The 287958-nt window shown below is 43.6% G+C and overlaps 7 protein-coding genes and 1 pseudogene across 8 annotated transcripts in view; all 8 read left to right on the top strand.

Moving 5' to 3' along the window:
- The first annotated feature begins 4957 nt into the window (after positions 1 to 4957).
- Positions 4958 to 12009, top strand: LOC141104592 (uncharacterized; annotated as a pseudogene).
- Positions 12010 to 19712: 7703 nt separating this feature from the next.
- LOC141104659 (uncharacterized) lies at positions 19713 to 40829 on the top strand. Its single transcript, XM_073594325.1, is given in 9 exon segments — positions 19713 to 19795; positions 21080 to 21250; positions 21332 to 21455; positions 21573 to 21670; positions 21784 to 21916; positions 22169 to 22266; positions 22382 to 22523; positions 24190 to 25621; positions 37681 to 40829. Coding segments are annotated over 7 exon segments (2775 nt in total). The 5' UTR covers positions 19713 to 19795; positions 21080 to 21250; positions 21332 to 21370; the 3' UTR covers positions 38468 to 40829.
- Positions 40830 to 50885: 10056 nt separating this feature from the next.
- On the top strand, positions 50886 to 109603 carry LOC141104661 (uncharacterized). Its single transcript, XM_073594327.1, has 12 exons — positions 50886 to 51372; positions 51459 to 51582; positions 51699 to 51796; positions 51906 to 52056; positions 52313 to 52395; positions 52506 to 52647; positions 65507 to 65604; positions 65715 to 65856; positions 90293 to 90390; positions 90484 to 90619; positions 91909 to 93363; positions 108501 to 109603. The coding sequence occupies exons 2-12, from the start codon at positions 51498 to 51500 to the stop codon at positions 109445 to 109447; spliced, it is 3435 nt and encodes a 1144-aa protein (XP_073450428.1). The 5' UTR covers positions 50886 to 51372; positions 51459 to 51497; the 3' UTR covers positions 109448 to 109603.
- Positions 73249 to 83897, top strand: LOC141104604 (uncharacterized). Its single transcript, XM_073594237.1, has 7 exons — positions 73249 to 73348; positions 76357 to 76468; positions 76590 to 76760; positions 76847 to 76970; positions 77087 to 77184; positions 78250 to 78391; positions 79587 to 83897. Exons 2-7 carry the CDS (start codon positions 76385 to 76387, stop codon positions 80687 to 80689), a joined length of 1722 nt encoding a protein of 573 aa, XP_073450338.1. The 5' UTR covers positions 73249 to 73348; positions 76357 to 76384; the 3' UTR covers positions 80690 to 83897.
- A 669-nt stretch (positions 109604 to 110272) lies between the features above and the next one.
- Positions 110273 to 217764, top strand: LOC141106762 (uncharacterized). The gene is given in 29 exon segments (XM_073597689.1): positions 110273 to 111096; positions 112090 to 112209; positions 112325 to 112492; positions 126174 to 126297; positions 148899 to 148990; positions 149105 to 149254; positions 149378 to 149516; positions 156135 to 157503; positions 162471 to 162549; positions 164270 to 164389; positions 164523 to 164693; positions 164780 to 164903; positions 165020 to 165117; positions 165234 to 165375; positions 166886 to 168337; positions 202052 to 202131; positions 202469 to 202588; positions 202669 to 202839; positions 202926 to 203049; positions 203166 to 203263; positions 203355 to 203496; positions 204524 to 205690; positions 212609 to 212724; positions 213901 to 214098; positions 214228 to 214395; positions 214482 to 214605; positions 214722 to 214819; positions 214908 to 215049; positions 216197 to 217764. Coding segments are annotated over 29 exon segments (8409 nt in total). The 5' UTR covers positions 110273 to 111018; the 3' UTR covers positions 217432 to 217764.
- Positions 183051 to 198114, top strand: LOC141104573 (uncharacterized). 2 transcript variants are annotated; one of them, XM_073594181.1, is made up of 9 exons: positions 183051 to 183147; positions 186055 to 186124; positions 189143 to 190264; positions 193529 to 193648; positions 193852 to 194022; positions 194109 to 194232; positions 194349 to 194446; positions 194844 to 194985; positions 196984 to 198114. In XM_073594181.1, the coding sequence occupies exons 3-9, from the start codon at positions 189152 to 189154 to the stop codon at positions 197769 to 197771; spliced, it is 2556 nt and encodes an 851-aa protein (XP_073450282.1). In that variant the 5' UTR covers positions 183051 to 183147; positions 186055 to 186124; positions 189143 to 189151; the 3' UTR covers positions 197772 to 198114. The 2 variants fall into 2 exon arrangements, with proteins under 2 accessions (XP_073450282.1, XP_073450281.1); XM_073594180.1 differs by having other exon boundaries at positions 194349 to 194728; positions 196984 to 198110.
- Positions 217765 to 222811: 5047 nt separating the features above from the next.
- LOC141106761 (uncharacterized) lies at positions 222812 to 270371 on the top strand. The gene is given in 15 exon segments (XM_073597688.1): positions 222812 to 222916; positions 223105 to 223272; positions 223359 to 223482; positions 223599 to 223690; positions 223781 to 223939; positions 224051 to 224192; positions 225093 to 226045; positions 242117 to 242224; positions 242380 to 242497; positions 242614 to 242711; positions 242802 to 242943; positions 245642 to 246407; positions 253894 to 254120; positions 254123 to 254155; positions 267478 to 270371. Coding segments are annotated over 15 exon segments (4173 nt in total). The 5' UTR covers positions 222812 to 222820; the 3' UTR covers positions 268425 to 270371.
- A 6859-nt stretch (positions 270372 to 277230) lies between these two features.
- The window catches only part of LOC141104587 (uncharacterized), a 13940-nt gene continuing 3212 nt past the window's right edge, over positions 277231 to 287958 (top strand). The window contains exons 1-9 of the mRNA XM_073594207.1: positions 277231 to 278094; positions 279243 to 279351; positions 279438 to 279638; positions 279752 to 279940; positions 280027 to 280150; positions 280267 to 280364; positions 280484 to 280633; positions 285021 to 285171; positions 287155 to 287958. The exon at positions 287155 to 287958 is cut by the window's right edge and continues 3212 nt beyond it. Coding sequence (XP_073450308.1) covers positions 279525 to 279638; positions 279752 to 279940; positions 280027 to 280150; positions 280267 to 280364; positions 280484 to 280633; positions 285021 to 285171; positions 287155 to 287958 — 1630 coding nt within the window. The 5' untranslated portion in view covers positions 277231 to 278094; positions 279243 to 279351; positions 279438 to 279524. The remainder of the gene's footprint in view (positions 278095 to 279242; positions 279352 to 279437; positions 279639 to 279751; positions 279941 to 280026; positions 280151 to 280266; positions 280365 to 280483; positions 280634 to 285020; positions 285172 to 287154) is intronic.

Genomic DNA, 287958 nt, shown 5'->3' with positions numbered 1-287958 from the left:
CTTGACGACCGCCTCACGCCGATGTACGTCGGCAAGGTGGCACGGACAGGCAAAATCACGTACATATACGTGATTTGCCTTCCGCGGGTGGGGGGTCCGATCGGTGCCCAAGGCGGTCGTCTTTTGTCCCACAGCGATCGGAGGTGAGGGGGAGGCCATCCGTTCGTGGCCCCCCCTCGCGATCGCCGCCGGCCAATCGAATCATTCCTTTGCTGCTGTATGCTAAACAGCAGCAAAGGAAATTATGTCATCTCTCCTCGGCTCGGTAATTTCCGTTCCGGCCCGAGGAGAGAAGACAGGTATGTGAGTGCACAACACTACACACACAGAGTAGAACATGCCAGGCACACAAAACACCCCGATTCCCCCCCCCCCCCGATCGCCCCCCGATCCCCCCCCAATCACCCCCCCCCGTCACAAACTGACACCAGCAGTTTTTTTTTTTCTGATTACTGCATTGGTGTCAGTTTGTGACAGTTACAGTGTTGGGACAGTTAGTATTAGCCCCCTTTAGGTCTAGGGTACCCCCCTAACCCCCCCTAATAAAGTTTTAACCCCTTGATCACCCCCTGTCACCAGTGTCGCTAAGCGATCATTTTTCTGATCGCTGTATTAGTGTCGCTGGTGACGCTAGTTAGGGACGTAAATATTTAGGTTCGCCGTCAGCGTTTTATAGCGACAGGGACCCCCATATACTACCTAATAAATGTATTAACCCCCTGATTGCCCCCTAGTTAACCCTTTCACCACTGATCACCGTATAACTGTTACGGGTGACGCTGGTTAGTTTGTTTATTTTTTATAGTGTCAGGGCACCCACCGTTTATTACCGATAGCCCCCTGATCGCCCGGCGGTGATATGCGTCGCCCCAGGCAGCGTCAGATTAGCGCCAGTACCGCTAACACCCACGCACACAGCATACGCCCCCCTTAGTGGTATAGTATCTGATCGGATCAATATCTGATCCAATCGGATCTATACTAGCGTCCCCAGCAGTTTAGGGTTCCCAAAAACGCAGTGTTAGCGGGATCAGCCCAGATACCTGCTAGCACCTGCATTTTGCCCCTCCGCCCGGCCCAGCCCAGCCCACCCAAGTGCAGTATCGATCGATCACTGTCACTTACAAGGCACTAAACGCATAACTGTAGCGTTCGCAGAGTCAGGCCTGATCCCTGCGATCGCTAACAGTTTTTTTGGTAGCTTTTTATTGAACTGGCAAGCGCCAGCAGCCTAGTACACCCCGGTCGTAGTCAAACCAGCACTGCAGTAACACTTGGTGACGTGGCGAGTCCCATAAGTGCAGTTCAAGCCGTGAGGTGACAAGCACAAGTAGTGTCCCGCTGCCACCAAGAAGACAAACACAGGCCCGTCGTGCCCATAATGCCCTTCCTGCTGCGTTCGCCAATCCTAATTGGGAACCCACCACTTCTGCAGCGCCCGTACTTCCCCCATTCACATCCCCAACCAAATGCAGTCGGCTGCATGAGAGGCATTTTCTTTATGTCCTCCCGAGTACCCCTACGCAACGAACCCCCCCAAAAAAGATGTCATGTCTGCAGCAAGCGCGGATATAGGCGTGACACCCGCTATTATTGTCCCTCCTGTCCTGACAATCCTGGTCTTTGCATTGGTGAATGTTTTGAACGCTACCATTCATTAGTTGAGTATTAGCGTAGGGTACAGCATTGCACAGACTAGGCGCACTTTCACAGGGTCTCCTAAGATGCCATCGCATTTTGAGAGACCCGAACCTGGAACCGGTTACCGTTATAAAAGTTAGTTACAAAAAAAGTGTAAAAAAAAAAAAATATATATAAAATAAAAAAAAAATAGTTGTCGTTTCATTGTTCTCTCTCTCTCTATTCTCTCTCTCTATTGTTCTGCTCTTTTTTTACTGTATTCTATTCTGCAATGTTTTATTGTTATTATGTTTTATCATATTTGCTTTTCAGGTACGCAATTTTTTATACTTTACCGTTTACTGTGCTTTATTGTTAACCATTTTTTTGTCTTCAGGTACGCCATTCACGACTTTGAGTGGTTATACCAGAATGATGCCTGCAGGTTTAGGTATCATCTTGGTATCATTCTTTTCAGCCAGCGGTCGGCTTTCATGTAAAAGCAATCCTAGCGGCTAATTAGCCTCTAGACTGCTTTTACAAGCCGTGGGAGGGAATGCCCCCCCCCACCGTCTTCCGTGTTTTTCTCTGGCTCTCCTGTCTCGACAGGGAACCTGATAATGCAGCCGGTGATTCAGCCAGCTGACCATAGAGCTGATCAGAGACCAGAGTGGCTCCAAACATCTCTATGGCCTAAGAAACCGGAAGCTACGAGCATTTTATGACTTAGATTTCGCCGGATGTAAATAGCGCCATTGGGAAATTGGGGAAGCATTTTATCACACCGATCTTGGTGTCGTCAGATGCTTTGAGGGCAGAGGAGAGACCCCAATTTTTTCAAAAAAGAGTACCTGTCACTATTGCTATCATAGGGGATATTTACATTCCCCGAGATAACAATAAAAGTGATTAAAAAAAAAATGAAAGGAACAGTTTAAAAATAAGATAAAAAAGCAAAAAAATAATAAAGAAAAAAAAAAAAAAAAGCACCCCTGTCGCCCCCTGCTCTCGCGCTAAGGCGAACGCAAGCGGCGGTCTGTCGTCAAACGTAAACAGCAATTGCACCATGCATGTGAGGTATCGCCGCGAAGGTCAGATCGAGGGCAGTAATTTTAGCAGTAGACCTCCTCTGTAAATCTAAAGTGGTAACCTGTAAAGGCTTTTAAAGGCTTTTAAAAATGTATTTATTTTGTTGCCACTGCACGTTTGTGCGCAATTTTAAAGCATGTCATGTTTGGTATCCATGTACTCGGCCTAAGATCATCTTTTTTATTTCATCAAACATTTGGGCAATATAGTGTGTTTTAGTGCATTAAAATTTAAAAAAGTGTGTTTTCCCCAAAAAATGCGCTTGAAAAATCGCTGCGCAAATACTGTGTGAAAAAAAAAAATGAAACACCCACCATTTTAATCTGCAGGGCATTTGCTTTAAAAAAATATATAATGTTTGGGGGTTCAAAGTAATTTTTTTGCAAAAAAAAATAACTTTTTCATGTAAACAATGAGTGTCAGAAAGGGCTTTGTCTTCAAGTGGTTAGAAGAGTGGGTGATGTGTGACATAAGCTTCTAAATGTTGTGCATAAAATGCCAGGACAGTTCAAACCCCCCCAAATGACCGCATTTTGGAAAGTAGACACCCCAAGCTATTTGCTGAGAGTCATGTCGAGTCCATGGAATATTTTATATTGTGACACAAGTTGCGGGAAAGAGACAATTTTTTTTTTTTCTTGCACAAAGTTGTCACTAAATGATATATTGCTCAAACATGCCATGGGAATATGTGAAATTACACCCCAAAATACATTCGGCTGCTTCTCCTGAGTACGGGGATACCACATGTGTGAGACTTTTTGGGAGCTTAGCCGCGTACGGGACCCAGAAAACCAAGCACCGCCTTCAGGCTTTCTAAGGGCGTGAATTTTTGATTTCACTCTTCACTGCCTATCACAGTTTCGGAGGCCATGGAATGCCCAGGTGGCACAAACCCCCCCAAATGACCCAATTTTGGAAAGTAGACACCCCAAGCTATTTGATGAGAGGTATAGTGAGTATTTTGCAGACCTCACTTTTTGTCACAAAGTTTTGAAAATTGAAAAAAGAAAAAAAAAATGTTTTTTCTTGTCTTTCTTCATTTTCAAAAACAAATGAGAGCTGCAAAATACTCACCATGCCTCTCAGCAAATAGCTTGGGGTGTCTACTTTCCAAAATGGGGTCATTTGGGGGGGTTTTGTGCCACCTGGGCATTCCATGGCCTCCGAAACTGTGATAGGCAGTGAAGAGTGAAATCAAAAATTTACACCCTTAGAAATCCTGAAGGCGGTGCTTGGTTTTCGGGGCCCCGTACGCGGCTAGGCTCCCAAAAAGTCCCACACACGTGGTATCCCCATACTCAGGAGAAGCAGCAGAATGTATTTTGGGGTGCAATTCCACATATGCCCATGGCCTGTGTGAGCAATATATCATTTAGTGACAACTTTTTTGTAAATATTTTTTTTTTTTGTTGTCATTATTCAATCACTTGGGACAAAAAAAATAAATATTCAATGGGTTCAACATGCCTCTCAGCAATTTCCTTGGGGTGTCTACTTTCCAAAATGGGGTCATTTGTGGGGGTTTTGTACTGCCCTGCCATTTTAGCACCTCAAGAAATGACATAGGCAGTCATAAACTAAAAGCTGTGTAAATTACAGAAAATGTACCCTAGTTTGTAGACGCTATAACTTTTGCGCAAACCAATAAATATACGCTTATTGACATTTTTTTTGCCAATGACATGTGGCCGAATACATTTTGGCCTAAATGTATGACTAAAATTTAGTTTATTGGATTTTTTTTATAACAAAAAGTAGAAAATATCATTTTTTTTCAAAATTTTCGGTCTTTTTCCGTTTATAGCGCAAAAAATAAAAACTGCAGAGGTGATCAAATACCATAAAAAAAAAGCTCTATTTGTGGGAAGAAAAGGACGCAAATTTCGTTTGGGTACAGCATTGCATGACCGCGCAATTAGCAGTTAAAGCGACGCAGTGCCAAATTGGAAAAAGACCTCTGGTCCTTAGGCAGCATAATGGTCCGGGGCTCAAGTGGTTAATGACTAAATTCGTATTTTACTTTTTAATTTTTTTTTCATTGTCTGCATTTCTAGATGGTATAATCAGCATATATAACATTGTATGTAACATAATATCCTACAAAATGTACACTGACTGTAGTATTTGTATTCTACACAAGGTGGTGATCTCACTTTTTGTGTGTAAAACTCTGACAGGAAGTGATGTCACATAGAAGCAGGAAATTCCAGGTAATTGTTGAGTTGGGAGGAAGTAGAGTGACAATTGGAAACCGTCAGCAGAGGAGGTAAAAGCAACCTAAATATAGAGCCATTTATCCAACTGTCCATCCAGAGTCTCTGGTTTATAGACCAGATACATCCTAAATATAGAGCCATTTATCCAACTGTCCATCCAGAGCCTCTGGTTTATAGACCAGATACATCCTAAATATAGAACCATTTATCCAACTGTCCATCCAGAGCCTCTGGTTTATAGACCAGATACATCCTAAATATAGAGCCATTTATCCAACTGTCCATCCAGAGCCTCTGGTTTATAGACCAGATACATCCTAAATATAGAACCATTTATCCAACTGTCCATCCAGAGCCTCTGGTTTATAGATACAAGAGATATTGGATTGGAATGCTGTGATGAGTGGGGCTCCTATGTACATATGTATGTGCCTGAGTTTATGTATGTAAGTGTGTGTTTACGTATATATATTTATGTGTATGTAAGTGTGTATGTACGGTATGTGTGTGAGTTTATGTATAGTGTAGGTGTGTGTATGTACTTATATATATGTGTATGTATGTCTGTACATTACTGTTAGGCCTTGTTCACGTGAACATACTTAAGCATACACCCGTGTGAGGGCCATGTATACCCACACAGGCATAAGATACAAAGGTGTTGTGTGCACACCGGTGCAGTCAGTCCCATTCATGTCAACTGGGATGCAGCACGGCCAGATGCTACTAATTTGCCATCCATGTGAGTACAGGTCCCCAAACACAGACAGTGTACCCACACGGATTTCATAATTGTGAGCAGTGGCTGTGCACTGCATCCTAACTGACATGAATGGGACTGCCTGCATGAGAACGCACTGAACACCTGTGCATCCTCATGCCCGTGGGGACAAACATGACCCTCACACGGGTGTACATTTATGTATACCCATGTGAACAAGACCTAACATTAATGTATAGATATTCATAAATACAGGCCACTGACAGGCATTTATGATGGGGGTCAGTGTGTACAGGGAGGGGGATATCGTAAAATAGGAACAGGAGAAGTGTATACAGGGGGGCAGTGTATACAGGGAAGTCAGTGTATACAGGGCTGCAGTATATACAGGGAAGTCAGTGTATACAGGGGCAGTGTATACAGGGAAGTCAGTGTATACAGGAGGGGCAGTGTATACAGGGAAGTCAGTGTATACAGGGGGCAGTGTATACAGGGGGCAGTGTATACAGGGAAGTCAGTGTATACAGGGAAGTCAGTGTATACAGGGGGCAGTGTATACAGGGAAGTCAGTGTATACATGGGGGCAGTGTATACAGGGAAGTCAGTGTATACAGGGGGGAGTGTAAACAGGGAAGTCAGTATATACAGAGGGGCAGTGTATACAGGGGGGCAGTGTATACAAGGAAGTCAGTGTATATAGGAAGGCAGTGTATACAGGGAAGTCAGTGTATACATGGGGGCAGTGTATACAGGGAAGTCAGTGTATACAGGGGGCAGTGTATACAGGGAAGTCAGTGTATACAGGGGGGCAGTGTATACATGGGGGAAATGTGTAGAGAGGGCGGGACAGTATGTACAGGGAGTGAATTTCATTTGGGATTAATTTCCTGGTTGCGATTTGTTTTTTCTAATTAGACTAAAAATCCACGCCAAATATTTGGTTTTAAATTAGCCACACCCACTTTTTAGCATCACCGTCTCCCTGGTAGGGGCCCCAGTGCATTACTTTGCTCAAGGGCCCATATTGCTATTAAGACAGGATTCTGGGACGTCTGTAGTGACCGTTATTACTTTTGCTCTTTACGCAGGATTATACACAAGATCATTGACCTCCTGACAGGAGAGGTGAGCGGTGAATTCTTAGACATTGCCCAGTAACAGACAAGGGATGTGTCTGGATGGTGACTGTATCATTGTGTGTGTCAGGTTCCTATAAGGTGTCAGGATGTCACTGTCTATTTCTCCATGGAGGAGTGGGAGTATTTAGAAGGACACAAGGATCTCTACAAGGACATCATGATGGAGGATCAGCCTCCCCTCACATCACCGGGTAAGAGGAGACTTTATTGTAAAGGAGAGAGCAGTACGGAGGGTCCACCTAGATCCCCCATCATCTGATAAACACATAGAAACAATGTATTCAGTCAGTGTGTGTGTTTCCTACAGATGGATCCAGTAATGGGAACCCACCAGAGAGATGTCCCCGTCCTCTGTATTCCCGGGATTTCACACAGGAAGATCACACCATCCCTCACCATCATCAGGTAGGTGAAACTGAGCATGGAGACCTCAAAAACAATTCTAAGGTATGAGAGGACATTTTTCTGTGTAATCTTTTGTTCCTTTTCTTCAAATGTATTCTATCATCTTTGGGGTTTAGGGTAAAGAACTGAAAGACATCAAAGCTGAGATTAAAGTGGAAGAAGAAGAGATGTTGGTGAGTGGAGATCAGCAGTCTATGGGAAGAGATGGTCCTCTGTATTCCTTGGATCCTATACAAGAAGATCACACCATCCCTCAGCAAGATGAGGTACATGGGAGTAAACATGGAGACCAATGTACTCTGAGCTTTTATATGACATTCTTTTATTTAAACTTGTTTTCCCTTTTTACCATGTATGCAATCGTTTTTGGAGTTTAGGGCGAAGAACTGAAAGTCATCAAAGTTGAGATTAAAGAGGAAGAAGAAGAGAGGTTGGTGAGTGGAGATCAGCAGTCTATGGAGGAGGGGGAGATGACTATGGAAAGTAAACAGGAGGAATCTTCTCTACATATTGACACAGGTAAGTAATACACACTAAATGCAGAAACAGTTCACATTTTTCCTGCAAAAAATTAAGTCTTTTTTTAAAAATATTTTCTGAGATACAATATTGAGTCATTAGAAACCATTACCTGTGGAATACTATTCAACATTTTTAAAGCTCTTCTGCAAGGACTACTTTCTGTATACAGAGGTTAAACCATTTTTCCCTCCAAAAATACAGTCTGTTCTTCCCATGTTAAAGAATTTTACATCCTTTATTATGTACAACGTCATGTTCCCAACAAATGAGGAGGAGATACTGTAGACCATATGAAAGGTCCATCTCCATTCCTCAATATAACGTCATGTTCCCAACAAATGAGGAGGAGATACTGAACACCATATGAAAGGTCCATCTCCATTCCTCAATATAATGTCATGTTCCCAATAAATGAGATGGAGATACTGTACACCATATGAAAGGTCCATCTCCATTCCTCAATATAATGTCATGTTCCCAATAAATGAGATGGAGATACTGTACACCAGATGAAAGGTCCATCTCCATTCCTTATTATAACGTCATGTTCCCAATATAATTCGTCATGTTCCCAATAAATGAGATGGAGATACTGTACACCATATGAAAGGTCCATCTCCATTCCTCAATATAACGTCATGTTCCCAATATAATTTGTCATGTTCCCAATAAATGAGATGGAGATACTGTACATCATATGAAAGGTCCATCTCCATTCCTCAATATAATGTCATGTTCCCAACAAATGAGGAGGAGATACTGTACACCATATGAAGGGTCTATCTCCATTCCTCAATATAATGTCATGTTCCCAACAAATGAGGAGGAGATACTGTACACCATATGAAAGGTCCATCTCCATTCCTCAATATAATGTCATGTTCCCAACAAATGAGGAGGAGATACTGTACACCATATGAAAGGTCCCTCTCAATTCCTCAATATAACGTCATGTTCCCAACAAATGAGGAGGAGATACTTTACAAAGGCTTTGACTTTGAAAGGTCCATAACTGTTAAAAGTCTGTTTCCATTTTCACAATAACAATGTCATCAATGCACAAACTCTATTACCCCGTGTTGTTTGGGTGTATTATATTCTATGTGGCTTGTATTTATATTTTTCTAGAATGATTGCATCTAATACTAAGACGGAGGTCTTTGAAGTTGGTAAAAGTTACATCAAAATAATTGACTTCTGAATGAAAGACTAGAAGAATTCTTATAACACTTTTTTCTAAAAATTCCTTTCCAACAGATGAACTCTGTGTACGGAATATGAATACCTCAGATGAAGATCCTATTCTATTACCAGATTATGGACAAGATAACGGGACAGCACAACATTGTCCAAGAACAAATTCCTTTGGTCAAATAATACATCACAGACCTTACTGTTTGGCAAAATCAATGAATCCCTCTAATGCTGAGGAATCCTCTGATTATTCACATAATATGACTTCAGACATTCATCTAAAATCTCATAGTGTGGATAGATCAGCAGATCCCTCTAATTCCAAGGAGTCTTCTTTATATGATGGAGGGATTCATATAAAAGACAATTCTTTGGCATGTTTAGAGTGTGGGAAACCTTTCACTGACAACAGAGCACTTCTTAGACACCAGAGAACTCACACACGTGAACATCCGTCTTCCTCTTTGGAGTGTGGGAATTGTTCCACTAAGAAAGGAGAATGTCCTACACACCAGACAAATAACATAGGTGAGCACCCCTTTTCCTGTTCAGAGTGTGGGAAATGTTTCAATAGGAAAGGAAAACTTGATAGACACCAGAGAATTCACACTGGTGAACGTCCTTTTCTCTGTTTAGAGTGTGGAAAAGGTTTCACTAAAAAAGAAAAATTTATCATACACCAGAGAATTCACACAGGTGAACGTCCTTTTCTCTGTTTAGAGTGTGGGAAAGGTTTCACTAAGAAAGAAAAGCTTACTGCACACCAGAGAACTCACACGGGTGAGCGCCCTTTTTCCTGTTCAGAGTGCGGAAAATGTTTCACTCAGAAAAATATCCTCCTTACACACCAGAGAATTCACAGGGGTGAGCGTCCTTTTTCCTGTTCAGAGTGTGGGAAATGTTTCACAGAGAAAGGAGGCCTTATTAGACACCAGAAAACTCATACACATGAGCGTCCTTTTTCCTGTTCAGAGTGTGGGAAATGTTTCAGTCAGAAAAGAATCCTCATAATACACCAAAGATATCACACAGGTGAGCGTCCTTTTTCCTGTTCAGAGTGCGGAAAATGTTTCACAGAGAAAGGAGGCCTCCTTAGACACCAGAAAACCCATACACATGAGCGTCCTTTTTCCTGCTCCGAGTGCGGGAAATGTTTCATTGTGAAAGAAAAACTTCTTCGACACCAGACAACTCATACACATGAGCGTCCTTTTTCCTGTTCAGAGTGCGGAAAATGTTTCACTCAGAAAAGAATCCTCCTAATACACCAGAGAATTCACACAGGTGAGCGTCCTTTTTCCTGTTCAGAGTGCGGGAAAGGTTTCACAGATAAAGGAGGCCTTCATAGACACCAGAAAATTCATACACACGAGCGTCCTTTTTCCTGATCCGAGTGTGGGAAATGTTTCAAAGAGAAAACCCCAGAAAGGTCACACAGGTGAGCACCCGTTCAGATGGTCAGCGTGGGGGAAATGTTTCATGCAGAAAGGAGACCCTCTGAAAACTCACATGGATGAGCACCCAAGTTTCTGTTTTGACTGTGGGAAAGATTTCACTCAGAAAAGCATAATACTTCGAGAATTCACAAGGGTGACTATCCTGTTTCATGTTCAGAGTGTGGAAAATGTTTTTCTTGGAAAGAAAGCCGGGTTGGACACCAGAAAATTCACTGAGGTAGTAAAGAAGGATACAAAGTCAGTTTAAAACATTTTCAGTGAAATAGTATTCTACATTTCTACACCTCTTTCCGAAAAGTATCCTTTCTGTATACAGAAGGTATATACGTTTTTTCCTCCAAAAACACACCATCTGTGCTGCCCTGACTCCAGACAGAGAACGTCACACCATTCAGTAATGAAAAGATTATGAAACCTTAACAGTTGACAATAAAAATATTGTAGATGCTCCTACCCCACCTCCTAATGGTCCCAATAATGGCGGTGAAGGTATTGTAGGCCATATAGTATACAGAGCTTCAGTTCTCCCCCAAAAATCTAATCTTTAAATTTACCACACTACCCGATGTTCCCAACAAATGAGGAGGAGATACTGTACACCATATGAAAGGTCCATTTCCATTCCTCAATATAATGTCATGTTCCCAACAAATGAGGAGGAGATACTGTACACCATATGAAAGGTCCATTTCCATTCCTCAATATAATGTCATAGTCCCAACAAATGAGGAAATACTGTACACCATATTAAAGGTTCATCTCCATTCCTCAATATAACGTCATGTTCCCAACAAATTAAGAAGACATACTGTACACCATATGAAAGGTCCATCTCCGTTCCTCAATATAACGTCATGTTCCCAACAAATGGGGAAGAGATACTGTACACATATGAAAGGTCCATCTCCATTCCTCAATATAATGTCATGTTCCCAATAAATGAGCAGAAGATACTCTACACCGTATGAAAGGTCCATCTCCGTTTTTCAATATAACGTCATGTTCCCAAAAATGAGGTGGAGATACTCTACAACAGGCATATGCAGATAGCAGACCTCCAGCTGTTGCAGAACTATAAGTCCCATGAGGCATAGCAAGACTCTTAACAGCCAAATGCATGGCACCCAGAGGCATGATGGAACTTGTAGTTTTGCAATAGCTGGAGGTTCACTAACTGCATATCCCTGCTCTACACCATATGAAAGGTCCATCTCCTTTTCTCTATATAACATCATGTTCCCAACAAATGAGGTGGAGATACTGTACACCATATGAAAAGGTCCATCTCCATTCCTCAATATAATGTCATGTTCCCAACAAATGAGGTGGAGATACTGTACGCCATATAAAAGGCCCATCTCCATTTCTCAATATAACGTGATTTTCCCAACAAATGAGATAGAGGAAGATTTGTTAGAATTATCACAGTACAAATGTCATCATTGCACAATGACTGTTATCCAGTTTGGTTTGAATGTATTTTATATTTTATCTGATTTGTATTTATACTTTTTGTTATAATTGCTCCCCATTCCATGCCAGAACTCTGTGAAACTGTTGAGTACTGTACCAACATATATGACTTCTGAATGCTAAACATGAAGCATACTTTAATATTTATTAATAAATTGCTTTCCAGCAAATGGTCTCCAAGAATAAAATTTACTTGTCAAAATATATGTCACAGACCTTACCATTTGGAGAGATCAATTGATGTTGAGGAAACTTCTTATAAATCACATACTGTTACACTAGATATAAACTCTGGAATCCCACAGTCTGATTAGCTTAGCAGATCCATCTAATCCTATGTAATATTTTTAATGCTCTGAAGGAGTTTACACAGTACAGCATTGAGAATGTATGTAAAAGCTGTCAGGGTCAGGCTCAGAGACCAGTAACTTTAGCAGTAGAGAGGCTCGCTCCCACCGACCATTTGAATAGGTATACAAGCCGGTTACTCTGGCAGATTACGGGGGCTCACTCAAGGTGCGGGGTCTAAGCACTAACTGGTATTGACTAGAGCTCCCGATGGTGGGTTTTGCTGAATTTTAGCATCAGGTTGCGGTCCTCGGGATCGCCCCACCTGGAGGTGGGGAAGCCGGGGTCCAGTAGCAGATATAGCAGGTAGCAATCAAGCAGAAGCATAATCAGTTAACCAGAAGTCAGTAACAAGTGGTTGCAGGTTGAGATTAAGAGGAAGTATAGTCAAGGAACAAGCCGAAGCTCAGTAACAAGTGGTTGCAGGTTGGGATCAAGCAAAAGCGTAGTCAAGGAACAAGCCAATGGTCGGTAACAAATGGTTGCAGGTCGTGACCAAGCGGAAGCTTCGTTGAGGAACAAGCTAATGGGCGGTAACAAGTGGTTCCAGGTTGGGATCAATCAGAAGTGTAATCGAGGAACAAGCCAAACGTCAGTAAGTAATTGCAGGTAGGGATCAAACGAAAGCGTAGTTGCGGAACATGCCAAAGGTCAGTAACAAGTGGTTGCAAGTTGAGATCAAGCAAAAAGGTGTAGTCGAGGAACAAGCCAAAGGTCAGTAACGAGTGGTTACGGGTTGGGATCAAGCAGAATAGTAGTCGAGAAAGTAAAGTGGTACCAAAGATATAGATGCCACAAAAGTTCATGTGAGGAGCAAAGGGTTCAGGAGAAACAAGGCAAGGTTGTCTCAGGCAAGTTGTCCAGCAACTTAGGTGGCTCAACAAGAAGAGATACTACCAGGTGTAGCAGAGGTTGCTGGTTCAGATCTGGGTCCTAACAAAAGCAAACCTAAGTTCTCCGTTAAAAATCCCTGTAGAGAAAGAAAAGAGAGAAAGAAAGAGAGGGTATTGGCAGGTTAAGAGAAGGGGAAGGGGGTAGAAAAGAGAAAAAAAGGGTCGGGGAGAATGGATTTTTACTTCTATAATAGAGCCTGAACAGACATCTAGATCCTTTTTCATATCTAGAGTGCAGGAAAAACTTCCTTCAGAAAGAGGACCATCTTAGACACCAAAGAAGTCCCATAGATGAATTTCCCAATGTGGAAATCTTTCATACATAAAAAAACACCTTCTCGAACGTCTTCTCGAACGCCAGAGATTTCATACAGAGCGTCCTTCTTTTCTGTTCACAGTATGGGAAATGTTTCTGTGACAAGGCAAAACCTATTATACCTCAGAGAATTCACACAGGTGAGCACCCCATTAATGTGGGAAAGGTTTTATCTAGCAGGGGGCCTTCTTATACACCACAGAATTCACATGGGTAAGGGTACTTATTCCTGTTCAGAGTGCGGGAAACTTTTTACTTAGAAAGGACAATTATGAGACACCAGAAAAGTCACACAAGTGATCAACCTTTCTCGTGTTTAGAGTGCGGGAAATGTTTCATTCAGAAAGATGACCTTCTTACACACCAAAAAATTCACAAAAAACTTTTGTAACTCTATGAGCCTGAGATTCTCCATGGGTGAGGGGGCAGATAGAACCAAGTGATGTACAATGCAAACCAATATGCTTTGGGGATAGTGGCGTGGTGAAATTAGTAGTGGTTTGCATTATTTCATGTTAATATGGTCCTTAAAGCATCCAGAGTGTATACGCCTTCATGTGTGACTCTATAGTCACATGGGTTGCACAGTTAAGAACGAAGGGAAATCAAGAGCCTGGAAGGGAACTGAAACTGGAGCATGCTCGGTAGATGACAGGTGCTCTGCAGAATCTTCAGCTCCAGCGGGGACAGAGACAAGGAAGGAGGGTCAGTGCACAGCAGGATCAGCCAGGTTTTTGCAGAATGCAGAAAACTAGTCTCATCGTCAGAGTGAGTATTTTCAGCATGTAATACAGCATGTACTGACAGTTTTAAATTAAATGGGTTTAATGACACTTTAAATTACTATTTAATTTTTTTTTAATTTAATTGTTGTTTTTTCATTCATTTGATCCCAGGTATAATCTGTGTGTGACAACAAAAGAATGAGTAATGTGTATGATGGTGATAATATTAAAAGCAATGCAAAAATATGGAAATATACTGTATACCCAGGATTAACTGTGTATATGATTGTATTTCACTGACAAAATTCTTGTTTTCCTTTTTTTTATTGTCTGCATTTATATGAGGTACAATCTGTATTCAATATAGTATGCAACATTGTAGAATTCTGCACTACATAACATAGCCTGCAGGATCAATATTTTCCTCAAAGGAGATCTGACTTAGGCCTCATGCACACAGATGTTTTTACAGCTGCTTTTTTGAGCGTTTTTTGCAGCTTAAAAACGCCTGTCTATATTAGTCTATGGCTTCATGCCTACCTAGGCATTTTTGAGCTGCAAATGGCATAGGCGTTTTTAAGCTGTAAAAAAAAACAGGACCAGTGCGTTCCGTGGCGAGGCGCTAGAGCTGTAAAAACGCGAAATGCGAAAAAACGCAGATGCAGCGTTTTTGTGCGTTTTTGAGCTCCGGCGTTTTTTTGCTCCAAAAAGTTGATTGGACACTGTAATCTCTGTAAAAACAGGAAATTCCTGTCTGGACATTAGATTACCCAAGAGTCCTTTGCACAGCCGTGTGACTGTGGGTAGGACAGAGAAGAGTTTGAAGATGGCTATGCAGTGGAATAACGTCCTTACAGGATGTCTCCAATTTACAAGCTGACCTCAATGCACTGTCTGATTGGGCGTCTATGTGGCAGATGAGGTTTAATGTTGATAAATGTAAAGTTCTGCACTTGGGGGCTAAGAATATGCATGCATCATACATACTAGGGGGAGTACAACTGGGGGAATCCGTAGTGGAGAAGGATCTGGGGGTTTTGGTAGATCATAAGCTCAATAATATCATGCAATGCCAAGCTGCAGTTTCCAAAGCGAGCAAAGTCCTTTGTTGTATTAAGAGAGGTATGGACTCCAGAGAGAGGGATATCATTTTGCCCCAGTTCAAATCATTAGTAAGCCCTCATCTGGAATATGCAGCTCAGTTTTGGGCACCAGTTCTCAAAAAGGATATCGGGGAACTGGAGAAAGTGCAGAGAAGGGCAACCAAACTGATAAGAGGCATGGAGGAGCTCAGCTATGAGGAAAGATTAGAGGAACTGAATTTATTTATGAAGAGGAGAATACGGGGGGATATGATCAACATGTTCAAATATATAAGGGGTCCATATAGTGAACTTGGTGTTGAGTTATTCACTTTACGGTCAACACAAAGGACAAGGGGGCACTCTTTACGACTGGAGGAAAAGAGATTTCATCTCCAAATACGGAAAGGTTTCTTCACAGTAAGAGCTGTGAAAATGTGGAAAAGACTCCCTCCAGAGGTGGTTCTGGCCAGCTCAGTAGATTGCTTTAAGAAAGGCCTGGATACTTTCCTAAATGTACATCATATAACTGGGTACTAACATTTATAGGTAAAGTTGATCCAGGGAAAATCCGATTGCCTCTTGGGGAATCAGGAAGGAATTTTTTCCCCTGCTGTAGCAAATTGGAGCATGCTCTGCTGGGGTTTTTTGCCTTCCTCTGGATCAACTGTGGGTATAGAATTGGGTATATTGGATTGTACGATATTTTTTTTTGTTTTTTTGTTTTTATGGTTGAACTGGATGGACTTGTGTCTTTTTTCAACCTGACTAACTATGCACCTATGTAACTATGGCAAGTGCTGTGTCTCAAGTTGGCCTTATAAATGCTGTACAGGCCCATCCTGAACTGTAGGATGTGGCACATCCACTACATGGAGACCACATCAGAAAAGTTAAAGCATAAGAGGCTATAAGTGCTGCCATTACCCCTGGCTGGGAAGACATAAGACATGGAGAAAGAAAGGAAATAAGTAAGTCTATTTTCCTTGAATGCATGATCTATTTCTGTGTAATGTAAATGAAGATTGCATATTAAACCCTTTGTTTTCCACGTTATTTTAGGCAAAATTTTACAGCGCCGCTGGAAGTCACTACGCGACCGTGTCAGGAGGGACCTGACGGATGAAGACAAGGCAGCACGTAGTGGAGCACCAGTGCCTGCGAAAAGACCACATGTGTACTATAATAATTTGCTGTTCTTATGGCAAAATATGATGAACAACACCAGACCGTAAGTTTTTTTTTTTGTTTTTCATATATTTGCCTATGTACATTACTTTTTAGGCGGTATGTTCCATGGCTATTGTAACCACTTGCCGACCGCCGCATGTACATATACGTCGGCAGAATGGCACGGCTGCACAAATGGGCGTACCTGTACGTCCTTTTTAATTTGCCGCCGCGGCGGCACGCGTTCCCATGGCGAGGTCCGTGAGTCCGACCGCGGGTCCTGCGGACTCGATGTCCGGGGGGACACACCGGCGATCGTCTCACGGGGAGGAAGAGGTTAACCCCTTCACTGCCAGGGTCATTTTTACAGTAATCATTGCAACCTAATCGCACTGATCGCTGTAAAAATTACAATGGTCCCAAAAATGTGTCAAAATTGTCCGATGTGCCCGCCATAATGTCGCAGTCAGGATAAAAATTGCTGATCGCCGCCATTACTAGTAAAAAAAAAAATTATTAATAAAAATGCCATAAAACTATCCCCTATTTTGTAGACGCTATAACTTTTGCCCAAACCAATTTTCTTAATTAAAATATGTAGAAGAATACATATCGGCCTAAACTAAAGAAAAAAATTTTGATTTATATATTTTTTGGGGGGGATATTTATTATATCAAAAAATTAAAAATATAACTTTTAAAAAAAAATTTAAACTTTTTTTTGTTTATAGCGCAAAAAAAACCGCAGAGGTGATCAAATACCACCTAAATAAAGCTGTTTGAGGGAAAAAAAGGACGTCAATGTTTTTTTTGAGCCACATTGCACGACCGCGCAATTGTCAGTTAAACGTGACGAATCGCAAAAAGTGCTCTGGTCTTTGGCCAGCTAAATGGTCCGGGCTGAAGTGGTTACGTTTATACATTTTGTATTGTCTGCAGGACAACTTCTAACATTAGACAAAGAGAGGTGGCTGCAGAAGAGGCAGAGGTTCAGAGACCAAGCAGTCCCATGGTGAGCACTGGATCTCCACATGCAATGAGTGAGGGAGGTGTTCAGTGCACAGATGAGGTAACTGCTTAGGTCTGCCTGTCTATCTCATTGTCTGTCCATGTACATGTCAATGTAAACATTTTTGTTCTTTTGCAGGAATCCAGGGCCTTGGAATCGGTGTTGACTGCCAGTCAACAATGTGGAGAGCAGCGCGGTCGTGGCGGTGTTCGTGGACGTCAGACGAGGGGCGGCTTCAATATGTAGGCAGATGACAGAGTGTTAGCACTGCTGCAGGAAGTGCGGCAGGAGAGGCGCAGTATGGATGCCTTTTTGGATACCAGCAACCCACGCGCCTGCTTCTGCCACAGCCTATACCACATCCTGGAGGACATTGGGGGAGACCAAGAGAAGCATTGTATGGATCGCATTTATGGTATTGCTATGCAATACCGACAAGCAAAACTAAGTGGTGGGCCACCTCCATGCGATCCAAATAATGCTTCTCATGATCCCCCGATGGCCCCTGGGACCTCAGCAGTGCTAGCACCCCCCTCTCTTTCAAAAAACACAAGAAAGCAAAGGTAGATGTATTCCAATTTTGTTTTTACACATAATCATTCTGCCATGATACCTCTCCATCAGGGGATTCAAAAAATTCAGCAAATTGGTTTCGAATGCTCACGACACGTGCCGTTGAACGCAAGTCCATAAATTGAACCCTCTGAAGTTGGTTGCTGGGCTCCTGTTCAACATTATTTCTGTCACTGTCCCGCAGAAAATTGTGCAGAACGCAGCATGCCAGGACGACTTTAATGGCATTCTCAACATCAAGTTGCATACTTGTCAGCAAAACTCGCCATTTAGCCGTGCACACCCCGAATGCACATTCAACAACACGGCGTGCACGGCTGAGCCTATAATTGTAGATCTTTTGTCGTTGGCTGAGACCATAGCCACTGTATGGCCTCATAACGTTTTCAGCCAGTCCAAAGGCCTCGTCTGCCACCATGACTAATGGCAAGCTGGGTTCCTCAGTGCAGGGTAGAGGCCTGCTTTCAGGAATGTTGAGTCGTCCCTCATGTAGACGACGTCCGAAGGCCGACTCGCGGAATATGCGGGCGTCACCTTGGCTTCCATATGCTCCCACATCAACAAAAAGAAATTTAAGGTGTGCATCGGACAATGCCAGGAGGATCACCGAAAAATATTTTTTGTCATTAAAATATGACGATCCAAAGTGGGGAGGCTTCTTGACCCTGATGTGTTTCCCATCAAGGGCACCGATACAATTTGGGAACTGAGTTTTCTCCCAAAAAGTGTCGACAACTGATTCCCAGATGTCTTCTGTTGGCTCTGGCATTACAATTTCATGCAATTCCTCCCATATTGCCACACATGTTTCCTTTATTACTTTTGACACCGTTGTGAGGCCAAGGAGGAAGTAGTGATGCAACGAGGCATAACTTTGTCCTGTGGCAAGGAACCTAAGTTAAATTAAAAAATTTAGTTATTGAAAGAGAAAAGCATAAAAATAAGTCTCCTAACCCTATCTCCTAACCCTATCCCCTAACCCTAATCCCTACCCCTGACCCTATCCACTAACCCTATCGCCTAACCCTATCCCCTAACCCCTACCCCTGACCCTATCTCCTAACCCTATCCCCAAACCCTAACCCTATTCCCTACCCCTGACCTTATTCACTAACCATAACCCATATGTGTATTCACTTACCTGAGTGTCACTAGCAGCCGTTCCTCCGGTGACACAGAGTTACGCATCACAGTGTCCATCCTTGTGAGCCTTGGCCTGAGCCTCATCAACAGTTCATCAAAAAGCGGCACAGACATACTTGTAAAGTTAAGGAATTTTGTCGGATATGAGCGCAGTTGGGAATAAATATTGGCAAAGTATCCCGTAGACAATCGATTGTATACCATTGGATGAACCCAAAATTGACGTCTGCTGCTTCTCTTCTCCTCCTGTCTCCTTCTCCGCAGCCTCCGCAATACAATCAGAAGGATTGCCTCATCGATCTTCTGGATGACAGGATCCATATTTCTCAGAAAAATACACAAATTGAACAAAGACTCAAACAGACTCTGAAATGCTCTCTCCTCTCTCTCTCCTACCAAAATGGCACCGGCAGATGCTCAGTAACATATTTTCTTTGGTTTCTGTGGCATTGTGGGAAATTTGGGAGTGCATATAGCTGAGAGATGTGTTTTTCTTTAAAAAACGCTACTTAACGCTAAAAAACGCTTTTTAAAACGTCCATGTGCATGAGGGCTTTAATGTGAGTGGAACGCACACACAGGAAGTGATGTAAGGTGGACAGAGGAAGTGATGTCACACAGAAACGGGAAGTTCCGGGTGAGAGGTGAGTCGGGAGGAAGTAGAGAGGAGACATTGTTGGAACTGGCAGCAGAGAAGGTAATAAGATATTATTTTATATTATGTATAATATATATTATTATTACATATTTACATCCAGTGACCCCCCCCCCGTCATGTCCGTCCTCTTCCTCTGTCACTGTGATGTCTGTCATGGTTTATAGACCAGATACGTCCTAAATATAGACCCATTTATCCAACTGTCCATCCAGAGCCTCTGGTTTATAGACCAGATACATCCTAAATATAGAACCATTTATCCAACTGTCCACCCAGAGCCTCTGGTTTATAGTCCAGATACATCCTAAATATAGAACCATTTATTCAACTGTCCACCCAGAGCCTCTGGTTTATAGTCCAGATACATCCTAAATATAGAACCATTTATCCAACTGTCCATCCAGAGCCTCTGGTTTATAGACCAGATACATCCTAGATATAGAACCATTTATCCAACTGTCCATCCAGAGCCTCTGGTTTATAGACCAGATACATCGTAAATATAGAACCATTTATCCAACTGTCCACCCAGAGCCTCTGGTTTATAGACCAGATACATCCTAAATATAGAACCATTTATCCAACTGTCCATCCAGAGCCTCTGGTTTATAGACCAGATACATCCTAAACATAGAACCATTTATCCAACTGTCCATCCAGAGCCTCTGGTTTATAGACCAGATACATCCTAGATATAGAACCATTTATCCAACTGTCCATCCAGAGCCTCTGGTTTATAGACCAGATACATCCTAAATATAGAACCATTTATCCAACTGTCCACCCAGAGCCTCTGGTTTATAGACCAGATACATCCTAAATATAGAACCATTTATCCCACTGTCCATCCAGAGCCTCTGGTTCATAGACCAGATACAGCCTAAATATAGAACCATTTATCCATCCTCCTTAAAGTTGTCTTTGGGTTGTTGGCTCTCAACACTGTGATCTAGGTCAGGGGATGGAGGTCAGATCAAATGTATCCGGTCCTACAAGACTGTCCAGTGATTTCCTCATTTCTGGTGTCTTAGGGAACTGTTTTGTGTATCAGAGCTGAGTGCCGGACTTTGTGTTCTGCTCAACAGTATCTACATAGTTCCAGCAGCAGTAGGAGACAGTGGCTGGATACACAGACTTCTGCAAGGTAAGTATTTTATGACACACCTAAAATGGAGGGAGATGAAGCTACAGCGATAGGAGATACACAAGCTCTGGTTGTGAAATTTGACTATCTGTAATTTTACCACATTACTTCTAACCCCTAATGGGAAAAAAGGGTTCTGGGAAGTATGTAGACTGTTATTAATTTTATTCTTTACATAGAAACATAATATAGTGAAGAAAGCATTTGGTGATCCATTACCACCCAGCAGTGATCTTTAAGGGACATCACCCATCACAGTGCCTCCACCTCACTGGCTGACAACAGAGGTATCCAGTGCCAAGAAGGTTCTAGAAGTCACCAGCAAGATCACTGATCTGCTGACAGGAGAGGTGAGCGGTGAATTCTGGGACATTATCCAGTAACAGACAAGGGATGTGTCTGGATGGTGACTGTATCATTGTGTGTGTCAGGTTCCTATAAGGTGTCAGGATGTCACTGTCTATTTCTCCATGGAGGAGTGGGAGTATTTAGAAGGACACAAGGATCTCTTCAAGGATGTCATGATGGAGAATCAGCCGCCCCTCACATCACCGGGTAAGAGGAGACTTTATTGTAAAGGAGAGAGCAGTACGGAGGGTCCACCTAGATCCCCCATCATCTGATAAACACATTAACAAAAATTTGTTCAGTCAGTGTGTGTGTTTCCTACAGATGGATCCAGTAATGGGAACCCACCAGAGAGACGTCCTCATCCTCTGTATTCCCGGGATTCCACACAGGAACATCACACCATCCCTCACCATCATCGGGTAGGTGGGCAGAACACAAATGGACTTTAGACTGTATGAGTATATACTCTCTTAGCCTATTGGTCTGCACATTTTTTTTCTATTGTATTTTCTTTGTTATTTTCTTTGTTTAGCATTATGAACAGATGTATGTGAAAGTTGAGGTTAAACAGAAAGAAGAGGAGAAGGGTTATCAGGATTCTACAGAGGAAGCGTGGATGTTGGTGACACCTAAACAGGAAGAACCTTCTCTAAATATCAGCACAGGTGAGTAATGGGCACTAAATGCAGAAACTGTTCAAGAATATAGATTGACAATTGAAGATATGTAGATCTTCACATTGGGTAATATGATATCTAAAGGATGTCATGATGGAGAATCAGCCGCCCCTCACATCACCGGGTAAGAGGAGACTTTATTGTAAAGGAGAGAGCAGTACGGAGGGTCCACCTAGATCCCCCATCATCTGATAAACACATAGAAACAATGTATTCAGTCAGTGTGTGTGTTTCCTACAGATGGATCCAGTCATGGGAACCCACCGGAGAGATGTCCCCGTCCTCTGTATTCCCGGGATTCCACACAGGAAGATCACACCATCCCTCACCATCATCAGGTATGTATGACTGAGCATCTAAAATTCAAAAATAATTGTAGGCTATAAGATGTAATTCTTCAATGTAATCTATTGTTCCTTTTTACAAATGTTTTCTATCATCTTTGGGGTTTAGGGCGAAGAACTGAAGGACATGAAGGTTGAGATTAAAGAGGAAGAAGAAGAGAGGTTGGTGAGTGGAGATCAGCAGTCTATGGAGGAGGGGGAGATGATTATGAAAATAAAACAAGAGGAATCTTCTCTACATATAGAGACAAGTAAGTAATGAACATTAATAAACCCACAGTTCATCCAAAACATAATTTTCTTCAGCAAGTAAAGGATTTATAGCTGATCCCAAATGGCATTAAGATAACTGTGTGATTCAACCTTATACTTTTTTTTTTCTACAAAAATTGGTAGCCATGTATATATTTCATGCGATAAACTAAGTCAGTAAAAACAATTACCTGTGTCAAACTATTCTACATTTTTACAGCTTTTGCATTTTTCAAAAATCCTTCCTTATACAGAGAAAATCACATCATTCTGTAAGGAAAGGATTAATGAACCTTAACTGTTAACAATAAGAACATCATTGTTGTATCTACCCTGCAACTCAACATTACCAACCAATGTGGTACAGTTATTGTAGGCCATATTATGTAGAAGTCTCCAGTCCACTCCTGTAGAATGTTATCTTTGTATTTACCACACCACCCAATGTACCCAGCAAATGAGGAGATACTGTACACTATATGAAAAATCCATCTCCATTCCCCAATATAACACCATGGTCCCAACAAATGAGGAGGAGATACTGTTACACCATATGAAAGGTCCATCTCCATTCCTCAATATAACGTCATGTTCCCAATAAATGAGGAGGAGATACTGTACACTATATGAAAGGTCCATCTCCATTCCTCTATATAACATCATGTTCCCAACAAATGAGGTGGAGATACTGTACACCATATGAAAGGTCCATCTCCATTCCTCAATATAACATCATGTTCCCAACAAATGAGGAGAAGATACTGTACACCATATGAAAGGTCCATCTCCATTCCTCTATATAACATCATGTTCCCAACAAATGAGGTGGAGATACTGTACACCATATGAAAGGTCCATCTCCATTCCTAAATATAACGTCATGTTCCCAATGAATGATGTTGAGATACTATACACCATCTAAAAGGTCCATCTCCATTCCTCTATATAACATCATGTTGCCAATAATTAATGTGGATTTACTATACACCATATGAAAGGTCGATCTCGATTCCTCAATATAACATCATGTTCCCAACAAATGAGGAGGAGATACTGTACACCATATGAAAGGTCCATCTCCATTCCTCAATATAATGTCATGTTCCCAACAAATGAGGAGGAGATACTGTACACCATATGAAAGGTCCATCTCAATTCCTCAATATAATGTCATGTTCCCAACAAATGAGGAGGAGATACTGTACGCCATATGAAAGGTCCATCTCAATTCCTCAATATAATGTCATGTTCCCAACAAATGAGGAGGAGATACTGTACACCATATGAAAGGTCCATCTCCATTCCTCAATATAACGTCATGTTCCCAACAAATGAGGAGGAGATACTGTACACCATATGAAAGGTCCATCTCCATTCCTCAATATAATGTCATGTTCCCAACAAATGAGGAGGAGATACTGTACACCATATGAAAGGTTCATCTCTGTTAAAAGTCTCTCCATTCTCACAGTAACAATATCACCAATGCAGTTTGGGTAGATTGTCTCCTTTATGTGGCTTGTATTCAAATTGTTTGTTATGATTGCACCTAATACTATGACGGAGGTCTTTGAAGTTGTTAAAAGTTACAGCAAAATAATTGACTCCTGAATACGAGACTAGAAGAATTCATATAACATTTATTTAACGATTGCTTTCCAACAGATGAACACTGTGTATGGAATATGAATACCTCAGAGGGAGATCTTTTTCCTGATTATGGACAGGATAGCGGGACATCACAACATTCTCCAAGAACAAATTCCTCTGGTCAAAATATACATCACAGGCCTTACTGTTTCGCAAAATCAATGGATCCCTCTAATCCTGAGGCTCATTCACATAATATGACTTCAGATATTCATCTAAAATCTCACAGTGTGGATAGATCAACAGATCCCTCTAATTCCAAGAAGTCTTTTTTAAATCCTGAAGGAGTTCATATAATAGACAATTCATTGTCATGTTTAGAGTGCGGGAAATCCTTCACTGACAACAGAGCACTTAGTAGACATCAGAGAACTCACACACGTGAACATCCTTCTTCCTCTTTGGACTGCGGGAATTTTTCCACGAAGAAAGGAGAATGTCCTACAGACCAGATAAATTACATAGCTGAGCACCCCTTTGCCTGTTCAGAGTGTGGGAAATGTTTCAACAGGAAAGGAAAACTTGATAGACACCAGAGAATTCACACTGGTGAACGTCCTTTTTCATGTTCAGAGTGTGGGAAATGTTTCACGCACAAAGAGAACCTTCTTAGACACCAGAGAATTCACACAGGTGAACGTCCTTTTCTCTGTTTAGAATGTGGGAAATGTTTCGCTAAGAAAGAAAAACTTATTTCACACCAGAGAACTCACACGGGTGAGCGTCCTTTTGCTTGTCCGGAGTGCGGAAAATATTTCACTCAGAATAAAAACCTCCTCATACACCAGAGAATTCACACAGGTGAGCGTCCTTTTTCCTGTTCTGAGTGTGGGAAATGTTTCACAGCGAAAGGAGGCCTCCTTAGACACCAGAGAATTCACACACATAAGCGTCCTTTTTCCTGTTCAGAGTGCGGAAAATGTTTCACTCAGAAAGAAATCCTCATAATACACCAGAGAATTCACACGGGCGAGCGTCCTTTTTCCTGTTTAGAGTGCGGAAAATGTTTCACAGAGAAAGGAGGCCTTCTTAGACACCAGAAAACACATACACATGAGCGTCCTTTTTCCTGCTCCGAGTGCGGGAAATGTTTCATTGTGAAAGAAAAACTTCTTAGACACCAGACAACTCATACACATGAGCGTCCCTTTTCCTGTTCAGAGTGTGGAAAATGTTTCACTCAGAAAAGAATCCTCCTTATACACCAGAGAATGCACACAGGTGAGCGTCCTTTTTCCTGTTCAGAGTGCGGGAAATGTTTCACAGACAAAGGAGGCCTTATTAGACACCAGAAAATTCATACACATCAGCGTCCCTTTTCCTGATCTGAGTGCTGGAAATGTTTTAATGAGAAAACAAAACTTCTTATACCCCTGAAAAGTCACACAGGTGAGCACCCTTTGAAATGTTCAGAGTACGGGAAATGTTTCATGCAAAAAGGAGAGCTTCCGATAGAAAATTCTCATGGAAGAACGTCCAGTTTTCTATTTTGTGTGTAGGAAATATTTCACTCAGAAAAGCATAATACTTACATAAGATAATTCATGAGGGTGACTATTGTTTTGATTTTTTTTGGAAAGAAAGCTTGGTTGGACACTGGAAAATTCACTGCTGAAAAGCAAAAAATCCTTTCTGTATACAGAAGGTAAACCTTTTTCCCTTTAAAAACACACCGTCTGTGCTGCCCTGACTCCAATCAGAGAACTTCACATCATTCAGTAAGGATAAGATTGAGAACTGTTGACAATAAAAACATCATCAACATATCTACCCCACAACCCAATGATTCTATCAATGGTGGTGAAGGTATTCTTCCGATGCCGAAGGGTAGTAAGCATGAACTGTTGACAATAAGAACGTCATCGACGTATCTACCCCACAACCCAATGATTCCGTCAATGATGGTGAAGGTATTCTTCCGATGCTGAAGGGTAGTAAGCATGGACTGTTGACAATAAGAACGTCATCTACGTATCTACCCCACAACCCAATGATTCCGTCAATGGTGGTGAAGGTATTTTTCCGATGCCGAAGGGTAGTAAGCATGAACTGTTGACAATAAGAACGTCATCGATGTATCTACCCCACAACCCAATGATTCCGTCAATGGTGGTGAAGGTATTCTTCCGATGCCAAAGGGAAGTAAGCATGATGTGTCTTTCATCTGCTGGATAATGTTTCCTTGGCTGACCACCGCGTCTACAGTCCTCAACATAGCCCGTTTCAAAATTGTGCTTAGGCATTTTGATTTTTTTGCCCTTAGGCGTGAAGGTGTTAACCATTACAAAAAATAAAGTGAAGAAAACAAATCGGCATCCGTAAGAACACGTACCATCCAATGTTTACAAATGGAAACCCTACTATTACAGCAACCACAAAGCTTCCTCTCTCTCTTGGCTAAGAGATGTACCATCAACATTGTAAAAAATAAGAGTAAAGCAGCATGGTGAGCTGACCAGGGACACAATAACATTGTTACAGATCCTCGCCCAGTTTTAAGCCTCCTACACAGCTGTTTCTGTTTCATTGAATGACTGCGTTTCAACCTACATTTGCAATTGATGATCATTAGCATCTGCTTGGTATAATTAATTAATCATACACCCGACTCTGATCCTACAAAATCCCTGACTTTGTGCAAGTGTACATAGTGTGCACATGTAAGAAGTGATGACAAAGGGCGGTCACACAAAATATTGATTTGATTTTGATTTTTTTTTTCTTCTGTTCGCTCACTTTGCATTTTGTAAATTGATAAAAATAAACAATTATATTTTTTAAAGCAATTTTACTTTACAGCATTTCTTCACACCAAATATTGATTTAATTTGAAATTCTCTTCAGTCACTTTCTATTTTGTTCATTGATAAAAATAAACTATTAATACTTCTATTTCTGAAAACATTCTTTGTTTTTTTTATTCATTCTTAAATTTCACACCTCCCTTAAACTTTTGCACAGCAGTGTGTATTCACAATAAATGATATACACGATATTATCAAAAGTATTGGGACGCCTGCCTTTACACGCACATGAACTTTAATGGCATCTAAGTCTTAGTCCATAGGGTTTAATATTGAGTTGGCCCACCCTTTGCAGCTATAACAGCTTCAACTGTTCCTGGAAGGCTGTCCACAAGGTTTAGGAGTGTGTCTATGGGAACGTTTGACCATTCATACAGAAGTGCATTTGCATGGTCAGGCACTGATGTTGGGCGAGAAGGCCTGGTTCGCAGTCCCTGCTCGAATTCATCCCAAAGGTTGAGGCCAGTCAAGGTCCTCTACCCCAAACTCCCTCATCCATTTCTTTATGGACCTTGCTTTGTGCACTGGTGCGCAGTCATGTCGGACCAGAAAGAGGCCATCCCCAAACTGTTCCCACAAAGTTGGGAGCATGAAATTGTCCAAAATGTCTTGGTATGCTGATGCCTTAGGAGATCCCTTCACTGGAACTAAGGGACCAAGCCCAACCCCCCACCATAATCCCCCCTCCAACAAATGATTTGGACCAGTGCACAAAGCAAGGTCCATAAAAACATGGATGAGCGAGTTTGGAGTGTAGGAATTTGACTGGCCTGCACAGAGTCCTGACCTCAACCCAATAGAACACCTTTGGGATGAATTAGAACAGAAACTGCTAACCAGGGCTTCTTGTCCAACATCAATGCCTGACTTTACAAATGCTCTTCTGGAAGAATGGTCAAACTTTCCCATGGACACACTCCTTGTGGACAGCCTTCCTAGAAGAGTTGAAGCTGTCAAACATGGAGGTGGAAACATTATGCTTTAGCGGTATTTTTCTGCTAAGGGGACAGGACAACTTCACTGCATCAAAGGTACAATGGACGGGGCCATGTACCATCAAATCTTGGGTGAGAACCTCCTTCCCTCAGCCAGGGCATTGAAAATAGGTTGTGGATGGGTATTCCAGCGTGACAATGATCCAAAAATGCACAGCCAAGGCAACAAGGGAGTGACTCAAGAAGAAGCACATTAAGGTCCTGGAGTGACCTAGCCAGTCTCCAGACCTTAATCTCATAGAAAGTATGTGGAGGGAGCTGAAGGTTTGAGTTACCAAACGTCAGCCTCAAAACCTTAATGACTTGGAGGATCTGCAAAGAGGAGGGGGACAAAATTCCTCCTGAGATGTGTGCAAAACTGGTGGCCAACTACAAGAAACGTCTGACCTCTGTGATTGCCAACAAGGGTTTCGCCATCAAGTACGAAGTCATGTTTTGCGAAAGAGGTCAAATACTTATTTCACTCATCAAAATGCAAATCAATTTATAACTATTTTGAAATGCGTCTTTCTGGCTATTTTTGTTGTTATTCTGTCTCTAACCGTTAAAATAAACCTGCCAATAAAATTATAGACTGATCATTTCTTTGTCAGTTGGCAAATGTACAAAATCAGCAGGGGATCAAATACTTTTTTCCCTCACTGTAGCTGCAAAGGGTGGGCCAACTCAATATTGAACCTTACGGACTAAGACTGGGATGCCATTAAAGTTCATGTATGTGTAAAGGCAGGCGTCCCAATACTTTTGGTAAAATAGTGGATATATACAGTATCTCACAAAATTGAGTACACCCCTCACATTTTTGTGAATTTTTTTTTATATCTTTTCATGTGACAACACTGAAGAAATGACACTTTGCTACAATGTAAAGTAGTGAGTGTACAGCTTGTATAACAGTGTAAATTTGCTGTCCCCTCAAAATAACTCAACACACAGCCATTAATGTCTAAACCGCTGGCAACAAAAGTGAGTACACCCCTAAGTGAAAATGTCCAATGCCAATATTTTGCGTGGCCACCATTATTTTCCAGCACTGCCTGAACCCTCTTGGGCATGGAGTTCACCAGAGCTTCACAGGTTGCCACTGGAGTCCTCTTCCACTTCTCCATGATGACATCACGGCTGTTGTCATCAGCTGTTGGATGTTAGAGACCTTGCGCTCCTCCACCTTCCGTTTGAGGATGCCCCACAGATGCTCAATAGGGTTGAGGTCTGGAGACATACTTGGCCAGTCCATCACCTTTACCCTCAGCTTCTTTAACAAGGCAGCGGTCGTCTTGGAGGTGTTTTTGGGGTCGTTATCGTGTTGGAATACTGCCCTGCGGCCCCGTCTCCGAAGGGAGGGGATCATGCTCTGCTTCAGTATGTCACAGTACATGTTGGCATTCATGGTTCCCTCAATGAACTGTAGCTTCCCAGTGCCGGCAGCACTCATGCAGTCCCAGACCATGACACTCCCACCACCATGCTTGACTGTAGGCAAGACACACTTGTCTTTGTATTCCTCACCTGGTTGCCGCCACACAAGCTTGATACCATCTGAACCAAATAAATTTATCTTGGTCTCATCAGAACACAGAACATGGTTCCAGTAATCCATTTCCTTAGTCTGCTTGTCTTCAGCAAACTGTTTTTTGGGCTTTCTTGCGCATCATTTTTAGAAGAGGCTTCCCTCTTGGACGACAGCCATGCAGACCAATTTGATGCAGTGATCAGTGTATGGTCTGACAGGCTGACCCCCACCCCTTCAACCTCTGCAGCAATGCTGGCAGCACTCAAACGTCTATTTCCCAAAGACAACCTCTGGATATGAGGCTGAGCATGTGCACTTAAAGGGGTTATAAACCCTCATGTTTTTTCACCTTAATGCATCCTGGCAGTGACCGGCCCCCCAGCCCCCTCCGTTTTACTTACCTGAGCCCTGGAATTTCCAACAGCGAGGACGCGCCGTCCCTTTGCCCGGGGTTCTCGTCACTTGACTGGTTAGATTGATTGCAGCGCAGCCATTAGCTCCCGCTGCTGTCAATCAAGTCCAATGACCCGGGGGGCCGAGTTATACATTCAGCAGCTATGGACGCCGAATGCTGGACTCAGGAGCACACCCACAAGGTAACCCCCCGGGAGAGCGCTTCTTCTAGGGGGTTATTTGATGCGGGGAGGAGCGGCGAGAACCGCCGAGGGACCTAAAAAGTCGGTGTTCAGAGCCTCACTTTGTGTAAAACAAACTGCACAGTGGAGGAAAGTGTGACATGTTGGTTATTTTTTTTTTTAAATATTTGAAGATTTACAATCACTATAACTTCTTTGGTCGACCATGGCGAGGCCTGTTCTGAGTGGAACCTGTCCTGTTAAACTGCTGTATGGTCTTGGCCACCATGCTGCAGCTCAGTTTCAGGGTCTTGGCAATCTTCTTATAGCCTAGGCCATGTAGAGCAACAAATCTTTTTTTCAGATCCTCAGAGAGTTCTTTGCCATGAGGTGCCATGTTGAACTTCCAGTGACCAGTATGAGAGAGTGAGAGCGATAACACCACATTTAACACACCTGCTCCCTGTTCACACCTGAGACCTTGTAACACTAACGAGTCACATGACACCGGGGAAGGAAAATGGCTAATTGGGCCCAATTTGGACATTTTCACTTAGGGGTGTACTCACTTTTGTTGCCAGCAGTTTAGACATTAATGGCTGTGTGTTGAGTTATTTGGAGGGGACAGCAAATTTACACTGTTATACAAGCTGTACACTCAATACTGTACATGTACTGTACTGTATTATTATTATTATACAGGATTTATATAGCGCCAACAGTTTACGCAGCACTTTACAGTATAAAAGGGAGACAATACAGTTATAATACAATAGAAATACAAGAGGATTAAGAGGGCCCTGCTCAGAAGAGCTTACAGTCTAATAGGGTGGGGCAGGTGGTACAAAAGTTTGTACCTGTGGGGGAATGAGCTGATGGAAGTGGTAGCAGATTAGTTGGAGACGTGATAGGCCTTCCTGAAGAGATGAGTTTTCAGGGATCGCCTGAAGGTAGCAAGCGTAGGGGATAGCCGGACAGGTGGAGGTAGCGAGTTCCAGAGGATGGGAGAGGCCCTGGAGAAATCCTGGAGATGAGCATGAGAGGAGGAGATGAGAGTGCTTGAGAGTAGGAGGTCTTGAGAAGAGCGGAGAGGACAGTTTGGGTGATATTTGGAGACAAGATTGGTGATGTAGCTCGGAGCAGAGTTGTGAATGGCTTTGTATGTTGTGGTTAGTATCTTGAATTTAATTTGCTGGGTGATTGGGAGCCAGTATAGGGACTGGAGGAGAGGGTTGGCAGACACTGAGCGGTTGGTAAGGTGGATGAGTCTGGCAGCAGCATTCATGATAGACTGAAGAGGGGAGGAGCCTATGGAGAGGCTGGCCAATGAGAAGGGAGTTGAAATAGTCTAAGCGAGAGATAACATTGTAGCAAAGTGTAATTTCTTCAGTGTTGTCACATGAAAAGAAAAGAAAAAAAATTAGGGGTGTACTCACTTCTGTGAGATACTGTGTATATATATATATATATATAACGATGTATTTCACACGATGTATTTCATGACAAAATTCTTGTTTTTCTTTTTTTTTTTCTTTTATATGAGGTATAATCTGTGTGTACTAAAGTATGTAACGTAGTAGAGTTCTGCACTTACATAACATAAACTGCAGAATTGATATTTTCCACAAGGAGGAGATCTGACTTAATGTGAGTGGAACGCACACACAGGAAGTGATGTAGGGTGGACACCGGAAGTGATGTCACACAGAAACAGGAAGTTCCGGGGGAGAGGTGAGTTGGGAGAAAATAGAGAGGAGACATTGCTGGAACTGGCAGCAGAGGAGGTAATAAGATATTATTTTATATTTACACCCAGTAACCCCCCCCCCCCCCCCCCCCGTCATGTACATCCTCTTCCTCCATAGTCACTGCGATGTCTTTTATCTCCAGGAGATACTACATATATATATATATATATATATATATATATATATATATATATATAAGAGAACAATATATAATCAGCGACATCCTAAATAAAGAACCATTTATCCAACTGTCCATCCAGAGCCTCTGGTTTCTGGTTTATAGACCTGATACATCTTAAATATAGAACCATTTATCTGAGTTTTAATCCAGAGCCTCTGGTTTATAGACCAGATACATCCTAAATATAGAGCCATTTCTACAACTGTCCATCCAGATCCTCTGGTTTATAGACCAGATACATCCTAAATATAGAGCCATTTATCTGAGTTTTAATCCAGAGCCTCTGGTTTATAGACCAGATACATCCTAAATATAGAGCCATTTATCCAACTGTCCATCCAGAGCCTCTGGTTTATAGACCAGATACATCCTAAATATAGAGCCATTTATCCAACTGTCCATCCAGAGCCTCTGGTTTACAGACCAGATACATCCATGTCTTCTCTGGATCAGGAGATAGAGAAGGTCAGACCAAATGTCTCAGGTCCTACAAGACTGTCCAGTAATTTTCTCTCATTCCTGGTGTGCTAGGGATCTGTGTTGTGTATCAGAGCGGAGTTCTGGATTTAGTGTTCCAGTACCAGCGATATCTAAGGCAGCAATGGTAGGCAGAGCAATCTTCTGCCCAACAGTGTCCACATACGCTATAGCACCAAAAGTATTGGGATGACTGCCTTTATGGACCTTGCTTTGTGCACTGGTGCGCAGTCAAGTAGGAACAGGAAGGGGCCATCCCCAAACTGTTCCCACAAAGTTGGGGGCATGAAATTGTCCAAAATGCCTTGATATGCTGATGCCTTAAGAGTTCCCTTCACTGTAACTAAGGGCCAAGCCCAACCCCTGAAAAACAACCCCACACCATAATCCCCCCTCCACCAAATGGATTGAACCAGTGCACAAATCAAGGTCCATACATGGACCCAAGACATGGGTCAGCAAAGTTTGGGGGTGGAGGAACTTAACTGGCTTGCACAACCCCTCAACCCGATAGAACATCTTTGGGATGAATTAGAGTGGAGACTGTGTGTCAGGCCTTCTCGTCCAACACCAATGCCTGACCTCACAAATGCGCTTCTGGAAGAATGGTCATACATTCCCATAGACACACTCCTAAATCTTGTGGACAGCCTTCCCTGAAGCTGTTATAGCTGCAAAGGGTGGACCAACTCAATTTTGAACCCTACGGACTAAGACTGGGATGTCATTAAAGTTCATGTGCATGTAAAGGCAGGCGTCACAATACTTTTGGTAATGTAGTGTAATTCAAGCTGCAGTAGAAGACAGTGGCTTGACAAACAGACGTCTGCAAGGTACGTATTGTATGACACTGCTAGTATGGCGGGAGATAAAGGAGGAAGATGAAGCTGACAGCGGCGGGAGATGGAGCAGGGGCAGTAAGCTGTTCTTTCTCGTGCGCAAAGTGTGCCTCTCCAATGAGCTTGATGGTGGAACTTCAAGTGCTGAGCACAGTCGTTGTAGACGACCATGGCTTTTTCAGTGGGCGGTAGCTTTTTCTTAATACCTCTGCTGACAGATGATGAAGGCTCGCTGTGGCTGTTAAGTAATACCCGCTGTTCTGGGACTCTGCTATTTTCGGATACTTTGCTCAGTCTCTAAGGACATTGCTGCTTTGCAATTTCCTCCTCCTCCTGCCCATCTCTCTGCGGTTCCATCTCGTCAATCCAAGTTGGGTCATGCACCTCATCATTATCCACCTTCTCCTCCTGACTGGACTCAAAGGCTAAGTTCACCTTTTCATAAAAAATGAAAAGCTGAACTAGATCAAAGTCCCTCCCCCAATCCAAAAAATATCTGGTGATCCATTAACACCCAGCAACTGTCTTCACAGGACCACCAGGTAACCAGTGCTGAGAATATTCTACAGGTCACCAACAAGTTTATTGATCTGCTGACAGGAGAGGTGAGCCGTGCTGGGAATTTTGGGACATTATCCAGTAACAGACAAGGGATGTGTCTGGATGGTGACTGTATCATTGTGTGTGTCAGGTTCCTATAAGGTGTCAGGATGTCACTGTCTATTTCTCCATGGAGGAGTGGGAGTATTTAGAAGGACACAAGGATCTCTACAAGGACATCATGATGGAGGATCAGCCTCCCCTCACATCACCAGGTAAGAGGAGACTTTATTGTAAAGGGGAGAGCAGTACAGAGGGTCCACCTAGATCCCCCATCATCTGATAAACACATAGAAATAATGTATTCAGTCAGTGTATGTGTTTCCTACAGATGGATCCAGTAATGGGAACACACCAGAGAGATGTCCCCATCCTCTGTATTCCACACAGGAAGATCACACCATCCCCCACCATCATCAGGTAGAACACAAAAGTGACTCTTGACTTTATGAGATTATACTATTCTCTCGGCCTATTGGTCTGCATATTTAATTTTTTTTCTATTATTTTTGTTTAGGGTTATGAACAGATGTATCTGAAAGTTAAGGTTAAAGAGGAAGAAGAGGAGCCAGGTTATCAGCAGTCTATTGAGGAAGCATGGATGTTGGTGACCCCAAAAGAGGAGGAACCTTCTCTAGATATCAGCACAGGTGAGTAATGAACACTAAATTCAGAAACTGTTCAAGTATCTAGATTGATGATTGAAGATATGTAGAGCTTCACATCAGGTAATATGATATCTAAAGGACGTCATGATGGAGAATCAGCCGCCCCTCACATCACCGGGTAAGAGGAGACTTTATTGTAAAGGAGAGAGCAGTATGGAGGGTCCACCTAGATCCCCCATCATCTGATAAACACATAGAAATAATGTATTCAGTCAGTGTGTGTGTTTCCTACAGATGGATCCAGTAATGGGAACCCACCAGAGAGATGTCCCCGTCCTCTGTTTTACTGGGATTCCACACTGGAAGATCACACCTTCCCTCAGCAAAAAGAGGTACATGGGATTGAACAGTTAGACCTAAAATATGCATCTATGTAACTGTGTATTCTTTTTACACAAGTATTCTACCACCTTTGGGGTTTAGGATGAAGAACTTATAGACATCAAAGTTGAGGTTAAAGAGGAAGAAGAAGAGACGTTGGTGAGTGGAGATCAGCAGTCTATGGAGGAAGGGGAGATTATTCTGAAACGTATACAGGATGAATCTTCTCTACATATGGAGACAAGTAAGTAATACATATTAATAAACCCACAGTTGATCCAAGTTAAGGCAGAAACCTATATAAAGCAGCATTTTCTCCATCAAGTAAAGTGTTTATTCCTGATCCCAAATGGCAGAAAAATAACTCCCTGCTTCAACATTCTACCATGTTTTTCCTACAAAAGTTGATGGCCACTCACATTTTATGAGACAGTCAGTACAAAACAAACCAATACTATTCTACATTTTTACAGCAGCTGTTCCACAAAGAATTCTTTCTTTATACAGAGAATGTCACATCCTTACTTAACCACTTTCGGACCGCCCACCATGGATATACGTCGCTAATTTGGCGTCAAATACCGTTGTTATGGCAGCAGATAGCTGCCATAATCCCAGTATATTTAACCACGGCTGGCAGTCCTCATTCACATAAAAGTGGTCCCACCTGCGGATTCGCCACGGGATCACTTTTATGGGTGGTGGGAGAAGTAACCCCCCCCACCCTCCCGCCCCCATTCGGTCGTTTACAACGCTTACTGGAGAGATCAGCAGCAGCAGAAATGATCGGGTCCGATGGATGGATGGGCAGAAAGTCAAGTGAGGGCAAGATGGCCCCCACTTGACTCTATGCCCTTGGAGGACTGGAGCGACGTCAAACGTCACTTCTGCCCTCCGGGTTTGAAGGGCCCATTTAAAAAAAAAAAAAATTATATATATATTTCTTTTATTGCTTTTAAGTGTAAGTGAGAGATCTGAGGGCTTTTTTGACCCCAGATCTAATATTAAAGTGGCCCTGTCCTGCTTATTTCCATTACAAGAAATGTTTACTTTCCTTGTAATAGTAATAAAAGTGATAAAAAAACATTTTTTTTTTAAAGGCACAGCGTCCCAGTAGTGTCCCTGTGTTGGCAGAAGCGAACGCATACGCAAGTCATATCCACATATGTAAACGGTGTTCAAACCACACATGTGAGGTATCGCCACTATCGCTAGAGTGAGAGAAATAATTCTAGCACTAGATCTCCTCTGTAACTCTAAACTGGTAACATGTAGAAATTTTAAAGCGTCGTCTATGGAGATTTTTATTTAAGTTTGTCGCCATTCCACAAGCATGTGCAATTTTAAAGCATGACATGTTAGGTATCGATTTACTCGGCGTAACATCATCTTTCACATTATACAAAAAAATTTGGCTAACTTTAGCGTTTTCTTATTTTTTTATTCAAAAAAGTGTATTTTTTTCCCCAAAAAATTGTGTTTGTAAGACCGCTGTGCAAAAACGATGTGACATAAAATATTGCAACAATCTTCATTTTATTCTCTAGGGTGTCTGCTAAAAATAATAAATAAATGCTTGGGGGTTCTAAATCATTTTCTAGCAAAAAATACAGATTTTAACTTGTAAACAACAAGTTTCAGAAATAGGCTTGGTGCTTAAGTGGTTAAGGCAAGTATTGTATCTCTTGACTGTTGATAATGAGAACAACATCAATGTATCTACCCCTCAACCCAAGATTCCCAACAAATGTGGTAGAGGTATTATAGGCCATATGGTATACAAATCCTCACTCCTCTCCTGTACATTGTAATTGTTTTATTTACCCAGTATACCCAGAGATGGAGATACTGCACACCATATGAAAGGTCCATCTCCATTCCTTAATATAATGTCATGTTCCCAACAAATGAGGAGGAGATACTGTACACCATATGAAAGATCCATCTCCATTCCTCAATATAACGTCATGTTCACAACAAATGAGGAGGAGATACTGCACACCATATGAAAGGTCCATCTCCATTCCTTAATATAATGTCATGTTCCCAACAAATGAGGAGGAGATACTGTACACCATATGAAAGATCCATCTCCATTCCTCAATATAACGTCATGTTCCCAACAAATGAGGAGATACTGTACACCATATGAAAGGTCCATCTCCATTCCTCAATATAATGCTTGTTTCCAACAAATGAGGAGGAGATACTGTACACCATATGAAAGGTCCATCTCCATTCCTCAATATAATGTTATATTCCCAACAATTGGGGAGGACACACAGTACACCATATGAAAGGTCCATCTCCATTCCTCAATATAATGTTATATTCCCAACAATTGGGGAGGAGATACTGTACACCATATGAAAGGTCCATCACTGTTTTTTCAAAAAAATCTGATGGAAAAAGTAACAATATCATCAATACACAAACATTCTTACAATTGTTTAAGTGTGCTTTTTGTGTATTGTATCCTTTATGTGGCTTGTATTCATATATCTCTGATATGATTGCACCTAATACTATGACAGAGGCCTTTAAAGTTGGTAAAAGTTACATCAAAGTATTAACTCCTGAATGCAGGACTAGAGAAATTCCTATAACACTTTTTTAAACATTGCTTTCCAACAGATGGACACTGTGTATGGAATATGAATACCTCAGAGGGAGATCTTATTTTATTTCCAGATTATGAACAAGATAACGGGACTTCACAACATTCCCCAACAACAAATTCCTTTGGTCAAAGACCAACAGATCCCTCTAATTCCAAGGAATCTCCTTTAAACCATGAAGAAGTTCACATAGGAGACAATTCATTGTCATGTCTAGAGTGCGGGAAAGCTTTCCCTGACAACAGAGCACTTCTTAGACACCAGAAAATTCACGCTTATAAAAATCCTTTTTTCTGTTCGGAGTGTGGGAAATGTTACCCGAACAAAGGAAAGTTGCTTATACACCAGAGATGTCACACAGGTGAGCGTCCTTTTTCTTGTTCAGAGTGCGGGAAATGTTTTGCTCACAAAGGTGACCTTTTTATACACCAGAGAACTCACACAGGTGAGCGTCCTTTTTCCTGCTCAGAGTGCGGGAAAAGTTTTACAGAGAAAGGAGGCCTTATTAGACACCAGAGAATTCACACTGGTGAGCGTCCTTTTTCCTGCTCAGAGTGCGGGAAATGTTTTGCTTACAATGGAGACCTTTATATGCACCGGAGAATCCACACAGGTGAGCGTCCTTTTTCCTGCTCAGAGTGTGGGAAATGTTTCACAGAGAAAGGTGGCCTTCTTAGACACCAGAAAATTCACACGCAGGAGCGTCCTTTTTCCTGTTCACACTGCGGGAAATGTTTCACTCAGAAAGGAGACCTTCTTAGACACGAGAGAATTCACACAGGTGAGCGTCCTTTTTCTTGTTCAGAGTGCGGGAAATGTTTCACAGAAAAAGGAGGCCTTCGTAGACACCAGAAAATTCACACAGGCGAGCGTCCTTTTTCCTGTTCCAAGTGTGAAAAATCTTTTATTGTAAAAGAAAAACTTCTTTTACACCAGAAAATTCACACTCGTTAGCAACCTTTTCCCTGATTCGAGTGCGGGAAATGTTTCAACAAGAAAGCAAAACATCTTATACGCTTAAAGTCACACTGGTGAGCGCGCTTTCAAATATTCAGAGGGGGTGGACATTTTTCAATCAGAAAGGATACCGTCTTAAACAGAAGAAAATTCACATTGGCGAGCGTCTATTTTTCTGTTTGGAGTGTGGGAAGTGTTTCACTCAGAAAAGTGTAATACTCGGACAAGAGAATTCACACAAGTGAAATTCCTTTTTCATGTTTTTCTTGGAAAGAAAGCCTGGTTGGACATCGGAAAATTCAGTGATGTAGTAAAGTCAGATACGGATTCAGTTTAAACCATTTCCCATAGAATAGTCGATATTTGTACAGCTCTTCTAGCAAAAAATGCTTTCTGTAGTCAGAAGTTAAACCTTTTTTTCTTCCAAAAACACAACCATCTTTGCTGGCTTGACTTGAGACAGAGAACTTCGTATCATTCAGTAAGGAAAATAATATGAAACCTGAACTGTTGACAATAAAAATATCATCGATGTATCTACCCCACAGCCCAACGTTTCCATCACTGGTGGTAGAGATATTGTAGGCCATATGATATGCAAACATCCAGTCTTCAAGGAATGTAATATTTCAATTAGCCACACTACCAAATTAGAAGATACTATGCACCATAATAATGGCCATCTCCATTCCTTCCATATAACGTCATGTTCCCAACATACGAACTGGAGATATGGTACACCATATGGAAGGTCCATCTACATTCCTTCCATATAATATAATTTTCCCAACAAATGAGGTGGAGCTACTGGACACCATATAAAAGGTCCATCTCCATTGCTCAATATAATATCATGTTCCCAACAAATGAGGAGGAGATACTGTACACCATGTGAAAGGTCCATCTCCATTCCTCAATATAATGTCATTTTCCCAACAAATGAGGAGGAGATACTGTACACCATATGAAAGGTCCATCTCCATTCCTCAATATAATGTCATGTTCCCAACAAATGAGGAGGAGATACTGTACACCATATGAAAGGTCCATCTCCATTCCTCAATATTTATTTATTTCAGGTACTTATATAGCGCCATCAATTTGCGCAGCACTTTACATATACATTGTACATTCACATCAGTCCCTACCCTCAAGGAGCTTACAATCTAAGGTCCCTAACTCACATTCATTCATACAGTACTAGGGACAATTTAGACAGGATCCAATTAACCTACCAGCATGTCTTTGGAGTGTGGGAGGAAACCGGAGTACCCGGAGGAAACCCACGCAGGCACAGGGAGATCATGCAAACTCCAGGCAGGTAGTGTCGTGGTTGGGATTCGTACCAGCGACCCTTACTGCTAGGTGAAAGTGCTACCCACTACACCACTGTGCCGCCCCTAATATCATGTTCCCAACAAATGAGGAAGAGATACTGTACACCATATGAAAGGTCCATCTTCATTCCTCAATATAATGTCATGTTCCCAACAAATGAGGAGATACTGTACACCATATGAAAGGTCCATGTCCATTCCTCAATATAATGTCATGTTCCCAACAAATGAGGTGGAGATTCTGTGCACCATATGAAAGGTCCATCTCCATTCCTCAATATAACGTCATGTTCCCAACAAAAAAGGAGGAGATACTGTACACCATATAAAAGGTCCATCTCCATTCCTCAATATAAGGTCATGTTCCCAAAAAATGAGGAGGAGATACTGTACACCATATGAAAGGTCCTCCATCTCCTTTCTTCAGCATAACATCATGTTTCCAACAAATGAAGTGGAGATACTGTACACCATAATAAAAATCAATCTTCATTCCTTCTGTATAATGTCATATTCCCACCAAATGAAGTAAAGGAGGGTCCATTTGCATTCTTACAGTTCAAATGTCATTTCACAGATGCTGTTATCGGTGTGTTTTGAGTGTATTGTATTGTGTATCTGGTTTGTATTTATTTTTTATAGTGGTGATTGCTCCAAGTTCCAGAATTCTGTGAAACTGTTTAGTGCTGTATAAACATATATGATTTTTCAATGTAAAACATGACGTGTACTTTAACCTTTATTACATTCGCATCCAGATGTGGATAAAGATTTATTAGTTACATTTGTTTATAGATGTTTTGTTGGAATTATCATTTTTGTTATTTGTAATATACTTGTTTGTTAATCAATGTTTATTTTTTTATCTATGTTAAAAAAAAAATGGTTAAGTATCATAATGCAAGAGCAATTGAGATGTAAGTTGTGTATATTTGTGATATTGTACCATTCAGAAAATGGAAAATAAAAAAAAATATGTATTAAAAAATTGGTTTCCAATAAATGGTACCTGTGCATGGAATAAGAATACCTTAGAGGGAGAACTTTGTTTATTTCCAGATTGTTATGCACAAGATAATGGGACAATATCCTTAAAGAATACATTCCTCAAAATATACATTACAGACCTTACTATTTGGGAAGATCAACGAATAGCTCTAATCCTGAGGAATCTTCTCATAAATCACATACATGTACATCTGAGATCTCACACTGGGTTCCGTTCACTAAAGAATAACACATGCGGTATTTGAGTCACGTGTAGGGTTGTAGGGTCACGTGTAGAGTTGCCACCTCAGCCCTTTAAACCTGGACCCATATTAATTACACAGGTTCTGTGGCTGATTTACCACTTTCCGCCCGCCATATAGCAATATGACGTCAGGAAAGTGGTTCTGTTATCCTGACCGGACGTCATATGACGTGATCGTGATAACAAGCTGGCGTGTGCCCGTGGGGGCACGCAGCACGGCAATCGGTGATGCTGTGTGTCAGACTGACACACCGCAACACCGATCTCAGTAAAGAGTCTCTGACGGAGACTCTTTACCACTTGATCAGCCATGTCCAATCACAGCTGATCACGATGTAAACAGGAAGAGCCGTGTATGGGCTTTTCCTCAATCACGTGTGACAGAAGCGAGTAGAAGAGAGACGATCTGCGGCTCTCCTGACAGGGGGTGTCTGTACTGATTGATTATCAGCGCAGCCTAGGGTTGCCACCTCATCCCTTTTAACCTGAACACATATTAATTACACAGGTTCTGTGGCTGATTAAGGTGGTAATTAAACTCACTTAGTGCCTTATCTGCATTAAATTAGCCTTAGAAAATGTGTAATTAATATGTGTTCAGGTTTAAAGGGATGAGGTGGCAACTCTAGCGCAGCCCCCCTGAGGATACCCACCCAGGACCACCAGGGATGGCTACCACTGATGACCACCAGGTATGCCACCCATGGCCACCAGGGATGACAATCTGTGGCCACATATGATGCCAATGTGTGCCCATCAGAAATACCTGCCAGTGCCTCCATAGCAGTGATGCCCATCAGTGCCATCTATCAGTGTCCATCTATACTCATCAGTGCCACCCATAAGTACCCATCAGTGCTGCCTATGAGTGCTCATCAGTGCCACCTATGAGTGCCCATCTATGCCACCTGAGTGCCCATCAGTGCTACCTATCAGTGACCATCAGTTTTGCATATCAGTACCCATCAAGTGCCACTCATCAGTGTCCATCTATGCCCATCAGTGCCACCAATAAGTACCCATCAGTGCCACCTATGAGTGCCCATCTTTGCCACCTGAGTGCCCATCAGTGCTACCTATCAGTGCCCATCAGTTTTGCATATCAGTACCCATCAGTGCCACCTCATCAGTGCCACTCATCAGTGTCCATCCATGCCCATCAGTGCCGCCTATCAGTGCCACCAATAAGTACCCATCAGTGCCGCCTATGAGTGCCCATCAGTGCCACCTATGAGTGCCCTTCTGTGCCACTTATGAGTGCCCATCAGTGCTGCATATCAGTGCCCATCAGTGCCACCTCATTGGTGCTACCACATCCGTGCCGCCTTATCAGTGCCTGTCAGTGAAGGAGAAAACGTACTTATTTACAAAATTTTATAACAGAAACTAAGAAAACCTTTTTTTTTTTTTTTTTTCAAAATTTTCGATCTTTTTTTATTTGTTTAGCAAAAAATAAAATCCACAGAGGCGATCAAATACCACCAAAAGAAAGCTCTATTTGTGGGAACAAAATGATAAAAATGTTATTTGGGTACAATGCAGGCATGACCGTGCAATTGTCATTCAGGCTGGGTTCACACTGGTGCGACACGACAGCCGTCCTACTTTGGATCCGACTTTGCCCTGCGACATGAAGCCGGCATGTGTCCGACTTTCAATGAACGGGGATCCGACTTGGATCCCCGCCAATGCCCGGCACTGTGTTTGGTATGAATCTTTAGGGGGAACTCCGCGCCAAATTTTAAATAAAAAAACGGCATGGGTTCCCCCTCCAGGAGCATACCAGGCCCTTGGGTCTGGTATGGACCTTGAGGGGAACCCCCTACGCCGACAAAAACGGCGTGGGGGTCGCCCCCAATCCATACCAGACCCTTATCCGAGCACGCAGCCCGGCCGGACAGGAATGGGGGTGGGGACGAGCGAGCGCCCCCCCCCCCCTCCTGAACCGTACCAGGCCGCATGCCCTCAACATGGGGGGTTGGTGCCTTGGGGGAGGGGGCGCGCTGCGGCCCCCCACCCCAAAGCACCTTGTCCCCATGTTGATGAGGACAAGGGACTCTTCCCGACAACCCTGGCCGTTGGTTGTCGGGGTCTGCGGGCGGAGGGCTTATCGGAATCCAGGAGCCCCCTTTAATAAGGGGGCCCCCAGATCCCGGCCCCCCACCCTATGTGAATGAGTATGGGGTACATGGTACCCCTACCCATTCACTAGGGAAGTGTCAATAAAAAAAAACCACAGTACACAGGTTTCAAAATTAATTTATTGGGCAGCTCCGGTATCTTCTTCCGACTTCTCCCGGTGTTCCGCCTCTTCTCCCGGGCCCCGCCGCTATCTTCTTCCAGCTCTATTGCCAGCGAGGGGCCCGGTCTGCTGCCGCTGTCTTCTCGCCGCTGTCTCGCCGCTTCTTCTCTTCATCTCTTCTTCCGATGTTGACACGACGCTCTCCCCGGCTGGAATGCTCTCTGTGCGCTCTGCTCTGACTTATATAGGCGGTGACCCCGCCCCCTTATGCCGTCACAGTCTCTGGGCATGCTGGGACTGTGACGGCATAAGGGGGCGGGGTCACGATGTCTTCCCCCTGCTTCCTGTATGAGTCACATAGACAACACCAGACAATCCCGGGAGACTTGATTTAAAGCCTCTGCTGTGCATGTTTCCCTACAAGACTGTGTGGGGGTGGGGGAGTGTCCCTTCCCTCCACTCAGGTCTCAGATTACACTCAGCTCCCTGCTTTATGCTGTGCAGTGTGGGACATCAGATCCCCACCCCCTACCTCCTGGAGCTGAGAAATTCTAGACTTCTACACTTTGAACAGCTGTAGAGGAGAGAGGGTTATAGATAAACCGGTACAACTTACATAGGAGGATTTGTTTCACCTCTGTGTATCACCTAAGGCCAATCACTTCACTGGGTATATGTGAGGGTTTACAAACATGTTAATGGTCTTAGTGTGGGAAAGGTTTCATTTAGAAAGGGGGCCTTCTTATGCATCAGAGCATTCACACGGGTGAGTCCATAGCTCCCAACTGTCCCTGATTTCGAGGGACTGTCCCTGATTTGGACTGTCCCTCTGTCCCTCATTCGTCCTCATTTGTCCCTCATTTTGGTCTGATCTATAGAGTTGTATATAAAATGCACTTTTTATCTTTCAAAAAGTGTTTCCCAGTGCTAAACCTTTCATCCAAATTCTAAATTGCTTCAATTGTTAATTTTAAAAGCTAATATAAAGGAATAGTAGTGGTAAAAAAAGCACTTGTGGATTTTATTAACCTTTTTTTTTTTGGTTATGTCCCCTTTAAGGGGCGTGGCAGGGGGCGTGTCCTATGCCTACATATGTTTGCTAGTAGGTGTCCCTCATTCCCATCTTGAAATGTTGGGGGGTATGTGAGTGTCCTTTTTTTTGTTCAGAGCGCAGGAAACTTTTTACTTATGTAGCGCCCAGGTAGTAGATAGGGTTGCTAACAAATTTAGCTTGCTAGGTGGTAACTAGCCTGGCTGATTGATGGGGGATTTACTGGCTTTTCCCTAACTCTGGATTTGATGCATCTCTCTCTTCTGTCACTAGGTGGCATTGTTGCCTGTGGCAATAGAATGACAGGGGGCATAGTGAATTCAGACTAGGAGTGGATGGGTTGTTTCAGCCAATTGGCAGGGGTTTCTTTAGTCCCTTGGCCTGCTGGGAGAGCCGATTTATTCCAGAGGAGTCAGGCGATTGGGATTTGGTGCCACCTGGACGGCTGTCTGGGTGGACGTGTGCTACAAGGCTCCGGGTTGCTAGGCCAGATGCCTGAGGCCTATCCCGGGAGCACCTAGTTGTTAGGCTGTCTGGGGCCTATCCAGGTTTGAGAGAAGCAGCGCGGGGTTGGGGCTTTCGGCCGGAAGCCCAACCAAGTTGCAGAGGTTCCACCGCATGGGGAATCACATCATTGCTAGCGGTTAGGGAGAACCAGTTGTCACAAGGGACGACCATCCTATCGTCAGGGGCAAGTGATGATCAAGGCCAGAGGTAAACGGAGGAATAGTCGCCAGCAAGGGACAACCATTCCTGTTATCAGAGGCCAGTGTATGGAAGTCTGAAAAAGTACCAGAGCAGCCATTTAACCAGCCGGGGACAGTGAAGAAGTGGGAAAGCTTCAGCAGAGTGCCAAGCCAGGAACACAGCGGGTTAGCAGGGGTGATTCATGAGGAGAATATGTGGTAAATGGGAAATGTTTCATTCAGAAAGAGAACCTTCTTAGACACCAGAGTATTCACAAAAAAGTTTTTAAATCCAAACCTCGCTAGAGTACACAGGTCAACACTTGCAGCCAATGGCTGATCGAATGCTGGTTTTCCAGCAGGAACGCTCTACAGAAGCTGATCGCTAGACAAAATAGAACAGACAGCAGTACACATGGACCAAAGGTTGTCCAGGTTCCTGCAGAACCCGGAGGATTTTCGGTCTATGTACACCTTGCTTTAATGTACTAAATGTGTACCTCAGTTACCTAATTCACCAGCTTCTTTCCCGGCATCCAATTCGCATGACAGGAGAGTGTGCCGGGTTCTCAATGAAGCTGGTTCACACATCTCCGGGGCGACCGCAGAGCGCACAACAGAAGGGTCCTGTGCGTCTTTGGCTATGTTTCAGGTCCGAATTCAGGCAAAAGTTCAGACCTGAAATGGTTACCGGGGAGGCACCGGACCTCCTGCTGCGAGCCACGCCGCTCATAGTGTGAATAGGGTTGCCACCTGTCCAGGATTCTCCCGGACAGTCCAGGTTTTGAATCATCTGTCCAGGCTTCAGACCGCCTGAAACCCGAACACAATATTCAGAATGGACTGTGGCTTCCCAAGTAACCAAGTACCAAAACCGTTGAGTGGATAGGTGTGCACACGGGCCCACTATCATACATGGACAGGAGAGGAGAGAGGGCTTGATTTGCTCCTCCTCTTCTCACCCCCACCTCTCTGTCTGCCCACCCACACTCCAATCCCTGGCATTCTGTACCTCTGAAAATTTGAAGCTCAGTAACCGGCAGGTACATAGTAGATAAAAAGTGTTGATGCCTGAGCCTCCATCCTCGGGTGAGTGAGCTGACCAATCATGTCTGTGACTGAAGTCTCCCTCCTCCCTCCCTTCTCTCTCCTGCCTCTAAGCGAGTGAGTACACTAAGGTAAGGGGGGACTCAGATGTAAGGGGTTCCCTGTGGACTCTGATGTAAGGAGGGCTTTGCGAACAATAATTTAAGGGGGGATGCTGGGAACTCTGATGTAAGTGGGAGGTTTGGTGAGCAGAAAGCCCCTAACATCAGAGTTCCCCTTTACACCAGCGTCCACAGCGTCCCCCCCCCCATTCCACAGCCCACTCCTTTCATTATAGTACCAACTATTCCAGTTTCCTTACCAGACAATGTACAAGGTGTGACCATTAAACTTCTGGAATGCCCGCGGTGTAGCAGTATGGTGGTGGGTCACACAGCCATCCGCACTCGAGCGTGTTATGACACTTTCTAACTTGCACTCTCCTGGGTTGCAGACCGGTGGACACGGACTTTACGGAGTGATAGAAGAAATAATACTTGTGTGCTCTGCGCTGTTGTCAGAGAATAAGCGACAGGAATCTGGAGCGGCAGATGAACGTCCAATTGTGCATGAAAATTGGCAAAAGTGCGAGTGAAACTTTAGCTCTGGTAAAACAGGTTTATGGTGAACATTCCATGAAGAAATCAAGTGTTTTTGAATGGCATAGACGGTTTAATGAGGGGCGGGAAGGTGATGGCGCAGGAAGTGGGCAGCCAAAAACGCAAAGGAAGGATGCAAATGTGGACAGATTGCGAACCCTCGTATGCTCATGCTGGTGTTTTTTTTCATCACAAGGGGATAGTTCACTATGAGTTCATAGAACATGGTACAATGATCAACCAACATTGTTAATGGGAAATACTTAAAAGGTTACGGGGATCAGTTCGGAGGTAACTCTGGCCTGACAAGTGGATTCTCTAACACATGTCTGGGCTGGGCTCAGCCCTTCCTTCCCTGAGTTGGACGCTCAGCTGTCGGCTAATTGCCAGCTCCTATCTCTTCATAGTTACTCAGCTGTTGATGATATCCTGCTCGTCAGTCCTGCCTACTTAAGTCGTCCAGTCCAGATGATCTCTGCCTTTGCCTTGGTCAACATCACAGAAACGATCTCCTGCGATCTGGCTCCTGATCTGCTTGCTGTTCCACTACATTGATCCCTGACTTCTGGCTTGGCTGACTATCCGTTCCGGTTACTGAACTTTGGCTATGTTTGAACTACGTTTGTTCTTTTTACTTTATTATTAAACAAGTGTGATTTAACTGTACTTCTGTCTCGGCCTGATTTCATGGTTTCTGACACCACGACAATGCTTCTACACAAAAATTTTTTTTTTTTAACATTCCATTCCGGGAATTACATTTTCACACCTCGTATGTTTGCGTTTCTCAGGAAATGCTGCATTTAAAGAGGTTGTAAACCTCCCTTTGCAAGTTGTACCTATAGGTAAACCTATAATAAGGCTTACCTGTAGGTACTGTAAATACAGTGCCTTGAAAAAGTGTTCATACACCCTTGAAATTTTCCACATTTTTGTCATGTTACAACCAAAAATGTAAATGTATTTTATTGGGATTTTATGCGATAGACCAACACAAAGTGGCACATAATTGTGAAGTGGAAGGAAAATGATAAATGGTTTTCAAAACTTTTTAGAAATAAATATGTGAAAAGTGTGTCGTGCATTTGTATTCAGCCTCCCTGAGTCAATACTTTGTAGAACCACCTTTCTCTGCAATTACAGCTGCGAGTCTTTTTGGGGATGTCTCTACCAGCTTTGCACATCTAGAGAGTGACATTTTTGCCCATTCTTCTTTGCAAAAAAGCTCAAGCTCTGTCAGATTGGATGGAGAGCATCTGTGAACAGCAATTTTCAAGTCTTGCCACAGATTCTCAATTGGATTTAGGTCTGGACTTTGACTGGGCAATTCTAACACATGAATATGCTTTGATCTAAACCATTCCATTGTAGCGCTGGCTGTATGTTTAGGGTCGTTATCCTGCTGGAAGGTGAACCAGTCTCAAGTCTTTTGCAGACTCTAATGCAGCGTACACACGGTCGGACTTTTCGACCGGACTGGTCCGACGGACAATCCGATCATGTGTGGGCTTCATCGGACCTTCAGTGGACTTTTCCAGTTGAAAATCTGACAGACTTTAGATTTGGAACATGCTTCAAATCTTTACATCGTAACTCCGCCGGACCCAGAAATCTGCTCGTCTGTATGCTAGTCCGACGGACAAAAACTGACATTACTGTAGCTATTGGCTACTGGCTATCAACTTCCTTATTTTAGTCCGGTGTACGTCATCACGTACAAATCCGTCGGACTTTGGTGTGATCGTGTTTAGGCAAGTCTGTTCGTTAAAAAGTCCATCGGAAGTCCATCAAAAGTCCGTTGAAAGTCCGTTGGAAAGTCAGTCGGACCAGTCCGGTCGAAAAGTCCGCCCGCGTATACGCGGCTTAACAGGTTTTCTTCTAAGATTGCCCTGTATTTGGCTCCATCCAACTTCCCATCAACTCTGACCAGCTTCTCTGTCCCTGTTGAAGAAAAGCATCCCCACAACATGATGCTGCCACCACCATGTTTCACGGTGGGGATGGTGTGTTCAAGGTGATGTGCGGTGTTAGTTTTCCTCAAAACATAGCGTTTTTCTTTTAGGCCAAAAAGTTCAATTTCAGTCTGACCAGAGCACCTTCTTCCAAATTGTTAAAAAGGAGCCGCGCTAAACAAATACAAATTTTATAAACATTGATAAGTGTAAAATCAGTCCAAATAACACAGATGAATGTGCATAATCTTTTAAAATCTCGAAACAGCTCTCAACACCACTACAGACTAGTAAACCTCCACCACATAAAGTGCATGCTTACCGAAAGGCAAGCTATCATAAGCTTGTGCCTATCAACCCAGCTAGGGCCTTTATCCAGGAGGTAATGAGATGGAAGCAAACAGACAGATGCTTAGTATGATAAGGGCAGGACACCCACCAATCAACCAGGAAGACTCGGTTATTCAATGATCATGTACGTTAACCAGGCCATTTACTCAAAAAGGAAAGAACTCACCATAGTGTAATTCGTATCACACAGGTTTATTAAAATAAAAGGTTGCACTTACATAGGAAGTGAACAACAAAACATCAAGGTTAAAAGCCGGCTGGCTAGTGAGCACCTGTCCTCTCAGGATCACAACGCGATGACGTCAGCACGCCACTCCTCCCGACGCGCGTTTTGTCACAATCTGAAGTCGTCCTGGGGCATGAGTCTGTAGCTGTGTTGAGAGCTGCTTCAAGATTTTGAAAGATCTTGCACATCTGGGTTATATGGACTGATTTTACACTTATCAATGTTTATCAAATTTCTATTTGTTTAGCGCGGCTCCTTTTTAACAATTTTCTATTTTCTGTGTATCTCACTTTGAGCTGCTGCTTATATATAATTTATTCATAACTTAGTGCGGTATTTTCCATTTTTTGTACTGTATTATTTTATTACTCACCTACTGTGTGGAGAGCACAACTAATAGTTGTCCTGTGGACAGATTCTTCCACCTGAGCTGTGGATATCTGCAGCTCCTCCAGAGTTACTATGGGCCTCTCGGCTGCTTCTCTAATTAATGCTCTCCTTGCCCGGCCTGTCAGTTTAGGTGGACGGCCATGTCTTGGTAGGTTTGCAGTTGTGCCATACTCTTTCCATTTTCAGATGATGGATTGAACAATACTCCGTAAGATGTTTAAAGCTTGGGATATTTATTTATAACCTTAACCCTGCTTTAAACTTCCCCACAACTTTATCCCTGACCTGTTTGGTGTGTTCCTTGGCCTTAATAATGCTCTTTGTTCACGAAGGTTCTCTAACAAACCTTTGAGGGCTTCACAGAACAACTGTTATTATACTGAGATTAAATTACACACAGGTGGACTTTATTTACTAATTAGGTGACTTCTGAAGGCAATTGGTTCCACTAGATTTTAGTTAGAGGTATCAGACTAAAGGGGGCTGAATACAAATGTACCCCACTTTTCACATATTTATTTGTAAAAGCTTTTAATACCATTTATCATTTTCCTTCCACTTAACAAATATGTGACACTTTGTGTTGGTCTATCACATAAAACCCCCCCCAAAAAATACATTCACGTTCATGGTTGTAACATGACAAAATGTGGAAAATTTTAAGGGGTATGAATACTTTTTAAAGGCAACGTGCGCCGTTTAGGAGATACTTACTGTATACTGCGCCGATCATGTCATCGGCACATGTGCTGGGAAGAAATGGCCCCCGTGTCGTTTCTTCACGAGCAAGTGCCGTGACCATGCGCGGGAGTGACGTCACACGGCTCTGGCCAGCAATGCATTATGCATATGCTTTTACTTTGCAGGGTTTACTTCCTCTTTAATATGTTGATAAAACTTTGTGTATCATTACTGCTTGGATGAAGAAGAAGGGAACACCCTAAAAGATTGTCCTCAAAATCTAAATATCAAAAAAAAGTGGCACAGACCATACCCATTTGTTTTTACTGCAATATATCGACTACAATCACCTCTACTATTTCAAGGACCAAATTCTTATTTCATATTTTTTTCACTGTCTGCATTTAAATGTTGTATAATCTGCATATGTAATCATGTACAGTATGTAACATAGACTGTAAAATTTATATTCTCCACAAGGGGGCGATTTTACTAGTTGTGAGTGGAACACAGACAGGAAGTGATGTAATGTGCACACAGGAAGTGCTTTCACAAACAGGAAGTTCCGGGCCATAGTTGAGAGGAAGTAGAGACAAGACTGGAACTGGCAGCAGAGGAGGTAAAAACAAAGGCTTATAATATGTACATAGAAACATCCTCAATATAGATCCATTTATCCAACTGTCCTTTCGGAGCCCCTGGTTTATAGACCAGATACATCCTAAATATAGAAGTATTTATCCAACTGTCCATCCAGGGCCTCTGGTTTATAGACCAGATACATCCTAAATATAGAACCATTTATCCAACTGTCCATCCAGAGCCTCTGGTTTATAGACCAGATACATCCTAAATATAAAACCATTTATCCAACTGTCCATCCAGAGCCTCTGGTTTATATATCTGGCAATCCCTTAACACCCAGCAGTCGTCTTCATAGGACATCACCCATCACAGTGCCTCCACCTCACTGCCTGACAACAGAGGTAACCAGTGCCAAGAAGGTTTTAGAAGTCACCAATAAGATCATTGATCTGCTGACAGGAGAGGTGAGCGGTGCCGGGAATTCTGGGACATTATCCAGTAACAGACAAGGGATGTGTCTGGATGGTGACTGTATCATTGTGTGTGTCAGATTCCTATAAGGTGTCAGGATGTCACTGTCTATTTCTCCATGGAGGAGTGGGAGTATTTAGAAGGACACAAGGATCTCTACAAGGACGTCATGATGGAGAATCAGCCGCCCCTCACATCACCGGGTAAGAGGAGACTTTATTGTAAAGAAGAGAGCAGTACGGAGGGTCCACCTAGATCCCCCATCATCTGATAAACACATAGAAACAATGTATTCAGTCAGTGTGTGTGTTTCCTACAGATGGATCCAGTAATGGGAACCCACCAGAGAGATGTCCCCGTCCTCTGTATTCCTGGGGTTCCACAAAGGAAGATCACACCATCCCTCACCATCATCAGGTAGATGGGTAGAACACAAAAGTTAATCTTGTCTGGATGAGATCATACTGTTCTCTCAGTTTATTGGTCCTCACAGTTTCAAGATTTGTTTTTCTTTTTATTGGATTAGCATGACGAACAGATGTATATGGAAATTAAGATTAAAGAGGAAGAAGAGGAAGAAGAGGAAAGGACTGTGACTGGTTATGAGGAGTCTACGGAGGGCGTTGGGATGATGGTGACAATCAAACACGAAGAACCCTCTCTAGATATCAATGCAGGTGAGTAATGAACACTAAATAAAGATACTCTTCATGTTTATAGATTGATAATTAAGGATCTGTAGACCTCAACATTATCAGGTAATGGGATCTCTACAAGGGCGTCATGATGGAGAATCAGCTGCCCCTCACATCACCGGGTAAGAGGAGACTTTATTGTAAAGGAGAGAGCAGTACGGAGGGTCCACCTAGATCCCCCATCATCTGATAAACACATAGAAACAATGTATTCAGTCAGTGTGTGTGTTTCTTACAGATGGATCCAGTAATGGGAACCCCCGTCCTTTGTATTCCCAGGATTCCACACAGGAAAATCACACCATCCCCCACCATCATCAGGTAGATGGAACTGAATATGTAGACCTAAAATTTACTCTGAGCTATGAAATGGTATCCTTCTGTGTAACTTTGTGTTCCTCTTGATGTTTTCTTTCATATTTTGGGTTTAGGTTGAAGAACTGAAATACATCAAAGTTGAGATTAAAGAGGAAGAAGAAGAGAGGTTGGTGAGTGGAGATCAGCAGTCTATGGAGGAGGGGGAGATGATTATGGAAAGTAAACAGGAGGAATCTTCTCTACATATGGACACAAGTAAGTAATAAACACTAAATGCAAAAGCATTTAATTTTACTTTCCTGAATTTTAATTTACATGTCTGTTGAATTCGCTCTGCACAAACAATCTTAAACCCACAATCAAACCAAGTGAAGGCCAAGACCTATATAAACCATAATTTTCTCCTACAATAAAATAATTCCTTCCTGATCCCAAATAGCAATCAGATAACTCCCTGGTTAAATGTTCTACCATGTTTTTTCCTACAAAGATTGGTAGCTATTTACATTTTATGAGATAAACTACTAAGTTGGTAAAATCCATTACCTGTGTCATACTATTCTACATTTTAAAGCTCTTCTGCAAAGAATTATTTTTGCATGCAGAGGTTTAAAATTTTTTCCTCCAAAAAACAGTTAATCTTGCCTCTGTTAAAGAACTTCACATCCTTTATTAAGGAAAAGATTAAAAAAAGTAACTCTTGACAGTAGGAACATCATCAATGTACCTGTCCCTCACACCAACATTCCCAACAAATGGTAGAGATATTGTAGTACATATGATATAGAAATCTCCAGTCTTGTAGAATGTAATCTTTACATTTACCGCACTACCCAATGTTCCTAACGAAAGAGAAGGAGAAACGACACCATATGAAAGGTCCATCTCCATTCCTCAATATAACGTCATGTTCCCAAAAAATGAGGAGGAGATACTGTACACCATATGAAAGGTCCATCTCCATTCCTCAATATAACGTCATGTTCCCAACAAATGAGGAGGTGATACTGTACACCATATGAAAGGTCCATCTCCATTCTTCAATATAATGTCATGTTCCCAACAAATGAGGAGGAGATACTGTACACCATATGAAAGGCCCATCTCCATTCCTCAATATAACGTCATGTTCCCAACAAATGAGGAGGAGATACTGTACACCATATGAAAGGTCCATCTCCGTTCCTCAATATAACGTCATGTTCCCAACAAATGAGGAGGAGATACTGTACACCATATGAAGGGTCCATCTCCATTCCTCAATATAATATCATGTTCCCAACAAATGAGGTGGAGATACTGTACACCATATGAAAGGTCCATCACTGTTAAAGGTCTATTTCCATTCTCATGCTAACAATGTTAATAATGCCTAAACACTGTTACCCGATGTGGTTTGGGGTGTATTGTGTCCTTTATGTTGCTTGTATTCACTTTTTTATGATTGCACCTAATACTAATGCTGGAATGTTTTGTAGTTACATCAAAGTAATTGACTCCTGAATCCAAGACTAGAAGAATTCTTCTAACACTTTTTAAACATTGCTTTCCAACAGATGGACACTGTGTATGGAATATGAATACCTCAGAGGGAGATCTTATTTTATTTCCAGATTATGAACAAGATAACGGGACAGCACAACATTTCCCAAGAACAAATTCCTTTGGTCAAAGACCTTACTGTTTGGCAAAATCTATGGCTCCTTCGAATCCTAAGGAATCCCCTTATCATTTACATAATATGACTTCAGAAATGTATCCAAAATCTCACAGTGTGGATAGATCAACAGATCCATCTCATTCCAAGGAGTCTTCTTTAAATTATGAAGGAGGTCCTGTAATAGACAATTCATTGTCATGTTTAGAGTGTGGGAAATTTTTCACTGACAATAGAGCCCCTCTTAGACACCAGAGAACTCACACACATGAACATCCTATTTCCATTTCCAGTGAGGAGAAATGTTTCGATACGAAAGGAAAACTAATTACGCACCAGAGAAGTCATACAGGTGAGCGTTCCTTATCCTGTTCAGAGTGTGGAAAATGTTTCAATCGAAAAGGGGACCTTTTGAAACACCAGAGAACTCACACAGGGGAGCGTCCTTTATCCTGTTCAGAGTGCGGGAAATATTTTGCTCAAAAAGGGGACCTTTTGAAACACCAGAGAACTCACACGGGGGAGCGTCCTTTTTCCTGTTCAGAGTGCGGGAAATGTTTCACTCAGAAAGGAATCCTCCTTATTCACCAGAGAATTCACACCGGTGAGCGCCCTTTTTCCTGTTCAGAGTGCGGGAAATGTTTTGCACACAGAGAGGGCCTTTTTATACACCAGAGAATTCACACAGGGGAGCGTCCTTTTTCCTGTTCAGAGTGCGGGAAGTGTTTCACAGAGAGAGGAGGCCTTCTTAGACACCTGAGAATTCACACACACGAGCGTCCTTTTTCCTGTTCAGATTGTGGGAAATGTTTCTCTCAGAAAGCAGATCTTCTTCGACACCAGAGAATTCACACAGGTGAGCGTCCTTTTTCCTGTTCGGAGTGCGGGAAATGTTTCACAGAGAGAGGAGGCCTTAGTAGACACCAAAAAATTCACACAGGTGAGCGTCCATTTTCCTGTTCTGAGTGCGGGAAAGGCTTCATTGTGAAGGAAAAACTTCTTATACACCAGAGAACTCACACTGGTTAGCAACCTTTTTCCTTATCCAAGTTTTGGAAACCTTTCATTGAGAGAGCAAAACTTCTTATACACCAGAAAAGTCACTCAGGTGAGCACCGTTGTGAATATTCAGAGTGCGGGAAATGTTTCATGCAGAAAGGAGACCTTCCAACACACCAGAAAATTCACATGGACGTGCGTTCATTCTTCTGTTTGGAGTGTGGGAAATGTTTCACTCAGAAAAGTGTAATATTTGGATGAGAATTCACACAAATTATTATCCTTTTTTGTGTTTTTCTTCTAAAGATCTGGTTGGGCACCAGAAAATTCAGTGATGTAAAGTAAGACACTTTTAAACCATTTCCTGTAGAATAGTATTCTACATTTCTACAGCTCTTTTGGCAAATAATCCTTTCTGTAGGCAGAAGTCAAACATTATTTCCTCCCACAACACACAGTCTGTGCTGTGCTGACTTCAGACAGAGAATGTCGCTTCATTCAGTAAGGAAAAGGTTAGGAAACATGATCTGTTGACAATAAGAATATCATCAATGTATCTACCCCACAACCCCAAAATGATGGTGGGAGGTATTGACGACCTGATGATATACAAACCTCCCGTCCTCAGAAGAATGGAATCTTTCAATTAACCACACTACCAAATGAGGAGGAGATACTGTACACCATATGAAAGGTCCATCTCCATTCCTCAATATAACATCATGTTCCCAACAACTGAGGAGATACTGTACACCATATGAAAGGTCCATCTCCATTCCTCAATATAATATCATGTTCCCAACAAATGAGGTGGAGATACTGTACACCATATGAAAGGTCCACCTCCATTCCTCAATATAACGTCATGTTCCCATCAAATGAGGAGGAGATACTGTACACCATATGAAAGGTCCATCTCCATTCCTCAATATAACGTCATGTTCCCAACAAATGAGGAGGAGATACTGTAAATCATAATAAAGGTCCATCTCCATTCCTCAATATCAGTGGCGGCTGGTGCTCAAAATTTTTGGGGGGCGCAAACAAACTGAAAAATACTGAAACCCCCCCCATCAATTGCAGCCTCACTGTGCCCATCAAATGCATCCATTGTGCCCATAAATTGCAGCCATTGTGCCCATCATATTCAGCCACGTGTGCTAATCATATGCAGCCACTTGTGCCCACCATAAGCAGCCACTTGTGCCCATCAAATGCAGCCACTTGTTCCCATCATATGCAGCCACTTGTGCCGATCATATGAAGCCATTGTGCCCATCAAACGCAGCCACTGTGCCCATCAAACGCAGCCACTGTGCCCATCAAATGCAGCCACTTGTGCCCATAAAATGCAGTCACTTGTGCCCATCATATGCAGACACTTGTGCCCAGTATATGCAGCCACTTGTGCTCACCGACCCCCCCCCCCACTTGCGGGGCGCGTGGCTCTGACAGACCCCCCTGGCACTTACCGACAGGCAGCAGCTCCTCTCAGTGCAGTGAGTGCACCAGAGCAGCGGCGACCTCCGCTCCAGCACGTGTGTCTCCTCCGCTGAGTCCGCTCCTCTTCCTAAGCGCCAGGCATCCAATAGGGTGGCCTGGCGCTTTGGCCGATCAGGAAACAGGTCTGACGCCCTGCCTCCTGATTGGCGGGGAGGAAGGTTAGTGTGAAAATAGCAGAAATTAATTCGCTATCGTCACACAATTGGGTGGGATCAGGGCGCACTCTCTTCCCCCTCGAGCCCACCCTATTTTGAAGCCTATTAGAGCCTCTGGCTCTAATCAGGTGCTTCAAAAAGTACCGCCCCCGCCATAGGAATCCATGCGTCCTGAAAGGGGCTGGACGCATAGATGGGGGGGCAGCCCACAGTGAACAGGCCGCCACTGCTCAATATAATGTCATGTTCCCAACAAATTTGGTAGAGGAAGGTCCATTTGCATTCTCACAGTACAATTATCATCATTGCTCAGACACTTATCTAGTGTGGTTTGAGTGTATTGTATCCCTTATCTGATTTATTGCACCCAATTCTATGTCACAACTCTGTGTGCTGTACCAATATATATGATGTCTGAATGTAAAATATGTAGCATACTGTAACATTTATTAAACAATAGTTTTCCAACAAATAGTCACTGTGAATAAAATAAGAGTATGGAGGGAGATTTTCATTTCATTTCCAGATTGTTGTGCAGAAGATAATGAGACCATACGCTTTTCTCCAAGAAGACTTTACCACCTGGAAAGATCAATGAATCCCTCTAATCTTGAGGAATCTTCTGATGGATCACACAGTTATGCCAGATATACAGTACATCTGAGATCTCACAATGTAAATAGATCAGAAGATCTCAAGGAATTTTCTTCATAAATTCACAGAGTAGAGAATTTGCTTGTCATGTTCGGCGTGTGGGAAATAGTTCACATATCTTACACACCTGAAAGCCAACAAAAGGGAGCATCCATATTTTCGCTCAGGATGCGGGAAAAATTTCCACTAGGAAGGAAAACTTCTTATGCCGCGTACACACGAGCGGACTTTTCGACCGGACTGGTTCGACGGATCGAGTCCGGCGGACAATTCGACCGTGTGTGGGCTTCAGCGGACTTTTTCGGTCGAAAAATCTGACGGACTTTAGATTTGGAACATGTGTCAAATCTTTACGTTGGAACTCCGCTGGACCCAGTTCTTATCGAAAAGTCCGCTTGTCTGTATGCTGGTCCGACGGACGAAAACCGACGCTAGGGCAGCTATTGGCTACTGGCTATCAACTTCCTTATTTTAGTCCGGTTGTACGCCATCACGTATGAATCCGTTGGACTTTGGTGTGATCGTGTGTGGGCAAGTCAGTTCATTGGGAAAGTCCGTTGAAAGTCCGTCGGACCAGTCCGCTCGAAAAGTCCGCTCGTGTGTACGTGGCATTACACACCAGAAAAGTTGTACAGGTGAGTGCCCTTTGTCATGGTTTAGTGCTGGAAATATTTCCTTCGGAAACCAATGGCCCGATCAATGGTGTCCTTAAAGCTGAGAAATACAGGCAGATACTTCTCCATCATGTCGTACCATCAGGGAGGAGTGTGATTGGTCCCAAATGTATTCTGCAGCAGGACAACGACCCCAAAAAGCCAATGTAATTAAGAACTAACCTCAGTGTAAAGCACAGGGAGTCCTGGAAGTGATGGTTTGGCCCCCACAGAGTCCTGATCTCAGCATCATGGAGTCTGTCCGGGATTACATGAGGAGACAGAAGGAGTTAAGGCAGCAGAAGATCTGTGGTTGGTTCTCCAAGATGTTTGGAACAACCTACCTGCCGAGTTCCTTGAAAAACTGTGTGCAAGTCTACCTAGAAGAATTGATGCTGGTTTGAAGGCAAAGGGTGGTCACACCAAATATTAGTTGATTTGGATTTCTCTTTCGGTTCATTTACTTTACATTTTGTTCATTTACAAAAATAAACCGTTAACACTTCTATTTCTAAAAGCATTCACAATCTACAGCGCTTCTTCACACCTGCCTAAAACTTTTGCACAGTACTGTATATATAATGTAATATTCAGGGGTATATCTCTTTGGGACCAAGTGCAAAGCCGTTTGTCTTAAAAGAGAAATACGGGGGAAAGCTTGTTTCGCTGTACTTCTCCTGTGGATCACAGGAGTGCAGTTCGTTCTGCACTCCCGTGACCTGTTTTCAGCAGACAGCGGGATGAAGCCCGCTGTCGGCTGACATCACAGAGCCGGTCCAAGCTCAGGTAAGATTGAGACAATGAAGTTGGGATCCACCCACATGCCGGATGCTCCCGCCCCCTCCACAGCCTAGCGCTCCAGTGAGCATGGGGGGAGGGGGGGGGGGCAGAACAGAGATAGTGAGTGACAGTCACCAGCTCTCTGCTCACGGAGCTGTGAGAACCGAGCCATCAGCGGTGTTTGGCCGCTCGGTTCTCAATGGTAGAGCCATAGCTCCCAACTGTCCCTGATTTCGAGGGACTGTCCCTGATTTGGAGCAATGTCCCTCTGTCCTTCTTTCCCCCTCATTTGTCCCTCATTTGTTCCATATAGTTGTATATAAAATGCACTTTTTATCTTTTAAAAAGTGTTTCCCAGTGCTAAACCTTTCATCTAAATTCTAAATTGCTGCATTTGTAAATATTAAAAGCCAATATAAAGGAATAGGAGTGGCAAAAAAAGTCCTAAGAGCTTCCTGTTTAATGTGCTTCTTCCTGGAGGCCTGCTTAGCCCAGTAGAGACTGGAGTCCCCGTAGTCAGGAGTGGAGGTCCTTTTCCCACCTGAATGTCACTGCGGACCTCCAAACTTCCGGATCCCAAATACATTTCTACTAATACTGAGAGAACTGCGAGTAATTCCTCTCCTTTACATGACCAACTCGGTATTCCTCACCTGTCACGGTTGAGACCCCTGACCCCTGAGTACACACACACATTTCCCTTAAAGGGACCCAGAGCAGCCATTAGAAATTTATGGGCCCCTTACACAGCTTTAGGCCTGCCCCCCCCCCCCCCCCCCCAGCCTTTTTTTTTTTTTTTAACATAGAAGTTTATTTAAATTTTCACAACAGAAACAATTCACTTCGTATTAGATTTAAGTACAGATGACATGCATAGAATCGTTACATGATTTGGTATGAGTAAGATTCAATTATCACAGTAGTTATCTATTTCAGAAGAAGATATTAATACACTCATTAAGGATATCAATATATGGCGTAGGTGCAAAGGATCCCACCTTCCAACTTAGAATATTCTAGCCTCTACATATATAGTTTGGAGAATCCTGGGGGTAAGTCAAGCCCCCCCCCAGCCTTACCACCAACATTCCCCAGGGTTTGCCTATGGGCCATCCTACCGAATCTGCACACCAGCCACCTCACCTGTACGCACTCAGCCCCCCCAATCCTGTATATTTGTCAGCCCCCCTCCACACACACACACACCTGTATATACAGTGGGGCAAAAAAGTATTTAGTCAGCCACCAATTGTGCAAGTTCTCCCACTTAAAAAGATGAAGAGAAGACTACGCCACCAGGGACTCAGATCCTGCAGTGCCAGACGCATCCCCCTGCTTAAGCCAGTACATGTCCGGGCCTGTCTGAGGTTAGCTAGAGAGCATTTGGATGATCCAGAAGAGGATTGAGAGAATGTCATATGGTCAGATGAAACCAAAGTAGAACTGTTTGGTAGAAACACAACTCGTCGTGTTTGGAGGAGAGAGAATGCTGAGTTACAACCAAAGAACACCATACCTACTGTGAAGCATGGGGGTGGCAACATCATGCTTTGGGGCCGTTTCCCTGCAAAGGGAACAGGACAACTGATCCGTGTACATGAAAGAATGAATGGGGCCATGTATCGTGAGATTTTGAGTGCAAACCTCCTCTCATCAGCAAGGGCATTGAAGATGAAACGTGGCTGGGTCTTTCAGCATGACAATGATCCCAAACACACCGCCTGGGCAACGAAGGAGTGGCTTCGTAAGAAGCATTTCAAGGTCCTGGAGTGGCCTAGCCAGTCTCCAGATCTCAACCCCATAGAAAACCTTTGGAGGGAGTTGAAAGTCCGTGTTAAACAGCGACAGCCCCAAAACATTACTGCCCTAGAGAAAATCTGCATGGAGGAATGGGCCAACATACCAGCAACAGTGTGTGACAACCTTGTGAAGACTTACAGAAGACGTTTGACCTCTGTCATTGCCAACAAAGGATATATAACAGAGTATTGAGATGAACTTTTGATATTGACCAAATACTTATTTTCCACCATAATTTGCAAATAAATTCTTTCCAAATTAGACAATGTGATTGTCTGGATTTGTTTCCACATTTTGTTTCTCATAGTTGAGGTATACCTATGATGGCAATTACAGGCCTCTCTCATCTTTGTAAGTTTGAGAACTTGCACAATTGGTGGCTGACTAAATACTTTTTTGCCCCACTGTGTGTCGGCCCCCCCCCCCCCCCCCCCACACACACACACCTGTATATATGTCAGCGCCCCCACACACCTGTATATATGTCGGCCCCCTCACACCTGTATATGTGTCAGCCACACCCCCCCCCCCAACACACACACCTGTATATATGGCAGCCCCACATACACAAATTTGTACACACACAAGCATCTGGCCCCTCCCTGTTCACTTGGTCTTTTCCCAGGGTAGAAAACACTGGAGTAGAAAAGGTATTTAGTGGAAAATCTGGAAGCTGGTGTCCTGAAGGTATACAGTGGTGGCCCCATGCTTTCCATCCTTGCTCTGGAACCTTTCCCTATGCTCCAGTCCTCTGCCTGTCAAAGCGGGTTCCTGTCCCTACAATTACTGTATATACATTGTTATGATGATGTAATTCAATCACAAAATTCTTGCCTTTTTTTTTGTCTGTTTTGAGGTATATTCTGCGTATAATAATACAGTGTCTCACAAAAGTTTGTGCACCCCTCACATTTTTGTAAACATTTTATGTTTTCTTTTCATGTGACATTAGACATTAATGGCTGTGTGTTGAGTTATTTTCAGGGGACAGCAAATTTACACTGTTATACAAGCTGTACACTCACTACTTTACATTGTAGCAAAGTGTCATTTCTTCAGTGTTGTCACATGAAAAGATAGAATAAAATATTTACAAAAATGTGAGGGGTGTACTTACTTTTGTGAGATACTGTGTGTATAACATAATAGAAGAATGCACTACGTAACATGCAGGATTTATATTCTCCAAAAGGGGGAGATCTGACCAATGTGAGTGGAACACAGGAAGTGGTGTAAGATAAGAAAGGAAGTGATGTCACATACAAACAGGAAGTTCTGGGTGATAGTTGAGTTTGAAGGAAGTAGAGAGGAGACATTGCTGGAACTGGCAGCTGAGAAGGTAATAAGATACATAGGTTCATATTATGTTCTCAAATGCGAAGTAAATAGAAAGCCTTATATCCAACTGTCCATCCAGAGCCTCTGGTTTATAGACCAGATACATACTAAATATAGAGCCATTTATCCAACTGTCCATCCAGAGCCTCTGGTTTATAGACCAGATACATCCTAAATATAGAACCATTTATCCAACTGTCCACCCAGAGCCTCTGGTTTATAGACCAGATACATCCTAAATATAGAACCATTTATCCAACTGTCCATCCAGAGCTTCTGGTTTATAGACCAAATACATCCTAAATATAGAACCATTTATCCAACTTTCCATCCAAAGCCTCTGGTTTATAGACCGGATACATCATAAATATAGAGCCATTTATCCATCTTCCATGAAGATATCTCAGGGTTGTTGGCTATGTAGAAGATCAGACCATTCCATTCAGAGCCTCTGGTTTATAGTCCAGATACATCCTAAATATAGAACCATTTATCCAACTGTCCATCCAGAGCCTTTGGTTTATAGACCAGATACATCCTAAATATAGAGCCATTTATCCAACTGTCCATCCAGAGCCTCTGGTTTATAGACCGGATACATCCTAAATATAGAACCATTTATCCAACTGTCCATCCAGATCCTCTGGTTTGTAGACCAGATAAATCCTAAATATTGAAGCATTTATCCATCTTCCATGTAGATATCTCAGGGTTGTTGGCTCCTGTCACTGTGAGATAATGGATGGCGTGTCTTCTTTGTGGCAAGATATGTAGAAGATCAGACCAAATGTTTGTATTGTGTGCATTGTGATGGTACATAACCTCTGGTTGAGAAATATAACTTGTCTTTATTTAACCACTTCAATACAGGGCACTTATACACCTTCCTGCCCAGACCAATTTTCAGCTTTCAGCGCTGTCGCAGTTTGAATGACAATTGCGCAGTCACACAACACTGTACCCAAACTAAATTTTTATCATTTTGTTCCCACAAATAGAGCTTTCTTTTGGTGGTATTTGATCACCTCTGCAGTTTTTATTTTTTGCTAAACAAATAAAAAAAGACTGAAAATTTTGAAAAAAATAAAAGTTTTGCTTTTGTTTCTGTTAAAAAAATGTGTAAATAAATAAGTTTTCTCTTTCACTGATGGGCACTGATAAGGTGGCACTGACAGGCACTGATACGGTGGCACCGATGAGGTGGCACCAATGAGCGGACACTGACGGGCACTGACGATGGGCACTGATATGCAGCACTGATGGGCACTGGTAGGCGGCATTGATGGGTGGCACTGATATGCAGCACTCATGGGCATTGATAGGCGACACTGATGGGCACTGATAGGGTGGCACTGCTGGGCACTGATAGGCGGCACTACTGGGCACTGATACGTGGCACTGATGGGCACTGATACGCGGCACTGATATGAGGCACTGATGGGCATCCCTGGTGGCACTGGCAGTGGTAGGCATTGGAGTGGGCACTGATTGGCAGCTCTCTGGGCACAGATTGGCAGCTGCCTGGGCACATAGTGGCATTTCCCTGGGGGTCTAGGGGCATACCTGGTGGTCCAGTGTGGATGGCTTCCCTGGTGGTCCTGGGCGGCTTCCCTGGTGGTCCTGGGCGGGATCCGAGGGGGGGGGGCTGTGCTGATAATTAATCAGCACAGACCCCCCCTGTCAGGAGAGCAGCCAATCGGCTCTCCTCTACTTGCGTCTGTCAGACACGAGTGAGGAAAAGCCAATCACCGGCTCTTTCTATTTACATCGTGATCAGCCGTGATTGGACACGGCTGATCACGTGGTAAAGAGTCTCCGTCAGAGACTCTTTACCTAGATCGGTGTTGCAGGGTGTCAGACTGACACCCCGCAACAACGTTCGTCGCGATGCACGCCCCCGGGGGCGCGCAGCGGCTCGATATTCCTGATCACGTCATATGACGTCCGGTCAGGAATATCAAACCACTTTGCCGCCGTCATTTGGTAATAGGGCGGGCGGCAAGTGGTTTAAAATACATTATTGCTAACCCCTAACCGGACAGGTCAGGAGAATTCTGGGAAGTCTGTAGTAATAATTGTTACATTATCCAGTAACAGACAAGGGATGTGTCTGGATGGTGACTGTATCATTGTGTGTGTCAGGTTCCTATAAGGTGTCAGGATGTCACTGTCTATTTCTCCATGGAGGAGTGGGAGTATTTAGAAGGACACAAGGATCTCTACAAGGACGTCATGATGGAGAATCAGCCGCCCCTCACATCACCGGGTAAGAGGAGACTTTATTGTAAAGGAGAGAGCAGTACGGAGGGTCCACCTAGATCAGGGGTCTCAAACTGGTGGCCCTCCAGCTGTTGCGAAAGTCCCAGGAGGCATTGCAAGGCTGACATTTACAAGCATGACTCCCACAGGAAGAGGCATGATGGGACTTGTAGTTTCGCAACAGCTGGAGGACTGTTTGAGACCCCTGACCTAGATCCTCCATCATCTGATAAACACATAGAAACAATGGGCTCCATTCACAGCAACCAGATCGCATGCGGTACGTAGGTGTGCAGACATATTTTCCCTAAATATCACATGCAAACCTGACACTGTCAATTCACTTAATCGTTCTGCGTTTTTTTACTACAAAACGCTGAAGACGCTCAGTAAATACCGCATACTCAATACTCAATTCATAGAAGAAAATAAATAAATAAAACAGTGATCGAGGTATGCGTTATTTATGGAATGTGTATTGGCTAATTGGCTGGCCGCTTGCGTCCTTAACAACCAGTAAACAACATGGTTGTTAAGGAGTGGGCGGCTGCTGCAGCCTAAACAACCGATGAGTCATCAGCTGAAAAATTAAGAAAACAAAAGGGGTTTTGTTAAAGGGGCCTTGTCAAACACTGCCTACTGTCTTTTTTTAAACTACGTTTTTTTGGGGTTTTTTTGATGAATGAGCGGGGGTACTATGTACGGCATGCTCATTCACATGGGGGGAGGGGCTGGGATCTGGGGGCTCCTTTGTTAAAGGGGGCTTCCAGATTTCCAATAAGCCCCCCACAACCACTGGACTGGCCAGCCCCAAAGCACCCCCCATTTTAAGAGCATGTGGCCTGGTATGGTTCAGGAGGGGGGAACGCATGCTCAGATAAAGGTCTGGTATTGATTTGAGGGGGGAGGGATGACATTTTTTTTTTCTTAATATTACATTGCCGGCAAATCTTTTTTTTTATAATCAGCTGTCAGTGAAGAACCCTGCTGATAGCTGATGAATCATCAGTTGTTAAAGATGCGGCGGCCGCCCGCTCCTTAACAACCATGACATTTACGGTTTGTAAAGGACGCCGGCGGTAGCACGCTCCGTAAAAGTCAGCAATTTACAGTCTGTGCTAAGGATTCTGACTACCGCCAGTGATAAATTGCCACTTCACGAAATAGCTAATGCGGTATTTTAGTAGTGTCTTTTAGTGAATGCCAAAACTTTTTGAAAAACGCTGTGTGGTATCTTACCGCATACTTGGGTGTGGTAAGATACCGCTTTGTGAATGGATCTCATTGTATTCAGTCAGTGTGTGTGTTTCCTACAGATGGATCCAGTAATGGGAACCCACCAGAGAGATGTCCCCGTCCTCTGTATTCCCAGGATTCCACACAGGAAGATCACACCATCCCTCACCATCATCAGGTAGATGAGTAGAACACAAAAGTGACTCTTGGCTGTGTGAGATTATACTGTTCTCTCAGTCTAATCGTCCTCACAGTTAAATGTTTTTTTTTCTCATTTTGTTGGATTAGCATGAAGATCAGATGTATGTGAAAATTGAGGTCAAAAAGGAAGAAGAGGAGAGGACTATGACAGGTTATCACGATTCTGTGGAAGAAATTGGGATGATGGTAAAAATTAAACAGGAGGAACCTTCTATAAATATGAGCACAGGTGAATAATGAACACTAAATACAGAATCTGTTCATGTATATAGATTGATAATTGAGGATATGTAGGACTTGCCGATCACCAGGTAATATAACCTCTACAAGGACGTCATGATGAAGAATCAGCGGGTAAGAGGAGACTTTATTGTAAAGGAGAGAGCAGTACAGAGGGTCCACCTAGATCCCCCATCATCTGATAAACACATAGAAACAATGTATTCAGTCAGTGTGTGTGTTTCCTACAGATGGATCCAGTCATGGGAACCCACCAGAGAGATGTTCCCGTCCTCTGTATTCCCGGGATTCCACACAGGAAGATCGCACCATCCCTCACCATCATCAGGTAGGTGGGATTGACCATGTAAACCTAAAAATGTATTCCAAACTTAGAGCTAAAAGTCTTCTATGTAATCTTGTTTCAAATAAATTTTATTTTATTTGGGTTTTAGGGTGAAGAACTTAAGGTCATCAAAGTTGAGGTTAAAGAAGAAAAAGAAGAGAGGTTGTTGAGTGGAGATCAGCAGTCAATGGAGGAGGAGGAGATGATTATGAAAAGTAAACAGGAGGAATCTTCTCTACATATGGACACAAGTAAGTAATAAACACTAAATGCAGAAACAGTTCACATTTTCATTTTTTGTTTTATGATTATAAAGTATAAATTTACATCATTAGATAGTTTTAAAAAGACAAATGTCTGTGGAATTCACTCTCCACAAAACAATGGAATTCCTAAAACCACAGTCGATCCAAGTAAAGGTAGGAACCGACATAAAGCAGAATTTTAAGTGATTTCTTACTGATCCCAAATGATAATCAGATAACTCCTTGGATCAACATTCTTCTGTGATTTTGTCCATGTTTTCTATTCTACGTTTTTCAAGTCTTTCTCTATACAGAGAACTTCACATCAATTTCCCATTTCCCAGAATTTCCCTATTAGGAAAAGATTAAGAAAACTTAACAAACTGTCAATAAGAACATCATCAATGTATCTACCTCTAAGCTCAACATTCCCAACAATATTAGTAGAGATATTGCAGGCCATATGGTATAAATATCTCTAGTTTTCTCTTGAACAATGTAATCTTTGTTTTTTCCATATAACCCCATAGTCCCAGCAAATGAGGAAGAGATACTGTACACCACATGAAAGGCCCATCTCTATTCCTCAATATGTCATGTTCCCAACAAGTGAGGAAAAAATACTGTACACCATATGAAAGGTCCATCTCCATTCCTCAATATAACGTCATGTTCCCAACAAATGAGGTGGAGATACTGTACACCATATGAAAGGTCCATCTCCATTCCTCAATATAACGTCATGTTCCCAATAATTGAGGAGGAGATACTGTACACCATATGAAAGGTCCATCTCCATTCCTCAATATAATGTCATGTTCCCTACAAATGAGGAGGAGATACTGTACACCATATGAAAGGTTCATCTCCATTCCTCAATATAACGTCATGTTCACAAGAAATGAGGAGGAGATACTGTACACCATATGAAAGGTTCATCTCCATTCCTCAATATAACGTAATGTTCCCAACAAATGAGGAGGAGATACTGTACACCATATGAAAGGGCCTTCCCTGTTTTTCAGAATGTTATCATATTACCATAAAATGAGGAGGAGATACTGTACACCATATGAAAGGTCCATCTTAATTCCTCAATATAACGTAATGTTCCCAACAAATGAGGAGGAGATACTGTACACCATATGAAAGGTCCATCTCCATTCCTCAATATAATGTCATGTTCCCAACAAATGAGGAGGAGATACTGTACAGCATATGAAAGGTCCATCTCCATTCCTCAATATAACGTCATGTTCCCAACAAATGAGGAGGAGATACTGTACACCATATGAAAGGTCCATCTCCATTCCTCAATATAAAATCATGTTCACAACAATGAGGTGGAGATACTGTACACCATATGAAAGGGCCTTCCCTGTTTTTCAGAATGTTATCATATTACCATAAAATGAGATTATTCCATTTCTATTTCTTTTCTCACAGTAACAATGTCATCAATGCACAAACACTGTTACCCCATGTGGTTTGGTTGTATTGTGTCCTTTATGTGGCTTGTATTTATATTTTTCTGATATGATTGTATCTAATACTATGCCAAACACCTGTGAAGTTGGTAAAAGTTACATCACAATATGAGACTCTTGAATGCAAGACTAGAATAATTCCTATAACACATTTTTAAACATTGCTTTCCAGCAGATGGACACTGTGTACGGAATATGAATACCTCAGATGGAGATCTTCTTATATTTCCAAATGATGCACAAGATAACGGGACAGCACAACATTCTCCAAAAACGAGTTCCTTTGGTCAAATTATACATCACAAATCTTACTGTTTGGCAAAACCAATGTTTCCCTCTAATCCTGAGGAATCCACTGATCATTCATGTAATATATCTTCAGATATTCATCTAAAATCTCACAGTGTGGATAGGTCAACAGATCCATCTAATTCCAAGCAGTCTTCTTTTAGCCATGGAGAAGATCATATAGTAGACAATTCATTGTCATGTTTGGAGTGTGGGAAATCTTTCACTGACAACAGAGCACTTCTTAGACACCAGAGAACTCACACTTGTGAACATCCTTCTTCCTGTTTGGAGTGTGGGAAATGTTTCACTAAGAAAGGAAAACTTTTTGTACACCAAAGAAGTCACACAGGTGAGCGTCCTTTTTCCTGTTCAGAGTGCGGGAAGTGTTTCACTCAGAAAGGAATCCTTCTTATACACCAGAGAATTCACACGGGTGAGCGTCCTTTTTCCTGTTCAGAGTGCGGTAAATGTTTCACTCACAAAGGGGACCTTTTTATACACCGGAGAATTCACACAGGCGAGCGTCCTTTTTCCTGCTCAGAGTGCGGGAAATGTTTCACAGAGAGAGGAGGCCTTCTTAGACACCAGAGAATTCACACACATGAGCGTCCTTTTTCGTGTTCAGAGTGCGGGAAATGTTTTAGTCAGAAAGGAGGCCTTCTTGTACACCAGAGAATTCACACAGGTGAGCGTCCTTTTTCCTGTTCCGAGTGCGGGAAATGTTTCACGGAGAAAGGAGGCCTTCTTAGACACCAAAGAATTCACACAGGTGAGCGTCCTTTTTCCTGTTCCGAGTGCGGGAAATGTTTCATTGTAAAAGAAAAACTTCTTAGACACCAGACAATTCACACAGGTGAGCGTCTTTTTTCCTGATCTGACTGCCGGATACATTTTAATGAGAAACTAAAGGCAAGCATCCTGTTTGGAGTGCGGAAAGTGTTTTATTCAGAAAAGTGTAAAACTGAAAGGAGAGAATTCACATAGGTGAATATCCTTTTTCAAGTTTAGTTTAGGGAAAAATTTGCTCCAGGATTAAAAAGCTTAGTTGGATAGCAGAAGATTCACAGATTTCAGTTTGAGACATTTCCTATGAAATTGTATTCTACATATCTTCAAGCAAAGAATCCTTTCTGTAGAGAGAAATGAACATTTTTTTCTCCAAAAACACATGATTTGTGCTGCCCTAGCTTCACATTATTCAGTAAGGAAAAGATTAAGAAACCTGAACTGTTGACGTCATCGATGTACCTACCCCACAACCCAGTGTTCCCAACGATGATGGTGGAGGTATTGTTGGCAATATGATATACAAACCTCCAGTCTTCGGGAAGAATCGGGAAGAATATAATCTTTAAATTTACAGCAACGAAATGTTAACAACAAACGAAGATAAGATGCTATAGACAATATCAAAAGTTTTTCAAAAGGTTTTGTGTCTAGCCTGATTTGTTTTTAAACTTCTATGTTTGTTCTTTGTCTTTTTGTACTTTAATAATAAAAATTCCAAAAAAAACTTAACTTTCCGTAGTCTAATACCGTTGTGCCCCCAAAGTCCCGTTTCCTAGATTTTATACGTTTACAGATTTTATACGTTTACAATATCAAAAGTCCATCTCAATTCCTCAGCATAATGTCATGTTTCCAACAAATGAGTAGGAGATACTGTACACCATATGAAAGGTCCATCTCCATTCCCCAATATAATGTCATGTTCCCAACAAATGAGGAGGAGATACTGTACACCATATGGAAGGTCCATCTCCATTCCCCAATATAATGTCATGTTCCTAACAAATGAGGAGGAGATACTGTACACCATATGAAAGGTCCATCTCCATACCTCAATATAACGTCATGTTCCCAATAAACGAGGAGGAGATACTGTACACCATATGAAAGGTCCATCTCCATTCCTCAATATAACGTCATGTTCCCAACAAATGAGGAGGAGATACTGTACACCATATGGAAGGTCCATCTCCATTCCTCAATATAATGTCATGTTCCTAACAAATGAGGAGGAGATACTGTACACCATGTGAAAGGTCCATCTCAATTCCTCAATATAATCTTTACATACTTCAGTTAGGAAAAGATTAAGAAAACTTAATTGTTGACAATAAGAACATCATCAATGTATCTACCTCTAAACCCAACATTCCCAACAAATGTAGTAGAGATATTGCAGGCCATATGGTATACATATCTCTAGTTCTCTCTTGAAGAATGTAACATTTGTTTTTTCCATATAACCCCATAGTCCCAGCAAATGAGGAGGAGATACTGTACACCATATGAAAGGTCCATCTCCATTACTCAATATAACGTCATGTTCCCAACAAATGTGGAGGAGATACTGTACACCATATGAAAGGTCCATCTCCATTCCTCAATATAATGTCATGTTCCTAACAAATGAAGTAGTGGAAAGTCTCTACTGCATTCTCACAGTACAAATGTCATCATTGCATCATAGCACAATGACTTTATCCAAAGTGGTTTGAGTGTATTGTATTGTTTATCTGATTTGTATTTATATTTTTTCATATGGTTACTCCCAATACCAGAACTCTGTGGAACTGTTGAGTGCTGTACCAACATATATGACTTCTAAATGTAAAACATAAAGCATACATTAACATTTATTTAAAAATTGCATTCCAAAAACAGGTTACCGTTTATGAAATAAAAGTACCTCAGAGGGAGATTTTTTTTTCATTTCCAAGTTTTTATGCACAATGTAATGGGATAGTATGCTATTCTTCAAGAAAAAAAAAAAAAACCTTTAGTCAAAATATGCATCACAGACCTTACCATTTGGACAGATCAATTGGTCCCTCTAATCCTGAGGAATCTTCAATAAAATCATAAACTTGTACTCCAGATATATATCTGAGATCTCTCAAAGTGAGATTCAGCAGATTCATCCAATCCCCAGGAATCTTCACGCCATGAAAGAGTTCAATCAGTAGATCATTCATTGTCATGTGCAGCGTGTGGAAAATATTTCACAGATAACAGAGCGATTCCTACACAACACAAAACGCACAAATATTTCAGTGAGGAAGGAAAACGTCTTACACCAGAAAGGTCAAACAGGTGAGCACCTCTTCTCATGTTTAGAGTAAGGAAAATGTTCCCTTCAGAAAGAGGACCATCTCAGTCATCAGAAAAGTCACACAAGCAACAGGATATGAACCCTTACATGAGTGAAAAGTGAAATTCTCATGAATATTGATTGTTCATGGAAGAGTGGCCTTCATAGACAACCTCTATTATTGTTGTTGTAATAAAGGCACTTGAATAAGCCAACAAAAGAAACTACTACTACTGCACACAGAGTGGAGGAGAACTGTCAAAAGAATATAGTGTGGATGGTGGGGGGGGAGCTGTTGGAGAATGTAGTCCAGATGGTGGAGTAGAGCTGTCGGAGAATGTAGTGTGGATGGTGGAGGAGAGCTGTCGGAGAATGTAGTGTGGATGGTGGAGGAGAGCTGTCGGAGAATGTAGTGTTAATGGTGGTGGATATCTGTCGGAGAATGTAGTGTGGATGGTGGGGGAGAGCTGTTGGAGAATGTAGTGTGGATGGTGGTGGAGAGCTGTCAGAGAATGTAGTGTGGATGGTGGAGGAGAGCTGTCGGAGAATGTAGTGTGTATGGTGGAGGAGATCTGTCGGAGAATGTAGTGTGGATGGTGGAGGAGAGCTGTCGGAGAATATAGTGTGGATGGTGGAGTTGAGCTGTCGGAGAATGTAGTGTGGATGGTGGAGGAGAGCTGTCAGAGAATGTAGTGTGGATGGTGGAGGAGATCTGTCGGAGAATGTAGTGTGGATGGTGGAGGAGAGCTGTCGGAGAATGTAGTGTGGATGGTGGAGTTGAGCTGTCGGAGAATGTAGCGTGGATGGTGGAGGAGAGCTTTCAGAGAATGTAGTGTGGATGGTGGGAGGAGAGCTGTCGGAGAATGTAGTGTGAATGGTGGGGGAGATCTGTCGGAGAATGTAGTGTGGATGGTGGAGGAGAGCTGTCGGAGAATGTAGTGTGGATGGTGGAGGAGAGCTGTCGGAGAATGTAGTGTGGATGGTGGAGGAGAGCTGTCGGAGAATGTAGTGTTAATGGTGGTGGAGATCTGTCGGAGAATGTAGTGTGGATGGTGGGGGAGAGCTGTTGGAGAATGTAGTGTGGATGGTGGTGGAGAGCTGTCAGAGAATGTAGTGTGGATGGTGGAGGAGAGCTGTCGGAGAATGTAGTGTGGATGGTGGAGGAGATCTGTCGGAGAATGTAGCGTGGATGGTGGAGGAGAGCTGTCGGAGAATATAGTGTGGATGGTGGAGTTGAGCTGTCGGAGAATGTAGTGTGGATGGTGGAGGAGAGCTGTCAGAGAATGTAGTGTGGATGGTGGAGGAGATCTGTCGGAGAATGTAGTGTGGATGGTGGAGGAGAGCTGTCGGAGAATGTAGTGTGGATGGTGGAGTTGAGCTGTCGGAGAATGTAGCGTGGATGGTGGAGGAGAGCTTTCAGAGAATGTAGTGTGGATGGTGGGAGGAGAGCTGTCGGAGAATGTAGTGTGAATGGTGGGGGAGATCTGTCGGAGAATGTAGTGTGGATGGTGAAGGAGATCTGTCGGAGAATGTATTGTGGATGGTGGAGGAGAGCTGTCGGAGAATGTAGTGTGGATGGTGGAGGAGATCTGTCGGAGAATGTAGTGTGGATGGTGGGAGGAGAGCTGTCGGAGAATGTAGTGTAGATGGTGGGGAGAGCTGTAATGCAATGTAAAAGCAATTCAAAAACATAAATATATATTGGTGCTGTATATACAATACGTTATAGTGTTGTATTTCAAAAATGAAAGTTTGATTTTTCATGTTTTTTTTAGTTGTCTGCATTTATACCAGTTATAATCTGTGTGTAATAATGTATGTATCATAATAAAATACGGCTGTACAGCCGTACAGACTGCAGTATTGATATTCTCCACAAGGAGGCTATCTGACGTAATGTAAGTAACTCACATGCACAGGAAGTGAGGTAATCAGGGACAGAAGAATTGGCATGAAATAGAAACAGGAAGTTCTGGGTGAAAGTTGAGTTGGGAGGACGTAGAGAGGAGACATTGCTGAAACTGGCAGCAGAGGAGGTAATATAGGATTATAATATGTGTACAGATGTAGACTTAATATATCCAGCTGTCCATCCAGAGCCTCTGGTTTATAGACCAGATACATCCTACAAATAGAACCATTTATCCTACTGACCATACAGAGCCTCTGGTTTATAGACTGGATACATCCTAAATATAGAGCAATTTATCTGAATTTTAATCCAGAGCCTCTGGTTTTTAGACCAGATACATCCTAAATATAGAACCATTTATCCAACTGTCCATCCAGAGCCTCTGGTTTATAGACCAGATACATCCTAAATATAGAACCATTTATCCAACTGTCCATCCAGAGCCTCTGGTTTATAGACCGGATACATCCTAAATATGGAACCATTTATCCAACTGTCCATCCAGAGCCTCTGGTTTATAGACCGGATACATCCCAGGTATATGGTTAGGGGAGAGCTTATTCTTTAACTCCAAAACCTGTTAGATGAAAAACTGGCCGATGAATACCACCACAGAAGATGTTGGATTGGAATGCTGCGATGGGGAGGGCTCCCCTTTCAGCCTCAGTTCCCCCCTCCTGGCTCTGTCTATTTACTCCTGCTGGTGCTGAAGAAGGCAAAGACAAAAGTGCCTCCCTATGAGTAGAAGCAGCAGAGATTACTTGTGTGACTTGAACAGGGTGGGAGGTAGAAGGGAAAGATGAAACTATAGTGACGGGAGATGGACCAAGTTGAGCCATCTGCTCTGTCCTTCGGGCAAAACAGGCCCCGTCACTGTGCTGGAAGATATGACTACTCATTCACATGGTGCCCAGGTTGTTAAAACATTTTTGCCTCGTTGCCAGTGCTGAGCACAGATATTGCAGAAGTCGAGGTATTAGAGAACACCCAGAAACCAGGATCCTGTGACCAGACTTAGTGGCAGGCTTCAGCTTTTCCTGAGTACCTCTGTTGTCAGATAATGGTGGCCTGATGTGGCTGCTAACTGAGGCCTGCTGCACTGGACTCTGTTGTTTTTGGGTACACTACTCACTCTCCTGAGATTTTGCTGCTGTGCAACTTCCTTCTCATCCGCTGAACTAGTTCACAGGAGGTCAACTTTTTTCATGAAAAGGTGAACTTGAATTCAAGCTTACAATAAGCACCGGCCTGACTGCAGAAACTGACCACCCTGCTCTTCACCCTTGGCTGGTCCTCCTCCTCTTCCTGCTAAGAGGAAAGTAAGGCTTGGGCATCAGTGCATGATATGCACTTGTCCTCTACCGTTGGTTGTTTTGTGTGCTCAATCAACAGCCCCATCATGGAAGGTTGAAACAAAATGTGCAGACTGTTCGTTATCCACTGCTTTAGAGTATATGGGGGAATTTGGTAGGGAGGCAGTGGAGGAAACCTGTTCATCACTCACCAAAAATTGGCTGCTGTTTGCTTAGCAGAAACATGTGAAAGAGCTGATTTGAAGTGACCCATGCTAGGTCATCCACTCTACTAGGGTTATAACTAGGGTTGTCCCGATACCGATACTAGTATCGGTATCGGCACCGATACCAAGCATTTGCCCAAGTACTTGTACTCGGGCAAATGCTCCCGATGCTTCCGCCGATACCTTGACTGTCAGCGGTGATGGACGTGTGGGGGAGTTACAAGCTTCTCCCCCCGCGGCTTTCAGCTGCTTAGTGTTATACAGCGGTGATCGGTGCTTGTAATTCCCCCACACGCGATCACCGCTGACTGTCACCTCCTCCTCCTTAGTCCTCCTCCGTTCCTCTGTCCCCCTCCGCTGTCCTGCTCCATTGCTGTGTCCCCCTCCGTTCCTCTGTCCCCCCCCCCCGCTGTCCTCCTTCTTTGCTCTGTCCCCCTCCGCTGTCCTCCTCCGTTCCTCTGTCCCCCCCCGCTGTCCTCCTTCTTTGCTCTGTCCCCCTCCGCTGTCCCCATGCGTTCCTCTGTCCCCCTCCGCTGTGCCCATCCGTTCCGGCTTTCCGTTGTCCCCCTCTCTCTTCGTCTGTCCCCTCCGTTCTGCTGTCTCTCTCCGCTGTGTGTATGGAGAGAGTCAGCTGACTCTTTCCATTCACATAACTGAAACATTGTAACCTCCTGTGATTACAATGTGTCAGTTTATGAATGGAGAGAAGCCGTTGTCTTCTCTCCATTCATTCTCAGTGCAGCTGACGCTGCAGAGAAAGGGACTGGGGAATCTCTATCCTCAGTCTATTTCTCTGTCTCAAGGGGGAGATATCAGAGGTCTGTTAAGACCCCTGATATCTCACCAAAGCCCCCCAACAGGGCTGATTAAAAAAAAAAAAAAAAACACACACATAGTGCAATAAAGAATAAAAAAAAAAATGTAAAAAATAATAAATGTAAATGAAAAAAACCAAAACAAAAACACACACACAGACACCGTTCACTATACCCCCACCCCCACCCCAACCCCCCCCCCCCCTCAAAAAAAAAAAAAAAAACCTGTCACGTGACATTAAAAAAAAGTATCGGTAATCGGTATCGGTGAGTACTTGAAAAAAAGTATCGGTACTTGTACTCGGTCCTAAAAAAGTGGTATCGGGACAACCCTAGTTATAACTCTCACCTCCTACTGTAATAAAAACAGCAGAAACAGGACAACACTAATGACACCTCCCCCTCCTATCTTCTCCCTAACATGGGGGGGGTGTTCTGTTGTCCTCGCAGATAGATGGATACAATATAAATGATAAGAGTTCAGCATAGGCAGAGCACGTAGGAAGTTTTTTGTTGACAAGTTTTATGTCAGAATCAACTGGTAATAATATCAAACGGATATAACAAATTGCGTTCAGTGATAATTAACGGAACAAAAGTGAGCATATAAGAAAGGTTGATTCTTAGGGTATAGATTCCCTTTAAAGAGAATCTCTAGTTTATTGTCAGCGAGATTAACGAGACCACCGATATGGAATAAGAAGCAGTCTGAGGTATCTTAACTATGGAGGAACTCTGTGCAGACATTATTCTTCCCAGTACAGTCCAGATAATTCTCAGTTTATTATCCGTCTACAGAGAGGAGAGCCCTGTATAGGTCACATCAATGAGGATGGATGAAGACCAAAGTCACATGACTGAGAGGATATTAAACCTCACCCTGGAGATCATCTACCTGCTGACTGGAGAGGTGAGGAGGATTCTGGGAGGTCACATGGCATCACTCTTATCTTTCAAATGGCCTGACCAGAGATGTGAGGAGGATTCTGAGAAGTCTGTTTTGACAAATGTTACTTTCTCTCATTATACAGGATTATAAAGTAGTGAAGAAAATATCTGGTGATCCATTAACATCTAGCAGCCATCTTCAGAGGACATCGCCCATCACAGTGCCTCCACCTCACTGTCGGACAACAGAGGTAACCAGTGCCAAGAAGATTCTGGAAGTCACCAAGAAGATTGTTGATCTGCTGACAGGAGAGGTGAGCGGTGGTGGCAATTCTGGGACATTATCCAGTAACAGACAAGGGATGTGTCTGGATGGTGACTGTATCATTGTGTGTGTCAGGTTCCTATAAGGTGTCAGGATGTCACTGTCTATTTCTCCATGGAGGAGTGGGAGTATATAGAAGGACACAAGGATCTCTACAAGGACATCGTAATGGAGAATCAGCCGCCCCTCACATCACCGGGTAAGAGGAGACTTTACTGTAAAGGGGAAAGCAGTACGGAGGGTCCACCTAAATCCCCCATCATCTGATAAACACATAGAAACAATGTATTCAGTCAGTGTGTGTGTTTCCTACAGATGGATCCAGTAATGGGAACCCACCAGAGAGATGTTCCCCTTCTCTGTATTCCCGGGATTCCACACAGGAAGGTCACACCATCCCTCACCATGATCAGGTAGGTAAACTTAAACATCAACTTTAACTGCTTAATTACCAGCCGCCGCAGTTATACTGCGGCAGATTAGCTCCCCTGCGCAAATTGCCGTCGTACAAAGGTTTGCGCAGGCACAGTTGCAAGCATGCGCGCGCCGCCGGTGGCGCTCTCATGCGTGCTGCGTGGGTCGGGCGGACTCGATGTCCGCTGGGGGCCCGCGATCGCCTAGTACAGAGGCAGAATGAGGATCTGCCTTTGTAAACAAGACGGGTCCCCATTCTGACAAGGGTCATGTCAGAGATCTACTGTTTCCAGTGATCAGGAACAGTGATCTCTGTCATTTCCCAGGCAGCCCTCCCCCACATTGTTAGAACACACCTAGGGAACACGCTTAACCCCTTGATCGCCCCCTAGCGTTAACCCCTTCCCTGCCAGTGTCATTTTTACATTGATCAGTGCATTTTTATAGCACTGATCAATGTAATAATGTCACTGGTCCTCAAAAAGCGCCATTTAGGGTCAGATTTGACCGCCGCAATGTCGCAATCCCACTAAAAAGCGCAGATCGTCACCATTACCAGTAAAAACAATTTAAAAAAATTAAAGTCCCTAAATCTATCCCAAAGTTTGTAGACGCGATAACTTTTGTGCAAACCAATCAATATACGCCTATTTTACCAAAAATATGTAGAAGAATATATATTGGCCTAAACTGATGAATACATTTTTTTTTTTTTTTTTGTTATGTTTTATAGCAAAAAGTAAAAAAAGATTTTTCAAAATCGTCGCTCTTTGTTTCTAGCTCAAAAAAAATGCAGAGGTGATCAAATACCACCAAAAGAAAGCTCTATTTGTGGAAAAAAAAAAGACGTAAATTTTGTTTGGGTACAGCGTCGCGCGACCGCGCAATTGTCAGTTAAAGCGACGCAGTGCTGTATCGCAAAAAATGGCCTGGTCATTAAGGGGGTAAATCCTGATGGTCCTTAAGTGGTTAAACATGTATTCCAAGCAAGGAGATGACATTCTTGTATGTAATTTATGGTTCTTTTTTTTTTTTTTTATGTTTTCTTAATCTTTGGAGTTTAGGCTGTAGAACTAAAAGACATCAAGGTTGAGGTAAAAGAGGAAGAAGAAGAGATTTTGGTGAGTGGAGATCTGCCGTCCATGGAGGAGTTGGAGACGATTATGGAAAATAAACAGGAGGAATCTTCTCTACATATGGACACAAGTAAGTCATTTCCTGAAGTAATATGCTAAGTCATTTAAAATCTTTCCCATCAATCACTATTCTACATTTTTACAGCTTTTCCACAAAGAATCCTTTCTGTATACAGAGGTTCATTTGTTTTGCTCCAAAAACACACAGTTTGTACTGTCCTTGTTTAAGACAGAAAACCTCATATTCCTTCATTTAAGGAAAAGATTAAGAAGATTTAACTATTAACAATAAGTACATCATCTATGTATTTACCCTTCAACTCAACATTCCCAACACATGTGGTAGAGGTGGTGTAGACCACATGGTATACAAATTTCCAGCCCTCTCCTGTATAATGTAATCTTTGTATTTACTACACTATCCAATGTTACAAAAATAAACAAGGAGATATTGTACACCATATGAAAGGTGAATCTCCATTATTCAATATAATGTCATGTTCCCAATGAATGAGGTAGAGGAAGGCCCATTTAATCTTTGCTGTTAGCATATTACCCAATGTTTCTAGCAAATGAGGTGAAGATACTGTATACCATATGAAAGGTTCATCTCTATTCCTCACTATAATGTCATGTTCCCAACAAATGAGGAGGAGATACTGTACACCATATGAAAGGTTCATCTCTATTCCTCAATATAATGTCATGTTCCCAACAAATGAGGGGGAGATACTGTACACCATATGAAAGGTCCATCTCCATTCCTCAATATAACGTCATGTTCCTAATAAATAAGGTGGAGATACTGTACACCATATGAAAGGTCCATCTCCATTCCTATATATAATGCCAAGTTCCCAACAAATGAGGAGGAGATACTGTACACCATATGAAAGGTTCATCTCTATTCCTCAATATAATGTCATGTTCCCAACAAATGAGGAGGAGATACTGTACACAATATGAAAGGTCCATCTCCATTCCTCAATATAACGTCATGTTTCCAACAAATGAGGTGGAGATACTGTACACCATATGAAAGGTCCATCTCCATTCCTCAATATAATGTCATGTTCTCAACAATTAAGGAGAAGATACTTTACACCATATGAAAGGTCCATCTCCATTGTTATATTGAAAGATTGAGATTCCTAAATACAGGACTTAAAGAATTCTTATAACATTTGGTTTAAACATTGCTTTCCAAGAGATGGACACTGGATATGGAATAAGAACCTCAGACGGAGATCTTTTTTTATTTCCAGATTATGCACAAGCTAACGGAACAGCTCAAAATTCACAACAAACAAATTCCTTTGATGAAAACATACATCACAGACCATACTGTTTGGCAAGATCGATGGATCCTTTGAACCCTGAAGAATCCTCTATTCATTCAAAAAATATCACTTCAGATATTCACCTAAAATCTCACAATGTGGATAGATCAACTGACCCATCTAGTCCCAAGAAGTCTTCTTTAAACCATGAAGGAGATCATATAGTAGACAATTCATTGTCATGTTTAGAGAGTGGGAACTCCTTCACTGAAAACAAAGTACTTTTTAGACACCAGAGAACTCACATTCCTGAACACTCATCTTCCTTTTCTGAGTTCGAGAAATGTTTCACTAATGAAGGACAACCTCTTACACACCAGAGAAGTAACACATGTGAGCATCCTTTTTCCTGTTCTGAGTGTGGAAAATGTTTCACTCAGAAAGGATGCCTTCTTATACACCAGAGAATTCACACAGGTGAGCGTCCTTTTTGCTGTTCAGAGTGCGGGAAATGTTTCATCGAGAAAGGAAAACTTCTAACACACCAGAGAACTCACACAGGTGAGCGTCCGTTTTCCTGTTCAGAGTGCGGAAAAAGCTTTGCTCAAAAAGGAACCCTCATTAGACACCAGAGAATGCACACAGGTGAGCGCCCTTTTTCCTGTTCAGAGTGCGGGAAATGTTTCCCCGAGAAAGGAAAACTTCTCAGACATCAGAGAGTTCACACTGGTGCACGTTCTTTTTCCTGTTCAGAGTGCGGGAAATGTTTCACAAAGAAAGGAAAATTTCTCAGACACAAGGAAACTCACACAGGTGAGCATTCTTTTTCCTGTTTAGAGTGCGGAAAATGTTTCACTGAGAAAGCAAACCTTCTTGTACACTATCAAAGTCACAAAGGCAAGCGCCCGCACTCATGTTCGGAGTGTGGAAAAATTTTCAACCGCAAAGGGAACCTTCTTAGACACCAGAGAATTCACAGCCGTGAGAGTCCTTTTGCATGTTCTAAGTGCGGGAAGTGTTTCGTTGTGAGAGAAAAACTACTTAAACATCAGAGAATTCACCATAGTGAGCATCCTTTTTCCTCTTAAGAGTGCAAGGAATGTTTCACTGTGAAACCACCAGAAAGGTTACAAAGGCAAGCGCCCCTTTTAATGTTCAGTGTGTGGGAAATGTTTTACCCAGAAAGAAGACCCTTTTACACAGCAGAGAATTTACATGGGCAAACATCCATTTTTCTGTTCAGGGTGCTGGAAATAATTCATCCACAAAACCATCCTACTTAAACCTAGAATGATAAATAAGAGAATAAGCAATAGAGTACATTATATTGAGTCAGTTTTAAACTATTTTTCGCTGAATAGTATTCTACACTTCTGCAGCTCTTCCAGCAAAGAATCCTTTCTGTAGTCAGAAGTTAAACCTTTTTTCCCTCCCACAACATACAGTCTGTCATGCCTTTGTTCGGGAACTTCACATCATTCAGTAAGGAAAAGATCAAGAAATCTTAACTGTTTACAATAAGAACATCGTCAATGTACCTATCCTACATCCCCACGTTCCCAACAAATGTGGTGCAGGTACTGTAGATGATATGGTGTACAAACCTCCAGTCAACATTTACTGCACTGAACAATGTTACAAACAAACTAGGTGGAGATACTTTACACCATAAGATAAGAAAGGTCCATCTCCGTTCCTCAAAATAACGTCATGTTCCCAACAAATGAGGTGGAGATACTACACAGTATGAAAGGTCCATCTCCATTCCTCAATATAACGTCATGTTCCAACAAATGGGGTGGAGATATCGTACACCATTTGAAAGGTCCATCTCTGTTCCTCAATATAATGGCATGTTCCCAACAAATGAGGAGGAGATACTGTACACCATATGAAAGGTCCATCTCCATTCCTCAATATAATGTAATGTTCCCAGCACATGAAGAGGGGATATTGTACACCATATGAAAGGTCCATCTCTGTTCCTTAATATAACGCCATGTTCCCAACACATGAGGAGGAGATACTGTACACCATATGAAAGTTCCACCTCCATTCCTCAATATAATGTCATGTTCCCAACAAATGAGGAGGAGATACTGTACACCATATGAAAGGTCCATCTCCATTCCTCAATATGATGTCATGTTCCCAACAAATGAGGAGGAGATACTGTACACCATATGAAAGGTCCATCTCCATTCTTTAGTATAACGTCATGTTCCCAACAAATGAAGAAGAGATAATGTACACCATATAAAAGGTCCATCTCCATTCCTCAATATAATGTCATGTTCCCAACAAATGAGGAGGAGATACTGTACACCATATGAAAGTTCCACCTCCATTCCTCAATATAATGTCATGTTCCCAACAAATGAGGAGGAGATACTGTACACTAGATTTATATCCTTTATCTGGTTTGTATTTATTTTTTGGTATGATTGCACCCAATTCTATGCCAGAACTCTGAGAAACTGGTGAGTGCTGTACAAACATGTATCATTTCTGAATGGAAGACTTGAAGCATACTTATAACTTTTATTAAAATATTGTTTTCCTACATATGGTCTCTTTGTAATAATACCTCAGAGGGAGAGTTTGTTTTATTTCCAGATTGTAATAGATTGCAAGATCATTGGACAGTACACTATTTCCCAAGAATAAAATCCTTCATTTAAAATATACATACTATGATGGTGTAAACAGATCCATCAAATCTCAAGGAAACTTCTTCACACCATGGCGGAGTTCACATAACATTGTTATGTTCAGGTTGTGCTAAATATTTCCCCAAAAACTTGCAAAAGAGAGCGTCCCTATTTATATTTGAAGTGTGGGAAATGATTCCGTGAGGTTCCTAGACACCATAAAAGACCTTTCTTATGTTCAGCATGAAGGAAATTTTTCTGCAAGAAAGCAAAACTTCTTACACACCAGAAATGCCACCCGAAAAAGTCACCAGAAAAATCACAAAGACGAGCGCCCTGTCTCATGTAGGGAAAACTTTCCTTCAGAAAGAGGACCTCAGACATCATCACTAGGGTGAGCATTCCTATTCATGCTTAGAGTGAGGGAAATCATAAAACACACCTTCATATTCCCCAGAGAATTCATGTAGGTGAGCATCCTTTTTTTCCTGTGCACAGTGCGGGGAATGTTTCTACGAGAAAGAAAAACTTCTTAACCACCAGAGAATTCACACAGGCGAGTGTCCCCATTCATGTTCAGAGTGCAGGAAAGGTTTCACTCATAAAGTAGACCTTTTAATACACCATATAATTAACCTGAGTGATCTTCCTTATTCCTGTTCCTATTCCTCAGAAAGGACAACTTATTAGACACTGGAACAGTCCCATCATTGAGCACCTTTTCTCATGTTTAGAGCGTGGGATAGGTTTCATTCAGAAAGACGACCTTCTTTCTACATAGTTATACATAGTTATACATAGTTAGTCAGGTTGAAAAAAGACACAAGTCCATCCAGTCCAACCATAAAAAAAAAAAAAAACGTACAATCCAATATACCCAATACTATACCCACAGTTGATCCAGAGGAAGGCAAAAAACCCCAGCAGAGCATGCTCCAATTTGCTACAGCAGGGGAAAAAATTCCTTCCTGATCCCAGAGAGGCAATCGGATTTTCCCTGGATCAACTTTACCTATAAATGTCAGTACCCAGTTATATTATGTACATTTAGGAAAGTATCCAGGCCTTTCTTAAAGCAATCTACTGAGCTGGCCAGAACCACCTCTGGAGGGAGTCTATTCCACATTTTCACAGCTCTTACTGTGAAGAAACCTTTCCGTATTTGAAGATGAAATCTCTTTTCCTCCAGTCGTAAAGAGTGCCCCCTTGTCCTCTGTGTTGACCGTAAAGTGAATAACTCAACACCAAGTTCACTATATGGACCCCTTATATATTTAAACATGTTGATCATATCCCCCCTTATTCTCCTCTTCTCAAGAGTGAACAAATTCAGTTCCTCTAATCTTTCCTCATAGCTGAGCTCCCCCATGCCTCTTATCAGTTTGGTTGCCCTTCTCTGCACTTTCTCCAGTTCCCCGATATCCTTTTTGAGAACTGGTGTCCAAAACTGAACTGCATATTCCAGATGAGGTCTTACTAATGATTTGAACAGGGGCAAAATGATATCTCTCTCTCTGGAGTCCATACCTCTCTTAATACAAGAAAGAACTTTGCTCGCTTTGGAAACCGCAGCTTGGCATTGCATGCTATTATTGAGCTTATGATCTACCAAAACCCCCAGATCCTTCTCCACTACAGATTCCCCCAGTTGTACTCCCCCTAGCATGTATGATGCATGCATATTCTTAGCCCCCAAGTGCAGAACTTTACATTTATCAACATTAAACCTCATCTGCCACATAGTCGCCCAATTAGACAGTGCATTGAGGTCGGCTTGTAAATCGGAGACATCCTGTAAGGACGTTATTCCACTGCATAGCTTGGTGTCATCTGCAAAGACAGAAATGTTACTTTTGATCCCAGACCCAATATCATTTATAAAGATATTAAAGAGTAAGGGTCCCAGCACTGAACCTTGGGGTACACCACTGATAACCTTAGACCAGTCAGAGTAAGAATCATTAACCACTACTCTCTGAATTCTGTCTTTTAGCCAGTTTTCTATCCATTTACAAACTGATATTTCCAAGCCTGTAGACTTTAACTTACACATGAGCCGTGTGTGCGGAACTGTATCAAACGCTTTTGCAAAATCCAAATAAACCACGTCCACAGCCACCCCTCTGTCCAAGGTTTTACTTACCTCTTCATAAAAAGAAATCAGGTTTGTCTGACAACTTCTGTCTTTCATGAACCCATGCTGTCTGTTGCTTAAAATGTTTTTTTCCAGCAAGAACTCGTCTATGTGGTCTTTTATTAAACGCTCCAGTATCTTCCCGACTATAGAAGTTAAACTAACAGGTCTATAGTTACTTGGTAAAGACTTTGATCCCTTTTTAAATATAGGCACCACGTTCGCCCTGCGCCAATCCAGCGGTACTATTCCCGTCATTAATGAGTCCCTAAAAATTAGATACAATGGCTTTGAAATTACAGAGCTCAATTCTTTTAGGATCTGTGGGTGGATGCCATCAGGTCCAGGTGCTTTATCCACCTTTATTCTGTCTAAATATTTCTGGACCATATCCCTTTTGAGCCATTGTGGATCATTGGGGGCTGTGTCAATACCACCCCCATTATGCACATGAACTTCCCCATGCTCTTTTGTATACACAGAGCTGAAGAAAGTATTTAATAAATTAGCCTTCTCCTTGTCCCCAGTCACCCACTCTAGATTATTTTGTAAAGGGCCTACATGCTCAGACCTGACCTTTTTACTATTAATATATTTGAAGAATTTTTTGGGGTTTGTCCTACTATTTTTTGCGATCTGTCGTTCGTTTTGAATTTTTGCACCCTTGATTTCCTTTTTACATATTCTGTTAAATTCTTTGTAGCATTTAAATGACACTAGTGTTCCTTCATTTTTATATTTTTTAAAAGCTCTTTTCTTATTGTTTATAGCTTTTCTAACTTTGACCGTGAGCCACATAGGTTTTCTTTTTAGCCTTTTAAACTTATTGCCCATGGGAATATACTTTGCAGTGAGGTCCCAAACAGTCTTTTTGAAGAATTCCCATTTCTGTTCTGTGTTTATCGCTGCCAATATTCCCTCCCAGTCTAAGTCCTCGAGAGCAGCCCTCATCCTTGGAAAATTTGCTCTCTTGAAGTTAAGTGTTTTTATCTTTCCCTTATGTATTTCTTGTTTACAGCTAACATCAAATGAAATCATGTTATGGTCACTGCTACCCAGGTGTTCCTTTATCTGCACATTAGTAATAAGCTCTGCATGGTTTGAGATTACCAGGTCCAACAGAGCTTCATTCCTAGTTGGGGCCTCAATAAACTGGACCATAAAATTGTCCTGTACTAGGTTTATAAATTTTTGCCCTTTAACTGTCCCAGCAGTGCCATTACTCCAGTCAATTTCTGGGTAGTTAAAATCTCCCATTATTATCACTGTCCCAGCCCTTGCAGCCCTTTCCATCTGTGCAAGGAGCTGAGTCTCCACCTCCTCGTTAACATTGGGTGGTCAATAACAAACTCCAATGATTAACTTTGAACTACGCCCATCTATATGCAGTTCCACCCATAATTCTGAGGGGGTAGAGAGGGCCAAGTTGTGTACAATACGCATAACAGTACAATAGGAGGACGTTAAAATTAGTGGTTTTAGGGGCATTAAACTGTATCAATATAGTCCTTAAAGTGATTGTAAAGGATCATTTTTTATTTTTTTTAAATAACAAACATATCATACTTACCTCCTCTGTGCAGCTCATTTTGCACAGTGTGGCCCCAAACATCCTCTTCTGGGGTCCCCCGGCGGCTCCTCCCCGCATCAGATAACCACATAGGAGAAGCGCTCCTAGGGGGGTTCTTGCGGGCGTGCTCCCGCGTCCAGCATTTGCATCCATAGACACAAATGCTGGACTCGGCCCCGTAATGGCAATACATGAGGCAACACAACAATTGTAAAAATACAACCATTGTCCTAAACATGGGCAATAAATAATCAATGGTATTGCTACATAAAAGGAAAATACAATAGCTAAAGCCCACTCTATTTTATACATATATATATTGACATGGGAATTTATAGATAGGCAACTCCTATCTTCATATTAATTAGTGGTTCCAAATTATTCATAACTACTGCAGTAGGGAACAGACACAAAAGATACACTCCGCATCTTTCCAAATAACTGTTCTGCTTTATTATGACACAATTAAAGGTTTTTATACACGTGATTACGTGTCAATAATTACAGGTATTAATCCCTTTTAATGGATGAATCTAATAAAATTGTATATGTTTTACTGAGACATTGTGGTGCTGGATTTTTTCTCTTATAATGGCAATAAAAATATACTAAGCCATAGCATTCATACAGGATATGGGTGACAAGTGAAAGTTTCACCCAGATTGCCGATTTATTGGATATGGGCCTCTTTACGATGACTATTAGTTGAGAAGGGCCTCCTCACATGGGCGGTCAATTAAAAAAGGTACTCTTTCATAGGTAGCCAGCAGGAAGAATGGCTTCTACATTCAAGGTAAGTGGGGAAAATGATCACCAAAAGATTATTAGATTAATGCTGTAGAACAGGCTGTCGGAGAATGTAGTGTGGATGGTGGAGGAGATCTGTCGGAGAATGTAGTGTGGATGGTGGGGGGAGAACTGTCGGAGAATGTAGTGTGGATGGTGGGGGAGATCTGTCGGAGAATGTAGTGTGGATGGTGGGGGGAGAACTGTCGGAGAATGTAGTGTGGATGGTGGGGGAGAGCTGTCGGAGAATGTAGTGTGGATGGTGGAGGAGAGCTGTCGGAGAATGTAGTGTGGATGGGGGAGGAGAGCTGTCGGAGAATGTAGTGTGGATGGTGGAGGAGATCTGTCAGAGAATGTAGTGTGGATGGTGGAGGAGATCTGTCGGAGAATGTAGTGTGGATGGTGGAGGAGAGCTGTCGGAGAATGTAGTGTGGATGGTGGAGGAGATCTGTCAGAGAATGTAGTGTGGATGATGTAGGGGAGCTGTTGGAGAATGTAGTGTAGATGGTGGAGGAGAGCTGTCGGAGAATGTAGTGTGGATGGTGGAGGAGAGCTGTCGGAGAATGTAGTGTGGATGGTGGGGGGAGAGCTGTAGGAGAATGTAGTGTGGATGGTGGGGGGAGAGCTGTCGGAGAATGTAGTGTGGATGGTGGGGGGAGAGCTGTAGGAGAATGTAGTGTGGATGGTGGGGGGAGAGCTGTAGGAGAATGTAATGTGGATGGTGGAGGAGAGCTGTCGGAGAATGTAGTGTGGATGGTGGGAGGAGAACTGTCGGAGAATGTAGTGTGGATGGTGGAGGAGAGCTGTCGGAGAATGTAGTGTGGATGGTGGGGGGAGAGCTGTAGGAGAATGTAGTGTGGATGGTGGGGGGAGAGCTGTCGGAGAATGTAGTGTGGATGGTGGGGGGAGAGCTGTAGGAGAATGTAGTGTGGATGGTGGGGGGAGAGCTGTCGGAGAATGTAGTGTGGATGGTGGAGAAGAGCTGTCGGAGAATGTAGTGTGGATGGTGGAGGAGAGCTGTCGGAGAATGTAGTGTGGATGGTGGAGGAGAGCTGTCGGAGAATGTAGTGTGGATGGTGGAGGAGAGCTGTCGGAGAATGTAGTGTGGATGATGGGTGGAGAGCGGTCGAAGAATGTAGTGTGGATGGTGGGAGAAGAGCTGTTGGAGAATGTAGTGTGGATGGTGGAATTGAACTGTCGGAGAATGTAATGTGGATGGTGGGAGGAGAGCTGTCAGAGAACGTTTCAAGGGAGGATGGAGCTGATGAGATCACGGTGTGAATTAGATGATCTCTCAGAAAATGTAGTGCAGACATTGGGGATGGAGGCAGAACACAGGGGTGCATAGAGTGTTTAGTAATGTAGACAATGCTGGAAGAACAATTTGTATTGCGATGATAATCACATCCTGGTAGAGATACACTTTGATTGTTTATGAACATGTCTGTTCTGGGGACTTTTCGGCATTGCAGTGGAAAACTCTGGAAGGGACGGGATCTGATGAGGGCTTCATATACTGTCATATAACATTGGTTCCTGTTGGTAGAATCCTCCAGCAATGTGAAATATGAAAGCTCTAACCTGTGTGATAAATATTTTTTTATGGAATAATTCTCCGCACTATTGTTTTGTTTGCTTTTCATTCTTCTGTGTCATCAGGATTGTACCTACTAAGACTATAAAAACGTTTTTATTTTTAATTTATTTATCTTTTGGGTATCGTCTTGGTATTTTTAATCTGCATGTGAAAATAATTGAATGAGTACCATGCAAACTGATGATGATGTTATTAACAATGTAGAAATAAAAAAATATCTAAATGTTATGTTCATTATGTTGTATTTCAAAGACTGATTTCATTTTCTTAATTTTTTTTTTTTATATTGTCTGGATATTATCCGAGGTATAATCTGCGTGTGTAATGTATGTAATGCAATAGAAGAATGTGCCGTAGAACGTAGACTGCAGTATTTATTTTCGCCACGTGAAGGAAGTGATGTAAGATGAGACAGGAAGTGATGTCACATAGAAACAGGAAGTTCCGGGGGATAGTTGAGTTGGGAGGAAGTAGAGACGAGGCATTGTTGAAGTTGGAAGCAGAGGCTGTAATAAGATGTTGGTACAAGTAGGGGAAAGCACACACAGGTCCAGTGTTGAGAGGTGGGTTAAAGGCACAGGGGTTAGAGGAGGAAGTGGTGGTAACAAGGGTGGCTCAAGATTAGGGTTGCCACCTTATCCCTTTAAACTCGAATGCATATTAATTACACAGGTTCCGATGCTAATTTAATGCAGATAAGGCACTAAGTGAGTTTAATAACCACCTTAATCATCGACAGAACCTGTTTAATTAAAATGACTTTGGGTTTAAAGGGATGAGGTGGCAACCCTACTCACGATATACCTACACAGTGTAGCGAGGCTTGGAGTGAGTAGCAGGCACAGGTACAGTTTTGGTGGTGGTGGTGGGGGGTACAAGCTCAGTGGTAAAATGGGAAGGGGGTGTTTGCAAGCATTCTGGTGACAATGGAAATTGGGAAGTGTGAAGGTGTACTCTTGTCTATTACTTTATTTTAGTACTGAGTATTAAGAAAGGGCACATGGATATCTACAAGGACGTCATGATGGAGAATCAGCCGCCCCTCACATCACCGGGTAAGAGGAGACTTTATTGTAAAGGAGAGAGCAGTACGGAGGGTCCACCTAGATCCCCCATCATCTGATAAACAAATAGAAACAATGTATTCAGTCAGTGTGTGTGTTTCCTACAGATGGATCCAGTAATGGGAACCCACCAGAGAGAGGTCCTCGTCTCCTGTATTGCCGGAATTCCACACAGGAAGGTCACACCATCCCTCACCATCATCAGGTAGATAGGTAGAACACAACAGTGACTCCAGACTTATGAGATTACACTCTTATCTCTGCCTATTAGTCCTCACATTTTAAAGGTTTTACTTTGTTGGTGTTAATTTAGAATGAAGAACAGACGTATATAAAAGTTGAGGTTAAAAAGCAAGAAGAGGAGACGTCTGTAATAGATTATCAGCCAACTACAGAGGAAGTTAGGATGATGGGGACAATCAAACAGGAGGAACCTTCTCTGGATATCAGCACAGGTGAGTAAAGAACACTAAATACAGGAAGAGTTTTGGTATATAGATAAATGATTGTGGATCTGTAGGTCTTCACCTCATTAGGAAAGATTATCTTTGTAAGGACGTCATGATGGAGAATCAGCCACCCATCCCATCACTGGGTAAGAGGAGACTTTATTGTAAAGGAGAGAGCAGTACGGAGGGTCCACTTAGATCTCCCATCATCTGATAAACACATAGGGGTTGATTTACTAAAACTGGAGAGTGCAAAATCTGGTGTATCTGTGCATAGAAACCAATCAGCTTCTAACTTCAGCTTGTTCAATTAAGCTTTGACAATAAAATTTGGAAGCTGATTGATTTCTATGCACAGATACACCCAATTTTGCACTCACCATTTTTAGTAAATCAACCCCATAAAATCAATGTATTTAGTCAGTGTGTGTTTCCTACAGATGGATCCAGTAAGGGGAACCCACCAGAGAGCTGTCCCTGTCCTCTGTATTCCTGGGATTCCACACAGGAAGATCAAACCATCCCTCACCATGATCAGGTAGATGTAGTCCTAAACATGTAATGAAAGGGCATTTATCTGTGTAAACTCTTGTATTTTATTATACCTGTATTTTATGATCTTTGAGTTTAGGGTGAAGAACTAAAATATATCAAAGCTGAGGTTAAAGAAGAAGAGGCATTGGTAGGTGGTGCTCAGCTGTCTGTGGAAGAGGGGGAAATAATTGTGAAAAGTCAGCAGGAGCAATCGTCTTTAGATATAAACACAAGTAAGTAGTAAATTAAATGAAGAAACAGTTCACATTATCATTTTAGTTTTTGTTTAGTATAAAGTATAGTATGTACACCATACGAAAGGTCCATCTCCATTCCTCAATATAACATCATGTTCCCAACAACTTAGGTGGAGATACTGTACACCATATGAAAGGTCCATCTCCATTCCACAATATAACGTCATGTTCCGAACAAATGAGGTGGAGATACTGAAGACCATATGAAAGGTCCATCTCCATTCCTCAATATAACGTCATGTTCCCAACAACGTAGGTGGAGATACTGTACACCATATGAAAGGTCCATCTCCATTCCACAATATAACGTCATGTTCCGAACAAATGAGGTGGAGATACTGTACACCATATGAAAGGTCCATCTCCATTCCTCAATATAACGTCATGTTCCCAACAACGTAGGTGGAGATACTGTACACCATATGAAAGATCCATCTCCATTCCTCAATATAACGTCATGTTCCGAACAAATGAGGTGGAGATACTGAACACCATATGAAAGGTCCATCTCCATTCCTCAATATAATGTCATGTTCCCAACAAATGAGGAGGAGATCCTGTACACCATATGAAAGGTCCATCTCCATTCCTCACAATGAGGTGGTTAAAGGTTCAGTTTCAGTTTTAATAATAACAATGTCATCAATGTACATTGTTACCCAGTGTGGTTTGGGTGTATTGTGTCCTTTTTATGTGGCTTGTATTCATATTTGTATTTCTATTATGATTGCACCTAATGCCCCGTACACACGGTCGGACTTTGTTCGGACATTCCGACAACAAAATCCTAGGATTTTTTCCGACGGATGTTGGCTCAAACTTGTCTTGCATACACACGGTCACACAAAGTTGACGGAAAATCCAATCATTCTGAACGCGGTGACGTAAAACACGTACGTCGGGACTATAAACGGGGCAGTGGCCAATAGCTTTCATCTCTTTATTTATTCTGAGCATGCGTGGCACTTTGTCCGTCGGATTTGTGTACGGATTTTGTTGTCGGAAAATTTTATATCCTGCTCTCAAACTTTGTGTGTCGGAAATTCCGATGGAAAATGTGTGATGGAGCCTACACACGGTCGGAATTTCCGACAACAAGGTCCTATCACACATTTTCCGTCGGAAAATCCGACCGTGTGTACGGGGCATAAGACTTATGCCAGAGGTCTGTGAAGCTGTTAACAGTTACATCAAAATGTAAGAATAATGAAAGAAAGATGTTAGGAACTCGTATAACATTTTGTTTAATGATTGCTTTCCAACAGATGGACGCTGTGTACAGAATAGGAATATCCCAGGGGGAGATCTTCTTTTATTTCTTGATAATGCAGAAGATACGAGGTCAATGCCATATTTACCCAGAATAAATTCCCTTAGTCAACATGTCCATCACAGACCATATCATGTGGAGACATCAATAGATCCCTCTAATCCTGAGGAATCTTCTGACCAATCACATAAAATGACTTCACTTATTCATCTAAAATATTGCAGTGTGAATAGATCAACAGATCCCTCTAATCGCGAGGACTCCTTTTCAAGCCGTGAGGAAGTTCCCATAGCAGACAATTCATTATCGTGTTTAGAGTGCGGAAGATGTTTCACTCAGAAAAGAGAACTTCTTACACATTGGAAAACTCACAAGAGTGAGCGCTCCTATACATGTATAGAGTGCGGGAAATGTTTTACAGAGAAAAGAAAGCTTTTTATACACCAGAGAACTCACACAGGCGAGCGTCCCTTTTCCTGTACGGAGTGCGGGAAACGCTTCACTCAGAAAGGGGACCTTCTTATACACCAGAGAAGTCACACAGGCGAGCGCGCTTTCTCGTGTTCAGAGTGTGGGAAAAGTTTCTTTAGGAAAGACAGCCTTGTTAAACACCACAGGATTCACACGGGTGAGCGTCCTTTTTCGTGTTCGGAGTGCGGGAAAGGTTTCATTCAGAAATGGGACCTTCTTATGCACCAGAGAAATCACACAGGGGCGCATCCGTTCTCATGTTCTGAATGTGGGAAATGTTTCAATACAAAGCAACACCTTCTTGCACACGAGAGAACTCACACAGGCGAGCGTCCTTTCTCGTGTTTAGAGTGCGGGAAATATTTTACCCAGCAAGGAAGCCTTTTCAAGCACCAGAGAATTCACACAGGCGAGCGTCCATTTTCCTGTTCAGAGTGCGGGAAGTGTTTTACTGAGAAAGGAAGCCTTCTAACACACCAGAGAATTCACACGGGTGAGAGTCCTTTTTCCTGTTCAGAGTGCGGGAAATGTTTCAATCAGAAAGGCAATCTTATTATGCACCAGAGAATTCACACAGGTGAGCGTCCTTTCTCCTGTTTGGAGTGCGGCAAATGTTTCACTCAAAAAGGAGACCTCGTTGCGCACCAGAAAACGCACAAAAGCAAGCGCCCCTATTCATGTTCAGAGTGCGGGAAATGTTTCTGCGATGAAGCAAAACTTGATATACACCAGAGAATTCACACAGGTGAGTATCCCTATTCTTGTCCACAGTGTGGGAATTGTTTCACTGAAAAAGAAGACCTTGTTACACACCAGGAAAGCCACAAGAGCGGGCCCCCTTATTCATGTTCAGAGTGCGGGAAATGTTTCCGTGATAAGGCAAAACTTGTTATACATCAGAGAATTCACACAGGCGAGCGTCCTTTCTCATGTTTAGAGTGCGGGAAATGTTTCTCCAGAAAAGACTATCTTGTTAAACATAAAAAAAAAACACATGGGTGAGGGTCCTTTTTCATGTTAAGAATTGTGTTTAAGGACAATAAAAAGATTTGTAAAGATACTCGTCGATCGCCCTTTCTTCATACTGAGTGTAGAATTTGTTTTATGTTTAGCGCCACCCCCATGAGGGCCACTGGAAGATGACTGACCCTAAAGGTTTCCCTGACCTTGCAAGCAAACCAATATCCCTGACACCTTGTGTTTGGACTTGTCTCAAAGCAGTGGTTGCCCGCTCATAAGGGGCGTAGGGGCACCGCCCTCCCAATCCATGGACCAGGCGCCAGACGCATGGATTTCAATGTTTTTTTTTTTTTTTTTAAACACATGGTTTGAGCCTGAGGCTCTAATTGGCTTCAAAAAGGGCGGACTCGGGGCGCAGAGCACTGCGCCCTGAGCCCACCCAGTTCTGTGACAATAGCGCATTAATATTCGCTATTGTCATCCTGATTCTCCTCCTGGCCAATCTTAGGATTCCCGGACGAATCGCGTCTCAGGACCCGCTTCCTGTTTGGTCGGGAGGAGAAGCAATGGCCCCGGCTCTTCTCCCTGCAAGCTGCGGGCCATGTGCAACGAGGAGCCGCAGGTGGAGGGGCAGCAACAGCCTCTTCCGGGTGTCCAACCCCGGATCCAGCACCAACACCACCACCTCGTCATCGTCCTCTTAAGGCAGTGGTCTCCAAACTGTGGCCCAGGAGCCCAATGCAGACCTTTGCTTGCTTTTATCTGGCCCTTGGGACACTATTTCATCCACTGATAACAACAATGGGGCATAATTCCACCCTGCTGACCCTAATGAAAAGGCAACATTCCTCCCAATGATACCAACGATAGGGGCACAATTCCTCCCAATGACACCAACGATAGGGCACAATTCCTCCCAATGACACCAACGATAGGGCACAATTCCTCCTAATGACACCAACGATAGGGCACAATTCCTCCTAATGACACCAACAATAGGGCACAATTCCTCCCAATGACACCAAAGATAGGGTACAATTCCTCCCAATGACACCAACAATAGGGTACAATTCCTCCCAATGACACCAACAATCCGGCACAATTCCTCCTAATGGCACCAACGATGGGGCACAATTCCTCCCAATGACACCAATGATGGGGCACAATTCCTCCCAATGACACCAACGATGGGGCACAATTCCTCCCAATGACACCAACGATAGGGCACAATTCCTCCCAATGACACCAACAATCGGCACAATTCCTCCCAATGACACCAACGATAGGGGCACAATTCCTCCCAATGACACCAACGATAGGGCACAATTCCTCCCAATGACACCAACGATAGGGGTACAATTCCTCCCAATGACACCAACGATGGGGCACAATTCCTCCCAATGACACCAACGATAGGGCACAATTCCTCCCAATGACACCAACGATGGGGCACAATTCCTCCCAATGACACCAACGATGGGGCACAATTCCTCCCAATGACACCAACGATAGGGCACAATTCCTCCCAATGACACCAACAATCGGCACAATTCCTCCCAATGACACCAACGATAGGGGCACAATTCCTCCCAATGACACCAACGATAGGGGTACAATTCCTCCCAATGACACCAACGATCGGGCACAATTCCTCCAAATGACACCAACGATAGGGCACAATTCCTCTTAATGACACCAACGATCGGGCACAATTCCTCCCAATGACACCAACGATAGGGCACAATTTCCCCAATGACACCAATGATATGGTACAATTTCTCCCAATGACACCAACAATGGGGCACAGTGACTCCAATGATGGGACACAATTCCTCCCAATGATAGGGCACAATTTTTCCCAATGACACCAACAATGGGGCCCATTAACTCCAATGATGGGACACAATTTCTCCCAATGATACCAACAATGGGGTCCAACGATGGGACGCGATTCCCCACTGAAACCAACGTTGGGGCACAATTCCTCCCACTGACACCAATAATGGGGCATTGTTTTTTTCCACTAACATCAGCACTTTTTCTACTCCCAATGGCAATAGTTCGGCCACCCAAAAGTCTGAAGTAAACTGGCCTTTTGTTTAGAAAGTTTGAAGACCCCCAGTCCTAAGGTAAGGCCATGGTACGCCGCCTTCCCACCTGACCCGTCCGCCATTGTTTCAAAGTGATAATGCAAATACACACAGAGATGTCAGCAGAGCTCAGGGGTGCTGGATCCACAGTCGTTTGTCTGAAAGAAGTAATCCATAAAAGCAGGAAATAACTAGGTAATGACTAAGCACTAACATTTGCACGAAACGCGTCTACCTCTTTGTCCCCTGCTCCGTCTGTCAACCACTTGTCATATGAAGCTTCAATAAAAGGATTTTTGGAAGTGCAGCCACCTGGAACTATTTCTTCAAATCCATTAAAGCAGTTGTAAACCACAGGTGGTTAAAAAAAAAAAGAATTCCCTGCAAGGCAATGTCATAATGTGCTAGTATGCATCGCATATACTAGCGCATTATGATAGACTTACCTGAGAACGAAGCTCTCCAGCGCCGCAATTTCACTGCTGAGATGGCTGACATCCTCCCCTGGTCTGATTTTGTTTGAAAAAGGTTGGGTGCTTACTCATGAGTAAGCACCCGACCTTGGTGTGAAACATATAAGCTGATATGTGAAGTTCACTTTTGTATCCGGCACTTGAATAAAGAAATTGCACAGGAGTGCGGCCGTCCAGCCTTCTTTTCTTCTAAGGCGGCACTGATGGGCACTGATAGGTGGCACTGATGGGCGCTTATGAGGCTTCACTGGTGGGCACTGATTGGTGGCACTGATGAGGCGGCACTGATAGGGTGGCACTGATGGGAGGAATTACTGCACCTATTCTCTATCCTATCCTATGCAAAAACGCCCCGGTTGAAGGAATAAAGAATCTCATCTAATTTAATCTAATCTAATTCAATCTAATCTACCGTAATTACATTTTTTTTTTTTTAGAGGAATAAAATAATAGGAAAAAGTGCTGCAGTTCCCATGTATTGGGGCTGATTTACTAAAACTGGAGAGTGCAAAATCTGGTGCAGCTCTGCACAGAACCCAATCAGCTTCCAGGTTTTTTTTTTTTGCCAAAGCTCAATTGAACAAGCTGAAGTTAGAAGCTGATTGGCTACCATGCACTGCTGTACAAGATTTTGCACTCTACATGTTCAATTTTCTTGTACAATTTTCTTTTAGGTTTACCTTAAACTATGTAGTGCAAGGGCCTGCCTAATTGGAAACAATTGGAAATTGTTTAGTTTTGACCTCATATTATATGGTTTTTGGTAAATCTAAAGGAAAATTTTACAAGAAAATTTAACACGTATGGCCAGCCTAATGTGTTTTTTGATGCTTTTTGCATTTTGCAGGGAATTTTTTTAACAACACAAAATGCGGCGGTTCGCAGCTAATAGACTTCAATGGACCAGCATTGAAAATGCAAGTACTGCGATTTTGACGCAATTTGCGTTTTACGATTTGAGTTTTTTTTTTTACATTCACTGTATATAGCTGGTTGCTAAGGAGCAGGCCGACAAGCCAGCCGTCGTGCCCTTAACAACCGATGGCTTCCCCGCTGACAGCTGGATGTGAAAAAAAAATTGTTGGCTAAAAAAATTCACGAAAGAAACGTCGCGGGGGGTCCCTTCGCAAGAGACCAGATCAGACCCTTATCCGATCATGCAGCCCGGCAGGTCAGGAGAGGGAGGGGACAAGCAAGTGCCCCCCCTCCTGAACTATACCAGACCGCATGCCCCCAACATGGGGGGGGGGGGTGCTTTGGGGCCCCCCCTGCCCCAAAGCACCTTTCCCCCATGTTGATGGAGACAAGGGCCTCTTCCCGACAACCCTGGCCGTTGGTTGTCGGGGTGTGCGGGTGGGGGACTTATCAGAATCTGGAAGCCCCCTTTAACAAGGGGACCCCCAGATCCCACTCCCCCTTATGTGAATGGGTACCCCTACCCATTCACCTAAAAAGCACTGAAATGTTGAGGGCACGCTGTCTGGTATGGTTCAGGAGGGGGGGGGGGGGGGGCGCTCGCTCGTCCCCTTCCTTTCCTGACCTGCCGGGCTGCATGCTCGGATAAGGGTCTGGTATGGATTTTAAGGGGGACCCCAAGCAATTTAAAAAAAAAAAAAAATTGGCATTGTGGTATCCCCTTCAAATCCATACCAGACCAAAGGGTTTGGCATGGTCTTTTGGGGGGGACCCCACGCCGTTTTTTTGTGAATTTTTTTAGCCGGCAATTTATTTTTTTTACATTCAGCTGTCAAAGGGGAAGCCCGCTTACAGCTGGTGACTCATCGGTTGCTAAGGATGCGATGGTCGGCTTCCCAACCCGCTCCCTAGCAACCAGCTATATACAGTGAATGTAAAAATAAACACGCAAATCGTAGTAAAAATGCAGAAGGCCCAGCAAAAAGCACTGCAGAAACCCTCAAAAGCAACATGCATAAATGTGAATCAAGCATTAGCCCTGGTCCACACTGCCTGCGACTTCAGCACGACTTGTATGCGACTTCGATAACAGAAGTCAATGCAAGTCGTACCAAATGTAGTGCAGGAACCTTTTTCTAAGTCGGATTGACTCCAGCTGCACCAATTAGAATGGTTCCATTGCACTGAATGGGGTCAGACAAGTGCTCCAAAGTCGGAGCGACTGTTGCATCACTGTGAACCAGGCCTTAGTAAATCAACCCCACTGTGGCCACCCATGGGAAAATAAGGCAATGAGAGCAACACATTGGTAATTATAACAGCAGATGGGCAATAAAGTTGGGCAACAAAATGGCAATATTGATAATACATGGAACAACATCGAGCATTGGTGAGAATACATGGACTATTATTCCAATACAAAAGCAGCAAATGATCAATGGCAGCAATACAAAAAAAATGCAAGAACAATAAATGAATTCCTGTATGCCTATTGTGGGTTCAATTAAGGAAATATGTATACGCATCTAGTCTGATGGATTTAAAGAAGCTTCAATAAAAGTAGTAATTTATTAGACAGCTCTGGGGGTCTTCTTCTGACTTCGGGGGTTTTCTTCCGACTTCTCCGCTCTCTCCGGCCTCTTCTCCTGGTGTCCGGTTTTTCTGCTCCTCCGCTATCTTCTGACGCTCTTTTGCTAGTGGTGGCCCGGACTTCTGCGTCGTCTTGTTCCCTCTTCTCTTCCTCCGATGTTGACACGACGCTCTCTCCCGTTGTAATTCTGTGTGAGCGATCCGCAATGACTTATATAGGCAGTGACCTCGCCCCCTTATGACGTTACAGTCCCGGGGCATGCTGGGACTGTAACATCATAAGGGGGCGTGGTCATGTCATCGAAGACGACGCCACCACTAGCAAAAGAGCGGCAGAAGACAGCAGAGGAGCCGGCAGAAGAATCGGACACCGGGAGAAGAGGTCGAACACCGGGAGAAGAGGCCGGAGAGCGGGAGAAGAACCGGACACTGGGAGAAGAGGCCGGAGAGAGTGAAGTCGGAAGAAGACCCCCAGAGCTGTCTAATAAATTACTATAAAAACCTGTGAAGTGTGTTTTTTTTTTATTGACACATTTTTCCCTAGGTGAATGGGTAGGGGTACGATGTACCCCATACTCATTCACATAGGGTGGGGGGCCAGGATCTGGGGGCCCCCTTATTAAAGGGGGCTCCCGGATGCCGATAAGCCCATGCCCGCAGACCCCGACAACCAACGACCAGGGTTGTCGGGAAGAGGCCCTTGTCCTCATCAACATGGGGACAAGGTGCTTTGAGGTGGGGGTGCAGGGCGCCCCCCTCACCCAAAGCACCCACCACCCCATGTTGAAGGCATGCGGCCTGATACAGCTCAGGAGGGGGGGCGTTCGCTCGTCCCCACCCCCTTTCCTGACCGGCTGGGCTGCGTGCTCAGATAAGGGTCTGGTATGGATTTTGGGGGGACCCCATGCCGTTTTTTTATTTAAAATTTGGCGTGGAGTTCCCCCTCAAGATTCATACCAAACACAGTGCTTGGCATTGGCGGGGATCCAAATCGGATCCCCACACCAGTGTGAACCTGGCTCACAAGGTGTCAATCTCGCGATAAAAGCGGCGAGATTGACACAATATCAGACAACAATACAGAAGTTGACCAAAGGGTGGTGGTAAAGAGCTGAAAAACCACGTGATTTGAAATTTAGAATCAATGATCCAATCTGTGAGTAGTGATATGTATACATTATGATTTTGGTTTCATTGATCTTCAGTTTGCTTTCCGTTCTTTAGATTCACATTTTTATTAAAAAATAAAACACTATTTTTTAATAAATTTTTGGTTACTCTTTAGATTTCAATTGTGATATAATCCTGATATGATAATAAAGAAGGAAGTGCAATTCATTGTTGACGATGATATCAATATCAATGTAAAAAAATCAACATACACAGTATCTCCCTAAAGTGAGTACACCCCTCACATTTTTGTAAATATTTTATTCTATCTTTTCATGTGACAACACTGAAGAAATGACACTTTGCTACAATGTAAAGTAGTGAGTGTACAGCTTGTATAACAGTGTAAATTTGCTGTCCCCTCAAAATAACTCAACACACAGTGTCGGGAGTGTCATGGTCTGGGGCTGTATGAGTGTTGCCGGCACTGGGGAGCTACAGTTCATTGAGGGAACCATGAATGCCAACATGTACTGAAGCCGAGCGTGATCCCCTCCCTTCGGAGACTGGGCCGCAAACTGAGCTGCAGCACGGTGGCCAAGACCATACAGCGGTTTAACAGGACAGGTTCCACTCAGAACGGGCCTTGGCATGGTCGACCAAAGAAGTTGGGTGCACATGCTCAGCGTCATATCCAGAGGTTGTCTTTGGGAAATAGACGTATGAGTGCTGCCAGCATTGCTGCAGAGGTTGAATGGGGTGGGGGGGGGTCAGCCTGTCAGTGCTCAGACCATACGCCGCACACTGCATCTAATTGGTCTGCATGGCTGTCGTCCCAAAAGGAAGCCTCTTCTAAAGATGATGCACAGGAAAGCCCGCCAATAGTTTGATGAAAACAAGTAGATTAAGGACATGGATTACTGGAACCATGTCCTGTGGTGATAAGACAAAGATAAATTTATTTAGTTCAGATGGTGTCAAGTGTGTGTGGCGGCAACCAGGTGAGGAGTACAAAGACAAGTGTGTCTTGTCTACAGTCAAGCATGGTGGTGGGAGTGTCATGGTCTGGGGCTGCGTGAGTGCTGCCGGCACTGGGGAGCTACAGTTCATTGAGGAAACCATGAATGCCAACATGTACTGTGACATACTGAAGCAGAGGATGATCCCCTCCCTTCAGAGACTGGGCCGCAGGGCAGTATTCCAACTTGATAACGATCCCAAACACACCTCCAAGACAACCATTGCCTTGCTAAAGAAGCTGAGGGTAAAGGTGATGGACTGGCCAAGCATGTCTCCAGACCTAAAAGACCTAAACCCTATTGAGCATCTGTGGGACATCTTCAAACGGAAGGTGGAGGAGCACAAGGTCTCTAACATCCACCAGCTCAGTGATGTCGTCATGGAGGAGGGGAAGAGGACTCCAGTGGCAACCTGTGAAGCTTTAGTGAACTCCATGCCCAAGAGGGTTAAGGCAGTGCTGGAAAATAATGGTGGCCACACAAAATATTGACACTTTGGGCCCAATTTGGACATTTTCACTTAGGGGTGTACTCACTTTTGTTGCCAGCGGTTTAGACATTAATGGCTGTGTGTTGAGTTATTTTGAGGGGACAGCAAATTTACACTGTTATACAAGCTGTACACTCACTACTTTACATTGTAGCAAAGTGTCATTTCTTCAGTGTTGTCACATGAAAAGATAGAAGAAAATATGTACAAAAAATGTGAGGGGTGTACTCACTTTTGTGAGATACTGTACTTCCGTATATAAATTATAATGTATTTCAATTTGCAGTTCTTTATTTAGTTTGATATTTTTAAATCTTAAAAACATCGAAATATAATTTTTCATTATAATTTTTTCGTTGTCTGAATTATAATTGACATATTGACATATAATCATAATGAACGAGGCCGTGAGCCAAAAGGATGAAACGTAACATAGGCTGCAGTATTTGGGTTCAACACGAGGTGGTGATCTCACTTGGAACGCACAGACAGGAAGTGATTTAGGAAGTGAAACAGGAAGTTCCAGGTGAAAGGTCACTTGGAGGAAAGTAGAGAGGAGACATTTCAGGAACTGGAGGTAATAAGATATTATTTTATATTTACACCCAGTAACCCCCTCCCCCCGGTCATGTCCGTCCTCTTCCTCCATAGTCACTGTGATGTTGAAGACCCAACCCATAGCTCATCGGAATAAAAAATGGGGGCAGTTTTGGAGTTTGGCTGGAGATGAACTTTGCTGGACACCCAAGCTCATTTTATATCAATCTTTCTCAACCTTCTTTATGGTTGCCACCTCATCCCTTTAAAACCGAATTCATATTAATTACCCAGTTTCTGTGGCTGATTAAGGTGGCAATTAAACTCACTTGGTGCTTTATCTGCATTAAATTAGCCTTCAGAACCCGTGTAATTCATATGTGTTCGGGTTTAAAGGGATGAGGTGACAACCCTAACCTTCTTACCCTACCAAACCCTTGAAATTATCTTCAGGTTTAGGTGAACGCTTGCTAAAAACTTCACTGGGGGTGAGTTCGATAAATGCCCCTAGCACTGGTGATCAGTGGGAGAAAAGCCCCCTCTCAGTTTTTCCCTATCTTTGTCCCACTGGGGAGAATGACCATTACTTCCTGTACTGTAGATATAACAAGAAGAACAGGAGTCCCTTTAAGAAGATCTCCAATAAGCTTCTGTTTTGGTGGCAACTCCCAATTTTTTTTCACAATTAGAAAATAGAGCTGCGCTAAAACATCCACCTAAATATGAAAGGAGAGTAAACCAAACAGTAAAAAAGATATTATATTTCGTAGTAGGACTTAACACCGCTCGTGTAGAGAGAAGTGGAAACCACTTAAGGACCGGTCCTATCTTTTTCAAACTTGTTGCTTACAAGGTAAAATCATATTTTTTTTCTCGAAAATTACCTAGAACCACCAAACATTATTATTTTTATTTTTTTCAGACACCCTAGAGCAGGGGTCTCAAACTGTGCCTCTCCAGCTGTTGCAAAACTACAAGTCCCATAAGACATTGCAAAGCTGACAGTTACAAGCATGAGTCCCACAGGCAGAGGCATGATGGGACTTGTAGTTTCACAACAGCTGGAGGGACGCCAGTTTGAGACCCCCGCCCTAGAGAATAAAATGGCGGTTGTTGCAATACTTTATGTCACACTGTATTTGCGCAGCGTCCTTACAAACGCAAATTTTTTGGGGGGAAAAAATACACTTTTTTTAAATTAAAAAAATAAGAAAACAGTGAAGTTAGCACATTTTTTTTGATATTGTGAAAGATAATGTTACGCCGAGTAAATTGATACCCAACATGTCATGCTTCAAAATTGTGCCCGCTCGTGGAATGGCAACATTGACCCTTAAAATTCTCCATAGGTGACGTTTAAAAATGTCTACAGGTTATCATTTTTAAGTTACAGAGGAGGTCTATTGCTAGAATTATCGCTCTCGCTCTAAAGATCGCAGCGATACCTCATATGTGTGGTTTGAACACCGTTTACATATGCGGGCGCAACTTACGTATGTGCTCACTTCTGAGCATGAGCATGGCGGGACCGGGCGCTTTAAAAAAAACTTTTTTCTTATTTATTTTACTTTTTATTTTTTATTTTTACACTGTCTTTTAAAAAAAAAAATTTGGGTCACTTTTATTCCTATTACAGTAATACCTCGGATTGCGAGTAACTCAGTTACGAGCTATTATTTTTTAAAAATCCTGACTCGGTTTGCGAGTGTTGTCTTGCAAAATGAGCAGGATTCAAGCCTCTGCGGTGTGCAGTTCCGCATTTGGCCAGAGGTGCGGGGGGGCGCCGGTGACACTCAGAGCCGTTCGGAGCCACTTGGAAACCCTCGGAAACACTCGGGAACCCGGTTTGAGGTAAGTGGTTAGTAGGCCTCCTTGTGATGTTAGTGATTTACAACATGACTTGAAGTCTACCTCCACCACATGAAATGCACACTTACCAGACAGCTGGCTTAACCACTTCCGGACCTTTGAAGTGGAATACCGTTGTTATCGGCGGCAGGAGAGGCCCCCCCGCCACTCTCCGGTGCCCTCCACCTCTTACCAGAGCCACCGGCAGCGACGGAGGCAATTGGGTCCTCTCCCTGGCTCGGTATAGAGACGAGTGAGGGGAAGATGGCCCCCACCCAGTTCCACATGATTGTAGGGCGGAGGTAACTTGTAAACACCAAATCTCAGAAAGAGGCTCGGGCCTTAAGTGGTTAATACCCAGCCAGGGCCTTTTGTCCTCAAGGGAGAAATCAAATGGCACCTCGTATCAAGAAAGATTCACATGTAATAAAGCAGGGCAGATGATCTAAGCCCTTTCCCGGGATCCAAAGAAGCCACATCTCTTTCGGTTAGTATACTCAGAAGGATGACCCAGAAAAAGAAAACTCGCCATAGTGTAAAACCAACTAACGTTTTTAATGTAAAAATAGTATTGCACTTACATTTGAAAGCACGTAAAACAGCATGTAATAAAAAGCTAGTGTAAACGCCCGTTTTTCCGGGATCCTACCAGCGCGGTGACGTCAGCGTGTCCCTCCTCCCAAAACTCCAAATTTTTGCATTCTCCCTTTTTTTGTCTCAGGTGAAAGTAGTCACCAGGACAAGTAGGTTGAATCTCCCCAATGTAGACAAAAGAAGCACTAAAATCCTGACAGGAGGGGTGTAACCCTTTCCCCACCTCCATCCAAAATGTAAAAAATTCAATATAGGAACACTTTAACCACTTCAGCTCCGGAAAGGTTTTACCCCCCCATGACCAGGCCATTTTTTGTGATACGGCACTGCGTTGCTTTAACTGACAATTGCGCGGTCGTGCGACGTTGTACCCAAATAAAATTGATGCCTTTTTTTTTCCGGCTTTATTTTGGTGGTAATTGATCACCTCTGCGTTTTTTATTTTTTGCACTATAAACAAAAAAAAGACAGAGTATTTAAAAAAAAAACGATTTTTTACTTATTTTTTATACATGTAGAGGTTGGTCCGCTTTATCACGTCATCGAGACACACTTCCGGTCCCGGACCAGGCTTTTAGGCACCCTTACATGTGAGTCTAATACCATGTTTTTTTAATCTGGAATAAATGTTTTAAACGCTGCTGCGCAATGAGGCTTTTTCTGTCATTTTTATGAGGAACATCTGCCCCAAACAACGCCAGTACATAGAGGAATTAGGCACTCCTTATTACGTCCATTCATATGAGGAAACAACTATCTTAAACCACATCAGCCCACAGAAAATCCACGGGGACTGCCCCACATGCGTGTTTGAGCAAACTAGAATAATAGTTGGTCCATTTGGAGGGGTGAGTTCACATCTATGTGGGGGCACCGTCTTGTGAGCACATATCAAGCACGGATTCGTATCCACTTTGTAGAGCACGAGCACTTTACTTGGGATTTTGAACTTTTATTGCCTCAAGGTTATTGATGTTTGCAACAAATTATCTGCATGGGACATTTTAGCAACCGTTCTGCCTCTCTTGAGAACCATCGGGGGTCCCAGTGGACATCGGGTCTGCCAGACCCACTGATTGGCTCCCGCTGTTTCCAATCACAGCGGGAGCGAGACGCCGGCGGCGCACGCGCGCCCCAGACCCGAAGAAAGAAATCACGTACACGCTTGATCACGTTTAAGGGCTGCGAATCTGCAGTGTATGTACATGGGGCGGACCTTAAGTGGTTAAAAAACAGTCCTAAATGGGCAAGGCAGAAGGATCGTGTACAGTTTATAGAGATGATTGTAACTTTCTCTCTTTACACAGGAAGGTACTATAAAAAAAAATTACACCATTAACACCCAGCCATCACCCATCACAGTGCCTCCACCTCACTGCCTGACAACAGAGGTAACCAGTGCCAAGAAAATTCTAGAAGTCACCAAGAAGATCATTGATCTGCTGACAGGAGAGGTGAGCGGTGCCGGGAATTCTGGGACATTATCCAGTAACAGACAAGGGATGTGTCTGGATGGTGACTGTATCATTGTGTGTGTCAGGTTCCTATAAGGTGTCAGGATGTCACTGTCTATTTCTCTATGGAGGAGTGGGAGTATTTAGAAGGACACAAGAATCTCTACAAGGACGTCATGATGGAGGATCAGCCGCCCCTCACATCACTGGGTAAGAGGAGACTTTATTGTATTGTATTTATCTGATAAACACATAGAAACAATGTATTCAGTCAGTGTGTGTGTTTCCTACAGATGGATCCAGTAATGGGAACCCACCAGAGAGCTGTTCCCCTTCTCTGTATTCCCGGGATTCCACACCGGAAGATCACACCATCCATCACCATGATCAGGTAGGTGGATACACTGCTAAGTGTCCCAAGACTTATGATATTATACTCTTCTTTGTAGTCCCAGCCTACTGGTTCTTACATTTAAAAGATTTTACTTTCTACAATTTTGTTGGTTTAGCATGAAGAACAAATGTATATTAAAGTTAAGGTTAAGGAGGAAGAAGAGGAGACATCCGTCATGAATTATCAGCAGACTGCAGAGGATGTTGAAATAATGGTGTCAATCAAACACGATGAACCTTCTTTAGATATCAGCAGTGGTGAGTAATAAATACTAAATACATAAAACTGGTATAGTCTATGGATTGATGATTATAGTATCATAGACCTTCACATCATCAAGTAAGATAATCTCTGCTTGGGCATTATAATGGAGGATCAGCCGCCTCTCACATCACCGGCTAAGAGGAGACTTTATTGTAAAGGAGAGAGCAGTACGGAGGGTCCACCTAGATCCCCCATCATCTGATAAACACATAGAAACAATGTATTCAGTCAGTGTGTGTGTTTCCTACAGATGGATCCAGTAATGGGAACCCACCAGAGAGATGTCCCCGTCCTCTGGATTCTCAAGAATACACACAGGAAGATTGCGACATCCCTCACCATGATCAGGTAGATAGGACTGGGTATGTAGACCTAAAAATGCGTTCTGAACTATGAGAGGACTTCTTAATCAGAATGTGTTTTATCATCTTTGGGGTTTAGGCTGAAGAACTGAAAATCATCAAAATTGAGGTTAAAGAGGAGGAAGAAGAGGAGACATTTGTCGAAGGAGATCAGCAATCTATGGAGGAGGGGGAGATAAATATAAAAAATAAACTGGAGAAATCTCTCTACATCAACACAAGTAAGTAATTATATGAATATTGAGTATTTATGCACAATACCTCCTCCCTCCTCAAAAAAAAGCAGTTGATACTGTACACCATATGAAATGTCCACCTCCATTCCTCAATATAATGTCATGTTCCCAACAAATGTGGAGATACTGTACACCATATGAAAGATCCATCTCCATTCCTCAATATAATGTCATGTTCCTAACAAATGAGGTGGAGATACTGTACACCATATGAAAGGTCCATCTCCATTCCTCAATATAACGTCATGTTCCCAACAAATGAGGGGGAGATACTGTACACCATATGAAAGGTCCATCTCCATTCCTCAATAGAACGTCATGTTCCCAACAAATGAGGAGGAGATATAGTACACCATATGAAAGGTCCATCTCCATTCCTCAATATAACGTCATGTTCCCAACAAATGAGGAGGAGATACTGTACACCATATGAAAGATCCATCTCCATTCCTCAATATTTCATGTTCCCAACAAATGAGGAGATACTGTACATTATATGAAAAGATCACCTCCATTCCTCAATATAACGTCATGTTCCCAACAAATGGGGTGGAGATACTGTACACCAGGGATATGCAATTAGCGGACCTCCAGCTGTTGAAGAACTACGAATCCCATGAGGCATAGCAAGACTCTGACCGCCACAAGCATGACACCCAGAGGCAGAGGCATGATGGGACTTGTAGTTTTGCAACAACTGGAGGTCCGCTAATTTCAGATCCCTGCTGTACACCATATAAAAGGTCCATCTCCATTCCTCAATATAACGTCATGTTCCCAACAAATGATGAGGAGATACTGTACACCATATAAAAGGTCCATCTCCTTTCCTCAATATAACGTCATGTTCCCAACAAATGAGGAGGAGATACTGTACACCATATGAAAAGTCCATCTCCATTCCTCAATATAACGTCATGTTCCCAACAAATGAGGAGGAGATACTGTACCCCATATGAAAGGTCCATCTCCATTCCTCAATATAACACCACGTTCCCAAGTAATGAAGAGATGAAAGCTCCATCTCAATAGAATTGTGTTTCCAACAAATGTATCAGAGACATTGTATAGCCCAGGGGCTGCATTAAAGGTCCATCTCCATTTTTCAGCTTATGACCATGTTTACAAGAATTGAGGTGGAGGAAGGTCTAAGTTAATTCTCACCATAACAATGTCACCTTTGCCCAAACACTGTTACCTAGTGTGGTTTGGGTATGCTATATTAGTGAACTGGTTTGCATTGAAATTTTGGTGTTTATGACTGTAGTCAGTTCCATGCCAGAGCTCCGAGAAACACTAGACCATTATATATGACTTCTAACTGCAACGCATTACGAATATGTGTAACATTTATTTACTGATTGCTTTCCAACAGGTGGAAACTACGTTCGAAATAAAAGTATCTCAGATGGAGTTCTTGTTATATCTCCGGAATGTAATACTGAAGAGAATGAAGCAACGCAAAATCCTCCAGGAGTAAAGTCCAACCAGTTGGCAAGAGCAACAAATCGCCCTAAATCCCAGAAATCTTCTCGTAATTTACATACCACGACTTCTGATATTCCTTGCAGTTCAGATAGATCACCAAATCCAGCTACTCCTAAGAAATCTTCTTTAGAAGGCCACACAGAAGAGAGCTCCTTGTCCTGTTCAGTGTGTGGGAAGTCTTTTACGGACAACAAAGCACTTCGTACGCACCAGAAAAACCACAAAGCTGAGCGTCCCTTTTCATGTTCAGTGTGTGGGAAATGCTTTGCTTGGAAAAGAGTTCTTGGTGAACACCAGAAAATCCACACCGGTGAACGCCCTTTCCCTTGTTCAGAGTGCGGGAAATGTTTCACACAGAAAGGCGACCTTGTTCGACACCAAAGAATTCACACGGGAGAACGTCCCTATTCATGTTCCGAGTGTGGGAAAAGTTTTACTCAGAAAATTGTGCTTCTTACACACCAGAGAACTCACACGGGGGAATATCCTTTTTCATGCTCAGAGTGCGGGAAATGTTTCTCGAGGAAAGAGAACCTGGTTGGACACCAGAAAAGACACATGGGTAAACTTCCATTTTCCTGTGCAGACTGCGGGAAATGTTTCAGCCAAAAAGGAAATCTATATAAGCACCAAAGAATTCACACGGGCGAGCGCCCTTTTTCATGTTCAGAGTGCGGGAAGTGTTTCATCCACAAAGCACACCTGCTTCTACACCAGAAAAGTCACACCGGTAAGGGGCTTTTTTCCTGCTCAGAGTGCGGAAAATGTTACATTCAGAAAAGCGCACTTCTTGTGCACCAGAGAATTCACACGGGCCTATATCCCTTTTCGTGTTCAGACTGCGGGAAGTGTTTCACCGAGAAAGAAAAGCTCTTCATACACCAGAGAAACCACACGGGCGAGCGCCCTTATTCGTGTTCAGAGTGCGGGAAAGGCTTCACTCAGAAGGGACACCTCCTTACACACCAGAAGAGCCACACGGGGGAGCGCCCTTTTTCATGTTTGGAGTGCGGGAAAAGTTTCGCGCGGAAGGAAGTGCTGATCGAACACCAGAGAATTCACACGGGCGAGCGCCCTTTCGCTTGTAAAGAGTGCGGGAAGAGCTTCACACGAAAAGGGAGCCTCGTCGGACACGAGAAAATTCATACAGGCGAGGGCCTGTTTTCGTGTACTGTGTGCGGGAAGTGTTTTAGATTTAAAGGCAATCTAGTTAGACATCAGAAGACACACCCCTGCTGATGTGATCGACAAATGTAGAGTGGAATGTAACAGGCCTTAATCTTTAGTACAGGACTGGAGTACATCTTGGCAAAAGTGACATTTCTTTTAATGTGTAATATGACGGGTTCAATCACCTGTTGGCTTTTTTCTTTTAATAAAGACTTATAGTGATGAGATTTGTCTGCTATCGTTCCTGGATCCTCTCCTGACAATACCGGGGTCATCCCAATACACCCCTTTTTAAATTCCCCTCATTATAAAATAAAAATCCAGCAGGGAGAGTGGCAGCCCCTCCATAGTGGGCAATAAAAGGCTCAACAATGCAGGAACCTGGAGAGCCTGGCCTACTATTGGGACACCTGCCTTCACACGCACATAAACTTTAATGGCCTCCCAGTCTTAGTCCGTAGGGTTCAATATTGAGTTGGCCCACCCTTTGCAGCTATAACAGCTTCAACTCTTCTGGGAAGGCTGTCCACAAGGTTTAGGAGTGTGTCTATGGGAATGTTTGACCATTCTTCCAGAAGCGCCTTTGTGAGGTCAGGCACTAAAGTTGGATGAGAAGGCCTGGCTTGCAGTCTCCGCTCTAATTCATCCCAAAGGTGTTCTATAGGGTTGAGGTCAGGACCAGTCAAGTTCCTCCACCCCAAACTCGCTCATCCATGTCTTTATGGACCTTGCTTTGTGCACTGGCCCAAATCATTTGGTGGAGGGGGGATTATGTTGTGGGGTTATCTTTCAGGGGTTGGGCTTTGCCCCTTAGTTCCAGTGAAGGGAACTCTTAAGGCATCAGCATACCAAGACATTTTGGACAATTTCATGCTCCCAACTTTGTGGGAACAGTTTGGAGATGGCCCCTTCCTGTTCCAACACGACTGCGCACCAGTGCACAAAGCAAGATCCATAAAGACATGGATGAGCGAGAAGGCCTGGCTCGCAGTCTCCACTCTGATTCATCCCAAAGTGTTCTATTGGGTTGAGGTCAGGACAGGTTGAGGTCAGGACTCTGTGCAGGCCAGTCAAGTTCCTCCACCACAAACTTGCTCATCCATGTCTTTATGGACCTTGATTTGTGCACTGGTCCAATTAATTTGGTGGAGGGGGGATTATGGTGTGGGGTTGTCTTTCTGGGGTTGGGCTTGGCCCCTTAGTTCCAATGAAGGGAATTCCTAAAGGGATTGAAATGTCAGAAGGTTTTTTTACCTTAACGGCAAGAGAAGCTACTGTAGATAGATAGAATGGAGAGCTGTCGGAGAATGTTATGTGGATGGAAAAAAAAAAAAAAAAAGAATATTTGGGGGTTCTAAGTAATTTTCTAGCAGAAAAAAAATTATTTTTAATTTGTAAACAACAAGTTTAAAAAATAGGCTTGGTCCTTAAGTGGTTAAAGAGAGAGAGAACGATCCACACGTTTCGTTTTTGGAAAAGGTATAATCTGCTTATCTATTCATGGATGTAACATAAGAGAAAAATGAAGCACGAGTCAGAGAGCAAAGTGACGAAACATAACGTAGAATTTCAGTATTTATATTCCACACAAGATCTCATTCATAGTCAGTGGAACCAACAAAAAGGAAGTGATGTAGGACATGAACAGGAAGTTCCGGGTGAGAGGTAAATTGGGAGGAAGTAGACAGGAGACATTGCTGGAACTGGCAGCAGAGGAGGTAATAAGATATTATTTTATATTTACATCCAGTAATCCCCCCGTCATGTCCGTCCTCTTCCTCCATAGTCACTGTGATGTCAGTTATGGTTTATAGACCAGATACGTCTTAAATATAGAACCATTTATCCAACTGTCCATCCAGAGCCTCTGGTTTATAGACCAGATTAAGGATGAGCTCCGGCGTGTTCGCATGGCGCACGTGCCGAGCCCGCCAGGAAGTCGGCACGGCGCAGCGCTAATCACAGGCAGGGAGACATTTCCCGATCTCTGCAGCCGCACATCGGGAAATGTCTCACTGCTTGTGATTAGCGCTGCGCCGTGCCGACTTCCTGGCGGGCTCGGCACGTGCGCCATGCGAACACGCCGGAGCTCATCCCTAGACCAGATACATCCTAAATATAGATCCATTTATCCAACTGTCCATCCAGAGTCTCTGGTTTATAGACTGGATACATCCTAAATATAGAACCATTTATCCAACTGTCCATCCAGAGCCTCTGGTTTATAGACCAGATACATCCTAAATATAGAACCATTTATCCAACTGTCCATCCAGAGCCTCTGGTTTATAGACCAGATACATCCTAAATATAGAACCATTTGTCCAACTGTCCGTAAAACTGTCTTGGGTTGTTGGCTCTCATAACTGTGAGATAATGGACAGCACAGATGTCACCCAGGCCTAATTTGTTGGAGTTTGCATGTTCTGTTCACATTGATGTCACCCTGACAGCCGTGTCACATGACACTAATAGGACGGGGCTCACAATAAAGACATTCCCGGGCACTGTGCACACAGAACAATGTCATGTCTACATATTGCTTAGTACCTTAAAAGGAATCTCTGGTTTTCTGGTTTCGATGATATGCAAGAGTCCTGTATTGCAGTATAAAATGCAGTCTGAGGTGTCAGGATTCTGGAGGTACTCTGTGCAGACATTATTCATCCCGGTACAGTCCAGATAATTCTCAATGTATTATCTATCTACAGAGAGGAGAGTCCTGTATAGATCACATGACCATTTCAATGAAGATGGATGGGGACCAGAGTCACACAAGTGAGAGGATATTAGACCTCACCATGGAGATCATCTACCTGCTTACTGGAGAGGTGAGGAGGATTCTGGGAGGTCACATGACATCTTTCTTATATCTTTTCATAAAATACTGACCTGACCGGAGAGGTAAGGAGATTCTGAGATTTGTTACTTTTTCTCTTTATACAGGATTATAAAGTAGTGAAGAAAACATCTGGAGATCCATTAACACCCAGCTATCTTCACGGGACATCACCCATCAAAGTGCCTCCACCTCACTGCCTGACAACAGAGGTAACCAGTGCCAAGAAGATTCTAGAAGTCACCAACAAGATCATTGAGTTGCTGACAGGAGAGGTGAGCGGTGCTGGGAATTCTGGGACATTATCCAGTAACAGACAAGGGATGTGTCTGGATGGTGACTGTATCATTGTGTGTGTCAGGTTCCTATAAGGTGTCAGGATGTCACTGTCTATTTCTCCATGGAGGAGTGGGAGTATTTAGAAGGACACAAGGATCTCTACAAGGACCTCATGATGGAGAATCAGCGGCCCCTCACATCACTGGGTAAGAGGAGACTTTATCGTAAAGGAGAGAGCAGTACGGAGGGTCCACCTAGATCCCCCATCACCTGATAAACACATAGAAACAATGTATTCAGTCAGTGTGTGTGTTTCCAGATGGATCCAGTAATGGGAACCCACCAAAGAGATGTCCCCGTCCTCTGTATTCCCAGTTTATATTTCCATTTTACTTCTATGTGTATAAAGTTCATAAGATAAAAAATACTTAGGATAGGATAAAATTCATAGGATAAAGATACTGTACACCATATGAAAGATCCATCTCCATTCCTCAATATAATGTCATGTTCCCAACAAATGAGGAGGAGATACTGTACACCATATGAAAGGTCCATCTCCATTCCTCAATATAACGTCATGTTCCCAACAAATGAGGAGGAGATACTGTACACCATATGAAAGGTCCATCTCCATTCCTCAATATAACGTCATGTTCCCAACAAATGAGGTGGAGATACTGTACACCATATGAAAGGTCCATCTCCATTCCTCAATATAACGTCATGTTCCCAACAAATGAGGAGGAGATACTGTACACCATATGAAAGGTCCATCTCAATTCCTCAATATAATGTCATGTTCCCAACAAATGAGGAGGAGATACTGTACACCATATGAAAGGTCCATCTCCATTCCTCAATATAACGTCATGTTCCCAACAAATGAGGAGGAGATACTGTACACCATATGAAAGGTCCATCTCCATTCCTCAATATAACGTCATGTTCACAACAAATGGGGAGAAGATACTGTACACCATACAAAAAATCCATCTCTATTCCTCAATATATGATGTTTTTAGCTGTTCTCCAACTTGTGGCATTCTCAAATTTTCTTTTTTCAACAGATGGACACTGTGCTTGGAATAAGAATACCTTGGAGGGAGGTTTTATTATATCTCCAGATTATAATGTAAAAGATAATGCCACCACACAAAGTTCTCCAGGAATTACACTCATTACTCAAATTACACAACAAAGACCTTATCAGCGATCAATGGATCACCCTTTTCCTGAGAAATCTTCTGATCAATCGCAAACTATGACTTCAATTATCCACCAGAGTTCCCACAGTACCGAGAGATTAACTGATCCATCAAATCCCAAGGAATCCTCTTTAAGGCATAAAGGAGTCCTCACAGACAAGAGATTATTTACATGTTTGGAGTGCGGGAAATGTTTCACTGAAAACAGAGCACTCCTTATACACCAGAGAAGTCACACGGGTGAGCGCCCCTATGCATGCTTGGAGTGCGGGAAATGTTTCATTCATAAAACAAACCTTCTTGTTCACCAGAGAATTCACACTGGGGAGCGTCCCTTTTCCTGCTCAGAGTGCGGGAAGTCTTTCACTGAGAAAAGCGTACTTCTTACACACCAGAGAAGCCACACAGGCGAGCGCCCTTTCCCTTGTTTAGAGTGCGGGAAAGGTTTCCTTCAAAAAGGAGACCTTCGTAGACACCAGAGAAGTCACACGGGTGAGCGTCCCTATTCCTGTTCAGATTGTGGGAAGTGTTACTCTCGGAAAACAGAACTGCGTACCCATCAGAGAATTCACACGGGTGAATATCCTTTTTTATGCTCAGATTGCGGGAAGCGTTTCTCTAGGAAAGCGAGCTTTCTTACACACCAGAGAGTTCACACAGGGGAGCGACCCTTTTCATGTTCACAGTGCGGGAAGAGTTTTACCGAGAGAGAAAAACTTCGTAGACACCAGAAAATTCACATGGCTGAGCGTCCTTTTTCATGCCCTGACTGTGGGAAAGGTTTCATTGAGAAAGCAAAATTTCTTGCACACCAGAGAAGACACGTGGGTGAGCGCCCTTTTTTATGTCCGGAGTGCGGGAAATCATTTTTTGAAAAAAGAAGCCTTCTTTATCACCAGAGAACTCACACCCGTGAGGGCCCTGTTCATGCTGAGAGTGTGGGAAATGTTTTACTTAAAAAGGAAGTCTGAATAGACATCAAGGTACAAACACCCGTCGAAGCTTTTGTACAACATGTACATTGACATACAATAGGTGGAACTGTTCAGTCCATACAGTGCCTGGGAAAAGTATTCACACCCCTTTAAATTTTCCACCTTTTGTCATGTTACAACCAAAACGTAAATGTATTTTATTGGGATTTTATGTGATAGACCAACAGAAAGTGGCACATCATTGTGAAGTGGAAGGAAAACTATAAATGGTTTTCCAAGTTTTTTACAAATAAATATGTGAAAAGTGTTGGGTACATTTGTATGCCCCCCCCCCCCCCCCCCCGAGTCAATACTTTGTAGAACCCCCTTTCACTGCACTTACAGCTGCAAGTCTTTTTGGGGATGTCTCTACCAGCTTTGCACATCTAGAGAGGGACATTTTTGCCTATTTTTCTCTGCAAAATATCTCAAGCGCGGTCAGATTGGATGGAGAGCGTCTGTGAACAGCAATTTTCAAGTCTTGTCACAGAGTCTCAATTGGATTTAGGTCTGGACTTTGACTGGGTCATTCTAACGCATAAATATGCTTTGATCTAAACCATTCCATTGTAGCTCTGGCTATATGTTTAGGGTCGTTGTCCTGCTGGAAGGTGAACCTCCGCCCCAGTCTCAAGTCTTTTGCAGACTCTAATGGGTTTTCTTCTAGGATTGCCCTGTATGTGTCTCCATCCATCTCCCCATCAACTCTGACCAGCTTCCCTGTCCCTGCTGAAGAAAAGCATCCCCACAACATGATTCTGCCACCACCATGTTTCACGGTGGGGATGGTGTGTTCAGGGTGATGTGCAGTGTTAGTTTTCTGCCACACATAGCATTTTGCTTTTAACCAAAAAGTAAAATTTTGGTCTCATCTGACCAGAGCACCTTCTTCTACATGTTTGCTGTGTCCCCCACGTGGCTTCTCACAAACTGCAAACAGGACTTCTTATGGCTTTCTTCTTGTCCATCTTCCATAAAGACCATATTTGTGGAGTGCACAACTAATAGTTGTCCTGTGGACAGATTCTCCCACCTGAGCTGTGGATCTCTGCAGCTCCTCCAGAGTTACCATGGACCTCTTGGCTGCTTCTCTGATGAATGCTCTTCTTGCCCGGCCTGTCAGTTTAGGTGGACGGCCATGTCTTGGTAGGTTTGCAGTTGTGCCATACTCTTTCCATTTTCAGATGATGGATTGAACAGTGCTCCGTGAGATGTTCAAAGCTTGGGGTATATTTTTTATAACCTAACCCTGCTTTAAACTTCTCCACAACTTTATCCCTGACCTGTCTGGTGTGTTCCTTGGCCTTCATGATACTGTTTGTTCACTAAGGTTCTCTAACAAACCTCTGAGGGCTTCACCGAACAGCTGTATTTATACTAAGATTAAATTACACACAGGTGGACTCTATTTGCTAATTAGGTGACTTCTGAAGGCAATTGGTTCCACTAGATTTTAGTTAGGGGTATCAGAGTAAAGGAGGGCTGAATACAAATGCACATCACACTTTTCACATATTTATTTGTAAAAGAATTTGAAACCTATTTATCATTTTCCTTCCACTTTACAATTATGTGCCACTTTGTGTTGGTCTATCACATAAAATCCCAAATAAAATACATTTACGTTTTTGGTTGTAACATGAGAAAATGTGGGAAATTTCAAGGGGTATGAATACTTTTTCAAGGCACTGTAGATACTGTAGCTGTGTGATTAAAAAATGATTCGTTTTCAAAGGGATACATTCTGGCTAAAGTCATATTTTAGGTATAGGTGGAGTTTGGTGGGCTGAGTCACCAGTGGACATCTTCTGTTTCTTGGAGACTCCATTTGTTAGGTCTGCATGCTAGGGTTCCGGTCTTCTTCTGGCAACATTGGGGTGTCTTTCCTCTGTTTGCATCCCCCAAGATAATGAGCATGAATCCAGCAGAGGAGCGGGAGAAGCCATAACAGGTATATGCAGACCAGGGAACTCAAGATATATAAGCATACCACCAGGGAACTTCTGTTAACCCCATAAGCCTCAGATTCTTTTGGGTGGGGGGCAGTTAGACCCATCCGGAGTTGGGTCTTTTAGGGTGGCGAGTTTTGCAGGGATTAGATTGTAATTGACAGAAATAAATTGGAAACTACTTTCAATTGGTACCAACAACCCACATTATTTATTGAAATAATCTCTCTGTTTGGACTACCAAAATATTCAATGTTTGGAAATGTCAAACAATATTCTTAAACTTATTTTGTTTTCTATTATTCGTGAAAAACATGTCTGATAATAAAAAAATGTCAACGTCAATGATCTTGTATTATACACACCAACACACTGTTCTTACGTACAACTCAATACTTGAGGAGATTGATTTACTAAAACTGGTGCACTCAGAATCTGGTGCAGCTGTGAAGGCCTGGCTCGCAGTCTCCTAATTAATCCCAAAGGTTTTCTATCGGGTTGAGGTCAGGACTCTGTGCAGGCCTCTCATGTTCCTCCACCCCAAACTCGCTCATCCATGTCTTTATGGACCTTGCTTTGTGCACTGGTACGCAGTCATGTTGGAACAATTAGGGGCCATCCCCAAACTGTTCCCACAAAGTTGGGAGCATGAAATTGGCCAAAATGTCTTGGTATGCTGACGCCTTAAGTGTTCCCTTCACTGGAACTAAGGGGCCAAACCCAACCCCTGAAAATTCAACCCCACACCATAATCCCCCCCTCCACCAAATGATTTGGGCCAGTGGACAAAGCAAGGTCCATAAAGACATGGGTGAGCGAGTTTGGGGTGGAGGAACTTGACTGGCCTGCACAGAGTCCTGACCTCAACCTGATAGAACACCTTTGGGATGAATTCGAGCGGAGACTGCGAGCCAGACCTTCTCGTCCACTATCAGTGACTGACCTCACATATGAGCTTCTGGAAGAATGGTCAAACATTCCCATAGACACACTCCTAAACCTTGTGGACAGCCTTCCCAGAAGAGTTGAAGCTGTTATAGCTGCAAAGGGTGGGCCAACTCAATATTGAACCCTACGGACCAAGACTGATATGCCATTAAAGTTCATGTGCGTGTAAAGGCAGGTGTCCCAATACTTTTGAAAATATAGTGTATTTCCTCTCAAAACATTTATGTAGGATAACAAGGTCTTCTGACCAACGCTTTTCACAGATAACATCTGCTTCCTCTGGAAAATGTGTTTTAGGAAGAACTCGTCCAATGTTAGAAATAATTTTATAAGTATATTCACAACATTTATCATAATACTGTATACTACACTATGCCAAGTGCACAATTCATGAACCACATTGCAGAAGTACAAGTTCCTTATAAGAGGCTACAGGAGGTAAACAAGCCAACAAAAATGTTTGCGCAGGAGCAATGTCGTGGTGGAGAATCCTCTTGTCAGGCCAGAGTTCTTTTCCTCGGAACAGATTCCTGTAATCTTTTCAAAGTAAAAATGTTGGTTGACCATTGTACCATGTTCTATGAACATGGTGAACTATCCCCCTATGATCTAAAAATCACAACCAGCATGAGCATACGAGAGTCCACACTCTGTCTATATTTGCATCCGTCCTTTGCGTTTTTGGTTGCCCATTTCCTTCGCCATCCTGGACATCTTCCCGCCCCTCCTTAAACCACCTATGGAATTCCAAAACCCTTGATTTCTTCATGGAATGTTCACCATAAGCCTGTTGTTACAGAGCTAAAGTTTCACTCGTACTTTTGCCAATTTTCATGAAAAAGTGGATGTTCTTCTGCTGCTCCAGATTCTTTTCAAGTATTTTCTGCCAAAAGCTCAACGCGCACACGTATTATTTCTTCTACTACTACATAAAGACCGAGTTCACTGGTCTGAAACCCAGGAAAGTGCGAGTTAGAACACGTTTGAGTGTGAATGGCTGTGTGACTCTCCACCATAGTGCTACACCACAAGCATTCCAGGAATTAAATTGTCACACCTCATGTAATTATATATATATATGTTTCACCGGCTACTTTATTAGGTACACCGTGCTAGTACTGCCGAGTTGGACCCCATTTTGCCTTCAGAATTGCCTTCATTCTTCATGGCATAGATTCAACAAGGTGTTGGAAACGTTCCTCAGAGATTTTGGTCCATAGTGACATGATAGCATCACACAGTTGCTGGAGATTTGTCGGCGGCACATTCATGATGCCAATCTCCTGTTCCACCGCATTCCAAAGGTGCTCTATTGGATTGAGATCTGATGACTGTGGAGGCCATTGGGAGTACAGTGACCTCATTGTCATCTTCAAGAAACCAGTGGTGAGATTGGAGCTTTGTGACATGGTGCATTATCCTGCTGAAAGGAGCCACCAGAAGATGGGGTCATAAAGGGAAGGACATGGTCAGCAACAATACTCAGGTAGGCTGATGCTCATTTGGTACTAAGGGGTCCAAAGTGTGCCAAGAAAATATCCCCCACACCATCACACCACCACCACCAGCCTGAACCGTTGATATAAAGCAGGATGGATTCATTCTTTCATGTTGGTTACACCAAATTCTGACCCGACCATCTGAATGTTGCAAATCGAGACTCATCAGACCAGGCAATGTTTTTCCAACCTTCTATTGTCCAATTTGGGTGAGCCTGTGCGAATTGTAGCCTCAGTTTCCTGTTCTTAGCTGACAGGAGTCGCACCCAGCGTGGTCTTCTTCTGCTGTAGCCCATCTGCTTCAAGGTTCGATGTGTTGTGCGTTCAGAGATGGTATTCTGTATACCTTGGTTGTAACGAGTGGTTATTTAAGTTACTGTTGCCTTTCTATCATCTAGAACCAGTCTGGCACCAACAACTATGCCACCTTCAAAATTCCTTTCTTCCCCATTGTGATGCTCGGTTTGAACATCAACAAGTCGTCTTCACCACGTCTAGATGCCTAAATGCATTGAGTTGCTGCTTTGTGATTGGCTGATTAGCAATTTGTGTTTCAAAGCAATTGAACAGGTGTACCTAAAAAAAAAAAGGGTCCGGTGAGTGTATATCTGCGTGCAGACACAAGCTATACCAAAAAACTGTTGCTTGAGCAGAACCTCAACATAGTCTATCACAGCACAGCACTTCCAGCAACAGGCATAGTTCCAGAAACAACAGATCTTGTAGTTCCACAAGCTCATTCTAATAGAAAACTCTGTCCACGTCTTTTCAAAATGTAGAAAGATTTGCTTCAGAGGCCGTGTGAGTCGGTAACGCAGGGTGCGATCACTCGGAGTTCAGACAATCGCCAAGTGCTCACTGAAGATGAAGTATGACTTCACAGCAGATAAAGTAGAGTGTGAAAAAAGGCTTTAGAAATCTTCTTACAGATTCCTTCTAAATGCCAATATATACAATGACTTTCCTCCCGCTATTTGGGTCTCAGATCGAAGCGTGGTTCTGTTTGATCAGTATATAGTGCGATGAGTCCACTTGCCGCCTGCCATATAGCAAAATGATGTCGGGAAAGTGGTTGCGATATCCTGACCGGACGTCATTTGACGATGTCAGAATATCAAGGCGCGCATCGCGGCGATCGTTGTTGCGGTGTGTGACTGACATACCGCAACTCCGATCTAGGTAAAGAGTCTCTGACAGAGACTCTTTACCACGTGATCAGTCGTGTCCAATCATGGCTGATCACAGTGTAAACAGTAAGAGACGTTGATTGGCTTTTCCTCACTCGTATCTGACAGACGCGAGTAGAGGAGAGACGAACGGCTGCTCTCCTGACAGGGGGGGTCTGTGTTGATTGTTTATCAGCGCAGCCCCCCCTCGGATGCCCGCCCAGGACTACCAGGATGCCGCCAGGACCACCAGGGATGGCCACCACACTGGACCACCAGGTATGCCACCCTAGACCACCAGGGAAATGCCAATCAGTGCCAAAGAAAAATGCCTGCCAGTGCCACCAGTGATGCCTATCAGTGAAATCTATCAGTGCCAACCATCAGTGCTGCCTTTCAGTGCCGCCTATCAGTGCCCAGCAGTGCCGTCTATCAGTGCCACCCATAAATACCCATCAGTGCAGCCTTTCAGTGGCCATCAGTGTCACCTATCATTGCCCATCAGTGCCCACCAGTGCCACCTATGAGTGCCCATCAGTGCCGCCTATCAACGCCCTTCGTAGGATGGTGGCAGAAGGCCATACACTGTTCGACAATCGGAGACACCACCCCCCGGGAGCTGAGGTGGACGGATCGGCGGGGGCAACCCACAAGGCGCCATCCAAGGCAGGCATGAACCCCCGAGGCAAAACCTAGAGTGGAAAGTGAAGGTTGAAATTAAGGATGGCGCCTTGTGGGTTGCCCCCGCCGATCTGTCCACCTCAGCTCCCGGGGGGGGGTGTCTCCGATTGTCGAACAGTGTACGGCCTTCTGCCACCATCCTACGAACCACAATGCGTAAGCATGCACTTTGTGTGGGGCTCTTTCAATTACCCCACCTCTGTTTCATGTATATATTTAACAGACCAATTTTTTTACATCTCCTATCCTAGATAAGACACGCGCTTGCTCCTGATGAGTGGCACAATAGCCACGAAACGCGTAGAGCTACCATTGCCGCGTTTTTCACCAACGTCATGCAATTCTGTTTTTGGAGGCTTTTGTAGACAATGCCCTCGTATATGGTTGTGCATTTATATCCAATTGGTGTACCATGGAAGAGTGTTATATTCATATAATCATGTATAATTGCTGCTATTATTGCCAATATTTCTTTCAATTTGTGATTGATATATATTTATTATATGCATGTTATATTTTTATGAATTGAATACATTTTCCTAGTTGTTCATCGGTTTCTTTCTGGACATTCACGCATTTCATTTAAAGTCCCACCTTTGTTGCTCCTTTTTCTTAGACTAGTACAGGGATGGAAACACATGACCGCATCAGGTCATGGTTTCATTTAAAGTCCCATGGGATGGTTAGTCCCAAACCCTTTTCTAATATAAAATACTTATCTTAGAACGAAGCCCCCGTACCGCCTCCCGGTCACCGCTAAGGGAGCTGACATGTTCCCTCTGTGTGTCTTCCGGGTTCACGGCTGGAGCGCTGAGTGGCCTGGGCCACGATGACGTCACTCCCGCGCATGTGTGGGAGTCCTCTGTTACGGCAAGGAGCTCTGATTTTCCGGCAGCATCCGCTGGACCTATAGAGCGCATGCGCAGCTGACGTCAGCGGCTGCAAGCAAGGTGAATATCTCCTAAACCATACAGGTTTAGGAGATATTCATTTTACCTACAGGTAAGCCTTATTATAGGATTACTTGTAGGCAAAAATCACAAAGCACGGTATACAACCGCTTTAAAAATAAAAATGAGGGGGAATCAGAGAAATATACCATACAATATACATGACAAAAGACAGTCCCTCTCTCTATATATACTGTATATATATATATATTGCAGTTAATGGCACCTGCTACTAAAACAATACCATACAGATACATAGATGACATATATGAGTGTGTAGTCATGAAATATCATAGGTGAATGGACTGGGAGGCCAAAATTAAAGCGGAGTTCCACCCAATAATGGAACTTCCGCTTTAAGTGACGGTGACCCCCCGACATGGCATTTTTTTGGGGAGGGGAGATACCCTCTTTTTAGAGGCATCCAGCTCTCACTTCCTCCCGGGGCTCCGCATAGGGTTGCCACCTGTACGGTTTTCTCCCGGACAGTCTGGTTTTTGAATGATGTGTTCGGGTTTACATCTGCCCCAGACCCAGACACATCATTCACACTGGACTACACCGAGAGTGACATCTGATGACTCCCCTCTCCCTGACCGCAGCTTGGTTCAGCAGAGTGTTAGTGTATCAAAGCTCCTCCCCTCCTCCTCCTCCTTCTACCTTCTGTACACATACGAGGAGGAGGGGGGAGCAGGGACGCGCTGATATCAGGTTTGTAGAAAGTTTTTATTATGCTCTGTAGATGGAGAAGGGAGGGGGAGAGAGCGGCTGGAAAGGAAGCCAAGGTAGAAAATATGTGGAGTGATTGAGGGATTAGGAGGAAATGTGCTGGGGGGGGGGCTTTGGCAGGGGGAAGACAATGCTAAAAGTGTAGATTGGCTTTGAAATCTGACAACCCCTCCTAGCACTCTCTCTCTTCCTTCCCAAAGGACCCCTCCAGCACATATCCTACCCCCACCCCCCACCCCTCCCCCTTGCACTGGCCCTCTTCTCTCACAAAGTGCCCCCCCCCCCCAAGCACATATCTGATCCCCACAAGCGCCCACAGCACATATGGGCACAGGCTACATATAATGGGCACAGAGGCTGTATGATTGGCACAGAGGTTGCATATGATGGGCACAGTGGCTGTATGATGGGCACAGAGGCTGCATATGATGGGCACAGAGGCTGCATATGATGGGCATAGAGGCTGCATATGATGAACACAGTGGCTGCGTTTTATGGGCACAGTGGCTGCATTTGATGGGCACAATGGCTGCATTTGATGGGGCACAGTGGCTGCATTTTATGGGGCACAGTGAGGCTGCAATTGATGTTTATTTTTAAGAATTTTTCAGTTTGTTTGCCCCCCAAAAAATTTTGAGCACCAGCTGCCACTGCCCCCCAGCACAAATCTAACTCTCCCCACTCCAATGCTAGTACTAGCCCTCTCCCCAGGACATATGTGACCCCTGCATTCCGTGCAGAACACTCACAATTCAGCCACGTGCACTGTTTGCTGCGGCGAGCTATGCGCCACATTACTACTCTCTTTCAGGCCACCAAAAGTGCCCCAGGTCTTTTACAATCGTATAGCGTATAACCACCCTAATAAAATGCCGCCGCTAAAGTGTTCAGGTTTGGCTTGAAGAAAAGGTGGCAATAGCTCCGCTGCGCCGGAAGGAAGTTCACCTCTCCCCCCTCCCTCCCTGCAATCTTCTGGGACACGTCAGAAGTCCCAGAAGATTGCCCGGCCATTCACAGCGTGCAGTGCGTGCCCGGCTGTGAAGCCACATCGGTCGCCCACGGTAAGAATGCCGGCGCAGTGGAGAGCAGGGGGAGAGGAGCGGGGCTTCGTACGCTCGCATCGCTGGATCGTGGGACTGGTGAGTGTCTGATTATTAAAAGTCAGCAGCTACACTTTTTGTAACTGCTGACTTTTAATTTTTTTTATTTTTTTCGGCTGAACTCTGCTTTAAAATCCCACCGTAGGCTGTAGTTTTAAAATATGCCACATGGTGGCGATTTCACATAGAGTACTTTGAACGCACAAACAGGAAGTCTCTATGCCTCGTACAGACAGGAAGTTCCGGGTGAGAGGTGAGTTGGGAGGAAGTAGAGAGGAGACATTGCTGGAACTGGCAGCAGAGGAGGTAATAAGATCTTATTTTATATTTACACCCAGTAACCCCCCGTCATGTCCGTCCTCTTCCTCCATAGTCACTGTGATGTCTTTTATCTCCAGCAGATGATGTACAATACTCATGTAGCAATAACTCTCGGTGGAGCTGCTGGTTTAAACTGGCTTGTTACCTTCACTCTCGATACCTCTGTTTCACCGGCACCGGGTCTAGGGTTCCGTTGAGTTTACCTCTGGACGATATAAGCACCAAACACTTGAGTAGGTTTTCCAATGCTTTAATAAAATGAACAAGGGAAGTAGCAGGAAAAAGGTAGTAGGAAAGCTGCAGGGAAGCTCAAATACCTTTCTGTTGTATTTCTTCAGAACATTCTTTGCAATTGAACACTTGTAATTGAATAGTCCCTCTTTTGTAGGATTTGCCCGCCTGGATAGACATCTCTCACTTGCCTAGCAGCCAGCACGTAGCACGAACAAAAGTCTCTGCCACAGACTTGTTTGGAATAAAACCCGTACGATCCTCTGCCACAATATATATTGGTTTGTGATGAATGTCAGATACAGTACTTGAACCTTTAAGCCAACCCGGCAGTACTATACTGTAAGATTACTTCAGGATACGTCCTCCAACCGAGTCACCAGGCCCCTCTCCAGACCAGCACTCTGCATGATCCTTCCATGACGGGTCCTCCCCTGGGATCTCCTCAGTTGTCCAGCTTCTTCACTCAGGATAGACAGCTCAGGACCATTCCTCTGCTGCTGTGGTAGGCCCCAGACAGGCTTCTGGGCCCACCCACATGCCGGAACGGAGGACCACGAGGTGGTATTCCTAGTGCATACCTGTCTGCCAGGAGGGCCAGCAGGTGGCTGAAAACGAACCCTAAAACATGGCGTCTGTCCCATAAATACCCTCTTCCAGAATGCAACTCGGAGGACCACCTCCACCGAGTTATCTCCGGGACAGAGGAGCACTCATTTGCTTCAACACGTTGCTTTTCCAACACCTGCCGATGGTGACAACGACACCCACCGGCACAATGTGGAACTGCATGCAACGTCAGCCAAGCTGGAACAGAGGCAAATCTAACTTCCTATAATAAGCGACCCACTAAATTTACCTATCAGCGGTAGATAAAAATCTACCACCACTACACTCATATACAATACAACTGTAATATGTACACAGATACATCCTAAATATAGAACCATTTATCCAACTGTCCATCCAGAGCCTCTGGTTTATAGACCGGATACATCCTAAATATAGAGCCATTTATCCAACTGTCCATCCAGAGCCTCTGGTTTATAGACCAGATACATCCTAAATATAGAGCCATTTATCCAACTGTCCATCCAGAGCCTCTGGTTTATAGACCGGATACATCCTAAATATAGAGCCATTTATCCAACTGTCCATCCAGAGCCTCTGGTTTATAGACCAGATACATCCTAAATATAGAGCCATTTATCCAACTGTCCATCCAGAGCCTCTGGTTTATAGACCGGATACATCCTAAATATAGAGCCATTTATCCAACTGTCCATCCAGAGCCTCTGGTTTATAGACCAGATACATCCTAAATATAGAGCCATTTATCCAACTGTCCATCCAGAGCCCCTGGTTTATAGACCAGATACATCCTAAATATAGAACCATTTATACAGTCCAGATAATTCTCAGTTTATTATCTGTCTACAGAGAGAAGAGTCCTGTATAGGTCACATGACCAACTCAAGGAAGATGGATGGGGACCAGAGTCACATGAGTGACAGGATATTAGACCTGACCCTGGAGATCATCTATCTGCTGGCCGGAGAGGTGAGGTGGATTCTGGTAGGGTCATAGGACATCACAGACATACCTAGAAAGGTGAGGAGAATTCTGGAAAATATTAGTGATAGTTGTTTCTTTCTCTCTTTATACAGGATTATAAAGTAGTGAAGAAACCATCTGGGGATCCATTAACACCCAGCAGCCGTCTTCACAGGACATCACCCATCACAGTGCCTCCACCTCACTGCCTGATAACTAAGAGAGATGTTGAGAAGATTCTAGAAGTCACCAAGAAGATGATTGAGCTGCTGACCGGAGAGGTGAGCGGTGCCGGGAATTCTGGGACATTATCCAGTAACAGACAAGGGATGTGTCTGGATGGTGACTGTATCATTGTGTGTGTCAGGTTCCTATAAGGTGTCAGGATGTCACTGTCTATTTCTCCATGGAGGAGTGGGAGTATTTAGAAGGACACAAGGATCTCTACAAGGACGTCATGATGGAGAATCAGCCGCCCCTCACATCACCGGGTAAGAGGAGACTTTATTGTAAAGGAGAGAGCAGTATGGAGGGTCCACCTAGATCCCCCATCATCTGATAAACACATAGAAACAATGTATTCAGTCAGTGTGTGTGTTTCCTACAGATGGATCCAGTAATGGGAACCCACCAGAGAGATGTCCCTGTCCTCTGTATTCCCGGGATTCCACACAGGAAGGTCACACCATCCCTCACCATCATCAGGTAGGTGGGACTGAGCATGTAGACAAAAAAATGTGTTGTAATCAATTGTTCCATTCAAATGCATTCTGTCATCTTTGGGGTTTAGGATGTAAAACTGACAGACAGCAAATTTAAGGATGAAGAGGAAGAAGAAGGGACAATGGTGAGTGGAGCTCAGCAGTCTATGGAGGAGCAGGAGATGATTATGAGATGTCCCCTTCCTCTGTATTCCCAGGATTCCACACATGAAGATAACACCACCGCCCACCACCATCAGGCAAGTGGAACCGAGCATAGAGACATAAATGTGTGTTTCATGGAAGATGTCATTCTTCTATGTAATTTCTTGTTCCTTTTTAATAATGTATTCTGTTATGTTGGAAGTTTAGGTTGTAGAACTGAATCACATCAAAGTTGAGATTAAAGAGGAAGAAGAAGAGACGTTAGTTAATGGAGATCAGCAGTCTATGGAGGAGGGGGAGATTATTTTGGAAAGTAAACAGGAGAAATCTTCTCTACATATGGACACAAGTAAGTCATAAACACTAAATGCAGAAATTGTTTGCATTTTCATTTTACTTCTATGAGTAAAAAGTATGCATTTACTTTGGTACACATACAGGGGCTGACATATATCCTTGAATCTACACTTTCCCCTTAAAAAAAGAACAAATCCCTAAGTTTTTTGAAAGGCAGAAAACACGTGTGAAACTTGGCCTAATTTTCCCCAACAAGGAAAAAAGAATTCTACTTTTTACAGCAAAGAACTCTTTCTGTATTTTACGGTTAAACCTTTTCCCTCCAATTACAGAAAGTCTCGTTTGTCCTTGTTCGGTATATAGAACTTGACATACTACAGTATGAAAACAGTTAACAAAACTGCTGTCAGTAAGAATAGTATTGATGTACCAACACCACCATCCAATGTTTTCAACAAAGGTAGAGATACTGTACACCATATGAAAAGGTCCATCTCCATTCCTCAATATAATGTCATGTTCCCAACAAATGAGGCGGAGATACTGTACACCATAAGAAAGGTCCATCTCCATTCCTCAATATAACGTCATGTTCCCAACAAATGAGGAGGAGATACTGTACACCATAAGAAAGGTCCATCTCCATTCCTCAATATAATGTCATGTTCCCAACAAATGAGGTGGAGATACTGTACACCATATAAAAAGTCCATCTCCATTCCTAAATATAACGTCATGTTCCCTACAAATGAGGTGGAGATACTGTACACCATATGAAAGGTCCATCTCCATTCCTCAATATAATTATCATGTCCCCAACAAATGAGGAGATACTGTACACCATATGAAAGGTCCATCTCCATTCCTCAATATAACGTCATGTTCCCAACAAATGAGGAGGAGATACTGTACACCATATGAAAGGTCCATCTCCATTCTTCAATATGTTTTCATTATTTCAATACATGAGGTTGAGGAAAGTCCACCTCCATTCATATACCATATTATTACGATAGTCTCTGTGCACAGTTACTGTTGGGTTCTAGACCAACGTAGATGACTTCTGAATGCAGGGCATGAATAGTTTTTATAACATTTATTTAAAACTTGCTTTCCAACAGATGTATGGAAAATAAATATCTCAGACGGACATCCCATGATATCTCCAGGTTATAATGCGGACGATAATGACATTGCACAATATTCTTCAAAAGTAAAGTCGACTTCTCCAGTTCCATATCATAGACCTTCCAGCATGGTGAGACCAATGGATCCCTCTATTCCTGAGGAATCTTCTAATATGAATTCAGATATCAATCTACGATCCCAGAGTACCAACAGACCAACAGATCCAACTAATCCCAAGAATTCTTCTATTAGCGATGATGGAGTTCAAACAGGAAAGCGTTCAATGTCATGCCCGGTGTGTGGGAAGTCTTTTAGTGACAACAGAAACCTTCTTAGACACCAGAGAAGCCACACAGGGGAACGTCCCTATTCTTGTTCACAGTGTGGAAAATGTTTCATTCACAAAGCGGACCTTCTTAGACACCAGAGAATTCACACGGGCGAACGTCCTTTCTTATGCTCAGAGTGCGGGAAACGTTTCATACACAAAACACACCTTCTTACGCACCAGAGAATTCACACGGGCGAACGTCCTTTTTCCTGCTCAGAGTGCGGAAAGTGTTTCACTGGGAAAAGTGTACTTCTTACGCATCAGAGAATTCACACCGGTGAACGTCCCTTTTCCTGTTCCGACTGCGGCAAGTCTTTCACTGAGAAAAGCGTGCTTCTAACACACCAGAGAAGCCACACGGGCGAGCGCCCTTTCCCTTGTTTAGAGTGCGGGAAATGTTTCCTTCAAAAAGGAGACCTTCGTAGACACCAGAGAACTCACACAGGGGAGCGACCGTATTCCTGTTCAGAGTGCGGGAAATCTTACTCTCGGAAAGCAGAACTCCGGATACACCTGAGAATCCACACCGGCGATTATCCTTTTTTGTGTACGGTGTGCGGGAAAACGTTCAATTACAAAGAAAAACTCCGTAGGCACCAGAAGACTCACACCGGCGAGCGTCCTTTTTCGTGCCCTGACTGTGGGAAATGTTTTATTGAGAAAGGAAAGCTTGTTGCACACCAGAGGAGACACACGGGTGAACGTCCTTATTCATGTTCTGAGTGCGGGAAATCTTTTTACGAGAAAAGAAACGTTCTTAATCACCAGAGAACTCACACTGGGGAAAGTGCGGGAAATGTTTCACGCCCAAAGCAGACATGATGCAAGAACGTGTACCTGCTAAAGCTGTTGACAACTGTTGGGTGGCATTTAATCAGTGGAACTGTATAGTCCTTCCAACACAGAGGACTTTGCTTCAGTAACAGGAGTAGATATAGATAAAATTCCTTTAGGGATATGTTTATTTAATGTTCAAATCTTTCTTCTGTGTTCAGATTATTTAATCTGAAAAGGAACTCGATGGGTGTTGATAGGTTAATGGATAAAGAGTATAAAAATACTAAATATCTTAGAAGAATTATTAGTTGAAGGTAAAATTGATGAGATGGACCTGGACTTTGAGGAAGAAAGCAAGGAGCAGGTCATAGGTTCTAAATACAGATAAACAAAATAAATCAGCGCGAAATGATATAGACTAGAACAGCAGCTGAACACTAGGGCCAATAATCAAATCCCTCAATAAACATCAACAAACAGACGGTGCAGCGCTAAATACATGGAGAAAATAGAATAAAATTGAGATAAAACACAATACAATCCACCACGGTGTAAAGATAAAAAAAGTCCATATAATCAGGTCCAAACAGATCTTCAAGGTAGAAAGGACTGTGTGTTTGCAAATGGTGTTTCCAGGAGCCCACCACCACAGAAACAAATGGCCTCTCACCTGGTGTTGTGGACCCTTTAATTATAGAGGGTCATAAGCGCTCTTGGCATATAATATGCAAATATTATGCGGCTACACAAATCTTCATCAATGACCATCAAGGACCCAATATAGGACACTCCAATAAGGACATGTAGGAAATAAAAGTGGCGAAAATAGTGCTCTCCGTATAAAATGATCTTTATTACTATATAAGAAATGGTAAAACACTCACAAGTGAAGTACTTGGTAATAGCAGACAAGCAGTAGTGGCGATCTCCTGTTCCTCCGAACAGCAGAGCAGATGCGCAGTGGCCGCGGGTGACGTCACAACGCTACCTCGTTCTGGACGCGTTGCGTCCCAGTGGGCGGGGACTTCATCAGCAGATGAGGAACGTCGTGGGCACCCGCGCTAAATACCAGGTAAGTAACCATGGCTACAGTACACCAAACGGAATTGACCTAAGGATCACCCGGAACTAAATCCGGACGTAACCCCTTATACAGGAATATAAAACAAACGGAAATGGCTCTCCCAAAAGCAATAGGAAAAGACATAGCTGTGACAATAAAACGCATCAATCCTGGAGGGACAAGTGCATAATTCCTGAAATGGAATATTACCATACCAAAGGGAAAATTAGATATTAAAAATATATATATATAAAAACATATATATATAAAAAGTATTATCATTGTAAAAATAAATATTCATAAATTTTCAGAACACCATAAAAATATTATAAAAATAAGAAGTGAGTCATCCGCGGCCACTGTCATCAAATATAAATGAAATAAAAATAAAATTCAGCGATCTGATATAAAGCAATTTGTATCAAAATCAACGTTTAACCCCTCAGGGCAAAGAACCCTGGTTTCGAAGATCCAGTAAGATTCTCTCTTACTCAGTTGCCTTATGAAATTACCCCCCCTCCAGTGTCTCGTGACCCTCTCTATACCCCAAAACCTCAAACTTTTGGGGTTCTGATGATGATGGAGTTTGAAGTGTCTAGAGACATTGTGGGTTTTCAGGCCTTTCTTAATGTTGTTAACGTGCTCAGCAAGTCTCACATGTAGGGGTCGGGATGTTCTCCCTATATACTGGAGCCCGCATCCACACTCCAGCATATACACGACCCCTACCGTGTCACAGGTAATTAGCTGTTTAATATCATACTCTTTACCAGTAGCTGAGGCTAGGAATTTTTTCCTTTTCTTTATGTTCCCCTTTGCATGCTTACATGGGATGCATTTGCCGCATGCATAGAAACCACTCAGAAAAGAAACAGGAGGGTTCAGAACGCTAGGGACCAGACGGTCCCTTAATGATGGAGCCTTCCTATAAATAAACTGAGGGCGGTCAGGGAGCACTGGGCCTAAGACTTTATCTTGTTTCAAGATGGGCCAATTCTTCTGAACTATTTTCTCAAATGTGCGGTATTGCACATTATAGTCAAGCACCATCTTTTTTATTTAATCGTCTCCACCTTTTTCCTTGACCGTATCAGAAACCAAAATACCTCTGTCAAGACTTTTGACTTTAGTGATCTCCTCCTCAAGCTTGGAACGATCGTATCCTTTTTGTTCAAACCTAGATGTCAGAATGTTTGATTGCACCAAGAAATCCTCCTCCGTGGTGCAATTCCTACGCAGCCTGATGTACTGACCCCTGGGGATGTTGCACAACCAAGAATGGTGGTGACAACTCCCCAGGGGGATGTACGAGTTGCGGTCCGTTGGTTTGAAAAAATTGGTCATAATAAAACGGTTGTGTATAATACTGATAGTCAGATTCAGAAAAACAACTTTTTCCTGGTCAACCGTCCAAGTCAAGACAATGTTTTTATGGTTAGTGTTAAGAGCATCAATAAACAAGTCAAGTTTGTCCCTATCTCCTCTCCAAATCAGAATAAGGTCGTCAATATAACGACGGTAACAAATGAGCTCTGGGGGCTTATTAGAAAAAACTGCCTCTTCCTCCCAGTGGGCCATAAATAAATTGGCCACACTGGGAGCAAAACGGGCCCCCATAGCAACTCCCCTTGTCTGCAAATAAAAATCCCTATTATACCAAAAATAATTTTTGGTTAAACAAAAGTTTAAACAACTCAACAGGAATTCTTGATGCCTCCCAGACAATGAGGAGGAGGATAGAGCCCATTCGACAGACGTCATAGCATCTCTGTGACCAATAATGGTATACAGAGAGCTGACGTCTGCTGTGACCAAAAAAGTGGGTGAAGAACAATCTAAACTTTCCAAAATCTGAATCACATGTTTAGTGTCTCTGAGGTATGCAGGGGTTTTAATAACAAGTGGTTGCAAAAAGACGTCAATGTATTGCCCAAGACGAGCTGACACTGAGTCGATCCCATTAACAATGGGTCGACCAGGGGGGTGGATGATGTCTTTATGTATCTTGGGCAGAAAGTAAATCACAGGGGTTCTGCAAAATAAAGGATCCAAATACATTGCTTCTTTCTTGGTGAGGATTTTTTGATCCCTGCCATCCTCAATAATAGCATGCAATTCGTCCTTATATGTTAACATGGGGTCTTTACTAAGGATCCTATAGGTGTCTTGGTCGGAAAGCAGACGACTCATTTCTGACTGATAATATTCTCTGCTCAAAACGACCAGACCCCCCCCTTTGTCGGCGGGACGGATGACTATATCCTTCCGCTCGGAGAGCGATTTGATCCCGCGCTTAATAAACAAAGGATCAACAATTTTTTTAACCTTTAACTGATTTAAATCATGCGAAACCATATTTTTGAACACTTCTAAATGTTTATTGTCGGTGTTCTGTGGGTTAAACGTAGATTTGTTGCGTAAAGATGAGTGTTGAGAGATGGACGGTTTAGTCCCATGATGAGGTTGGGCCAAAAAATATTTTTTCATATTAAGGGACCTAACAAATTTCTGGATATTAACATAAGTATCAAATTTATTAAGGTTTTTTATAGGGGCAAATTTTAAGCCTCGATCCAAGACCTTAATCTCATCGTCACTAAGAGTGATTTGGCTCAGATTATAGATACCCTTCCCTACCGTGGTTTGGGCCTTTTGTACCCTCCTGCCCCCTCTCCTTCCTCTCTTTCTTTTCGCTTGCGAGGGCCGGCGTTTGGTGGAGTGTAGGGTATCGGCTGTCTCCACATCTCTCCTTGTTGGGGTAGAAAAGGCTGAGGGGGGTATCTCTGTTCCCCCCGTTGGCCTAAAAAACCATTTTCCTTATAAGGGGTGTGGTCAGCTAGAGGGGCAAAGCGGTTGGACGTGGGAATGGGTTTGTTGTAGGGGGGTCACGACCTCCTCTCTCAAAGTATTCTCTACTTTCTTCATATGCTGGATAACCATTTTGGCGGTAAGGAGTCACATGATGGTTATAGGGCCTATTATTACCCCTGCCCCTTCCTTTCGTGTTTCCTCTTTTGTTTTTCTTTTGGCCATAAGTACCAGAGGGAGGGGCCTGTTTAGTTTGATGTGAGTAGTCATATTCATGAACGGGATTATTTCTAGGGGCACAACTACCAGACCCTCCCGTGGCCACTTGAGTATTGGCCAACGGAGGGGCTAAGTCCTCCATAATGGGAGAGTTCTGCCATTTGAATATAATCCCCCCATTGAAATCCTCAAAGTCCCTAATACATTTTTTATGTTTCTTATTTTGGGTTTCCAAATCCCACTTCCTGAGTTTATTTTTAAGATCTCCGGATAATCTAATAAACTCCTCACTATCTTTAAAGGTTTCAACACTTTTGGTAATTTCACCAATCTGCGAATCGAGGGTAGCCATCCTCTTTCTTTTACGTATAAGGAGAAACTCCAAAAGTTTAAAACCTCTTTTAATGAAGAAATCACTCCATTCAGACATAGACTGAACGTCAGTCAGGCCATCATTGGGGGGTAAATCCCACCGCAGACGCCTAGGTATAAGTCTGGCAGCAAGGTACTGCTCAAAAGAAGTGATGTCCCACCAAGTTTTGATCTTTTTTTTCATAAATATAGCCCAATTTTCTGAAACATTGAGGTAAATCATTAATGGGTTCTAAGGTAGGATTCCTAGAGAATACCTCATTAATCTTAATATCACGCTTTTCAAAATATTCAAACACTTCCATAACGCAGCTAGATTACTGAGAAGTAAGTAAAAGGCCCAAACCACAGTAGGGAAGGGTATCTACAATCTGAGCAAAATCACTCTTAGTGACGATGAGATTAAGGTCTTGGATCGAGGCTTAAAATTTGCCCCTATAAAAAACCTTAATAAATTTGATACTTATGTTAATATCCAGAAATTTGTTAGGTCCCTTAATATGAAAAAATATTTTTTTGGCCCAACCTCATCATGGGACTAAACCGTCCATCTCTCAACACTCATCTTTACGCAACAAATCTACGTTTAACCCACAGAACACCGACAATAAACATTTAGAAGTGTTCAAAAATATGGTTTCGCATGATTTAAATCAGTTAAAGGTTAAAAAAATTGTTGATCCTTTGTTTATTAAGCGCGGGATCAAATCGCTCTCCGAGCGGAAGGATATAGTCATCCGTCCCGCCGACAAAGGGGGGGGTCTGGTCGTTTTGAGCAGAGAATATTATCAGTCAGAAATAGAGTCGTCTGCTTTCCGACCAAGACACCTATAGGATCCTTAGTAAAGACCCCATGTTAACATATAAGGACGAATTGCATGCTATTATTGAGGATGGCAGGGATCAAAAAATCCTCACCAAGAAAGAAGCAATGTATTTGGATCCTTTATTTTGCAGAACCCCTGTGATTTACTTTCTGCCCAAGATACATAAAGACATCATCCACCCCCCTGGTCGACCCATTGTTAATGGGATCGACTCAGTGTCAGCTCGTCTTGGGCAATACATTGACGTCTTTTTGCAACCACTTGTTATTAAAACCCCTGCATACCTCAGAGACACTAAACATGTGATTCAGATTTTGGAAAGTTTAGATTGTTCTTCACCCACTTTTTTGGTCACAGCAGACGTCAGCTCTCTGTATACCATTATTGGTCACAGAGATGCTATGACGTCTGTCGAATGGGCTCTATCCTCCTCCTCATTGTCTGGGAGGCATCAAGAATTCCTGTTGAGTTGTTTAAACTTTTGTTTAACCAAAAATTATTTTTGGTATAATAGGGATTTTTATTTGCAGACAAGGGGAGTTGCTATGGGGGCCCGTTTTGCTCCCAGTGTGGCCAATTTATTTATGGCCCACTGGGAGGAAGAGGCAGTTTTTTCTAATAAGCCCCCAGAGCTCATTTGTTACCGTCGTTATATTGACGACCTTATTCTTATTTGGAGAGGAGATAGGGACAAACTTGACTTGTTTATTGATGCTCTTAACACTAACCATAAAAACATTGTCTTGACTTGGACGGTTGACCAGGAAAAAGTTGTTTTTCTGGATCTGACTATCAGTATTATACACAACCGTTTTATTATGACCAATTTTTTCAAACCAACGGACCGCAACTCGTACATCCCCCTGGGGAGTTGTCACCACCATTCTTGGTTGTGCAACATCCCCAGGGGTCAGTACATCAGGCTGCGTAGGAATTGCACCACGGAGGAGGATTTCTTGGTGCAATCAAACATTCTGACATCTAGGTTTGAACAAAAAGGATACGATCGTTCCAAGCTTGAGGAGGAGATCACTAAAGTCAAAAGTCTTGACAGAGGTATTTTGGTTTCTGATACGGTCAAGGAAAAAGGTGGAGACGATTATAATTTCAAGATGGTGCTTGACTATAATGTGCAATACCGCACATTTGAGAAAATAGTTCAGAAGAATTGGCCCATCTTGAAACAAGATAAAGTCTTAGGCCCAGTGCTCCCTGACCGCCCTCAGTTTATTTATAGGAAGGCTCCATCATTAAGGGACCGTCTGGCCCCTAGCGTTCTGAACCCTCCTGTTCCCTCTTCCGATAGGTTATTTTCTTTTCTGAGTGGTTTCTATGCATGCGGCAAATGCATCCCATGTAAGCATGCAAAGGGGAACATAAAGAAAAGGAAAAAATTCCTAGCCTCAGCTACTGGTAAAGAGTATGATATTAAACAGCTAATTACCTGTGACACGGTAGGGGTCGTGTATATGCTGGAGTGTGGATGCGAGCTCCAGTATATAGGGAGAACATCCTGACCCCTACATGTGAGACTTGCTGAGCACGTTAAAAACATTAAGAAAGGCCTGAAAACCCACAATGTCTCTAGACACTTCAAACTCCATCATCATCAGAACCCCAAAAGTTTGAGGTTTTGGGGTATAGAGAGGGTCACGAGACACTGGAGGGGGGGCAATTTCATAAGGCAACTGAGTAAGAGAGAATCTTACTGGATCTTCGAAACCAGGGTTCTTTGCCCTGAGGGGTTAAACGTTGATTTTGATACAAATTGCTTTATATCAGATCGCTGAATTTTATTTTTATTTCATTTATATTTGATGACAGTGGCCGCGGATGACTCCCTTCTTATTTTTATAATATTTTTATGGTGTTCTGAAAATGTATGAATATTTATTTTTACAATGATAATACTTTTTATATATATATGTTTTTATATATATATATATATATATTTTTAATATCTAATTTTCCCTTTGGTATGGTAATATTCCATTTCAGGAATTATGCACTTGTCCCTCCAGGATTGATGCGTTTTAGTGTCACAGCTATGTCTTTTCCTATTGCTTTTGGGAGAGCCATTTCCGTTTGTTTTATATTCCTGTATAAGGGGTTACGTCCGGATTTAGTTCCGGGTGATCCTTAGGTCAATTCCGTTTGGTGTACTGTAGCCATGGTTACTTACCTGGTATTTAGCGCGGGTGCCCACGACGTTCCTCATCTGCTGATGAAGTCCCCGCCCACTGGGACGCAACGCGTCCAGAACGAGGTAGCGTCGTGACGTCACCCGCGGCCACTGCGCATCTGCTCTGCTGTTCGGAGGAACAGGAGATCGCCACTACTGCTTGTCTGCTATTACCAAGTACTTCACTTGTGAGTGTTTTACCATTTCTTATATAGTAATAAAGATCATTTTATACGGAGAGCACTATTTTCGCCACTTTTATTTCCTACATGTCCTTATTGGAGTGTCCTATATTGGGTCCTTGATGGTCATTGATGAAGATTTGTGTAGCCGCATAATATTTGCATATTATATGCCAAGAGCGCTTATGACCCTCTATAATTAAAGGGTCCACAACACCAGGTGAGAGGCCATTTGTTTCTGTGGTGGTGGGCTCCTGGAAACACCATTTGCAAACACACAGTCCTTTCTACCTTGAAGATCTGTTTGGACCTGATTATATGGACTTTTTTTATCTTTACACCGTGGTGGATTGTATTGTGTTTTATCTCAATTTTATTCTATTTTCTCCATTTATTTAGCGCTGCACTGTCTATAGGTTCTAAATAGTCTAATTTATATATATATATATATATATATATATATATATATATATATATATATATATATATATGTATATACTATATTGCCAAAATTATTGGGACGCCTGCCTTTACACGCACATGAACTTTAATGACATCCCAGTCTTAGTCCGTAGGGTTCAATATTGAGTTGGCCCACCCTTTGCAGCTATAACAGCTTCAACTCTTCTGGGAAGGTTGTCCATAAGAGCCCTTTCACACTGGGGCGGTTTGCAGGCGTTATTGTGCTAAAAATACCGCCTGCAAACCGACCCAAAACAGCCGCCACTGTTTGTTCAGTGTGAAAGCCGAGGGCTTTCACACTGAAGCGGTGCGCTGGCAGGAGAAAAAAAAACTCCTGCAAACCGCATCTTTGGAGCGGTGAAGGAGCGGTGTATTCACCGCTCCTGCCCATTGAAATCAATGGGGCAGCGCGACTATACCGCGGCAATACCGTGGCTATAGCCGCAGAATGCGAGCAGTTTAACACTTTTTACCGCCGCAAAAACGATGGTAAAGCAGCGCTAAAAATAGCGCTGTTTTACCGCCGACGCCCCCACCGTCCCAGTGTGAAAGGGCTCTTAGGTTCAGGAGTGTGTCTATGGGAATGTTTGACCAGTCTTCCAGAAGCACATTTGTAAGGTCAGGCACCGATGTTGGACGAGAAGGCCTGGCTCGCAGTCTCCGTTCTAATTCATCCCAAAGGTTTTTGGGTTGAGGTCAGGACTATGTGCAGGCCAGTCAAGTTCCTCCCACTAAACTCGCTCACCCATGTCTTTATGGACCTTGATTGTGCACTGTTCTAAATCAATTAGTGGAGGGGGGATTATGGTGTGGGGGGGGGGTTGTTTTTCAGGGGTTGGGTTTGGCCCCTTAGTTCCAGTGAAGGGAACTCTTAAGGCGTCAGCATACCAAGACATTTTGAACAATTTCATGCTCCCAACTTTGTGGGAACAGTTTGGGGATGTCCCCTTCCTGTTCCAACATGACTGTGCACCAGTACACAAAGCAAGGTCCATAAAGACAAGGATGAGCGAGTCTGGGGTGGAGAAACTTGACTGGCCTGGCCTTAAACAGATAGAATACCTTTGGGATGAATTAAAGCACAGACTGCGAGCCAAGCCTTCTCGTCCAACAGAAGTCTGTGCCTGACCCCACAAATGCTCTTCTGGAAGAATGGTCAAACATTCCCATAGACACACTCCTAAACCTTGTGGACATCCTTCCCAGAAGAGTTGAAGCTGTTATAGCTGCAAAAGGTGGGCCAACTCAATATTGAACCCTACGGACTAAGACTGGGAGGCCAATAAAGTTCATGTGTGTGTAAAGGCAGGTGTTCCAATACTTTTGGTAATATAGTGTATGTGTGTGTGTGTGTGTGTGTGTGTGTGTGTGTGTGTGTGTGTGTGTGTGTGTATGTATGTATGTATGTATATATATATATATATATATACACACACACACACACACACACAGTGTATATATAGTACATGAATATAAATAAAAGCATAGCAGTGTACCTCCCGGTCATCTCAAAAGAAATGAAAGGAAACAGTTTGGTCATTAATGACAAAGGACAATATGACTTTCAGGCCCCATACACACCTAGCATATTGCGAGCGCAATTTTTTTGGCCAATTTTCCCTGCAAAATGCATAGGGCAGACGGTTGATTTCAATGGGCTTGCCGAAGTGCAACTAATGAAACACAGTAGCTCACTGGGCATTTTGGTGTGTTGCGGTTTGCATGTTTTTTAATGAATTTGTTGAGCATTTTTTGCATGAAGCAAAATATGCATTTGCTTCCAGTGGCGTCGCTATGGGGGGGGGGGGGAGCGGGGAGTGCGGCCCGCACCGGATGACACCAGCCAGAGGGGTGACACCGGGGCCGCCATTACACAGTGCGCTATATTGCGTGCACTTGCAGAGCTCGGTGTGAGTAGGACACCTAGCCGTGCGAGGGAGGCTGCCTATAACACTCCCCAGTCAGTGAAGCTAACCCTCAGGGATCTTCAATATCTCCTTCAGCTGGGGTTGGTGGGCAGGAGTTGGGGGTGTGGCTGCCTCCTTCACTCCTCCCACAGACTTACCTTCCCTATACCACCCTAACCTGCCCTATACCACCCCAAACTGCCCTATACCTCGCTAACCTGCCCTATACCACCCCAACCTGCCCTATACCACCCTAACCTGCCCTATATCAACCAAACCTGCCCTATACCACCTTAACTTGCCCTATACCACCCCAACCTGTCTCATACCACCCTAACCTGCCCTATACCACCCCAAACTGCGCTATATCACCCTAACCTGCCCTATACCACCCCTAACTGCCCTATATCACCCCAACCTGCCCTATACCACCCCAACCTGCCTTATACCACCCTAACCTGCCCTATACTACCCTAATTTGCCACTACACCACCCTAGCCTGCCACTATATCACTTCATACTACCCTAACCTGCCACTATACCACCCTATACTATCATTTACAGGGACTGGTTTGGGGTGCAACCCGTGACGGTGCACTGCCTGCAGGGCGCTGGGCAGAATACACGGGGGGGGGGGTGACACCATATTTTACCACACCAGGTGACACCAACCCTAGTGACGCCACTGTTTGCTTCCTGGTTTGAGGGTGCCATTGAAGTCATTCTAAAGGGTAACATTTAAAAAAATAACAAACATGTCATAATTACCTGTTTTGTGTAATGGTTTTGAACAGAATAGCCCCAATCCTCTTCTTCTTGGTTCCCCCACTGACAGTCCTAGCTCCACACCCCTGCTGAATGCCCCCAATACCAAACCTTTTGCTATGGGGGCACTCAAGCAGGCTCGCTCCCGAGCCGCACTCCTGTGAATGGAGATTGTCCATTTAGACACAGAGCGCGGCTTGGCCCCATCCCTGCTGCTCTCTCCTCCTTGTCTCACTGGCTGTGATCGACAGCAATAGGAGGGACCCTGGAGAGCCGCTACCCTCATGCACATTGCTGGATCGAGATGGGGCTCAGGTAAGTATATGGGGGGTTGGGGGGGAGCTTCACCCAGAAGGTTTTTTACCTTAATGCATAGAATTCTGTAGGGCTGAAACAACTAATCGATTAATCGACAACTAATCGATTATTAAAATAATCGATTACTAATATAATCGATTAATCGGCCAGTAACATAAAAGGGTTAAAAAAAACTAAAATGAGCCCTTTATAATACAAAAAGAGCAAATAATCGCTACTGTAACTATGCTTTTTTCAGCCGCTGCATATTTGGAAAGGGTCAGGGACTTTTTTTTAACACAAAACGGTGCTTTTTTGGTTTAATATACTTCAATGGAGAAGCTGCAGAAAAACATGTAATGCGTTTTTGCAGCAATTTGTGTTTTTTAATCGGCCCAACAACAAATTGTCCAAAATAAATGCAAAATCATGTGCGCAAAAAATCAAAACGCACAGCAAAAAGCACTGCAGAAACAGATCAAAAGCAAACTGCAGAGGTGTGTACTGAGCCTTATGCTGTCCACACGGATCAATTTTCAGACGAGAATATTCAGACGAAAAATCTTTGTACATTCACTGAATGAAAGAATTTTTCAGTTCATGAAATTTTCACTTATTTTTAACAGTCTGTTTTTAAAATGAATGTAACTTCTGAATGAAAACCACATACACTGTCTGAAAATTCCTTTGACCAAGAAGTTTTCTATTATTTCCAAATTTTCCCATCACTGTGGTTGAAAATGAACTTCGATTTGACCCCACTAACGATTAGAAAATTGAACGAACGTTCTTAAAATTACATTTTTTTTAAGGAAGATATTGTTTGTTTTTTAAATAAAAAAAATTTGATCTCTGAGTCTGATGATATTTACCAGATTCACCCTTTAATATACTGTTAGAGGATATATACTGTATTTACTATCTCTCCTCTAATAGTATATAAACAGTATATCTCTTCTGTCTGTTATTCTCAGATTGGATTAGAGATTTTGCTCCCTATCCATATAGTTGGTTATTTACATTTACTACTGCATAGAGATATTTAAGAATAAATTTCCTATTTTTTAAACTTTACATATTAACTAAATTATACACCACACTTTTTTTTAAAGGTTATTATCCGATTAATCAAAATAATAATCGGCCAACTAATCGATTATGAAAATAATCGTTAGTTACAGCCCTAGAATTCTGCCTTTAGAACCACGTTAACAATTAAAGACACCGAAAGCACAACTTGTTCATTTTAGGTGTATAAAGGTGGCCACTATACAATGTAATTGTACAATCTCCTTTAGATTTACCAAAACAAAATATTAGGAGGATACACCGTCTATCCAATCACTCTGTATCTAATCAGGCAGGCCCCTTGCACTACATAGTTGATGGTAGATCTAAAGGAGATTGTACAAAACAGATGTTATGTGCTCACTCAGCTCCTGCACACTCTGCCAAATGAACAATGTATGCAAAAGGAAGGTATTTTACAATCCGATTGTATGGTGAGCTTTACAGACTTTCAGGGATGCACTCTCTCTGTTTTCAGTGCTACAGCTCTGCTCCACATAGGATGTTATGTGATCACTCAGCTCCTGCACACTCTGCCAAATGAACAATCTATGCAAGAAGAAGATAAGGTACAAAATGAGGAAGATACTGGCTCTGTATTTAGGGAGAATGGTGCACACTGACATTGCCTGTGTTGGAAAAACATGAGACTACAGAGGTGGGTAGGAGAAATCTCCTGGAGGGGGAGGGCAGGTGCAGGGCGCGTGTTATTGACCCGTTGAACTGCTTCCTGACTCTTAACAGTTTGCATGTCCCACTTTCCTAGACATGTACCAGGAAGTAACGGAGGGGTTATCTATAGAAGAAAAATGGAGGCTGAGGAAAAGCCTGCCATAGAATATACAGAAAGTGTTTTCTTTAACTGCAACAGAGGTACATTAATGTCATATTAGTACACTTGAATTTATAAAAAAAGAAAGAAATTTTAACACCCCTAATTCTGTTCTGGGACAGTCAATATCTACACTCCATGGTAAGGGTTAACGTGACTGTGCTACCTGTGTGGATATAAATGCTAGGGTAACTTCCTGAAACTGATCAGAACTGAACAAATAGCTTGAGGAGGCTGCAAAACATCTTTAACGTGTCCAAATCGCTTCTTCAGTGGTTGGGACAAGCTACGATGCATCTTCAACATGACAGGTAAAGTCAAATTGAATGTAACTAACCACTACTAGATATACCATGACCTGGATATATGAGAACCTTAACACCCAGTGTCAAAACGTTAATAACTGGTAGTAGTCCGTCACATTCAACTGGACTTGTTCTGTAACGTGGAAGATGCTTCAAGGCCTCTCCCAACCATAGGAGAAGTGGTTTGGAAAAGCTACGAACCCTCTTCAACATTACAGAGCAAATCCAGTTGAGTGTAACTGACTACTACTGGACATACCATGACCTGGATAAATCAGAACCTTCACAGCCATATAGTATGAGAAAGATTGAATTTTTGGATTTACGGATAAAGAAAAAATATCGGAAATCTACATGTTCCTCAAACCAGGTGCGGGTAGAATGCCTATCCATGGGAGTCATTTTCTGCCATCCACTATAGGAGGAATTCTGGAATCAGCAGTTTATGTGAATAGTAGAGCTATCTACCATAAAAGGTTTCAAGAAAGTGGGTTTGGTCACAAGGTGATCACAGCAGGATTTGATAGTGAGGAAATAATAGGAGCAACAACAACAAAAAATAAAAGACAAAATTATATTAAATTAATGACTGGTTTGGAGTGCCATTGAGGAAGATGAAAAGCTCTATTAAAGTGGTTGTAAACCTCACACATGAACAAAGCATATCCTCTATAGTGTGTACTTGTCTCAATCCAGAGCACTAATGGCCCGTACACACGGTCGGATTTTCCGATGGAAAATGTCCGATCGGAGCGTGTTGTTGGAATTTCCGACCGTGTGTGGGCTCCATCGGACATTTTCCATCGGATTTTCCGACACACAAAGTTGGATAGCAGGAGATAAAATTTTCCAACAACAAAATCCGTTGTCGGAAATTCCGATCGTGTGTACACAAATCCGACGGACAAAGTGCCACGCATGCTCAGAATAAATAAAGAGATGAAAGCTATTGGCCACTGCCCCGTTTATAGTCCCGACGTACGTGTTTTACATCACCGCGTTTAGAACGATCGGATTTTCCGACAACTTTGTGTGAGCGTGTGTATGCAAGACAAGTTTGAGCCAACATCCGTCGGAAAAAATCCTAGGATTTTGTTGTCGGAATGTCCGAACAAAGTCCGACCGTGTGTACGCCCTATAAGTGTCAATTCTGTCTGCTGCCTCATTCCTCTACTATAGGCAAGAGTCACTTCTGATGAGTTTTCCTGACACCAAGAGAAAAATGGTGACAGCTCCAGCAGATTAACAGTCTCAGCTCTGGTCCTGCATGCTGTGTGAAGGGGGGGGGTGTCCCTTTCTTCCAAACAGCTCTCAGAGCTCTCTTTACTGATGTAAGCTGAAATGGTGTGTGTGTGTGTGTGTGTGTGTGGGGGGGGGGGTAGTGTGGATGGTGGGGGGAGAGCTGTCGGAGTATGTAGTGTGGATGGTGGGGGGAGAGCTGTCGGAGAATGTAGTGTGGATGGTGGAGGAGAGCTGTCGGAGAATGTAGTGTGGATGGTGGGGAGAGATCTGTCGGAGAATGTAGTGTGGATGGTGGAGGAGATCTGTCGGAGAATGTAGTGTGGATGGTGGAGGAGAGCTGTCGGAGAATGTAGTGTGGATGGTGGAGGAGAGCTGTCGGAGAATGTAGTGTGGATGGTGGGGGGAGAGTTGTCAGAGAATGTAGTGTGGATGGTGGAGGAGAGCTGTCGGAGAATGTAGTGTGGATGGTGGGGGGAGAGTTGATGGAGAATGTAGTGTGGATGGTGGAGGAGAGCTGTCAGAGAATGTAGTTTGGATGGTGGAGGAGAGCTGTTGGAGAATGTAGTGTGGATGGTGGAGGAGAGCTGTCGGAGAATGTAGTGTGGATGGTGGGGGGAGAGCTGTTGGAGAATGTAGTGTGGATGGTGGGGGGAGAGCTGTCGGAGAATGTAGTGTGGATGGTGGAGGAGAGCTGTCGGAGAATGTAGTGTGGATGGTGGGGAGAGATCTGTCGGAGAATGTAGTGTGGATGGTGGAGGAGATCTGTCGGAGAATGTAGTGTGGATGGTGGAGGAGAGCTGTCGGAGAATGTAGTGTGGATGGTGGAGGAGAGCTGTCGGAGAATGTAGTGTGGATGGTGGGGGGAGAGTTGTCAGAGAATGTAGTGTGGATGGTGGAGGAGAGCTGTCGGAGAATGTAGTGTGGATGGTGGGGGGAGAGTTGATGGAGAATGTAGTGTGGATGGTGGAGGAGAGCTGTCAGAGAATGTAGTTTGGATGGTGGAGGAGAGCTGTTGGAGAATGTAGTGTGGATGGTGGAGGAGAGCTGTCGGAGAATGTAGTGTGGATGGTGGAGGAGAGCTGTTGGAGAATGTAGTGTGGATGGTGGAGGAGAGCTGTCGGAGAATGTAGTGTGGATGGTGGGGGGAGAGCTGTTGGAGAATGTAGTGTGGATGGTGGGGGGAGAGCTGTCGGAGAATGTAGTGTGGATGGTGGAGGAGAGCTGTCGGAGAATGTAGTGTGGATGGTGGAGGAGAGCTGTCGGAGAATGTAGTGTGGATGGTGGAGGAGAGCTGTCGGAGAATGTAGTGTGGATGGTGGAGGAGAGCTGTCGGAGAATGTAGTGTGGATGGTGGAGGAGAGCTGTTGGAGAATGTAGTGTGGATGGTGGAGGAGAGCTGTTGGAGATTTTTTTTTTTAATAGTTAATAAAATATGCACACTATCAATAATTTTTCTTTATATTAATTCATAACTTTATATGAATTATATTAATATTATACAGGATTTATATAGCGCCAACAGTTTGTGCAGCGCTTTACAATGTAGGAAGACACTACTACAATAGTATAATTCAAAACAAGAGGGTTAGAGGAGCCCTGCTCCTGCAAGTTTACAATCTAAGAGGGAGCAGCTGGTGAAACAAAAGGTAGGTACTGTGAGGGATAAACTGATGAGGGGAGTAGAGGATTTGGTTGTTAGCTGGATAGGCCACCCTGAAGAGATGAGTTTTCAAGGATCGCCTAAAAGCGGACAGAGTAGGAGATAGCCAGACAGAATGGGGTAGTGAGTTCCAGAGGATGGGAGAGGCTCTGGAGAAATCCCGGAGACGAGCATGGGAGAAGGAGACAAGGGAGCTAGAGAGCAGAAGGTCTTGGGAGGAGCAGAGAGGACGGTGTGGGTGATATTTGGAGCTTCTTCCATCTATTTGAACTCACTACCCCAATTGGTCTGACTGTCCCCTAATCTACCCATTTTTAGACGATCCCTGAAAACCCTTCTTTTTAAAGTATTCTATCCTGCTTCTAACTAATACACTGTTTTACTTCCTCCATCAACTCTTCCCCCACAGCTATTACCTTGTCTATCAATTGATCCTCCCTTTTTAGATTGTAAGCTCTAATGAGCAGGGCCCTCTGATTCCTCTTGTACCAAATTGTAATGTAGCTGTACTGTCTGCTTTTATTTTGTTAAGCGCTGCGCAAACTGTTGGCGCTATATAAATCCTGTATAATAATAATACGAATAATAATAAGATTGGTGATATACCCTGTTTCCCTGAAAATAAGACCTAGCGTGATTGTCGGTGATGGCTGCAATATAAGCCCTACCCCCCAAATAAGCCCTAGTTAAAGTCCTTGTAGGTCTTATTTTCAGGGTAGGGCTTATTTTCGGGGAAACAGGGTAGGGCTTATTTGGGGGGTAGGGCTTATATTGCAGCCATCACTGACAATCACGCTAGGTCTTATTTTAGGGGAAACAGGGTAGCTCAGGGCAGAATTGTGAATGGCTTTGTATGTTACGGTTATGCCCCGTACACACGATCGGACTTTCCGACAACAAAACCGTGGATTTTTGTTTGAAGGTTGTTGGCTCCAACTTGTCTTGCATACACACGGTCACACAAATGTTGGCCAACAATTACGAATGTGGGAACGTGGTGACGTACAAGAGGTGCGATGAGCCGATAAAAAGGAAGTTCAATAGTCATGTGATATCTCCATTACGAACGCTAGTTTTACAAGACCGAGCGCTTCCGGCTCGTACTTGATTCCGAGCATGCGTGAACTTTTCTGCGACGGACTTTTGTACACACGATCAGAAAGTCCGACAACAAAGTTTTGTTGGCGGAAAATTTGAGAGCCTGCTAGCCAACATTTGTTGGCGGGAAGTGCGACAACAAATGTTTGATGGAGAATACACACGGTCAGACTTTCAGCCAACAAGCTCACATCTAACGTTTCCCGTCGGAAAGTCAGATCGTGTGTACGCGGCATTAGTGTTTTGGACTTTATTTGTTGGGCAATGGGAAGCCAGTGGAGGGATTGGCAGAGAGGAGTGGCGGACATTGAACGGTTGGTAAGGTGGATGAGTCTGGCAGTGGCATTCATGATAGACTGAAGAGGGGATAGCTTGTGGAGAGGTAGGCCCATGAAGAGGGAGTTACAATAGTCAAGGCGAGAGATAACAAGGGAGTTAATAAGCTGCTTAGTGGTCTCAACGGTTAGAAGTGGGCGTATTTTGGAGATGTTTCGGAGGTGAAGTCTAAATAATCAATTGAAATATAATGTAGGTATGTCATAAAGAATGCAATGTAACACCTTAAGAAGCAGGGGATTATATATTAAGACAAGACATAGGCTGAAGTCTTTTATATTCTGCACAAAGTGGGGATCTTGCCAACTGTACAAACAGGACATAATGTTGGGTGAAGACAGAAAGTTAGGTCAGACACTTTCAGGAAGTGATGTCAGGCACAAACAGGAAGTTCCGGGTGAGAGGAGAGTTGGCAGGAAGTAGAGAGGAGACATTTCTGGAACTGGCAGCAGAGGAGGTAATAAGATATTATTTTATATTTAGTCCCAGTAACCCCCCCCCGTTATGTCCGTCCTCTTCCTCCATAGTCACTGTGATGTCTTTTTATCTCCAGCAGATATTGCTACACACACATAATACAATTGTTATATGTACACGGGTCGGATACATCCTACATATAGAACCATTTATCCAACTGTCCATCCAGAGCCTCTGGTTTATAGACCAGATACATCCTAAATATAGAACCATTTATCCAACTGTCCATCCAGAGCCTCTGGTTTATAGACCAGATACATCCTAAATATAGAACCATTTATCCAACTGTCCATCCAGAGCCTCTGGTTTATAGACCAGATACATCCTAAATATAGAACCATTTATCCAACTGTCCATCCAGATCCTCTGGTTTATAGACCGGATGCATCCTAAATATAGAACCATTTCCAACTGTCTATCCAGAGCCTCTGGTTTGTAGACCAGATATATCCAAATTTATACCAATTTAGAAAGTATTATAGTCAAACTGAAACGTAATCAGAGAAAAAGGGGCCATAGATTAGTTCCTGCAGTATTTAGGTGCAAAATCATATAAGAAAGGAAACAGAAAAATAGCTTTGAGCACATTCATTTTTTTAACCAAGGACGCAGAGTACGAGTATGAGGGCTTCCATTGAAAAAACAAAACTATTTGATAATCTTCTATTCAAGGTTCAGTTTGAGTTGTACATAAGATAATATCTGGTTGTCTTTCAGTTCATTGAAAAATGAGGCCTATAATATATAACAAGAGGTCAAAGAAAGACCAACGGGAACTAAGGAGGAACGCTGTGGAGACATTCTTCATCCCAGTATAGTGCAAATAATTATCAGTATTATTCATTGACAGAGAGGAGTGTCCTTTTTTAGATCACATGACCAAATCAATAAAAATGGGCAGTGGCCAAATCCAAGTGACTGAGAGGATATTAGACCTCACCCTGGAGATCATCTACCTGCTGACTGGAGAGGTGAGGAGGATTCTGGGAGGTCACATGACATCACTCTCGTCCCTGTTACTATATTATAGACCTGACTGGATAGGTGAGGAAGATTCTAGGAAGAATTTACAAATTTTTTTTTTTTTGTCAACTTACTTAGGATTACAAAATAGTGAAGAATAAACCTGGTGATCCAACACCCATAAGCTGTCTTTATGGAGAATCACCCATCACAGTGCCTCCACCTCACTGCCTGACAACAAAGGTAACCAGTGCCAAGAAAATCCTAGAAGCCACTAAGAAGATCACTAAGCTACTGACAGGAGAGGTGAGCGGTGCTGGGAATTCTGGGACATTATCCAGTAACAGACAAGGGATGTGTCTGGATGGTGACTGTATCATTGTGTGTGTCAGGTTCCTATAAGGTGTCAGGATGTCACTGTCTATTTCTCCATGGAGGAGTGGGAGTATTTAGAAGGACACAAGGATCTCTACAAGGACGTCATGATGGAGAATCAGCCGCCCTTCACATCACCGGGTAAGAGGAGACTTTATTGTAAAGGAGAGAGCAGTACGGAGGGTCCACCTAGATCCCCCATCATCTGATAAACACATAGAAACAATGTATTCAGTGTGTGTGTTTCCTACAGATGGATCCAGTAATGGAAACCCACCAGAGAGATGTCCTTTGTATTCCCGGGAATCCACACAGGAAGGTCACACCATCCCTCACAATGATCAGGTAGGTAGGACTGAGCATGTAGACCTAAAATATATTCTAAGCTATGAGTGGCCATTCTTCTATAAAATTTTTGTTCCTTTTTTACACATGTATTCTTTCGTTTTTGTGGTTTAGGATGAAGAACGGAAAGACATCAAGGTTAAAGTAAAAGTGGAACAAGTAGAGACATTGGTGAGTGGACATCCGCAGTCTGTGGAGGAGGGTGGTCCTCGGTATTCCTGGGATTCCACACAGGAAGATCAAAAAAGCCCCCACCATGATCAGGTATTTAAAAATTGACAAAAAGCAGTCAAATCCTATTCTACAAGATGAAATCCTTCTGTGTATTTTTTTCTTATTGGCAGTAACTTTTCTAGACATTATGTTTTACAATCTTTGGGGTTTTAGGCTGTAAAATTGAGAGACATCAAAGATGAAGATAAAGAAGAAGAAGAGAGGTTGGCGAGTGGAGATCAGCAGTCTATGGAGGAGGGGGAGATGATTATGAAAAGTGAACAGAAGGGATCTTCTCTACATATGGACACAAGTAGGTCATAAACACTAAATACAAAAACAGTTGAACGTTTTTGTTTTACTTCTTTGAATATAAAGTATGCATTTGTATTAGATGAGTTGAAAAAATATGTATATCAAGAGGGTTTACAAAAGAAAAATAATCTAAATGTACAGCAGATCCAACAAAAGGCAAAAACTCATAAAGCTTGGTTCAATTTGCTTCAACAAAAAATAAAATCATTCTTTCTGGATCTAAAAGGCCATCTTTTACCTAACTGGATCAACATTCTACATCCCTTCTACATCCCTGGTGCCCAACTTTCGCATGAGGCCCTTTGGTATATGATGAGCGGCCCCCAAACCGCAGCAGTCTGTAGTAGGAACATTGATTAGGGCAGGGTTCCATGGAGCCCTAGGGTTCCTCCAGAGGTTGCTAGAGGTTCCTTCGGCAATGAGCAATTTCTGCCTCTCAGATAAGCTTCCCACTGACACCAGTGATCTTTTTTGCTATCTGTAAAGGGGTAATTTTTCACACTGACCATCACACTAATGTATCATGAGCTGTAGATCTATTTCTCTCTAAATATTTTTATTTGATTATTTTTAGCAGGGATGAGACCAGAAACTTATTTCAAGGGTTCCTCTGTGTTGAGAAAGGTTGGATTAGGGTAATAGCTTTGGTTTCTACTAGCTCCATGTTTTCAGGTTCTTATTGTCCTCTGCAGCATATCCCCAGCCAACAATGTATCCTGTCCACACTCTCTGACCCTCATTTCCTCTATTAGGTCTGCCGTCTCTGACAGTCCTCTCAAGCATTACTTATATTGAACATTATATGCAGCACTTTGGTGATGTCAGGGGTCTCATTTTGAGGCCCCCTTTAGCTCAAAAGTTGATAACCACTGTTGCACTATTTTCTTTAATACAAGTATTAGCTGTCATATAAATTTTTGTATTTAGGGACATCCAGTCATTTTTTTACTAAGTAATATACTAAGTCAGGTAGACTACGTTTCTGCAGAAGGCTGTTAACTACTTCCAGACCGCCGCACGCCGATATACGTTGGCTGTTTGAAGAGGGATATCTTTGTTATGGCAGCAGCTAGCTGCCATAACCCCGGTATCCTCTTCTTCAGCGGGCGGTCCAGTTTCCGATAATAGTGGTCTTTGCTGTGGATTCACTGCAAGATCACTTTTATCGTCGGCGGGAGAGGGTCTCCCCCTCCCGCCGCTCTCCGGTGCCCTCCGCCGCTTACCGGAGCCATCAGCAGCGGCGGAGACGATCAAGGCCTCTTCTGTGTGTGGTATGGAGACCAGTGAGGGGGAAGATGGCCCCCACCCGGCTCCATACCATTGCAGGGCGGAAGCGACGTCAAAATGTCACTTCCGCCTATAGCTCTTAAAGTGGTTGTAAACCCATTACAACCACTTTAACCTACAGGTAAGCCTAGATTAAGGCTTACCTGTAGGTGCAAGAAATATCTCCCAAACCTAAAAGGTTTAGGAGATATTTGCAGAAATAGCGGCACCGATGTCTACAGCCGCATGCGCCGTAGACATCAGGTGCACTGAGCGTTCCGTTTCTAACGGCGATCATGCCGTTAGTGGCAGCACCAGCGCGCATGCGCGGGAGTGACGCTATCGCGGCTCCGGCCAGTCACAGGGCCCTAGCCGCGATACCCGGAAGTCACTCCGGGATAGATGGCGCCATCGGAGGAGGTGAACGAGGGCCGATGCGGGGGCTTCGATCTCAGGTAAGTAATTCATAATGAGCTAGTATGCTATGCATACTAGCTCATTATGCCTTTGTCTTGCAGGGTGTTTTTTTTTTTTTTTCATAGGCTTTACTTCTTCTTTAAAGGGCCTTTTTTTTTTCTCAAAATGACAAAATTTTATGTATTTATTTTTCTATCGGATTTTAGTGTAAATATGAGATCTGAGGTCTTTTTGACCCCAGATCTCATATTTAGGTGGTCCTGTCATGCTTTTTTTCTAACACAAGGGATGTTTACATTCCTTGTAATAGGAATAAAAGTGACACAATTTTTATTTTAAAAGAACAGTGTAAAAATTAAAAAATAAAAGGTAAAATAAATAAGAAGAAAAAATACAAAAAAATTTAAACGCGCCCTGTCTCCCCGAGCTTGCGTGCAGAAGCAAACGCGTATGTGAGTAGCGCACGCATAAGAAAAATGGTGTTCAAACCACACATGTGAGGTATCGTCGTGATCTGTAGAGCGAGAGCAATAATTCTAGACCTCCTCTGTAACTCGAAACATGTTGCCTATGGAGATTTTTAAGGGTAAAAATTTGTCGCCATTCCAAGAGCGGGCACAGTTTTGAAGCGTGACATGTTGGGTATCAATTTACTCGTCGTAAAATCATCTTTCACAATATAAAAAGAAATTGTGCTAACTTTACTGTTAATTTCCTCCACCCCAAACTCGCTCATCCACACTATATTGCCAAAAATATTGGGCAACCCCTCCAAATCATTTGGTGGAGGGGGGATTATGGTGTGGGGTTGTTTTTCAGGGGTTGGGCTTGGCCCCTTAGTTCCAGTGAAGGGAACTCTTAAGGCGTCAGCATACCAAGACATTTTGGCCAATTTCATGCTCCCAACTTTGTGGGAACAGTTTGGGGATGGCCCCTTCCTGTTCCAACATGACTGCCCACCAGTGCACAAAGCAAGGTCCATAAAGACACAGATGAGCGAGTTTGGGGTGGAGGAACTTGACTGGCCTGCGCAGTCATGACCTCTTGGTTTGTTGACGTCTTAAGAGTTCCCTTCACTGGAACTAAGGGGGCCAAGCCCAACCCCTGAAAAACAACCCCCACACCATAATCCCCCCCCTCCACCAAATGATTTGGAGGGGTGGCCCAATACTTTTGTGTGGATGAGTGAGTTTGGGGTAGAGGAACTTGACTGGTCTGCACAGTCTTGACCTCAACCTGAACACCTTTGAGATGAATTAGAGCGGAGACTGCCAGCCAGTCCTTCTCGTCCAACATCAGTGCCTGACCCCACAAATGTGCTTCTGGAAGAATGGTCATTTTGTTAAGAAAGTATTTTTGTAATTTTATCTGAAATACTTATTCCCATTTCTTTCTCTGGCACCGCTATAATCCCCCTTTACTCCCCTAATTTTCTATATATATATATATATATATATATATATATATATATATATATATATATATATATATATATATATATCTGTGTATGTAAGTTAGACTATTTAGAACCTATGACCTGCTCCTTGCTTTCTTCCTCGTGTAAAGGCCGGCATCCCAATACTTTTGGTAATATAGTGTGTGACTCCTGAATAAAAGACTTAGATGAATATTTTTAGTTTTTATTAAAAACTTTTTCTTTTCTTTATTTATTCTTTTTTTTTTTTTTTTCTTTTTTTTATTCTTCTTTTTTTTTTTTCTTTTTTTATTCATTTTTTTTTCTGGATCAACATTCTACATCCCTTCTACATCCCTGGTGCCCAACTTTCGCATGAGGCCCTTTGGTATATGATGAGCGGCCCCCAAACCGCAGCAGTCTGTAGTAGGAACATTGATTAGGGCAGGGTTCCATGGAGCCCTAGGGTTCCTCCAGAGGTTGCTAGAGGTTCCTTCGGCAATGAGCAATTTCTGCCTCTCAGATAAGCTTCCCACTGACACCAGTGATCTTTTTTGCTATCTGTAAAGGGGTAATTTTTCACACTGACCATCACACTAATGTATCATGAGCTGTAGATCTATTTCTCTCTAAATATTTTTATTTGATTATTTTTAGCAGGGATGAGACCAGAAACTTATTTCAAGGGTTCCTCTGTGTTGAGAAAGGTTGGATTAGGGTAATAGCTTTGGTTTCTACTAGCTCCATGTTTTCAGGTTCTTATTGTCCTCTGCAGCATATCCCCAGCCAACAATGTATCCTGTCCACACTCTCTGACCCTCATTTCCTCTATTAGGTCTGCCGTCTCTGACAGTCCTCTCAAGCATTACTTATATTGAACATTATATGCAGCACTTTGGTGATGTCAGGGGTCTCATTTTGAGGCCCCCTTTAGCTCAAAAGTTGATAACCACTGTTGCACTATTTTCTTTAATACAAGTATTAGCTGTCATATAAATTTTTGTATTTAGGGACATCCAGTCATTTTTTTACTAAGTAATATACTAAGTCAGGTAGACTACGTTTCTGCAGAAGGCTGTTAACTACTTCCAGACCGCCGCACGCCGATATACGTTGGCTGTTTGAAGAGGGATATCTTTGTTATGGCAGCAGCTAGCTGCCATAACCCCGGTATCCTCTTCTTCAGCGGGCGGTCCAGTTTCCGATAATAGTGGTCTTTGCTGTGGATTCACTGCAAGATCACTTTTATCGTCGGCGGGAGAGGGTCTCCCCCTCCCGCCGCTCTCCGGTGCCCTCCGCCGCTTACCGGAGCCATCAGCAGCGGCGGAGACGATCAAGGCCTCTTCTGTGTGTGGTATGGAGACCAGTGAGGGGGAAGATGGCCCCCACCCGGCTCCATACCATTGCAGGGCGGAAGCGACGTCAAAATGTCACTTCCGCCTATAGCTCTTAAAGTGGTTGTAAACCCATTACAACCACTTTAACCTACAGGTAAGCCTAGATTAAGGCTTACCTGTAGGTGCAAGAAATATCTCCCAAACCTAAAAGGTTTAGGAGATATTTGCAGAAATAGCGGCACCGATGTCTACAGCCGCATGCGCCGTAGACATCAGGTGCACTGAGCGTTCCGTTTCTAACGGCGATCATGCCGTTAGTGGCAGCACCAGCGCGCATGCGCGGGAGTGACGCTATCGCGGCTCCGGCCAGTCACAGGGCCCTAGCCGCGATACCCGGAAGTCACTCCGGGATAGATGGCGCCATCGGAGGAGGTGAACGAGGGCCGATGCGGGGGCTTCGATCTCAGGTAAGTAATTCATAATGAGCTAGTATGCTATGCATACTAGCTCATTATGCCTTTGTCTTGCAGGGTGTTTTTTTTTTTTTTTCATAGGCTTTACTTCTTCTTTAAAGGGCCTTTTTTTTTTCTCAAAATGACAAAATTTTATGTATTTATTTTTCTATCGGATTTTAGTGTAAATATGAGATCTGAGGTCTTTTTGACCCCAGATCTCATATTTAGGTGGTCCTGTCATGCTTTTTTTCTAACACAAGGGATGTTTACATTCCTTGTAATAGGAATAAAAGTGACACAATTTTTATTTTAAAAGAACAGTGTAAAAATTAAAAAATAAAAGGTAAAATAAATAAGAAGAAAAAATACAAAAAAATTTAAACGCGCCCTGTCTCCCCGAGCTTGCGTGCAGAAGCAAACGCGTATGTGAGTAGCGCACGCATAAGAAAAATGGTGTTCAAACCACACATGTGAGGTATCGTCGTGATCTGTAGAGCGAGAGCAATAATTCTAGACCTCCTCTGTAACTCGAAACATGTTGCCTATGGAGATTTTTAAGGGTAAAAATTTGTCGCCATTCCAAGAGCGGGCACAGTTTTGAAGCGTGACATGTTGGGTATCAATTTACTCGTCGTAAAATCATCTTTCACAATATAAAAAGAAATTGTGCTAACTTTACTGTTAATTTCCTCCACCCCAAACTCGCTCATCCACACTATATTGCCAAAAATATTGGGCAACCCCTCCAAATCATTTGGTGGAGGGGGGATTATGGTGTGGGGTTGTTTTTCAGGGGTTGGGCTTGGCCCCTTAGTTCCAGTGAAGGGAACTCTTAAGGCGTCAGCATACCAAGACATTTTGGCCAATTTCATGCTCCCAACTTTGTGGGAACAGTTTGGGGATGGCCCCTTCCTGTTCCAACATGACTGCCCACCAGTGCACAAAGCAAGGTCCATAAAGACACAGATGAGCGAGTTTGGGGTGGAGGAACTTGACTGGCCTGCGCAGTCATGACCTCTTGGTTTGTTGACGTCTTAAGAGTTCCCTTCACTGGAACTAAGGGGGCCAAGCCCAACCCCTGAAAAACAACCCCCACACCATAATCCCCCCCCTCCACCAAATGATTTGGAGGGGTGGCCCAATACTTTTGTGTGGATGAGTGAGTTTGGGGTAGAGGAACTTGACTGGTCTGCACAGTCTTGACCTCAACCTGAACACCTTTGAGATGAATTAGAGCGGAGACTGCCAGCCAGTCCTTCTCGTCCAACATCAGTGCCTGACCCCACAAATGTGCTTCTGGAAGAATGGTCATTTTGTTAAGAAAGTATTTTTGTAATTTTATCTGAAATACTTATTCCCATTTCTTTCTCTGGCACCGCTATAATCCCCCTTTACTCCCCTAATTTTCTATATATATATATATATATATATATATATATATATATATATATATATATATATATATATCTGTGTATGTAAGTTAGACTATTTAGAACCTATGACCTGCTCCTTGCTTTCTTCCTCGTGTAAAGGCCGGCATCCCAATACTTTTGGTAATATAGTGTGTGACTCCTGAATAAAAGACTTAGATGAATATTTTTAGTTTTTATTAAAAACTTTTTCTTTTCTTTATTTATTCTTTTTTTTTTTTTTTTCTTTTTTTTATTCTTCTTTTTTTTTTTTCTTTTTTTATTCATTTTTTTTTCTTTTCTTTTTTTTCTTTTCAGATGGACCTTTCATTCTGAATAGTTCAGAAGGAAATTCAATTTTATCTCTAATTTTCAAGGCAGAAAATGACGACATCACACAATGTTCCCCAGGAGTGAATCCCATTGTTCCCATTATAGTTCACCATTTGCAGGGAATAATGGAATCCTCTAATCTTGAAGAATCTTCTGATCAGTCCAATACTATGACTTCAGATGTCCATCTGAGATCTCACAGTGCGGATCGATCAACACATCCACCCAACCCCGAGGAGTCTTCTTTATGCGACGAAGGTCACATAGGGGAGTTTTTGTTGTCACCTTTGGATTGCAAGAAGTCTCACGCTAAAAACATAGCACTACCCAAACAGCGGGGCGAGCCTCCTTTTTCATGCTCAGAGTGCGGGAAATGTTTCACTGCGAAAGGCAGCCTTCATAGGCACCTGAGAATTCACACGGGCGAGCGTCCACATTCATGTTCAGAGTGCGGTAAATGCTTCATTCAGAAAGGAGCCCTTCTTATACACCAGAGAATTCACACAGGCGAGCGCCCACATTCATGTTCAGAGTGCGGGAAATGTTTCATTCAGAAAGGGGCGCTTATTATACACCAAAGAACTCACACCGGTGAGCGTATTTTTTCATGTTCGGAGTGCGAAAAATGTTTTGCTGACAAAGGAAACCTTCTTATACACCGGAGAACTCACAACGGCGAGCGTCCCTATTCGTGTTTAGAGTGCGGGAAATGTTTCACTCAGAAAGATGACCTTGTTGTCCACCAGAACAGTCACGCCGGTGAACATCCCTATTCGTGTTTAGAGTGTGGAAAATGTTTTACACAGAAAAGTGTACTTCAGAAACACCGGAGAATTCATACAGGTGAGCGCCCTTTCTCGTGTACGGAGTGCGGGAAGCGTTTCGTTCACAAAGGAGACCTTCTCAGACACCAGAAATTCCACACGGGTGAGCGGCATTTCTCATGCACAGAGTGCGATAAAAGTTTTGTTCAAATTAGAGACCTGATTAAACACCGGAGAATTCACACGGGTGAGCGCCCTTATCTGTGTTCAGAGTGCGGGAAATCGTTCACTGAGAAAGGAAACTTTATTAGCCACCAGAGAATTCACACGGGCAAGCGCCCTTATTCCTGTTTAGAGTGCGGAAAATCTTTTACTGAGAAAGGAAACCTAATTAGTCATCGAAGGATTCACACCGGTGAACGTCGTTTCTCATGTACAGACTGCGGTAAAGGTTTCATTCACAAAGGAGACCTTAGTAAACACCGGAGAGTTCACACGGGTGAGCGCCCTTATTCATGTTCAGAGTGCGGGAAATCCTTCACTCAGAAAAGTGTACTTTTTAGACACCAGAGAGTTCACAAGGATGAAAATTCTTTTTGAAGACATCAATAGCAGAAAAGAAATACTTATAAAATACAAGATATTTCACACAGGTGAGTGTCCCTTGCTACACTATATTACCAAAAGTATTGGGACACCTGCCTTTACAAGCACATGAACTTTAATGGCATCCCAGTCTTAGTCTGTAGGGTTCAATATGGAGTTGGCCCACCCTTTACAGCTATAACAGCTTCAACTTTTCTGGGAAGGCTGTCCACAAGGTTTAGGAGTGTGTCTATGTTAACCATTCTTCCAGAAGCGCATTGAAGAGGTCAGGCACTGATATTGGATGAGAAGGCCTGGCTCGCAGTCTCCACTCTAATTCATCCCAAAGGTGTTCTATCGGGTTGAGGTCAGGACTCTGTGCAGGCCAGTCACAAGTTACTACACCCCAAACTCGCTCATCCATGTCTTTATGGACCTTGCTCTGTGCACTGGTGTGCTGTCATGTTGGAACAGGAAGGGGCCATCCCCAAACTGTTCCAACAGAGTTGGGAGCATGAAATTGTCCAAAATGTCTTGGTATGCTGACGCCTTAAGAGTTCCCTTCACTGGAACTAAGGGGCCAAGCCTAACCCCTGAAAAACAACCCCACACCATTATACCCCCTCCACCAAATGATTTGGACCAGTACACAGAGCAAGGTCCATAAAGACATGGATGAGGGAGTTTGGGGTGAAGGAACTTGACTGGTCCTGACCTCAACCCGATAGAACACCTTTGGGATGAATTAGAGCGGAGACTGCCAGCGAGGCCTTCTCGTACAACATCAGTGCCTGACCTCACAAATGCTCTTCTGGAAGAATGGTCAAACATTCCCATAGACACACTCCTAAACCTTGTGGACAGCCTTCCCAGAAGAGTTGAAGCTGTTATAGCTGCAAAGGGTGGGCCAACTCAATATTGAACCCTACGGACTAAGACTGGGAGGCCATTATAGTTCATGTGCGTGTAAAGGCAGGCGTCCCAATACTTTTGGCAATATAGTGTACAGTATATAGGTTGCGCTGGATCGGAGGGTTGACATAAATACAGGAGCTTATAGAGGTGTGGTTGAATAGTTATACCAAGGTTCTTCCAAAAGTTTCCGCACTTTTTTTTAACTCTATTAAATATAAAAAATTGCGGAAACTTTTTAAAGGCCCCTCTTATGTTGGCAGGGGATACTTTATAGAAATACTGTCCTCTAAACAAACTGGGTTGATTTGGTCTCACACTTATGCAGGTGGCACCATAGGACTAAACTGTGATAGTAGATTGCCAAAGCTTGCAATATATAGGGATACAGAAGAGGTCATTCTGACAATACATGGACAGCCGTACCAATATATGGACAATATACAATCAATTGTGGCAATACATGGGCAGGAATATGAAGGAACCATACTTGGAGGCTGATCTATTATGTTTGTATTCTTCTGGATACAGAATAGATTACAGGAACAATAGAATAACTTACAGTATCCAATCAGGACTTGTCTTTCTCCAATGATTCCTTGTATAGGTAGCTTTTGGATATTGCACGCCATTACTCTTTTTTACTTTACTGAAAAGGTGGGTCCAGCCAATGCCTAGTTAGCAATAAATGTAATACTTAAAATGTCATTTTATTCATTATGCAAGATCAGTTTTTGATTTACAATCTTTTTTTATTGTGCGTTACTCACTTATTCTGATTTTGTATGATAAACAATAAAACCCTATGCATTGCAATGTTCTGTTCTATTTTTTTTTACAAATAACCTAAATTCTTAATTGATTGATGATTGACTTGTGCTCAGTTCATAGAGCGTCTTCTGTTCATATTAGTGAGAAAGAGAGCCTAGAAGTTCCACTTCCACACATCAGCTTATAGGTCTACATGGAGCCACTATAAATGCCATATAGTCAGGAGGTATTTAATATCTGCTCGGGAGATTCTCTGAAGCATGGATACAAGGGGAAATTGATGATGGAGTTTAGAGACAACATATTAGAGACAGAGGAGTAATATGCAGAAATAGAAGCCCATAACATCCTAGAGTTCACAATGCCAAACACACTGGGTGACAAGGTGAAAGAGGTGACAAGAAATCAGAGAATGTAGTGTGGATGGTGGAGGAGATCTGTCGGAGAATGTAGTGTGGATGGTGGAGGAGAGCTGTCGGAGAATGTAGTGTGGATGGTGGAAGAGATCTGTCGGAGAATGTAGTGTGGATGGTGGAGGAGAGCTGTCGGAGAATGTAGTGTGGATGGTGGGGGGAGAGCTGTCGGAGAATTTAGTGTGGATGGTGGAGAGCTGTCGGAGAATGTAGTGTGGATGGTGGAGAGCTGTCGGAGAATGTAGTGTGGATGGTGGGAGGAGATCTGTTGGAGAATGTAGTGTGGATGGTGGGAGGAGAGCTGTCGGAGAATGTAGTGTGGATGGTGGAGAGCTGTCGGAGAATGTAGTGTGGATGGTGGAGAGCTGTCGGAGAATGTAGTGTGGATGGTGGGGGGAGAGCTGTCGGAGAATGTAGTGTGGATGGTGGGAGGAGATCTGTTGGAGAATGCAGTGTGGATGGTGGAGCAGATCTGTCGGAGAATGTAGTGTGGATGGTGGAGGAGAGCTGTCGGAGAATGTAGTGTAGATGGTGGAGGAGAGCTGTCAGAGAATGTAGTGTGGATGGTGGGGGGAGAGCTGTCGGAGAATGTAGTGTGGATGGTAGAGGAGATCTGTCGGAGAATGTAGTGTGGATGGTGGGAGGAGAGCTGTCGGAGAATGTAGTGTGGATGGTGGAGGAGAGCTGTTGGAGAATGTAGTTTGGATGGTGGAGGAGAGCTGTCGGAGAATGTAGTGTAGATGGTGGAGGAGAGCTGTTGGAGAATATAGTGTGGATGGTGGAGGAGAGCTGTTGGAGAATGTAGTGTGGATGGTGGGAGGAGAGCTGTCGGAGAATGTAGTGTGGATGGTGGAGGAGATCTGTCGGAGAATGTAGTGTGGATGGTGGGAGGAGAGCTGTTGGAGAATGTAGTGTGGATGGTGGAGGAGAGCTGTCGGAGAATGTAGTGTGGATGGTAGAGGAGATCTGTCGGAGAATGTAGTGTGGATGGTGGGAGGAGAGCTGTCGGAGAATGTAGTGTGGATGGTGGAGGAGAGCTGTCTGAGAATGTAGTGTGGATGGTGGAGGAGAGCTGTCTGAGAATGTAGTGTGGATGGTGGGAGGAGAGCTGTCAGAGAATGTAGTGTGGATGGTGGAGGAGAGATGTCGGAGAATGTAGTGTGGATGGTGGAGGAGATCTGTCGGAGAATGTAGTGTGGATGGTGGGGGGAGAGCTGTCAGAGAATGTAGTGTGGATGGTGGAGGAGAGCTGTGGGAGAATGTAGTGTGGATGGTGGAGGAGAGCTGTCGGAGAATGTAGTGTGGATGGTGGAGGAGAGCTGTCTGAGAATGTAGTGTGGATGGTGGGAGGAGAGCTGTCAGAGAATGTAGTGTGGATGGTGGAGGAGAGATGTCGGAGAATGTAGTGTGGATGGTGGAGGAGATCTGTCGGAGAATGTAGTGTGGATGGTGGGAGGAGATCTATCAGAGAATGTAGTGTGGATGGTGGAGGAGAGCTGTGGGAGAATGTAGTGTGGATGGTGGAGGAGAGCTGTCGGAGAATGTAGTGTGGATGGTGGAGGAGAGCTGTCGGAGAATGTAGTGTGGATGGTGGAGGGGAGCTGTCAGAGAATGTAGTGTGGATGGTGGAGGAGAGCTGTGGGAGAATGTAGTGTGGATGGTGGAGGAGAGCTGTCGGAGAATGTAGTGTGGATGGTGGAGGAGAGCTGTCTGAGAATGTAGTGTGGATGGTGAGGGGAGAGCTGTAGGAGAATGTAGTGTGGATGGTGGGAGGAGAGCTGTCGGAGAATGTAGTGTGGATGGTGGAGGAGAGCTGTCTGAGAATGTAGTGTGGATGGTGAGGGGAGAGCTGTAGGAGAATGTAGTGTGGATGGTGGTGGAGAAGAAAGTTTTCACAGAATGTTGTGTGGATAGATAGGGGGTAATTGTCAGAGAAAATATTGTGAACAATAGGTGGACATCAGACAATGTAGGGTGGATAGTAATGAGAAAGGGAGGAACTATAGACACTGATGTCTGGGAATAAGGCTTGTGCTAGATTGCAGGTTTTCGCCAGAAGCACTGGGATCTGAGAGGAGCCGTAAGTTCTTTCTTACCACATTCATTATTGGTAATAGAATCCTCCCCGCAGTAGAACAATCAGGAGGACGGAAAGAGCATGTTTTGTGAGTACCAGGAATATAAGAATCATTGAGTGCTGCGAGCTGCTGGTCAGGGCTGTTCACTTAGATCTGAGCTTTATGCAACACTAATGCCCTGTACACACGACCGGTTTTGCTGTCGGAATAAACTCTGAAGGTTTTTCCGACGGAATTCCGCTCAAGCTGTCTTGCATACACACGGTCACACCAAATTCCGACTGTCAAGAACGCGCTGACGTACAACACGTACGATGGGACAACACGTACGACGTCTCGTACTTGCTTCAGAGCATGCGTCATTTTTGGTACGTCAGAACAGCATACAGACAAGCGGGTTTCCCGATAGGAATTTGTTCCATCGAAAAAATATAGAACATGTTCTCTATTTAAGTCCGTCTGAATTTTCGACGTAAAAAGTCCGATGGGGAATACACACGGTCAGAATATATGATGAAAAGCTCCCATCGGACTTTTTCTGACGGAAATTGCGACCGTGTGTACGGGGCATTACAGGAAATAACTGGTAGAATCTCTACATATAATACTTTATAACTACATTATATTTTTATTTAAATGTCTTTTTCAAGAATATTACATATATAACACCCTCAGAATAGTGAAAAATAATGTTAGCTGCAATTTCTATATTCTGCAGAAGACGGTGATTTTACTAACGATGAGCGGACTGCACAGACAGGAAGTGATGTAAGGAGTAGACAGGAAGTGATGTAGAAGTATAAACAGGAAGTTCCAGGTGAGAGGTGAGTCGGGAGGTAGTAGAGAGGAGACATTGCTGGAACTGGCAGCAGAGGAGGTAATAAGATATTATTTTATATTTACACCCATTAACCCTCCCATCATGTCCGTCCTCTTCCTCCATAGTCACTGTGATGTCTTTTATCTCCAAGAGATGATGATATACACATATAATATATAGAGGGTTACAATATGTATTCAAATACATTCAGTCATTTTTTTTTTAGTGCAGATACATTTTAAATATAGAGCCATTTATCCAAATTTTTTGTGGGCATTATAAAAACCTGAGGTTGTTGGGCCTCGAATTCCAGAGTATCACCATTGTCAATCACCTAGAGTATCAATAGATTCAAAGTGATCTTCTTTTAGACCTCCAGCTACCAAGACAGTCTCCTCTCTACGAGATGTTGCTTGGGGATCTTTTGGCCAACTGTCCATCCAGAGCCTCTGGTTTATAGACCAGATACATCCTAAATATAGAGCCATTTATCCAACTGTTCATCCAGAGCCTCTGGTTTATAGACCGGATACATCCTAAATATAGAACCATTTATCCAACTGTCCATCCAGAGCCTCTGGTTTATAGACCGGATACATCCTAAATATAGAGCCATTTATCCAACTGTCCATCCAGAGCCTCTGGTTTATAGACCGGATACATCCTAAATATAGAACCATTTATCCAACTGTCCATCCAGAGCCTCTGGTTTATAGACCGGATACATCCTAAATATAGAGCCATTTATCCAACTGTCCATCCAGAGCCTCTGGTTTATAGACCAGATACATCCTAAATATAGAACCATTTATCCAACTGTTCATCCAGAGCCTCTGGTTTATAGACCAGATACATCCTAAATATAGAACCATTTATCCAACTGTCCATCCAGAGCCTCTGGTTTATAGACGAGATACATGCTAAATATAGAGCCATTTATCCAACAGTACATCCAGAGCCTCTGGTTTATAGACCAGATACATCCTAAATATAGAACCATTTATCCAACTGTCCATGCAGAGCCTCTGGTTTATAGACCGGATACATCCTAAATATAGAACCATTTATCCAACTGTCCATGCAGAGCCTCTGGTTTATAGACCGTATACATCCTAAATATAGAGCCGTTTATCCAACTGTCCATCCGGAGCCTCTGGTTTATAGACCAGATACATGCTAAATATAGAGCCGTTTATCCAAATTTTTTGTAGCCATTATGAAAACCTGAGGATGTTGGGCCTGGAATTTTATCACCATTGTCAGTCATCTGGAGTATTAATGGATTCAAAGTGATCTTCTTTCAGACCTCCAGCTACCAAGACAGTCTCCTCTCTACAGGATGCAAGTTGTTGCTTGGGGTTCTTTTGGCCAAGAACCTTTGGTTTATAGATCAAATACATCCTAAATATAGAACCATTTATTCAACTGGACTGCAGAGCCTCTCTTCTATGTTACGGAGAAGGGGAAGTGTCTGTAGTCTTGGCTGGTTGTTGTTATGCTGTGTACAGTGAGGGATCGCTGTCTCCCTGGGACAGAAAGTGTGTTACTGGTAGGATCTCCAGGTGAAAATGAAGGAAACTAGAAAATGAACACAGGCTTTGTAAGCTGAAATATTGTACGTTACATTTTGTTTTTGGGTTTAGATACAATTTGTTACTTTTTAAATACCAAGACCTGTAAGAAGAGGCAGTCCTGTCAGAACTATGGAGGAACTCTGTGCAGACATTTTTCATCCCAGTACAGTTCAGATAATTCTCAGTTTATTATCCGTCTACAGAGAGGAGAGTCCTGTATAGGTCACATGACCACATCAATGAAGATGGATGAAATACAAAGGCACGTGACTGATAGGATGTTAGATCTCACCCTGGAAATCATTTACCTGCTGACTGGAGAGGTGAGGAGGATTCTGGGAGGTCACATGACATTAGATTTATTTTTCTGTAGTTAAAATACAGAGATGATGGGGACAAGTCAGGAGGATTCTGGGAAATGTGTAGTGATAGTTGTAACTATTTCTCTTTACACAGGATTATACAGTAGTCAAAAAAACATCTGGTGATCCATTAACACCCAGCAGCCGTCTTCACAGGACATCACCCATTACAGTGCCTCCACCTCACTGCCTGACAACAGAGGTAACCAGTGCCAAGAAGATTCTAGAAGCCACTAAGAAGATGATTGAGCTACTGACAGGAGAGGTGAGCGGTGTTGGGAATTCTGGGACATTATCCAGTAACAGACAAGGGATGTGTCTGGATGGTGACTGTATCATTGTGTGTGTCAGGTTCCTATAAGGTGTCAGGATGTCACTGTCTATTTCTCCATGGAGGAGTGGGAGTATTTAGAAGGACACAAGGATCTCTACAAGGACGTCATGATGGAGAATCAGCCGCCCCTCACATCACCAGGTAAGAGGAGACTTCATTGTAAAGGAGAGAGCAGTACGGAGGGTCCACCTAGATCCCCCATCATCTGATAAACACATAGAAACAATGTATTCAGTCAGTGTGTGTGTTTCCTACAGATGGATCCAGTAATGGGAACCCACCAGAGAGATGTCCCTGTCGTCTGTATTCCAGGGATTCCATGCAGGAAGGTCACACCATCCCTCACCATCATCAGGTAGTTGGAACTGAGCAAGTACACCTAGAAATCCATTCTAAGATATGAGAGGACATTCTTTCTATGTAATCTCTTCTTCCTTTTTACAAATGTATCTTATCGACTTTGTGGTTTAGGGTGAAGAATCTAAAAACATGAAAGTTGAGGTTAAAGATGAAGAAGAAGAGAGGTTGGTGAGTGGAGATCAGCAGTCTATGGAGGAGGGGGAGATGATTATGAAAAGTAAACAGGAGGAATCTTCTCTACATATGGACACAAGTAAGTAATAAACAGATGTAGGTGATAAATAGATGTAGAAGCAGTTCACATTTTTATTTTACTTCTAGGAGTATAAAGTATGTATTTTAAAAAAAAATCACCTGTTAACAAAAGACAAATGTCCATCACATTCAGCCCACCAGAAAAAGAAATCCAAAGCCTGCATTTGATCCAGATAAAGGCCGAAACTCTGACAAAGCTCGACCCAATTTGCTCCAACAAGGACTAAAGAATTTCTTCCTGATACCAGAAGACGTAATTCCCATGACCAATAGTCCACTATAGTTTTTTTCTTACAAATGTTAAGAATCATTAATATTTTTAACACACACCCAAAAAAATTTTGTATTAATATTTTGAGCCCTTTAGACACTTTCTCATGCTCAAAGCTTTTGCAGCAAAGAACCTTTTCTTTATTTGGAGGTTAAAACTTCTTCCTCTAGTTACATGTCAATTGTTCTTTCCCTGATCAAGAACGAGAACTTGACATCCTTCAGTAAGGGCAAGATTAGGAAATCTTAACTGCTAACAGGAAGAAAATATTATTGTACCAACACCACCACCAACAAATAGGTGAAGATACTGTACACCATATGAAAGGTCCATCTCCATTCCTCAATATAATGTCATGTTCCCACCAAATGAGGAGGAGATACTGTACACCATATGAAAGGTCCATCTCCATTCCTCAATATAACGTCATGTTCCCAACAAATGAGGAGAAGATACTGTACACCATATCAAAGGTCCATCTCCATTCCTCAATATAATGTCATGTTCTTAACAAATGAGGAGGAGATACTGTACACCATATGAAAGGTCCATCTCCATTCCTCAATATAACGTCATGTTCTTAACAAATGAGGAGAAGATACTGTACACCATATCAAAGGTCCATCTCCATTCCTCAATATAATGTCATGTTCCCAACACATGAGGAGGAGATACTGTACATCAGTGGTCTCCAAACTGCGGCCCGGGTGCCGGGTGCGGCCCTTTGCTTGCCTTTATCTGGCCCTTGGGGCACTCTTCCTCCCACTGATACGAGACACTATTCTGCCTACTCACACCAACAATGAGGCACCATTTCTGAAACTGACACCAATAATGGGGCACCATTTCTCCCAATGACATCAACGATGGGGCACTATTCCTCCCCCTTATACCAAATGTGGCGATGTTTAGTTGCACTGATGTCAGGAAAATTTCCACTCCCACTAGCTACAGTTCGGCCCCCCTAAAGTCTGAAGGACAATAAACTGGCCCTTTGTTTAGAAAGTTTGGAGACCCCTGCTGTACACCATATGAAAGGTCCATCTCCATTCCTCAATATAACATCATGTTCCCAACAAATGAGGAGGAGATACTGTACACCATATGAAAGGTCCATCTCCGTTCCTCAATATAATGTCACGTTCCCAACAAATGAGGAGGAGATATTGTACACCATATGGAAGGTGAACTAAATGTCAGAAGAATACTTATTTATTTAAAAATTTCTCCCCAACAGGTGGAAGCCACATCTGGAATACCATGGACAGACCTCCATTAATTACAGACTTATCTGGAGAACATAATGACATCACTCAATATTCTCCAGGAGTAAATCCCATTACTCAAAACCTACATTACAGACCTTGCCATTTGGAGAAATCAATGGATCCCTCTAAATTTGAGGAATCTTCGGACCAATCACATACTGTTACTCCAGATGTCCATCTGAGATCTCACAGTGCAGAAAGAACAATGGATCCATCTAATTCCAAGGAATCCTTAAGTTCTGAAGATCACACAGTAGAGGTTCCATTGTCAAGTTTGGTGTGTGGGAACACAGCAGTTGTTACACATGAGAAAAGTGACTCAATTGAGCGTCCCTTTTTATGTTCAGAGTGTGGGAAGGGTTTTGTTCAGCACGCAGTCCTTCTAAGACACAAGAGAATTCACACGGGTGAGCGTCCTTATTCATGCTTGGAGTGTGGGAAATGTTTCATTGAGAAAAGAGACCTCACTGTACACCAGAGAAGTCACACGGGTGAGCGTCCGTTTACTTGTTCCGAGTGTGGAAAATGTTTTACTGAGAAAGGACACCTTATTAGACACCAGAGAATTCACACGGGTGAGCGCCCTTATCCATGCCCACAGTGCGGTAAATGTTTTGCTGAGAAAAGAGACCTTATTATACACCAGCGAAGTCACACCGGTGAGCGTCCGTTTTCCTGTGTAGAGTGCGGGAAATGTTTTCCTGAAAAAGTAAGCCTTATTAGACACCAGAGAACTCATACGGGTGAGCACCCTTTTTCATGTTCCGAGTGTGGGAAATGTTTTTCTGTGAAAGGACAACTTATTGTGCACCAGAGAATTCACACTGGTGAGCGTCCTTTTGTCTGTTCGGAGTGTGGGAAAAGTTTTACTCAGAAAAGTGTGCTCCTTACACACCAGAGTATTCACACGGGTGAAAATTCTTTTTCGTGTTCAGAGTGCGGGAAATGTTTCTCTAGGAAAGGAAATCTGGTTGCGCACCAGAAAATTCACAGTCAGGATTGCCCTTTTTCCTGTTTAGCGTGCGGGAAATGTTTCAGTCAGAAAAGACACCTTATTAGGCACCAGAAAAGTCACACAGGCGAGCGTCCTTTTCCTTGTTTAGAGTGCGGAAAAGGTTTTACCGAGAAAAGAGACCTTATTAGACACCAGATCATTCACACGGGGGAGCGTCCTTTTTCCTGTTCAGAGTGCGGGAAAGGTTTTACTCAGAAAAGTATACTCCTTAGACACCAGCGTACTCATACGGGTGAAAAATCTTTTCCATGTTCAGAGTGTGGGAAATGTTTCTCTAGGAAAGGAAGTCTGGTTGGACACCAGAAAGTTCACACTCGGGATCGCCCTATTTCATGTTGAGAGTGTGGGAAATGTTTTACGCCAAATGAGAATCTCAATAAAGCAATTGCTCAGTCAGTAAAACTGTGTAACTGAAAATGAGTTTATAAAGGGGAACGTCCTATCAAAAGGTTAAGTCTCATGAGCTGAATCACCAGTTAGCTTCTTATATTCATTGGAGACTCCGGTCTTCTGGTCCACATTGGGGTGTCCATCTGTCAGATTGGATGGAGAGCGTCTGTGAACAGCAATTTTCAAGTCTTGCCACAGATTCTCAATTGGATTTAGGTCTGGACTTTGACTGGGCCATTCTAACACATGATTATGCTTTGATCTAAACCATTCCATTGTAGCTCTGGCTGTATGTTTAGGGTCGTTGTCCTGCTGGAAGGTGAACCTCCGCCCCAGTCTCAAGTCTTTTGCAGACTCTAACAGGTTTTCTTCTAAGATTGCCCTGTATTTGGCTCCATCCATCTTCCCATCAACTCTGACCAGCTTCCCTATCCCTGCTGAAGAAAAGCATCCCCACAACATGATGCTGCCACCACCATGTTTCACGGTGGGGATGGTGTGTTCAGGGTGATGTGCAGTGTTAGTTTTCCCCCACACATAGTGTTTTGATTTTAGGCCAAAATGTTAAATTTTGGTCTCATCTCCCCCACGTGGCTTCTCGCAAACTGCAAATGGGACTTCTTATGGCTTTCTTTCAACAGTGGCTTTCTTCTTGTCACTCTTCCATAAAGGGCAGATTTGTGGAGAACACGACTAATAGTTGTCCTGTGGACAGATTCTCCCACCTGAGCTGTGGATCTCTGCAGCTCCTCCAGAGTTACCATGGGCCTGTTCGCTGCTTCCCTGATGAATGCTCTCCTTGCCCGGCCTGTCAGTTTAGGTGGACGGCCATGTCTTCGTAGGTTTGCAGTTGTGCCATACTCTTTCCATTTTCGGATGATGGAATAAACAGAGCTCCATGAGATGTTCAAAGGTTGGGATATTTTTATAACCTAACTCTGCTTTAAACTTCTCCACAACTTTATCCCTGACCTGTTTGGTGTGTTCCTTGGCCCTCATGATGCTGTTTGTTCACTAAGGTTCTCTATCAAACCTCTGAGGGCTTCTCAGAACAGCTGTATTTATGCTGAGATTAAATTACCCACAGGAGGACTCTATTTACTACATAGGTGACTTCTAAAGGCAATTGTTTCCACTAGATTTTAAATAGGGGGTATCAGAGTAATGGGGGCCAAATACAAATGCACGCCACACTTTTCACATATTTATTTGTGTAAAATCTTGAAAACCATTTATCATTTTTCTTCCACTTCACAATTATGTGCCACTTTGTGTTGGTCTATCACATAAAATCCCAATAAAATACATTTACGTTTTTGGTTGTAACGTGACAAAATGTGGAAAATTTCAAGGGGTACGAATACTTTTTCAAGGCACTGTATATCACTTTGTGATCAGACAGGCTCCAGTCAAATGTAGCAGCAGCCCATTACAGGCTGGGACTTGCAGCCCCTATAAGTGTAGAACAGTAGAGTGACACAGCTTGTACTTTCACATCACTTTCTCCCTGTGGTCACTGGTCCCAGCATCACCTCTTCAGGCCCTGCCAGCCCTCCAGACTCTCCGCACCAGTCCTTCAGACTGACGCTCACCAGCCTACCTGGCTGACTCTCGGGAGACCTCTAGGGAAAGGCTGAAGACTTAAGCACACCGCTGTCTTCAAGACAGACTGACTACAATTGGCAGTCTACACCCTTTGTAGTCCCTTCTGTCCTCTCTTGCTCCTGTGCCTCCAGGAAGGGCTTCCTCCCGTGTGTTGTAGAAGGATCCACCTGCACCTGAGCCCTGGTCTAAGGAAGGCCACCCCTCCAGACTAGGGGGCACCCCTGAGGGCCACGGACAGCCTCCTTAGCGCTACATCTCCATCTTCCACCTGACTGCCCCTGCTGCCATGGCCCATGTCTATTTATGAGGTAATCTATGCCCCCCCCCCCTGACAGCCCTCTACTTTTGATTGGCTGAGGCCTCATAAATATGCATGACAGCCCCTCCTAACTCCCACCCTCTAATTCTAAAAGTTTCTACAAACTTCCAGACCAGGGGGAAGTGCCAGAGAGGGCTGCCTAGATGAGTCATCCAACCCTGAACTTGAGTAACCCTGACCCAGATTTCATAGCTCAGGCTTTACCCTGAGCTAAACTATGCTTTTACTTATTCTAACATCTACACTACTTCTGGCACACACTAGAGGGTGCTACACCAATATGCAGGAATACGTGCAATAGCGGCAACAGTATTGAGTTACCACAATATTTACAAAGATGGGACCGTGAAAATTTCCCAATATGCGGGCAGCATACTGGGCATTGAGACAGTAGATGCACAACAAAGGTGGGTAACACATTATCAACAATGACGATACATGGGGCCATAGAATACTATCAGGATTTGAACGGTTACCTCGATGGTAAGTGAAGGAACCACTTACACTAAACATTGGTGAAGTAAGGCCTCTTACGTTGGTGGTCACTGGTCAGAATTGCCCTTACATGTAGAGGTTAAGGGGAAAAGAGGTCTGCGATTCTACAGAACAAATCACGTAAATCTGAACGGCCTGGACCTCCTGGGTTGAACATTATACTGTATATCTAAGGGACTTTGACCATTTGTTCTTGATTATTTGAATGCTTCATGAGTCAATTATGTTACTCTATCAGTTTAAAGAGGACCCATGTCCATCCCCAGCAGATTTCTCACCCCAGCCCCTAATTACAGACGGTCCCTTTTCGTTTTTTCTTACTTCTCCTATTTCTTTACCTACCTAGTTTGCTGTCCTAAGAAAATTAAAAGGTTTTTGGGGGGGGGTTTCTCTTTGGAGAATAAGGTGAACACAGATTATAGGTATGACACTTCTACTTCCAGAACACTATTGTATTGTACCCTGATTGTGTGTGAACGCTCTTCTTGACTGACATTATGCTTGCTGTCATGTATTTTTATGCTTACAAATCTGAATAAAAACTTATTGAAACTGACAAATATTTACTCGAGCACAGCAATTCATAGAACTCATGCATAGTGTGGTAAAGCAGATGTAAACCTAGCCACTAAAATCTCATAATGTCATTTGAAAATTAATCACAGCCAGTGGCAGCATTTCCAGCGCTGCTGATCACAGCCAGTGCCAGCACACCTTCCAACCGTCCCGGATTCCCCGGGACTGTCCCGGGACTTGATGCAAGTCCTGGCATTCTGGCGAATGAAGGCTTTGTCCTGGAGTGGAGCTAAGTGCTGGCTTGTGGCTGAACCTGCCTCCTCCTCTTTCTTAGCTGTGATGCTTTCCTGGACACAGACAGGAGGGAGAGGTTTCTCTTTGGAGAATAAGGTGAACACAGATTATAGGTATGACACTTCTACTTCCAGAACACTATTGTATTGTACCCTGATTGTGTGTGAACGCTCTTCTTGACTGACATTGTGCTTGCTGTCATGTATTTTTATGCTTACAAATCTGAATAAAAACTTATTGAAACTGACGAATATTTACTCGAGCACAGCAATTCATAGAACTCATGCATAGTGTGGTAAAGCAGATGTAAACCTAGCCACTAAAATCTCATAATGTCATTTGAAAATTAATCACAGCCAGTGGCAGCATTTCCAGCGCTGCTGATCACAGCCAGTGCCAGCACACCTTCCAACCGTCCCGGATTCCCCGGGACTGTCCCGGGACTTGATGCAAGTCCTGGCATTCTAGCGAATGAAGGCTTTATCCTGGAGTGGAGCTAAGTGCTGGCTTGTGGCTGAACCTGCCTCCTCCTCTTTCTTAGCTGTGATGCTTTCCTGCACACAGACAGGAGGGAGAGGCAGGGAGGAGACATGACTGGACTGGGGGACAAGGTAGTAATTGGCCCCTGGCCACTCTGATGCCTGAAAGATGCCACCCTTACACCTGTGCAGTTCCAGACAGGATCCGCCAGGCTCACGTGACTGGCCAACTCCCTTACTCTCTTCCCTCTCACCTTCTTATCCATGAGCCCTGCCCACTGATCGCTGGAGCTACCTGTTGTCAGCCTAAAAGTACCTGGTTGGGAGGAGCCATGTAACCGGGGGGAGGGAGGCAGCCATTGGGGAGTGTACAGTGTAATAGAGGGAAAAGATTGTGGGGGTGTAAGGGTAAAGGGGGATAGACGGGGGAATTTTTGTTAGAAGGAAGAATAGGGGGATTTGAGCTAGGAGGGGGAGGGAATTTTGGTAAAGAGGAGAAATGGGGGGGATTTGACTCCCTGTACCCTGCCCTACTGACTCCTGTCCTGCTGCCCTACTGACCCTATGTCTTCCATCCTGCTGACCCCTGTATCCTGCCCTACTGACCCTGTCTTCTGTCCTGACCCCTGTACCCTGCCCTACTGATTCCTGTCCTCCATCCTGTTGACCCCTGAACCCTGCCCTACTGACTCCTGTCCTCCGTTCTGCTGACCCCTGTACCCTGCCCTACTGACTCCTGTCCTCCGTTCTGCTGACCCCTGTACCCTGCCCTACTGACTCCTGTCCTCTGTTTTGCTGACCCCTGTATCCTGCCCTACTGACCCCATCTTCCATCATGCTGACCCCTGTACTCTGCCCTACTGACCCCCGTCTTCCTAAGAGTTTGGCCACAACCACATTTTGCAGCGGAACGCGTACTTCCTCCCTCAATTGTCCCTTATCCTTAAATTCAAAGGTTGGGAGGTATAGTGCCAGTGTTCCTAGTGCTACTGATCACAGCCAGTGCTAGCATTTCCAATGTTCCTGATCACAGCCAGTGCCAGTGTTTCCAATGTTCCTGATCACTGCCAGTGTCTCCAATGTTCCTAACCACACAGCCAGTGACAGTGTTTCCAATGTTCCTGATCACAGCCAGTCCCAGCGTTTCCAATGTTCCTGATCACAGCCAGTGCCAGCGTTTCCAATGTTCCTGATCACAGCCAGTGCCAGCGTTTTCAATGTTCCTAATCACAGCCAGTGCCAGTGTTTCCAATGTTCCTGATCACAGCCAGTGCCAGCGTTTCCAATGTTCCTGATTACAGCCAGTGCCAGTGTTTCCAATGTTCCTGATCACTGCCAGTGTTTCCAATGTTCCTAACCACACAGCCAGTGCCAGTGTTTCCAATGTTCCTGATCACAGCCAGTGCCAGCGTTTCCAATGTTCCTGATCACAGCCAGTGTCAATGTTTCCAGCATTGCTAAACACAGCCAAGTGCCAGCGCTCCTAGTGTCGCTGATCACAGCCAGTGTCAACATCAAAATCTATGAAAATATCACAAGTAGTCAGGAAATCAGATGCGAAATTTATACCCCTTGAAAGCCTAAAGGTACTCCTTGAGTTGTGGGCCCTTCAATGTGGCTAGGCAGCAAAAACATATCTCTGAGTATCCCATACTCAAAAGGACTAACAATGTATTTTGAGTTACAATTGTAAGTATGCCCATACTGTGTGTGAGAAAACTTGTATAAATGACAACTTTCATTTGTTTAGTTTCCGAGTAGACAGAATACTTTGTGCTGATGGAAATGCACACTGACAAAGTGACCACTAAAGAGCCACAGAATTTGTTGATGGTGCGGTTTTAACCTGTTCTTATGAGCAGTAAATACCGCCCTTCCTGAAGAAGCACCTTTATGTTTAAAGCTGAATTCCAGGAAATCTGCAAATACTTTGCAAAAGGTTTAGGCACACTGAGTTATGTCCAATTAGGTGCATGTTACCTGGAGGACATATCTCTATTACTTATACAGTATGTGGCAGGTTTATTGCACTCCCGTGGAATAAACTCAGGAGAGAAGCACACGCACTACAGCTATGCATGCCCCTCCCCTCTGCTGCCTATTCATAGAAGCTTTTATATTTTGTAAATGATTTCAGATAATACAGAGACTTCTGTTAATGTGCAGAAGGAGGGGAGGAGTGAGCATAGCAGTTCCAGAGACTCTGCTCTTGAAGGAGCTGAGACCACAGTGAGCAGCATTGGAGCTCTGGAAGATCCAGTATCTTCCTGGAGCACAATAAACCTGTCAGATGTAAAAAATAGAGATAGGTCTAGCTGAGGCAGGTACCTCTTTGGCCTTAACTCATGGTATGCCTGCAGTTTTTACATAGTAGCCGAATTCCTGGAGTTCAACTTTAATGGGTGCTTCAGCTGACCGCAAATTGGTTTCATTTTGGTGCCTCATGCCTTCTACCATCGTTCTCTGGACCTGAACACAACCTAGAGCAGTGCAGAAAGTTCAGACGAGCATTTAATGGAACAACCCGTCTTCTGCGTGGAGACCGTCATATGCTTCACATGCTGAAATAGGGTGCTTTACCCTAGGGCAGGTATCCAGCAACCTTATGAATGTGAGTACAGTGGAACCTCGGATTGCGAGTAATGCAGTTTACGAGCGTTTTGCAATACAAGCAATTTTAAAAAAAATTTTTAAGCCTGACTCGATTTGCGAGCGTTGTCTCGCAAGATGAGCAGGATTTAAGCCGCTGGGGTGTGCAGTACTGCATTTGGCCAGAGGTGTGGGGGCGCCGTTGATGCTCGGAGAAACTCAGAGACACTCGGTTCCCGAGTGTCTCCGAGCATCTCCGAGTGCCTCCGACGCCCCCGCACTTCTGGCCACATGCGGTACTGCATACACCGGCGCCCCCGCACCTCTGCCCACATACAATACTGCATAGACCAGCAGCAGCTGTGGAACGGATTATCTGGGTTTCCATTATTTCCTATGGGGAAACCTGTTTTGATATATGAGTGCTTTGGATTACAAGTATGCTTCTGGAACTAATTATGCTCGTAATCCAAGGTATTACTATATAGGATTACCACACTTTTTTCTATACTTTCCATATAAATATAATTGAACATTACTCTTATGCCCTGTACACATGATCGGACATTCCTACAACAAAATCCATGGATTTTTCCGACGGATGTTGGCTCAAACTTGTCTTGCATACACACGTGATATGTAATAAATATCAAGATGAAAAATTTATATAAAAATTCATATAAAAATTCATATAAGAATTCATAATAAAAAGTTCATAATAAAAAGTTAATCAATTAGTGTCCAATGTGTAGAAATCTCAGTGGATAATATATATAGTTACATAGTTACATAGTAGGTGAGGTTGAAAAAAGACACAAGTCCATCAAGTCCAACCTATGTGTGTGATTATGTGTCAGTATTACATTACATATCCCTGTATATTGCGGTCATTCAGGTGATTATCTAATAGTTTCTTGAAGCTATCAATGCTCCCCGCTGAGACCACCGCCTGTGGAAGGGAATTCCACATCCTTGCCGCTCTTACAGTAAAGAACCCTCTACGTAGTTTAAGGTTAAACCTCTTTTCTTCTAATTGTAATGAGTGGCCACGAGTCTTATTAAACTCTCTTCTGCGAAAAAGTTTTATCCCTATTGTGGGGTCACCAGTACAGTATTTGTAAATTGAAATCATATCCCCTCTCAAGCGTCTCTTCTCCAGAGAGAATAAGTTCAGTGCTCGCAACCTTTCCTCATAACTAAGATCCTCCAGACCCTTTATTAGCTTTGTTGCCCTTCTTTGTACTCGCTCCATTTCCAGTACGTCCTTCCTGAGGACTGGTGCCCAGAACTGGACAGCATACTCCAGGTGCGGCCGGACCAGAGTCTTGTAGAGCGGGAGAATTATCGTTTTATCTCTGGAGTTGATCCCCCTTTTAATGCATGCCAATATTCTGTTTGCTTTATTAGCAGCAGCTTGGCATTGCATGCCATTGCTGAGCCTATCATCTACTAGGACCCCCAGGTCCTTTTCCATCCTAGATTCCCCCAGAGGTTCTCCCCCCAGTGTATAGATTGCATTCATATTTTTGCCACCCAAATGCATTATTTTACATTTTTCTACATTGAACCTCATTTGCCATGTAGTCGCCCACCCCATTAATTTGTTCAGGTCTTTTTGCAAGATTTCCACATCCTGTGGAGAAGTTATTGCCCTGCTTAGCTTAGTATTGTCTGCAAATACAGAGATTGAACTGTTTATCCCATCCTCCAGGTCGTTTATGAACAAATTAAATAGGATTGGTCCCAGCACAGAACCCTGGGGAACCCCACTACCCACCCCTGACCATTCTGAGTACTCCCCATTTATCACCACCCTCTGAACACGCCGTTGCGCAACCAATTGTGCAGAATCAATAAATAAATATGTCAGTGACATGACAGAAATAAAATCAAAATGCAGATAAAATAATAATGTTCATAATATTAAATGTATTAGCTGTGTCCCATATATGAAAAAAATACATGAATGTCCAGGATTGGGCATCTGCTGATGGCTGAATAATTCTCTCAGTGTGTATAGGATAAACCTATTAGAAAGAATTCCCACCTAGGCTCCGTCAGCCCGGTGGGATGGGATGGGGGGAGGGAAGAGAAAGAAGCCTCCAATGGTGTAGTATATTAGATGTAACTGTTTTATTATAATCTCACAAGTGGTCTCTTACATTTAAAAAAGTTTAAAATCGCATTGAACAGAAACAGCGGCGTCTGAAGCGCCTCCTTACGTGATTTCCGGTTTACGTCTGCTCTCCGCCACGCCCTACGCGTTACGTCACCGCACGTGACTTCATCTGGGGCCTCCCCCCATCCCATCCCACCGGGCTGACGGAGCCTAGGTGGTAATTCTTTCTAATAGGTTTATCCTATACACACTGAGAGAACTATTCAGCCATCAGCAGAGCAGATGCCCAATCCAGGACACCATCACGTTATATTACACAGTGCCCATCTAAAGAGATCCACCGATGCTTGTATTAATCCATCTTAAGGTGAGAGTTCTGGGAGCCTGCTGAGATCGGGACTTTTCACATACTATCTACATATTATCCACGTATTTTTTTCATATATGGGACACAGCTAATGCATTTAATATTATGAACATTATTATTTTATCTGCATTTTGATTTTATTTCTGTCACGTCACTGACATATTTATTTATTGATTCTGCACAATTGGTTGCACATATTATCCACAGATTTTTTCTACATATTGGACACTAATTGATTCACTTTTTATTATGAATTCTTATATGAATTTTTCATTTTGATATTTATTACATATCACGTCACTGGTATATTCATTTATTAATATTATTTCACATTACATGTATTCATCACTGTTCACACCTTAAGGTGATAGATTTGATGCGCAAAATCTCTCCATTTCTATATTACTAGAGTGCAATGTGAACACTTTTGTTTTTGCTGCAACTCATAGAAGACATCATCACATTAAGTTGAACACTTATTTTTAAATTCCGAACGTCAAGAACGCGGTGACGTACAACACGTACGATGAGCCGAGAAAAAAGAAGTTCAATAGCCAGTGCGGCTCTTCTGCTTGATTCCGAGCATGCGTGAAACTTTGTGCGTTGGAATTGTGTACACACGATTGGAATTTACGACAACGGATTTTGTTGTTGGAAAATTTGAGAACCAGCTCTCAAATTTTGTGTGACGGAAATTCCGAAGGAAAATGTCCGATGGAGCCTACACACGGTCGCAATTTCTGACAAAAAGCTCCCATCGAACATTTTCTGTCAGAAAATCTGACCGTGTGTATGGGGCATTAGAAGGATCTCTTGTCTCTGCTCTCCCTGAGCACCACTGACTCGTAAATTGTTAGAGTAACATTAGGATAATATTAAAGCGGAGCTCCGCCAAAATTTTTTTTTTTTTAAGTCAGCAGCTACAAATACTGCAGCTACTGACTTTTAAAACATGGACACTTACCTGTCCAGGGCGCCCGCGATGTCGGCACCCGAGGCCTAACCATCTCTCGGTCCTCGGGTGCTGCTGCCTCCATCTTCGTTAAGGGAATCAGGAAGTGAAGGCTTGCGGCTTCACTTCCCGATTCCCTACTGTGCATGCGCGAGTCGCGCAGCGCAATACGGATGGTCCCTGCTGTCTCTGGGACTCGTGTGTCTCCCAGCAGACAGCAGGGGGGAACGGGAAGTGGCGTAAATACCCGCAGATTCTGCAGATATCTATGCCGGAAGTGGGTGCAAATACCTGTATTATACAGGTATCTGCACCCCCTCCCCCCTGAAAGGTGCCAATTGTGACACCGGAGGGGGGGAGGAATCCGATGAGCGGAAGTTCCACTTTTGGGTGGAGGTCCGCTTTAAGTCGGGTTAATGAGGGCAGAAAATTAGCATCATGACATCTTTTTCATAGGTTTGCGATCACTAAAAATATAAAACGACATTGTATTCACTTACATGAGCATTTGATGTTTGTGCAGTAAAATAAATTGGATCTACACCCTCCAAAATTGTATACCTCAGCTCTACCCTTCCTCTGGTCCTTTACATAAATAGCAAGCTTTTTTCTTTTTTATATACTTTTTTAAATGAAATTGTCTGTCCCTTCACCTACCCCCACATGTAATTTACCTAGGCGAATGACATGCACTGTGCTCGCTTTGCCTCTTGGAATATGCATGTCACATATCCCAGGAGGTATAGCCTTTCATTCAAGAAAGGAGGTGGGCCTATCAGTGCCAAATCAGGAGGCGCGCCGGCTGAAACCAGAGTTGCCAGCAGCCTATTGATGACGTCACAACAAAACATGGCATCGTGGGATCGAGCTCTACCAGAAGAGAAGAGGATCTCAGCTGGACAACGCTGGATCCGCTGGGTGGGTGAATATCTGCTGAACATGCCACCAGGTACGCAGGAGCTTAAAAAACAATATGGGTGGGAGGGTGAAAGCCACTTTAAATATGCAGATCATCCAGTATATCCAATGCATTTAAGGGTTTTTTTTGCTCGCTTTATCCACAGAAAAAAAAAAGCATCAAAGTCCACCTTCACAGAGGTTATTAGAACGCAAAACCTCTAGCCTAGCCTTTCTCAACCTTTTCAACACAGAGGAACCCGTGAAATAGTTCTAAAAATTAGAAATCTACAACTCATGATACATTAGTGTGATGGTCAGTGGGAAGGGTGGTCCTTACACTTGTGGTCATTGGGAAGAATTACCTCCTTACAGATCGCTAAAAAGATCAATGGTGTCAGTGGGAACTTATCTGAGAGGCAGAAATTGCTCAATGCTGAAGGAACCCCTAGCAACCTCTGGAGGAACCCTGATTGAGAATCGCTGCTCTAGCCATCTGGCTGTTCACAGGACTGAAATCAGGGTCCTGTTTCCACATGTGGCAGCACTTGGCACCTCTCCGAGAAGCGATCCAATGTGGATTGCTTTTCAGAGGGCAGTTGACAAGGAAGCGATAAGTCACCTCCTCCCTGCCTATTTTAAACCTCAGAAGCCTGCACCATTCTGCCGCAACACACCTGGCTGCAACGCAATCCTGCTCACCTAAATGATTTGCGTTTGCCCACTGAACGCAGCAGGATTTTTATTTTTGCCGCAAGTTACAACGAGCCAACCAGTCTACCTACTAAACCACAAAAGTCTGGAGGACACATACGCTCCACCATGGACCAATACCCTTCACCAACTGGGGCTGTCTGTCACAAAAAGTTTTACCAACCATGGCTGTAGGTGTCACCTTTTTCATTTGAGAACCCTGGGGCTGAGATAAGTTGGTCATCTCCTCTGCTCCATTTGGACCTGCTATTTCACCCAAGGAGCAAAACCGCAGATGGCACAACATAGGTTTTGGCAGTCGCCTGTGGGCGAGACAGGCACCTTTCCACTGTTGCCAAGGGTGACGGCAAACACTTTTTTTCACAGAAACTTGGTGGATAACCAGAGACCTCTGCCTGGCCGGATTACCTTGCTCTGTATCCAGGGTCAAAGGACAGTTGGAGACGGCGTACCACCTCCTAATGCACACAGTCCACTTGCCTTTATGTCTCGTTAGGGCTTCTCATGCAGCATTCTGACATCTCTCGAGCACGTTGTGTTCCTTGATATCTTTTGTCTAGCGGGGACACATGCCCACCTGTTGCTAGGGGAGATAGCTTTTATTCAACTGAAGCCTGCTGGTGTTCAAAGTCATAGAGATGGTTGGAATTACTTATTTAAACTTTGCAGGAAGTTCAACATTCTGTCAGTCTATGTCCTCTGTCTCTATCTATATTTATTGATATATTTAGAAAAAAAAAAAAAAACATGCTGGAAAGCAATGGGGACCACTAGGCCTTTCACTCTTTCTTAATGGCAGCCATCTTACCTCAGGTGGACCGTCCTCTGATCCCCACACACAGTTCTTTCATGGCGGAAAGACGTTAAATTGAAGAAGATACAGGAAGGGGTTGTTTTTAGTATCGTTTTCTATTTACTGATAGATGGGGCTTCACATATTGAAGCTCCAATAGGTTTCCACAGGAAGAGGTTTGAGGAGAAGCTGTCACTCAACTCACCTCACAGAGCTGTTACCTCAGGGATTCCCGCCTTCTAGCTCCTCTCCTGGGATTGGTTGGGGTAGTTCTTTCTCAGTTCACCTTACAGCCAATGCACAGAGCTGTTACCTCAGGGACTCCCGCCTTCCAGCTCCTCTCCTGGGATTGGTTGGGGTAGTTCTTTCTCAGTTCACCTTACAGCCAATGCACACAGCTGTTACCTCAGAAATTTCCACCTTCCAACTTCCTCTCCTGGGATTGGTTGGGGATAGTTGCTTCTCAGTTCACCTTACAACCAATGGGCACAGCTGTTACCTCAGAAGTTCCCGCCTTCCAGCTCCTCTCCTGGGATTGGTTGAGGGTAGTTGCTTCTCAGTTCACCTTACAACCAATGGGCACAGCTGTTACCTCAGAAGTTCCCGCCTTCCAGCTCCATCCTGGGATTGGTTGAGGATAGTTGCTTCTCAGTTCACCCTACAGCCAATGGGCACAGCTGTTACCTCAGAAGTTCCCACCTTCCAGCTCCTCCTCTGGGATGGGCTTGGAGTAGTTGTCTTTCAGTTCACCTCACAGCCAATGCACAAAGCTGTTACCTTAGAAGACCCCCCATCTCCTCTCCTGGGATCCGATTGGCTGAGAGGACATTTGGAGCTGGGTATACAGTAGGGTTGTGACCTCATCCCTTTAAACCTGAACATATATGAATTACATGGGTTCTGAGGCTAATTTATTGCAGATTATTAATGGGATTAAAGGGATGAGGCAGTAACCCTAGTATACAGGCACCAATGTCACTCAGGACACAGAGTCCAGGATATTTTTGGATTTTCTGGACTGACTCGTCTCTAAGGTTGAGCTCCGGAGTGTTCGCACAGCCCACGTGCAGAGCCCGCCGGGAAGTCGGCACGGCGCTGCGCTAATCACAGGCAGTGAGACATTGTCCTGATGCGCGGCTGCAGAGATCGGGAAATGTCTCACTGCCTGTGATTAGCGCAGCGCCGTGCCGACTTCCCGGCGGGCTCTGCACGTGGGCTGTGCGAACACTCCGGAGCTCATCCTTACTTGTCTCTACAAAAATGGAACTCTTTCTATTCAGACCTGATAGATAGACTATATTGTCAAAAGTATTGGGACGCCTGCCTTTACACACACATGAACTTTAATGGCATCCCAGTCTCAGTCCGTAGGGTTCGATATTGAGTTGGCCCACCCTTTGCAGCTATAACAGCTTCAACTCTTCTGGGAAGGCTGTCCACAAGGTTTAGGAGGGTGTCTATGGGAAGGTTTGACCATTCTTCCAGAACAGCATTTGTGAGGTCAGGCACTGATGTTGGACGAGAAGGCCTGGCTCACAGTCTCCGCTCTAATTCATCCCAAAGGTGTTCTAGGGGGTTGAGGTCATGAATCTGTGCAGGCCAGTCAAGTTCCTCCACCCCAAACTTGCTCATTTATGTCTTTATGGACCTTGCGTTGTGCACTGGTGCGCAGTCATGTTGGAACAGGAAGGGGCCGTCCCCAAACTGTTCCCACAAAGTTGGGAGCATGAAATTGTCCAAAATGTCTTGGTATGCTGACACCTTAAGTGTTCCCTTCACTGGAACTAAGGGGCCAAACCCAACCCCTGAAAAACAACCCCACACCATAATCCCCCCTCCACCAAATTATTTGGACCAGTGCACAAAGCAAGGTCCATAAAGACATGGATGAGCGAGTTTGGAGTGGAGGAACTTGACTGGCCTGCACAGAGTCCTGACCTCAACCCGATAGAATACCTTTTGGATTAATTAGATCAGAGACTGCGAGCCAGGCCTTCTCCTCCAACATCAATGCCTTACCTCACAAATGGGCTTCTGGAAGAATGGTCAAACATTCCCATAGACCTTGTGGACAGCCTTCCCAGAAGAGTTGAAGCTGTTATAACTGCAAAGGTTGGTCCAACTCAGTATTGAACCCTACGGACTAAGACTGGGATGCCATTAAAGTTCTATGTGTAAAGGCAGGCGTCCCAATACTTTTGACAATATATTGTAGATAGATAGATACAGACGATTGATGGGTAGACGGATAGTAGATCAGTGGGTGGACGATAGATAGATAGGTAACTTGTATATAAATATTATAATGTATTTCAATTTGCATTTTGTTTTCCATTATATTTTTGTGTTTAAATGATATAAAATCCAGGTGTATAATAAAGTGTGCTACATACCTGAAGAACAAGACCATGGGCAAAATATTAACACATAATGCGAGTGGCAGTTTTTACATTCTCCACAAGGTGGTGATCTCTGCAGACAGAAAATGTACATCGCATACAGGAAGTGATGTCAGTCACAGACAGGTAGTGATGTCAGGTACAGACAGGAAGTGATGTCAGGTACAGACAGGAAGTGATGTCAGGTACAGAAGGAAGTGATGTAGAGGAACAAACAGGAAGTTTTGGATGAGACCTTAATTTTGAGGAAGTAGAGAGAAGACATTGCTGGAACTGACAGCAGAGGAGGTAATAAGATATTATTTTATACTTACTATAGGAAAAAAGGTGCCACATCATATAACTAGGTATTATTTGTTTATAGGCAAACAATATAAACACAAATCATCACGCGTGCTCGTCCACTAACTACTAACATTAGCATTAGAAACAGGACACATTAAATCGGAGATAGGACAGTCCGCCCCGCTCAGCAGAGGATCCATGAACATATCCCCTGCTAAATCGGAGCTGAATGGTATGGGTGTCAGCTTTTTGACATCTGGGCCTGTTCAGTTTGTGCCCAGCGGACCCGGTTGGACCCGTGACAGCTCTATGGGCAGCCAGGTGTCCATTTACATCAGACTACCTCATATGAATCATGTTTTGGTCCAGAAAACAGCTCTATGGGTGGGCAGGTGTCCATTTACATCAGGCTATCTCCAATGCTCCATGTTTAGGTCCATAAAAACAGAAAAGGATGCAGGTAAAAAATGTCCCACTACTTGTGCCCACCCCCCTACTTAAACAATTACCTGACTTCTCCACCGGCCCGGTGCTGTTCCATCTGCAGCAGCGCTGCTCTCTCTTCCTAATTTCACAAGAGACTCTGAGAGCAGCAGGAGCCATAGGCTTCTACAACTGTCAGTCAAATCATGTGAAAAGGGATCGAACCATGCTATGTGTGTGTGTCTGACATGGGCACAGGTGCTCCCATAGCACAGGGCTTGCCGAGGTGCCTGATGTTCCTGCAACTCACTGCTCGGCTGTGAACTGATCCCAGCTGGTATCCTGAATCTGCCTCTGCCTGATGTTCCTGCACCTCGCAGCCTGGCTGTGAACTGATCCCGGCTGGTATCCTAAATCTGCCTCTACCTGATGTTCCTGCACCTCCCAGCCCGGCTGTGAACTGATCCTGGCTGGTATCCTGAATCTGCCTCTGCCTGATGTTCCTGCACCTCGCAGCCCGGCTGTGAACTGATCCCGGCTGGTATCCTGAATCTGCCTCTGCCTGATGTTCCTGCAACTCACTGCCCGGCTGTGAACTGATCCCAGCTGGTATCCTGAATCTGCCTCTGCCTGATGTTCCTGCACCTCGCAGCCTGGCTGTGAACTGATCCCGGCTGGTATCCTGAATCTGCCTCTGCCTGATGTTCCTGCACCTCGCAGCCCGGCTGTGAACTGATCCCAACTGGTATCCTGAATCTGCCTGATGTTCCTGCACCTCGCAGCCTGGCTGTGAACTGATCCCGGCTGGTATTCTGAATCTGCCTCTGCCTGATGTTCCTGCACCTCGCAGCCCGGCTGTAAACTGATCCCAACTGGTATCCTGAATCTGCCTCTACCTGATGTTCCTGCACCTCGCAGCTTGGCTGTGAATTGGTCCCAACTGGTATCCTGAATCTGCCTCTGCCTGATGTTCCTGCACCTCGCAGCCCGGCTGTGAACTGATCCTGGCTGGTATCCTGAATCTGCCTCTACCTGATGTTCCTGCACCTCGCAGCCCGGCTGTGAACTGATCCTGGCTGGTATCCTGAATCTGCCTCTACCTGATGTTCCTGCACCTCGCAGCCCGGCTGTGAACTGATCCCGGCTGGTATCCTGAATCTGCCTCTGCCTGATGTTCCTGCACCTCGTAGCCTGGCTGTGAACTGATCCCGGCTGGTATCTTGAATCTGCCTCTGTCTGATGTTCCTGCACCTCGCAGCCTGGCTGTGAACTGATCCCGACTGGTATCCTGAATCTGCCTCTGCCTAATGTTCCTGTACCTCGCAGCCTGGCTGTGAACTGATCCCAACTGGTATCCTGAATCTGCCTCTGCCTGATGTTCCTGCACCTCGCAGCCCGGCTGTGAACTGATCCCGGCTGGTATCCTGAATCTGCCTCTGCCTGTGCCTGATTTTCCTGCACCTCGCAGCCCGGCTCTGAACTGATCCCGGCTGGTATACTGAATCTGCCTCTGCCTGATGTTCCTGCACCTCGCAGCTTGGCTGTGAATTGGTCCCAACTGGTATCCTGAATCTGCCTCTGCCTGATGTTCCTGCACCTCGCAGCCCGGCTGTGAACTGATCCTGGTTGGTATCCTGAATCTGCCTCTACCTGATGTTCCTGCACCTCGCAGCCCGGCTGTGAACTGATCCTGGCTGGCATCCTGAATCTGCCTCTACCTGATGTTCCTGCACCTCGCAGCCCGGCTGTGAACTGATCCCGTCTGGTATCCTGAATCTGCCTCTGCCTGATGTTCCTGCACCTCGCAGCCTGGCTGTGAACTGATCCTGACTGGTATCCTGAATCTGCCTCTGCCTAATGTTCCTGTACCTCGCAGCCTGGCTGTGAACTGATCCCGACTGGTATCCTGAATCTGCCTCTGCCTGATGTTCCTGCACCTCGCAGCCCGGCTGTGAACTGATCCCGGCTGGTATCCTGAATCTGCCTCTGCCTGTGCCTGATTTTCCTGCACCTCGCAGCCCGGCTCTGAACTGATCCCGGCTGGTATACTGAATCTGCCTCTGCCTGATGTTCCTGAACATTACAGCCCGGCTGTGAACTGATCCCGGCTGGTATCCTAAATCTGCCTCTGCCTTACGTTCCTATACTGTTGTAGACTTACCTCCATGACAAAATCTCACCCTGTCCTTTCCTGACCTCCCCACCTCCGTTTGCTACAGTTCAATCTCATCCTCATTCGCTCCTCAATGCCCCTTCGGCAGGAGGGTTCCACCACCATTAATTACTTCTAATACTTCCTCCAACCTTTGCTCGCTAACCTGAGATACAGTAGCCTTCAATATCAATTACACAGCTATTGGTCAATGCACCTATTTGTAAAATAGGAAAGTCATTTATTACAAAAATACAATTTTTTTTTAAATTCGGTGTTGGATCTAATACAACTAAAATGTATTAAGCTGGCTTTTTATGTAACAATTTTCACAGCACAGATATTGTCCGGATTGGGAGCGCTAGAAAAGATTTCTTAGCCTTTGCATTCTCCCATCACAGCAAGGTAAGATATTAATCTATTAATAAATCTGTTTATATTGATTTTTAAGTATTTAAAAATTTTCTTAAAATATGTGTATACCGTATTTATCGGCGTATAAGACTCACTTTTTCCCCCTTAAAATCAGGGGAAAATCGTGGGTGCATGTTATACGCCGATCCCCACTATCTGTGATCTATCGGAGCGATCGCTGCGATCGCAGCCGACATTCACATAGCGTGTAGTTTTAAATATGGCGCCACAGAGTTCGGAGGGACTCAGCGGAGCTGAACGAGCGCCGCCGAGATACACATAGTCGAGTGTTCTCGGCTCTTTCCGGCGCTGCTCACAGTCACGCCCAGTCCCGCCATTGGACCTGTGTTATGTCCATCATAGAGCGGGACTGGGCGGGACTGTGAGCGGCGCCGGAAAGAGCCGAGTACACTCGACTATGTGTATCTCGGCGGCGCTCGTTCAGCTCCGCCAAGTCCCTCCGAACTTTGCGGCGCCATATTTAAAACTACATGCTATGTGTATGTCGGCGGCGATCTTTCAAGCGATCTGTCCAAGCATGTAATGGACACTGGGGACAAGGCTGCACTGACCACTGGGGCAAGGCTGCACTGACCACTGGGGCAAGGCTGCACTGACCACTGGGGCAAAGCTGCACTGACATGGCTGCACTGACATGGCTGCATTGACAAGGCTGCACTGGGGCAAAGCTGCACTGACAATTCTGCACTGGGGCAAAGCTGCACTGACAAGGCTGCAATGGACACTGATAAGGCTGCACTGGGGCAAAGCTGCACTGACAATTCTGCACTGGGGCAAAGCTGCACTGACAAGGCTGCAGATGAACACTGATGAGGCTGCATTGATGGGCATTTTAATGTAAGTTTTTTTTCCTTAAACTTCCCTCCTAAAAGTTTTTTTCCTTAAAATTCCCTCCTAAACTTGGAGTGCGTGTTATACGCAGGCACGTGTTATACGCCGATAAAAACGGTATATATTTTTTTTTAACATGGTGTGACAGAGAAAGGCCCTGTCACTGTGAGAATATATGATAATGTGACACAGGATTTGCATTTAGGGTATGTGCCACGTTCCAGACTATTATTTCTGGGCAGAGAAAGCCGTGTTTTTGGCTTTCTCCAGATTCTGTAGTGGGACATTCAATCCTTTGTCCGGGTTTCACTAGATGCTTGCTACCTGGCTAAGTACACAGGTGTGCGGGGTCGTTATATACTCAGGGCTGAGGATAGCTTAGTGCTCCCAGTGTGGGGGCCCAGCCAGGAGACAGAGGGTCTCATCGAGGGGTCAGGGGGCCCAAGGGGGGGTTCTAAGTAATTTTCTAGCAAAAAAATGCAGATTTTTACACATATGAGAAAAATTTTGGGATTGGCAAGGACTGGAATAGCTAAATTAAAATTCAACAAGAAAGAGAGCAACTACTTTCAGATAATAATATAAATAAAAATAATGTAAACAACAAAAACCTATGTGCAATCACTATAGGGGAGAGTGTTTGTAATAACTACACTAACAAATAACTATACACGAGGCCTCAAATTTTCCACTTTCCTACTCGCATTTTGCGAGTGGAAAATGACGTCTGGCGAGGAGCTGGGCTGCCTGGGAGCAGGGGGGGGAGAGCACCGCCGCCAGAGGGGGATGAATGGGAGCCGTTCTCCCAGAGAGAATGTGGAGGAACAGAGAGTGCGGCCGGATCATTGTAGCGGAAGAGAGCGTGGAGGAAGAGGAGATCCCAATTGATCAATTGCAGTCTGTGCGCCGTCACACACAGCCCCGCCCTCCTGACCCCGCACCTGTGACAGACAGAACTCCGGTCCAATGCCAGGGCGCGTTCTGTCTGTCACAGGTGCGGGGTCAGGAGGGTGGGGCTGTGTGTGACAGCGCGTGGACTGCAATTGTAATGTAAGCTGTTACAGCGTGCAAACCCCGCTCTGTGATCAAGCCGGATCTCCTCTTCCTCCACGCTCTCTTCCGCTATAATGATCCGGCCGCCCCCTCTGCACAGGTGAGGCTGCAATGATGGAGACAGGTGAGGCTGCATGATGGACACAGGTGAGGCTGCACAGGTGGGGCTGCATGATGGACACAGGTGAGGCTGCACTGGTGAGGCTGTATGATGGACACAGGTGAGACTGCAATAATGGACACAGGTGAGGCTGCATGATGGACACAGGTGAGGCTGCATGATGGACACAGGTGAGGCTGCATGATGGACACAGGTGAGCTGCACTGGTGAGGCTGAATGATGGACACAGGTGAGGCTGCAATAATGGACATGGGTGAGGCTGTAATAATGGACACAGGTGATGCTGCACTGGTGAGGCTGCATGATGGACACAGGTGAGGCTGCAATGATGGACACAGGTGAGGCTGCACTGGTGAGGCTGCAGTGATGGACACAGGACCTCTTAAATATGAGATCTGGGGTCAAAAATACCTCAGATCTCATATTTACACTAAAATGCAATAAAAAAAAAAACTAAATGTAATTGTTTTTGCAAAAAAAAAAAAATTCCCCTTTAAGACCATTGGGCGGAAGTGACGTTTTATGTAGCTTCCGCCATCCAATGGTGTGGGGCTGAGTGGGGGGCCATCTTTCCCTCACTCAGCATCCTGCCTGTGAGGAGAGAGGACCCGATCGTCTCCGACAGCTACGGTAAGTGGTTGAGACCACCAGAGTGCGGCGGAAGGGGGGGGGCCTTCTCCCGTCCCCGATAAAAGGGATCTTGCGGTGAATCCACCGTTGAGACCACTTTTATCTGAAAGCGGACTGTTGGAGAGGACACCGGGGTTATGGCGGGTATCTGCTGCCATAACAACTTTTTAATGTCAGAGTAGCGACGTTAATCCACGGTGGGCGATCCGGAAGTGGTTAGTTTATCATTTTTTGTAAAGCACTGCATGGCACTAATTTGTTTTATTTGTAATCCAAATAATGGAACTATTAAATAAATACATATTTAAGTAAACAAAACATTTATTTTGGAAAAAAAAAAATATTTCTTTCAGTTTTCCAGGATGCCGGGCTGTTTTGTTCCAGGATGCACATTTTCATGGCGAAAAACGAAACTGAAAACCATACTTCTTCACATTTTCCCTCGGAACGAGAAACTAATAAGGCTTTGGCTACAGAATATGAATTTTCAAGATTATGAGATGGAGTATCTGGTACCACACATAGCAAAATGCGTCAGTGGAAAATATAGAGTTTGTTCGGATCATTTCACAGCTGATGACTATGAAGTGCGAGGAACAGGAAAAGGGCGCTGTTTAAAATGCAATGCTATACCTACACTTCAGATGCCGCCAGCCTTAGAACCATCAATTGAGGAACTTAGTGACCATACTTATTACAAGCGACAGAATTTGATAAGGGAAACATCAGAAGGGGAAATAAAGAGCGAGGAGTCATCATGGTCTCCTCAAATTTCTGAATCCTCAAGTCACTTTTACGGTCCGATGTCTCCCGATCCACCAGAGACAGAACCATCCTCATCTTCAGAGATGATTTTTGATGAAATGTCACCGAACGATCTGGAATCGCAACAGATGCTGGCGGAGGAAATTGAACTTTCTACTTCAGATGTTTTGATGGAAAGTTTACTTAAAATGCCTGCAAAAAAGAAGAAAAAATTTTCCTCTACAAAACTCACAATGTCAAGAGGTACAAACACAATACATTTTCCGGGACAGAAACTTAAACCGATACAGATTTATAGACCGTATGCCAACAAAGATAAAAATGTACAAGTGTCCATTAGAAACAATCACAGTTCCATTGCCGTTCAGTGTGACTTGGTTAGCCTTCCTCCATTAACGTTGTGGACTAAGTCCACACCTGTCAAGAAAGATGAGCAATTATCTAGCAATGTTGAGCCATTATTATTAGAGTTTTCCTTTTGTAAAGTTGATATTCCAGAACAACCTAGTACATCTCAAGGGAAAATGTTAACTGAACAGGTTGTCCCTGAGGAAGGAAAAACTCGAACAGCTCTTTATCCTGGAGGTTCAGTTTCAATACCTTCAAGGTCTTCTGAAGTTGAAGCCAATGAAACTCCAGAAATGATATCACAAGATGAAAGTTACCTTCGAAGAATTAAAGAGGAGGAAGACTATTTGAAAGAAACACAGGTAGGTTTTCTCATTGCACATTGAAGCTGCCCAATTCTACAACGTCAAAACCATCTTCAGCTTCTCCTCATCCCGGACCATGCCCCTATATCGCAATTCACCATAGATGTAGATTAAGCCCAGGAATGGGTGAAGCGTGTTAGAGGAGTGCGGTCTGGGAGGAGAGAAGGCTGAAGCCTGTTTCTCCAGTTCATTACATTGGAGGTTCCGTTTCGATACCTTCAAGGTCTTCTGAAGTTAAAGCCAATGCAACACCGGAAAAGATATTACAAGATGAAAATTACAATTCAAGTGTTAAAGAGGAGGAAGAATATTTAAAAAAAAAATTGCAGGTAGGTTTTCTCATTGGCAACAAGCAGGAGATAGCAGCGCACAATGAAGCTGCCCGATTCTAAGACTACTGAACAGGCTTTAGCTTTTCCTCCTCCCGGACCATGCTCATAACGCGTTGTACCTTAGATGTAGATTAAACCCAGGAGTGAGTGGAACGTGTTAGAGGGACCAAGAGGAGGAAAAGCTGAAGCCTGTTTCTCCAGTTCATTATTCTGGAGGTTCAGTTCCGATACCTTCAAGGTCTTCTGTTGTTGAAGTCAATGAAACTCCGGAAAAGTTATTAAAAGATTAAAGTTACTGTCCAAGCTTTAAAAAGAAGGAAGAATGTTTGAAAGAAATACAGGTAGTTTTTCTTATTGACAACAAGCAGAAAGTAGGAGCATACACGAAGCTGTCCAATTCTATGACTTCAAAACAGTCTTCAGCTTTTCCTCCTCCCGGACTGAGCCCCTGTAACGCGTTTCACCTTAGACGTAGGGGTTGGTGAACCCTCTTAGAGAGGTGCGGTCTGGGAGGAGGAAAAGCTGAAGCTTGTTTAGAATTCTTAGAACCAGGCAGCGTCTGTCTGGATTCCTATCTTTTGCTTGTTTATCTATTTGGGTGGGATGGGCCCTTAAAGAAAGATATTACAGGATGAATGTTACCGTCTAGGCTTTAAAGAGGAGGAAGAATGTTTGAAAGAAATGTAGGTAGGTTTTCTTATTTTCAACAAGCAGAAAGCAGGAGAATACACCAAAGCTACCCAGTTCTACATCACCAAAACAGGCTTCAGCTTTTCCTCTTCCCAGACCACTCTTCTACGTCAGGAGTGGGTGAAATGCGTTAGAGGGGCATGGTCCGGGAGGAGGAAAAGCTGAAGCTTGTTTGAAATTCTTAGAACTGGGCCGCTTATGTGCATTCTTATCTTCTGTTTTCTATCTCCTACCTCCTACCAGGCTCCTCTAACACGTTTTACCTACTCCTGGGCTTAGACGTAGACTATGTTACCGTCCAAGAGTTGTAGAGGAAGAATATTTGAAGGAAAGGCAGGTAGGGTTTCTCATTGACAACAACAAGAAGATAGAAGTGCACACTGAAGCTGCTTGATTCTAAGACTTCAAAACAGGCTCCGGCTTTTCCTCCTCCCGGACCATGCCCCTCTTAATGCATTTCACCTCAGACATAGACTAAGCCAGGGGTCTGTAAACTTTCTAAACAAAGGGCCAGTTTACTGTCCTTCAGGCTTTAGGGGGGCCAGTGAGAGTAAAAAATGCCCCAGCGTCAGTGGGCGGAATAGTGCCCCATGTTCGGTATTAGGGGAGAAGTAGTGTCCCATCATTTGTATCAGTGGGAGGTCTTATGCCCCATTGTTGTGTCAGTGGGAGGAATAGTGCCCCATCATTGGTATCAGTGGGAGGAATAGTTCGCCATCATTGATATCAGTGGGAGGAATAGTGCCCCATCATTGGTGTCAGTGGGAGGAATAGTTCCCCATCATTGGTGTCAGTGAAAGGAATAGTGCCCATCATTGGTGTCAGTGGGAGAAATAGTGCCCCATCATTGGTGTCAGTGGGAGGAATAGTGCTCCATCATTGGTGTCAGTAGGAGGAATAGTGCCCCATCATTGGTGTCAGTGGGAGAAATAGTGCCCCATCATTGGTGTCAGTGGGAGGAATAGTGCTCCATCATTGGTGTCAGTAGGAGGAATAGTGCCCCATCATTGGTGTCAGTGGGAGGAATAGTGCCCCATCATTGGTATCAGTGGGAGGAATAGTTTGCCATCATTGATATCAGTGGGAGGAATAGTGCCCCATCATTGGTGTCAGTGGGAGGAATAGTGCCCCATCATTGGTGTCAGTGGGAGGAATAGTGCCCCATCATTGGTGTCAGTAGGAGGAATAGTGCCCCATCATTGGTGTCAGTGGGAGGAATAGGGCCCCAACTGGATTAAACCTTGGAGTGGGTGAAATACGTAGTCTGGGAGAAGGAAAAACTGAAGCCTGTTTTAAAGTCTTAGAATTGGGTGGCTTTGGTGTGCCCTCCTATCTGCTGCTTGTTGTCTATCTATTCAAGCACGATGGGCCCTTCTGGAACTGCACCCGTTAGCGTGTGGGAATAACAAATTGAAAGCATTGGAGCTTTGAGTGGCACAAACATGCTGGCATTTGTTTGGAGATGAGGGGCAACGGAAACCAATTTTTGATTTGAGTGATGGTGTTCAGGCCCCTGTAGTCTACCCAAGGTCTTAGGGCCGGTTCACACGGGGGCGACTTGTCAGGCGACCTAGCCGCCTGACAAGTCGCCTCCCGTTCTGTACAATGGAACCGTTCTAATCCGTCGCTCCGACTTAGAAGAAAGGTTCCTGTACTACTTTGGGGGCGACTTGCATAGACTTCTATACAGAAGTCGTCTTGCAAGTCGCCCCGGCAGTCGTGTGCAGGTCGCCTCGGTGAGGCGACCTGCAAGTCGTGACACGTCTAGTGTGAACCGGCACTTAGTGTTTCATCTTGCTTCTCAACAAAGGAAAAACTGGCTGCAATCAGCAAGGTGGGTCTCCATATAAAACTTTTTTTTTTTTGTTTCGATATACATTCGCAGATGGCATGTGCTTTGGGTTTGAGAGTGGGTAGGTCCTTCCAGAAGTAGAACAAGGGCCAAGATCGATTGGGCAGTCAAAGGAGTGGTGAAGATCCAAGGTGTTATCAGTGCACTTGGAGAAATCTCAGAGAAATCGGTATAGGAAACTGGAAATTGTGGAATGGTCTAAAGATGGGCTGTGGGTGCCTTGGAGGTTGAGGCTGTGTGCAACTGAGGCTGCTCCGACGCAGCTGTGAGACACAGTGTAAAACCTAGGAGGTACCGGCGTTTGATCGCAGATGGTAAGTTACTGTGAAAAGACCTTGTTCTACCCAGTAGAGTCCAGATGATTCTCAGTTTATCATTTTTCTATAGACAGGAGCATCTTATAGGGATCTGATGACTACAATAATAAAGATGGACAAAGACCAAATCGACATGACTGAGAGGATATTGAACCTCACCCTGGAGATCATCTACCTGCTGACCGGAGAGGTGAGGAGGATTCTGGGAGGTCACATGACATCACTCTTATCTCTATTAATAAAACACAGACCTGACCGGAGAGGTGAGGAGGATTCTGGGAGGGTCATATGACTTAGGACTTCTCTGTTTAATAAAACACAGACCTGATTGTAGAGATGAGGAGGATTCTGGGAGGTCTGTAGTGATAATTGTTATTTTATGTCTTTACACAGAATTATAGCGTACCGAAAAAAATATCTGGTGATCCATTAGCACCCAGCAGCTGTCTTTACAGGACATTACCCATCACAGTGCCTCCACCTCACTGCCTGACAACAGAGGTAACCAGTGCCAAGAAGATTCTAGAAGTCACCAACAAGATCATTGAGCTGCTGACCGGAGAGGTGAGCGGTGCCGGGAATTCTGGGACATTATCCAGTAACAGACAAGGGATGTGTCTGGATGGTGACTGTATCATTGTGTGTGTCAGGTTCCTATAAGGTGTCAGGATGTCACTGTCTATTTCTCCATGGAGGAGTGGGAGTATTTAGAAGGACACAAGGATCTCTACAAGGAGGTCATGATGGAGAATCAGCGGCCCCTCACATCACCGGGTAAGAGGAGACTTTATTGTAAAGGAGAGAGCAGTACGGAGGGTCCACCTAGATCCCCCATCATCTGATAAACACATAGAAACAATGTATTCAGTCAGTGTGTGTGTTTCCTACAGATGGATCCAGTAATGGGAACCCACCAGAGAGATGTCCCCGTCCTCTGTATTCCCGGGATTCCACACAGGAAGATCACACCATCCCTCACCATCATCAGGTAGGTGGATCCAGTAATGAGAACCCACCAGAGAGATGTCCCCATCCTTTGTACTCTCGGGATTGCACACAGGAAGATCACAACCTCTCACATAAGGTTAAAGAAGAGATAAAGGAGGAGGATGAAGAGGTTGGTGTGATGGAGGCGTTTTCAGAAGTACACAATGACCCCTTCAAGGAAGTTATCATGGAGCCACTCAGTGACCCACCAGAGAGATATCCCCATCCTCTGTATTCCCGGGATTCCACACAGGAACATCACATCATCTCTCACCATCATCAGGTAGGTGGGACTGAGCAACCAGAACACAAAAGGATATCTAAGCTACATGAAAACATTTTTCTCTGTAACTTCTTGTTTCTTTTTATAAATGTATTCTGTCATCTTTGGGGTTTAGGGTGAAGAACTGAAAGACATCAAAATTGAGGTTAAAGAGGAAGAAGAAGAGAGGTTGGTGAGTGGAGATCAGCAGTCTATGGAGGAGGAGGAGATGATAAGGAAAAGTAAACAGGAGGAATCTTCTTTACATATAGACACAAGTAAGTAATAAATACTAAAAGCAGAAACAATCCCTTTGCATTTTACTTCTATCAGTATAAAGTATCTTTATTTAAATATAGATGAAAAGGACACCTTTAATCAAATAAAAATCCAAAACTGACAATTGATCCAGATGAAGGCAAAACGCATGTAAGGCTTGGCCAAATTTCCTCCCATAGGAGTGAAGGAGTTCCTTCTTAATTCCAGTTGGCAGTCGGATAACTTCCCAGATCAGTGTTCATCCATGTTTTTCCTACACAGATTAGGAACAATTTGTATTTTGTAATTAAAAACACATTTCAATATTTTTTAGAGAAATATATTTAGCTTTTGAAAAAAAAAAATGCCTGTAGAGGACTATTCCTCATTTTCAGCACTCTCAAGCAAAATAGGAATGAGCTTCAGGTTCGGGTCGACCATGAGATCTACTTGAACCCGGGTTGTTCGCAATTCAGCAAATGGGCACACTAAGTTACCACACCTGATCAGTTCACCCACCTGCCCATACCTCCTGCTGATGCAGCTGGAAGTCATTAATTTATTGACGATATCATTACTGGCACTAAATGACAACTTGCCGCCTGGTTTGTTTCAGATTATAAGGAAGACAGCAGGGATCTTGGGTGATGCCATTGACCAAATATATTCATGACCTAAGCGTGTTATTTAAAGAAATTGTGTATTTTTAATGTGGTACGATGTAGTACACCTGTATGAATGAGACCTAACTGCTAACAGCAGCATCATCGTTGTGCCAATACTTCCATCCAATGTTCCTGAAAAATGAGGAGGAGATACTGTACACCATAAGAAAGGTCCATCTCTATTCCTCAATATAACGTCATGTTTCCAACAAATGAGGAGGAGATACTCTACACCATATGAAAGGTCCATCTCCATTCCTCAATATAACGTCATGTTCCCAACAAATGAGGAGGAGATACTGTACACCATATGAAAGGTCCATCTCCATTCCTCAATATAATGTCATGTTCCCAACAAATGAGGAGGAGATACTGTACACCATAAGAAAGGTCCATCTCCATTACTCAATATAATGTCATGTTCCCAACAAATGAGGAGGAGATACTGTACACCATAAGAAAGGTCCATCTCCATTCCTCAATATAATGTCATGTTCCCAACAAATGAGGAGGAGATACTGTACACCATATGAAAGGTCCATCTCCATTCCTCAATATAACGTCATGTTCTCAACATATGAGGAGGAGATACTGTACACCATATGAAAGGTCCATCTCCATTCCTCAATATAACGTCATGTTCCCAACAAATGAGGTGGAGATACTGTACACCATATGAAAGGTCCATCTCCATTCCTCAATATAACGTCATGTTCCCAACAAATGAGGTGGAGATACTGTACACCATATGAAAGGTCCATCTCCATTCCTCAATATAATGTCATGTTCCCAACAAATGAGGAGGAGATACTGTACACCATATGAAAGGTCCATCTCCATTCCTCAATATAACGTCATGTTCCCAACAAATGAGGTGGAGATACTGTACACCATATGAAAGGTCCATCTCCATTCCTCAATATAATGTCATGTTCCCAACAAATGAGGAGGAGATACTGTACACCATATGAAAGGTCCATCTCCATTCCTCAATATAACGTCACGTTCCCAACAAATGAGGAGGAGATACTGTACACCATATGAAAGGTCCATGTCCATTCCTCTATATATAACGTTATGTTCCAAAAAAATAAGGAGGAGATACTGTACACCATATGAAAGGCCCATCTCCATTCCTCAATATAATTTCATGTTCCCAACAAATGAGGTGGAGATACTGTACACCATATGAAAGGTCCATCTCCATTCCTCAATATAACATCATATGAAAGATCCATATCCTCAGTATGATGACCATTTCTATGAAACCACTAAGTGCTAGACCAAAGATATGATTAAATGGAAGACATGATGAATACTTATAAAAAAAAAAATTAAATTGCTTTCCTACAGATGGGATCTATGTCTGGAATACCACAGAGACACATCTTACTGTAGCTACAGACTATTCTGAAGAAGATAAGGACGTCACACGATATTCTCCAGGAGTAAATCCCATTACTCAAAACATATATCACAGACCTTACTATTTGGAGAGATTAATGGATCCCTCTAATCCTGAGGAATCTTTTCATGAATCATATACTGTTACTCCAGACATCCACACTGCGGAAAGAACAATGGATCCATCTAATTCCGAGGAATCTTTCAATTATGGAGTTCACACAGGAGAGAGTACATTGTCAAGTTTGGTTTGTGGGAACATGGTACTGGTTAGACACGAGGAAAGTAACACAACTATGCGTCCCTATTCATGTTCAGAGTGCGGGAAATCTTTCCTTCTAAAAGGAAACCTTCTAACACACCAGAGGGTTCATACAGGTGAGCGCCCTTTTTCCTGTTCAGAGTGCGGGAAATGTTTCACTCAGAAAGGCGTTCTTATCAGACATCAAAAATGTCACACTGGGGAGCGTCCTTTTTCCTGTACGGAGTGCGGGAAACGTTTCACTGAGAAAGCAAGCCTTCAATCGCACAAGAGGATTCACACTGGGGAGCGCCCCTTTTCCTGTTCGGAGTGCGGGAAATGTTTTACACAGCAGAGCATACTTCTCAGACATCAGAGGATTCACAGGGTGGAAAACTCTTTTTCATGTTCAGAGTGTGGGAAAAGTTTCTCTAGGAAAGGAAGTCTGGTGGGACACCAGAAACGTCATGCTCGGGATCGTCTTTTTACAGTTTGAGAGCGTGTAAAATATTTTGCGCAAAAAGATGATCTAATAAAGTAACTGTTCATTCAATACAACAACTTGTATGATTAGAATGAGTTTATACAGGGGAACATCCTAGCAAAAGGGATAATTTGGGAAGAGATGAAGTCTGATGGGATGAATCACCCTCTTGTATTCCAATAGGGCCCCCCCTGATACGTTTCGTCTCGACCACCCGGAGTTAACCACTTCCATACCGGGCTAATTCTGGCATTCCTCTCCTACATGGAAAAATCATCATATTTTTGCTAGAAAATTACCCAGAACCCCCATACATTATGTGTTTTTAGCAGAGACCCTAGGGAATAAAATGGAAGTCGTTGCAACTTTTTATGTCATACGGTATTTGCACAGCAATTTTTAAAAAACAAGACAACAGTAAAGTCAGGTCAATTTTTTTGTAAAATGTGAAAGATGATGTTACGCCGAGTAAATAGATACTTCACATGTCACAGTTTAAAATTGTACACGCTCGTGGAATGGCGCCAAACTTCGGTACTTAAAAATCTCCATAGGCGACGCTTAAAAGATGTTTACAGGTTACCTGTTTAGAGTTACTTGGGCTAGAATTATTTCTCTCACTCTAACGTTCGCGGCGATACCTCACGTGTGGTTTGAACGCTGTTTACATATGTGGGCGCGACATACATATGCGTTCACTTCTGCGTGCGAGTTCGGAGGGAAGGGGCGCTTTAAATTTTTTTTTTTTTTTTTTTTAACACTTCCCCTCAGAAAATTTTTTTTTGATCACTTTTATTCCTATTACAAGGAATGTAAACATATGAGGTCCTCTTTGCAGAGAGATGTGGGGTCTTTAAGACCCCACATCTCTCCTCTAGCCTGGAAAGACTGAGATAAAAAAAATAGCAATCTTAGCCTTCCCAGCCGAGCACACGGCAGTGTTTACAACTGCCGGGGCCAGACGTGACGTCATAACGTCGCGCCCGGCCTCCGAAGGTCATAGAGACTGCCGGGGACCATCTGTTCCGCGGTATTCTCTATGGTAACGTTCTTTCCTGCCGCCTGTAAAAACAGTTAAGCGGCTGAAGATCCGGGGACCATCTGGTCCGCGGTATTCTCTATGGTAACGTCCCCTCCTGCCACCTGTAAAAACAATCAAGCGGCTGAACAGACAATATGATTGTTTTTATGGTGCAGGAAATCGTCAGCAGAAAAAAAAGATATGTAGTGTGGATGGTGGGAGGAGAGCTGTCGGAGAATGTAGTGTGGATGGTGGAGGAGAGCTGTCGGAGAATGTAGTGTGGATGGTGGAGGAGAGCTGTCGGAGAATGTAGTGTGGATGGTGGAGGAGATCTGTCGGAGAATGTAGTGTGGATGGTGGGGGGAGAGCTGTCGGAGAATGTAGTGTGGATGGTGGAGGAGAGCTGTCGGAGAATGTAGTGTGGATGGTGAAGGAGATCTGTCGGAGAATGTAGTGTGGATGGTGGAGGAGAGCTGTCGGAGAATGTTGTGTGGATGGTGGAGTAGAACTGTTGGAGAATGTAGTGTGGATGGTGGAGGAGAGCTGTCGGAGAATGTTGTGTGGATGGTGGAGTAGAACTGTTGGAGAATGTAGTGTGGATGGTGGAGGAGAGCTGTTGGAGAATGTAGTGTGGATGGTGGAGTAGAACTGTTGGAGAATGTAGTGTGGATGGTGGAGGAGATCTGTCGGAGAATGTAGTGTGGATGGTGGAGGAGAGCTGTCGGAGAATGTAGTGTGGATGATGGAGGAGATCTGTCGGAGAATGTAGTGTGGATGGTGGGAGGAGATCTGTCGGAGAATGTTGTGTGGATGGTGGAGTAGAACTGTTGGAGAATGTAGTGTGGATGGTGGAGGAGAGCTGTCGGAGAATGTAGTGTGGATGGTGGAGGAGAGCTGTCGGAGAATGTTGTGTGGATGGTGGAGTAGAACTGTTGGAGAATGTAGTGTGGATGGTGGAGGAGAGCTGTCGGAGAATGTAGTGTGGATGGTGGAGGAGAGATAACGGAGAATGTAGTGTGGATGGTGGGAGGAGATCTGTCGGAGAATGTAGTGTGGATGGTGGAGGAGAGCTGTCAGAGAATGTAGTGTGGATGGTGGAGGAGAGCCGTCAGAGAATGTAGTGTGGATGGTGGGGGGAGAGCTGTCAGAGAATGTAGTGTGGATGGTGGGAGGAGAGCTGTGAGAGAATGTAGTGTGGATGGTGGAGGAGAGCCGTCAGAGAATGTAGTGTGGATGGTGGAGGAGAGCCGTCAGAGAATGTAGTGTGGATGGTGGAGGAGAGCCTTCAGAGAATGTAGTGTGGATGGTGGAGGAGAGCTGTAGGAGAATGTAGTATGGATGGTGGGAGGAGAGCTGTAGGAGAATGTAGTGTGGATGGTGCACAATGAAGGAAGAGATGGTGGCACTTTCAGCATAAAAATCTGTGTCTTTATTGAATATCCATTAAAAGCAGGGACAAGATATGCATATGCATCTCTAGGAAAGTCAGCAGATGCGTTCCACACTCCTGTGCTTAATCATAGTGTGGCTGCTGAAAGGTGAGCTGTCAGAGAATGTAGTGTGGATGGTGGGAGGAGAGCTGTCAGAGAATGTGCAGATCAGTGTACAATTTCAGCATCTGTCGAGATGAAGTCTTGTTCATGCACAGGAGTGATGCCAATTGGACCCGGCCAATCAAAACAGCTGATGGTTGGCATCCAGAAGAAGACTGGCCAAAGATCAAAACCTGGAAAAAAGACCAACCAATGATTGAAACCTAGAAGAAGACCAATCTAAGATTGGAACACTGTTCCTTTGGCTTTTTTTAAACGCTTACTTGAAGAGAAAGAGGACCGGACCAAAATTGAAACCCAGATCCCGGCAGAAGACCAGACAAAGATTGAAACCTGGAAGACGGCCCAGTGATTGAAACCCTGAAGAAGATTGGAGAAAGGTCAGAACCTGGAAGAAGACAAGACGGAGATTCAAACTCAGAAGAAGATTGCCTAAAGATCGAAACCTGGAAAAAAGACCAACCAAAGATAGAAACCGGACCAAAATTGAAACCCAGAAGACTGGCCGAAGATTAGACCCTGGCAGAAGACCAGACAAAGATTGAAACCCGGAAGAAGACAGCCTGCTGATCGAAACCAGGATGGACAAGAGGCATAAGATAAGAAAAGATTTATAAGATAGATAAGAGTTAAGCTAAGATTTATTCTCATTGTAGAAAACAATTTCACAATGAAATTACATGCAAGGTACGAACTTGGAAGAAGACAAGACAGAGATTGAAACCCAGAAGAAGATTGTCCAAATTTGTTTTCTGTTGTAGAAAGGATTTTACAAATATGTTAGGCTGTGTGTTGGCACTCAGATAACAACATTTCATCTAAATGTTTGACTTATCTAAAGCTAATCAATGATTTCAGATTCATCTTCCATTGTTTATTTGTTCTGTTGTGTAATTTTGGAGCAAATGGAGACATCAATGTATGAAACGTAAAACAGAAAAAGATTTACTAAAATCTATTATTTGTCACTGGTACCCTGTGTGTACATATATATACGCACTGAAACCTTGTCAGAGCACTTTCATTTTCCCTTGTATGTAAATAAATTATTTAAATATAACTTAAAATAAAAATGAAATAACAGAATAATATATATACATCAGAAGTATATCATTTAAATCAGTGGTTCTCAACTCCAGTCCTCAGGACCCACCAACAGGCCAGGTTTGCAAGATAGCTGAAATACATCACAGGTGATATCACTTGCTGCTCAGTGATTGCAGTATTCTAGTCTGCAACTCCCCAAGGTAATACTTAAAATCTGACCTGTTGGGTCCCGAGGACTGGAGTTGAGAACCACTGATTTAAATCCTAAGCAATAAAAAAAATTAAGAAAGCAACAACAATTTAATATCTCAAACAGAAAAAAAAGGAGAAAAAAAATAGAAACACACTATTATATTATTTATATACAAGTATATTATATACTGTAAACTACTATACTTGTACATAAACAATATAACATTGTGTTTCTATTTTCTGTTTGTTTTTCATTCTGTACTTTAAAATTGTTGTTCTCCTTCATTTATTTATGTATTTTTTATTGGTTGGGTTTTAAATGATATTTAAGCCAGGTGTGCAATAGAGCTTGCAACATAATTGAAGCATGAGACCATGGGGTAAATGGTAAAATATGTGAATGGCGGTTTTTACATTCTCCACAAGGTGGCGATCTCACTTATAGTACGTGGAACCGCACAGACAGGAAGTGATGTAAGGGTATATAAACAGGAAGTTCGGGGTGAGAGGTGAATTGAGAGAAAGTAAACAGACGTTGCTGGAACCAACAGCAGAGGAGGTAAAAAGATATTTTATATCTTCACCCAGCAACACCCCCCCCCCCATCATGTTCGTCCTCTTCCTCCATAGTCACTGTGACGTCTTTTGTTTCCAACAGATGCCAATACACACAAAGTGATATATCAAACAAATAAAAGAGTATAAACCTAAAATAAAAGGTATTGATCAGAGTTGTACTTTAAAGGGAACTTCTGGTTTATTTTCATGGAGATTAACAAGTCCTGTAATATTGTATAAGAAGTCACCTGAGGGTTCAGAACTCTGGAGGAACTCTGTGCAGACATTCGTCATCCCAGTATAGTCCACATAAATCTATTTTTATCATTTCTCCATAGAAAGGGGCATCTTATGGGATTCTCATGACTACCTCAATGAGGATGGACAAAGATGAAATCCATATGACTGAGAGAATATTAAACCTCACCCTGGAGATCATCTACCTGCTGACCGGAGAGGTGAGGAGGACTATGATCACTTGACATGAGGGGGGTTCTGGGGTATCTTTAGATATAATTGTTTTTGTTGTTTTGCACAGGATTACAAAGTAGTGAAGAAAACATCTTATGAACCGTTGATACCCAGCAGTCGTCTTCCCAGGACATCACCCATCATAGTGCCTCAACCTCACTGCCTGACAAAAGAGGTAACCAGTGCCAAGAAGATTCTAGAAGCCACCAACAAGATGATTGAGCTGCTGACAGGAGAGGTGAGCGGTGCTGGGAATTCTGGGACATTATCCAGTAACAGACAAGGGATGTGTCTGGATGGTGACTGTATCATTGTGTGTGTCAGGTTCCTATAAGGTGTCAGGATGTCACTGTCTATTTCTCCATGGAGGAGTGGGAGTATTTAGAAGGACACAAGGATCTCTACAAGGACGTCATGATGGAGAATCAGCCGCCCATCACATCACCGGGTAAGAGGAGACTTTATTGTAAAGGAGAGAGCAGTACGGAGGGTCCACCTAGATCCCCCATCACCTGATAAACACATAGAAACAATGTATTCAGTCAGTGTGTGTGTTTTCTACAGATGGATCCAGTAATAGGAACCCACCAGAGAGATGTCCCCGTCCTCTGTATTCCTGGGATTCCACACAGGAAGATCACACCGTCCCTCACCATCATCAGGTAGATAAAGACCTAAAAACGTATTCTAAGCTATGAGATAATATTCTTCTATGTATTTTACAAATGTATTCTACCACCTTTTGGGGTTTAGGGTGAAGAACTTAAATACATTAAATTTAAGATTAAAGAGGAAGAAGAAGAGACGTTGGTGAGTGGAGATCAGCAGTCTATGGAGGAAGGGAAGATGATTATGAAAATTAAACAGGAAGAATCTTCTCTACACATAGACATGAGTAAGTAATACATACTAAATGTAGAAACAGTATAACATATGTGTATTTATGGAATTTATTAGTTTAACAAAAGAAGAGGGGGTTCCATTTACATTCTTCAATATGTGATTATGTTCCCAATAAATGAGGGGGAGATACTGTACACCATATGAAAGGTCCATCTCTATTCCTCAATATAACATCATGTTCCCAATAAATGAGGGGGAGATACTGTACACCATATGAAAGGTCCATCTCTATTCCTCAATATAATTTCATGTTCCCAATAAATGAGATGGAGATACTGTACACCATATGAAAGGTCCATCTCCATTCCTCAGTATAATGTCATGTTCCCAACAAATGAGGTGGAGATACTGTACACCATATATAAGGTCCATCTCCATTCCTCAATATAATGTCATGTTCCCAACAAATGAGGGGGAGATACTGTACACCATATGAAAGGTCCATCTCCATTCCTCAATATAATGTCATGTTCCCAACAAATGAGGAGGAGATACTGTACACCATATGAAAGGTCCATCTCTATTCCTCAATATAACATCATGTTCCCAACAAATGAGGTGGAGATACTTTACGCCATATGAAAGGTCCATCTCCATTCCTCAATATAATGTCATGTTCCCAACAATTGAGGAGGAGATACTGTACACCATATGAAAGGTCCATCTCCTTTCCTCAATGTAACGTCATGTTCCCGACAAGTGAGGAGGAGATATTGAACACCGTATGAAAAGTCTATCTCCGTTCCTCAATGTAGTGTCATATTTCCAAGTTTTGATTTGGAAGAAGGTTCACCTCCATTCTTACATTAACAATGTCATTAACGTACAAACACTGTTACCTGGGGAAGTTTGGGTGTATTGTATTCTTAATCTGCCTTGTATTCGTATTTTGGAGTTATAATTGCAACCAATTCCTTGCCTGAGTTCTGAGAAATTGTTAAGTGCTACACCAATATATATGACTAAATTGAAGACGTGAAGAATATTTATAAGACTTGTTAAAAATTTCTTTCCAACAGATGGAAGTTATGTCTGGAATACCTCAGAGAGAAACCTTTTATCAGACTTTTCTCAGGGAGTGAATCCCATTACCCGAAACTTTCATCACACACCTTACCATTTAGAGAGATTAATAGATCCCTCCAATCCTAATAAATCTTCTGATCAATCACATACTGTTACTCCAGATATCCAACTGAGATCTCACACTGCGGAAGGAACAATAGATCCATCTAATTCCAGTTATGGAGATCACATGGGAGAGAGTTCATTGTCAAATTTGCTGAATGGGAACATAGAGCTTGATATACATGAGAAAAGTAACACAGCTGAACGTCCCTATAAATGTTCCGAGTGTGGAAAATGTTTCCTTCAGCATGGACACCTTCTAAGACACAAGCGAATTCACACCGGGGAGCGTCCTTTTTCCTGTTCAGAGTGCGGGAAATGTTTCAGTTGTAAAGGAAAACTTAATCTACACCAGAAAATTCACACAGATGAGCGTTCCTATTCATGCTTGGAGTGCGGGAAGTATTTCACCGAGAAAGGAAACCTTATTGCACACCAGAGAACTCACACAAGTGAACATCCGTTTTCCTGTTCAGGGTGTGGAAAATGTTTTTCTGAGAAAGGAAACCCTAATAGACACCAGAGAATTCACTCTGATGAGCTACCTTTTTCATGCCAAGAGTGCGGGAAAAGTTTCCCCGAGAAAGGAAAACTTATTGTACACCAGAGAAGTCACACGGGCGAGCGTCCGTTTTCCTGCTTAGAGTGTGGAAAGTCTTTTACTGAGAAAGGAAAACTTATTGTGCACCAGAGAAGTCACACGGGCGAGCGTCCGTTTTCCTGTTCAGTGTGCGGAAAAGGTTTTACCGAGAAAGGAAAAGTTATTAGACACCAGAAAATTCACACGGGTGAGCGTCCTTTTGCTTGTTTAGAGTGTGGGAAATGTTTCACTGAGAAAGGAAAACTTATCATACACCAGAGAATTCACACTGGTGAGCGTCCGTATGCTTGTTTAGAGTGCGGGAGATGTTTTACTCAGAAGAGTATACTTCTTAGACACCAGACTATTCACACTGGAGAAAATCCATTTTGCTGTTCAGAGTGCGGAAGATGTTTCTCTAGGAAAGGGAGCTTGGTTGGACACCAGAAAATTCACACTCGGGATCGCCCTTTTATATGTTGAGAGTGTGGGAAACCTTTAACAAATACAGATAATCTAATAAGGCACCTGTTCAGTCAGTAGAACAACTGTGTGAATAAAGATACATTTATAGAGAGGAACATCCTTGCAAAAGTTATACTTCAGTTATAGTTGAAGTGTGATGGTCTGTCACTGTGTAAAGATGCACATGGTGTCTGTCTCAGCAGGGAAAGGTTCTGCAATTGATTAAAGTCAGGCCGGTGTGGCCAACAAAAGGGAGTCTTCTCTAGTCAGGGTTTCGCTTCTGTGAAAGTAGTTTAAAGCCTGATGTGGAGAGCACCTGTCCAGGCCTGTCTGGTCTACACAGGCAGTCCACCAAGCCAGACGTCTGAGAGTTGGAGATTGGATAGTGGTAGTCCCCATCTGAACAGAATAGTGTGTCTGAGTCAAGCAACTGGCAGTATGTGAGCAGAGAAGAGTTCCAGTCGGGGACTGATGAAACAGGTCCAGTTGGGAGACTGATGGAACATGTCTAGTTGGCGGAGTGATGGAGCAGGTCCAGTTGAGAGACTAATGGAACAGGTCTAGTCAGGTGGGTGATGGAACAGGTCCAGTTGGGAGAGTGATAGAATAGGTCCAGTTGGGAGACTGATGGAATAGGTCCAGTTGGGAGACTAATGGAACAGATCCAGTTGGGAGACTGATGGAACAGGTCCAGTTGGGAGACTGATGGAACAGATCCAGTTGGGAGACTGATGAAACAGGTCCAGTTGGGAGACCGATGGAACAGATCCAGTTGGGAGACTAATGGAACAGGTCCAGTAGGGAGACTAATGGAACAGATCCAGTTGGGAGACTGAAGGAACAGGTCTAGTTGGGTGAGTGATGGAACAGGTCCAGTTGGGAGACCGATGGAACAGGTCCAGTTGGGAGACCGATGGAACAGGTCCAGTTGGGAGACTAATGGAACAGATCCAGTTGGGAGACTGAAGGAACAGGTCTAGTTGGGTGAGTGATGGAACAGGTCCAGTTGGGAGACTGATGGAACATGTCCAGTTGGAAGACTAATGGAACAGGTCCAGTTGGGAGACTGATGGAACATGTCCAGTTGGGAGACTGATGGAACATGTCCAGATGGGAGACTGATGGAACAAGTCCAGTTGAGAGACTGATGGAACAGGTGAAGTGGGGCGAGTGATGTAAGAGGTCCAGTTGGGAGACTGATGGAACAGGTCTAGTTGGGTGAGTGATGGAACAGGTCCAGTTGGGAGACTGATGGAACAGGTCCAGGTGGGAGACTGATGGAACAGGTCCAGTCGGGTGAGTGATGGAACAGGTCCAGTTGGGAGACTGATGGAACAGGTCCAGTCGGGTGAGTGATGGAACATGTCCAGTTGGGAGACTGATGGAACGGGTCTAGTTGGGTGAGTGATGTAACAGGTCCAGTTGGGAGACTGATGGAACAGGTCCAGTCGGGAGACTGATGGAACGGGTCCAGTCGAGCGCCTGATGGAACAGGTCAATTCGGGTGTTGAGAAAATGGGGCAACTCTATCTTAAGGAAGCATAGACAGAGCTGTACAACAACTAGCCAGGAGTCTGAAATAGATTTGCATTTATTGTTGTGCTAAACAACCCCTGCATGGACAGAACACTGTATCAATGATGTGTGGATGAATAAAGCCCTAAAACAGACTTTGCTAAGTGGACTAAATCCTTGTAAAACTCTTCATTTTTTTCAATTCTACATTTTTTTAAGAGTTTTATAGAGCAGGGGTCTCCAAACTTTCTAAACAAAGGGCCAGTTTACTGCCCCTTAGACTTAAGGGGGGAGGGGGGCTGGGCTGTGGCCGGTGGGAGTAGAAAATGGTGTCAGTGGAAAGAATACTGCTCCATCAATGGTGCCCGTGAGAAGAGTAGTGTCTAATCTTTGGTGTCAGTGGGAGGTATAGTTCCTCATTATTGGTGTCAGTGTGAGAAATTGTGTCCCAAGGGCCAGATAAAGGCAAGCAGCCCCCGAGCCGCAGTTTGGAGACCAATGTTATAGAGTATGACAATACAAAAAACAAAATGATAAAATCAGCAAATCCCAGGTACAGACATTCAGCCAAGTATGTTTTGTAAAGAAAAAAAAGAAAACATTAGAGGACAAATCTTGGGAAAGTGCCATGAGTTGGGGAGATGAGTCATCGGTAGCACGTTCCATAAGTCAATACGAGGGTGTTCTCATAGCAGAAATAAAGTATTCCCATAAACCTTCACCACATCAGACTGGGTAAGGTCGAAGGGTATGTGGGACACAAAACCCAATAGCCATGTAACATGTTATATTTGAAACAAAACTACTCCTGGGGTAAGAAGACAGGAAAAAGCAAATAAAAGAAAAAACCTCATCAAATCCCACTGGTCAACAGCGGGAGAGATGGTGGCTGATAAGGGCAAAGAAAAAATAAACCCTTAAAGTCCTCTGCCAGAGTCTAAATCAGGGGTCTCCAAATTTCTAAGCAAAGGGACAGTTAATTGTCCTTCAAATTTTAGGGAGGCTGGACTATGGCCAGTGGGAGAAGAAAATGTCATGGTGTCAGTGAGAGGAATAGTGCTCCATCATTGGTATTGTTAGAAGGAATAGTGCCACATCATTGCTATCAGTAGGAGGACGAGTGCCCCATCATTGGTATCAGTGGGAGGCATAGTCCTCTATCATTGGTATCAGTGGGAGGAATAGTGCCCCATCATTGGTATCAGTGGGAGGCATAGTTCTCTATTATTGGTATCAGTGGGAGGAATAGTGCCCCATCATTAGCATCAGTGGGAGGAATAGTGCTCTATAGTAGGTATCAGTGGGAGGCATAGTGCCCCATCATTGGTGTCAGTGGGAGGAATAGTGTCCCATCATTGGTGTCAGTGGGAGGAATAGTGTCCCATCATTGGTGTCAGTGGGAAGAATAGTGTCCCATCATTGGTGTCAGTGGGCGGAATAGTGTCCCTTCATTGGTATCAGTGGGACTAATAGAGCCTCATTATTGGTATCTATGGTAAGATTAGTGCCCTACCGTTGGTGTCAGTGGGAGGAATATTGCACCATTGTCAGGGAAAGTGGGGAGAATAGTGCTTCATCATTGATGTCAGTGGATACCCTACATGTCAAACCTTAATTATGCCGTGAATGGCGACAAACTTCAGTACCCTATATTTTTTATAGGCAACGCTTTAAAAGCCCCTGATAGGTCATCAGTTTAGCGTTACAGAGGAGGTCTGGTGGTAGAAATATTGCTCATTCCGGCATGTGCAGCGATATGTAACGTGTATTGCAATCAATATTTTCAGGAGTAGGCACCTGCATGCGCACGTTTACGTTTGTATGTGCGTATACAGTTAGGCCCATGTATATTTGGACACAGGCACAATTTTAGTTTTTTTTCAGGTATTTACCAAAACATATTCAATCTATAGTTATATAATGGATATGGGCTGAAAGTGCACACTCTCAGGTTTAATTTGAGGGTATGTACATCCAAATCGGGGGAAGGATTTAGGAATTACAGCTCTTATGAATAGCCACCCCCCCCCTTTTTCAAGGGACCAAAAGTAATTGGACAATTTAATCAAAAGCGGTTTCATGGCCAGTTGTGGTCTACTCCTTCATTATTTCTTCACCAATTAAGCAGGTAAAAGGTCTGGAGTTAATTCTAAGTGTGGTATTTGTGTTTGGAATCTATTGCTGTGAACCTACATCATGCGTTCAAAGGAGCAGTCCATGCAAGTGAAACAGGCCATTGTAAGGCTTCAAAAATTAAACAAATCCATCAGAGAGATAGCAGCAACATTAGGAGTGGCCAAATCAACAGTTTAGTACATTCTGAGGAAAGAATGCACTGGTGAGCTAAGCAACATAAAAAGGCCTTGACGTCCACGGAAGACAACAGTGGTGGATGATCGCAGGGTCCTCTCTATGGTAAAGAAAAACCCATTCACAACATCCAGACAAGTGAAGAACACTCTCCAGGAGGTGGACGTATCATTGTCAAAGTCTACACTCAAGAGAAGACTTCACGAGAGCAAATACAGAGGGTTCACCACAAGGTGCAAACCATGCATAAGCCTGAAGAATAGAAAAGCCAGATTAGACTTTGCCAAAAAAAAATCTAAAAAAGCCAGACCAGTTCTGGAAAAGCATTCTTTGGAAGGATGAAACTAAGATTAATCTGTACAAGAATGACGGGAAGAAAAAAGTGTGGAGCAGGCTTGAAAACAGCTCATGATCCAAAGCACACAACGTCCTCTGTAAAACATGGTGGAGCTTGCAGTGTGATGTGTGATGGCATGGGCATGCATGGCTTCCAGTGGCACTGGTGTTTATTGATGATGTGACAGAAGACAGAAGCAGCCCGATGAATTCTGCAGTGTTTAGAGATATACTGTCAGCCCAGATTCAGCCAAATGCAGCAAAGTTGATTGGACGGCACTTCTCAGTACAGCTGGACAATGATCCAAAACACACTGCAAAAGCAACCCAGGAGCTTTTGAAGGAAAAGAAGTGGAATATTCTGAAATGGTTGAGTCAATCACCTGATTTCAACCCCATTGAGCATTTATTTCACTTGCTGAAGGCAAAACTAAAGGCAGAAAGACCCACAAACAAAGAACAATTGAAGACAGCTGCAGTTAGAGCCCGGCAAAGCATCAGAAAGGAGAAAACCCAGTCTTTGGTAATGAACATTTTATTTATGTCGGCACTTCAAATTAATTTGGATTGTTTGGTTTTAATTTTATTCTGGTGGCATACAGAGCCAAAAGTATGAAAACTTTGCCTGTGTCCAAATATATATGGACCTAACTGTATGTGGGGGTGGGGGGATATTATGTGCTTAGGTGTAATTTAAACTTTTTTTTTCCATCACAGTAAAAAATATTGTATTTTTTTCAACATTGTCAGTCTTTTTTTGTTTATAGTGCAAAAAATAAAAACCGTAGAGGTGATCAAATACCACCAAAAGAAAGCTCTATTTGTGGGAAAAAAGGACATCAATTTTATTTGGGTACAGCGTCACACGACCGCGCAATGGTCAGTTAAAATAACACAGTACCATATCACAAAAAATGGCCTGGTCATGAAGGGAGTAAAACCTTTCAAGGCTGAAGTGGTTAAAAAAGTAAAACGAAGATGTCGAAGTAGAAATCTGTTGGCCACCACTGGGGAGTCGACGATTGTATAGGGCTCATGCACACTGCATCTCACAGAAGCGGCTCCTACAGTCTTTTGAGCTTTTTTTGAGCTCTCATCTTTTTTTCTGCCTGGAAACTCCCCTCCATGTTAACCAATGTGTCCATGCACACTATGGCTTTTTCAGGAGTTTACAGGCAGGAAAAAATCCCACCAAACTCGTGTTTTTGAGAGGAGCTTTCGAGCAGAAAAGCCGTGAAAAAGCTCAAGGAAGCACGAAAATGCACAAAAAAAAACCAAAATGAGCCAAGGGGAGAGTTTGTGAAAAACAGTCTTAATATCGTTGACTAAAATATTTTTTTCAACCAAATTAATACTATTTTAGTTGACTAAAATGGGACTAAAACTTAAACAATTCAGATGACTAAAATAGGACTAAAACTAAATAACATTTTAGTCAAAACACTAAAACGTCATTTTAGTCAAAAGACTATGAAAAAAAGAAATTGAATTTATATCACAGCAGCTAAATCTGTGTCTGTCTGTAGCACATGTTCAAACCTTAAGGCCCCTTTCACATGAGGCGGACTCCGTTTCTACGGAGCCCGCCTCGGTCCGCCGGTTCAGCGGGAGATCAGTCCGTTGATCTCCGCTGAGCCGGCGGATGACAGGTCCCTCTCTGCTCACTGAGCGGGGAGGGGCTTGTCAGGCGCCGCTGCCGCCTATGGAGGGATCGGACGAAAACGGACAGCGTGTCCGTTTTCGTCAGATCTCACCCGATCCGATAGCGACGGACCTGGACGTAGGGCCATCCGTCTGCTTTTAGCGGATCGGACGGGGTCGGATGTCAGCGGACATGTCTCCGCTGACATCCGACGCTCCATAGGCTAACATGGATCGCCCGTTCAGGTCCGCCGTCAAAACTGACAGGCGGACCTGAACGGTCCGATCGTGTGAAAGGGGCCTTAAATAATAAACATGCTATTCGATTTCTACTCCAGGAGTATACAATGTTTGGCAGTTCTAAAGAAATAATGCATTAAAATGTAACTAAACCCATTTGATTTTAGTCGACTAAAATGTACTGGAGATTTTAGTCAACTAAAATACGACTAAAAAGGAAAACAACTCAGATGACTAAAATACGACTAAAACAAAAATGCCATTTTAGTCAAAAGACTAAAAATCGGTTAAAACTAAAATGGCATTTTAGTCAAAAGACTATAAAACTAAATCGAAATTTGAAGAGCACAAACAAAGCACAAGCTTCTTCAAGCTTTCAGGCAGAGAAATAAAAGCTCAAATGCCTGTAAAAGCAGCTTCTTTTTTTTTTGAGCTGCAGTGTTCATGATCTCGTTGGGTGAAGGTACAGGGAAAAACCATCAGTAGAAAGGCCAGGAGGACCAGAAAAAAAACTGTTGTTTCGTAGGGTGTGAATGCAGAGATAGGAAGTGAGGTAAGGTACAGACAGGAAGTGATGTAAGGTACAGACAGGAAGTGATGTAGATGTATAAATAGGAAGCTTCGGGTGAGAGGTAAATCAGGGGGAAGTAGAGAGTAGACATTGCTGGAACTGGCAGCCGAAGAGGTAATAAGATTTTATTACTTTATATTTACACCCAGTAACCCCCCATGTCCGTCCTCTTCTTCCATAGTCACTGTGATGTCATTTATCTCCAGCAGATGCTAATACTTACTCATATATACTTTGTATAGTTATTAAATGGAATCCTCAGAATGAAACAAAAACATAGGCAGACGCATCACTGTATCTCCTTTGTATTTCTGCCAGCAAAAATATCCACCCATTTGGCCATCAATGTCCACAACCATCTCTTCACCTCAGGTGATCACGGCATGGAGATCATCTACCTACTGATAGAGAAGAAGCATGGAATATTATGGGAGGTCACATGATATTTTTCTGATCTCTGAACTTAAATTGTATCTAAACCAAAAGTTTTCTTCTTGTTTAGGATAAAGCTGGTTATAAGAGACTGGTTATAACTAGACATGGGCTCAGGCGTGTTTGAAACTCCGCGTGCCTGATCCCGCCAGGAAGCCGACATTGCACATGGCTAATCACAGTGGCCCACCCTTTGCAGCTATAACAGCTTCAACTCTTCTGGGAAGGCTTTCCACAAGGTTTAGGAGTGTGTCTATGGGAATGTTTGACCATTCTTCCAGAAGAGCATTGAAGAGGTCAGGCACTGATGTTGGACGAGAAGGCCTGGCTCGCAGTCTCTGTTCTAATTGATCTCAAAGGTGTTCTATCGGGTTGAGGTCAGGGTTCTGTGCAGACTAGTCAAGTTCCTCCATCCCAAACCCACACATCCATGTCTTTATGGACCTTGCTTTGTGAACTGGTGCGCAGTCATGTTTGAACAGGAAGGGGTCATCCCCAAACTGTTCCTACAAAGTTGGGAGCATAAAATTGTCCTAATTGTCTTGGTATGCTGAAGCCTTAAGAGTTCCCTTCACTGGAACTAAGGGGCCAAGCTCCACCCCTGAAAACAACCCCACACCATAATCCCCCCTCCACCAAATGATTTGGACCAGTGCACAAAGCAAGGTCCATAAAGACATGGATGGGTGAATTTGGGGTTGAGTCCTGACCTCAACTCGATAGAACACCTTTTTGGGTGAATTAGAACGGAGACTGTGAACCAGGCCTTCTCGCCAAACATCAGTGCCTGACCTCACAACTGCGCTTCCGGAAGAACGGTCAAACATTCCCATAGACACACTCCTAAACCTTGTGGACAGCCTTCCCTGAAGAGTTGAAGCTGTTATAGCTGCAAAGGGTGGGCCAACTCAATATTGAACCCTACGGACTAAGGCTGGGATGCCATTAAAGTTTACGGGCGTGTAAAGGTGAGTGTCTCAATACTGTCACCCAGCCAGTGTCATTAGTAGTGGATTTGAGCTGCCAAGGCGACAATTTAGAAAGCATTTATTCACTCCAGTCCATTATATATCAAGTAACACTTCCTTGTAAAGCCTAATCAGAGACTCTGTATTTTTTCTCAGTTAGATGGAGAAGAAAAACATCAGAACCGTTGTCAGATTAATATTTGTCTGTAGTCAGAGTCTGAACTCTGGAGGAACTCTGTGCAGACATTATTCATCACAGTACAGATAATTCTCAATTTTCATTACTACAAAGCAGCATCTTATAGGGAGCTCATGACTATGTCGATAATGATGGACAAAGACCCAACCCGTGTGACTGAGAGGATATTGGACCTCACCCTGGAGATCATATACCTACTGACCGGAGAGGTGAGGAGGATTCTGGGAGGTCACATGGCATGCAACTTATCTGTTAATTTTACATTAGAACTGACTGGAGGAATTAGGAGGGTCCTGGGAAATCTGTGATGAACCTTTTTACTGTATCTCTTTCTGCAGGGTTATAAAGTAGTGAAAAAAACATTTGACGAGTCATTGCCACCCAGCAGCTGTCCTCACAGGACATCACCCATCACAGTGCCTCCACCTCACTGCCTGATAACTAAGAGAAATGTTGAGAAGATTCTAGAAGTCACCAAGAAGATGATTGAGCTGCTGACTGGAGAGGTGAGCGGTGCCAGGAATTCTGGGACATTATCCAGTAACAGACAAGGGATGTGTCTGGATGGTGACTGTATCATTGTGTGTGTCAGGTTCCTATAAGATGTCAGGATGTCACTGTCTATTTCTCCATGGAGGAGTGGGAGTATTTAGAAGGACACAAGGATCTCTACAAGGACGTCATGATGGAGAATCAGCCGCCCCTCACATCACCGGGTAAGAGGATACTTTATTGTAAAGGAGAGAGCAGTACGGAGGGTCCACCTAGATCCCCCATCATCTGATAAACACATAGAAACAATGTATTCAGTCAGTGTGTGTGTTTCCTACAGATGGATCCAGTAATGGGAACCCACCAGAGAGATGTCCCCGTCCTCTGTATTCCCGGGATTCCACACAGGAAGATCACACCATCCCTCACCATCATCAGGTAGGTGGGACTGAGCATGTAGATGTAAAAATTTATTGTAATCTCTTGTTCTGTTCTACAAATGTATTCTGTCATCTTTGGGGTTTAGGGTGTAAACTTGGAAGACATCAAAGTTGAACATAAAGAGGAAGAAGAAGAGAGGTTGGTGAGTGGAGATCAGCAGTCTATGAAGGAGGGGGAGATGATTATGAAGAGTGAACAGGAGGAATCTTCTCTACGTATGGACACAAGTAAGTAATAAACACTAAATGCTGAAACCAGTATGAGTACAAAGTATGTGTACATAAGTAATTTAGTGGGTTAACAAAAAACAAATATCCATCAAGTACACCTCACAAAAAAAAATCTACTAGGGAAAAGACTATATGGAAGGTCCATCTCTATTCCTCAGTATAACGTTATGTTCCCAAGAAATGAGGAGGAGATACTGTACACCATATGAAAGGTCCATCTCCATTCCTCAATATAACGTCATGTTCCCAACAAATGAGGAGGAGATACTGTAAGCCATATTAAAGGTCCTCTCTATTGCTCAATATAACTTTGTGTTTCCCACAAACTAGGCGATGCTGTACATCATATGAAAGGTCCACCTCCATTCCTCAATAAAAAGTCATGTTCCCAACAAAGAGGAGGAGATACTGTACACCAGTGTTTTTTAACTCCAGTCCTCAAGGCTCCCGAACAGGTCATGTTTTCACATCTTCCATTATTATGCACAGGTGATTTGATCAATTTCACTGCCTTCGTAATTACAACAGCTGTTTCATCCGATGGAAATCCTGAAAACATGAACTGTTGGGCTCCCTGAGGACTAGCGTTGAGAAACACTGCTGTACACTATATGAAAGGTCCATCTCCATTCCTCAATATAATGTCATGTTCCCAACAAATGAGGAGGAGATACTGTACACCATATGAAAGGTCCATCTCCATTCCTCAATATAACGTCATGTTCCCAACAAATGAGGAGGAGATACTGTACACCATATGAAAGGTCCATCTCCATTCCTCAATATAATGTCATGTTCCCAACAAATAAGGAGGAGATACTGTACACCATATGAAAGGTCCATCTCCATTCCTCAATATAATGTCATGTTCCCTACAAATGAGGAGGAGATACTGTACACCATATGAAAGGTCCATCTCCATTCCTCAATATAACGTCATGTTCCCAACAAATGAGGAGGAGATACTGGACACCATATGAAAGGTCCATCTCCATTCCTCAATATAATATCATGTTCCCAACAAATGAGGAGGAGATACTGTACACCATATGAAAGGTCCAGTGTGGAAATACAGTATATGACTAAATGGAAGATGTGATGAATACTTTTTAAAACAATTTGTTAAACAATTGCTTTCCCACAGATGGGACCTATGTCTGGAATAGGACAGAGAGACATCTTATTTCATCTTCAGACTGTTATACGGAAGAAAATATTACTCAGAACATACATCTCAAACCTTACCATATGGAGATATCAATGGATCCCTCTAACTCTAAAGAATCGTCTGACCAATCACATACTCTTACTCCAGATGTCCATCTGAGATCGCATACTATGGGAGGAACAATGGATCCATCTGATTCCAAGGAATCTCTATGTTTAGTGTGTGGTAATGTAGCGTTTGTTAGACATGAGAAAAGTAATACAGTGGAGCATCCCTATTCATGTACAGAGTGCAGGAAATGTTTCATCCAACGTGGAGACCTTCTAAGACACAAGAAAATCCACAAAGCTGAGCGGCCTTTTTCTTGTTTAGAGTGCGGCAAATGTTTTGGTGGCAAAGAAAAACTCATAATACACCAGAGAATTCACACGGGTGAGCGTCCTTATTCATGCTCCGAGTGCGGGAAACGTTTCTCTGTGAAAGGAACGCTTACTGTCCACCAGAGAAGACACACGGGTGAGCGTCCTTATCCCTGTTCAGAGTGCGGGAAATGTTTCGGGGGCAAAGAAAAACTTACTACACACCAGAGAATTCACACTGGCGAGCGTCCTTTTTCATGCTCCGAGTGCGGGAAATGTTTCTCTGTGAAAGGAACACTTACTGTACACCAGAGAAGCCACACGGGTGAGCGTCCCTATCCCTGTTCAGAGTGCGGGAAATGTTTCATTCAGAAGACAGACCTTCTAAGACACAAAAGAATTCACACGGGTGAACGTTCTTTTTCCTGTTTGGAGTGTGGGAAATGTTTTAGTGATAAAGAAAAACTTACTGCACACCAGAGCATTCACACTGGCGAACGTCCATACTCATGCTCAGAGTGCGGGAAAGGTTTCACCGGGAAAGGAAAGCTTGTTATACACCAGAGGATTCACACGGGCGAGCGTCCTTTTTCTTGTTCAGAGTGCGGGAAGTGCTTTGCTGAGCATGGGAGACTCCTTAGACATCAGAGAATACACACAGGCCATCGTCCTTTCTTATGTTCAGAGTGCGGGAAACGGTTCATTGAGAAAAATGACCTTCTTAGACACCAAAGAATTCACGCAGGAAATCGGTGATTCTCCTGCTCAGAGTGCGGGGAATGTTTCACCGGGAAGGAAAAACTTTGCAGAGATCAGATAATTCACACTTCTGGGAGGCCTTTGTTGTTATGAGTGCGGAAAATGTTCCATTGAAGGAAGACTTTCTGTACTCCCAAAGAAGAACGGCCTTGAAACTTACTACCGTTCGCAATGGAAAAACGAAACATCATCTCCAGTTCTGCTGGATATTCGCTGAACAATAGAAAGCACGTGTGAACCCTGAATATAGTGGCAAACCCCCACTGAAGTCTATGAGAGCTATAACCACTTCAGCCCCGGAAGATTTACCCCCCTTCATGGCCAGGCCGTATTTTGCGATATGGCACTGTGTTTACTTTAACTGACAATTGTGCGGTCATGCGACCCTGTACAAAAATAAAACTTACGTCATTCTTTTCCCACAAATAGAGCTTTCTTTTGGTGGTATTTGATCACCTCCTGCGTTTTTTATTTTTTGCTTTATAAACAAACAAAAAAAAAACAATTTAAAAGAAAAAAAACAATATTTTTTACATTCTGCTATAAAACCTAGCCAAAAAAAATGGGAAAAAAATCAATTTAGGCCAATATGTATTCTGCTACATATTTTTGGTAAAAAAAAATTCTAATAAACGTACATTAATTGGTTTACGTGAGACTTGTAGCGTCTACAAACGATGGGATATATATCCTGGAGTTTTTATTTATTTTTATTATACTAAAAATGGCAGGACGGAGACATTGCGGCGGACAGTCGGACACTAACTGACACTTTGCGGTAATAATACAGTGACAATACAGTGACAATAATACAGTGATCAGTGCTAAAAAAATATGCACTGTCACTGTACTAATGACACTGGCTGGGAAGGGGGCTAAACACCTAGGGCGATCAAAGGGTTAACTGTGTGCCTAGCCAGTGTTTTTGTGTGCTATGTTAGGTGCTTTTACTAAGGGATCTGATGGATTTTTTACAAAGGAACAAAAAATCCATCCCCCCCCGTCAGAACTGAGATCTGCCTTGTCTACATAGGCAGATCTTAGTTGTCTGCGTCTTACCGGTGACTAGTGGGTGCTGGAGGACATTAAGTCCTCCACAGATTGGCTTCTGCTGTGAATTTTCAAAGCAGAAGTGGCTCAGTGGCGGAACGTGTGCAGGTGGAGGTGCAGAATCTCATATATATATATACATGATTTTGCACAGGAGGGGCCCCCCTGTAGAAGTAAAGCTGCTGTGGGGCAGATGGCAAGTGCAGAAAGTGGTACACCTGTAAGATGTACCTTAGCAAAAAAGACATTTACAAAGAAAACAAAAATACCAATTAAATTGATCCTAATTGACAATTCCTGTATGCTTGGTTCTGTTTGTAGACCATTCCCATTCATTTTACCAGCTAAACCAGACCCTTATCCTAGATGAGGGCCTGCTATGTATTTTAAGGGATTACCCCATGCAAAAAACTGTAGGGTCCCTTACAAAATTCATACAAGACCCTTGGGGGGGGGGGGGGACAGTAAGCATGTTCTCATACCCCTCTTGAACCATACTAGGCCACATGCCCTCAATATGGGGGGGGGGGGGGGGGTAACTTGCTAGGAAAGCTCCCCACCTTCCTCACAATACTCCTTGTCCCCAAGTTGATGAGGACAGGAGCCTCTTCACCACATCCCTGTCCCCATTATTGGTTTGATGTAGTATTAGTTGATACTGTATTAAATTGTATTGTATTGACAGTACAATTGTATTGTACTGTTTGCCCTTATGTGGTAAAGTGCTGGTAAACGGTTGGCGCTATATAAACCTGTCAGAGCCACACAGGGCCCCTTTATCAGTCCATTGTGTTTGCAGTTGTAATTAGGTCAAGTTACTGCAGGTCAGTCTGGATGGCTCTACAGGGTAGGTCTCTGCTACCTCCCTCTGAATCTAGAAGCTTTGAGAAGCTCCTGAAAGTTAGTGGGTAAAGACCAGGAGGTCCTGATCTGCATACTTGAGGGAATCTGGCCTAACCCAAGGCAAGGGTAGAGTGACCACGTGTCCCGGATTGCCCGGGACAGTCCCGAATTTTGCAGGTCTGTCCCATGTACCTTCATTCCAGGACAATACAGTGTCCCGGAATAAAACTGACACAGCCACCCCCCGGGCCAATCTCATGCCCCCAAAAAAGGCCACCACATAACCGCTTTACTCACTGACAGTACTTGGCCTGGCCGGGAATGTCTGGAGGAGCACAATCCCCGCCCCCTGCTTGTGATTGGAGAAATTATAAATCCCACCTCGTGTCTAATCACTGTGCTGTGATTCATTACAGCACAAGCTGATTTTTTGGAAGTGGTGGGGGGGGGATGTCCCTGACTGGCAGTTTGGAAATGTGGTCACCCTAGGCAAGGGGCCTGGGAGGGTGGCTGGGTCAGCCCTTAAATATGGTGGAGCCTGGCCAGCAGGGGAGTCAAGTAGAAGATGGAGTGCTGATGTTGCTGTCCTGTGGCCTTGGAGGGGAACCCCGGAGTGTGGGGGCTCTGCCTCCAGGCTGGGGCTGAGGAAAGGAAGGAAGCCGAAAAGAGGAGTCTCCATTACCTTTGGACATCCAGGCTGGCATGGGAAGATCTCATCAGTTTGAGGCCTAAACAGGACTCTTGCCTAGTACAGCGGAGAGCAAAGGACAGCGTGAGTACCTCAGCATACCTAGGGGCATACAAGGGGAAAGACTGCCAGACGTAACATACTTTCCAAGGACAGTGTAGTGCTAAATCCCGATCCCTTGTCCTGGGGTGTTCTTCAGATCAGCCAGGTGGGCTGGTAGTATCTACAAGTGTCAGGACTGTGTGAGGTTCTACTGAGAAGACACTATACTCCTGCATACAGTTTGGGACTTTGTCCATTTCACTAAAGGAGACTAAAGAACTTTGCCACTGATCCATAGAGACTGCGATTATTCCGGAGGGAGTACAGTACAGGATCTTCATTTTTTGTACACGGAGAAGGAAGTTGGCCTCATCTGTTGTTCTTCAAGTCAAGTTGGCCATCCCATAATCCCTATACCCTATCCGTGTAGTTTTCCCCAATAAAAGAACAAAAACAAACCCATGGACTGATTTCTTGGTTCTGGATGCAAGTTGGAAATGCATGTTGCCTGGCTGTGCAGGAATAGTGGGAATCAGTAACCAGCGGCTCCTGCGGGGTTAGCACTACAATAATAATGAGTTTTATTATGCTATCAAATTGTTGTTTTATGTGTAACCTTTTCCAGCACTTTGGTTTTAAACCATTTATATTCTGGTTGCATAATAAAGCGTGCTACAGAATTGAAGAACGAGGCTTCAGAAATACAGTAGATGGCATAACGTGAAGTGAGCGCCACTTTCTGCATTCTCCACAAACTGGAAATCTCTCAGTGGAACACACAGACAGGAAGTGATGCAAGGTAAAAACAGGAAGTGATGTAGCTCAGACAGGAAGTGATGTAGCTGCAGACAGGAAGTGATGTAGCTGCAGACAGGAAGTGATGTGGGGGTTATAAACAGGAAGTTGCGGGTGAGAGGTGAGTCGGGAGGAAGTAGAGAGGAGACATTGCTGGAACTGGCAGTAGAGGAGGTAATAACATCTTATTTTATATTTACTAATCTCTACTTGGCAGCATATTATTGGAGTAGGGATGTGTCCAACGTTCTTGAGTTTACCTTGGGCAGGGTTCAACGGACACGACTAAAGTTCAAGTGCCAAAGCCGAACCCCATTGAAATTAACGAGAGCCGAATGTTAAAAATCGGTTCTGCCAATTTTCTAAGCTAATAGAGATTGCCAAACAAATGCCAGATGGTGGTGGGCACTTAGGGAACAGGGACCAAAGCAAAAAAAAAAAAAAAAATTTGGCAGAAGAAAGATAGGTGGCATGGGGTCCTCCCAAATCTCATACCAGGCCCTTCAGGTCTGTTTCTCTTATTTGTAAACTGCCACGTGGACTTCGGTTCACATGTTTAGTATCTACCAGTTGGATGTTCAAGCCTCATCTGGTGCCAGTTGTAGACGTAAGGTGCTACAAGCTGCTCTCGGTGTCTGTCGAGCCCTGCACGCCCTGTTTGATATATGGGCCTTTTGTAGGGTTGTCACCTAAACTGAACACATATTAAGTACACAGGTTCTGTGGCTGATTAAGGTGGTAATTAAACTCACTAGGTGTCTTATCTGCATTAAAATAGCCTCAGAACCTGTGTAATTCATATGTGTTCGGGTTTAAAGGGATGAGGTGGGAACCCTAGCCTTTTGGCATTGCTTGCTTTGCTGCCCACCTCTCAGTTGGACTGCTTTTGGACCTCCCGGTCCTAATGATTTAAAGAAGCCTGTGTCCTGAATGTAGAGTTGCCACCTCATCCCTTAACAACCAAACACATAATTACACGGATTCTGTGGCTGATTAAGGTGGTAATTAAACTCACTTGGTGCCTTATCTGCAATAAATTAGCCTCAAAACCTGTGTAATTCATATGTGTTCGGGTTTAAAGGGATGAGGTGACAACCTTACCTGTACTTTACGATCAGGACAATAGGATTTGTGAATTCCTAGTAAAATCAGATTCCTGAAGTACAATACAGGCCACAGGTCCCTCCCCTCTGTTCCTATGATCTCCGTATTGCTTGTTACAAAGCTGCTAGCTGGGAGAGGGAAGGGTTATATGGGGGGTGTCCCTATTTTCTTTTTTTTTTTTTTTTTTTTTAGATGGAAAATGGAAGGGTTAGATCCTGTGTAAGATTTGCCATTTGTCTATGTCCCCATTAGGCTGATCTCCCCTAGCATCCTTTATTGCTTGACCCTCATGACCAGGGAAAGAATTTCTCCCTGAATCCAGCAAGCCTCGATGGAGGTTTAGGCCCCTTTCACACGAGGCGGACTCTGCTTCCACAGAGCCAGCCTCGGTCCGCTGGCTCAGCGGGAGATCTGTCCGTTGATCTCCGCTGAGCCGGCAGATGACAGGTCCCTCTCTGCTCATTGAGCGGGGAGGGGCTTGTCAGGCGCCGCTGCCGCCTATGGAGGGATCGGGTGAAAACGGACAGCATGTCCGTTTTCATCTGATCTCACCCGATCCGATCCGCCAGCGACGGACCTGGACGTAGAGCCATCCGCCTGCTTTTAGCGGATCGGATGGGGTCGGATGTCAGCGGACATGTCTCCGCTGACATCCGTCGCTCCATAGGCTAACATTGAGCGCCCATTCAGGTTCGCCGTCAAAACTGACAGGCGGACCTAAACGGTCCGATCGTGTGAAAGGGGCCTTAAGTCTTCAGCTGCCAATCCAAACCTAAAAAAGGTTTGATTAGAGCTGTAATTTAAAGGAAATATTTGGTTTACTTTCAGCGAGATGGAAGAACCCTGCAAAATAGTATCCCTGTAAGGGGTGAGAATTATAGAGGAATTCTATACAGACATTATTCATCCCGGTACAGTCCAAATGATTCTTGTTCATTTCTCTACAGAAAGGAGTATCTCATGACTACCTCAAGGAGGATGGACATAGACCAAACCCATGTGACTAAGAGGATATTGGACCTCACCCTGGAGATCATCTACCTGCTGACCAGAGAGGTGAGGAGGATTCTGGGAGGTCACATGATATTACACTTACCTCTATTAATAAAACACAGTCCTGACCGGAGAAGTGAGGAGGATTCTGGTAGGGTCACATGACATGAGATAAATATGGACCTGACTGGAGGGGTGGGGGAGGATTCTGGGAGGTCTGTGGTGATAATGGTAAATATCCCTTTACACAGGACTATAAGGTGATAAAGAAAACATCTGATGAGCCCTTAACACTCAGCAGCTGTCTTCATAGGACACCCATCAGAGTGCCTCCACCTCACTGCCTGACAACAGAGGTAACCAGTGCCAAGAAGATTCTAGAAGTCACCAACAAGATCATTGAGCTGCTGACAGGAGAGGTGAGCGGTGCCGGGAATTCTGGGACATTATCCGGTAACAGACAAGGGATATATCTGGATGGTGACTGTATCATTGTGTGTGTCAGGTTCCTATAAGGTGTCAGGATGTCACTGTCTATTTCTCCATGGAGGAGTGGGAGTATTTAGAAGGACACAAGGATCTCTACAAGGACTTCATGATGGAGAATCAGCCGCCCCTCACATCACCGGGTAAGAGGAGACTTTATTGTAAAGGAGAGTGCAATATGAAGGGTCCACCTAGATCCCCCATCATCTGATAAACACATAGAAACAATGTATTCAGTCAGTGTGTGTGTTTCCTACAGATGGATCCAGTAATGGGAACCCATCAGAGAGATGTCCCCATCCTCTGTATTCCCGGGATTCCACACAGGAAGATCACACCATCACACATAAAGTTAAGTTGAAAGATTAAAAATAGTAGCTGATACTTACATGTTTAGTAGCTATATTGTTAGAGCTAGTCTTGTTTTTATGAAATATTCAGGGCATAAACCAGAGTGATTGGAATAATGCTGTTAAAGAGGAGGATGATGACGAGGAGAAGTTTTTAGAAGGACACAAAGATCCCTTCAAGAGATGTCCCCGTCCTCTGTATTCCCGGGATTCCACACAGGAAGATCACACCATCCCTCACCATCATCAGGTAGGTGGGGCTGAGCAACTAGAACTCATTATGTATTATAAGCTATGAAATCACATTTATATAATGTCTTGTTACTTTTTATAAATATGCTTTATCATATTTGGAGTTTAGGGTGAAAAAGTGAGAGAAATCAAAACTGAAATTAAAGAGGAAGAAGAAGAGATGTTGGTGAGTGGAGATCAGCAGTCTATGGAGGAGAGGGAGATGATTATGAAAGCTAAACAGGAGGAATCTTCTCCACATATGGACACAAGTAAGTAATAAAGGTCTAGGTTCACATTATGAATTGCAAAGGAACCGCACTGCATTCCTGACAAAAGGTCCATCTCCATTCCCCAATATATCGTCATGTTCCCAACAAATGAGGAGGAGATACTGTACACCATATGAAAGGTCCATCTCCATTCCTCAATATAACGTCATGTTCCCAACAAATGAGGAGGAGATACTGTACACCATATGAAAGGTCCATCTCCATTCCTCAATATAATGTCATGTTCCCAACAAATGAGGAGGAGATACTGTACACCATATGAAAGGTCCATCTCCATTCCTCAATATAACGTCATGTTCCCAACAAATGAGGAGGAGATACTGTACACCATATGAAAGGTCCATCTCCATTCCTCAATATAACGTCATGTTCCCAACAAATGAGGAGGAGATACTGTACACCATATGAAAGGTCCATCTCCATTCCTCAATATAACGTCATGTTCCCAACAAATGAGGAGGAGATACTGTACACCATATGAAAGGTCCATCTCCATTCCTCAATATAACGTCATGTTCCCAACAAATGAGGAGGAGATACTGTACACCATATGAAAGGTCCATCTCCATTCCTCAATATAATGTCATGTTCCCAACAAATGAGGAGGAGATACTGTACACCATATGAAAGGTCCATCTCCATTCCTCAATATAACGTCATGTTCCCAACAAATGAGGAGGAGATACTGTACACCATATGAAAGGTCCATCTCCATTCCTCAATATAACGTCATGTTCCCAACAAATGAGGAGGAGATACTGTACACCATATGAAAGGTCCATCTCCATTCCTCAATATAACGTTATATATATATAGAGAGAGAGAGAGAGAGAGAGATCTAAATGAATAGAATACTCACAACAAATTGTTTTCCAACAGATGGGATCTATGTCTGGAATGCCACAGAGAGACATAATCTTTTATCTATAGACTGTTATGAAGAAGATAATGACATTGCCCCAGTTTCCACAGGAATAATTTCTATTACCCAAAACACACAACACAGACCTAACCATTTGGAAAGATTACTGGATCCTTTTAAGCCGGAGGAATCTTCAGATAAATCATTTCACAGTTTTGGGACAACCTTACATCCGCATAACCCCAAGACATCTCTAAGTTATGGAGATCACACAGGGGAGAGTTCATGGTCTAGTTTGGCATGTAGGAACACAGCACTTGTTAGACACGAGAATAGTAACAAAGAGCGTCCTTATTCATGTCCAGAGTGTGGGAAGTGTTTCGTTCATCAAGGACACCTCATAAGACACAAGAGAATTCACATGGGTGAGCGTCCTTTTTCCTGTTCAGAGTGCGGACAAAGTTTCATTAAGGAAACAGGACTTCAAAAACACCAGAGACTGCACATGGGCGAGCGGCCTTTTTCCTGCTTAGAGTGCGGGAAGTCTTTCAATCGTAAGGGAAAACTTATGATACACCAGAGAAGTCACACAGGGGAGCGTCCTTTTCCCTGTTCAGAGTGTGGAAAATGTTTCTCTGAGAAAGGAAAACTTGTTATACACCAAAGAATTCACACAGGCGAGCGTCCTTTTTTCTGTTCGGAGTGCGGGAAATGTTTCACTGACAAAGGAAAACTTATTAGACACCAGAGAATACACACAGGGGAGCGCCCTTACTCATGTTCAGAATGTGGGAAATCGTTCATTCAGAAAAATGACCTTCTTAGGCACCAAAGAATTCACACGGGGGAATATCCATTTTCCTGTTCAGAGTGTGGGAGAGGTTTTAATGTGGAAGGAAAACTTTGTAGACATCAGAGAATTCACACGGGTGATCGTCCTTTCATGTTAAGGGTGCAGGAAATATTTCAATGAGAAGGAAGACATATACTGTACCTCAGATATATTTGTCCAACAAGATGTGTTACCGGCGCAAAACTAAGTTTTAATAACCCATCAATCTAGTTTGCTGCAATCATGTGGGTCCACCCAAGAAATAGTGTAAAAAGTGGATTGCGCTAACTTTTGTGTATAATAACCACCAAAATTGTGCAAAATATTTCTATATTGATCCTATGAAGTGTTTTTCCCTGCCATCTATATTGGTATATTGATATTTTTCTCTTTATTTATTTATTTTTTATATCAAAAAACGTATATCTTTCCCTAATATTATTTCTGATCAAAATGCATCTAGGTAAAATATCTTATAGTGTTACCAACCACTGCTTAACCACTTCCTGTTTCGTGTCAAGGCTCTTTCCAACCGTTTGACACGTTACAAAGGTTTAAAAAAATTAAAGGGGGGTATAAATAATAGGTTAGGCATGGATGCAGCAGCTTTCTGCTGTATCTATGACCAATTACCACAATAGATACATATAAAGGGAAAGACGGGCCTGGGTTCCAGCAACCAAAATGGCGGCTATACGACTTCCTGTATAGCCCTGAGTAACCAAGATGGCGGCTAAACCACTACCGGTTTGGTGTCACGGCCGTTTCCAATTGTTTGACAAGCTGACAAGGTTTAAAAAATTAAAGGAGGTATAAATAAGAGGACAGGCATAGATACAGCAGCTTCCTGATGACGCAAATCCTATTGCGAAACGCGTAGAGGCTGCTGGGGACTTTTCTACCGCGTCCGATCATACGGGTGTGAGACTTGGAACACACACCGCTGTGAGGAGACACTAGGACTAGATTGAGACTCTGCTCTCCACATACACTGCTGTATTAGCTTGGTGCCAGCTGAGGGGCACCAAAACATGTGAATTTGACTATGTTTTTTTTTATTTAATAAATGAGAATTACATACTACACCATGATGGCTATCCACATGTTTTTGTGAGCATTATATAGAGCAAGAGATACTATTGTACTGCTTGAACAGGCAGCGATTGGACCCATCATAAACGGACTGGTTATGCTAAATGAACCAAAGGCGCATATTTTTACCGTATCTGGTGAGTGGTCATTGAAACAGGTGGTGGTGAATTTGGAGCACTTTATATTGAAGAAAAACGTTATTACTGCACAGGACTGATCACTCACTGAGGACATCTTGTGTACTGTGGTGCACATGTTGGGGACATTTTTCAAAACATTTTCTGCAAATTTTCTTGCACTGTGCAGCACATATATACATTGATATGGGAATTCTATGAAGTAATATTGGCACATTGTATGATTTTAGTTTTCAGTTTATTTCTCACTTATATATTTTGTTAGCGCTAGCACTTTACACAGTGGTTGGTAACACTATAAGATATTTTACCTAGATACATTTTGATCAGAAATAATATATGGGAAAGTTAAGTTTTTTTGATATAAAAATAAATAAAGAGAAAAATATCAATATACCAATATAGGTGGCAGAGAAAAACACTTCATCATAGGATCAATATAGAAATATTTTTTATTTTGCACAATTTTGGTGCTTATTATACAAATAAAGTTAGCGCAATCCACTTTTTACTAAATGTACCTCAGATATGTCACACAGAAGGGCGTCCTTTTTCTTGTTCGGAGCGCGGGAAATGTCCACTGAGAAAGGAAGCCTTGTTGGACACCAAAGACTTGTGGTACCCAGTTCCAATGCTGTAGAAGACACGTTAGCAGGTTTTCAATACCCGACATCTGATGAAGGAGGTGACTGTGGCGAAAAAGTCACCTAAGTGCAGAAGAAGGAGGTCCAAGTCAGCAGCTCAGGTCCCTGCACTGTCCCTCCTCCACCATAACCTTGCCCTATGCTAGGGACACTGTCCCTCACTAGCGAGTTCCTGTCCCTGACTTCGCCAACTGCAGTGAGACAGTAGAATTTACTAGCACTGCCCTCACTAAAGATGGCCGCCAAAGTCATCCAGTGCAGAAGCGTCCAAACGGATGGCTGCTCCCCTGATGACGTCTACGGAGGCCTCAGAGGAACAAGAGTTACTATTTTCCTGGGCGTAGCAGCTGCTGTAGCAGTGCCATCTGTGCAGGGAGGCTGAACTACACCTGTCTACAGGCCTTCTTGTCTTTTTTGATACTCTATAATGTCAAAAGAGTATTAAATCAGCAGTGAGATTGGGAGCCCCTCATATTAGGCGTGACAGGTATAAAGATCTGGGAATTCTTGATAAAAAGCAAAACAAAGAAGATTTGCAATCCCATGATCTCACCTTCTATAGCGGCAGATTGGTGGATCGGTCCAAGTGGTGAAAAATGCGACTCACGTCATATTGGGGTTTGGTGATAAAATTGGAGTATTTAGGGGTGTGGTTTGATAGATTTTCAGGGTTTTAATGATAGTAATAGGATACTCAAAACAAAACAGCATTGACATTTTGTTCCACCCTCATGCAGTTGGTACCATAACACTATATTGTGGTAAAATATTGCAAATTATGGCAAATCATTGGGCAATACAGTGGTGATTTATGACAGCACGTGTTTAGGAAATTGGAAAATTATGGCAATACATGAAAAATCCTACCAAAAAAATGGGCAATGTCCTTAATACATAGACAATAAAATGCAGAAACAGTTGTCTAGTCTGTCTTATTTTTGCATTCTGAAAAATGTGTACAAGGATCTAGCCTACCTGAAGAAGTTAAAGATGAATGTAAAAAAGCAATACTTAGTATCTTACCAGGATTTTCACTCTTACATCGGTGATAACGAATGGTGATCAATGGTGGACATCTTTAGATTGGTGGTAAGCATAAACAAAGCACACCTATTGTCACAGTCAGGGGTCAGGATTGAAGAATAGTAGCTATAGCAGTAAAGACCAGCAGGATAAGTAAACAAGCAGGTCACCCTTGCATATGACGTCGGCCCATCAGAGGTGCGGAGTCTAAGCACTAACCAGTGTTCACCAAACCTTCTAATGGTGGAGATGGGTTGTTCTGTGTGTTAGTACTAGGTCGCTTTCCTCAGGATTGTCCCAACAGTTGATGAGCAAGCTAGTAGCAGATATAGCAGGTAGGGATCAAGCAGGAGCATAGTCAGTAAACAAGTCAAAGGTCAATAACAATTGGTTGCAGGTTGGGATTAAGCAGAAGTGTAGTTGAACAATCCAAAGGTCGGTAGGAAGTGGTTGCAGTTTGGAATCAAGCGGAAGTGCAATTCACAAACAAGCCAAAAGGTCCATAACAAGTGGTTGCAGGTTGTGATCAAGTGAAAGCGTAGTCGAGAAACAAGCCAAAGGTTGGGAACAGACAGTTGCAGGTTGGGATCAAGCAAAAGCGTAGTCAAGGAGCAAGCCAAAGGTCAGCAACAAGTGGTTGCAGGTTGGGATCAAGTGAAAGCGTAGTTGAGGAACGAGTCAAAGGTCAGTAACAAGTGGTTTCAGTTTGGGATCAAGCAAAAGTATAGTCAAGGAACAAGCCAAAGGCCAGTAACAAGTGGTTGCAGGTCAGGATCAAGCGAAAGTGCAGTCAAAGCATGACGTCGGCACATGCTGATACAGGGGATATCTCCTAAACCGTGCTGGTTTAGGAGATATCCACGGTAGCTACAGGTAGGGATGAGCCGAACACCCCCCCGGTTCGGTTCGCACCAGACCCTGCGAACGGACCGAAAATTCGCACGAAAGTTAGAACCCCATTGACGTCTATGGGACTCGAACGTTCGAAATCAAAAGTGCTCATTTTAAAGGCTAATTTGCATGGTATTGTCCTAAAAAGGGTTTGGGGACCCGGGTCCTACCCCAGGGGACTTGTATTGATGCAAAAAAACTTTTAAAAACGGCCATTTTTTCGAGAGCAGTGATTTTAATGATGCTTAAAGTAAAAAAAAAAGTGAAATATTACTTTAAATATCGTACCTGGGGTGTGTTTATAGTATGCCTGTAAAGTGGCGCGTGTTTCCCGTGTTTAGAACAGTCCCTGCACAAAATGTCATTTTTAAAGGAAAAAATCTAATTTAAAACTGCTTGCGGGTTTAATGTAATGTCGGGTCCTGGCAATATGGATGAAAATCAGTGAGACAAACGGCATGGGTATCCCCCAGACCATTACCAGGCCCTTTGGGTCTTGTATGGATATTAAGGGGAACCCCGCACCCAAAAAAAAATAAGGAAAGGTGTGGGGCCACCAGGCCCTATATACTCTGAACAGCAGTATACAGGCGGTGCAAACAAGACAGGGACTGTAGGTTTGTTGTTAAGTAGAATCTGTTTGTAATTTTTAACGGTACATTTTTAACGTGTTTAGCTCCAGCCAAAAAATCTTTTTTAAGCTTTTTGGAAAACATAGGGAAGGGTTATCACCCCTGTGACATTTGTTTTGCTGTCTTTCCTCCTCTTCAGAAGATTTCACCTCACTTTTTGTCCCAATGACAAATGTTTTTTGAAAATTTGGGGTTTTTTGTGGAACAAGGATTGGAAAGCATCAGTGGAAAGGAGAAATGTTTTTCCCATATTAACTCTAGATTTCATCTCACTTCCTGTTGTCTCCTTCCGTTTGCAAGTAGGAGTCGTTTGTAAGTTAGATGTTTGAAAGTAGGGGCCTGCCCTATATACTCAGCAGAAATTTGGGCCTTAGGTGTTGTTGTGGCCACAAGACTGTAAGCCCTCACAGGGCCCTGCTGTGAAATATTAGATCAAGAATTGTAATTACATGCCCCTGTTGAACAAGGGCAGAAAAATTGGGCCTTTGGTGGTAGTGGTGCCACAACAATGTAAGTCCTCACTCGCTCTTGGTGGGTGCAGAAATGGGCCCTGCTGTGAAATATTAGATCAAGAATTGTAATTACATGCCCCTGTTGAACAGGGGCTGAAAAATTAGGCCTTAGGCACTGGTGCCACAACACTGCAACCCCTCACAGATACTCTAGTTGGAACGCAGAAATGAGCCCTGCTGCAAAGTATTGCATCAAAAATTGTAATTACATGCCCCTGTTAAACAGGGGCTGAAAAATTGGGCCTTAGGCACTGGTGGTGGCGCTCAGAACCAAAAATGTTCTTACAAGCTATCAACGTGATGATTGAGGAGGAAGAGGATAATTACTCAGGGATAGTCACTCAGCATCAGCATAGGCAGTCTTTGAAGGGATCTGAGATTTCAAAAAAAATTATTCGGTTTCATCAGCATCAGGTGCTTGGTAGCTGGTGGTGATCCAAGACTGATTCATTTTTATGAAGGTCAGTCGATCGACCGAGTCGTGGACAGACACACCCTGTGATCGGTACAAAGCCTCCAGCAGCACTGAATATGCTTTCCGAAAGAACGCTGGATGCAGGACAGGCCAGTAGCTCAATTGCATACTGTGCAAGCTCTGGCCAGTGATCCATCCTCAAGACCCAGTAACCCAGAGGATTTTCGGTGGGAAAGGTGTCCAAGTCAGATCTTGCCCCTAGGTATTCCTGCACCATGTAAAACAGACGCTGGCGATGGTTGCTGGAACCGATCATACCTTGGGGCTGCGGACCAAAAAATTGTCTGAACGCATCGGTCAGACGGCCACCTTCTCCACCGCTCCTTCTTTGACTGACCGAAGCCTCAGCAACACGTTGTCCAGAAACAGGAGTTTGTAACCTCCCAGTCTCTGGGAATGCGTTGCACAGACCTTTCTGCAAGGCCTCCCGAAGATGTTTCATCCTCTGCTCCCTCTGCGATGGCAAGATAAGGTCCGCAACCTTACCCTTGTAACGTGGATCAAGGAGAATTGCCAGCCAGTATTGGTCCTTCTCCTTGATACCACGAATACGAGGATCCTTACGCAGGCTTTGCAGGATCAGGGAGGCCATGCAGCGTAGGTTTGCTGAGGCATTCAGTCCGGAGTCCTCTGGGTCACTAAGGACGACATGGTCCGCAGCCTCCTCCTCCCAGCCACGTACAAGTCCATGTGTTTCTTGGGACTGATCCCTTAAAGACTGCTGCTGATGCTGAGTGCCAGGCTCCACCTCCATACTGACACAATCTTCCTCCTCCTCCTCTTCCTGTGTGATCGGCGGGCACGCAGGAACACTGTCTGGATAAAGGGGGCCTTGAGAGCTAAGAAAGTCCCCCTCTTCCTGCCTCTGTTCTGCCTCAAGTGCCCTGTCCATTATTCCACGCAGCGTGTGCTCCAACAGGTGGACAAGGGGCACAGTGTCACTGATGCATGCACTGTCACTGCTCACCATCCTCGTGGCCTCCTCAAATGGTGACAGGACAGTGCATGCATCCCTGACCATGGCCCACTGGCGTGGGGAAAAAAAACCAAGCTCCCCTGACCCTGTCCTGGTGCCATAGTCGCACAGGTACTCATTGATGGCCCTCTGCTGCGTGTGCAGCCGCTGCAGCATGGCCAACGTTGAGTTCCACCTGGTGGGCATGTCACAGATTATGCGGTTCTTGGGCAGGTTAAACTCCTTTTGGAGGTCAGTCAGCCGAGCAATGGCATTATATGACCGGCGGAAATACACACAGACTTTCCTGGCCTGCCTCAGGACATCCTGTAAGCCCGGGTACCTGCCCAAGAACCGCTGCACCACCAAGTTAAGGACGTGAGCCAAACAGGGCACATGGGTCATTTGTCCCTGTCGGAGGGCAGAGAGGAGGTTGGTGCCATTGTCACAAACCACCATTCCTGCCTTAAGTTGGCGTGGCGTCAACCACCTCTGAACCTGCCCCTGCAGAGCTGACAGAACCTCTGCCCCAGTGTGGCTCCTGTCCCCCAAGCACACCAGCTCAAGCACCGCATGGCATCTTTTGGCCTGCGTACTTGCGTAACCCCTTGAACGGCTACGGAGCACTGCTGGTTCCGAGGACAAAGCACAGGAAGAGGCCATGGAGGAAGAAGAAGAGGAGGGGGTGGAGGAGAGAGGTGTGTCACAATCATTAGCATTTTGGAGGCGTGGTGGCGGAACAACCTCCAACACTACTGCACCTTGTCCTGCATCCTTCCCAGCTGCCAGCAGAGTCACCCAACGCGCCGTGAAACTTAGGTAACGTCCCTGTCCATGCCTGCTGGACCATGAGTCTGCGGTAATATGAACCTTACCGCTGACCGCCCTGTCCAGCGAGGCATGGACATTGCCTTCCACATGCCGGTAGAGAGCCGGAATCGCCTTCCGTGAGAAAAAGTGGCGTTTGGGTACCTGCCACTGAGGAACCGCACATTCCACAAACTCACGGAAGGGGGCAGAGTCTACCAACTGAAAAGGCAGCAGTTGAAGTGCTAGCAATTTTGCCAAGCTAGCATTCAACCACTGGGCATGTGGATGGCTGGGAGCAAACTTCTTTCGGCGGTGCAGCAGCTGGGGCAGGGAAATTTGCCTGGTACAATCTGACGTCGGTGTACCAAAAGCAGATTGCCCACAAGTACTTGGCTGTGACACACCTAATTCTACACCTTCATTCCTCTCAGTCCAGGTCTCAGAGAGGACTGAAGGTATAGTGGGGTTGGAGATCTCAGCTCATGAGGAGCAAGGAGAGGTCTTCTTTGTTCTTTGGTGTGGGTCTTTTAGATACGCTTGCCAACGAACTGCATGGCAGGTCAACATATGTCTGGTCAAGCATGTGGTACCCAAGCGGGAGATGTTTTGGCCACGCGAGATACGCTTGAGACATATGTTGCAAATAGCAGCGGTGCGATCTGATGCACTCGTCTCAAAAAAGGCCCACACCAAAGAACTTTTTGAATAATGCACAGAGACTGCAGCGCCCCGCACATGTGGAGCTTTGGGGTGTGATGCAGTCAAGGTGCTGCCCTTAGGCTGGCCCCTGGAGGGCATCCTGCCTCGCTGGTGATGTGCCGCCTCCTCCTCCTCCTCTCTCCTATCAGGCACCCACGTTGAGTCAGTGACCTCATCATCCCCTCCCTCCTCATCACTGGAGCAAACCTGGCAGTATGCTGCAGCAGGGGGAGCATGACTGCCAGATTGCTGTCCTTCTTGGGCACCCCCTCTGTCCGTGCTCACGTTACTGCCTTCATTGAGCTCAGTATCATCATTAGAGCCTTCCAAACGCTGGGCATCCTCCTGGAGCATGTACCCAACACTGTGGTCAAACAGTTCGAGGGACTCCTCAGGAGGACATGGTGGGGCTAGGGAAGGAGTCACTGATGACATTGAGCCAAGGGAAGAGGCCGCTGCTTTGCCAGACAAAGTACCCTGGGCATGGGTGAGAGAGGATGAGGAGGATGAGGACGGCTTGGTCATCCACTCGACCAAGTCTTCCGCATGTTGCGGCTCAACACGGCCAGCTGCCGAAAAAAAGGCCAAGCGTGTCCCACGGCCATGTGCTGATGAGGATGCACCGTCTCCACGATCAGCACTAGACACAGAGCCTGCTTGCCCTCTCTTATTGGCTTGTGACTGTCTGCCTCTCCTTCTTGGCCTTCCAGACATACTAATGGCCTGTAGCTGCACTAAGCTGGGATATATATATATATATATATATATATATATATATATATATATACTGATACTGCAGCTAGCAAAATCAACTGCTTGCCTGTAGTATGAGAACACCACCAACCTTCTACAGGTAGCTTTAGCTGAACACTGTGCAGAGCTCGCAAAAAACTAACTTGTAGCTTTTTTAGCTGCCTGCGGTAGTGATAGGATCAGGAAAACACCACCAACCTTCTACAGGTAGCTTTAGCTGAACACTGTGCAGAGCTCGCAAAAAAATAACTTGTAGGTTTAGCTGGACACTGTGAGGTGGACGCACCACACTAACTTGTAGTTTTAGTTGAACACTGTGAGCAGGATGCACCACACTAACTTGTAGTTTTAGCTGTACACTGTGAGCAGGATGCACTGCACTAACTTGTAGGTTTAGCTGAACACTGTGAGGTGGATGCACCACACTAACTTGTAGGTTTAGCTGAACACTGTGAGCAGGATGCACCGCACTAACTGTAAATAGTCTAGCTGCCTGACTGTGGTAGTAATAGGATCAAAAGAACACCAGCAATTTTCTTCAGGTAGCTGTAAATACTGTAAGAAGACAAGCCTGCCTGTCAGTAAGAAGATAACAGGAACGGATCTAGCTGAACACTGTGAGCAGGACGCACTGCACTAACTTGTAGCTTTAGATGAACACTGTGCAGAGGTCTCACTACACAAACTTGTAAGTTTAGCTGAACACTGTGAGCAGGATGCACAGCACTAACTTGTAGTTTTAGCTGAACACTGTGAGCAGGACGCACCGCACTAACTTCTAGGTTTAGCTGAACACTGTGAGGTGGCCGTACCCCACTAACTTGTAGTTTTAGCTGAACACTGTGAACAGGAAGCACTGCACTAACTTGTAGGTTTAGCTGAACACTGTGAGCAGGACGCACAGCACAAACTTGTAGGTTTAGCTGTACACTGTGAGCAGGACGCACCGCACTAACTTGTAGGTTTAGCTGAACACTGTGAGGTGGACGTACCCCACTAACTTGTAGTTTTAGCTGAACACTGTGAGCAGGACGCACTGCACTAACTGTAAATAGTCTAGCTGCCTGACTGTGGTACTAATAGGATCAAAAGAACACCAGCAATTTTCTTCAGGTAGCTGTAAATACTGTAACAAGACAAGCCTGCCTGTCAGTAAGAAGATAACAGGAACGGATCTAGCTAAACTGAATACAGTGTATATATATATATATATATATATGCAACACCTGGGATGCATATATATACACAATACACTGTAAGTGCAGCTAACTGACTGACTGTTCTGCCTAATCTATCTAACTCAAATCAAATGACACTGTCTGTCTCTCTCTCTCTCTATCTATGAACGGCGGAACACACACTACACAGCGTGCAGGCGGCCTTATATAGTGTGGGGCGTGTGCTAAATCCCCTGAGCCATAATTGGCCAAAGCCTCCTTGGCTTTGGCCAATTACGGCTCTCTGTTCAGACGGTGCTGTATTTGGCCAAGCATGCGGGTCATAGTGCATGCTTGGCCAATCATCAGCCAGCAATGCACTGCGATGCCGCAGTGAATTATGGGCCGTGACGCGCCACACGAATTTGGTGCGAACGGCCCATATCGTTCGCAATTTGGCGAACGGGCGAACAGACGATGTTCGAGTCGAACATGGGTTCGACTCGAACACGAAGCTCATCCCTAGCTACAGGTAAGCCTTATTATACACTTACCTGTAGTAAAAAGTGGATTGTAAGGGTTTACAACCACTTTAAATAAGGAAGTTCATGGGAGGAGCAAAGAGTTCAAAGTTCACCTGAAACGAGACAAGGCAAGAAAGTCCAAAGGATCAGACAGGGAGCTGTCCAGCATCTCAGGGGACTCAGCAAGAAGAGCAACTACCAGACGCAGCAGAGGTTGTGGGTTCAGATTCTGGTCCCGATACTTACATACTAAAAAGATAATGGCTCCAGTGAAGGCATTGAGAAGAACCAGCAAAAGAAGCTATTGCAGACGGTGGGTGGAGATGGAGAACTGCCAGAGAATGTAGTATGGATGGTGGGAGAAGGGCTGCTAGAGACCTTAGTGTGCATAGTGGGTAGGGATTCCAATGCCAGGTTTGGACCACACTTTTGGCTGTTCTGGCAAGCGAAAGAGCACTCAAACTTTGGCCTGTTTGGTCCCTTGTTAGACGAGAGCTGAACATTATATCTAGAAATGGTTCTATCTCTTTTATATATGACAGCTTCTTGGTGTCATCAGTTTCTGAGGAAGGCCAGCTGCTGACACCCACAGTCTCCCTAGAAATCACTGATGTCATTAGCACACTGACTTACATGACTGTGAATCCCCAGCCATGTATGCAACGAGATCGATAATGGCCACTGGCCATATATAAGCAATGACATTGAACTAACATGGTTATTGGCTATATTTGGAATGACATTGACCAAATATGGCCATAGCCACATTTGATCATTGTTGTCACCAATATATAGCTGATGACAGCTTGGGAAGCTGTCATTCAGCAGGGAGGGGGAGCGGCATTTTAGGTTGTATGCGCCGGGTTTTTTTTTTTCTGTGAGTTGGCAGGCATTGTGATAGATGATGGATTTAATACCTGGGACTTTTTTGTGGATTTCTATTTTTTTAATAAAGGGCTTTTCTAACATTTGGATACCTTTATTTCTCGTTTACTTTATATTACTATGTTCCCCTGGTGCCCAGGGAGACGGTCTCTAGGGGCTTCCCAATTCCAATAAGCATTCCCCTGCAGACCTCCACATCCACTGGGCCAGGGTTGTGGGGAAGAGGCCATTATCCTCATCAACATGGTGAAAATATACATTGCAAGGCACCCCTCCTTGTTGAGGGCATGTGACTTGGTTTGGGGGGGGGATTCTATACAATTATCATCTTTACAGCAGGTCAGGGACACCTATGATCACTTATGCACGGCCTGATAATCAACTTTACATAACAAAACCGTGTTGCGCTTCCTAAATAACTCCCAATAAATCCTTAACCCCTTCCCGCTGAGCGTACGCAGATGTGCATACTCGGCTTTCGGGGGTTATACCGGGATGATGCCCGCAGCTGCAGGCATCATCCCGGTACTGTTTTTTAGAGCCGGCAAACGGCTATCCAGGGATATCAACCGATGGGGCTAAAAGCCGCTCGGCTGTTATACCGGAGAAGCGGGAGGGGACGTTCCCCCTCCCGCCGCTCTTACCGGGCCTCCCGTCCCATCGAGAGGCCCAATGACCAATCTGCCGCCTCCGGCGGCTAGGGACAGTCTGGAACAAAGCTGTAAGGGGCTTCGTTCCAGCCTCCTAATAGTAAACATGGAAGCGACGTCATGACGTCACTTCCCTTTTACTCGGCTGCCAATGGCACCGGTTTTAAAAAAATATACAGTATTCAGAATCGCCGAAAATGGCGATCTGAATACTTTGAAGTGCAAAGGAAGACCCCCGATCCCTCCATAAAGAGTACCTGTCACCACCTATTACTATCACAAAAGATGTTTACATTCCTTGTGACAGCAATAAAAGTGAATTTATTAATATTAAAATAAATAAGTAAATAAGTAAAAAAAAAAATTTTAAAGCGCCCCCCATCCCGCGAGCTCGCGCAGCAAAGTAAACGCATATGGATGTCACGTCCGCATATGTAAACGGTGTTCAAATCACACATGTGAGGTATCGCCGCGATCGTCGGTAACCGTAACCATTGGTAACCGTAAAAAAATTGAAAGCGTCGCCTATGGAGATTTTTAGGTACCGTAGTTTGTCGCCATTCCACGAGTGCGTGCAATTATAAGGCGTGACATGTTTGGTATCTATTTACTCGGCGTAACATCATCTTTCACATTATACAAAAAAATTGGGCTAACTTTACTGTTTGTTTTTTTTAAAATTCATGAAAGTGTCCCTTTTCCAAAAATGTTGCGTTTAAAACACTGCTGCACAAATACTGTGTGATATAAAATATTGCAACAATCTCCATTTTATTCTCTAGATTCTCTGCTAAAAAAATATATATATATATAATGTTTGGGGGCTCTAAGTAATTTTCAAGCAAAAAATACGGATTTTAACTTGTAAACACCAAATGTCAAAAATAGGCTTAGTCATGAAAGGGTTAAATAAGAATAGGTGATTAACTTGCAATATAGCATTTTCAACGTTTATGCACTGGTGGTGTGTTGTGCGTTTTTTGTGCAAAAGACTCTGAAGATTATATTTGTGCATTCGGACTCTTATTTTTATTCTATTCATTTTTTAAGTGTGTGGACTTTATTTTTATTGTTTATTGTTCACAATTCCCACTTAGGGAACACGTATATTTCATTATTGTGTGTTTTTCGATATTCCCAGTCAGGGAACATGAATATTTGATTGTGCACTCAGTATCTTGCGCAACACTGTTTTGTTATGTATATTTTATATGTGAAGTGAATGCATTTTCTGTGTGTGCAGCAGCAAGGTGGGGGGTATTTTTTCAAATTTTCAATTTTTTTGTTTTTTTGGTGGGATTTTTTGTTATATCACCTACCACACATATCACTATTCAGTGATTAAAGTTATTATGATTTGTGCTGATAGAAAATTTGTTATATTGTTTGATAATCAACTTTACACTTTTTTTTTTAATGCAAGAACACAATTGACTTTCTTTAATTATCATTTTTTATATTGTTTATGTTTTTTTTTGTTTTATTCAAGAAAATGTATACACCAGACATATAGCATACATTCAATTCTATCAGTACAGAATCATGAGCAATAATCAAGAAGTATGACAGATCTAAACAGGAGACACTCCTCATCATCACATGACATGTACCCCTGATGAAGTCACGTGGCATTGTGACGCAACGCATAGGGAGGAGGAGCCAGTGACGTCGTTCCGCAGACTGGAAGTACACGAACCGCCACATTTTTTTTTTTTTTTTGCACGGACTTATATTGTTTATTATTTCTTGCTGCTAATAAATGCAAATGGACACAAGACAGGGATATATATTTTATTGAACAAACGTTTTATTGTGGCGAGGTGACCCAGTTTCACTGTGTCTATTAGCAGCTTCAGCCTGGTTTTTGCAAAGACAGGCGTGATGATTGCACACCTGTGGGCTGGGTTTATATTCCCCTCAGGAAGAGAGCTCAGTGCTCACACTCGGAGACAGCTCCACCCTGCAGGCAGGAGGCCTGGTCTAGGAGTCGGGAGGGTTTCAGGTAGAGACGGCTCCACGAGAGAGAGAGAGACAGGAGGTCTCTAGGAGTCTAAGGCTGCAGGTGGCAGTCTGAGCGTGCATGTCTGCAGGGGCAGACATGGCCCACGACCAAGCAGCGTGAAGCAGACCAAATAAGCTCCAGGAGGGAGTTTGAATAAGCAACAGCGAGTAAGCCAGGAGGCTGAAGTTTGTGTTATACAGTGATGGTGGAACCCCCTGCGAGGGAAGATTTGCTTTGAACTTTGTGTCCTTTAAATAAAATTGGGCTGCCATGCCCTTAAAAATACAGTCTGGACTGACCGGTGTTCCTCAAAATGCATACACCACTTGAGCATAATCACCCCGGATCTTTACTATATATATATATATATATATATATATATATATATATATATATATATATATATATATATATATATATATATATTATTATTATTTTTATGTATTTATTTCCATTTTTGTGATAAACATTTATTATGTTATATTTATGGCACTGAAAGCACTTGAATAATTTGTAATATTTCCACTGACTGCACTTTATTTACAGCACAGGCACATTTTCTATTTCTTATGTATACACACATAAAAGAAAAACCAAAGAGAAAACACTAAAAGAACTAAGAAATGTCATATTGTTTATATTTTAAAGCATTTAAAATTCAGGTGTGTGATAAAGTGTGCTACGTGATTGAAGAACGAGGCTGCTAAGAGAATGTTAAATCATGGAGGTAAGAAGCTGCTTCTACATTCTCCACAATGTGGCGATCTCTCTTAGAATGCGGAGCATCCACAGGCAGGAAGTGATGTCAGGTGCAGACAGGAAGTGATGTCAGGTACAGACAGGAAGTGATGAAAGGCTATAAATAAGGACTTCCCCAGAGAGAGGTGAGTTGGGGGGAAGTAGAGAGGAGACATTGATGGAATTGGCAGCAGAGAAGGTAATAAGATATTCTTTTATAGTTAAAGGAAAACAGGTGTATAGGCGCTACAACCTTCCCAACGTGACACCTCCAACGTGCCAGAGTAAGAAAAGTGATGGCCGGCACTCCGGATGACATCCAAAATAGTATTTTTTGTATGACTAAAGACTAACGTCAGAAACGCGTAGGCTGTTTTGCAGCATTGTACATATTTACTTAATGAAGAAATACTATTTTGGATGTCATTCTGAGTGCCAACCATCCCTTTCCTTATTCTTTTATATTTACACCCAGTAACCTCCCATCATGTCCATCATGTCCATCCTCGTAAAATGATGGACACCATGTCTTCTGTGAAAAGGAAGAAGACTACAGTACAAGTTCTAATCAAGGCAGCAGAAGAAATGAACATCTCGACAGTACATAGAATAAGGGATAAAGTCTGTGAATTTCATTATTTCATGCAGTGACTCCATCTGTAGTTGTACAATATGTTATTGGAGGACTGAATACAAGACACGCTTATTAACCTGTTCACTGGAACAGAACTGCTTCCAGCTTGCCAGGTCGGTAGCTCCTACGACCATGGCAGTTTCAGAGGCTGCAAACGTGTGGTCGGTTCAGCTGTTGGACCCTTGATGTCTCATTAAAAAGGATTTTGCCTCCTAATGACTTTACTTAAAACAGAACTTCACCCAGAATGAGAATTTCTGCTTTTAAGAATGCCCCATTCCCCTAACATTATTGGACATTTATTTTATTGGGGGGTACCTAGTTTTGGAAGGTACCAGCTCCTGCTGGAACTGCCTAGACAACTCCACCAGAAGTTCCCCCCCATATATGTCTTACAACTGCTTATATAATGCCGTCAATTTATGCAGCTGATTTTGTCCTTTATGAAGATGATTTCCCCTCCCATCCCATTCTGTATGATATTGGCCACCTTGTCAGAAAGTGAAAAGAAATCGCCCTAAACCTAGGTATCCCTATCAGAGGTTCTAATTCCTCTCCAAGTCAATTCAAACCTAAAATAAAAGGTTTTGGTTAGCGTTGAGCTATAAGGGGGTCTCTGGTTTACAATAAGTGAGATTAAGTGTTCTTTAATGTATTATAGGAAGCAGTGTGAGGGGTCAGAACTATGAAGGAACTCACATTATTTATCCCAGTACAGTCCAGATAATTCTCAGTTTATTATCTATCCACAGAGAGGAGAGTCCTGTATATATCAGATGACCACATCAAGGAGGATGGAGGAGGACCAAAGTCACATGACTGAGATGATATTGAACCTCACCCTGGAGATCATCTACCTGCTGACCGGAGAGGTGAGGAGGATTCTGGGAGGTCACATGACATAAGACTTATCTCTTTATTAAAATATAAACCTGACCAGAGAGGTGGGGAGGATATTGCCTTTAGTGGCAATTGCTACTTTCTCTCTTTACACAGGATTATAAAGTAGTTAAGAAAACATCTTGTGATCCATTACCACCCAGCAGCCGTCTTCAGGGGACATCACCCAACACAGTGCCTTCCCCTCACTGCCGGACAACAGAGGTAACCAGTGCCAAGAAAATTCTAGGAGTCACCAAGAAGATCATTGAGCTGCTGACAGGAGAGGTGAGCGGTGCCGGGAATTCTGGGACATTATCCAGTAACACACAAGGGATGTGTCTGGATGGTGACTATATCATTGTGTGTGTCAGGTTCCTATAAGGTGTCAGGATGTCACTGTCTATTTCTCCATGGAGGAGTGGGAGTATTTAGAAGGACACAAGGATCTCTACAAGGACATCATGATGGAGAATCAGCCGCCCCTCACATCACCGGGTAAGAGGAGACTTTATTGTAAAGGAGAGAGCAGTACGGAGGGTCCACCTAGATCCCCCATCATCTGATAAACACATAGAAACAATGTATTCAGTCAGTGTGTGTGTTTCATACAGATGGATCCAGTAATGGGAACCCACCAGAGAGATCTCCCCGTCCTCTGTATTCCCGGGATTCCACACAGGAAGATCACACCATCCCTCACCATCATCAGGTAGGTGGGACTAACCATGTAAACCTAAAAATGTGTTTCGTAATCGCTTGTTCTGTTCTATAAATGTATTCTATCATCTTTGGGGTTTAGGATGAAGAACTGAAATACATCAAAGTTAAGATTAAAGAGGAAGAAGAAGAGATGTTGGTGAGTGGAGATCAGCAGTCTATGGAGGAGGGGGAGATGATTATGAAATGTGAAGAGGAGGAATCTTCTCTACATATGGACACAAGTAAGTCATAAACATTAAATGTAGAAACAATTCACAATTAAATTTTACTTCTATGAGTATAAAGTATAAAGAAAGTGTATTCAAATAATTTATGGGTTAACAAAAGACAAATATCCATCAAGTTCTCCCTCCTAAGATGAGCAGAGATTCATATTCCTTCCTAATTCCAGATGGAAATCTGATAACACCCCAGATAAGCATTCAACAATGTTTTTCCACAAATATTGATAGCCATAAATATATTTAGACTAGATCAAATCCAATAATTTTTGCGGTAACAGAGATTTATCATTTTTATCACTCATACAGCAAAGAACCCTTCTGTATTACTAAAAGTTTCTTCTGCCCTTGTTGAAGATGAAGAACCTGATTGAAATCCTTCAATAAGAAAAAAATGAAATCTTTAAAGTGATTGTAAAGGTTCAGGGTTTAAAAAAAACAAAAGAAACAAACAGGTTATACTTACCTCCGTTATGCAAGGGTTTTACACAGAGTGGCCCGATCCTCCTCTTCTGGGGTCCCTCAGTGGAGCTCCTGGCTCCTCCTCTTCTCAAATGCTCCCTTAGAGACGCGCTTCTTCTGGGGGCACTCGTGTGGACGCACTCCCGAGCCCTGCTGCTGCTTCCATTGACACAGAGAGTGGCACTCGGCCCCGCCCCCAGCCAATGGCTCCTGCTACTATCCATCTATCTATAGGTAGTGGCGTCGGGGGGGGGGGGGGGGGGCTGGACCCGGGTCTCGGGCATTCACAACTCTATTATTAGCCCCGAGTCTGAGCGGGGACCGATCTGACTCAGAGCGTGGCCGAGTGATATAGCAGGTCTCTCCTTCTGGAACCTGCAGCACCTATGATGGAGGTGCCACTGGTCCAAAGCCGTGACCGTGGGACGTGTGATATCCATCATAGGCGCTGCAGGCTCCAGAAGGCGGGAATTACAATGTAGCCGCGTCACTATGAGAAGATCCCCACTCGTTGCATAGGCGGCTCTCTTCTTCTGGCTCTGGCTGCCTGCTGTCTACTGTGATGAGCACGCCGCACACTATGGCTGAGCTGCAGGAGAAGGTCACCTGAAGTCGGGTCAGGTAGGTCAGTGTTTGTCAGGTAGGTTAGTACGTGTCAGGTAGGTCAGTACATGTCAGGTAGGTCAGTGTGTGTCAGGTAGGTCAATGTGGGCCAGATAGGTCAGTGTGTGTCAGGTAGGTCAATGTAATGGTCAGTGTGTGTCATGTAGGTGTCAGTGTGGGTCAGGTAGGTCAGTGTTTGTCAGGTAGGTCAGTACGTGTCAGGTAGGTCAGTACGTGTCAGGTAGGTCAGTAAGTGTCAGGTAGGTCAGTGAAATGGTCAGTGTGGGTCAAATAGGTCAGTGTGTATCAGGTAGGTCAGTGTAATGGTCAGTGTGTGTCAGGTAGGTCAGTGTGGGTCAGGTAGGTGTCAGTGTAATGGTCAGTGTAGGTCAGTGTGGGTCAGTTTAGTGGTCAGCATTGATGGGCACTGGTAAGCCAGGCAGCAACCAGCAAGTGAGCTTACCCCCGCCACATAACAACACCCACCTCCACACAACCCCAAAGCCCCCCCCCTGGTGCCAGGCTCAGACTTCGGGATGAAGCCCCTGGTCTTTTTGCCACCTAGCAACGCCCCTGCCAATAGGGGAACTGAAACAGCATCTGGAGATGCTGGGCTCGTCCCTGTCGCTGGAACGATCGGGTTCCGGTAAGTAAAAGGGGGGCTCTGGGGGGGTGCTGCACTACAGAATAAGGTTTTTCATCTTAATGCATAGAATGCATTAAGGTGAAAAACCCTGGAGGGTTTACAACCTCTTTAATTGCTAACAGGAAGAACATCATTACTGTGTGAACACCACAATCCAATGTTCCAAACAAATTAAGTGGAGATATATGAATGTACTATCTCCATTCATCATTATAACACCATGTTTCCAACAAGACATCATCCTTCACAGTACTTCCACTTCACCGCCTAATAAAGAGTATCAAGAAGATTTTAAAATTCACCAAAAAGATCATTATGTTTCTGATCGGAGAGAGGACCACATGAAAGGTCCATCTCCATTCCTCAATATAATGTCATGTTCCCGACAAATGAGGAGGAGATCCTGTACACCATATGAAAAATCCATCTCCATTCCTCAATATAACGTCATGTTCCCAACAAATGAGGAGGAGATACTGTACTCCATATGAAAGGTCCATCTCCATTCCTCAATATAACGTCATGTTCCCAACAAATGAGGTGGAGATACTGTACACCATATGAAAGGTCCATCTCCATTCCTCAATATAATGTCATGTTCCCAACAAATGAGGAGGAGATACTGTACACCATATGAAAGGTCCATCTCCATTCCTCAATATAATGTCATGTTCCCAACAAATGAGGAGGAGATACTGTACACCATATGAAAGGTCCATCTCCATTCCTCAATATAACGTCATGTTCCCAACAAATGAGGAAGAGATACTGTACACCATATGAAAGGTCCTTCTCCATTCCTCAGCATAATGACATGAAGTGGAAGAAGGTTCATTTTTTAATATATAAATACCGTTACCATGCGATTTTAGTAAATTGTCTTCCTAAACTGTTTTTTATTCATATTTTGTGGTTATAATTGAAACCAATTCCATGCCTGGTCTCTGAAAAACTCATAACATGTGTTTAAAAATTGCTTTCCAACAGATGGAAGCCATGTTGGGAATACCACAGAAAGACATAATCATTTATCTGCAGACTGTTATGAAGAAGATAAGGACATCACACAATATTCTCTAGGAGTGAATCCCATTACTCGAAACATAAATCACAGACTTTACCCATTAGGGAGATCAATGAATCCCTCTAATCCGGAGGAATCTTCTGATCAATCACATACTGTTACTCCAGATATGCATCAGAAATCTCACACTGCGGAAGGAACAATGGATCATTCTAATTCCAAGGAATCTTTAAATTATGGAGTTCACAGAGGAAAGAGTTCATTGTCAAGTTTGGTGTCTGGAAACTTAGTACTGGTTAGACACGAGGAAAGTAGCCTATCTATTCGTCCCTATTCATGTCCAGACTGCGGGAAATGTTTCATTCTAAAAGGAAACCTTCTAAGACACCAGAGAGTTCACACGGGTGAGCGCCCTTTTTCCTGTTCGGAGTGCGGGAAATGTTTCTCTCAGAAAGGCGTTCTTATTAGACACCAAAAAAGCCACACTGGGGAGCGTCCTTTTTCCTGTTCAGAGTGCGGGAAATGTTTCACTGAGAAAGCAAGCCTTCAATCACACCAGAGGATTCACACTGGGGAGCGCCCCTTTTCCTGTTCGGAGTGCGGGAAACGTTTTACTCAGCAGAGCATACTTCTTAGACATCAGAATATTCACACGGGTGAAAATTCTTTTCCATGTTTGGAGTGTGGGAAACGTTTCTCCAGGAAAGGAAGTCTGGTTGGACACCAGAAACTTCATGCTCGGGATCGCCCTTTTACATTTGAGAGTGTGTGAAATATTTGACACGAAAAGATGATCTAATAAAGCAACTTGTTGGAGGGTCTCAACGTGCCCAGTGGGAATCCCTCACCAATGCGCTCGCTAATGGCCGGGACACAGGCACAGGGAGCCGCGGTCATGTAAAGATCAGCTTTATGGCGGCGCTCCAATTTAGAAACGAGTCGTTCGCCTTGCACAGTTCCACCTTGTACATTAAGAACTTCTCTGTAGACACTCGTCCTGTGTAACCATATACCTTCTCCTCTCTTCCGAATGCAGCATTTCTGAGGGGATACCATGGAGCCTGGGTCCCGCTCCACCAGCACAGCCATGATTGCCACCTCACGACAATGTGAGAATCCCGCCATTCACACAACACAGACCTCTCTAGCCAACGAGCCCCAACATTTTGTTTGGTTCCACTTCTGTCTCCTCTCGTGCCTCCAGGCTGGGTCAATAGGTTCCCCATGCCATGACGTTGGTCCATAATATGGGGTACCGATCGCTAGGGAGTGGATCACGCTAACCAACCCCCTCACTTCCAGGGTTACCGTCCCCCATGCCAAAGCACTAACCTTCCTCTGGCTGGCTGCTCTAACATTCTTCACTATTTCACTGGTTACCCAACAAATGGCACTCATCTCCCACCAACTCCACAGCATGGTTAACCCTTCCATAATGACCCTCTTGTATCACCTCTCCATCCCCTCTAGTACAAGCCCTGTTCTTATATACGCCTTGCATGGACCCCTTTGTAGGAACTTCAGACCAGGCACTTCATAACTTTGAGAACTTTTACTTGAACTTCTTGAAATTACAGAACTAATGTGACACAGTCTCTCAAAAGGTCTTTCCATACAAAGCTTAGTTCATCCTAGCTTAGGCTGCCCAAGTCATACTTCTAGATAGGGAAAGTCCTTTCATCAGAGTCCAATTCCGACTTCTGGTTCCCCCGACTGGGTACCACAAAAGGGGGCCACGTGCTTAGTACAGTTTCACATGGGAATTAAGAAGAAATGCTGCCCCATGTGAAACTGTACTAAGCATGTGCCCCCCTTTTAGGGGTACCCAGTCGGGGTACCAGAAGTTGGAAATGGACTCTGATGAAAGGACTTTCCCTATCTAAAGGTATGACTTGGGCAGCCTAAGCTAGGATGAACTAAGCTGTGTATGGAAAGATCTTTTGAGAGACTTTCCTTCCTCTTTATTCCCATGTGGAAGGGATGTGGCACCATGTGAAACTGCACTGAGCACATGGCCCCCCTTTTGGGGTACCGGAAGTCAGAAATGGACTCTGATGAAAGGACTTTCCCTATCTAGAGGTAGGAATTGAGCAGTCTAGGATAGGATTAACTAATTTGTGTATATAAAGATCTTTTGAGAGACTTCCCTTCCACATGGGAATTAAGAAGAAGGAATGCTGCCCCATATGGAAGGGAAGTCTCTCAAAAGATCTTTATACACACAGATGAGTTAATCCTATCCTAGACTCCCCAATTTATACCTCTAGATAGGGGAAGTCCTTTCATCAGAGTCCACTTCCGACACCCCGACTGGGTACCCCAAAGGGGGGACCATGTGCTCATTACAACTTCACATGGTGCAACATTCCTTCCTCTTTATTCCCTTGTGGAAGGGAAGTCTCTCAAAAGATCTTTCCTTACACAGCTTAGTTCATCCTAACCTAGACTGCCCAATTCATACCTCTAGATAGGGGAAGTCCTTTCATCAGAGTCCATTTCTGACTTCTGGTACCCCAAAAGGGGGGCCACGTGCTCAGTGCAGTTTCACTTGGTGCCACATCCCTTCCACATGGGAATAAAGAGGAAGGAAAGTCTCTCAAAAGATCTTTCCATACACAGCTTAGATCATCCTAGCTTTGGCTGCCCAATTCATACCTCTATATAGGGAAAGTCCTTTCATCAGAGTACATTTCTGACTTCTGGTAGCCCGACTGGGTACCCCAAAAGGGGGGCCATGTGCTTAGTGCAGTTTCACATGGGGCAGCATTCCTTCTACTTAATTCCCATGTGGAAGGGAAGTCTCTCAAAAGATCTTTGTATACACAGATGAGTTAATCCTATCCTAGACTGCCCAATTCATACCTCTAGATAGGGCAAGTCCTTTCATCAGAGTCCATTTCTGACTTCCGGTACCCCAAAAGGGGGGGGCACGTGCTCAGTGCAGTTTCACATGGTGCCACATCCCTTCCACATGGGAATAAAGAGGAAGGAAAGTCTCTCAAAAGATCTTTCCATACACAGCTTAGTTCATCCTAGCTCAGGCTGCCGGATGCATATCTCTAGATAGGGGGAAGCCCTTTCATCAGAGTCCAATTCTGACTTTCATTGCCTCGACTGGGTAACCCAAAAGGTAGGCTATGTGCTCAGAACAAATTCACACGGTGCAGCATTCCTTCCTCTTTATTCCCATGTGGAAGAGAAGTCTCTCAAAAGATCTCTCCATACACAGCTTAGATCATCCTAGCTTAGGCTGCCCAATTCATACCTCTAGATAGGGAACATCCTTTCAGAGTTCATTTCCGAGTTCTGGTACCCCAAAATGGGGGCCACATGCTCAGTGCAGTTTCACATTGTGTAATATTCCTTCTTCTTTATTCCCTTGTGGAAGGGAAGTCTCCCAAAAAATCTTTCCATACACAGCTTAGTTCATCCTAGCTTAGGCTGCCCAATGCATATCTTTAGATAGGGTCAAAGTCCTTTCATCAGAGTCCATTTCCAACTTCCGGTACACCGACTGGGTAACCCAAAATGGGGGCCACGTGCTCAGTACTCCTTCATATGGTGAATTATTCCTTCCTCTGTATTCCTATGTGGAAGGGAAGACCCTGAGAGACTTTATTTATCACCCTCCACAAGGGGGCAGTGCTATGAACAACCGGGAGTGAGCAGGCTTAACTCCTTCCTAATTCCCTGGGCAGCATATTACACAAAAAAACTCACTAACAAAGACTTCATTATAACACAGTGCAAATCAGTAACATAATATAACACCCCAACAGTAGGCACCTGCCTACAAACTGTTCCATCAATGGAACAACTGTATGATTATAAATGAGTTCATAGAGGAGAACATCCTAGCAAAAGGGATATTTTGGGTCAGAAGCATAACTAGAACCTTCAGGGACCCGGTGCAAGAAAACATGAGGGGACCCCCTGACATCCCTCCCTCCCCCGAAAAAAAGTATGATATTGATCCTTTTTTTTTTTTTCCAGTATATAAAACAAAACATTTCTGTTTCTGATTTCAACTTGTCTTAAGGACAATGTTGGAATAAGCGACGGTGGCACATGGGGGGACCTAAGTAGGGAAGCAGTTTAACCTTTCCATCTGTCCCGGGGCCCTTTCCACTGGTCCCAGGTCCCATTCCATTGGTCCTGTGACCCTTTCCATCGGTCGTGTGGCCCTTTCCATTGGTCTTGGGGCCGTTCCCGTCGGTCCTGGGTCCCTTGCCACTGACCCCGTGTCCCTTTCCATCAGTCTTGTGTCCCTTTCCATTGGTCTCATGGCCCTTTTTAATTGGTCTTGTGGCCCTTTTCATCGTTCTTGTGGCCCTTTCCATCGATCTTGGGGCCCTTTCTGTCACTCCTGGGGCCCTTGCCACTGGTCCCGGGGTCCCTTGCCACTGGTCCTGGGTCTATTGACATCAGTCTTGTAGCCCTTTCCATCAGTCTTGTGGCCCTTTCCATCGGTCTCAAGGCCCTTTCCATCGGTCTCGTGGCCCTTTCCATCGATTTCAGGGCCCTTTATGTCACTTCTGGGACCCTTGCCACTAGTCCTGGGTCCATTGACATCAATCTTGTGGCCCTTTCCATTAGTCTCGTGGACTTTTCCATCAGTCTTGGGACCCTTCGCTGTGGTTATGGGGCCCTTCCCTCCGAGCCCAAGGCCTTTCCCATTGATCAATGGGCCCCTTTATCACAGTCCCGCAGTGGGACACTTTCACATGTTTTGCAGCGGTCCCCCTCTTGCTATCTTGGGCCTCCCCATGATGGCAGAACACCAGGGCCTGGTCGCAAGTGCGGCCTTGGTAGTTCTACCACTGTTCTTGGTATAGATAAAGTCTCCGATGGGAGTCTCCAATGATAGGACCTGACTACTACACATCCTCTCTCTCTTTTTGCCCACATTGGGGTGTCCTTATTCCTTTTTTTACATTCTCATTAAAATGGAAAAAAAAAATCCTACCAGGGAGCGTGGGAGCCCCTTATAATGGGGGCAGCAGGAATGCAGACCCAGGAACCTTGCTAGTACCGGGTTGGACCCCCTTTTGCCTTCAGAACTGCCTTCATTCTTCGTGGCATAGATTCAAAAAGGTGTTGGAAACGTTCCTCAGAGATTTTGGTCCATAGTGACATGATAGCATCACGCAGTTGCTACAGATTTGTTGGCTGCACAGCCATGATGCCAATCTCCCGTTCCACCACATCCCAAAGATGTTCTATTGGATGAGATCTGGTGACTGTGGAGGCCATTGGAGTACAGTGACCTCATTGTCATGTTCAAGAAACCAGTGGTGAGATGATTGGAGCTTTGTGACATGGTGCATTATCCTGCTGGAAGGAGCCATCAGAAGATGGGTACACTGTAGTCATAAAGGGATGGACATATACTCAGGTTGACCATGGCATTTAAATGATGCTCAATTTATACTAAGGGGCCTAAAGTATGCCAAGAAAATATCCTCCACTCCACTGAACCGGTGATACAAGGCAGGATGGATCCATGCTTTCATGTTGTTTACACCAAATTCTGACCCGACCATCTGAATGTTGCAGCTGAAATCGAGACTCATCAGACCAGGCAACATTTTTCCAATCTTCTATTGTCCAATTTCAGTGAGCCTGTGCAAATTTTAACCTCAGTTTCCTGTTAGCTGACAGGAGTGGCACCCAGTGTGGTCTTCTGCTGCTGTAGCCCATCTGCTTCAAGGTTTGATGTGTTGTGCGTTCAGAGATGATATTCTGCATACCTTGGATGTAACGAGGGGTTATTTGTGTTACTGTCGCCTTTCTATCATCTCTAACCAGTCTGCCCATTCTCCTCTGACGTCAACAGGGCATTTTCCTCCAAACAACTGCCGTTCGTTGGATATTTTCTCTCTGTAAACCTGAGAGATGGTTGTGCATGGAAATCCAGGAAATACTCAGACCAGCCCGTCTGGCACCAGCAACCATGCCACGTTCAAAGTCACTTAAATCCCCTTTCTTCTACATTCTGATGCTCGGTTTGAGATTTAGCAAGTCGTCTTCACCACGTCTAGATGCCTAAATGCGTTGAGCTGCTGCCATGTGATTGGCTGATTAGCAGTTTGTGTTACCGAGCAATTGAACAGGTTTACCTAAGTCTGGTAAGTGAATGTATACCAGGGAAATTCCTTACAGCACATTTTTTAGATTTTCTATGTAGGGGGTTGATCTCTATTCTCAATGTTACATTGTAATTCATATATAAACACTGTTACCCAACAAATGAGGAGGAGATACTGTACACCATATGAAAGGTCCATCTCCATTCCTCAATATAATGTCATGTTCCCAACAAATGAGGAGGAGATACTGTACACCATATGAAAGGTCCATCTCCATTCCTCAATATAATGTCATGTTCCCAGCAAATGAGGAGGAGATACTGTACACCATATGAAAGGTCCATCTCCATTCCTCAATATAATGTCATGTTCCCAACAAATGAGGAGGAGATACTGTACACCATATGAAAGGTCCATCTCCATTCCTCAATATAACGTCATGTTCTCAACATATGAGGAGGAGATACTGTACACCATATGAAAGGTCCATCTCCATTCCTCAATATAATGTCATGTTCCCAATAAATGAGGAGGAGATACTGTACACCATATGAAAGGTCCATCTCCATTCCTCAATATAACGTCATGTTCCCAATAAATGAGGAGGAGATACTGTACACCATATGAAAGGTCCATCTCCATTCCTCAATATAACGTCATGTTCCCAACAAATGGGGAGGAGATACTGTACACAATATGAAAGGTCCATCTCCATTCCTCAATATAACGTCATGTTCCCAACAAATGAGGAGGAGATACTGTACACCATATGAAAGGTCCATCTCCATTCCTCAATATAACGTCATGTTCCCAACAAATGGGGAGGAGATACTGTACACCATATGAAAGGTCCATCTCCATTCCTCAATATAATGTCATGTTCCCAATAAATGAGGAGGAGATACTGTACACCATATGAAAGGTCCATCTCCATTCCTCAATATAACGTCATGTTCCCAATAAATGAGGAGGAGATACTGTACACCATATGAAAGGTCCATCTCCATTCCTCAATATAACGTCATGTTCCCAACAAATGGGGAGGAGATACTGTACACAATATGAAAGGTCCATCTCCATTCCTCAATATAACGTCATGTTCCCAACAAATGAGGAGGAGATACTGTACACCATATGAAAGGTCCATCTCCATTCCTCAATATAACGTCATGTTCCCAACAAATGAGGAGGAGATACTGTACACCATATGAAAGGTCCATCTCCATTCCTCAATATAATGTCATGTTCCCAACAAATGAGGAGGAGATACTGTACACCATATGAAAGGTCCATCTCCATTCCTCAATATAATGTCATGTTCCCAACAAATGAGGTGGAGATACTGTACACCATATGAAAGGTCCATCTCCATTCCTCAATATAATGTCATGTTCCCAACAAATGAGGAGGAGATACTGTACACCATATGAAAGGTCCATCTCCATTCCTCAATATAACATCATGTTCCCAACAAATGAGGTGGAGATACTGTACACCATATGAAAGGTCCATCTCCATTCCTCAGCGAGATGACATTTTTTCCAAGAAATTAAGTGGAAGAAGGTTTATCTTTTAATGTATAAATACGGTGTGATCTGAGTAAATTTGTATTCTTAAACTGACTTTTATTCATATTTTGTGGTTACAATTGAAACCAATTCCATGCCTGATTTCCGAGAAACTTATATTTAATAATTGCTTTCCAACAGATGGGATCTATGTCTGGAATACCACAGAGAGACGTCATAATTTATCTACAGACGATTATGAGGAGCACAATGACATCACGCGATATTCTCCAGGAGTGAATCCCATTACTCAAAGCCTAAATCCCAGACCTTACCAATTGGGGAGATCAATGGATCCCTCCAATCCTGAGGAACCTTCTGACCCAATCACATATATTTACTCCAGATGTCCATCTGAGACCTCACACTGCGGAAGGAACATTAGATCCATAAAATTCCAAGAAATCTCTAAGATATGGAGATCACACAGGAGAGATTTCATGGTCAGGTTTGGTGTGTGGGAGCACAGCACTTGTTAGGCTCAAGAAAAGTAATACAGCTGAGCATCGCTATTCATGTCCAGAGTGCGGGAAATGTTTTAGTAAGAAAGGAAATCTTAACTCACACGGGTGAGCGTTCGTTTTCCTGTTCAGAGTGCGGGAAGTGTTTTAGCAAGAAAAGACAACTCAGTGAGCACCAGAGAATACACACGGGCGAACATCCTTTTTCCTGTTCAGAGTGCGGGAAGTGTTTCAGTGGGAAAATAAATCTTATTGTACACCAGAGAAGTGACACGGGCGAGCATTTGTATTCCTGTTCAGAGTGTGGAAAATGTTTTACTGAGAAAGGAAAATTATTAGACACCAGAGAATTCACACCGGTGTACGTCCTTTTTCTTGTTCAGAGTGCGGGATAAACAATCAGCACAGACCCCCCCCTGTCAGGAGAGCAGCCGATCGGCTCTCCTTAACTCGCGTCTTTCAGACATGAGTGAGGAAAAGCCGATCAACGGCTCTTCCTGTTTACATCGTGATCAGCTGTGATTGGACACGGCTGATCACGTGGTAAAGAGTCTCTGTCAGAGACTCTTTATTAGATCGTAGTTGCTGTGTGTCAGACTGACGTGCCGCAACAACGATCGCCGCGATGCGCGCCCCCGGTGGCGCGCAGCAGCTTGGTATCCTGAAAGACGTCATATATCGCAACCAATTTGCCGACGTCATTTTGTTATATGGCAGGCGGTAAGTGGTTAATAAAGCGCTCGTCAAACATGTAGGTATCTTTTATTCTTACTATTACTATGTACCCATTATTCATTCACATAAAGAAGGCTTCCAGATTTCAATAAACATTTCCCCGCAGACCCCCACAACCACCGGGCCAGGGTTGTGGGGAAGAGGCCCTTATCCCCATCGACATGGGGAAAAGATTTTTTTCCAGGCCTTCCCCATTGGCAAGGCACCCCCCATGTTGAGGGCATGTGGCCTGGTTTGGTTATGGGGGAAGCACATGCTTGTCGCCAGCCAGGTTGTCTGCTCAGACGAGGGGGCTTGGATTTTTTTTTTTTTTTTTTAGGGAGACCTCCATTTTTATTTTTTTTTATTACATGGGGTACCCCATTAAAATTTAGATCCAAATTAAAAAGCGGCAGGTTTGGCCATCTTATCCCGGGGAGTGGAGTCCATCCCAGTGGCCTTAAGGGTTACAGCGACCCATGTTCTACTAAGCGCTAGACTATCAATAGTGGGACACTGGAGAGATCATGAAGTACTCTCTCTAAAGTGAAGTTATTAAGATGACCAATACACACGTTACATATGAGATCATGTTTGCCTCATCACAACTACCAAACAATTTATTCCCGTTGGAAGCCATGGACCGAATGTCCAATCTAATCTTGTTCTCTTGTTTTCTTTATGTTCTTACTTATAAAGTGATATACAATATGTACTTCTCAGGGCATATTTAAAGAGATCTCAGCTTGAACATGACTTGTTCTACATGTAACTACCTTATACATTGCTGCTGCCTTATGATGTTAACTGTATCTTCATATACTCAATAAAAAAAGTATTGCAATTAAAAAGGGTCTGGTGTGCACTTTGGGGGGGAAACTATACAACAATTTAGGATGTGCCCTAGCAAACGTGACACTTGAAAAAAGAAGATCCAGTTTAATCACTAGCCGCCATTGTTATACGGCGGCAGGTTGGCTCTCCTGGGCAAATTGGCGTAGCTGTACGCCGGCCCGTAAAATAGCTTTAACAGGCACGTTCGCTCCACCGGAGATGCGCATGCCCGCCGTGTGACGTAGGAGCCGATGCGCGCGGCCAGTGGCCACAATGTCAGCCGGGCACCCGCGATCGCTCCTGAGAAAGACAGAACGTGGGATCTGTCGATGTGAACAGACATACCCCCGTTCTGTCAGGTAGGGGAGAGAGATCTGCTGTTTCTAGTGGTTAGAAACAGCGACGTCTCTCTGTACTCCCTGTCAGTACACTGCCCCCACAGTTAGAAACACCTCCCTAGGACACACTTAACCCCTTGATCATAGGCGTACGCAAGGGGTGTGCCAGGTGTGCCTGGGCACACCCTAATCCTGGAGTTGACAACCCATCAATTGTGGGCAGGTGACAGGTAAACCATGATCTTTACTTGCCAACCCCCTGAACCTGGACAGAATAGGCAGTGGGGGAGGGGGGGTGGAAATTAGTGGAACCGATCTGTATTTTCTCCTGCAGCAGCTTAAAGTAGGCTTCTCCTCTTCTCCCTCTCGCCGACATTGAGCTGCTACAGGAGGAAAGTACAGGGGATCGGTACCAATATATGCCACCCCTCTTGTCCCAGTTAACCTTCTTTCTGCTGCCCAAGTGCCCCTGTGTGCTCCCCCCCCCCCATTGTTTCAGGATGAAGAGCGGGGAAGAGGCCAGTTAATATGTCACAAACGCATTTGTGTTGGAGCTTTGAGGTGCACACCCTAATGCAATAGGCTGCGCACAGCTATGTCCTTGATTGACCCCTAGTGTTAACCCCTTCCCTGCCAGTGACATTTATACAGCAATTAGTTGCTATTTATAGCACTGATCGCTGTATAAATGTCTGTAAAAAGTGTCCGATCTGTCCACCGCAATGTCGCAGTCCCACTAAAAATCGCAGCCATTAGTAGTAAAAAAAAAAAAATAATAATAAAAATGCCATAAATATATCCCTTATTTTGTAGACGCGATAACTTTGTGCACACCAGTCAATATACACTTATTGCGATTTTTTTTTTTTACCAATAATATGTTGAAGAATACATATTGCCCTAAACTGATGAAAAAATGTGTTTTTTAAAAAAGATTTTGGGATATGTATTATAGCAAAAAGTAAAAAATATTGGGTTTTTTGAAAATAGTTGTTTTTTTTTTTTGTTTATAGCGCAAACAATAGAAACTGCAGAGGTGATCAAATACCACCAAAAGAAAGCTCTTTTTGTGGGAAAGAAAGGACATCAATTTTGTTTTGGTACAACATCGCACGACCGCGCAATTGTCAGTTAAAGCGACGCAGTGCCGAATCGCAAAAAATGGTCTGGTCATTAAGGGGGGCAAATCCTTCCGGGGCTAAAGTGGTTAAATTGCCGCCAAATGACATTTTAAAACCAGCTTCATTTTATTTTTTTCACAAACCGAACGCAAACCCCACTGGCTGCATGCGCTGCTCGAAGCTAAATTTTCCAACAAGCCGGTTCATGAGATGTTGATTGATAGCTTGAAATTCTCGTGAATGAGAATGGCTATACAGCTTTGGGAACAGGACCTTCTGATACCTCTTATAATGAATTGTATTATAATTGTACTGTCCCGTTTTTTAAATTATTATTATTATAATACAGGATTTATATAGCGCCAAGAGCTTGCACAGCGCTTTACAACAGGAGGGCAGACAGTACAGTTACATTACAATTCAATACAGGAGGAATCAGAGGGCCCTGCTTGTTAGAGCTTACAATCTAGGAGGGAGGGTCAAGTGATACAAAAGGTAATAACTGTGGGGGGATGATCGGACAGTTTGGGGTAGGGAGTTCCATAGGATGGGAGAGGCTCTGGAAAAGTCCTGGAGGCGAGCATGGGAGGAGGTGACGAGGGAGCTAGAGAGCAGGAGGTCTTGGGAGGAATGAAGAGAACAATTAGGTTGGTATTTAGAGACCAGGTTAGTGATGTAGCTGGGGGCTGAGTTGTGGATGGCATTGTAAGTTGTTGTCAGTATTTTGAATTTTATTGGTTGGGTGAGTGGAAGCCAGTGGAGGGATTGGCAGAGAGGAGTAGCAGACACAGGATTGGTAAGGTGGATGATCCTGGCAGCACCATTCATGATGGACTGAAGGGGGGATAGCCTATGTAAAGGTAATCCAATTGTAAAGCACTGCACAAACTGATAGCAATATATAAATTCTGAATAATAATAATCTCATATCATGGTATTTAAATTTATTCAGTAAGTATTAATATACTATCACATTTCTGTTTTTTATCAGAAACAATTGAGTACTGTCCATTTTTTATTTGCACTAACTTACAATTTTTCAGGACAAGCTGTACCCCCTTCTTCTTTTATTATAATTTATATATCGTTTATGTTTTAAATGTTTGCCAATCTGGTTGTGTAGTAACGAGTGCTAAGTAATTGAAGAACGAGGCCGTGCAGAAAATGTTATAACATGATAGGAACAGCAGTTTCTACATTCTCACACAAGGTGGCGATCTCCCTTAGAGAGCATGGAATGCACAGACAGGAAGTAATGTAAGGAGCAGACAGGAAGTGATGTAAGGTGCAGACAGGAAGTGATGTAAGGTACAGACAGGAAGTGAGGTAGGGATATAAATAAGAAGTTTCCAGAGAGAGTCGAGTGGGGAGGAAGTAGAGAGGAGACCACAATCGGCAGCAGAGGAGGTAATAAGATATTATTTTATATTTACCCCAGTCATGTCCGTCCTCGTAAAATAATGGATACCATGTATTCTCTGGATCAGGATATGGGAAGGAAGAAGACTGAACTACATTACAAGTTCTAATCAAGGCAGCCGAAGGAACGAACATCCCTACAGTACATAGAATAGGGGATAACGTTTCGTTATTTCATGGTAGTGACCCCATCTGTAGCTTCAAGAAATATTATTGGAGGACTGGGCAATAAACTCTAATTACCCTTTCACTGCCCTGGACACAAGGCTTTGATAGGAACAGGTACAAACAAGGCCAAGCATAAATCCCAAGGAAAAAACCAAGGTTAAAGTGGTGTTCCGGCCAAAATTATACTTTTTAAATAAAAATACCCCTATAATACACAAGCTTAATGTATTCTAGTAAAGTTAGTCTGTAAACTAAGGTCTGTTTTGTTAGTTTATAGCAGTAGTTTGTTATTTTATAAACTTACAGCAGGCCGTGGCCATCTTAAGTGTGGGCATCTGAAGCCAGACTGTATTTCTTCCTGGATCTCATCCTTGCAGATCTCGCACATGCTCAGTGCAGCACAAGCAGTGTAATAGGTTTCAGGTCAGGTTTCCATAGCAACGGCAGTGTCAGAGGAAGTTGCCGCCCCTTCCCAGAAGGCATTGCAAACAGGAAATGATGCGATGGGCCAAGGCCAGGGAGGAGGAAGTGAAAAATTAATACAGCAGTAGGTGCTGAGAATTTTTTTTTTAAATATCCAATTTGTTTACAGTGCACAGTTTAGTGAGGGATGCTGAAGAGTTGTAAAAGGGATCTCTGGTTTACATTAACTACATGCCGACCACCACATGTAGATATATGTCAACAGAATGGCACGGACTGGCAAATGGCGACCCTGCCGCGAGCTCCGTAATCGTGCCCGCTTGACCCGCGGACTTGGTGTCCGCCGGAGTCCCGCGATCGTGTCACGGAGCTGAAGAACGGGGATGTGTCAGTGTAAACACAACATCTCCCCGTTCTTCCTAGTGTCACTCATAGCCACGCCCCCTGTTAGAATCACTCCCTAGGACACACTTAACCCCTTCCTAGCCCCCTAGTGGTTAACCCCTTCACTGCCAGTCACATTTACACAGTAATCAATGCATTTTTAATCGCACTGATCGCCGCCATTACTAGTAAAAAAAAAATATTAATAAAAATGCCATAAATCTATCCCCTATTTTGTAGACGCTATAACTTTTGAGCAAACCAATCAATATACGCTTATTGTGATTTTTTTTTTTTTTTTTTTACCAAAAATATGTAGAAGAATATGTATCAGCCTAAACTGAGGGAAAAAAATGTTTTTTTTAATATATTTTTTTGGGGATATTTAATATAGCAAAAAGTAAAAAATATTGCTTTTTTTTCAAAATTGTCGCTCTTTTTTTGTTTATAGCATAAAGAAAAATTAAAACTGCAGAGGTGATCAAATACCACCAAAAGAAAGCTCTATTTGTGGGGAAAAAAAGGACGTCAGTTGTGTTTGGGAGCCATGTCGCACGACCGCGCAATTGTCAGTTAAAGAGACGCAGTGCCGAAACGCAAAACGTGCTCTGGTCTTTGGCCAGCCAAATGGTCCGAGACTGAAGTGGTTAAGTGAGATTACGTGTTCTTTAAAGCGGTAGTGAACCTCTGGAATAAAAAAAAAAACCCTGCAAGACAATGGCATAATATGCAAGCATGCATCGCATACTAGCATATTATGAAATACTTACTTTAAAACAAAGCCCCCACAGCGGCGCCCGGACACTGCTGAGGGAGCTGACCTGTTCCCCTAGCGTTCCTTCCAGGTTCATGGGCTCTGGCGCTGTAAGTGGCCAGAGCCACAGTGATGTCACTCCCGTGCATGCGTGCAGGAGCCCTCAGTTCCGGCAAGAAGTTCTGAAGTCCCAGCACTATATGCCCGACCTTCAGAGCGCATGTGCCACTGGCATCAGCGGCTACATGCAGGGTGAATATCTCCTAAATGATGCACGTTTAGGGAATATTCATTTTACCTACAGGTAAGCCTTTATTATAGGCTTACCTGTAGGTAAAAATAACAATGCTGGGTTTACAACTACTTTAATATCATAAAGGAAGCAGTTTGAGGTTTCCGAATTATGGAGGAACTCTGTGCAGACATTATTCATTACAATACAGTCCAGATAATTCTCAGTTTATTATCCGTCTACAGAGAGGAGACTCCTGTATAGATGAGATGACCACATCAGTAAGGATGAACAAAGACCAAACTCATGTGCCGGAGAGGATACTAAACCTCACCCTGGAGATCATCTACCTGCTGACCGGAGAGGTGAGGAGGATTCTGGGAGGTCACATGACATCACTCCGATCTCTATTAATAAAACAGACCTGACCGGAGAGGTGAGGAGAATTCTGGGAGGTCACATGACTTCACTCTTATCTCTATTAATAAAACACAGACCTGACTGGCGAGGTGAGGAGGATTCTGGGAGGTCACATGACTTCACTATTATCTCTATTAATAAAACACAGACCTGACCGGAGAGGTGAGGAGGATTCTGGGAGGTCACATGACATCACTCTTCTCTCTATTAATAAAACACAGACCTGACCGGAGAGGTAAGGAGGATTCTGGGAGGTCACGTGACATTAGGGATGAGCTGAACACCCCCCTGTTCAGTTCGCACCATAACATGCGAACAGGCAAAAAGTTCGTTCGAACACGCAAACACCGTTAAAGTCTATGGGACATGAACATTAATAATTAAAAGTGCTAATTTTAAAGGCTTATATGCAAGTTATTGCCATAAAAAGTGTTTGGGGACCTGGGTCCTGCCCCAGGGGACATGGATCAATGAAAAAAAAAGTTTCAAAAACGGACGTTTTTTTCAGGAGCAGTGATTTTAATAATGCCTAAAGTCAAACAATAAAAGTGTAATATCCCTTTAAATTTCGTAGCTGGTGGGTGTCTATAGTATGCCTGTAAAGGGGCGCATGTTTCCCGTGTTTAGAACAGTCTGACAGCAAAATGACATTTCAAAGAAAAAAAGTCATTTAAAACTACTCGCGGCTATTGCATTGCCGGTCCGACAATACACATAAAAGTTCATTGATAAATGAACAGGGGAACCCCGAACCAAAATTAAAAAACAAAAAAAATGACGTGGGGGTCCCCCTAAATTCCATACCAGACCCTTCAGGTCTGGTATGGATTTTAAGGGGAACCCCGCGCCACAATAAAAAAAAAAAAACGGCGTGGGGACCCCCCAAAAATCCATACCAGACCCATATCCGAGCACGCAACCTGGCAGGCCGCAGGAAAAGAGGGGGGGACGAGAGCGCCCCCCCTCCTGAACCGTACCAGGCCACATGCCCTCAACTTTTGGAGGGTGCTTTGGGGTAGCCCCCGAAAACACCTTGTCCCCATGTTGATGAGGACAAGGGCCTCATCCCCACAACCCTAGCCGGTGGTTGTGGGGGTCTGCGGGCGGGGAGCTTATCGCAATCTGGAAGCCCCCTTTAACAAGGGGACCCCCAGATCCCGCCCCCCCCCTGTGTGAAATGGTAAGGGGGTACAAAAGTGCCCCTACCATTTCACTAAAAAACTGTCAAAAAATGTAAAAAATTACAAGAGACAGTTTTTGACAATTCCTTTATTTAAATGCTTCTTCTTTCTTCCTTCATCTTCTTCTTCTTCTGGCTCTTCTGGTTCTTCCTCCTGTGTTCTCGTCCAGCATCTCCTCCGCGGCGTCTTCTATCTTCTTCTCCTCGGGCCGCTCCGCACCCATGGCATGGGGGGAGGCTCCCGCTCTTCTCTTCATCTTCTTCTCTTCTTCATATTCTTTTCTTCTTCATCTTCTTCTCTTCTGCATCTTCTTCTCCGGGCCGCTCCGCACCCATGCTGGCATGATGGGAGGCTCCCGCTGTGTGACCCGTCTCCTCTTCTGACGGTTCTTAAATAACGGGGGGCGGGGCCACCCGGTGACCCCGCCCCCTCTGACGCACGGTGACTTGACGGGACTTCCCTGTGACGTCACGGGGAATGCCACAGGCCAGGTTGCGTGCTCGGATAAGGGTCTGGTATGGATTTTTGGGGGGACCCCACGCCGTTTTTTTAAAAAATTTTGGCGTGGGGTTCCCCTTAATATCCATACCAGACCTGAAGGGCCTGGTATGAAATTTAGGGGGACCCCCACGTCATTTTTTTTTTGTTTTTTAATTTTGGTTCGGGGTTCCCCTGTGGGGAATTCCCGTGCCGTTTTTATCAATGAACTTTTATGTGTATTGTCGGACCGGCAATTCATTAATAGCCGCGAGTAGTTTTAAATGACTTTTTTTCCTTTGAAATGTAATTTTGCTGTCAGACTGTTCTAAACACGGGAAACATGCGCCCCTTTACAGGCATACTATAGACACCCCCCAGGTATGAAATTTAAAGGGATATTACACTTTTATTGTTTGACTTTAAGCATTATTAAAATCACTGCTCCTGAAAAAACGGCCGTTTTTAAAACTTTTTTTTGCATTGATCCATGTCCCCTGGGGCAGGACCCAGGTCCCCAAACACTTTTTATGACAATAACTTGCATATAAGCCTTTAAAATTAGCACTTTTGATTTCTCCCATAGAATTTTAAAGGGTGTTACGCGGCATTTGAATTTGCCGCGAACACCCCAAATTGTTCGCTGTTCGGCGAACTTGCAAACAGCCGATGTTCGAGTCGAACATGAGTTCGACTTGAACTCGAAGCTCATCCCTACATGGCATCACTTTTATCTCTATTAATAAAACACAGACCTGACCGGAGAGGTGAGGAGGATTCTGGGAAATCTTTAGTGACAATTGTTACTTTCTGTCTATACACAGGATTATAAAGTAGTGAAAAAAATATCTGGTGATCCATTACCACCCATCACAGTGCCTCCACCTCACTGCCTGACAACAGAGGTAACTAGTGGCACGAAGATTCTAGAAGTCACCCAGAAGATCATTGATCTGCTGACAGGAGAGGTGAGCGGTGCCGGGAATTCTGGGACATTATCCAGTAACAGACAAGGGATGTGTCTGGATGGTGACTGTATCATTGTGTGTGTCAGGTTCCTATAAGGTGTCAGGATGTCACTGTCTATTTCTCCATGGAGGAGTGGGAGTATTTAGAAGGACACAAGGATCTCTACAAGGACGTCATGATGGAGGATCAGCCGCCCCTCACATCACCGGGTAAGAGGCGATTTTATTGTAAAGGAGAGAGCAGTACAGAGGGTCCACCTAGATCCCCCATCATCTGATAAACACATAGAAACAATGTATTCAGTCAGTGTGTGTGTTTCCTTCAGATGGATCCAGCAATGGGAACCCACCAGAGAGATGTCCCCATCCTCTGTATTCCCGGGATTGCCCACAGGAAGGTCACATCATCCCTCACCATCATCCGGTAGGTGGGACTGAGCATGTAAACCTAAAAATGTATTCTAAGCTCCAGATGATATTCTTCTGTATTCTCTTTTTCCTTCTTATAAATATATTGCATCATCTTTGGGCTTTAGGATGAAGAACTAATAGACATCAAAGCTGAGATAAAAGAGGAAGAAGAGGAGACGTTGGTGAGTGGAGATCAGCAGTCTATGGAGGAGGGGGAGATGATTATGAAAAGCGAACAGGAGGAATCTTCTCTACATATGGACACAAGTAAGTACCGTAATTAACTTTAAATGCAAAAACAGTTCCTTTTACTTCTATGAGGTATATATTATGTGCATTCAAATAATTTTATGGATTAACAAATGAATATCAATACACCCCACTAAAATGACCAGAGATGCAGATGAAGGAAGAAAACACAATTCTTCCTAATTCCAGATGAAAGTCAGATAAGACCGTCTGTCTATATTCTTCAATAAAATGTCATGTTCCCAACAAATGAGGTGGAGATACTGTACACCATATGAAAGGTCCATCTCCATTCCTCAATATAATGTCATGTTCCCAACAAATGAGGAGGAGATACTGTACACCATATGAAAGTTCCATCTCCATTCCTCAATATAACGTCATGTTCCCAACAAATGAGGAGGAGATACTGTACACCATATGAAAGGTCCATCTCCATTCCTCAATATAACGTCATGTTCCCAACAAATGAGGTGGAAATACTGTACACCATATGAAAGGTCCAGCTCCATTCCTCAATATAACGTCATGTTCCCAACAAATGAGGAGGAGATACTGTACACCATATGAAAGGTCCATCTCCATTCCTCAATATAACGTCATGTTCCCAACAAATGAGGAGGAGATACTGTACACCATATGAAAGGTCCATCTCCATTCCTCAATATAACATCATGTTCCCAACAAATGAGGTGGAAATACTGTACACCAGAGGTAGGCAACCTGGGGCCCTCCAGCTGTTGTGGAACTACATTTCCCATGAGGCATCGCAAGGCTGGCAGTTATAATTACTCCTAGAGTCATGATGGGACTTGTAGTTCTGCAACAGCTGAAGGGTCCCAGGTTGCCTACCCCTGCTGTACACCATATGAAAGGTCCATCTCCTTTCCTCAGCATGATGACATTTTTTCCAAGAAATGAAGTGGAAGAAGGTTCATCTCTCATTCTCAATGTTACATTGTAATTAATATAGAAACACTGTTACCCGGTGTGATTTGAATAAATTGTATTCTTAACCACTTAAGGACCGAGCCTCTTTCTGAGATTTGGTGTTTACAAGTTAAAAAAAACTTTTTTTTTTGCTAGAAAATTACTTAGAACCCCCAAACATTATATATTTTTTTTCTAACACCCTAGAGAATAAAATGGCGGTCATTGCAATACTTTCCGTCACACCGTATTTGTGCAGTGGTCTCACAAGCGCAGTTTTTTGGGAAAAAATACACTTTTTTGAATTAAAAAAATAGGACAACAGTAAAGTTAGCCCAGATTTTTCCTATATTGTGAAAGATAATGTTATGCCGAGTAAATTGATACGCTTCAAAATTGCGCCCGCTCGTGGAATGGAGACAAAGTTTACTCTTAAAAATCTCTATAGGCAACGTTAAAAAAATTCTACAGGTTGCATGTTTTGAGCTACATAGGAGGTCTAGGGATAGAATTATTGCTCTCGCTCTACCGATCGCGGCGATATCTCGCATGTGTGGTTTGAACACCGTTTTCATATGCGGGCGCTACTCACATATGCGTTCGCTTCTGCACACGAGCTTGGCGGGACAGGGCATGTTTAAAAAACATTTTTCTTTTTTTTCTTATTTCTTTTACCTTTTTATTTTTTAATTTTACACTGTTTTTTAAAAAAAAATGTGTCACTTTTATTCCTATTACAAGGAATGTAAACATCCCTTGTAATAGAAATAAAGCATGACAGGACCTCTTAAATAGGAGATCTGTGGTCAAAAAGACCTCAGATCTCATATTTACACTAAAATGCAATACAAAAATGCAATAAAAAATTAAATGTCATAAAAAAAAATGTAAGTAAAAGTGTAGCGCTGGGAATAAATAAACAAAAAGGAGAGTGGAACAAGAGGCTATCCAAAATATATCAAAAGGCTAGTCTCTCATGTTAGAAAGCGTGAGAACGTTTATCAATATATAATGTGTAATTCAGAACTTATAAAAGTGAAAAGAAAGCGTCATGCGACATAAAGTTGCAAAAAAACGCATCTAAAAAAAGTCAATAACACAGGTGGTGTCAGTGAAAAATACAGTGCAAAACAGTGTATATAAATACAATTAAATGAAGAGCCTCAACATGTAATGGTGACTAATAAAGTGAACATACAATGGTAAGTATACAAATAAAAAGCCCGTGATGATAAATGGAGAAATGGAGAAATGGATAAATAGATAATAAATGGATATAAGTCCCAGAAGTGGTAACAATAAACCGTGGTATTAAAAAATGCAACTGCTGCATTTATCGGACAGTCTCTGGGGCAAATGTATTCAATGGTGGGTGTACACCCGAGAGTGCCTTCACCATCCAGGGAGGAAGAAGAGAAAAAAAGGTACTCTTACCAAGAGTGGTGGACCCAGCTCACCGTACGGTGGTGGGTCAATTAGGCATGGAAACGGAGACCTGAAGCCGAACTCCCAAGGTGAGCTACACAATAACCTCCTCAATAGGCAAATGGACATCCAGGACGCCAATTTTTTTGGAGATGGATGGAACACTCCAACAGCAAGCAGGTATCAGCTCACTAAAAACTTCTCCTCCGGGTAGGGTGTGTAGGATTAAAGGCATATAAGAGAAAAAAAGAATCTCCACATGGTGTAAATCCGTATGGTGGGATTTATTTACAATAAAAATGGATATCCAAACAAAAAAATATTCAATAAAAACAGTTCAAATGAACAAATAAAAGACAGCACAGTTTGTGGTAGCCAGGGCCAGCGTATTAACCCTACGCGTTTCGTCTTAAGAGACTTCAAAAACCAATGTCTCTTTAAGAGCTATGGGCGGAAGTGACGTTTTGACGTCGCTTCTTCCCTGCAATGGTATGGAGACGGGTGAGGACCCTCACTCGTCTCCTTACCAAGCCAGGGAGAGGACCTGATCGCCTCCGCCGCTACCGACGGCTCCGGTAAGCGGACCGGGGGGCCCTCTCCCACCGCCAATAAAAGTGATCTTGCGGCGAATCCGCCGCAGAGACCACTTTTATCTGAAAGCAGACTGCCCACTGAAGAAAAGGATACCGGGGTTATGGTAGCTAGCTGCTGCCATAACAATGGTATTCCTCTTCAAAGTACCGATGTATAAAGGTGGTGGGCGGGACGGAAGTGGTTAATCTGGTTTTTATTCATATTTTGTGGTTATAACTGAAACCAATTCCATGCCTGACCTCCGTGAAACCCATAACATCTATTTTATTAATTGCTTTCCTACAGATGGAAGCCATGTCTGGAATACCACAGAGAGATATAAACTTTTATCGACAGACTGTTATGAAGAAGATAAGGACATCACACAATATTCTCCGGGAGTGAATCTTATTATTCCAAACATAAATCACAGAGTTTACCAATCGAGATCAATGGATCCCTCCAATCCTGAGGAACCTTCTGACCAATCACATACTGTTACTCCAGATGTCCATCTGAGACCTCACACTGCGGAAGGAACATTATATCCATCTAATTCCAAGAAATCTCTAAGTTTTGGAGATCCCACAGGAGAGAGTTCATGGTCAGGTTTGATGTGTGGGAGCACAGCGCTTGTTAGGCACAAGAAAAGTAACTCAGCTGAGCATCGCTATTCATGTCCAGAGTGCGGGAAATGTTTTAATAAGAAAGGAAAACTTATTGTACACCAGAGAAGTCACACAGGCGAGCGTCCGTTTTCCTGTTCAGGGTGCGGGAAGTGTTTCAGTAAGAAAGGAAATCTTATTGTACACCAGAGAAGTCACACGGGCGAGCATTTGTATTCTTGTTCGGTGTGTGGAAAGTGTTTTCCTGAGAAAGGAAGACTTATTCGACACCAGAGAATTCACACAGGTGAACGCCCCTTTTCCTGTGCAGAGTGCGGGAAATGTTTCACGGAGAAAGCAGATCTTGTAAGACACCAGAGTTGCCACAGTGGTGAGCGTCCCTTTACCTGTTCAGAGTGCGGGAAATGTTTTTCTAGGAAAGGAAGCCTTCAATTGCACCAGAGAATTCACACCCAGGATGGCCTTATTTCATGTTTAGAGTGCGGGAAATGTTTCACTAAAAAAGCAGACCTCAAAAGACACCAGAGAAGTCACACAGGCGAGCGTCCATTTTCCTGTTTAGAGTGCGGGAAATGTTTTACTGAGAAAGGACACCTTATAAGGCACCAGAGAATTCACACCGGTGAGCGTCCTTTTACCTGTTCAGAGTGCGGGAAATGCTTCACTCAGAAAGAAGATCTCGTTAGACACCAGAGAAGTCACACCGGCGAGCGTCCATTTTCCTGTTCGGAGTGCGGGAAATGTTTCCTTGAGAAAAGAAGCCTTCAAGCACATGAAAAGCTACACACGGGCGAGCGGCCTTTTCCCTGTTTAGAGTGCGGAAAGAGTTTTACGCAGCATAGTGTACTTCTTAGACACCAGAGTATTCACAAGGGTGAAAATTCTTTTCCATGTTCAGAGTGCGGGAAATGTTTCTCTAGGAAAGATAGTCTGGGTGAACACCAGAAAATTCACGCGCGGGAACGCCCTTTAACATGTTGAGAGTGCGGGAAATTTTTTTACACAAAAATAAAATCTAATAAGGTAACCGTTCAGCCAATAGAACAGCTGTGTGAATCAAATTAATTTATGGGGGCGGGGGGGGGACATCCTAGCAAAAGTGATATTTTGGTTACAGGTGAAGTCTAAGGTGTTGAGACAATTGTTGGTCACTTACATTCCTTGGAGTATCCATTGGTAAGATCAGACTATTACCGATCATTTCTCTTTTCTCACCTACATCGGGAACTCCTCATTTCTTTTTACATTCTTCATGAAACAGAAAACTACCGATCAGAAAGAGGGGGAGCCCCTTACATTAGACACAGCATGAATACAGACCCAGGAACTCAATAGGTATATGTACAGTTGCACCTCAAAAGATTAGAATTTCATCAATAAGTTTGAGGATTATGGCTTACAGCTAGTGAAAACCCAGAAAATTAGAATATTGTGAAAAAGTTCAATATCGTACACTTATGGTGTCACACTCTAATCAGCTAATTAACCCAAAACACCTGTAAAGGTTTGCTGGCCCTTTAAAATGGTCTCTTAGTCTGGTTCAGAAGGTTATACAATCATGGGGAAGACTGCTGACTTGACAGTTGGCCAGAAGACAGTCATTGATACCCTCCGCAAGGAAGGTAAGTCTCAAAAGGTCATTGCTAAAGAAGCTGACTGTTCACAGAGTGCTGTATCCAAGCATATTAATGGAAAGTTGAATGGAAGGAAAAAGTGTGGTAGAAAAAGTTGCACAAGCAACAGGGATAACCGCAGCCTTGAGAGCATTGTAAATCAAAGGCCGTTCAAGAATTTGTGGGAGATTCACAAGGAGCGGACTACGGCTGGTGCCAGTGCTTCAAGAGCCACCACACACAGACATATCCAGGACATGGGCTACAACTGTCCCATTCCTTGTGTCAAGCCATTCCTGAACCAGAGGCAATGTCAGAAGCGTCCTACAGAGATAAAGGACTGGACTGTTGCTCGGTGGTCCAAAGTCCTCTTTTCGGATGAAAGTAAATGTTGCATTTCATGGAAATCTAGGTCCCCGAGTCTGGAGGAAGAGTGGAGAGGCACAGAATCTAAGTTGCATGAGGACCAATGTGAAGTTTCCACAGTCCGTGATGATTTGGGGAGCCATGTCATCTGCTGGGGTTGGTCCACTGTGTTTTATCAAGTCCAAAGTCAGAGCAGCCCTCTAGCAGGAAATTCTAGAGCACTTCATGCTTCCCTCTGCTGACCAGCTTTATGGAGATGCAGATTTCATTTTCCAGCAGGACTTGGCACCTGTCCACACTGCCAAAAGTGCCAATACCTGGTTTAATGATCTTGGTATCAGTGTGCCTGAATGGCCAGCAAACTCGCCTGACCTAACCCCATAGAGAATCTGTGGGATATTGTCAAGAGGAAGACGAGAGACACCAGACCAAACAATGCAGAGGAGTTGAAGGCCGCTATCAAAGCAACCTGGGCTTCCATAACACCTCAGCAGTGCCAGAGGATGATCACCTCCATGCCAACACCACATTAATGCATTAATTCATACAAAAGGAGCCTCAACCAAGTTTTGCATGCATACTATACTGTACATGGACATACTGGCACAGTGGTGCAGTGGTAGCACTCTCGCCTAGCAGTAAGAAGGGTCACTGGTTCGAATCCCAACCACGACACTACCTGCTTGGAGTTTGCATGTTCTCCCTGTGCCTGCGTGGGTTTCCTCCGGGTACTCCGGTTTCCTCCCACACTCCAAAGACATGCTGGTAGGTTAATTGGATCCTGTCTAAATTGTCCCTAGTATGTATGAATGTGAGTTAGGGACCTTAGATTGTAAGCCCCTTGAGGGTAGGGACTGATGTGAATGTACAATGTATATGTAAAGTGCTGCGTAAATTGACGGCGCTATATAAGTACCTGAAATAAATAAATAAATAAATAGTAAGTCAACATTTCTGTATGAAAAATCCTTTTTTTTATTGGTCCTTTGTACTATTTCTAATTTTCTGAGATGCTGAATTTTGGGTTTTCACTAGCTGTAAGCCATAATCATATAAAAAAAAAGAAAGAAATGCTTGAAATATATCACAATGTGTGTAATGAATCTATATAATATGAGTTTCACTTTTTGAATTGAATTACTGAAATAAATTAACTTTTTTATGATATTCAATTTTTTTTAAGATGCACCTTTCTACCAGAGAAATTTTCTAACTGCACATTCCTCAGATTCTCTGGTTATAGAGTAAAGTTGGGGCTCATCAATAATAACTGAGATTTTAGGGGTGTGATTTTATATTTATAGGCCTGTGACGATTAAATTATAGTAATAATCCTCAGTACTCGTATTACAAAGATGACATCATAGTCCTAAACTGTAGTAATTCATCGGGCAAATAAGGCCATACATGGGCAATACACTGGTGATTGTGACATCAGATGGGTAACACACTGGCAATCACGAAAATCCATAGGGGCAACAAATGGACAATCATGATAACATAAAAAAACGATACCAATATGTGGACAACAAACATGCAACGATGGCAATAAAAGGCGATAAAAAACAGAAATAACTGAATCTTGTCTGCCTATTATTTTTTTGTTCTACTGAAAAATGTGTGTACAGATCTAGCCTACTAATTTCAGAATGGATCCACGTAAAAAAAAAAAAAAAGTAATAACCCACTGTATCCATACAGAACTAGAACTGTTACATCAATGGTAAGTAAAGGGACCACTTACATTGGCTATCAGTGCAAATGGCTCCCTTACATTGGTGGTCAGTTTTGATAATGGCTCTTACATTGCATAGGGGGCTGGGGGGTAAGGGGTAAAATGAACTCTTACAACTTAAAAAATTTTCAGTAAAGAGGACATTGGAAGGAACCTGAAAGAGAAGCTACTATAGACAGTAAGTGGAGAGCTGTCGGAGAATGTAGTGTGGATGGTGGGAGGAGAGCTGTCGGAGAATGTAGTATGGATGGTGGGAGGAGATCTGTCGGAGAATGTAGTGCGGATGGTGGAGGAGAGCTGTCAGAGAATGTAGTGCGGATGGTGGAGGAGAGCTGTCGGAGAATGTAGTGTGGATGGTGGAGGAGAGCTGTCGGAGAATGTAGTGTGGATGGTGGAGGAGATCTGTCGGAGAATGTAGTGTGGATAGTGGGAGGAGAGCTGTCGGAGAATGCAGTGTGGATGGTGGAGGAGATCTGTCGGAGAATGCAGTGTGGATGGTGGAGGAGAGCTGTCGGAGAATGTAGTGTGGATGGTGGAGGAGAGCTGTCGGAGAATGTAGTGTGGATGGTGGAGGAGATCTGTCAGAGAATGTAGTGTGGATAGTGGGAGGAGAGCTGTCGGAGAATGTAGTGTGGATGGTGGAGGAGATCTGTCGGAGAATGTAGTGTGGATGGTGGAGGAGAGCTGTCGGAGAATGTAGTGTGGATGGTGGAGGAGAGATGTCGGAGAATGTGGTTTGGATGGTGGGAGGAGATCTGTGGGAGAATGTAGTGTGGATGGTGGGAGGAGATCTGTGGGAGAATGTAGTGTGGATGGTGGAGGAGATATGTCGGAGAATGTAGTGTGGATGGTGGAGGAGAGCTGTGGGAGAATGTAGTGTGGATGGTAGAGGAGAGCTGTGGGAGAATGTAGTGTGGATGGTAGAGGAGAGCTGTCGGAGAATGTAGTGTGGATGGTGGAGGAGAGCTGTCGGAAAATGTAGTGTGGATGGTGGAGGAGATCTGTCAGGGAATGTAGTGTGGATGGTGGAGGAGAGCTGTCGGAGAATGTAGTGTGGATGGTGGAGGAGAGTTGTCGGAGAATGTAGTGTGGATGGTGGGAGGAGATCTGTTGGAGAATGTAGTGTGGATGGTGGAGGAGAGCTGTCGGAGAATGTAGTGTGGATGGTGGGAGGAGAGCTGTCGGAGAATGTAGTGTGAATGGTGGAGGAGATCTGTCGAAGAATGTAGTGTGGATGGTGGAGGAGATCTGTCGGAGAATGTAGTGTGGATGGTGGAGGAGAGCTGTCAGAGAATGTAGTGTGGATGGTGGAGGAGAGTTGTCGGAGAATGTAGTGTGAATGGTGGAGGAGATCTGTCGAAGAATGTAGTGTGGATGGTGGAGGAGATCTGTCGGAGAATGTAGTGTGGATGGTGGAGGAGAGCTGTCAGAGAATGCAGTGTGGATGGTGGAGGAGAGCTGTCGGAGAATGTAGTGTGGATGGTGGAGGAGAGCTGTCAGAGAATGTAGTGTGGATGGTGGGAGGAGAACTGTCGGAGAATGTAGTGTGGATGGTGGAGGAGAGCTGTCAGAGAATGTAGTGTGGATGGTGGAGGAGAGTTGTCGGAGAATGTAGTGTGGATGGTGGGAGGAGATCTGTAGAAATCTGCACAGATTTACGGCAGTCCTTGTACCCATAAATTACTCCACTACTGTACCACAAGTGAGAGTTTCACAGCGATGCACTGCTTGACCCAAACTATTTCTTTTACTAATTCCGGCAGCGGTGTGGGGGCTTTCTGTCTGCTGCTGGAACAAACCTGAGTCAGGTTGAGCCCTGCTCAGTCATCCAGAGGAAGTCTTTTTTTTTTTTTAAGGTAATGAATGTATTCTCAAATTGGCTGAGGTGGAGATCACAACATCATCCACCTACCTCTCCACCTCAGCCAATACGAAAATCTTTAGCTTCTATGAATGGAAAAACACTCCATGAATGGAGGAGAAGGACCTTTCATTCCTCTGCCTGTCCTCCATTTGTAGCACACTCTTTATTCATGGAAGTGATCAGGGCTGCTGTTAGATATCATGGGGTCCTATACAGCCTAACTGACAGGGCCCCCACCTTTGGTGAAATATCAGGGGTCTAAACAGACCCCCTGATGTCTCATATTTGAGACTAAGGACATAGATTCCTCAACCCCTTTCTTTGCAGCTTCAGCTGGAGATGAATAATCTTCCTGTTCATTCACAAACAGAAGCATAATTTACACCGTTTACTATGATTCAGTGATGAATGGACACAGGAGTGATTGGTACTGATTGCTCATTATGTTCATTCAGGAAAGGAAGGGGCCAATAAATAGGGCATATTTACCTCCCCCACTCTCCATCCTAAAACAATCGCCCTGTATGCCAGGAGAGGAGGGAAGCTGACAGCGATGCAGGAAGGGGGGGCCCAGACAGAAGGGTCTTGGGGTGCAGACACCGATCCCCCTGTGCATTACACACAGAATGCAGGGCTCACCGGTGCGTTACACACAGAATGCAGGGCTCACCGGTGCATTACACACAGAATGCACAGCTCACCAGTGCGTTACACTGTGGTGTATCTGGATTTTGCAAAAGGATTTGATACAGTCCCCTACAGATGCTTAAAACAGAGTTCCACCCAAAAATGGAACTTCCACATTAAGGACTCCTGACCCCCTAACATGCCACATTTCGCATGTCATTTTTCTGGAGGGGGGGGGGAGTGGGTACCTAGTTTTGACAGGTACTCAGCTCCCACTTCGCTTGTGCTGCCTAGGTAACTCCTCCTCTCCTCCTCCCTTCCTGCATTCTTCTGGGACACATCATAGGTCCCAGAAGATTGCTCGGCCATTCAGGATGCTCAGCGCGACTCGAGCATGCACAGTGTGAACCCAGCTGTGAAGCCGCAAGCTATCACAGCCAGATGCCCACATTAGTGATGCCTGCACTGGGGAGAGGCAGGGGAGAGAACCAAAGCTTCGAGCGGCCACATCACTGGACCATGGGACAGGTGAGAGGTGAGTGTCTGTTTAATAGAAGTCAGCAGCTACACATTTTGTAGCTGCTGACTTTTAATAAACAGCAAAACGAGTGGAACTCCGCTTTGGTCTACAAACTGAAGTCTGCAGGCATGGACCACAGAGTTTGTTCTTGGATAGAAAACTGGCTACGTGGGTGCCCGAAGGGTGGTGATAAATATCTTTTACACAGAATGGTCTAGACTGGTTAGTAGGGTACCCCAAAGCTCTGCCCTGGGACTAATTCTGTTTAATATGTTTATAAATGATATAAAGGATGGGATAAATAGCTCAATCTCAGTGTTTGTTTATGACACAAAAATAAGTAGGGCAATAGCATCACAGCAGGATATAGAAACCTTACATGAGGACCTGAATAAATTGGGGTTGAAAATATAAATGCAAGTTTCTCACTAAGGGGAGAAGCCCAGGGGGATTCCAGGATGGAGAAGGATCTGGGGGTCCTAGTAGAAGACAGGCTGAGCAATAAAATAGTGACCTGGCCATTTTATAGATAGGCAACTCCTATCCTCATATTGATTAGTGGTCCCAAATGAATAACTACTGCAGTAGGGAACAGACACAAAAGATACACTCCGCATCTTTCCAAATAATTGTTCTGCTATATTATGACGCAATTGAAGGTTTTTATACACATGATTACGTAGGTATCACATTAATATTACAATTGTACTTTTATGGTAACAAAGGGCGTAACATAGGCAGACTAATTCTAATCAGGACTCGAAAGAAAGCAAACATTTAATGAAAACATTATTAGTGCCGTGTGCACAGTGGGGGCAGTGTGCAATAATTGCAAAATAGAATACAATTATATACAGAACTTACAAATTTCCATTACAATAGCATGCAATGCCAAGCTGCAGCAAGCAAAGCTAGCATTATTAGCATGCATAAAAAAGGGAATTTACTCCAGAGATAAAACAATAATCCTACCACTCTATAAATCCCTGGTTGGGCCGCATCTGGAGTATTCCGTCCAGTTCATGTCACCAATCCTCAGGAACGATGTGCTGGAGGTCAGGAGTCCAGAGATGGACAACAAAATTATTACAGGGACTGGAAGGCCTCAATTACGAGGAATGACTGCCAAGCACTAAATGTATTTTCCCTGTAGAAGAGATGCTTGAGAGGAGATATGATAGTGATATACAGATATCTCAATGGTGATCCCAGCTTAAAGCGGGGTTCCACCCAAATTTTGAACATTATCTCTATGCATTCTCTTCCTTGCCTAGATGCTGACATGCTGTGTAAAAAAATTTAAATCGCCGTAATTACCTTTTTTTTCTAATCTTCTTTGCACTTCCTGGTTTTCCTCCCATGGGAGTAGGCATGTTTCTAGCCTCTCCCAGACCTCCCACAGTCCCCTGGGAGCTAGTCTCAGGCTTCCCAGCATGCATTGTGCAACAGCGTCATCACAACATCTCGGTGAATGCTGGGAGCACAGCATTCACCGCATCCAGGAAATACATGCTTGTGGGCTTCAAATGCCCACAATGAAGATGGAAACCACCTTCAGTGAATTTTATAAGTTATTCTTTACAACGAAATCGGACACAGGCGGACTTATTACACAGAACTTGTGAGTAGATAATCATGAGAAGAAAAGTTTGTGAATGAACTCCAAAAAAAAAAAAACGATAGATAGGTGGACCCCCGCTGTAAGGAAGAAACCTTTCAATCTCTGGGAGTGCAAGAAGACACGGGGCCACACAATGAGACTGAAGGAGCCACGGCTTAACCTTAACTGGTTCCCGAGCGGCGCACGCCGATGTACGTTGGCAGAATGGCACAGCTGGGCAAATGGGCGTACCCGTACGTCCCTTTAAATTTGCCGCTGTGCCATTGCATGCATGCCGGCCGGGAGCTCCGTGAGTCGGGTAGCGGGTCCCGCGGACTTGATCGCCGTGGGGATACCAGGGATCGCTTCATGGAGAGGAGGAACGGGGAGATGCTAATGTAAACAAGCATCTCCCCGTGCTGCCTAGTGACAGTGTCACTGATCTCTGCTCCCTGTGATCGGGAGCTATGATCAGTGATGTGTCAGACATAGCCATGCCCCCCACAGTTAGAAACATTCCCGAGGACACACTTAACCCCTACACTGCCACCTAGTGGTTAACCCCTTCACTGCCAGTGTCATTTACACAGGAATCAGTGCATTTGTATAGCACTGATTGCTGTATAAATGACAATGGTCCCAAAAATGTGTCAAACATGTCCGATGTGTCCGCCATAATGTCGCAGTCATAATAAAAATCGCTGATCGCCGCCATTACTAGTAAAAAAAAAAAATTATTAATAAAAAGCCAAAAAACCATCCCCTATTTTGTAAACGCTATAACTTTTACGCAAACCAATCAATAAACGCTTATTGCGATTTTTTTTTACCAAAAATTTGTTAGAAAAATACATATCAGCCTAAACTGAGGGAAAAAAAAGTTTTTTTAAATATTTTTGGGGGATATTTATTATAGCAAAAAGTAAAAAAAAATGAGTTTTTTTCAAAATTGTCGCTATTTTTTTGTTTATAGCGCAAAAAATAAAAACCGCAGAGGTAATCAAATACCACCAAAAGAAAGCTCTATTTGTGGGGAAAAAAAGGACATCAGTTTTGTTTGGGAGCCACGTCACACGACCGCGCAGTTGTCAGTTAAAGCGACGCAGTGCCGTATCGCAATAAGGGGTAAATTCTTCCGGGGCTGAAGCGGTTAAGCTGGGTAGGGGGTTTTCCACTGTCAGGTGCGGTAAGGATGTGGAACTCTTTTAGGGAGTATTAATAGTTTTAAAAGACTCTTGGGTGTGCATCTTAGCGAACACAATATACAGGGATATGGGAAATGATTATCTACACAAACACACACATCTGCCCTACATAGGTTGAACCTGATGGACTGTTGTCTTTATTCAACCTTACCTACTATGTAACTATATACACTGTTAGAAATCCATTCATTTGAGAAAACTTTAAACCCAACTCTTGAGAATTTTCCTGTCAAGTTGAAACTGAATGGCAGTTTGACCCCATTAACCATTAAAAAAAATGAGAATCTATCTACTGTCATAACTAGATTGAATACCCAGGCACAATTTGAATTAATGCTAGCGTATAAAAACCACTCCATAACCACTTTCAGTAAAAAATTGAAAATTTGGATATCCCATCCCAGAGCCTCCAATTACCTAAAAGAATGTAAAATTTAAATTTACCCTTCAGGCTGAAATATTGTGACCATTCACCTAAGCAATTAGTCTGTGTAGAGCAATATCTCTGATATTCATTACTTTTTGGTTATTCGTTATTTTTAATTTCCCTTCCCAACATTATTTCCATAGTTTATACTGTAAGAAGCAAAGTTAAAGTGGTGACCTTCCAGTCCTACAGCTTGAACCCAACTGGGGTAGGCTGGACTAGGCCATCAAGGTTTATACCAGTACTATACTTTATGCCTTCTCAGTTTTTGTATTACAAATGTTGTATAATATATGCAGCAACTTCAAATGATTTGTATTTTTTTGATAAAATAAATAAATATTGTTGAAAAAAAAAAAAAAAAGTAAAAAAAAAAGGAAAAGAACATTCTTAAAATGAAAAATTCTGGAGGAAATTCTCTAGTTCAAGCATGAACTTGAAGAACAACACAGAGGGAAAAATGGTAAAACAAAGTAAGCCGCAGAGTTTACATTCTGCGCAAGGTAGGGATCTCACTTAGAGTAAGTGGAATGCATAGATTGGCATATGATAGACAGGAAGTGATGTAAGGCATAGACAGGAAGTGATGTAAGGCATAGACAGGAAGTGATGTAAGGCATAGACAGGAAGTGATGTTGAAGGTGAGTTGGGAGGAAGTAGAGAGGAGACATTGCTGGAACTGGTAGCATAGGAGGTAATAAGATATTATTTACACCCAGTATCTCCCTGTTCTCATTTTCTCCAGCAGATGCTGTTACTCACACAAATTAAAAATATGGGGTTAAGGCAGCCAATATTTGGAGTCTGTTTTTTTTTTTTTTCGTTCAACCAGTGGGTTGAATGATAAAGACTGGCCAGATTCCCCTCATCCACACACTCTTCCCCTTTGAGTCAGTGTATTCTAACATCCAGAAGACTTCCCCATCATCAGAATTCATTGGTCGCTGGCTATAATACATATGTGTGAGGCCAGCGAGAGGTGTCAAAACTATGGAGGAACTCTATGTAGACAATGTTCATCCCAGTATAGTCCAGATAATTCTCAGTTTATTATCCGTCTGCAGAGAGGAGAGTCCTGTATAGATCACATCAATGAGGATAGTCAAAACCAAGCTCCCATGTCTGAAAGGAATCTCACTCTTAATATCATCTACCTGCTGATTGAAGAGGTGAGGAGGATTCTGGGAGGTCACATGACATCACTCTTATCTCTATTAATAAAACAGACCAGACCTAACCGGAGAGGTGAGGAGGATTCTGGGAGGTCACATGACATCACTCTTATCTCTATTAATAAAACACAGACCAGACCTAACCGGAGAGGTGAGGAGGATTCTGGAAGGTCACATGACATCGCCCTTCTCAATATGAAACCAAAATCAAGAACACTGGGATATGACCTCAAACTCACTGGAGGGAAGTTCAAAACTAATCTTAGAAAGTATTATTTTACTGAAAGGGTAGTTGATGCTTGGAATAAAATACCATCAGAGGTAGTGAGACAGTCAACAGTAAATAGCTACAAACATGCTTGGGATAAACATAGCTCTATATAACATGGGCAGACTCGATGGACTACTCTGTCTTTTTCTGCTGTCACTTTTCTTTGTTTCTATGTTCTCTCCATTAATAAAACACAGACCTGACCGGAGAGGTGAGGAGGATTCTGGGAGGTCACATGACATTCTTCCTATTAATAAAACAGACCTGACCGGTGAGGTGAGGAGGATTCTGGGAAGTCTGTATTGATAACTGTTAGTTTCTCTCTTTACACAGAATTATAAAATAGTAAAAAATATATACATTTGGTGATACATTAATACCCAGCAGCTGTGTTCACAGGACATCACCCATCACAGTGCCTCCACCTCACTGCCTGACAACAGAGGTAACCAGTGCCAAGAAGATTCTAGAAGTCACCAGAAAGATCATTGATCTGCTGACAGGAGAGGTGAGTGGTGCCGGGAATTCTGGGACATTATCCAGTAACAGACAAGGGATGTGTCTGGATGGTGACTGTATCATTGTGTGTGTCAGGTTCCTATAAGGTGTCAGGATGTCACAGAGAATATCTCCAAGGAGAACAAATATTTAGAAGGACACAAGGATCTCTACAAGGACGTCATGATGGAGAATCAGAGGACCTTGAATGATGAAAAATTAGGAAAAAATATTTTTTTCTTGAATGAGATGATATTGAATCTCACCCTGGAGATCATCCACCTGCTAACTAAGGAGGTGAGATTTCTGAGAGGTCACATGACATCACACTTATCTCTAATAATAAAACACAGACCTGACCAGAGCGGATAGGTGGATTCTAATATTACATTTATTGCTTTATATCACAGGACTGTGCTGTAGTCATGAAGACATCTCTTGAGAATATTACAAAAAGGAAAAGTCACCATTTGTATACAAGGAGAAAAATATTTCACCCTATCACTACGTCTCCACCTGCCTTCCTGACTCTTGAGAGAAAAAGCAAGAAGAAGATTCTAGAAGTCACCAACAAGATCATTGAGCTGCTGACAGGAGAGGTGAGAGGTGGTGGGAATTCTGGGACATTATCCAGTAACAGACAAGGGATGTGTCTGGATGGTGACTGTATCATTGTGTGTGTCAGGTTCCTATAAGGTGTCAGGATGTCACTGTCTATTTCTCCATGGAGGAGTGGGAGTATTTAGAAGGACACAAGGATCTCTACAAGGACGTCATGATGGAGAATCAGCCGCCCCTCACATCACCGGGTAAGAGGATACTTTATTGTAAAGGAGAGAGCAGCACGGAGGGTCCACCTAGATCCCCCATCATCTGATAAACACATAGAAACAATGTATTCAGTCAGTGTGTGTGTTTCCTACAGATGGATCCAGTAATGGGAACCCACCAGAGAGATGTCCCCATCCTCTGTATTCCCGGGATTCCACACAGGAAGGTCACACCATCCCTCACCATCATCAGGTAGGTGGGACTGAGCATGTAGACCTAAAAATATATTTTAAGCTATGAAATGACATTCTTCTATGTAATCTATTGTCCCTTTTTTTTTTTTAATGTATCCTTCCATTCTTGGGGTTTAGGGTGAAGAACTGAAAGACATAAAAGTTGAGGTTAAAGAGGAAGAAGAAGAGACGTTGGTGAAGGGAACTCCCCCACCACAGAGATGTCCACGTCCTCTGTATTCCCGGGATTCCACACAGGAAGATCACACCATCCCTCACCATCATCAGGTAGGTGGGACTGAGCATGTAGATCTAAAATGTATTTTAAGCTTCAAGAGAACATTCGTCTATGTAACTTATTGTTCATTTTTATGTTGAATCTGTTTTATTCAGTTTAAACATTATAGAGTGAAAAACATGAGAGTATCAGCCCATTTCCAATGGATGTATACGTATATATTAAGATCATAATAATGAGAGGTCAAATATCACATAGTTCTGATAAGATACAGGCCTCTAAGGCATGGTAAAGGGAGCATAGTAACTGCATTTTTAATTAACCAGTAGTCTACTAGGAACAGACTATTAAAAAGCACAACAAATATGGCGTGACTATGTAGTGGTGCTACAGTTAATAGAACCGTAACCTCATATTACAGAAAAATAAAAGAAGGTTAGGAAAAAGATATCTGAAGGCAAAATGGAAGAGGAGAGTGTGACAGACCTAGCCAGGACAGGGGCTTTTGGAGAGGATTGGGAGCAAGCCTCTTACCCACCGACTATGAGCCTTGGTATTTAAGGGAACACCACCCTTTGGAAGGTTTATCCGTGGAGTGGTCTTGTTACTTTGGATTCAAGTCCATGTCTCCCCAAGACACACAGACTCTGGGACTTTAGGCCGGGGATCCATGTTAGGGGCTAGATGCCACATTTCCAGCAATGACTGTTCCACACTGTGGGACTCATAGCAGATCTTGATGACATCAGCAAGCCACCTATCTGGGGTTGCCTGCTATAATGTCTTTATTGTAAGTAGGTCTAGTGTGCCTCCTAAGCCCCAGTTCACACTGAGGCAGCGCGACTTGCAGCGCGACTGCCTCAGGCGACCTGGACACGACAGGTAGCGGCGACTTGCAAAACGACTTCTATATAGAAGTCTATGCAAGTCGCCTTAAGTCGCCCCCAAAGTAGTACAGGAACCTTTTTCTAAGTCGGAGCGACGAGAACGGTTCCATTGTACAGAACGGGACGCTACTTGTCAGGCGGCTAGGTCGCCTGACAAGTCGTCCTAGTGTGAACCGACCTTAAGGGTCTAACGGTATTTTTTGCTAATTAACTCACCTGTTGTCTGTCTGCTAGAAAACCATTGAGGAATGTGTTTATACTTGTAATAATGTGTATTGTACTTTCTGAGCTGGAAGCCGGCAAGTCTGACCTGGAATGAGACATCTGGGTCATCCAGTAATTAACAGTAATGTTTATAGTATATGTTGTTGTATTTATATTCCTGGTTACAGTTTGTATTGTTAGGGTAATATGATCAGGAGGGGGGATGTCCTCCTGTGGTGTATATATTTTGTGTGAGTTTGTTCAAATGATTACCAGCTTTGCAGCCAAACGAGTCCTGCCTAGTTCTTGGTTGCAATATGCGGCTATAATATCTGATATCTAGCTTCAGCCTGGAGGAAGTGGTATATGACAGAAGCACTCAAGCGGAGTGGGACCACAGAGAGAAAGAAAGGAAAAAAAGTACGGGCGGGCGAGGAATGGGGGAAATAGAGGAGGGATAAGGGTAAATATAAGGAAAGCAAGAGAAGGGGAAGGCAATCTACATGAGAGGGCCCCCGGAGAAGCATTATCAAATTTATCAAATTTATCTGCTACACAAACATCAAAATCGGAGGAAAACTGGAAGTGCAACCATACGGTCCACATAGTGGTGTGGGATTCATTCTTATGAGCTTCCCAGGCTATCATGCGTTCTAGATGTTCAATCCTGTCCTCTTCACTAGCCCAATCAGCTAAAGAGTGCCAAGACCTAGCGACAACAGAATGGGCAGCCATCAGAAAATGGCGAATTAAGGTTTTCTTGATTTGCTTATAGGAGCCTGGCAACATAGATAGAATAGTCATGCAAGGTCTGTTTGGGAATTAGTCCCCAACAAGTTTGTCACAGAGGTGGAGAATTTTATCTCAAAAAGGAATCATGCGTGGGCATGTGCCCCAGATGTGTGTCATGGTGCCAGGAGCCTGTAAACCTCTCCAGCATGTATCTGGTACATTAGGATCGATTTGTTGTAGGATAGAAGGGCATCGATACCACCTAGACACAATTCGGTAATTTTGTTCTTGGGCATAAGTTGAGATAGACAATTTCAAGCGAAGCGTCAGTGTTTTGCCCCATTCCATATCATAAGGGGATACATTCAATTCCCGTTCCCATTTTGAAAGGAATGGTGGTGGATCTGGATAGGGAACCTGACAGTGGCGGCTGGTGCTCAAAATTTTTGGGGGGGCGCAAACAAAACTGGAAAATACTAAACCTCTCCATCAATTGCAGCCTCACTGTGCCCATCAAATGCAGCCACTGTGCCCATCAAACGCAGCCACTGTGCCCATCATACGCAGCCATGTGTGCCCATCATTTGCAGCTATTGTGCCCATCATATGCAGCCACTTGTGCCCATCATATGCAGCCACTTGTGCCCTATCATATGCCGCCACTTGTGCCCATATATGCAGCCACTTGTGCCCTATCAAATGCCGCCACTTGTGCCCCATCATATGCAGCCACTTGTGCCCATCGTATGCAGCCACTTGTGCCCATAATATGCAGCCACTTGTGCCCATCGTATGCAGCCATTGTGCCCATCAAACGCAGCCACTTGTGCCCAAATGCAGCCACTGTGCCCATCATATGCAGCCACTTGTGCCCATAATATCCAGCCACTGTGCCCATCATATGCAGTTATTGTGCCCAAACGCAGCCACTTGTGCCCATCATATGCAGCCACTTGTGCCCTTCATATGCAGCCACTTGTGCCCATCATATGCAGCCACTGTGCCCATCACATGCGCCCACTGTGCCCATCATATGCAGCTATTGTGCCCAAACGCAGCCACTGTGCCCATCATATGCAGCCACTTGTGCTCATCATATGCAGCCACTTGTGCTCATCATATGCAGCCACTTGTGCCCCATCGAATGGAGTCACTTGTGCCCATCATATGCAGCCAATTGGGGCCATCTTATGCAGCCACTTGTGCCCATATAATGCAGCCACTTGTGCCCATCATATGCAGCCACTTGTGCCCCATCAAATGCCGCCACTTGTGCCCCATCATATGCAGCCATTGTGCCCATCATATGCAGCCATTGTGCCCATCAAACGCAGCCACTATGCCCATCAAACGCAGCCACTATGCCCATCAAATGCAGCCACTTGTGCCCAGCATATGCAGCCACTTGTGCCCAGCATATGCAGCAATTGGTGCCAGTCAAATGCAGCCACTTGTGCCCATCAAATGCAGCCACTTGTGCCCATCAAATGCAGCCACTGTGCCCATCAAATGCAGCCACTTGTGCCCATCATATGCAGCAATTGGTGCCAGTCAAATGCAGCCATTTGTGCCCATCAAATGCAGCCACTTGTGCCCATCAAATGCAGCCACTTGTGCCCATCATATGCAGCCACTTGTGCCCAGCATATGCAGCAACTGGTGCCAGTCAAATGCAGCCACTTGTGCCCATCAAATGCAGCCACTTGTGCCCAGTATATGCATCCGCGGCTGTCACTCCCCTACCCCCCCCGGCCAGTCCGGCGGCACTTACCGTTCGTGTGGCGGGGCTCTCCTCCTCCTCTTCTGCAGTGGCGGGAAGCGGCGGCTGCGGCTCCTGTGTCCGCTCGGCTCCTCAGGCTTCCTCCGCCGTGTCTCCTCTTCCGCCAAAGCGTTAGGCATCCAATAGGATCGCCTAATGCTTTGGCCAATTGGGAGACAGGTCTCACTGACCTGCCTGCTGATTTGGCTGGGAGGAACATTAGTGTGAAAATAGCGAAAAATTATTCGCTATGCCACACAACAGGGTGGGATAGGGGCGAAGTGCTCTGCCCCCCGAGCCCACCCTATTTTGAAGCCTATTAGAGCCTCTGGCTCTAATAACGTGCTTCAATATACACACCCCCGCCTATCCCTGCCATAGTATTTCATGTGTCCGGCGTCCTGAAAGGTGCCAGGCACATGAATAGGGAGGGCGGCGGAGGTGTCAGAGGGGGGGGGGCGGCGCCTGTGCTCCCACAATGCACGGACCGCCACTGGGACCTGAACCAGAATCTGATAGATCTGAGATATCGAGTTCTCCGGTCAGCCACGACTCAAAGGCTATTTGTGGCCTAGTCAATTCGTCAGGGCTCGGTATTCTGTCCAGAAAGTGTGTGAATTGAGTATGTTCAAGCCGGGCTCCAGAAAGATTATGACAGGCGGAGAGCATTCGGGATAAGGGAATTCCTTTCCCATCTCGGAGTATATGACTTTCGCCTTGAAAGGAATTTAGAGAACGTAAAATTCGGAGAGAAAGATGCGATTCCAAACAGCGGGGTCGAGGGGCTGGGTCTGGAGGACAGTAAACCTTTATTGTTCCTTTTTACCAATGTATTCTACCATCTTTGGGGTTTAGGGTGAAGAACTGAAAGACATCAAAGCCCAGGATAAAGAGGAAGAAGAAGAAGAAGAAGAGATGTTGGTGAGTGGAGATCAGCAGTCTATGGAGGAGGGGGAGATGATTATGGAAAGTAAACAGGAGGAATCTTCTCTACATATGGACACAAGTAAGTAATAAACACTAAATGCAGAAACAGTTCCTGTATTAATTTTAGTGATGCACCGAAATGAAAACTCCAGTGTGGAAACCAAAAATTCAGGATGTACTTGTCTGAAAACCGAAACAGACAGTTTAAAAAAATATAAATAAATGACATTTAATAAATGTGACTGGTGCTTTTGTATTGAATCACTAGGGGGCGTTTTTTCATTGAAGTTAATGGGACACGATTTTGCATTGAAGTTAATGGGACACGATTTTGCATTGAAGTTAATGGGACACGATTTTGCATTGAAGTTAATGGGACGCGATTTTGCATTGAAGTCACTAGGGGGTGTTTTTGCATTGAAGTCAACGGGACGGGGCTTTGCTTTGAAGTCTATTGGATGCAGTTTTGCATTGAAGTCACTAGGGGGCGTTTTTGCATTAAAGTCTACGGGACGCGATTTTGCATTGAAGTCACTAGGGGGGCGTTTGTGCATTGAACTCTATGGGACGTGATTTTGCATTGAAGTCTACAGGAAGGGACTTTGCACTGAAGTCTATGAGACGTGACTTTGCATTGAAGTCACTAGGTGGCATTTTTGCATGGAAGTCTATGGGACGCAACTTTGCCATGAAGTCTATGAGATGCGATTTTGCATTGAAGTCACTAGGGGGGGCATTTTCGCAATGAAGTCTATAGAACGCAATTTTGCATTGAAGTCACTAGGGGGTGTTTTTTCATGGAAGTCTATGGGACGCGACTTTGCATTCAAATCACTAGGGTGGCATTTTTGCATTAAAGTCACTAGGGTGGCGTTTTTGCATTGAAGTCTATGGGACGCGACTTTGCATTGAAGTCTATGGGACGCGACTTTGCAATGAAGTCAATGGGAAGCAGCATGCCATTGTCGGCACCGTTTTTTTATCGGCAAACCCCAGCAACTCTATTTTTGTCCGATAATTTTCAGTGGCCAATAGATCGGTGCATCCCTAAATTTTGCTTCTATACAGTATAATATGAATATAATAAAATATTATATATATATATATATATATATATATATATTATTCATTTTATAGTGTTTAAATGGCATCCCAGCCTTAGTCCGTAGGGTTCAATATTGAGTTGGCCCACCCTTTGCAGCTATAACAGCTTCAACTCTTCTGGGAAGGCCGTCCACAAGGTTTAGGAGTGTGTCTATGGGAATGTTTGACCACTCTTCCAGAAGAGCATTTGTGAGGTCAGGCACTGATGTTGGACGAGAAGGCCTGGCTCGCAGTCTCCGCTCTAATTCATCCCAAAGGTGTTCTATTGGGTTGAGGTCAAGACTCTGTGCAGGCCAGTCAAGTTCCTCCACCCCAAACCCGCTCATCTATGTTTTTATGGACCTTGCTTTGTGCACTGGTGCGCAGTCATGTTGGAACAGGAAGGGGAAATCCCCAAACTGTTCCCACAAAGTTGGGAGCATGAAATTGTCCAAAATGTCTTGGTATGCTGATGCCTTAAGAGTTCCCTTCACTGGAACTAAGGGGCCAAGCCCAACCCCTGAAAAACAACCCCCCCCCCACACCATAATCCCCCCTCCACCAAATGATTTGGACCAGTGCACAAAGCAAGGTCCATAAAGACATGGATGAGAGAGTTTGAGGTGGAAGAACTTGACTGGCCTGCACAAAGTCCTGACCTTAACCTGATAGAACACCTTTAGAGCATTGGCCTTCTTGTCCAACATCAGTGCCTGACCTCACAAATGCACTTCTGGAAGAATGGTCAAACATTCCCATAGACACACTCCTAAACCTTGTGGACGGCCTTCCCAGAAGAGTTGAAGCTGTTATAGCCGCAAAGGGTGGACCAACTCAATATTGAACCCTACAGACTAAGACTGGGATGCCATTAAAGTTCATGTGCGTGTAAAGGCAGGCGTCCCAATACTTTTGACAATATAGTGTATTATTAAATGGAAGACCTTAAAAAATGTTTTTAACAATTGCTTTCCAACAGATGGGATCTATGTCTGGAATACCACAGAGACACATCTTACTGTATCTACAGACGTTTATGAAGAGGATAATGACATCACACGATATTCTCCGGGAGTGAATCCCATTACTCGAAACAAAAACCCCAGACCTTACCAATTAGGGAGATCAATGGATCCCTCTAATCCTGAGGAACCTTCTGACCAATCACATCCTGTTACTTCAGATGTCCATCTGAGACCTCACACTGCGGAAGGAACAATAGATCCATCTAATTCCAAGGAATCTCTAAGTTTTGGAGATCCCACAGGAGAGAGTTCATGGTCAGGTCTGGTGTGTGGGAGCACAGCGCTTGTTAGGCACAAGAAAAGTAATACAGCTGAGGATCGCTATTCATGTCCAGAGTGCGGGAAATTTTTTAATCATAAAGGAAACTTTCTTAGGCACCACAGAAGTCACACGGCCGAGCATCAATTTTCCTGTTTAGAGTGCGGAAAATGTTTCTGCGATAAAGGAAATCTTATTATACACCAGAGAGTTCACACTGGTGAGCATCCTTATTTATGTTCAGAGTGCGGGAAATGTTTCCCTGCTAAAAGCAAACTTACTATACACCAGAGAAGTCACACTGGTGAGCGTCCTTTTTCCTGTTTGGAGTGTGGGAAAAGTTTTACTGAGAAAATTGTACTTCGTAGACATCAGATTATTCACACAGGCGAAAAATCCTTTTCGTGCCCAGAGTGCGGGAAATGTTTCGCTAGAAAAGAAAATCTGGTTGAACACCAAAAAATTCACTCTCAGGAACGCTCCTTTTCATGTTTAGAGT

Source organism: Aquarana catesbeiana, linkage group LG08, assembly GCF_042186555.1.
Source record: "Aquarana catesbeiana isolate 2022-GZ linkage group LG08, ASM4218655v1, whole genome shotgun sequence".
Classification (NCBI taxonomy): Eukaryota; Metazoa; Chordata; class Amphibia; order Anura; family Ranidae; genus Aquarana; species Aquarana catesbeiana.
The sequence above is the reverse complement of the archived record's forward strand: the minus strand, read 5'-3'. Positions and strand labels throughout refer to the sequence as shown.

Excerpts from the sequence above, each read along its gene's own strand:
- LOC141104573 (XM_073594180.1), top strand. The coding sequence starts at position 189,152 with ATGCCGGGCTGTTTTGTTCCAGGATGCACATTTTCATGGCGAAAAACG. Across the intron at positions 190,265-193,528 it reads ACTATTTGAAAGAAACACAG|ACAGGAGCATCTTATAGGGA; the intron begins GTAGGTTTTCTC and ends ATTTTTCTATAG. Across the intron at positions 194,986-196,983 it reads TTCTTTACATATAGACACAA|ATGGGATCTATGTCTGGAAT; the intron begins GTAAGTAATAAA and ends GCTTTCCTACAG.
- LOC141104604 (XM_073594237.1), top strand. The coding sequence starts at position 76,385 with ATGAGGATGGATGAAGACCAAAGTCACATGACTGAGAGGATATTAAAC. Across the intron at positions 77,185-78,249 it reads CCATCCCTCACCATGATCAG|GCTGTAGAACTAAAAGACAT; the intron begins GTAGGTAAACTT and ends TTTGGAGTTTAG. Across the intron at positions 78,392-79,586 it reads TTCTCTACATATGGACACAA|ATTATGCACAAGCTAACGGA; the intron begins GTAAGTCATTTC and ends TTTTATTTCCAG.
- LOC141104661 (XM_073594327.1), top strand. The coding sequence starts at position 51,498 with ATGGAGGAGTGGGAGTATTTAGAAGGACACAAGGATCTCTACAAGGAC. Across the intron at positions 65,857-90,292 it reads TTCTATAAATATGAGCACAG|ATGGATCCAGTAAGGGGAAC; the intron begins GTGAATAATGAA and ends TGTTTCCTACAG. Across the intron at positions 90,391-90,483 it reads CCATCCCTCACCATGATCAG|GGTGAAGAACTAAAATATAT; the intron begins GTAGATGTAGTC and ends CTTTGAGTTTAG.